Source organism: Indicator indicator, chromosome 1 (genome assembly GCF_027791375.1).
Source record: "Indicator indicator isolate 239-I01 chromosome 1, UM_Iind_1.1, whole genome shotgun sequence".
NCBI lineage: Eukaryota > Metazoa > Chordata > Aves > Piciformes > Indicatoridae > Indicator > Indicator indicator.
In genome coordinates, this window is record NC_072010.1 from 75,196,598 (window position 1) to 75,471,178 (window position 274,581).

At 40.4% G+C, this 274,581-nt stretch overlaps 2 protein-coding genes across 2 annotated transcripts; both read right to left on the minus strand.

The window, feature by feature from the left end:
* Nucleotides 1-2,257: 2,257 nt before the first annotated feature.
* On the minus strand, nt 2,258-176,409 carry DHRSX (dehydrogenase/reductase X-linked). The gene is made up of 8 exons (XM_054383057.1): nt 176,303-176,409; nt 175,615-175,673; nt 138,777-138,884; nt 124,129-124,197; nt 68,730-68,831; nt 52,175-52,382; nt 33,168-33,375; nt 2,258-2,654 (listed from the first exon to the last, which is right to left on the minus strand). Exons 1-8 carry the CDS (start codon nt 176,407-176,409, stop codon nt 2,457-2,459), a joined length of 1,059 nt encoding a protein of 352 aa, XP_054239032.1. The 3' UTR covers nt 2,258-2,456.
* On the minus strand, nt 166,875-168,969 carry ZBED1 (zinc finger BED-type containing 1). Its single transcript, XM_054383044.1, has one exon. It carries the CDS (start codon nt 168,967-168,969, stop codon nt 166,882-166,884), a length of 2,088 nt encoding a protein of 695 aa, XP_054239019.1. The 3' UTR covers nt 166,875-166,881.
* Nucleotides 176,410-274,581: the final 98,172 nt, after the last annotated feature.

Consider the following 274,581-nt stretch of genomic DNA (forward strand, 5'->3'; position numbering starts at 1 on the left):
AAAGTCAGCCAGTCATACAGAGAAAGTGCTATAGTGACTGAGTGATAAATTTCCTGCTGCTAACCCTTGTATATATTAACTCTAGGAAACCAGGAATAAATCATGCATGGCTTAATTCAGAGGGTAAATCTGCTCTCCTTCAGATATTTTTTATAATTTTTGTTCTCATCTGTATTTTTTTTCATCCTGTTTTTTCTGTCTTTGCATCTCCTTGCTAGTCTCCGGACATATTATCATGCTTTCTTTCAGTTAAATGTGATCTCTCTCTGAACCAAGGGCTTGATGTATGGTCAGTGAAGTACTTGGTCTGAGCTAAAAATCTCAAAAGCAGTATTAGTCCAGGGTTCAGTGCACAGGAACATGTTCATGTTTTTATAATCTGCTGCAAATAAGAGAACGACTCTGTGTTTGTACTTAGTTCTGTCACATAGTGATTTCCAATGCCCCAAAGTGAATATAAGCTTTATATCGCCCTATTGCTGTGGTTATCTTAAAAAAAGATTTATAGCATTATGCTGCTTTTTCAGATATGTCTAAATGACTGAGACGAGAGTAGGGTAGAAATTACTCCATTAACAGCAGGAGTTCAGGCTGCCTAGTTACAGAGTTCTTGCTTGGAAAGCTTCTCTCACTGAAGGGAGATCATAGAATCACAGAACGGTTTGGGTTGGAAAGGAACTTAAAGACCATCTGATTCCAACCTCCTTGCCATGGGCAGGGACACCTTCCAGCAGACAAGGCTGCACAAAGCTTGTCTAACCTGGCCTTGAACATTTCCAGCGATGGGGTATCCACTTCTTTGGACAGTCTGTGCCAATGTGTCACCATCCTCACAGGAAAGAACTTCTTCCTGGTGTTTAATCTAAATCTATGCTCTTTCAGTTTAAAACCTCTACCCTTCTTCCTGTCACGACGCTTCTTGAGGAAAAGACCCTCCCCATCTTTCCTGTAGTCCTGTTTTATGTACTAGAATGCCACTATGAGATCTCCCCAGAGTCTTTCAGACATTCTGGGGAGACTTCTAATACTGACTGAAGTTTCCAGAGGAAATTTCTCTGTAAATTATTCTCATGGTTTATCATCTTCCTCATTAAAATGTCATGTGTATCTTCAATTAATTTTTTTCTTTTAGTTAATTTGAGTTCTTGGAAGCTTAGGCTATCTTTATGTAGCCACATGTCTGTTTTGTTCTTTGCTCAATGGATGGGAAAATCATTCCTGAAGTTTCACTTTGGTAGCTGCAAGTAAACTTACTGAACACACTGAAGTGTGTTCAAAACTGATGGTGTCTGAGCTGGCCACTACTCAACTCAGAAGAGAAAACTTAGGATTTACAAGAAGTAATTTCATGAAAAAATAGCTTGACATTTGGTGACAGTCAAACAAAATTAAACATAAAATGTCTGCTACGATTTTTTTAGGAAAGAAATGCAGAAGAAAAGGGGAAATATCCTGTTGCTGCTCTGTAAGTCAGATGAGTAGGCAGGAGCTACTCTTCAACATGACAAAGAGATAGTTTAAGGGAGACACCTTTGAATTCTCCAAACTCTTTAGCAATGTGGAAGAAGTAGAGTGGCATGGTTTGTTGTCTCCCCTAAAGCACAAACTCCAGTTTTGAAATTCGTATCAGCTAGGCTCAAAACCAATGAAAGGAGATGATTCTTTGTGCAACAGGAAGTAGCTAAGTGAATCTTGTTGCCAAAGAAGTTGTGCACGTAAGTTTACACGAATTCAGGAGAAAAGGGGACAAGTACTCCTATCCCACTACCGAGACAACAGGCCAACTTCATCCTCTGCCAAAATCAGTGCCATCGTTATTTTGTTTGATCCCTTCCTCGTTCTTATGGCTCATCTTTAAAGGACAGCTGAACCCAAACCAAAACCAACTGAATTCAGCATCCTGTCTTCATATTTTTTTGACTCTGACCTTCAGTTAATACTTCTGGATAAAAGCTGACATACGAAACTAACGTTATGATAGAAACAACACAGTGATCATGAATGTCTGCATTAGAACAAGCTAACATTCATTATTAAGTGTTTTAAAGACTAAAGAACCTTAAGGAGAAAAATCTGCAACTAAAAAGTAAATTATACTTAAGTTCAACATGTCAAAAACACAACCAAATAAAGGGTTTTGTGGGGTTTTTCTTTCGTTGTTGCTGAACAAAAAATGAAAACTCAACTCTGCACAAGGTTAAAGATTGTATTTTAATCACAGACTGAAACATCATGATTTACAAAACTGATGGTTAGATTTAAAACCAACCACTACATCCTCCTGTGGGAACATAGCCCCCACACCCTAGCAGATTAGGGGTTCAAGTGAAGAACAGAGGGGTTCATGTTTGCCTTTGGGACTGAACAAAGATTTCCAAGATGATGACTGATGCTGCAAGAATTTACCTAAGATGTTTGTCAGTGTATTTCATTTACCCATCTGGAAGTGGCTTCTTCTAGGGAACTCTGATAGATTTATCAGTGATCCCAACCATCTTGCAGCTTTCTGTCCAGAGCCTTCTCTGCAGCTCTTCATCATATGCTATGTCAGCTGATTTTGTCCTTTCCTCATTGTAAAGGTAGCAGCCACCAGCTCCTTCCATCTCAGGCGATACTGCTGCATAGATGGTTGTAGAGGCTCCTTCCTCTGGAGTCTGCAGAAACAACAACAATAAAAATTCAGGCGTGGCAGGTACCATAAATTTGCATCACACTTTTGGTCCTTATGCAAACCTCAGGCTGGTAACATTAAAAATGCCACCAATTATATTGTCAGAGTGCAATCCACAACAGTGCTATTTTGAGATAGTTTCAAGCCACAGAATAAATATATGGAAAATTCTCGTCCATTTTTTCATCCAGTTAGATGAAACATCCAAAATAACTGATTTAGTTTTCATAGTTAGAGAGAATAAAATCAAAATGGAACACTAATATTAAAATTCCAGTTTAATTATTCAGGAAAGGGTCTGTACTCTGCCTTAAGAAGGTGAAGACCATGATGTGTGTGCAATGTGTTCACTCTAATAAAAATATGACACAAGCAAAGGATCAAAGAAACCAAAAGAGCAGTTCAGTCCAAGCAGGCAGGTAAACCAGGGTATTACATTTTACACAGTGCATAGTCATAAAGATCTATAATGTCTGACATACCATTAGTATTAAATGAAAATTAATAAGTTAATAGCTTAGAGTGATAACTCCATCTCAAGGATAAGCAAAATATTTCCATTTTGCACTTAGAAGAGTAACACAGCTATCCCTGAAGTACTTCCATATTTAGAACACAGCACTTGATATGTTTTATCAGCCCATCCGAAGAAGGGTTCAACTAAGTTCATGAATGGTCTGGAGCACAAATCACGTGAGGAGCAGCTGAGGGAAGACCTTACCGCTCTCTACAGCTACCTGAAAGGAAGGTGTGGTGAGGTGGGGGTTACTCTCTTCTCCCAGGTAACAAGCAACATGATCAGAGGAAACAGCCTCAAGTTGTGCCAGGGGAGGTTTAGATTGGACGTTAGGAAAAATTTCTTCACTGAAAGAGTGGTTAAACATTGGAACAGGCTTCCCAGGGAAGTGGTGGAATCACTGTCTGTGGAAGTGATCAATAAATGTGTAGCTGTGGCACTTAGGGACACAGTTTAGTAGTGGACTTGGCAGTGTTAGGCTAATTGAGGTCTTTTCCAAACTTTATGATTCTATAATTACAACCAAGGCCTGCCAGAGACTAATGTATCATTTTACAATCCTTGCAGTCATTCTCCGAGTCATTAACAGCACCAATGCTACTCATAGCTTTGTGGCATCTGATAGGACATCTTTTCCTGAAGAATTCACTTGACAAATGAGACAGTACTGAAAAGGTTATTCAGTGCCTTATTAAAAAAATAAAAATCAAAATAATTCTGAGCTTTTTGTGGCAGGGTTCTTATATTTTAAAAAGAAACAACTATGTTTTCTCACTGCGGAATAAATGCAATATAACTTATTAGAAATAATTAATTAATCTGATGCATCTGGCATTTGGTCTTACTAACAGAGTTAGAGCCAAGTCACACAATTACCACAAGACAAGCTTACCCAAACCATGACCTCTCCAGTTGCCACCCAGGCCAAGTACCCTCAGTATCTGTGAGGGAAGCACATTCCCTGCCAGGTCACAGACACATTTCCCAAAACATGAAGTGCTGAAGAAGAAATGTGCCCTGTCAAGGTACTTTCATCCACAGAGCTCCAATGGTTCAAATGTAAATGCTTCACATCAAGCCCTTGGTCAAAACTGTTTAAGCTGAAGGAAGAACTACTGCTGCCAACAGGATGCACAGAGCCTGAATATCACCATACTTTCCTTCAATGGGCATCAATAGCCAGCTTTCACTGTCAGTTACTACACAATGACAGCATATCTTGCTCCAAACACCACTGAACAAAAGAAGATGATAGCTCAGCCATCTACTGGGCTGTTCCATCAGCACATTATCAGTCACTGCATCAAAAAAAAAGTCAGATCCAAGAAATTGCTGGAATATTTTTTATTTTTTAAGAAGATGACTGCATTGTAAGATATGATCTAGAAACTCTTACAAAATGCTTGTTTACCTTAGTTTAGTACTCTACTCCTTTATCCTTCTTTATCTTATGGAAAATGGTGCTATTCACATCCAGTAGATTTTGTAAACAATATAAAGCTATGTGCATACATAACTCTTTGCAGGATCAGCATGACATTAAAAAGGTGAAGTCCACATGCTCACATATTGGCTGCTCTCTGTATTGGTTTATGCTGACTGGCCCCACTAGGAGGGGTGAGGGATGGGGGATGAGGGAACAGGGTGACATACCACTGCACCCACCACCCCCCCAATTAGCACAGAGCAAGCTGGATTGTCTATTCTACGCTATGTTGACTCCACGCTTACTGTAGGACAGGAAAGGGATTGGCCAGGGTTTATGGGACTTCTAACATATTCTACAGTTTGTAAACATTCCTGTTCTGGGGGATTTTAAGTGCGTTTCTTGCCCAGTTTCTGGGCTGGGTTTCAGCCCTTTTGTTCCAGTTTTGGATTCTCAGGGTTCGCAGACAGGGGATTCTGTTAGTTGGTATTTTTTTCTTTCCTATTTTCTTTTGTGTAATCTGATATCCCTGAAATAAAGTAGCAAATTGTCATCATCTCAACTAAAAACTCTGCCTCCCAGGCCCTTTTTCCCCTGTCAGTGAGGCAGGGGAGGAGAGAGTGGGCTGTGTTACCCCAGGAGAGTCCATATTTGGCACCCAACGTGGGGCACGAATCCATGACCCTGAGATTAAGAGTCTCATGCTCTAACAACAGCTTTGATCCAATATAAATACCTTAACAATGTAAAGTGGCAGAACAATGATGAATACAAGCATTCGTATTTCATACAACTTATTTGGAATTACAGAAAGAAACCAAAGTGCTATTTAATGTACTGTTGTGCTTTGCACTAAAGAATGAAGTGACCCAGACAAACCATTACTTCATGTGATGGTTTACTGCACATTATGTTCCAGAGTTCAATGGCTATCCAGTACAAATGCCAGTGTTGGTAATTCCCAAATCCTAACGACAACAGCTCAAAAATAAAATGCTTTAAAAAATTGTCTGTTGTCAGAATTTGTGTGATTATGTTCTTATGTGCAGCACTCTCTACAGGCTCAGAGACTGGTCTGTATGGATCTTCTTACAGCATCAGACATACCATGGGCTTTTGCTGATTCAATGGGAAGGATGTCCCAGGATATGCAGAACTTATCAAGATTTTTCATTTTTGATGATATGTCAGGTAAGTACCCAAGCAGAGAGGTTCTATATCAATATGGTTGTCAAACACTGGAATAGGCTTCCTACAGAGGTGGTCGATGCCCCAAGTCTGTCCGTGTTTAAGAGGCATTTGGATAATGCCCTTAACAGCATACTTTAACTTTTAGTCAGACCTGAACTGATCACACAGCTGGACTAGATGAGCATTGGCATTGTAGGTCCCTTCCAACTGAAATTATTCTGCTCTATTCAAAACAATATGTTAAATAAAGGCTATGTACAAGTTGAAAGTCAGTTGGTGGTTTCATTCATGAAGACCTAGCAGACCTTTACCAAACCATTTTATACAGCAAATTGTTTCCTATTCTTTAATACAAAGAAAATACTGAGCAGGCTCAGACAATAATAAATGTGCTTACATGGCCACACCGTGACCAGTCTATAAGCACAGTGACATTGTCACCACTCATTAAGATCAGCTCATGTAATTTTTCACCAGATTTAATTAGTTTTTCATCTAGTCCACCGTGTCTAATATGCTGAGTAGAAGGCTCTGTGCAAAATCCCTATTTAGTTTCTATCACCTGTTGCTAAAAGTTATTATCTAAACACATAAGAGAAAAAAATGCTATAATATACTAAGCAATTAGTGTATAATAATTTAAGTTAAAGGAAAACAATTTTTCCAGTTCAATGGGGAGCAGAGTCGTATGTGTAGGATTAATTAATTGTCTTATTCCATCTTCTGAGTGCTTACTTAATGCTGAAAGCTTTAATGTTCCCTTACTTGAGGATCTCCTCATTGTTTTGGCAGGCTTTCTGTTTTAATGAAAGTAAAACCAGAACCTTACACTAGGAGTACTCCGACCTTCCAGCTGACAGAATAATGTACTTGCTTTGAGATGCTGGAAAAAAAGGACATACTGCAACTCTAGCTCCAGAACATGCTGATACCTAATGAGAAAACACTGTACATCCACCCCCACACACACCCATTAAGGCTCTTTCCAAAAGTGCTGGGTCTGTTGGATCTCCGGTAACCCAATTTGCTTCTTTTAGTGAGCGGCCCAAAACTGAACACAGTATTAGAGGTGTGGCCTCACCAGTGCTGAGTACAGGGACACAACCACTTCCGAATTCCTGCTGGCCACACTGTTCCTGATACAGACCAGAATGCTCTTCAGCTTCTTGGCCACCTGAGAACACTGATGGCTCATGTTCAGCGAACTGTCAAACAGGACACCCAGGTCCTTTTCTGCTGCTTTCCAGCTACTCAGCCCCAAGTCTGTAGTGTTCCATGGGGTTGTTGTTACCCCATGGGGTTGCTGTACAGTACCCAGCACTTGGCCTTGTTAAATCTCATACAATTGACCTCAGCCCACCAATCCAGCCTGTCCAGATCCCTTTGCAGAGGCTTTCTACTTTCAAGCAGATCAACACTCCCAAACCAATTTGCTGTCATCTGGTAACTTACTGAGGGGTCATTGAATCCCACATTGAATCCAGATCAATGATAATGATATTAAAGAGAACTGCTCCAGCACTGAACCTTGGGGGACACCACCAGTGACTGGCCACCAAATGGATTTAGCTCCATTCACCACCAATCTTTTGGCCTGGACATCCAAGCTATGAGCAGCCAGTTTCTCTAAGAGAATGCTGGGAGAGACAGTGTCAAAGGCTTTACTAACGTCCAGGTAAACATGATGCTTTTCTCTCATCCATTTCATGAACCCATGCTGACTGGGTCAAATCACCTGGTTGCCCTGCACATGATGCATAATGGCACTCAAGATTATCTGCTCCATGACCTTCCCTGGCACCAAGGTCAGACTCACAGGTCTGTAGTCCTCCTTACTGCTCTTCTTGGAGATGAGCATCACATCTGCCAAACTCCAGTCAGTTGCGACCTCCCCAGTTAGCCAGGACTGCATGGAAAGTGGCTTGGTGAGCACTTCCTCCAGCTCCCTCAGTAGCCTTGGGTGCAAGCCATCTGGCCCCACAGACGTATGTCTAAGTGATGCAGCAGGTCACTAACCATCGCCTCTTGAACTGCAGGGGCTTCATTCTGCTCTCCATCCCTATCTTCCAGCTCAGGGGACTGAGTATCCAGTGAACACCTGGTCTTCTTACTGAAGACTGAGGCAAAGAAGGTATTGAGTGCCTCAGTCTCTTCCTCATCCTTCATCACTATGTTCTCCCCTGCATCCAGCAAAGGACGAGGATTGGCCTTAGTCCTCCTTTTGTTTCTAATATATTTGTAGAAGCATTTCCTGTTCTCTTTAACATCTGAAGCCAGATTAATTTCCAGTTGGGCTTTGGCCCTTCTAATCTTCTCCATGCATAGCTTCACAACAACTTTGTAGTCTTTCTGAGCTGGCTGGACTTGTCCTAAGAGGAATTCTTATAAACTGCACAATGCTGCTTCTTTCTTCAGTTACCAACTTATTTGTACTGGATGTTTTTAAATTGGATTTTTGTTTACAAATTATTGCATTATTAGTATCCAGGCAACTGTAATTAATACCTTTGCCATACCCATGTAACTGATTTCTGCTTAACTTTTTCCTAATGAAATCCTGCATCTACAATTCCTTTTGCTTGTTACAGTATTGATCATGTCTTTTGCTTTTACTTTGTTTTGCCATTACCTATTTTTCTGCAGTATCCCTTCTACAGTAAATAAAGACCTGATTTAAATGACATATCTTTATATTATTCATTACAGAGGTAGGCTGTGGAAGAAGGAAAGGAAAGATAGCAAGTAACCAGTTTATGTAAGCAAAATGAAGTCTGTATATACAGAATTACGTTACCTGGGCACTACCTGATCCCAAAGAAATATATTGAGTTTTACAGAAGCTCTGATATTTCCTTTTTTAAATATTCATCAATAATAAGTCATCGACATAGCATAATTTTCCCTAAGTATGAAATGGTATATTCTGCTCTGTGAAAACTGGGACATATACTGAAATGATTTGTATTTTAATATTGTTTTTTTAAGGCTTGTGTCAGGGGTTAACCCCACTGCTTTCCCTCACCACCCCCCCCACCCCTCCACCCCCCTTTTTTCCCCCACTGGCAAGAGAGTGAAAAAAGGCAAGCGGAGAGCTTTAGTTGAGTTACACAAAATGATTTACAACTGTACTGCAGAGATATCAGATTACACCAAAAGAGAGAGAGGAAAGGAAAAACAAAAAGGAAAATACCCAGCTGAGATTCATACAGCACAACCATACCGCACAAAAACGAAACCGGAAAAGGAGCGAGCTCAGCCCCCACCCCCACTGACTACAACAGCATCTCACAAGTGTTACAAATTTCAGCCAGCATTGCTGAGAATAGTGTAGGGATATGTATGATGAGGCTCAAACCACTACAGCCTGTCAGTTGACTCATTTTGATTAACGCATTTTTAGGTGCCACATAATCTTGTCAATACTAGGCACTAATGCTCACAAAATGTGTTAGATGACAACAGTCAGTCCCTACAGCCGTATCACCATAGGACATCAGATCCATTTCATTTGCCTACAACAGGAGCAACAGCTTAACTGGAAATTGTGTCTGCATCAGTTACACATGATGGCTTCATGGTGATTTACTTGTTCATCGACGTACTCATCCAGTTCCACCTTCACCTGAATTCATAGCCCAGAGTTGTGGGAAAACAGCTTGGTACTTCCATTGGAAATAATAGAAAATTGAACAAAACCCCCCAAACTAATAAGCTCATGTAATTCCTCCTCAGCAACTCATTTATTTTCCCTGTATTGTTTTCAGTAACTATCAGCAAATTGTCAGGACCCTGATATGTGTCTTAAACAGTGTGATGAACAGTTTGAATGGAAGGCATTCATTATACTGCAAATTGTATTAGATGGCAGTGTTGACCATAAGATTGAAAAAGCACTAATGATACAAGACATCATATCAGAGTAGTGCTTACTCTGGAATAGCTTCTCCTTACTTTTGTTAATCAGCTGATTGTATTGGGTTTGTATTTTATGACTTCAGGATGCTGCCATCGTGAGAGATGGTAGGAGAGAAGGTTGGGCAAAGAAGACATACACCAGGAAGCAGCTGGCAAACTCATTATGAGGGACACCAATGAGGGGTGACAAACAAGCAGATGTGTGCACAGGACTTCCTGGCAAGCTGGTAAATGGATTAATGCCAATGAAGAATATGTTAATAGTCTTTTATCTATACCATTTGTGATGCAGAATACATTAAGTATAGGTGGAATGGCAGTATTAAGTAGATTGCTGTAGGAACACTCAACACTGGTTTTATAGTGGTGATCCTACCTCAGGAGCTCACATGCACGTTTTAGTTCATATTGGAAATTTGCTTATGGGCTGATGAGGTAAAGGACCTTTCAGGGTTTTTTTTTTATTTTGGCAGAGGGATTCAGAGTGTTTTCTCTGTGCTTTTTTAATGGTTGAGTTTTCATCAGGCTGTTCCTGGCTCAGGTAACAAGAATTCATGTCTCCAGGCTCCTGCCAGGAAGACACAGCAAGCACTGGCTATCTTCTAGGCCTAGGTACTTAGACGCTTTTGCTAGCATTCCTTTACTTTTCTCAATGTTAGTTATTCTAGTAATGTTTTCCAATTATTGGTATATTACTGACTTATTTCTGGACTGAAAAACTCTGTATATACACAGTTTCCTGCCTTTTCTGTCTTCAGGAAAGACAGCAGTCATCTGGGATCTTTGAACAGCACCATGCATATGCATAGTGGGACTTAGCAACAAGAATGAGAACATTAAATTACTTTTATTTGGTAGAGCAAAGTCTTTCACCTTGTTGCTGGCAGTTAATGCAGGGGTGACACCCATGACACCCTTAATTGACTGCTTGACTCTCAAGAACAAAGGCAAACATCAAGCCACCTCAACACAGAAATGTTAGATAACTGTCAGAAATGGAGTAGGCTGGAATTTCATTCCCCATTAATATTAAAGCAAACAAACTTGTGAGAAACAAATTACATATGTTTCCGAGAGCACCATTTTAAAAACCAGGTTACTTATGAGAGCAAGACTCCAACCTGAAATAACAGCAGCTGCTCTAGCATCACAGCCTCCTGGTGAAGAGAAGGGCTATGTGCTTGCAGTGCTTGTTGTGTAACTTCTGTCTAGACCTCCTAACATGATCGTTGCTTTAACAATTTCAGTCAAAGAGTGATCTGTTGAGACACTGAGTATGAAAAGAAAGGTTAGAAAAGAAACCATGATGCAAGCATAAGGACATGTTCATCAACTTTTGATCAATAAGCTGTAACAGCTGACTGTAAGTCCTGATGAGATCATTGAGCAGGACCAACAGTCAGATCTCTAGGAAGCCAAAGATGCAAGAAAGGTCTGTCAGTACAGCTTTTCAGACATATCTCCATTCACTCAGAAGCCCTGGTTTCCATCTGTGTTCTCTCTCCTCCTATTCTTTCCTATGTCGCTCACTATTATTCTCTTTCTACCCAGTTTCTGCCTTGATTATAACCAGAGAGAGATAGAGATGTTTTATTGAATATACAGTTCTCCCTAGAGACCCAGTCAGCACCATCAAATTAATTTCTCTTCAATCCTCAACTCACAGCAAAGAGAATTATTTAATAAATTCACTCCATAATAAAATTCTTTCAAATTTCATCTTCAAAAGAGACAGCAGCTACAAACGGAAATGGCTGAGTTAAAATGTAAAGACTTTCTCTTGACAATCTTGTGGCTACAGAGAAATGATTTCTGAATCAAAGATATGAATATATAATAAAAGATGAAAATTAATCAATTAAGCTCACAAGGCAATTTTCAAACTGAAAAAAACCAACAACCAACAAAATGTTGAAGGAAAGGAACTTTTAGAATATGAATAATTCATGCCTATTTTGGGAAAAGGAGAGGCTTTTCCCTAAGGACTCTAGCATAAGATGCTGTGAAGAACAGAAACAGAGACAGCTAGAAAAAAGACATAGAGGATATCAAATCCTGAATCTCTCCTTCCCTTTCTACTGAACCCAAATTTTATTTCAAAACAATTCAGGTACATAGAGAGCCTAGGAACCCATACCTCATCTTCACATCATCCCCTTTATAGGTGGCTGTGAAGCCTGAAGACAAAGTAGACCATGGAAGAAAGGAACTATCCTCAAAAGATTGCCAGGGTCAGCCTGTTGCTCAGGGAGTCCAAGGAGCAGGCAGGCACCCAGGCCTGAATTTTCTATTAATCTTTTGAGGATGTCAATGGTGAATGGTTTCACTTTGTTTTGTGCCAGAGCAATGCCTTCTGACAAGTATGTTTTTGCTGGAAAATCAGCAAGCAGCTCTAATCTCAAGCCTTGGGAAGGTTCTTCTGTCACACTCAGAACATGAGGAAAGGTTTACTGAGGACAATGGCCATGGCTCTGAACTCTCCTCTCCCAAAGCAGTTGCTTCAGACTAAGCAGGCTGTCATGGGTCATCTCAAATAGCACCAGATGTCTACATTGTCAGGCAGCTGAACAAAGCCCCTGTTGGCTGGCCAGCTTTCGGGGCCACACTGAAGAGGTATCTATTGACCTCAAATAACAGCTTCAGCGGTGAACTCACTTGCTGATATCATGAAAATAATTATTTCAAACTGAATTTCTTTCATTTGAAATGCAATATAACCTCAGTGATTTGGGCAGCAGTATTTGTGGATCCATGCTGGATTTTCTAAGACGTTGAAATGAAGGACTAGAAAAGTGGTGTTTAAGCAATTTTCAAAATGGAAACAAGTACAGAATCACAGAATCACTAAGGTTGGAAAAGACCTTAAGGATCATCAAGTCTAACCTGTCACCCTTGACCTCACGACCACCAAACCATGTCACCAAGTGCCACGTCCAATCCCCTCTTGAACACCTCCAGGTGGTGACTCCACCACCTCCCCGGACAGCACATTTCAACGTCTAACAATTCTCTCTGTGAAGAACTTTCTCCTCACCTTGAGCCTAAACCTCCCCTGGCGCAGCTTGAGACTGTGTCCTCTAGTTCTGGTGCTGGTTGCCTGGGAGAAGAGACCAACCCCCTCCTGGCTACAACCTCCCTTACCCAACTTTTCATAACCAAATTTGAGCACAGACTTGAAACTTTGGGTCAAAGTCATTAATCACAGAATCACAGAATCAATAAGGCTGGAGAAGACCTCAAGGATCATCAAAGTCCAACCTGTCACCCAAGACCTCATGACCACTAATCATAACCAAGTCCTTTGTTCATTTTGTCAGGTGGAAGATTACTTTGCCTGAAGGTTGATCCCCACGCTCACTTTTGCAGCACACAGTGATGTCTTCAAAGCCAGAACCGAGATATCATTGCAGCCACTCAAATTACATTACACTTGTTACCTCACTCAGCTCAGTAACAGTATGCAAAATTTGACAGATAGAAGCCTGATGCCCCAGACATTGCATAAACATCCAGTCAGAGACAGTCACATGCTGGAAGAACATCCAGTCTCTAGGAAATGAGGCAGGCAATAACAGGACAGAGCTGAGAGAGCACATGTACTTCACAAAATGCCAGAGCCTCTACTGGGTGTGTGGGACTCTGGATACCAGGTGGTGTCCTGCAGCTACCTATTGCTGAGGATGGCTGGCTTAAATCACTCAGAATTGTCCAAGATATTTTCACACAATCTGGGATTTTCTGTGACACGTCTATTCACAGACAGGCAAAGTAATTTACTGAAGCAAATGTGCACATTCTCTTGAGAGAATGAAAGAATGAAAGAATGAACCTCCTAAATTTTAATCCTTATGCCTTGCACATGAGGCTGTTACTCCTTTTCTCTGTTTGCAAAGGAAAATACATGTTATCTGTTTACTAATAGCTCTATGGGCATAACTATAGTATCATGTGAGCAATCCAATATAGTCTTCTTCATTCTGGGATGCAGACTGCTCTATCATTAAGTAAGAATACTTAATCATGACTTAATATTCACGGTTATTATTTTTCTTAACTATACATGCCTTAATTCTACTAAGTTTTGAACTATGGCTATCTGAGAAATATGAGTAAGATCATAACACTACTCATTCCTCCAACAAAGCTCTTAGAGAAGCAACATCTTTGATAGGTAGTGGCTGGAACATTTGCATTATTTAATAATATATGCCAATTTTTTCAGATGAAAATAAAATTTTAATATGATTCAAGATGTGAATGGATCAAAATTAAAGAGGACTTAAAACCACAGGCAACTATGAAACCTTTAGAAGTTATATTCTCTAATGCATTAGCTTATACCGGTTTGTGGGCAATCTTTAGTTTGCTGAATTCTTTCAAATGATGCCAGATTTTAGCAATCAAATGAAACAACACAGAAAAACACATGGAAGAGTTTACATTCAAAATGGTAGCTGCATTTTCACCAGCCCCACAGAGTATGAGAAATGGGAAGTGATGAACAGGACATTCCTGAGTACCTATACTGCTGAACAACAAATTTTATTACCTTCATGCTCACATAAAGTAAAACGTCTTTGCCAGCTTGTGCTAAAAACACAAGACTTCAGGCATAAGACATATGCCCACTTCTGACTTGAAGCATCCTGCCATCATCTTGACTCTTTTAACTGTTTAACACTTGACAAGTCACAGGATCACAGGATGTTAGGGGTTGGAAAGGGACATTTGGAGGTCTTCGAGTCCAACCCCCTGCCAGAGCAGGACCATAGAATCTAGTACAGGTCGCACAGGAATGCATCCAGATGGGTCTTGAAAGTCTCCAGGGAAGGAGACTCCACAACTTCTCTGGGGAGCCTGTTCCAGTGCTCTGTGACCCTCACAGTAAAGTTCTTCCTCATGCTGAGGTGAAACCTCCTGTACTGTAGTTCACATCCATTTCCCCTTGTCCTATCACAGGGTGCAACAGAGAAGAGGCTGTCCCTTCCTTCCTGACACGCAGCCTTCATCTATTTATATACACTTATTAGATCCCCTCTCAGTCTTCTCCTCTCTAGATTCATGTCTCTTGCCTCTCAGCCTCTCCTCATAGGGCACGTGCTTCAGTCCCTTAATCACCCTTGTAGCCCTCTGTTGGACTCTCTCAAGTAGATCCCTTTCCCTCTTGAACTGGGGAGCCATATTCCAGGTGGGGCCTCACCAGGGCAGAGTAGAGGGGAAGGAGACCTCCCTCAATCTTCTGGACACACTCCTCTTAATGCACCCCAGGGTCCCATTGGCCTTCTTGGTCACAAGGGCACATTGCTGTCAATGGATAACTTCTTGGATAACCAGGACCCCCAGGTCCTCCTCCACAGGGCTGCTCTCTAGCAGATCACCTCCTAACCTGTACTGGTGCACTTTATTATTCCTTTCAAGATGCAGGACTCTGCACTTATCCTTGCTGAACCTCATTTGGTTCTTCTGTGCCCAGCTCTCCAGTCTGTTCAAGTCTTGCTGAATGGCCACACAGCCTTCAGGTGTATCAGCCAAGCCTCCCAGTTTGGTATCATCAGCAAACTTGCTGAGCAGACACTTTGTCTGTCTATCCCCTCATCAATGTCATTGATGAAGATGTTGAACAGGACCAGACCCAGCACTGATCCCTGGGGCCTCTATTAGTTGCAACTCTTCAGACGGATTTGGCACCATTGATCACTACTCTTTGCACTCTATTGTGCAACCAGTGCCTAATCCACCTCAATGTCTGTTCTTCCATTCCACACTTCCTGAGCTGGCTCACAAGGATGTTATGGGAGACAGTGTCAAAAGCCTTACTAAGGTCAAGGAAGCCTACATCCACTGGTTTCCCTGCATCTACCCATTCAGTTGCAACATCATAAAAAGCTATCAGGTTAGTCAAGCATGATTTCTTCTTGGTAAATCCATGATGACTACTCCTGATCATCTTCTTCTCTTCCATGTGCCTAGAGATGACCTCCAGAACGAGCCACTCCATCATTTTTCCAGGGATGGAGGTGAGGCTCACAGGTCTGTAGTTTCCTGGAACCTCTTTCTTGCCTTTTTTGAAGTCACTTTGCTCACATAACTTGTTTTCCCTTCTCAGAAAATGAGAACTAACACATATCTTCAACTTTACAACTTTCTTATGAGGATCGTTATTTTATTTTTATTTCTTTTAATGCTTATAAGCACTTGGAATAGCTATGAAACTGCTAAATATTTAAAAGATAACCACAAAATAAAATTTTTAAATGAACCATAGTTTGTAAAAACATAAAGACCGTGCAGAACACAGACAATGAAATAACCCAAATTTACATAGACAAGCGGCTATTTCACAGCTTCTTCTATTTTAAATTGCTACTACCCCCATTTTGTTCCCCAGACAGCAGTGGGGATATTTCCACCTGTGGGCTCAGCTGGATGGTGGGGCTGGGAGAGGCTGGCTACCAGCCCAAGTTTCTCATCTGCCTGCTGGAGACACTTTGCTAAAACCAGACAGTTCTAGTGAGAAGGTGTAAATTTTTCCTCATGGATCACCAGGTAAGGTCAGCAGAGGAAACTTCTCCAGGACTCAGACAGGCTGTGTGCCTATGCTAGTAAAGATAGGTACCAGAATTAGTAAAGTGCACAAAAAAACCAAAATTACTACAGGGTGCTATATCTGTGCATTAATAGCATGGAAGATGAAAATGCATCTGGGAATACTTTCCCCCAGATTTCTCACATCTACATTGGAGCAGCATGCTAGCTGGGCTGCAACACAACCTGCTGATGGGTCTGCTGCTCACAAAGCTTCTGCATGGAAAACAAGAAATCACCTTGCAGTGCTTATCCTCACCTTGGGTCTCAAGCCTTGGTCTCGTTTTCCCTTTTGCTGACTCCAAGCCCTTCTGCAGGACTGAAAACTGATAGTCCTGCAGAGGTTGTGCTGGCTGGAGGGAAGAAGTTTCAAGTAGATTGTCAAATAGCACTGTTCATGTCCCGACTGGTCTAGGTTTCTGTTCTCTGTATTGTGATTGTGTTTAAATTACAGTTTTGCAATATTCTCCAAGAAGAGAGGACATGTGCTGAGGTTGTTAACATCCAGATTTATTTCTAAGGCATTCTGTAAACTTTCATTAAGGTAGCAGATGGAGCCACAAATTTGTGAAAAATGCCACTCCTGCAAAGGCCAGGACTGGATTTGGTGGCAGATGTGGTCCTTCCTGTATTCCTGTTTTCTTTGCTGGATGACAGAAGTCACAGCATAAGTGTCATGCACAAGTGACACAATATATCCCTAGTCCTGTGCAAGTGATTAAACACAGTGGTGAAAGGATTAACCTTTTCTATTTGCTACGTGCCCCAGGGGAGTTTTTGTTGCATTGTATTCATAGGGCTTTTTGACTAAAAGGATACAAAAGTTATTTAGAACGGGAACCAAATACTGTGAGGTTTTGTGGCTTGATAAATACCTGTTATGGACTCATCTAGTGCTGAAATAATTTGCTTTGTTTAGGAGCTCATATTGAACTGTGCTTTCTGGTAATGCCGTTTTGCTACACAAGTCTGTTTGCCTTGAGAAACCAATCAATGAGCTTTCCCTGCTCCCTCGCTCGCTCACGCACTCACAGTGATACACTGCGAACAGCGATGCTACAGATGATTAAACTTCGGCTTCCCAGGACAAGTTGCAGTTGAATTAATGCAGAATCGTGCTGTGGTTTAGTAACTGCTTTTAACTCATAAAAATACAGGCTGAGGTCTGAACAGGGGCTGGAACACCAGTCCAGAATGCCTGTTTCAGCCTTCTCTGCTGCCTCTCCCACCCACCCAGCAGTTTGCTTAGAAATCTCCTCTTCACCTGCAAGTCTGCACAGCTCTGCAGCTGCCTGTTGCTATTTAATATGTACTTCACCACGAAACTGAATTGTTTCAGCCAAAATAAGGACTCTGTTTTTCTAGGTGGTATGCAAAGTACATCTGCAGTCTAAACTTTTACCCATTTCTCTACTTGCTCTTTCATCGTGCCCCTTGAAAATCTCATAGACAGTTCCAGCCCTCCTTCATCCCCTTTTCTTCCTAAATTTCTAAACATCTCTTGCTAGGCCCTCGTTGTAACCTCACTGACTGTGGCTCCTACATCAACAAGCTGGGTACTTGCCCTATTAGGTCAGATCCCTTCTTGCAGCCCTGTGGAGGGTATCCTCTGGGGCTCAGGGTAGGAGGGCTCCCAATGTAGCACCAACACTTGCCCTCCTCAGATGACCCATCCGTGTCACTGGCCCGCTTCAGAAATCAGAAAGGGGCATAAAGCAGCCTTCAAAGCATGAGCTTTTGGGGCAGATGGCTCTTAGCATCTATGCAGCAAACAAGGGAGCAAACACAAGACTTTAGACAACAGAGAAAGAGGGAAATACTAGGTAAAACCTTGTTAATATATTGACCGGGCCAAATCTGAGAAGCTAAGAGAAATGCAGTACCAAGCCCTTAGAGGAGTGCAGAAAACAAAGCTCCTCTTGCAGTAAAACTGCAAGTGGCATCGAAACCAGTGTGACAATGTGTTGCATCGTAGATGCATGGCTCTACAGGGAAGAAGTATGAGTCTTGGAACATGGAGGCCACTAACATCAGCCACAATCCCTCCTGTTTCTTGTCCCTTCCTGTGGCTGGACAGACTAAGTTGTAAAGCCCCTTTTGCTCTGCAAATGTCTGCTGAGTTGATGTGGCTACTTTTTAGTCCCTGAATTCTCTAGGGCAGCCACAACTGAGAAGCAAGAGCTTCCCAAGCAGCACACTTTTTATATAAAAATAATCTAAATGTTTAAGGTTTGCCAATTATATAAACCCCTTAGTGGCCACAAGATAACTGACCTTTACTTGTAAATCTGTGTTCAGCAAAAGAGGATTACAGTTTGTGAGCTTTGCAAAGACTGTAACATGGCTCAAGGCAAAAAAAAAAACCAACTTAATTTATATTTGTCTAATCCCTAATAGCTGCTGACAGTCTGTGAAACAAATAGTTTTAATTATTTTCTCCTTGCTGAATATCAGGTCCCATCATTTAATCAAAAAATAGCACATTACTGACAATTGAGATTAAAAGGAAAGTCATACAGTAGGAAAACCAGGAAATTACATTAGCATCACACTGTGGCAAATACGTCCTTCTTATTGCAGCCCTGTAGAACATTTACAATTACTTCATCAGAAAAAACAACAAAACCCAACAAAAACCCCTAAAAAACTCCTGTTTTTCCTATTTATCCTAAGACTCATGGCTATTAAAACCATCAATGTAGTCTCTACAATTAAAACAATATGTTAAAGATTAATTTCAGTTATTAATACAGAATGTACAGATCTTACACATTGATCTAAAATAAGTGCCACTTAGTTTTTTTAATCAGAACCACTGATGCATGAAAATTACTGTAGAGCTAATCAATAGGTAATGACTACAGCCTAGGAACAGTGCTCTATTCAGAGGGGAAAGAAATGGCTGCAATTCACAAACAATTATTGACATCACGAAGCACATGAATCAATACCCATAAGAGATTTGCACATGATTTAAACTTTCTTCAGCAATATTTGTCTTTGTTCCTTCATCCAATTATATTTTTTCCTGCTTGTAATACTGTGAATATATTAAAGCTTCATGTGAATATATCAAAGACAGTAGAATAAAATGCAAAAGCTAAGACTTCTGATGGGTAAGTATAATAGCCATCAGCACTGTTATACAGGCTGGAGCATTGTAGCCATGGTATTCTGTGCAAAACTCCTTTTTTTGATACAACACTGTCAGTCACAAAATGATCAAGACATCACCCCTGACAGGCCCAATATAGCCCTGCAGGACTTCAAATTTTTTAAGTCTTCCCAGTTTGGGGTTTTTTATGGCATGCCATAGTCTTACTGCTCAGAATACATGAGGTGATGGGAGCTGGAGGTGGTGTGCCCCAACACTCACTGAAGTTTCCCAGGAGGACAGATTAATCACTGGCTCCTAAAGTGTACAGATGAATTCCTATTGGCCTAATTCTCTAAATATAGCTCTTTGCCTTGTTTTCATTGCCATCTCTATGTAAAGCAAGGGACAAATGTAGTCCAAGGTACAAATCCGAATTCTCTGTTAACATCAGGGAGAGATTAATTCATCTGTTCTTCAATTGCATAAGCAAATATCCCAAATGTACAAGACAGTGAAGAAGTTGATTTCCTCTGGCTCTCGCATATTTCTTTTTGCGTCACCTGCAGCTTGAGATGTGGCTATAAAGCCTGAAATTGTGTGTCTTTACTTTATATTTTAACTGCAAATCAGTCTGCTTACCCCAGAACAGACATCCAGTATTTGCTTGTAAAATAAATAGGCAACTTCACGCTTGCCATCAGAGCACAGCTATTCAAACACAGTTACCAGCAGCGTCTGATGGAAGGGATTTTCAGAAGAATGAATACCTAGCTGCAACAAAATAATCAGGTTTAGGTGTCCTACTACAGTTCTGCAGAAGAAAACAGCAGTATATTTTAATCACTGTTATACTAAAACTGAGAAAAGGGGTTGGTTCTTGAAAAACCAAGTAGATTCCTTTTCTAGTCTATACTAATATTATGAAGAAGTTACACATAGGTGTAGATGACCACAGCAGGAAAAAACCTCACAAGACCACGAAAAGAAATTTGAAGAGAAAATAGCATTGAGGTACACATTCTTTCCCTAAACAAAACAGATACCCATGCCAAGTAAGCTCTTTAATGCCTTCTCTGAAAATGTAAACTCATTTCAAAAAAGCTCAGGTTTTTTTTTCCTTCTATTTAATCAAATATGAGAAATGATGAAATGAGACCAAAAGTTTTCTCAGCATACACCTCATTTGCAAGTAGTAGGGAGTAGCTCATACTCAGAGTTTTCTTTTGCGTAGAAAAGCAAATAAAATCTAGACAGTCCTGTATGCTAAATACTGCTACATGAAACAAGTACAAATGTATTTCAAAACTATCATAGCATCATTAAGGTTGGAAAAGACCTCTAAGATCACCAACTCCAAACATCAACCCAACACCACCATGCCCAGTTCTAAAGTGCGAAGGAGGCTCAGCAAAATGGACATGAGAATGTAGCCAAAATATATTGACATAATTTAAAATTAAATATAAACCCAGTTATTTATGGGGTGAGGAGCAGGAAGGAAGCTATCTCAAAGCTCATGCACCTGAGTGCACTGCCCGGCTGGCTCCCAATTTTCCAGTTTAATTTAGAGAAAAGGTTACGAACATCTATCACGTTCCACGGGTTGTCACAAAAACCAGCCCTATGTATTTTATCATTAAGAAGCCCCACTGAGAGGTGCTTTAAACGTCTGCAATGGAGGTTAGCTGATTACTTGCTAGTTGCACTGTAGCTCTGCCCTTTCTTCTGCCTCAAAAGTACATTAAAGAGAGGATAATTACAGGTGTTCTCATCCATAATCCACAATGACAATAACAAACAGCAGACCAAATGAGAACGACTTTGCAGTAATCCAAAATATTCAGTGCTTTGCATTTTGTTAGAGCTATTCATTTGTATTTTCCAATAATTCTTAGGTATTGCAGGTGACTGACGAGTGAAACATTATTGAAAACTACTTAATCATATATGTTTAACTTGAAAAGCTAGAATAGGCTACACTGTTGTTTAGTATAGGATAAAAAGGAAATTATGGGGAGGTTATTAATATAATTTTGTATATGGGAAAAGTTATACACTTGAAGTTAAGTGATACTTTAACATGGAAATTATCTGATCTCCACAGATTTTAGCAAAGGGACTCCACAATATGAAAGGTACATGAGGCTCCTACATTTTAGGGACATCTATTTTTCTATAATAAAAGTACTTTGTAGCTGTAATTAGAAAATACTTACAAAAGCTCGTTAATAAATACCTACTTTCAACAAAATTTTTCCAGAAACACATGTTGATAGTGAAAATATGGAAAAAGCAAGAAATTAAGTTATAACCTCTTACTTAATAAAAATACTTTCCATCTACCATATATGAAAATAAGGATTTTTTTTTTTTACAATGCAAGAAAGCTGTTTACATGAATAAACACCTATTGGTACAAACAATTCAGCATTGCAGTGTTCTTTGCCAGAGAAGCTATGCTGTTTGCTAACTTCTTGAAGTGGTAAAGTCACCTGCATCTCAGTGACATGATGCATAGACAGATATTTCCATCATAAGTATAAAAGAAACCCTACAGACTGCTGACAGCAATGAAAGAGAAATGAGAGGTTACTGAAATACAGCTTGAGGGCAGTTTAAAAGACCTGTGTTTCAGTTCATCACACCATTTATTTCTTGATAGTTCAAAGGTTTGGTATAATAAGGAAGATGTGATTTTAAATCTAGGCATCTATTCATGTCAGAGGGCAAAACTGTAACTCAGGAATCTGGACCATTGACACATCTTAGCTATCAAAATGGATCTATGATTAGTAGTTTGCAGTAGGTCTATTGCTCTGCTTTGAGAGATCCACCTAAGAAATACCAAGAACACAGCTTTGCACCCTCTAAAATACCACATCATGTTTTAAATAAAAACGCTCATCAAAACTGAAAAAAACCAGACCAAAACAACACCCCCCCATCCCTCATCCCTCCCCTTCTGCCCCTCCCCCCACACTGTGCAATATAATTTCTCCACAACAAAAAAACAAACCAAATCAAACCAGAAAAGGCAAGTACCTGGCAAAAACACCAATTCAGGTGAGGCAGACCTGCCATCACAAAACAGGAATGTAAGAATACGTTTACTTCCCCTTAGGCAAAATCCTGAACCAAGCTCTCTGGATGGCTTAGGAATGGAAATCTTCACTCTGCAAACCCTCACTGGCTTACTCTGGACATAGTTGTAGTTTACTTCCAGCAGGGCTACATGCCTCCCCAAATGCACTCATCTTGAATGTACTTTAGATGCAAGTCGGTCAGGACGGCCGAAGACAATGGCCTTGAGCTACTTCTGGAAACACAAAGGAAGCCAGGGTCTCTTGAACAAACATCATGTGCCCACTGCTGCTGCCACTGGCTGCCTGGTCTCTCTGCTGGAAGAGGTCTCCTGAGCACTGACCAACCTCTAGAAGAACGCTGTGGTAACCCAGGTTAGAGAGTAACAGGGTAGCTATGCCAACAATCCCTACAGTCCCATTTTCAACTGACCTTGGCTAATTTAGTTTTTAAAAGCACACACAGATTTCTCAACCAGGACAACAGAAGATCTCATTTTCATTGAAGGTTCTTCAGTCTGATGCACAGAATCATCTTTACTTTCCTCCTGTAAAGAAGGGCCAGCAGTGTTGGAAGCAACACAGATCATGAGTCAGCAACTGGAAGATTTATTGTCTAGAAAGACAAGGATGGAGGTGAGTACAAGTGCCACATCTTCACCAAAGGTTTCCCTAAAGAAGGATTTACTGAGTACTCAAAGCATTCAAAATAAAAAAGAAAGTTTGTTGGGAAATCTTCCACTTTTTGACCCTAGTTCTGTACTTTTTTGGGTTTTTTTCTTCTTCCCCCCCAGCATGGGTGTAAAACAGATACATCTGAGGAAGAAAAATCCTATTCTAAATAGAAAAGGAATTCAGAAGGAACAGGGGACTGAAGAGACCTCTTTGGATACCTCTGATCTCTTCATATTGCAGATATCTTGTTGGCTCATCTTGATGAACCTATTCAAACTCCATCTTAAAGACAACAGTTTTCTTACAGCTACTATTCTGCCAAATCTTTTCCAGAGTCTGATTCTAATTACTAGAAACAAGATTCTTACTTCTTTTTTTTCTTTCTCATTTCTCAAAGTAAACACATTTACAGTCTGTCTTCTTCGATTTGTTCTTGTTGTGACACAGCTGTTTCTTTAAAAGTAGCACCACTCCTGTTTATTATGATTAAAGGCTATGACTCGATATCATGAGAACTGACAATAAAGAGGAAAAAATTATTGTTGCTGAGAGCTTCTACAGAGTCAAACTGAAATCAACACAAAAAAGATGTGTTGTCTTTATGGTAACAGTGACAGCACTGGTGCCAACCATCAGTGAGCAGGATAGTACCTGCTCTCATCTATAAAGCCTAATGATGCTAATGCTGCAAATGCTTTCTTTCCAACCAGGAGACTGTGGGCCAGATTGTGCATCACATGTACAAGTGCTGCTTCTGTGCACCGGAGGTGCTTTATAATCCCCTTGGCTCCTCTGAGTAAACTGCTGTGTAGTGACCTGGAGATGACAAAGCCAGGTACCTCAGCACAAACAGATTTCATATTTTATCACTTTTTCAAAAGGCTGGAAATATATGACTCACCACCAATCTGCCTTTGGCCCAGTGCTGTACAGAGTGGGTTGAGTCTCTCAAAGAAAAAATTATGCAGCCAAGATACTGGGTGATGGATATATTTTGCAGTAAAAACAGTGTTTCTTACGAAACAGACTTGCCTCATTGTGAGGGGCACACTACCAAAACCAAAAGTGAGCACTTAGTATGTGTTAGCAGAACAATTATAAAATACAAACCAGTATTAACAGAACAATTATATTTAAGGAAAAAAAAATGGTTATGCATAACTCTCTGTTTCCAGCCTTCCAGATATGCTGGTTGAATGGATTTCAAGCAACATCAGCTGAATCTAGTACTATAAACATTTAGAAACCTGCAGGCCTTCTAAAGAGATGGGTTCAGTGTACCTTAGCCAGCCTTAATCCACTTCCCCAGATAATAAGCATATAAAACAGGACATATGTGCCACAAACCTAAACCAGGCAAGAAATATAAAATACCAGTCGCAGATCAAGGAGGACCTCTAAGGAGAAGGATCAGACATGTAAAATGCTTTACATAAGAGCATTACTCCACATAGAGGATGCAAAGACCAGTCAGATAATCCTTGCTACAAGAATATACAATAAGATTTGGATCTGGATGGTTTTAGGCTTAGGCACCATTTTCTTGTTTAGCAGATTCTGACCAGCTACACTTCTGCAAAGCCACTGATGAATATCAAAGCCTTGTGATGATGGAAGTCATCATTTTATATGCAAAGAAAAACGGAGACTGAAGATTACTGACCATGATGTATGCAAGTGCTGAGAACAGAACTTCTCTCTGAGAAATCACCAAGCTTCATTCACAGCTTGTATAGTAATAAAAATAACCTTCCTACCTGGAAAATGAAAAACTTTAGCAGAGAAAGCAAGCACGCTGCCCCAGAGAACCTTTTCTACATTCATTTTTAGAAGAGAGCCATCTGCCAAAATATACTCAGTGTGTAGTTTTATTTTCAGTACTCTGAGCTCCAAAAACAATGGCACAGCTTTTCTCTCACTACATTTTTAAACATCTTAGGATAGTATGTGACAAGTGGCAGACGCTGTGGAAGACAGCATTTTGCATCTCAAGAGCTTGGCAGGCAAAAATATTGACTAAGTCAATCGATACCGCTCTTTCTGAGACACATTCAGACACAGCATACTGTTGCCTGCTGCAGGGATGCAAGGCAGCTGGAGCGTCATTGCACAGCACCACTTGCCTCAAAGCTGTGGGAATACAGGGCTGACAGGCACAAGGCAACTCTGTCCCCTGCCATTCACTCAAAAAGTAACATATACACTAGCTGGGGTAAACTATTAATAAGATGGTAAGTTAAGCTTTTAAGTTGATGGTGGCTAGTTCCAAGACATTTCTGAGCAATGACAAGACTTTGGGAGCAACTCACTTCTTCAGACTGCACCTGAGCCAAGACCAGCAGCAGCACTTCCTTCCCATTCCAGTGACAGAAAAGTAGGTCAGCATGACAAGGCCAAATAAATATCACTATAAATCCCATCCCTGATAAGCTGTCCAAGTTTATTCTTGTTTTATTTCATGTTGCTCAAGTTTCATTCAAATCCTCTTCTGCATACATTCTGTATTCCCTGCAGAGAGCCTGATCCGTGGCAATATAATTCCTGTGCTTATTTCCCCTTTCCAAATTTGAGATGGCACCAACTAAATGTAGTCATTTGCCCTGAAGAGACTCACAGAGAATGTTTAAATGTGCAATAACATATAGAAACTACTGGATCTGGACAGATTGTACTAATGCCTGGTGTTTGTGCCACATTATGGTCATGTTCCTTCTAGGAAAATGAAAGCTAGAGACACTGCATCAAATTCCCTTTCCATGTTCACCTACTAAAATCCACTGAATCCCAGGTATTTACCTGAGAACATAATGACAATGGAACAAACCATGTTAACTATGTCTTGCAGTATCCGAGTACCCTTTCTAAAATATAAACATGAATGTTTGGGGATGGTAAACCTGACTGTTGTAGACATTACTAAATCTGGAGTTACTCTAGTGATTCCTGAACTGAAACTTTTCAAAGCTCACAAATTGGGTGCTGGATGATCCTGTTGCTTTAAAGAATGTATTTGTTGTTTTGAGTTCTCCCTCAAGTAGTGGGTGGTGCTTGCTTTCTGCAGCTCTCTCTTGTTACATACATTACACTATTATAAATAATACAGGGAGTACACCTGTAAATGCATGGCAATATTGATGTGATACATAGTGGAGACGCACGATGCATTGCAAACATCGATGAGAAATACATTTCATAAGTAACTGGGATTTCCTCACCTGTGACTGCCCACAAACATATTTTCCACTTACGTGGGAAATAGTCTGATACTCCGAATACCTTAGAGTTCTTTACTAGCATCACTGCTTTTTTTAAATTACGCTGATTTAATGTCCTGTACCTTGCCATGGGATTCCTCTTAACTAACTTTACACCTTTATACAGTAAAGATATCTACAGCTGAGATAGTCACCAGAGGAATTCACCATTCACAGGGATAAACTGGCACTTGAAGGGCTTGATTCATCTCATCAACTGTTGATATTTATCTTAGGATAAAACGGATCCAGTGCCAACAGTAACCATAAAGATATCACTGGATAAGAAGGTCTGATGTGGGCATTCACACTGCAGACATTTATGAACTAGGAGATCTGTCAGAGGTGGCTTCCTTGCATAGATACTTTAGATCACAGTTGGAAAAGGGGATGTTTTTAGCTCCTTGGCAGCACTTGGCATTTTCTTTTAATCACTGAAAGCTCAGGAGAACCATTAAAAATTGTGTTTATGTTGTTCATGGAAAAGTTGCCTTACTCCAGATTGACAGGTTTTTCAGTTTCCTTGGATTACTGGAAAATTAAGGACTTTCAGAGAGGGGGAAAGGAGTGCCTGTAAATGTCCAAAATATCCTAAAATTATTTTTTCTGTACTGAGCGATGGGGCTCTGCAATAAAAATTCCAATAGCATTGTTTTGTTACAGAAAGCATTACTCATTTAAGTAGGTCATCCCCAGAGAAATATGAATTGATCTATAACACACACACCCCACACCTGGTGGGAAAACTGTCTATGTAGACATATATTAGATATATTCATTTCAACTGACAAGAATCAGTACCAAGTCCCTGGCATGTGTTCGGTCCACAGCAAATCGTCTTCCTCTTCTGCGTTTCCATCGTTTTCAACAAGCCTGACTGGGAGCAGGTGACCATACGATGTATTAACCAACGAACTAGGAAAGGATTGCCGAGAAACGTTAGGAAGGACTAAGATGATTGATGGGAAATAATCTTTCCTAACTCTGTGGTTTCTGAATACGAAAGTAGTTCCAGATTACAGGATGATAGGTGGTGATTTGCTAACACTGATTAGGCTCATACGTTTTCACAATTTCTTAACTGTTTACATGTCTCTCCACATTACAGAAGCACAAAGACTATTACACCCCCACCCCCTCCACACTCTTTTGTATACAAATTTAATTCTTTTCAGATAGGATGAATCTGCCTGAGATGTCAAGTTAAATCAACAATCTACCAGACAGGAGTTAGGGATAAATCCTTTATTACACTGTACAAATACCTGTTTTTATTAAGCTTTTGACCTGCCAGCAATATATCACATTTCAATTACTTGCCAGTCAAAAAGTTTTGCTCCAAAATAAGTCCATATAGGGCAAGCATAGGCTTTTGCATAGTGCACAGTGCAGGTTTAGCTTACTTCCAGGCTAAAAAGGGTCAATCTTACCAGCAGTATTAGACATGATGACAGTTTTCATGTCCTGCAAACTCTTATGAAAGATAGAAGATAGCCTTCTCATTTCACACAGTCAGGAAAAAAAGAAAAGGAAAAAAAAAAGAAATGTGCTTTTCTTTTTAATCAATCAGCTAAAACTGTGGAACAGGGCACAAGATGGATTGCTGACTGTACATACTGCTTGATTTTTTGCTCCCTCCATGGTGGTGTTTTGCCCTGTTCCAACTAGCATCTTCCATGAAGGAGCCTGGGTGTGGTTTGGGAATAGATCATGCCAGAAGCTACTCCAAATAAGAGTTACAAACAAAAATTTCAACAGGCTTCCTCTGGTGTACTACAACACAATCCCACCCATTCTGTGCTGTCCCACGCAGGATCCTTACCCCTTTGCGTGCCATTTATCAAGGCACGCGGCACAAATCCTTCACTTTCCTACTATCAAAACATTCCCCAGCAACTCTCAATGTGACTCTTAAAATAAGCATTTCAACTACATAGACCTGAGAAAACATGCATAAAAATAACAATATTTTAGAGGACACAGAGAAACAACAGGTTCAGTGGAGACTAAGGTCCAATGCTATTTGGATGTGCATGGAAAATCAACATACTTTAGAGGCATTTGATCCTAATTAGGGCAAACATAAAAGACTCTGTGCTCCAAAGTCTTTTTAATCAGTACTCAGAATAAATAAAACAGCCAAGATGCATCCACGCACCCTGTAACAGGTAGGACCTGGACACCTATCCAAGGCCAGGGATTCACATACAAGAAAAATACTTAGATCTCCAGAATTTGGAAGCTCAAATGTGGATTGCTCATAAGCCTTCTCAGGCAGGTCCCTACATCTTTCCTCCTAGAATCATTCTATGGTTGTACAAATAATCAAATATTTATTAGATGGGAAAAAAAGCCCTATGGCTCTGAAGCTTAAATCTTTGTACCAATGTGTACAGAAATATGACATTTTACAAGACCAGAGTTACTGAAATAAATCACATCATTTTCTTTTCTCTGATTTTGATTGGAATTTTGCTTTTCATCTGAAAAGCCTTTTGCAAAAATTAACTGCTAATGAAATGTTTCTGCAAGGAGTGTTCATTTTGTGAGAAAATTCCAGACTAGCTTTATGTGAGGACCACACACTCCCATGGACAAAAGATGTTCATGCTGATGAATTGCTGCTTTCAGCTGTAGAATTCAATTATCTCGTTCTCTACAGCTGGTGCTATTGTGTGGTGATGTGTTTGTCTTCTGACACCTTGCACGGGGGGGGGGAGGGGGGAGGATGAAATGAATTTTCTACATTCACAGTGCCAAAGGGACAGTTTGAATAAGAAATGCTGCAATAAGACCTACATGACTATGTCCTCTGGCATAAAGGATGAATCCAGGTTACTTAGATTCTGCTTCCCAGCAGCACTTTCAGACTGAAAGCGTATCTTTAAAAATGTTTTAGGAAAATTACACTCAAGTTAAGCCTATTTTGACAGATGAGAGAAGTAAACTAGTTTATATTGGCTGTCTTCTAGACTGTATTCCTGAAGCCTTTCCTTTTACTTTTACAGGCTGACGGGGTCACTAATCCTACTCATTTTCAGTTTGCCAGTCAATAATCACTTAGGCACTATGTCCTTGGAAATGACAGCTGAGACAAGATCTCATGCACAGTCTTCCTGGCACGATGCCTCCCTAAATACCAGTCTGAGGTGGCTGAAAGGAGCAAATACTCTATATCTGATAATGACATGTTCACCAAGCTTACCATAAAGAAGGTTTTGTGGAAGTTCACAACACTGCTATGCAATGTCTCTACTTCAGTGGCATAATGAAGTCTTATGACATAGCAGAACAGTTCCTGCCATTAGATATTAATCAGAGTCAACACATTTGTTTTTTTGTTCTAAGACATTTTAATTGTATCACAGGCAGAGGCCATATGGCTTAAGAATGAATATTCAGTATCAGAAATATTTGAGAGGAAAATGGTATGTTCCTGGCTTCCAGATTGGATGGTACCCATTGCTACAACTATTACCCAGCTGGCTAAGTTGCAATTTGACACCCATCTAATGTCTATTTAGTCTACTATCATCTTATTAATTAGTTATTGTTTACTAGTTTGGGCTTTATCTCTTCAAAGAAAAGATCATTTTATGTCAAAAATTCCTAAGGGATAACATATTTCACTGCATTTCTGCATTGGAGCGAGACAGCTCATCAGCTTTTATTTACTGAGAAGTCATAGGGGTAGAAATCAATTTAATTTTTGAGGAATAAACATTATTTCTCTCTTGTGTGTGGCAGGTGCATTCTTTCTTTGTTAAAAATGTAGAGAAAACATTGGCAAAAGGGAAATTTAAAGAACAAATACCCCAGCACACAATAACTTTCCAGAGAAAGAATTGCCCTTAAAAAGAATGAAACCATAACTTCTAAAGGGCAGGCATTCCTTTCACAAATTTTATCACTGTCACTGGATCCTTTAGCTTGGCCTGTCTTATTCCTACAGGGGTGCCTCTCACTGCAGCTTGTTGCAGGGAGGAACACAGATGGATTTGGCAGAGAGTTTTCTGAGCAATATATGAAGACCAGAGGACAATGTTTCACATAGATGAGAAACTCAAGCTGTTAATACTTCGAGTAAACTAGATGTACATATCATGGTCTGTTTACAAGGCCATAGGTTTATTTAAAGTATCTAAATATCCTTAAGCATCTCTGTGGTGGATGCTGAGCTGACAGCCTTGTCTACCACACTGAGCTGCCTCAAATACAAGCAGCCCAGCAAGACTGGGGGCCAGGCTGCAATCCCTAGGAGGTGTTTGACTTGAATGCAACCCAGACCAGTGCTTGCAGAAGTACATTTAAAGACAGTGGAGGCTCTGCCACAATATTTATGAATTAAATCAAACAACATGTTGAATCTCTCCTGAGGGAATGTGATGTGATAAATCCATGACGCATTTCCCCACTGAAGCTATCTGAGTTGTGTTGGCTTTCATGAGTATCAGGCTGCAGTGGGTGAAGCAATTTCCTGTATGCATTTAGAAATCACTCTGGAATACTTAAGGGTGCTAAAAGTTCGTTGAGCCAATATGATTAGAGAGCTATCACCTCATTTTCACTGCATTACTGCCATAACTCAGGAAGGAAAATTCATATATGTGCACTCAGGCATGAAATTCCAGGGGAAAATAATTCCATAATATCAACTGTAAGTTAACATTATCAGACAACCTAATTTTCTTGTACATACTTTCTTACTATTCTCAGGGGAAATCTGCCCTAGAGCATGAGACAAACACAAGATCCACCCAGGCTTCAACACTGCATACTACGACACTATAGTGCTACTGAAATCACCAGGCAGGCTTTCAACATGACCTTGCTGTAGGGCTAAACAGCTCCTTGTGATGCAGATCTGCCAGAGCTGAACAGGACATATCTATGTGATTAAGTGCTCTTCAATGTGAGAAAAGAAGACAAAGTCAATCCCGAATACAGACACATATCTTAAGCAACAAGCAATAAGCAAAGAGAAGACAGAACTGTAACTCAGAAGTTTAAGGAAGGGTGGGAAGAGTGATAGTAAAAGTTTCCCTCCCCTTTGGCTTTTAGGAAAAACATATAAAGTGTTATAAAAAATGAGAAATCTCAACCTTGATAACTGAAGCATTCAGTTATTCAAACCTAAAGTTATTCTGATTCAAAAAACAATTGATGTGTTTGTTTTTTCAGGCAGTACACTCATCACACTTACATGCAAGTCAGTATGCATGTCTGTCACCTGTCCTTCTTTAGAGGAGTATCTCACCCAAAGAACAGCAGGGAGCAGGAACTATTGGCCTCATTACTATTGGAGCTGTAAGTATGTGGCTCCCTCTCATGACAAATCTAAACTCGGTTAATGTATGTTTAGTGACATCCCATTCAGTCCAAACACAGTTGGTATAATACAAAAAAGTTTCATTTGGTGTGCCAGTAAAACTGGGTGGGACTGAGTGTCATAAACAACACCAGACTTAACTCTCACTCTCAGACATGGACATTTTGTCAGAATTTTGTGATTCTAGAGGAAATGCTAAACAGAAGCTAAACATCTTCATGAAACTGTTACGCTAGCAAGGTGAAGTAAATCCAATGAAAAAAATGCTACCACCTGAGACTGATATTTAAAATGATAGTCACAAGAGGCAAAACAAGTTTTATATATATATATATGGATTGGTAAAGCTGCATTCTGCTTCTTTAGGAAAATATCACATATTATAAGCATTCCTATTACAATTTTATTGAAATATTCAAGGTGTATTCAGAAGATACTATTAATTTTTTTTAAAATATGGGTTTATTGTTTGCATCTTATTTCACACTCTTCCAGACTCCACTTTCATTTTTAAAATTAAAGCTAGTGATATTTCCATATCAAAGTTTAAAATTAATTTGCTTTGTAGGACATGCCTCTTGATCTAAAATACTTCATTTTAATTAGGACATTTAATTTACTCTAATGGAATCAGGTTCCATTCACTTAGTGCAAAACTACTTTCTGAAAGAGTTACAAGCAGTACATTTTCTCAGCAGAAGTCCTCCTAAAGCTTGTCTGCATGAGGAGGTTGCACCTACACAACTAAACTGATTTCAGACTGATCTACTCACATGACTACAAAATGTTGCTGAAATTAACCATAACTGGGTCTGCCCCACTTCTGGATCACTTTTGTCAAACAGCTTTAAGCTTCCTAATGCAGACCAGGAATTGATGATAGAAAATCATGTACCATCACAGCTATGTGTTAACATGAAAAAGTGAAATGACCACTGTCCCACCTTGCAGAGCATGAGTGTCTGGACCCACACATCCACTTCCAGCCACCATTTTGGTACAGCTTCCTTGTTCTTTTTTCCCTCTTCTCTATAACATGTTGTGTACAGGTAGAACATGCCAGATCATGTCTGCTTCTCATTAAGAGGACATACAAGACATTTCTAAGGAACACTTTATATATTCTGGTTCCCTGTTAGGATGGTGCTCTGTCCCTATGCACAAAGGCACACAAGATAGATCAGGGTAGAGATAATCAGTTCACAGGCAATGAAAGGCATTCCCTTCCCTTACTGTGAGAGCAGTCCCTCCATTTAAAATAAATACTTAATCTGGGGAAGGCCTGTCTTTATCAACTCTGTACATCTCAACGGGACTGAGAAATGCCCTATATTATGATAAATTTGAAAATACTTTAAGCTCTGTACTGACTACACCTCTCACAATGAAGGGGCACAGCAACAAAATGATTTAGAAATACTGCATACCTTGAAAAGTAGCCAGGCTGTCATCCATTTGATCACTTTTACCACCCAAAAGACATGTTTGTAGAGATCAGTATTCACTACTCCAGGGTCTACTACATTAGCAGTCACATGGCTTCCATCTGCAGTCAGAAGATGCTGTAACTGATAGGTAAATAACACAAGGGCAAGTTTGCTTTGGGCATAGGCTCCATGGGGTGAATACGAACATCTGTATATGAGAGAGAAAGAGAAAAGGGGATGCACTTAAAAATAATCAGAAGTAAACCAGTATTGCACAAACATCAAATATACTTTGCAATATCCAGCAAACAAACAGCTATACACTGACTTGCCAGAAGAAACAGCTTATCACTGGCAGGTGTGTCACTTGCTGGAATTCTGGCGATTATTACACCTGACACCAAGTCTGATTTATGGCAGGAGAATTAAAAAACAAACTAACAAACTAACTAACATTACACAATGCCTGCCAGAACCTCTATGTCAAACTATTTAAAACAGAAATGATGAGGCACTTATCTCCAGATAGATCGTCGGGCCCTTAACAGCTAGAGGCCCTCAAACTACTCTCCCCTTCCTCATTGCCTTCTTCCCACACACACATACCCTGTCCCCACCCAGTAAATTCATGCCTGATCATATTACTCCTGGTTATTATTATTTGTTCTGCAGCAGGACCTGCTAGTTTCTGATGAAAGCCCAGATGAGTAAGGCAGTCATTGCACCTGCACCAGTGACACACCAGATTATGCACAGCTAAAGAGATGAATAAAAAGACAGGACAAGAAGATGGCGGCAAGCGTAACCACAGTTATGCCATATACAGCCGTTAGAGCTAAGACAGATTGCTGAGCCTGTGCCAAACAGAGGGTGTGACAAAGTCACAGAAATACTTGGACTTAACAGCAAAATACTACCTGTTGAGACTCTTGTGCACATTCCTCATCTGGATGCTGAATTTGCCTTTCTTTCAAGTCAAACTTTCTAGGAACTGCTGCTTAGCTCGGTTTCATGGCAGGCAGGCAGCAATATTTTTTTCCATAAGCAGATTAGTTCCAGGCAAATTAGCAGGTATGTCACTTAAAATGCTCCTCCCAACTGGGGCCTCAGCATTACTTCCACAAATTCCTATTCCATGACACTCTTGTAATTGTTTCAGCCTCTCATCTAACCTTTTTTTGTGCTTAGTAGAACCAAAGGTAATTCCTGGCATTACAGGCAGCTCACAGGCAAAGCAGGTGGCAGCCTAAAGCAATGGGATCCTGAGGGCTGCAAAACAGTTGTGGTCCCCATTTCCATTGCCTCTGCCAGAGCCTGGGGATGTGGCACAGCTTGCAGCTGCTGCAGATGTGGAGCCAAGGGCTAGGGCACCCACTCAGAAACATATCTCTTTCCCAGCTCTCTCCTTCCCCCTAGTTGTTGTCCTGCCTTTGTGACAAATGCAGCTATAGCTTCATTTTCTACACCTTCACCCTTTGTGCAGTAAATGCCCAGGCTGGGGATGTTCCTGCTCTGCTATCTTTGGCTTTTTTTTTTTTTTTTTTTTTTTTGTGGTGGCTAATATATGAAAGGTTTTTGTTTTGAATGAATAGCAAGTATGTGTCAGAGTTCTTTTTGTTATCTCATTCTTATTGAATATCTTATTTATAATATCCTGTAAACTTCACCACAGAAAGCTCCAAATGCTAACAATCAAGCTGACAGTCTGCAGAGGTATAAAGCTACTGAAGCAATTGAACTGCTCATGTTATCTGAATGGACTTAATAACCTGGAGACTCAATGGCAAATAGTACAGTTCAGGTACAGGAAGTAAAAGACAAGATCACTGAATCTCCATTGCACCTCTTTATTTTTGATTTCTTGTTCATTTTTTCCCCCTGCTCTATCCTTGTTCAAGCAAGTAACAAACACACACACTACAGAAGCATTATATAAATTGACAGAGAATAAAAAGGGACACTGATAATAAACAGCCCTCACACCAAGGAATGACCTGAACTGTAACGTGCTGGATAAAGTGGCTCCATTATCATAAAGCTATCACCTGCACCTCAGGGCAAAATGGGCTATTTTAAGAATAAAGAACAATCACTGCATGAATATAAAAGTGACTTGGCATTAGTCAGGAAATTGCAGTTACATTTTAAATTCAGTAACATCCGTGATCTGATCTGAGACACTCAAAATGTCACCTTATGCTTCATGCATATTTCACCCCTTTTAACTTGAAGGACCAGATCCCCAGCTGCTACAAGCTTTCCCTGTGCAGCCATGCAAGGTAGAGCTCAAGCCACCCATGGGAAGAAGCACTCATACGAAGATGCCTCCAGCAGTCAGCTGGCAGCCAACCCTGGCACATTGCCATCGGTGCCAGCATTCCCCCACTGGTGCAGAATGCAAGCTGGGGCATGGGACAAGCTCCCTGAGTTCAATTAGAGTGATCTTGTCTGGCTTGCAGGGAAGCAGGGCTGGGGACTACTCTGACTTGTTCATCCTGGATCTAGTCTGGCCTTCAGTAACCTTCACATGCCAGGCAGGGGGACAGCAAAAGCTCCCCATGACTTCCCATTCCCACATTTTGTGTGAGTGATTCAATTTACCTTGTGGCAATGAAGCATGAACTACAAGGGCCAGATCCCCAAAAGCCTGGTACTTTGCATAGATACCTATGTCAGAGAAACATGAGTGCTGAAAAGATATAAAAAGATATCCAACCAGTGAGGAAGCCTTTTATATCACAGTGTAGAGATGCAAATGATTTGCAAGGCAGTGAGGAATCAGACTTCAATAGCATACTATAGGTACAAAGGATATAAAATTGGATACACAGAGCAGACACTTTTGGCAGAACCCTTGCATGATTACCTGCCCTCTTTCCATGTTTTCTGTGTGTGCTTTTTGCTTTCCAGGGATCTTACATCAATGGACTGTACAAGACAGAGGAATAACCTGTGACATAGAACTGACAATGATTTTTGAACAACTGTTTTGTTTGTGAGATCCCATTTTATTAGAATCATGTTGTTTAAATACCACATTAGGAAAAACAAAACAAACCAAAACAAACCAAAACAAGCCAAACAAAACAAAACAAAATAAAAACCCCACAATACTGGTTACTTGATTTCATTATAACCAGTCTTGACTTGATGCATCAGAAAAAATAGGAGAACATGGGGCTCCTGTACCTGTATCATATTCGCATCTCCAATGCAACATACATGTAGAATTAGAGAATGATTTGGACTGGAAGAGACTTTTAAAGACCATGCAGTCCCCCTCCCTGCTATGAGCAGGGACACCTTTCAGCAGATCAGGTTGTTTGAACATCCATCCAACCTGGCCTTGAACACCTTCAGTGATTGAGCATCCATTACTTCTTCAGACACCTTGTTCAGTGCCTCATCACCCTCACTGTAAAATCTCAGTCTACCCTCTTTAAAGTTTAAAACCATAAAATGTGTTCTTCTTGCACATGGAATTCTCTGACTTTAAAACCTATGCCTCTGAATTTAGCCTCCCTATGTACAATTTCTACACTGAAAGAAAGTATAGTTGTGTGACATATATGCATTTCTACATTGCTTTCGTTTTCTGAAGGCTCTAAAACTTTCTGAAATGAAGTGCATACAAGAGACCAACCAGCCCAAAGCAGAACACAGCTAACCAGGAAACTGTGCTGGCACACCAGCCTGTGACACTTGGACATCCGAGGACACAGATTATTGATCAATGCTTCACAGCACAGCAGGCAGACTCGAGTAGAAGGAACTGTACCTCCTAACTGCCAGCTGGGCAAAACACTGGTAGCTCCCAGCTTGCTGTGGTAGCTGGCTAGAGAGTTAGGTCACACTGGTCAGCTAGCTAGAGAGCTAGGCGATACTGGTGATCAATTGCCCAGTCAGCAGCTAGGAAAAGAAGAGCACAGACTTGGTGGAGAGAAGTCCAGTGAAGAGTGGCGTGCCTGGCATTGGTAGCTTGGAGAAGTTCATGCTCATCCAGTCATTTGGGTGGAGCTCTCTGTGAACTACTCTTCCTACAGCCTCTTCCAGGGAATGCTGCTCCACAGCATTTTGCCAAGTCACTGCTGTTAAAACAGGGCAATGTGCAACTAACTAAATGGAAACTACAGGAGGAGTTAAGGCAGAGAAAATTTAATTAGCTTATTTGAAATCTGGCCAATGGAACAGCTTTTAAATTAATATTTTATTGATTCTACACTGATGAATACAGGATCAAGATAAGATAGACTATGTATTTTATGTTCATTTATTTTTTAGCAGAAATTCTTATTTTTTGTTTAAGAATTTCTCCAACATAGACTGACAAGTTTGAATTGTCAGTTGTCAAAAATTAGTGAGACGAGAAAGGAACTGTTTTGTATTTTTGCCAAAGCAAAATAAGTACGTGTTCAGTGCTGGGGTGCATGAAGCCTTGTGGCTGCTGATTTTTTTTTTCTTTTTCTTTTCCACCAGAAGCTGATTTTATCACTCATCTCCATGGTGCTGTCTCCAGCAGCACTCTTCTAAGCATGATGAGGAAATGTATTTGTAAAAAGTAATGGGAAGTCAAATTTCAAACAAGAGCCTGCAATGGCTAATGAGATGTTTAAATATGGTCCCAGCTTCTATTCACGTTTGAAAACTGGATCCATGTTTAGCACTTCCCTCGGCACTTGGTCTTACTCTGGTTTCTTATCTAGCCGCCTTTAGCTGGTCTGGGTTGTCCAGTGATACCATATCTAGTGAAGAGCGTTAAGTCAGCTCAGGTACCCAGAGAGCAACAGGGGAAACAAAATTGCTGCTCAGCACAGACCATTTCCTCCATATCTTCAGTGAATAGGCTCTCATGCTACTCTCAGCTTTTCCTCTTTCATTAATGGTTGCTTTTGCATTACGTACATAAGTGGAGGAAGCAGATACAGACTGACTAAGAGAAGGGTGCAGCGACGACACGCTTTCCCTTCCCCATCACATCTTGCATCAGCGAAAGACTCAGAGGACCTATGACTATGCTGACACAGAGCCACATTTAACATGGCTGGTTCCAGCAGCGAACTGATGTGGACCTCTTTCACACTGCGTTTATCTTGTGGATGTCATCCTCCCCTCACCCATCGTCACGATCCCAAATTTCCAGTGTGTTAATTTGCCCAGAGGGCAGAGTGCACCAGGATCAAACTGCAGAACAACCCAATCGCTATGTTCTCCAAGAAAAGACAAGTGATGCAAAACATGGGTGACATGCTGGGGCTTTTAATGAAAAGCCATGCAAAATTTCAAAATATGCCTTAGGATGAAACAGTGGATTAAACAAAACACAGACTTGATGCATTAAAATGACTAAAGTTTCCTAATGATTTATGTATTAATCTCGCAATGCATCATCACCATTGCTTAGTCAAGAACATAAAACACTATTATTAAACACAGAGCTTTTGCAGTCTCAAATTTTTCTCACAGGAACGTAGCACAAGATTTTTCAATACTGTTGATTGATTTAGCAGTTTATTTTGAAGTAGCTATAGAAATATACTGCAGAATATAGGTGTGCTTTTTCTGGTTATCATAAGCAGTTCTTTCTTTTTCCTGTGTTAAAGCAAAACCTGACTATTAAATATTGTTTATTAGATTTAAATGGACTTCCTGACAGTACTACATATATTTATCCCATGAATGTATTTGGCTGAGTCTTGTCAATTGTGGTTTTCCTTCAATATATATTAAAAGAAAATGAAGAAAAGGCAGAATTGGAGAAATCAGAACATATCTATTACCACTGAAAATTAGTAAGTTGCCAGTTGAAATAAAAAAGCATATGCATTGGTAAAAACAAAACTTAAATCTGAAGTGTTAACTTACCTGCCTACTCAGATGTTGTCACAGTTATGCTTTGTATAGTAGCTGTCCTCTTACTAACTAGTACTGTAAACTACTATATAGTCACCCATTAGATATACATGCCTGGGTATTTTGGGTGTTTCTTTCATGTACATTTATTCCGTATACTTGATACGTAGCCTTTAAAAATAAATGTGTACATATAACAGTCACGTACACCCCCACGTATTTCAAATGGAATACACTGGCAGCTGCAATTAAAGTGAATAACGTCTCAAGAAGTAAGGATTCCTAAAGTCCCCTCATGACCCTGTGCTGGATATGTTAGAAAGCAAGGCTACAAGACCAATAAATTAAATTAATGATTCTACACCAGCTGAAAGGCAAATCCTTTATGTCTTAATTGGTTACACAGTCACACTACTTAAGTAGCCAGAGGGAGGTGGCACTTTCAGAGCAGCCCAGCTTGCCCTTTTGCTCTGACCCACAGAAAAAGGCTGGTCATGGTCTCAGAGCTTCCCCCTCTCCCTGCAGTGAGCCACTCATTGCCATGAACTGCTCACATACAGGATGCCTCTGACATCGTTCAACAGTGGTAAAAAGAGCATTTTTCTCTTAAAAATAGGAAGCACAAGGGTAGAAGCTCAGAACTGGGAGTTGCTTTCTCTAAGAGGTGGTGATGATCTCAGTAGCTGAATTCTCTGCATATCACCAACTCGTGCCTTGTGATTAATCCACAATTCAGTAGGAGCCACAAGCTGGAAGGTAGGGTTAGGTTGTGTTTTGGGTTTTTTAAAGCCATGCTTTCCAACTTTCACTGTATAAATACAAAGCATTCAGTGACTAGCCCCTTGTTATAGCTGGGAGGAAATGCATAGAGAACAAACCTTAACTGCCTTTGGAGGGTTACATTTAGGGAAGAAACTTGGAATGTCTTTATAATAAAAATATTTTGGAAAGGCAAAATAAACAAGGGCTTGCCATCCTGGGCATTAGTATCATCCAGATGGAATCAGTGCATCATTTTTGACTTGGCTGGTCCCTCCTTCTAATGGCAGGAGGTGAGACATTAAGAGCCTCCCACTATATGTACTGCCTCAATGTGTGCAGTTCCATTGCTATGTGCTCAGCACAGTTCTCAAATGTATGAAACAAGGATACAAAGCTGGGCTCATCAGAATCAGTATCTTTGAAAAAAGAAGTCTGCTTTTTATGTTTGTGTACAATTGGTGTTGATTTCAAATGTTTTTGATGGTTTTAAATATTGATGGCAAGTTCAAGTTGTAATTACTGCAATTCCATTTTCTCAGGAAATAAATCTCTATATAAAGAATTATATAAATTGCCTCTTCTGAAGCATCATTTTTCTCGAGTTAGTTCATATGATGTCATTTTAAGTACTTGCTAATATCTGAAGTGGTATTTGAGCACAATGGTATCTAGTTCTTCAATTAAAAATCTCCATCAAACAAATGAATGAGTAAATAAATAGAAGCAAGCAAGATTTTTTTTGCATTGCCACAGCCAAGAAACAGATGAAGGCTCCATAAATTGCATTCTGTGTCCTCACGACCCTTTTGATTGATGGGCAAACAGCATCGCCACAGAGCTTTTCATATTATCTCGTGAATAATCTGGATCTCAGATTATTGTCACACATCTTCTAAGATTATCACTTGGGTTATAACAAGAAGAGAACTCAGGCACTCGTGCCCTGTGCCTAACTGTCCTTTAACAGAGCTTTTAAGTTTAAGGGGTCTTCCTATGGTTCTTCCCTTCCATCAGAATGTCCACAGGACCATGAAATGGCCCAGTAATGACTTGGATAATCCCTATTTTTATTTTTCCTTTGATAAAGCAACATCTTAAGACCACTGTGGACTTTTGCAAATCAGCTGCATATTTTGGCTTTTCATTCTGGGGCTGAGAGGGAAATGTGGAGTCTGGCTATGCATAATAAAGTGCTGCCACTTCAAATCCAGCACAGTGCACCAAATGCGATTAGCAGATTTCCAGAAGACTACAGAAAATGTGCTGTTATATATGTGAGGATAATGTAAGATTTCATTTTATGGTGGGCTGAATCCACTGCACTGCCTTGGAGTTGAGTAGGCTCCAAATGTTCTGCAAGTGAGAATGTTCACCGCACTGAAGGACTCACCTGTCTTACCAGGGGAAACATGGCTTGAATGGGCATGCAAGACTGAAAACTCTTTTTTCCTTCAAGATGTCTCTGAATACTGTGCAGAAAATGCTGTGTCAGCACTCTCTGTCCATGTAAGGCATACAGTAGATTATGAAGTCTGGCACAGCAAAATAATTTTGAATATCAGTTGTTTGTTGAAACAATCTAACAACTTCTGAGAACATGAATATCACAGCTTCAAACTGAGAGGTAAAAGGGACTAACTCCCAGTACATGAATTAAGGAACAAGCTCATAAAAAAAGACAACTATTTGTTAAAAACAGTCATGAAAAGTCTTCCTGTGGGCTAAAAGACCTTTCTAGGTTAAAGAATAAATACAACTGAAATGCCAGCAGGTACAGGAGAGATTAAAATGTGACAGTCTTCTGCACCCCTGCAATTACTTATATTCCAGACCTGGCAGGAAAAGCTTTTGTTTGTGTGTGACAGTACATCAACAGCAGCCCTCAGCTGGTGTCACAGAAGACGAGAGATTTAAATAAGTGTGTGAAAGCAGCCTTACGTAGAGGGGAGGAACGTAAACAAGCCACCCTGAGCCATAAAAAAACCCTGCAAGAATCAAATAACAAACAGTGGCTCAAAGTGGAACAGGCTGCCCAGAGAGGTTGTGGAGTCCCCTTCTCTGAAGACTCAAAACCTATCTGGATGCATTCCTGTACAGACTACCCTAAGTGATGCTGCTTTAGCAGGGGGATTGGACCTGATGATCTCTTGAGGTCCCTTCCAACTTCTAATATACTGTGATATTGTGACAGCCAGCACTGGAAATGGTTATTTCAACATACCATAAGAGACAGTGGCAGCAATCACTTTCTCTGTGGTTTAGCCATAGAGTTGGTTTTTGGGTTTACTCTACAAATTTCCCAATACTGTGTCACTCTCGAACACTGACAACAGAGATCTGTAACGGAAAACCAAGCATGTCCTAAGAAGGGGTATGGCACGACTTGGGGCCAGAATGCATGAGATCTCTTCCATTTGCAAACACACCAGAAGCAAGTGAAGTCAGGCAGGTTTGACTTTCCAGGAAACAATGAGAAGCTTCATGTCCAAACCCTGAAAAATCAACAGTCACAAAGCTATCCTGTCAAAGCCCTCACAAAAAAAAAAAAAAAAAAAAAAAAAAATTAAAAGATACTCCTGCTTTGACAAATTGATTGATTTCTGTTAGTACTTCATATACTGAATATCTCATCCCTTTGAACTGGGAACCAAACTATTTCATGTGAAACTTGCAATATTTTAAATTGGACATTTCTGCAGTGCCATATGATAACTACCATCACTGTTAAAAGCTCTTGAGCTGCTCTGAGATAATCCTGTGAGCCACAGTATTCCTTGCCCGCTGTCATTCTTGGGAGGCTGAGATAGTGCTGTGTACAGCCACTCTACAGCTCCCATGACAAGAGCTGTAGGGTAACCACAGCACTTGACACATAACAAGAACACAACAAATGATGCAACAAATATACAACAATATAAGACATTTTAGAGGCATTAGAAGTTGTGGGGCTAAAATATTTTCCTTTTACAGTGATTTATTTTATTTAAATATATATTTTTAGAGAGCTTGACTGAGCTGCATCAAAAGAGGAGGGACCAGCAGGATAAGGGAGGTGATTCTCCCCCTCTACTCTGCTCTTGTGAGACCCTGCCTCGAGTACTGCATCCAGTTCTGGTGCCACCAGCACGAGAAGGACATCAAACTGCTGGAGCAGGTCCAGAGGAAGGCCACAAAGATGATCAGAGGGCTAGAGCACCTCCCCTATGGGGACAGGCTGTGAGAGCTGGGATTGTTCAGCCTAGAGAAAAGAAGGCTCCAGGGAGAACTCACAGCAGTGTTCCAGTACCTGAAAGGGGCCTACAAAAAGCCAGGAAGGGACTTTTTACAAGGGCTTGTTGTGATAAGACGAGAGCGAATGGATTGAAGCTTGAAGGGGATAGATTTAGACTAGATATTAAAAAGTTCTTTACAGTAATGGTGGTGAGACACTTGAACAGGGAGGTTGTGGATACCCCCACCCCGGAGGTGTTCAATGCCAGGTTGGATAAGGCCTTGAGCAGCCTGGCCTAGTGGAAGGCCTCCCCTCCAAACCATTCTATGAATCTATGAATCTATGAATCTATGAATCTATGAATCTATGAATCTGTGAATCTATGAATCTATGAATCTATGATGGTGGTAGGTAAATCAATGGAGAGGAATGCTAAACCATTTGAATAATCAGCCAAGACCTGAAATCCAAAGCTTTTAAGGCTGACTCAGCCTTAACGAGTTCTTTTGCTCACAGTGAGATGTTAAACTAACCTTGCCCTCTCAAGAGCGACAAGCTCTCTTCACATTCTTCCCAAATCTGTTTTGCCTTCTCTGTCAGAGGAGTGCAGAATGTTAACTTTCAAACCACCACAGAACCAACTTGCTGTTTTGGAAAATGGCATGCCTGCACAACCCATTGTCCTGTGTGCCACAGAGACCTGACATCTCCCACTCAATTCACTGTGCAGGGAGGGGTTGGGAAGCAGAAGCACCCATGTATCACCTGACTCCCCACCTGCTGCAATTTTGAACTAGTTGAGAAACAATGTGTCCTACTAAATCATTAACCATGATTAATATCCTTCGTTAAGACCATTAGTCCCTTTCAGAAATGAAGGAATTGTGACACACAGAGTAGCTACTTTTAGTTTCCAGGAACAGAATAAAATCTGGCATTACCTTTGTGATAGCAGTGTTACAGTATTACTGTTCTTCAGAAGTCAATGACCCTAGAAGCATTTTGATCAAATAGAGTGAAAATGCACCACTAAGTGTAAAATTTAAAACTTTCCCAATTTGGCATCCTGTCTTTAATATTTTCCTGTTACCATTTGCAGGAATGGATAGGGATCACCTGAGACCTGCAAGACAGTTAAAACGCTCGATGCATAGGACTAAAACTCTGTCTTTGGATTGATTGAATTAATGTGCTTATGGAATTGTTATTGAAACAAAACAAACACCAGAATTTATAGAATTTGAGATCTGTGCCTTTACTGGTACAATCGGTTTCCAGGCCAGCACATGAATTTTTGCAATTAATACTCGTTGTTGCAAACACAAGAGATCATTTTGCAAAGCAGCACATTCTTTGTCATTCTGCAAAGAAGGACTGAAATACCCTTATATGTCTACATTAATTTGAATACTTATTTTATAGACAGGAAAATTTGGTAACTTACAACAGGAAGGACATGTTTAATCAAATACAGAAGTGTGTTGCAATTGGTATTTGGTCCTGTCAAGGGAACATGATTTATCTTGCAAATTGAATGAGAATACGTAATAAATTGCAGGGAAGCTGCTTAAACAATATAACTCAAACAAAACTATGTATTCCTCAAGTAAAATAAAACCTATAATAACACATAGGTATCTTATGGTCTAGAAGAATATTTTTTAATTAAAATTTCTGTAGTTTTCACAGCATTTGCATAAGCAAGAGTGCAGTGACATCTTTTGGTATGGAACTTCTGTACTGACTAAAATGAATTAACAAATAAAAAGGTAATACACAAATCTCTCCTGCTTCTTTGTAGAAATCCTCCTTTATTATTTATGGAAATAAATTATGGAAATAAAACAACATTACTGTGCTATTGCTATGCTACATCAGCTTCATGTTCATTTTTGTTTGAATCAGAGATATTACACATGCCATAAGTTCTTCCAGTCAGAGAAAATTAGGAAACTGTAAATGACAGATCATTCATGATAAGGCACTGGAGGAACCAACTGGATTTCATTAAAAAAAAATTTTTCTTTGAAAAAAATGTTACCAAGTCATCATGATAACCAACCTTAGTGAAAAAAATCTGTTTTAAACAAATGTAATTTGAAACCGATGGAGATACCTTACTTTAACAAGATGACTTAGAAATTAAATATTTGGAGGTTCAGTATGATCAAAATTTACTTGAAAGTATGAACGAATAATGTACTCATAAGGATAATTACAAATAAATTAGAAATAACATTCTGAAATCACTGAAATCAAAGGTTTTGGTCTGAAAAATGCATTCATATTTAAAAAATAATTTGACATTTGACAACTTTTTCAAAATCTCATCAATGTTGATGGGACAGAATCCTCAAATTTCTGTCCTAACTTAAAACAATTTCATTTACTAACAAACAACATACAAATGCAAGAAGGGAAGTTGAAGGATACAATCCATCCAACACAGGAGGTCTCCAGACACTTTGCCAGACATGTTTTCCTATCAGTGTATGATGCCTTCTGTTACAGCCCTTATAAAAACTGCCTAACAGAGATTAACTGGAGCTGCCTGGTTTCCCCAGCATCCTCCCAGGTTCTGGGAAGGGCTCTTTCCCGTATTTTACACCAGCTAGGATGCACATATAGCCGCTGGGATTTTTGCAAGTCCTTTCGTTCAAGCTCTATTGTCTCTGACATGATTCATGAACTAGGGTTACAATGGAAAAATACAGAAATTATCTGGGGACTGTACCAGCTTGGATAGTTACAAAAAACAATAGCTCTTTCTGTAGTTGGAGAGCAGAGCAAAGAGAACAGAAAAAGTGTGACTAACTGTTCCTGAATATACAGGAGACACGAACGAGAAAAGGAGCTGTCCTATTGTGGCTGGGGAGTTCATAGATCTGTGATTCACAGCATTACAGGGCCCATTTGGCATGCAAAAAGAGATGATGATGAAAGGAATAGTTAGTCATGGAGAAAAAGCAAGACAAAACACACAGAGATTGTAACCCCTGGGAAAAGAAGCACATTCAGGTGTGACACACAGCCTGGGAAAAGGAATAAGGCATTTTATTTTTCAGTTTTCCAAAACTCCTTCTTACTTAAGTAGAGTACTTGAAGGAGTGTCCTTCATTCCAGCCTTGTAAGCATGCCATGAACTCCAGTGTACTGTTCAGCCTTTTTCAACCCAAGAGGATGGTACAATGTTCTTCGAGATTTTGCTAAAAGCAGATAGCCATATTCTCTCACAATCATATTTTTTTCTCCTCTCACTTTAGAAATTATTTAAGGCAAGCAAAAGAGGAAAAAGGGACATCCCAGCTATGTCATTAAGAGTACAGTAGGTACTACCCTCATCATGTAATTGCTGAAATCACCACTGCTGAAACTCTTGCAGATAGATAACGTTTCTGTTAAACTTTCACCTCCTTGAAAACAGTCGTATTCAAAGCAGGGATGAAGGAGAATGATTTGCCTTAGGGATCCCCTTGTCGACTCATGTGTTTGCTGTTGAAAACGGTCTGGATCTAAAAGACCACAAAGGTGTTTGATGTCTTATATCCTTCAGCAAAAAAAACCTGGAGAACAGTCATTGCTTTGGTGCGTTTGCATTTTCAATAACACACATGAAACAAGCTATGCCCTGTAAGTTTGGAACAAGCTCTGTCCTGTCTTACATACCCATGGTGTGTCTCTTCTGGTGTGTGTGAAAAGGATGCACAGGAAGGGGAAGAAATGACAGTTGTAGGGGAAAAATAGGACCAGGGCTAGGGGCAGAAGAAGATGATAAATGGAGGGGAGAAAATGAACTAGTGAGCAGAAATAAAAAACTTTCCCTCTCAAAAAAAGAGGGAAAAGTTATGAGAGAGAGGGGGAAAAGACAATAACGACAAAAACCGTCAAAAGACACAGGTAAGGATGAAACTATTAACATAGAAATTAAGTAGGCAGATATGAAAAGAGAAATAGCAAAGGGAGAAAAATAACATAAAATTCAAAGAAAACCAAGAATCAAATAAATTAACCTGATCAACAAAAAGGAGATGAAAAGAGAAACATGGGATGAATCAGACTGGTAAAATGACAGAAAACAAATCAAAGAGGAAACGTGGAAGACAATAACACAAGCTGCATTTCATTGTTCAGGAGACAGACCTTCCAACAATTATTTGTTATGCTGCAGCCCTGCATACCATGATATGGATGATGTCTGGCTTCTGAGCAGATCTCTGAGCAGCAGGTACAAACAATGGAAGCAATGACCACAACTGTGACTGCCAACCCAGAATCTCCCGAGTGGTAAAATGATCCCACAGAAAGATCTGTGGTAAAGCAGAGAACTCAATCTCCATTTACTATCTTCTTCATGTCAAGACAGTCTTCTGCCTTTCATTTTCTACCATGTTTGATGGACGCATTCCTCCTCCACCACTATCACCTCAAATTTGGACACTAGCCTGAAAAAAACCTAGGAATAATTTAATCAGATCATGGTAAACAATTCCATGGCAATTCCTCCAGCACAGAGTAAGGCCTCTTTTCTCCACCAGGAATAAATTACTTCAGATTGTTTTGCTGCCTTCCTGACAGGTTAGGACTACCAGCCAAACTGGGAATATATATACCTAGGACATGAAATTAATTATGGCCAACTAGTGCAACACAAAATAAGGAAAAAGCTAGTATAGCATCACAGAATCATAGAATCGTTTCACTTGGAAGAGACCTTTAAGATCCTTGAGTCCAACCATCAACTTAACACCATCATGCCTATTAAACCATGTCCCAAAGTGACATGTCTACACAGTTTTTGAACACCTTTAGGAACAGTGGCTCCATCACCTCCCTGAGAAGATTATTCAACCTAAATCTGTCCTGGTGCAATTTCAGGCCACATCCCCTCATTCTATCACCAGATACTAGAGAGAAGAGACCAATAGCTACCTCACTACAAACTCCTTTCAAGTAGTTGTAGAGAGCAATGAGGTCTACCCCAGCCTCCTGCAAACAAAACAATCCCAGTTCCCTCAGCTGCTCCTCATAAGCCTCTCCTCCAGGCCCTTCATCAGCTTCATTTGTCCTTCTCTGGACACACTCCAGCAAAACAATGTCTTTCTTGTTATAAGTGGCCCAGAACTGAACATAGTATTCAAGATGCAGCCTCACCAGTGCTAAGTACAGAGGCACAATCATTTCCATATTCCTAATGGCCACACTATTCCTGATACAGGTCAGGATGCTCTTTGGCTTCTTGGTCACCTGAGCACACTGCTGGCTCATGTCCAGTCAGCTGTAAACCAGCACCCCCAGGTCCTTCTCTGCTGTGAAGCTTTCCAGCCACTCAGCCTCAAATCTGTAGTGTTGTATGGGGTTGTTGAGACCCACTGCAGGACCTGCATTGACCTTGTTGAACCTCACACAACTGATCTCAGCCCATCAATCCATTCTGTCCTGATGTCTTTGCAGAGCCTTTCTACCCTCAATCCCACCCAGTTTGGTATCATCTGCAAACTTACTGAGGGTGCACTCAGTCCTCTAATTCAGATCATTGATAAAGGTATTAAACAAGATTGGCCCAAAACTAGCCCACGTTATTGTCCAGCCACCAACTGGATTTAAGTCTTTTCATCACAATTATTTGGGCTCAGCCATCCAGATATTTTTTTGCCCAGTGAAGTGTCTACCCATCCAAACCCTGAGCAACCAGTTTCTCCGAAAGGATGCTGTGGGAGACAGTGTCAAAGGCTTTACTAAAGTCCAGGTAAACAACATGAACAGCCTTTCCCTCATCAGCTAAGTGGATCTTTGTTGTAGAAGGAGATCAGGTTTGTCAAGCAGGACCTGCACTTTGTGAACCCGTGCTGAGTGGGCCTGATCACCTGGTTGTCCTGCACATGATGCATAATGGCACTTAAGATTATCTGCTTCATGACCTTCCTCAGCACCAAGGTCAGACTGACAGGTCTGTAGTTCCCCAGGTCCTCCTTATGGCCCTTCTTTAGACGAGCATCATATTTACCAATCTCCAGTCAGCTGGGACCTCCCTGGATAACTAGGACTGCTGGTAAATGATGGAAAGTGGATTGCTGAGCACTTCTGACAGGTCCCGCAATACCTTTGGATGTATGCCATCTGGCCCCACATGCTTGTGTATATTTAAGTGGTACAGCTGGTCACTAAACATTTCCTCTTGGATTATGGGGGCTTAATTTTGTTCCACATGCCTATCTTCCAGTTCAGGGGGCTGGGTATCCAGTGAAAAACTGGTCTTACTACTAAAGATTGAGGCAAAGAAGGTATTGAGTACCTCATCCTTTACCAACACATTCCCCTTGTATCAAAAAAAGAACAGAGATTCTTCTTCGTCCTCTTTTCTTTACCAGTATATGTGTGAGAGCATTTCCTGCTCTCTTTAACAGCTGAGGACAAATGCATTTCCACCTGGGCTTTGTTGGCCCTTTAAATTTTCTCTCTGCATAGCCGCACAACAACTTTGTAGCCCTCCTAAGTGGCCTGCCCCTTCTTCCAACAACCACAGACTCTCCTTTTCTCCCTAAGCAGCAACCAAACCTTTCTATTCAGCCAGGCCAGCCTTATTCCCCACTGACTTGTCTTTCAGCACCTGGAGATGGCCTGTTCCTGCTACTTTAAGACTTCCCTCTTTAACAGTGTCCAGCCTTCCTGGACTCCTTGGCCCTTCAAGACAGCCTCCCAAGGGACTCTGTTGACCAGCCCCAAAAGAGGCCAAAGTCTGCCTGCCAAAAGACTTAAGTGTCAGTTCTGCAGACCCTCCTCTTTATTTCTCCAACAACTGAGAACTCCTCCAGTCCATGACCACTGTACTCCAAATTGTTACATCACACACAATTCCTTCTCTGTTCTTGAACAGGACCCACAGCCAGCCACCTTCCCTAGCTGGCTCTGTCACCAGCTATGTCAGTAGAAAAAGTTTAGAAATATTTCCCATTCACATAAGCATGAAAAATGAGGGATGGCAATACTGGGAAATTGTGGCATTTCATGGTATGCTATCAGATCACAGTATTTTCCATGGGTGTCCTTACTACATCCATTAAAGCTCTTAAATACTGTTTGGAATCTGAAGGCATCTCTGAAGCCCAGTGGTGTGGGCAATGCCTATGTATACTACCCAGCTATTTGCCCAAGTCAGGGCTTATCAGCAGTTAGGCTCAAAACAAAACCAAAAGCTAGGAGTATCTTTTTCTGCCTGAACCAAGAAAAGGTTTGGAGTTGAATCCACAGCCTCCTCTGGGTGCCACCAGTGTGCCTGTGTGCCCAGAAAGCAGATACCACTGCTGCTCCAAAAGCGATTCAGAGCACCCATGTGGGAAAGAGCAGACAGAATCAGTCAGTCATCCTTTGTGGCTCCTCTTACACCAATAAAGCTGAAATGCAAAGGGCAGGGTTGGTGCAAAAGCTGCAGGTAAATCTCACACTGGTATATTTTTTTTTTTTTTACATCCAATTGGTCACGTTGATGCTCAACAGGAACATTGCTGGTTCCTTTAAAATATGAATTTATAATGATGAACCATTGGTAAGGATGACCCTAAATTAAAGAGGCACAGTACAAGGCTTTTCTATAATCGAAGAAATTACTGTTATCTAGAGACACAGAACAGCCACACATAATTTTGCATTCTGCATTTTAGCCCCAAAAAATACTAATTGCATTACACTCTCTCCTTAGCCCCCTCGCATGGTGCCACCCAGCACATGCCCATCATAAACAATGAATACATACATCAAGTGAAGAGTAAGGGTAATTTCCTGTGGCTGTTTTACAAGCAAGAGATTAAAATGTGACTACCCTGCAGAGTTTAAACAATGTGCTTGTAATAAAATTGATGCCTTAGTATGTAATCAGAAGTCAAACAGAAAGTTTGACAGGTTTAATGCAGCATTCATATGTAAAATGCCTGCAGTGGAAACAGCTCAGCCCTCCAATTTCAGTCTTTGTTCCAAAATGAAACCTCAGGCCAGGTGCTTCTGAGCATGTGCTGAAGACTCCATCAAAGGACTGAGACAGAATTTCTTCATGGAAATGATGTGAAACCCAGACTGGCTCTGTGCAGGCAGAAATGCTCTAGGAGTCCATTAGAAGACAGACTCTATTTGAGCATGCATGGGGAAATTTTGAAATGCATCTCAGTTATCCTGCCCGTTCCTCAATTAACTGAACAACTCTACATAGTTCCTATATGGTGCTAGAGACATTTACCACACCATTTGACGTTTTCCTAACATTAGAAATATCCCATAGACATTACCCACAATTTTCCTAAATCAAAGCAGTCTGACAGAATACAGACATGCATTTTTACCCATCTTACTGGGTGGTCATGCCCTTGGATCTTCGTAAGCACTCAAGGAAGCACAGAGGATGACAAAAGTCAGGGCTCCAGCATTTGCACTGAATCACCAGACTAATGTGTGAGAGGGCAAGCACCACAGGGATGGGAGGGATAACACATCCCAGGATGGAGAGGCAGGTGGGGGAAATTTGGAGAAGGGCTGTGAGGCAGGCCAAGGTGAGGGACAGGTGTAGAGCAGGACAAAACAGAGGCCACAGGGAGAGGAAAGGGAGGATGGTGTGCCAACAGCTACAGGCCAGCAGTCAGAACTGCCTGGGAGGAAAGGGCAGCAGATAGCATGTGAGCCAGGAAAAAGTTTCAAGCCAGCCAGGCAGGTGGGGTTAGCTGTGCCCCCAAAGGCAAGTCAGAATCACCAGCTCAACAGGCAGGGAGCTAGCAGCTATGGGCATCTGTCTGCACCCATCTGAGTGCAGAGTCAGGATCTCTATGTATGCATTCACTTGAGGGCAAAGTCTATGAGCATTCACCTGAGCCATTTTAAAACATCCCAGTTATTGAGAGTTCTTCCTGATTAAGCACTAAGGATTCCAGGCTCTGCACCACAATCATCACCTCAGTATAAGTGAGGCTTTCAAGGTTCAGAATGAATGAAACTTAAAAATTATTTGTGTCTTTGACCAAAGGGCTGCAAACTTTGTTCAAGCCCGAAAGATATTAAGCAACTGCTTGAGAATAACCATTAATTAAAATAAAAGCACACACACCACATTTTCCCTGATATTCAGTATTCACTAACAATTCTTTTGGAGTTTAATCTGCACACCCTTATTGCAGATCAGTGAATATTAAAAATAGATTGGTACCTGCTTTGTAAGTCGTTCAGGTGCAATTTGCCTACATAATGGGTGGCTGATGAGACAGTGATGATCCTAGCGTTGTCACTGTGCGTTCCTGATTGCTTCAGTATATCCAAGAGAAGGTTAGTCAACAAGAAGTGTCCCAAGTAGTTCAAGCCAAAGTGCTCCTCAAACCCATCCTCCGTCTTCCTCTCAGGGACCAGCATCACCCCAGCTGGAGGAGAAAGTAGAGGTAATAGCTGTTGATTAATTTCAGAGAGGCAACAAGCTAGAAGGAGCATGGGGCTCCTGCTGCTGAGTGTAAATATGGCATTTAGAACAATGAGTGAAGTGTAAAGCCAACACTGACTGATTCCTGATGAGAAAAACATCAAAACCTACAGTTCAGTATTTTTTATCCAGAAAACAGGTAGACTTACTCTCTCCCTCCCTCTCTCCCTGCAGGATTGTGAGGATGAGTTTGTGAAGAGTGCTGGAATGCAATGTTGCAGATCCATAACAATAATTAATCTGTCTAGAATAGGTGGTAGCTGGGTGATTCCAACAAGATTCCCACCATCAAAGAGCTCAGAGCAGTGGAGGCAAGATCAGGCTAAGCAGCAGATCTGCTCTCGCAGACAGATATCTGCTGAGTCCTGGCTAGAGTTTAAAGATGTTGAGTCTTCGTCTGAAATCTGCAACTTCTATTTCACTGCTGTGAGAAGAGATGTAGCAAATTTACTCAATATATCTTAATTGCTGTGCTTACAAGCAGCTGCATACTGAAATGAGGTTTTGAATGCTTATGTTGGCAATACTTTTGCATGTATATCTACAAACCACAATTTTCAAACTCAGTATTCTCATCCCTAACATGCAATGTTGATTTCAGCATCTTGCAGAGCATCCTGAGCTCATGCATAAATTATACTGTATACTGAGTCTGTGTGGGGGATAGCTATCCAGCTCAATCATCATGTGGAACTCAATGTTATAAATTATTCCTATTTTATTAAAATTTAATTATTGTACAAGTGGTCCTGACCTTTGTAATCTAAATGTAGATGGACAAGGTTCATGGAGAATAATGTTATATGTCATTTGTCTTATCTCTAAAACACATGAATATGATACAGCAGAAAGGCCACCTTTGCTCACAGACATTAGAGTCAGCTTAATCTTTGTGCTACTTCATATGTCCATTAAAAAGCCTCTAACATTTCATTTCTTGACGTCAGACTGATGATGGCATATTAAATTATCATTTTAAATTGCACATGCTGTGCACCTCTTTGGTGGAAGTCCCATTACCCACCAGTCCTGCTTTGTTACTGCCACTTGGACTGAGGAGAAGGCATTTTCAGGATGTTTTCAGCACAGCAACACCCATAGCAAATGCATGATGCACCTATGGGCTGGCTACAGTTTAATAGGTCTGCATGACAAAGAAATAGCTGTCCCTGTATGAGTGCACAGCCCAGAGTAAAACATACAAAGCATTTTGTAGAAACGGACACTAGCCATTTCAGTGCTAGTCACTACTGGTTGTAGAGACTATGGTTTTATATAGGTAGTGGAGAAAAAAGATGAGAAAGGTGGTAAAGAAAAGTGGTGAAAGAATGTAAAACACTGCAGATGACAAAAGAAAGTGAACGTGAGGGGATGCAGCATAAAAGGAAGGAATGAGAGAAGACAACAGTAAACAAAAGGATTGGGTGTAACACAGTGTATCCACATACAAAGAACCTAAGACTGAACATGAGTGATGCTGATGGCACAATGAAAGAAACAGCAAAAATTACATGACAGAGCTCTACAGAAGCTCTGATTCGCATCCTCTCTGTCACTTCAGCCACTTTCCCAGATCTCACAAAATGACAGGAAAATTCAGCTTCCAGATGTGGTTTCTCTGCAAGTCAAATCTCAACTTTAACAACGGAAAGGCACAAATTAGAGGGCTTCTGTTCAGGTGTGCCATTGTATTCTCCTTCTTCTGCAGCACTTACTCTGATGCATAGTGCAACCACTCATGGAGTTGGAAACAGTTTTTCATTCCCTTCATAATCTGCATATGTAACATATGACATCCAGAACAGTGGCTGGAACTGAGCAATGGCATGAAGGTTATGAATAGACATAAATGTAAGACAAGCTCTGTTGTGACTTTTTCTTGTTTTCTGTGAAGAAAGAGCAAGAAGGTCAACAACCCCCAACCTCTCAGATCAAGTTTCAGCCTACTACACTGTAAGTTTTAGTCAAGACAGAGCTGTTGTAGGGCAGATGGGAACATTGCTGCATCTCCAAGGACTGGGACTGGTACAACAGTTTGCATCTCTGTGAGGCTCATTCTACCCTTCAAAGCTCTGACACTTGGAAAAAGCCAGAGAAAGCAGTTCACCAGAGGTCTGTTTGCAGCAACACTGGTAAAATGCAAGTCCAAGAGAAGGCAGCCAACATCAAACAGCCCTGGCACAGCAAAGATGATGTGAACCCCAAACACTGATTCTGAATCTGTCTGGGCTGCTGCAGGGCTTGCTATAGGACTCCTTCACATACACAGACACATAAGCTGCCTGAGTCAGATAGAGGGATGGAGGAATTTATTCAGAGAGAAGTGGCTGCTACAGCTATCCAGCTTCGCATAACAAGCAGAAGCCAAACCTGGGGAGGCTGCCACCACTTACATCAGCCCAAAGGAGTCTGTGCTAAGGCAACTGCTCTCTCAACCTCCGGAGAGTTGTGGGAATTTAAGGGAACATAGAGGTTTTGCCCTCCACCCCAATTAGTCTCCGCCATCTGTGCAGCACATCCTGGAAGCAAAAAGCAGATCTGGGTTTTTGTTTATTTTGGTTTGGGTTTTTATTTTTATTTTTTTTTTTCATTAGAAGTTGAAAGAGCCCTCCAGAGATCATCAGGTCCAATGCCCCTGCCAAAGCAGGATCAGTTAGGGTAGTCTGCACAGGAACACATCCAGGCGGGTTTTCAATGTGTCCAGAGAAGCAGACTCCACAACCTTTCTGGGCAGCCTGTTCCTGTGCTCCACCTTCAACTCACAGGTTGAGAGACGGAAAAAAAATTCACTCATGCAGTGCACAACTGTTAAAAAACACACTGCCAAAAATTATTCTGCTCATTCTCGAGGAGCTTCCTTTAAGAAAAATTGTGGTTAAGTCCTTAAGCAGGCACAATCACCTCGCTTTCATTTATTGCTACTACAATTCCCTTTTTGTCTTCAAGAACTGGTCAGGTCATATTAATCCAAAACATCCTAAAAGGCCTTTTTTTTTAAATTTTATTTTCTTAAGACTCTCATCTTTGAGGTGGTTCATATCAAGGCTATGAAAAAATCTTGCCCTGCAACTGAGGGCAGTTTCTCGTATTTGAGCAGAAGCCATTTTAATTCACTGAGAATGAGCATACAAAGGAATACCCAGCAGGCAACTGAATCTGGCTGTTTCTCTGACAAAAACAAAAACCTTGTAAGTGTAGCATGAAGCTCTCTTTTTTAAATTATTAACTACCTAACATTCAGTGGATACTAGAAGTGGCATGCTATTGATTTTCTTCTGTCATAGGATCATAGGATCATAGGATGCTAGGGGTTGGAGGGGACTTTTGAAGATCATCGAGTCCACCCCCCTTGCCAGAGCAGGACCATAGAATCTAGCACAGGTCACACAGGAATGCATCCAGATGGGTCTCAAAAGTCTCCAGAGGAGAGGACTCCACAACCTCTCTGTGACCCTCACAGTGAAGAAGTTCCTCCTCATGTTGAGGTGGAACCTCCTGTGCTGTAGTTTATATCCATTATGCCTTGTTCTATCACAGGGTGCAATTGAGAAGAGATTGTCCCCCCCGTCTTGACACCCAGCCCTCAGATATTTATAGACACTTATTAAATCCCCTCTCAGTCTTCTCTTCTCCAGACTAAAAAGCCCCAGGGCACATGCTCCAGGCCCTTAATCATCCTGGTAGCTCTCCATCAGATTCTCTCCAGCAGATCCCTGTCCCTCTTGAACTGGGGAGCCCAAAACTGGATGCAATATTCCAGGTGAGGTCTCACCAGGGCAGAGTAGAAGGGGAGGAGAACTTCCTTCAATCTGCTGGACACACTCCTCTTAATGCACTCCAGGAGCCCATTGGCCTTCTTGTCCACAAGGGCACATTGCTGACCCATGGATAACTTCTTGTCCACCAGGACTCTCAGGTCCTTCACCACGGTGAGGCGCTTCATCAGATCACCTCCTAAACTGTACTGGTGCAGTTTATTATTCCTTTCCTGGTGCAGGACTCTGTACTTTATCCTTGTTGAACCTCATTAGGTTCCTCTCTGCCCACCTCTTCAGTCTGTCCAGATCTTGCTGAAACATCATCATCATCTTTACTCAAGAACTTTAAATGGTAACTGAAAGAATGAAAGCTGCTTTTGGTTTTAATTCTTTCAATTAATCCAATATTATTTGAAACATTAAAAAAAGTTTGTTTCATTTACCTTACCTCTTCACTATAAACTAAGACTGATTTTTCTTATCCTTGTTTTGGAATCCATACAAGCCAGCATCCTTCTGATTTAAATTATCAGTAGTGAGTGTCATCAGGGGTTTTTTTGAGTGTATGTAAGATTTGAAGTGGCACCACATGGACCATTAATGTCAAACACCTCAGTTCTGATTCAACTTTCTTACACATTTTCCCCTTTTATTTAGCTGAATTGTTTCCAGAATTTTTTTTATTATATTTTTTTAATGCCACTGATATCAATATGGCATTAGAAAATGAATTAATAAGTAAGCTAAACATGAGCTTTTACTTTGTTATTGATTAGCTGTTATTGAAATATTCAGGCAAAACGCTGACCACATGAATGAAGAAAATTGCTGAAAGGATACACTGAAGTGTGATTAGCAAGAGTAGAAACATAAATAATGAAAATGCTTTGTTTCATATCTATGCTGAACAACTGTTCTTCAAGACAACTCTCTTTGTAAACAGCCATTTATCATGACTTTCTAGAAAAGTTTCTAAAAAAAATCTTGGGGTCCATCAGTGACTTAGTCTTGCTTGATTTCCAGCACCTAATAGAACTGAAACTGCACACAACATAAACAAAGTGTTTACGACTTGTGCAAATATTACAAACCTGGTATATCATATTTTTGTTGACTTATATAGGAGATATTGTACTGCAGATGATGGTACACATCTCTGTAACTCCTGTACCTCCCACTGCAAAGACATCCTTCAGCTCAAATATAAAATATGTTTTAAGACCCTTAAAAATAAAGTATTTCACTCATCCAGATGTATTTACAGTGAGCTACTTGGAGGTTTTTCAAGATAGTTCTCTCAAACACACTACAAAAGGAAGACTTAAAATCTCTTTTTCACATGCAGAACAAAATGTCTTCTTTTCTAGACAGGCTCCCAGAAGAGGGTTTGGAGGCAATGCCTCAGATGCAAGTCCTTTTATCCCCAGCAACCGAAAGGCTGGGCAGACAATGCAAGAGGTCAGCCACATACACTTACATGTAGCACCTCCACAGCAGGAGGTGAACCTATTATAATTACATTCACCCTATTCTTGTTTAGAAGGAAAGGATACATGCTGTACCGAGGGGAAAAATTAACAGAAATAGTAACTCCAATAAAACGTGCAAAGCCTTTTCTTCATACAGGTTTTGTACTGGTGCAGCTTTTTAGCAGCCTTTTCTGCCCCATAAGTGCAGCCACATGGGGTGACCCACCCCACTTAACAGAGTGTCAGAACTGGTCTTCTCTGCACACCCATACACCAAAATATCTATGGGTGGGTTCACCTGCATATAAAATAGTATAGCCTACCTTCCTCCTGACTGGGAACAGCTACAGTTGAGTGCACATCTCAGTATCCTTATAGCAGTATCCTGTGTCTAGGCTGCCTATACTTGATTGCTTGTTACACCTCCTTCAGTTAGACTGTGGTATCTCAGAATATGCCTGTCCTGTGGATCTGTCCTGACAAGTAAGCAATGAGAAGATGCAACACATTATTAGAAGAACTGCCCCTAGAAGTGCCTGCTGGATGCACAACTGTACCCACATAACTGTTTTGTTATACATGTACCTTGTCTGGGTTGCAGAGAGGTGAATTTACAGCACTGTGGCAACACACTGCTTGCTAAAATGTATTCATGACCCCAGAGCCCAGTGCTTCTGGTATGCTGCACACCTACTAGTATCTCAGAAAAGTTTTGAGTCTAGACAGGACCACACACAAAAAACAGATGAACAAGATATGAAAGCTGAAAAGGCAAAAATACAAACAGTTAAGAAGAAAAACACAAGAATACAAATGAAACTTGGCAAAGCTTTCCAATGCTACCACCCTGTTTCCCATCTCCCCATAGTGAGATCAGACTCTTGTGCTTCCTCGTATCTTCTGGAGCTCTATATGTGTGTATATGCAGTTCTCTAAAGCAAACTGGGAGGAAACTGAAGCAAGGCAAGGAATTTTACCCCATGGCACCTAGAGTCCATATCAATGCATTTGATCCGTGGGAAGATGCAAAGACATCTGCTGTTAGCTTGTCTGGCATCAGCAGTAGGACAATGTCCTGTGCATGGACGTTCCCTGGTGGGGACCAGCCATTATGAAAACAGGTTTGATTGAAAACAGGCAGCACCAGGACCCAGCCTTCAGCTGCAAAAAGTCTTCTCCAGAGGGTTCAGTGTCTCTTGCATGTTTCCAGAATAGCATCCCCACAGGAGTCTGCCTGAGCCTCTGCTCCAGCACTGAGCAAGCTCTCACTAGCTCCTGCCTCCTGCTCCTTTGAGCAGGGCTCTGCATCCCCTATTGCCATTCTGCATGCTGGCTTCCTGAAAACTTCCCCAACTCCCCGTGCTAGGCAAAGTGCATAGCCCTGCCAAAGCCAAGAACATTGTGCAGCTTCCTAGACAAAGTTCTGGGCCACACTCCCCTCCTTCTCTTAGTCCCAGAATTCAGTGACCCTATCCTGATCTTATCAAGGTGGGAAGGAGGGGAGAAGTTCAGCCTCAGATGTTCATATCAGCTCCATCTGCTTCTCTGCTTCCCTACAAACAGAGAGTTCATTCTCCCTAATGCTCTTCCATAGCCACTCCAACTCCTTTCTGTCTGAATCTCATAGATCTCACTCTATATCCTGCAGGCACCCTCCAGTCTTGTGCTGGCTTACCCTTTTCTCACTCCTGGAGGCTGCTTTCCTTACAGGGCCACAATCTGTGGCTCTGAGACTTGCATCAGCTTCCTCATCTTCTTTTCAGTGTCAACAATACAGAGCTATATGACAATTAAATCCTATGTTACACCAACATCAGAGACCAAATGGAAGAGAGATTCCAATCACGTCCCCACCAGGGGGTGATAATTCTCATCTTTGTTACACTTCAGTAAACTCACAGAAAAGACATCAGTCAAGAATTCCCTCATGGCACAAAAAAGTCCAATCAGTCTGTACATAACTTTAGTCCTGGAGGTAGGAACTCAATCTTCATGAATCATGTGGTGTCTAAGCACTTGCAAACTCTGAGACCTCTCCTGCAGTCCAGACTAATGCCTCTTTTCATCCTCACTACTCACCCCAGCTCTCTCCCCCTATTCTTGCACTCTTATTAATTTCCTCATGTCGAACAAGAGTATATGCTACAGTCATACTTTAATTCTGTTTATAAGTTTTCCAATCAGCAAACTCAAATCTATTATCATCAGTCTTCCCCCATCCCGATGGCTCCCACTTGACAGTTCTGTTCCCCCCAATCAGTTCTTCACTACATCTTTTGCTGTCTGTCCCTTATAACCTCCCAGTCTTTAATGTCTTTTCAATTTCAGTTCTCCAAAGTCAGGCTTGTCATATAGATCTGCCTTTCTTGGAAGGTACAGTCTTGTCCCATCTGCATTCAAATGAGAGTTGTTCCTCTTCCATGCTACAGATTTTGTCAGCACTTACAGAGAGATGTGGTCACCAGCCACATCAGCTCACCAGACACTTCTGGAGAGACACTTACGTCCTGATAGTGCTGAAATCATGTCTCAGCTCCACAGTCATGTTCCAACTCTATATCAAGGTAAAATCCAGACACCCATCATCTCCTACCCACCTATCCCCACTCTGTAGTCTGCTTTTCATAGGATAGCAACTTGTTCTGGAGATCATGGAAGATTCAGGCTCCCAGTACGGACATTGAAGTGTTCAGGAAGAGTCTGAAATGAACCACAGTGCCTATCTCCACCCCAGCTCAGAGGCAGCTGTAGGGAGCAGACCTGATACTGGTGCTCAGTCTTGGTGCCAATGCTTTTGACTGCATGCAGTACTTTTCACCATGGCTCATTCCAGCAGAAATACCTGCTTAATCTCGACTCAGGATGTGCTTGGTACAGGCAAAATTTTTAGCAATTAAAAAAAAAAGTTTTCAAACTGCAGTCCCCCATCATGGGACTATTCCATGGGTAGCAAAAGGTGCATGTTGCTCTTATCACTGTTGGAAACAGATAAACTCTTTTATATGATATTAAAAAAACCCAACCAAACAAACAAACAAAAAAACAAACCCAAAACCAACAACAAAACCTGAAGGGAAATATTTGCCATGGAAATTCCTAGCCCAAATATTAAAAGTTTGGCTAACTACTAAGGAACTGAAACCTGAGTAATGTCTACTGCTAGTGCTCCCAGACCCACCTATTATGTCCACCGCAGAGAGGTGGACTTTATTAGCTGTGCCAAAGAAGATAAAACTATGCATCCTTCCAGCAAAGACAAGCTCTTCCTTTATCAGCATTTTAATGAAAACAAATTAGAAAGTGCAGAAAATCCACATTGGAGGACTCTGAGAACAACCAAATCTCAGTATCTTCACTGAACTGAGCTGGCTGCAATACCTCCTTAAGAACATATTCACTTTCTGATTCAATGTCATGTTGCTAGAGAGAGAACACAGAAAGGACAGGCTAGTTCCTTGGAAAATGCATCAGTCAAAAAAAAAAAAAAAAAGTAAATATGCTCCATAACTGAGGTTTTGTTTTTACACTAAAATAAATCAGAGCATTCATAATTGGGTCTGTCTGGAAAACAAAACAAAAGCCCCACAACTTTGTTTTCTAAAAATATGCTCAGTAACTGTTTAGTTATTTGAGTTGGCACAATGGTGAGTTATGCCATTCACAATCAGCAAATAAGAAAAGTCAATCTCAGCTTTCTAATTCAATAGGAAGTTCTCTTAGAAGAAAAATGCCTTGGCTTTCAATGTACATAAAAAATATTTTTTTATAAAAGCTATGAAAGGATTAGGCAAGAATAAACCACATCTGACTCCTGACTCTCAGAAAAAACAGTGGCAAATGTTCCACACACTTAAGCAGAACCAGTTGGATTTTCTAATCCATCAATAGATGAATTTTATATCTGTCTTTCACTGATAAAACATTCACATTCAGGGTATGAAAGAAAATGGGTCAAGAACCTGCAGCATGTGGAGTCTGAGATATTTCCTTTTTCACAAAGTGTTTGGTATCACAGACAGAAAAAGGTTTGGAAATAATTAGAAAGACAAAGATAGTATCAAATAAAAGTCAAGATTTTCATGAATGAAAATCTTTACAGCTTGAAAGTCAGAAGTAGCCTAAAATTACTCTTCTAAGTTACTCGTTCTAATTAAAAAAAAAAAAAACAACAACCTTTTATTAAAAAAACTTATATAGGATACATATTCTGACAGACAAGAATCCTATTCAAGTATAATAAAAGCTCTAGCTGGTGACTGCTGCTAAAAATCTGGGTGCTAAGTAAACGTTAATATTGCACAACCCGCTGTTGCTCTGATCAGGGTTGGATACTGCCAGCAGTATCATGGTGCCCTAACACACAGGCCCAGACAAGTTATTTCCAAATAACCAAGAGCAGTGTGTGATCAGTATTTTTATGAATCACCTAGTTTTGCCCAAATAGCCATTTTAAGGCAATCCCACCACCACCTCAAATTACCTTTCACAGCTCTAAATACCTCCTAAAGGCTCTCCCATGATGTCTAGTATCTGTCATCCATTACATAGAAGGGTCACTTACCCTTCTTCTTGTTCTCCTTTCTCTTTATCCCTGTCCCTCTGCACCTTTTCTGTCTCAGTTTTGCTTGCATATTGCTCTAATTTGTCTTTGATGAAGGATAAAAATGAAACATGATGTGGTAAGCAAGACATTGGAACAAGATTCATGAGATAACAGATCCTGAGTTCATCACAGCCTTGCTGTGTGGCTGCAGGAGAAGCATTATTTTTTATGAAATTTGAGGTCAGCTAGGATCAACAGCAACCCTCCTCACTAACTTTTGCTCAAGGCCTTCTTCAGTGAATTTCCATTTCTCTGGGGCTTCTCTCCTTTTCGTCTTATAGTCTGTGTAGCCTGCAACTGCTACAGAGAGGAAAGATGATTCTTACCCAATGAAATGGGACAGGATCTTTTTGTAGATCCCACTGTGATAATGTAACTAACTACTGTTAAGCCTAAATAATAATAACACCTATGAATAAGAATGTTTGGTTTTGATATATCCACCTGTTACTATCCCTCAAATCTCAGCACCTCTTCCAAAGGATCTGATCCTGCAAATACACAAACACGAGAATCATTTAATACCTGATCAACCATGACAACATCCATGGGATTATGCAGAGAGCTCCCTGCAAAGGATTGTGGCTGGACCCTGTGTAAGTAACACAAAGAAGTACATGTATTTCAGATACTTACCCACTGATACAGCTTTTATTGTCACCTAGGAACTAAAGGGAAGTTTACAGAGACTTACTCATTCTATCAAGAGACTAAAATTTCTCAGATTATTCCTGCAGTATGAAATATGGACATTTGAGTTAGTCAGCAGTTCAAAAATATTGATTTTAAATTGGTTTCAACATGGAATATATTAACGGTACTCTGTCTACAAGAGGCTAATAATATCCTGAAATCTCTATATTCTTCTTTTTGCATTTGTTTGCATGCCAAGGAATATACTAAATGCCCTTGTCATTGTCTCCCTCTCCTTTCTTAACCTGTAGCCAAAATCACAAACTATTCAGTGAATTGCAACAGAGAAGGTAGTTGGTGTTTCATGGCTGATTAAGAGTGTATGAGTTTGGCATCCATAGGTATTCTTCTGTCACTAAAAATGTTGTGATGTTGGTGTTAGCTCTCATGTTTTTCAGATGTGTAAGTGCTGCAAACAATGTACAAATAAAAAATAAATTACAAGGTGCTGAGAAAACTTTCTAGCACACAGAGAAAGTTGATGACTTCAAGTTAGAAAAATCCTATCTGGCATGAAACAGTGACTACTGCTCCTGGAATTTTATAAAGTGTTTTGCTACCTGTCCCTTTTGTAACAACAGAAAGATAGTAGACTTTCTAACAGCAATACAATTTTAATGAACATTTTTAGCACTCATTTGCTAATTAGCATACTAGAAGACATATTTTTCTGACCTTCTGCCAGATTAAGTTTTCTGAACTGCTTGTACTGCATCCATCTTTCTGTGGCTCATAGTTCAGCTGTTTAGCTTACTTTTATTTTTTTTTTTGCTCAGAAAATGAATTTGTTTTCTGTGTCATAGCGTTTTTTTCTCCTTTTAGCATTAGTCCATTAAATAAAAAAAAAAAAAAGAAAAAAGTTTATGTAATGCTCTATTTGCATCTTTAATATGTTTTGTTTATTTTAAAACCCAAGCGCTGAGCATGCACATTACTGATGCAGAAAGCATAGTAATGAACAACAGGCCTTTATTTTTCAGCTGAAATAATGAGTGCATTCAACCAAATTTTTCCTTTTACAGTAGAAAGTAGAAAGTTGAATGTGTATGTTAATATCAGCTATAACAAAAAGAGAGAAGGTGACTTCGGTGCACTAATCTCCATTTTGAACACTCTCAATGTTCACATAAAATTTCCTAAAGTGCCTAAATTAGTTGGAGACCTAAAATACATTGCATTTTTTTTTTTTTTGTGACTTGGGTGTCTATCTCTAGGAGAATACTTTGAAACTTAGGATTTTAGTATTAATTTTATTTTCACCTAGACCCTTGAGATAACCAGGTCATGGAGAACAAGTGATAGAGACATATTTTTATTTAAAAATCACCAGTGTTCTGGGAAACTGCTGAATTTCATAATGATCTTAGGTCATACATAGTATTGATTATTTAGATTATTTACCCAGCATAGCAATTCCTGTGAAATCACCTGTCTTTATTAATATTTCAAAGTTAATTTCATAGTTTGTATTACTGTAACATACTAGAACTTTCCTCAATTCATCTTGAAATGTTTGGCTTTTTGATAGGTTCCCACAAGCCCACAGCAAATATCATACACCTTCACATATATACAGAATACATATCCAAGGAGATAAGATGTGAAAAGGTCAATAACATACAGACATGATTAAATCAATCAATTTATAATATTTTGTTTTAAAGCAATTAAATAATACTAATATATTCTGCAAAAAATCAGTGTGACCATACTTGGCATTTTTACATTAAATGTAATAAAAGGGAACAGTCTTTGATAATAAAATGCTTGGTCCTATGAAGAGAGAGAGGAAATTTTTTACTAGGTTGCCAGTGGTCTGATTCTGAAGTCATGAGGTCCACACAAAGTGTGATTTTCAAAGCTAAGAGAGACTTTCCATTAACCCAAACAGACTTTGGGACAGATTCTCAAAAATATACAACTCCCTCTAAATGCATTATGCAGATGCCTGGCCCTCAAGCTCTTCCTCATATGCTAAGAAGTAAAAACACCTCTTCATATCAAGAACACTAAAGCCTCAAGACCTGTAAGAAATAAAAAAGTACTAGGTGATACTAAGAAACCTACTATTCTAGACACACTGAGACATAAGAAAACCATGTTGTTATGAGATGTCCTGCAAAACATCTAATTGTCATGCATAATGCCATCCTGTTGACAACACCATTTTCTCACAACAAGCGTACACACTCACTGACAACATGCCCAAAAACTCATTCCCATCAGACATTAAACATTGTAAACATTGTCCTCTTCCAGACACTCAAGGTCATGCCTAGGGGATCATGCAGTGAAGGCAGCGGAGCTGGCAACTGTGATGAGGCTTTTGAGTGAGTAGTGTGTGGTAGCTTTAGACTATGCCTTTAAAATTTTTCACAGATCTTGAGCAGAAAATAATAAAAATGTAAATAAATCACTCTTGGGTGTAAAAAGGAAAATAACGATTATTCTAAACAATTCCATTAGAAGGATATCTCCCATAAGATTTGGTTCCCAAAACAATTTCTCTCTCTTCTCGCTTCTTCGCTGGGGAGATACTAGCAGGCTTTGCTGACCTTGGCTGCATTGCTTTTATTTTGGTTAAGTCTAACATATCTCTGCTTCTCTCTCTTTTCCCTTGTGTACAGAGGCTAAGAGGGAGGCAGAGTCTGAGCAGAAATAAATCATACAAGTAATTGCCTTGCGTTGGGGCGCCAAAATATGAATTGTTACTGTGAGAGCTGAAATCCCCCTCCCACACCAACAATAACCAAGCTAGCTCAGTCTGGAAGCAAACAAAGCTGTATTTTACAGGCAAAACTACAAGCTAGGATGAAATGCAGTGAATATGTACAAATATACACTATTCACAACATTTACAAATATGTACAATCAACCAAAAAACACAACAAAGCCCCCTGGCCTCCCCCTAAGGGGCTGTGCTTCTTCCCCAAAGGGCCTTCCCCCCAGCCAGAAGGACTCCCCCCAGAACCTCCTGGCAGAAGGCAGAGAGTCAAGAAGCAGAGAAGCTGTTAGACTTAGCTCGTCAAGGTCAGTATGCGGGGATGAGTGTTATGTTCCGAAGGCAGAAGGAAAAGAAGAGAGAAGCCAAGCAAACTGAGACTGAGACTTTGTTTTGAGTAGTGATTCTTAAACATTTCTATCTCTCCAATGGAAGTGTTTAGAACAATCATTATTTTGCTTTCTTACACCCATTAGTGATTTATTTACATTCTTTCACTTTCTCTGCTCAAATTTTGTGAGAAGAAAAGTTAACGACAGTCTTAAAACCATCACACAGGGAGAGAGAAGCTGCTACAGCTTTCCTGTTTTTTTGGCCAGGGGGGTTCTAGTGATGCTTGTTAATTGTAAATACTGTATATTTGTACATATTCATTGCATTTCACTGTAGATTGTAGTTTTGCTTGTAAATACAGCTTTCATTTGCTTCCAAACTTAGCTAGTCCGGCAAAGTTAATGTTGGGGGGGGGAAATTTTCAACCCACCACAGTAGTGCCTCCAGCCCTGCAGTCCACAGTAGACTGAATCTTAGTGCATTGCAATTACAGTTTAAAAAAATGACCAAAAAAAAAGGGAAAGAGGAAGGGAACAAAAAAGAAAAACCCTATCAGTTAGCCCAAAGATCAGCATTCTTCTTGGGAGGTACTCGATACTGATGGAAAACCAAGAGAACCTGTTTTTTGCCTCAGGCCGTTTCTCCTCCATTAGACATGTCTGTTCTCTTCTTGTGTACCAAGAAATCACTTGGACTTTCAATACAAATCTAGTAACAAAACTAAAGTTTGTTGCTACAGATTACTTACAGGAGCAAATAGAAAAGACTGAATAAACTCAAACTTGTGGAAAAGAGCTTTCAGAAGTGGTCTAGTGACTTGCCTGGTAATGGTCAGAGACTAACTTAATTATACCAAAAGTCTTTATAGCAGCTTTGGACATGATTGCTTCTGCAATTCTATTAAGATTTAAAAAAAAAAGAAAAAGCAGAGTTGAGCCACTCATTTCCATTTCATTGTATATTCTAACAGGATTTTCTCAAACAACAGATTTATCTTGCATGCTGCATTTTGTAGTCCAGTGTAAGTGAAATCAAACGCCCTTCTTGCAGGCCATGAAAATACAGACTGATTTAGGCAGATAGAAGAATCCAGGTTCTTTCTTAAAAGAAGCTTTTGCTTAAAGGATCTTTGAGCCGAGTCTTTAGTCTCATCATATAAAGCATACTGGGACATCTACTTTCATATAACTTTTTTTCTTGACTAAGAAGACATTCAACTGCAATTTTCATCCATCCTGCTTCAGCAGCAGCTAGGGCAGAGCAAACCCCTTCATTCAAGAGGGCTTCCCAGCTATGCTGTTGCTTCAGCCCCATCAGTTCTCCCACAGGCTGTTCCCAAGCCAGCACAGTCCTGGCTTTCCTTGTGCAGACAGCTACTGACAAGGGCAGGGGATGCCTGGGGGTGCATAGATCTCAAAACTCTCTTTTTCTACAAAATGCTGTTTTTTCAAATAGTGTTTTTCCTATCTGTGTTTGTACTCTGCATCTCTAAAAGCAGGCATGCAAAACCAGAAAATTTTGTAACCAAGATTAAATATCCACTATCTTTAATTATATGACAATTAAAATAATAATGGTACTCTTTTTTGACTAATCAAATAAATATGAACATTTAATTGAACATTTCATGAATGTTTCATATCAGTCAGAAAATAAGGTACTCTTGAATTTTTATTGCAATATTTGCTTGTGTGACTGGGAGTTCTTTAAGGCATCAACGAATGAAAAAAACTCATTTATTTACAGGAGGTTTGCCCTCACCGTGTCTGAAGGATGCATAGGAAAACAGAAAATGTTATTTGGCATGCCTTAATAAAAATTCATGCAAATAACTGGGAAAACAAGAACATCACATAGCAGCAAAAAACTTCTAAAAGAAGCCTAAATTGTTACTGGTGGGTTTTTCCCCTAGTTAAACAGACAGGTGAAAATTCCACTTTAAGGAAAATGCATGTAAAGCACACAGGATTTTTAGAGGAAAATTACTGTAAGGGCTGGCTTCCAAAAATACTGTGGCTAAGAAACATAATTACATGCCACATATGGGAATAAAAAAAAATATTGAAATCCCTAAGAGTAATGAGATTCATTTGATAATTGTATGAATGCAAGATAGATATTGCCCTTTTAATTTGTTCTTTGACCGGTGCAGACGTAACTTTACGGACAATTTTCCAGTTGTACCTTGGTCTAAGCAGTGACTGCTTTGAGGTCACTAGATAATTTGCTAGGTTATATTCCAGATGGATTAACCCTCTAGATGACCAGGCAGCCATGGTCAATGCAGGCTCTTACAGGGAAAACATAAGGGGAGAGAAAGTAAATAAAGGTGAAAAGATCGGTCTTCTACAGACAAAAAGCACTGCTTTCCTTACATTTTGCTTTTCTTTTTTAAATTATTTCTAATTTTTTTTTATCATAAATTCTCTTTATGATATGCCGTCTTTTAATACTGGACAGGTAAAAAACACAGAAAACAAACAAGACTTGCAATAACACCATGAGCAGGGTTGACACCAAAGTGTTCAATCTGCTCAGCTGACAATCTCCCAAAAAACTGCAATTTAACCTAGAAAGACATTCTTGTTAATGCAGCCATATTGCAACCTGCTGTATGGTTGAGATAATCGATTTGAAATGCGAAATGATAGATGAGAGCCCCATTTGTCACATCTTCCCTCACAGATATTTGCTGAAAAAACCCAATACTCACCATTATTCACCAGGACATGGAGTGGACAATTCTTTGCTCTAAACCGCTGCACAAATTGCCGTATAGACTTCATGGAAGTCAAATCACAGTATGAAAACTCCACTGGGAGAGAAGAAGAGATGAACAAAACCAGTATTAAGTCAGTTACAATCATATAAAAAAACAAACAAAGTCATCAACAAGGACTCCTGTGATAATGTCATCAGGAAAGTAAAGATTTTAAAAATAAACTAGGTTTTTCAAAATTATGGGTGAAGCTAGTCTCAGAAGGTTCCTTCTTTTCCCTTCTTTCCTTCCTTCCTTTCTATTTTTAAAATATTGATTCTTCACTGAGTAAACCTGAGGAATGCTGCTGCCAGGAGGTGAAGTGTATTAAACAGAGCAAATATGTCCCAGTCCCACTGTGTTTTAAACTGCTACCATTTAAGAAGAGGGGCTACAGTTCCTCAGCACTGGCTGATCAAAGCACTGCAGCTGGAAATCAAAGGGTGAAGAAGCAGCCACATCAGGCTCAACAACGTTCCCCTGTGTTTCTGATACATTGCCCTATGTTATTTGCATCCAAACAGAGCTAGTCTGGTGGTGTTCATGTGGGAGGGAAATTTCAATCCATCACACTACAACATTCTGAGTTATCTGCTGAGTGTCTGTGATTCAAACAGTGATGGAATCTAACGACATGTCATGAAATAAAGCATTATTGAGGTAGTAGAAAAGATTTGAAACAATCTGCCTATACAGCAAGTCAACCAAGTTACCTCCAGTTATCTATAGCAAGCATGATATCACAAATGATGCTGTGGCTCCAGTGGACTTCCAGAGACACTTGGTGTCCAGGTCACCCAGCAGCAACAGTTACAAAAATGCCTTCTGAATGTTGGTAAGAGTCACACCACTCCTTGGCTCCAGCAATGGCACTGTGATTTGGGAGGATCATACTTCACACAGACACTGAGCATCCCACCTATGTTTCTGACCTCAGGCAAGGGGCAGAATGGTGGGGGGCAATGGTTCAGCATTCTGCCTATGCCAGTGATACTGGTCAATGAGCAAGGTGTCAGTGTCTCAAACCATATTTAACACCGATATGTTTTAATTTCCAAGAAAACATGTCTCTAACAGAAGCATCCTTTGTCCAAACTATTAGTCATCCATTGACCTTCACTAGAACATTAAAAGATTAATTATTTTTTTCAAAGGACACTTAAATCCCCAAATAACATTAAACTCATCAGATCTGAAAATTCTCTTCCTCTTGCATTTGGTCAGCTTTCACCCCCTGACTTTCACAGCACTGTTTCATTGGTTGTCTTGCCTTGCATGACAACCACAACAAGGGTTATGAAGTGAAAACAAGTGGTGCACCCTCACAACAACAGCAGCTAGCCCCACACAAACAATCCAAGTTCTTTAGAACTTCTGTGAAGGGGAAGAAGAAAGGTAACTGTGACCTCATCCACATGGTTTAGGCTTTTAAAAAGTATACGTATTGCATGCCAGGCTTTTGGGCTGGTTCAGCACTAGGTATGTTTCAAGCAGGATAAGATGAGTCTCTGGTACAGATGCTATTATCTCCTCCAGTTTGCTATATGCCATGGTGGGAGTCCAAGTCAGCTAGATGTTGTCAGCTGTGGTTCTATGTAACTCCACTCCAGCCAGACCCAGTACACAAGGGCTCTGGGGTGGACGTGCCTGAATGTCTTCCATAAAGTGCATTTTCCAAGAAAGACAAAAAGGTGTTTCAAGTTAAGAAAGCCAGACAGAACTGAGCAGCCTCCAGTCACTAAGTCCAGCAGAAAGAAATGTGAAGGCTGTACAAAGAGTGTTCCCCTTGCTCACTCTGTTCTTGCAGGGAGAGTCCTTACTGTCCCGTTTGGTTTCAACAAAGTCCCACATTTCCCAGGATGTAACAATCTCTGCACAGGTATGTGGTCTTAAGAATGGATTTGGCTACCACAGCTGAGAACTGGGACTTCTCTCTTGAGTTTTTCTTGCTCCACTCCATCCTTTCACCTTGTAGCCCAACAACTGCTCCCCAGTGCCCCAGAAGCAGGAACAGCTACCTCCTTCCTTGCACATGGCTTCCCCCATCTACCTTTATGAAAGAAACAGCCTGTAAAAGAAGGGAAAACTAAAGCTAAACAATTCTTCACACACACTATAGAAAGCCTTTCTGACAGAAATATTAAACTATTTTGTAAACAGTCTCCAACACAGGCTGCAATAAGAGGCCTTTCTTCTTACTCTTTTCCCCAGTCCATCAGTGATGTTCACCAAACTGTCATCCTGTCACAACCAAGGCTGCGAGCTATAATGCCTCTTTATAGTATGTCTGTACAATAAAAAGAAGGCCTGCAGGCACAACAGCAAGATAAATAACAAAAGACGATCACAGCTGTTATTAAAATAATTTACAGGAGAACAGTTCTTTCAGTTCCCTGCAGTTTTGCAATTTGAGGATTTAATAATCCTTATATATTTTGAACCTAGACACCATGAGTCCTCTGAAATTGTCTTAGTGAATTTATATAAATTACTCAGTGGCCTTTTCCACTTTTTTTAAAATTTTTTTTAATTATTTTTAAGAATGCTTAGAGTTCAGTTTGGGTATAGTATAAACAATGTTTTTCAAAATTTCTCTAAAGTCACACCATTTTGACAACACTGACCCATGAATAACCCTGGACAATTTCTTGAGCTCCACATAGACCTTTAGAAGGTTTGCAGTTTTGTTTAATTTCACTGATGAACTGCATCGGTGGGAAGAAAATGCAAAAGTTATTAATTCCTGTGAAAGAAGAGAGTTGTTCAGGCCATTCCTCTTGTGTGAAGCTGTATAAACCCAAATGAACAGCACTATAATCTCTCACATACACAAAGCCTGGTTGTACCAACTTACTAGTAACTAGTGCAGCAACAAATGGAGTAAAGACCTGGGCAAAGCTTTATGCTGACTCTGTTGTTGCACTACTTCTGCAGGCAGCCAATCAAGGAACGAGATTAGGAAAAGCATGATCAGCTTCTTAGGAGGCAGTCAGTCAGTCACACTGCCAATGGAGAAATCCCTTCTATTACAATATATCTTGTTACAGAAGATATTGGACTTTTCATTAGCTGCAGTATTTTATGGCATAGTGCAGGGTCCAACCACTTCTTCATGACCCATACGGACTATGGCAACATTGTTGATGCTCCTGAATTCTACTAATGCCGCTATATGTGCAGAAAAAACAAGCCCCTGAGAACATTCACTAATCTCTCCTCTGATCTGCCCATGAAATTGTCATTTTCTGCATTGACAGTAACAATAATGGTTAGATAACCGGTGTGCCAAGGTGAGCACTTTTCAGCCCAACCAGTGCGATCTCATCTTTCCTGGGAATTAACTTTTATCTACATCTTTCAACCTCCCCTGCCTTAATTTTGTAGTTTTGCAGAGCAAATGCTGTCCTACATTATGATTCCATAGTGCCCAGACTAATGGCATACTAGGCCAAGGCTATCATTACTTGCTTACTTGGGAAGCAAATCATCATAATCAGTATTTGTAAAGGACTTGCCAGAGTTCTTGTTTGTGCTTATTTGTGCATGACAGCTCCTTGCCACAGAGGAGTTTTCCCTGGCACAAGTCCTGTAACAACCAAGATGCCATTCCACTCAAGAAAGAATGCCAAAACATGGCAATCCAGGAATTGTCCTGACTTGGTGGCAGGACCCTGAACAGATGCTGAGTTTCTTCATTGTGCCATGGTCTGAGTATTCATTTTTTTTATCAATGTACTGAAGAATTGCACAGTTAGAACCTAAGGACACAGTTTCATTTCTAGAATATTTTGAAGCATGCACAAATATATTAAGCATGCCAAATTAAAAAATGTCTCAATTAATGAAGACTAGTGTTCAATAATGTGAGCAAATGACCAACCTTGAAGTGACTTGAACCACTTTTTAGAAAAAACAAGGACAAAAGTTTTTCTGGATAGGGTGGGTATGAGCAAAAAGAAGATCTGAAATACCAGCAAGCAAATTGAAACATGCCAAAATTAATACTTAGATGCGTTACTTCTTATATTTTTTGTTTGTCTGCCACAAGACTTCAAATTATTCAAGTACCTGATAACTGACAATAGTGGTCATTTTGCTTTTGGAGAGGGAGAGTAGAATCTACATACAGAATATCTGTACTTGCTGCTACTGAAATATTTTCATTTCTAATTCTGCCACATTTTACATCTCCTTCCATACTACTTGCTTTTAGGTACTTCTACAATAACAGATATAACAGCTTTACTTTATTCTACTGGATGTGTCCTTTGTTCTTATCTAAATATTTTTTCTAAGGAAAGCAAGTGAATACATCAGACATTGACTGAAATATTCCCTGTTTAAAATATTTTATTATTATTGTACTTTGACAACTCAGTCATCAGCAAATTATTAGCTAATAAAATATAAAAGGAGCATTATTTCTCCAAAGACAGCTAGAGTTACTTATGTCAATCCACATATGAATAGCTATGTAAATGATCATGCTACAATTGCTTCTTTGCCTGATTGCTTTCTTTCAAACATGTATCTGCCTGGTGCAGCATTTTTTCAGCTGCAGAAGAGTCAGTACGATGTGTTTCTGGATGCTCCTCAAATGTGGTAGAGAAATAAAAGGAAATTTGCTCTCAAAAACTGAGGAGCCTGGCTTAGTTACCTGCAACTTCCACAAAAGAAGTGTCTGGCCTAGTCCAGTGATCCTATAACTTGTTAAATTCAACAAATACCCAAGCAGCTCTTGTGTAACCAAAACAAGCAAAATTACAGGGTAAGAACAGTGTATTCGTTCTATCAGCACCAGCAGCTCCCAAATCTGCCAAAATATCAGCTCGTCATGGGAGAGCTCCCTGAACAGCTTCACAGATCGTGTTGCTTGAGCACCTGGATGCAACAGCAGCATAAAAAGGAGGTAGTCCATGTAAAGCAAGAGAAATGCCCATGTGTGATGGCTAATTGCACCACCAGATAGGATGTTACCATTTTAGCACAATTCCTACAGACACAGCATGCTCTGGGTTTTCCAAACCTGCAGATAGTGCTTTGCTGTATAACATCTGACATTTTTCTGTTCAGCAGGGATGGGGCTTGAAAAGAAATAAGCTGCCATCCCCTTGTCAGAAGAGTAACCTTAGGAGATGGTGGCAGCAGAACAAGAGCAGTGGGATACATAGCCAGCTCTCAAGATGAGAAAGGTATCTCATCTTCCTGTGAGAAGATTACTGACTCCAGATTATTAACAGGGGGGGAGCTTTGTTTTGGTTAGAATAGTGAATAAAATAATAAACACATACAAAATTTCCTCATATGCTTGATGGAAATTAGATGCCATCTCCCTTTTCCTCCTCATGAGTTCAGTTGCTCATCACCCAGGTTTCTGACTGCAGAGAAACAAAGTCCACTGACATTCTCCCTTGTTGTTATTGTAATGCTTTGGCTTTTACCCCACTGAACAACTGTTTATGAGCATCTGTCTACGGGTGTACCCTCACACAAGTTGAAAGGAGACATGGTTTGGGCTCTTCAAAGGACCATTTAGAGACCCATAGAGAAATTGTAGGACAATTACGCGGCCTCATCAGTTTTACTCTGTGCCTGATATATGCGGGGGGGGGGGGGGGGGGGGAAATTAAAAATAAGAAATTTTTTGCACTAGAAATGCTTCTTATATCTGTTTTTGAGACAGCCTTCACCCCGTTCACAGCTAAGTATTTTTCCTTCCCTCTACAGGGACAAGAAACAAGAGCAGAGGGTCAGGTAAAATAACTCTGCCTTATGGTCACAGAAGAGCTCACAGTGAGAATCTGAAGATTCATGATTTATGGATAGAAGAGAAGATGGTTTAGAATACTTTCATTCCTATTATTACCCTCACTGCAGGAGGGGTTAGCCTAGATGACCTTTAAAGATTCTTCCAATCCAAACTATTCTATGATTCTATATACTTTTAAATGTACTTTCCTCTTGCTCTCTGGTGAACAGATTTCTATATCAAATTTCATTGCTACATTTTGTGAATTGTAGATATGTTTCTTTTACTTCTTGGGTGACATTTACTCTTTACAGTGCCTTAGCACTACACTGGGAATTATATTTCATTTAAAGCCTCAAAATATATGGTGCATATGTGACACACATTAAAGTGTCCTCATATTGACACTTTCCATTGAGAATGAAACTCAAAGAGCATTTTGGAAGTAATATAGAGTCAAGCTACTAAAGAAGATAAAAGTCAGGAAGGCTTTTACAAGATAGCAAAATGAAAATGTACTTCAGAGAAAGCCAGGAGCATGAGTCTTACCAGAAATAATGCTGAGTCCTCCACTGATTTAAACTGGTATTGTTCTGCAAAGTATGTGGAGCTATAATTTGTTTCCAGTTATTCAACTCTGAACTTGTACATTCTCAACACATCTTAGCTTGCATGGCTTAAAAGTTAAGGTATCAAATAATTTGTATAATTTGATAATCAAGGAGACATACACGAATACGAAAGTGTACCAGAGAGGACACAAAAGAAGCCCGGCGATGTTTTGCTGGCAGCCTTCTCCTTTGGACTGTTTTATACATCTACCCTGACTAAAACGTGACTCAGCACTCTTGGGCTGTTCCTCTCTTGACTTGCAGAATTTCTTTTCTATATGAACAGCTCACTGTTCACAAGCAAATGTAATTTATCTATTCAAAACATCTTCTTCAACCTATCCAAACCCTACCTAATTCAGTTTCTCTTGTTTCCCTCAGAACCCTATTTTTTAATTTTATAATGTGAAAGTCTTCACCTTATAAAATAAAATACCAAAAGAAGCCCTCACATTCCAAATGTATTCATTTTGGAGAGAAAATCAACATGAGCTTCAGTGAAGAGGCAGCTGTTCAGAAAATCTGGGGGTTGCTAAAACAGGACTACCTTAATTGCAGACACTCACGGAGCCATAATATCTGTAGAACAGACGTTTTTAGTTGCTACAGTAATGAACCTCCAAAACCAATTAGCCTGCTTTTGGACCGAAATAGATTAGTGCTGATGGCACACCAGTTCCCACAGTGTCCAAGAACTGAGCTGCAACATTCAGATGTCTTTGGTGCAGGCCTGTCTTCTCATGGATGTACTTGTCAAGAGATCTCAACTGGCTTGTAACCCTCAGTCTGCTAAATTTTACCTTCTATTACTGATTCTTAAAAATAGGTCAAGACCTGTGCTAATTTATGACAAGTATCACAGGTTTCAGTCAAAACTCAAATGCAAACAGCATGTTCTAGTCAGCTGTGAGGGAGTTTCTTTCCATAAGCCAGTATCAGACATATTTGGAGATCTGAAAAAAAAATCCCTTCTAATAGGATTGTTTGTCAGTGCACTGTCTAGATATTTCATACACGAAAACAACTTTCAATACACAGCCAGAGTTTTAATACCATGGAATCATTACATAATAGGAAAACAACTCTCTCATTGGCTACATTTCCTGAAAAGAACGTGCATTTTCTGAGTATAGCTGCTTACCATTTCAAAAACACAAAAATAAAAACCTTCAGTGTGAAGAAGTATGTTTTTAATAAGCTTTGGTACTACCATGAAAACACCTCAGCAAATGCTCTGCTCCACGCCCTCTGAGGTAACACAGAGAGACTGCTAGTGTCTGCTTTGTGTTACTTCAAGGACAAAACCCTTCTATAGTCAAAGGAAACAAACTAAAGAAGGGAATTATATTTCCAAACTCCAGGCAAGAATAACTTTCAGTTGACCAAAATACAGCACTTTTTGCTCTAGACATGAGAACTATCCATAACACATACTTCTGCAAAAACTACCTTCCTTTTCCCCAGAATTTTCCTTCATTTCCCCCCATGTCAGTCTTAGCACCTGTGAAGCAAGCTCAAGCAGCTCTCAGATTTAGCTTTCATCAATTGGTTTTTTCTCTTTTTCATTTTTTTTTTTTTTTTGGAGATGGTCTTCACATGGATCAGTGAGTCAGTCCTCCCTTGTGGCAGCAGAGGCAGCAGAACTGGCAGAGGTGAAGCAGCAGAAGAAGGCGGCTGGGGTGAAGGAGATGCAAAAGGCAAGGGCTGCCCCTTCCTCCAGTGGTACAGCTCTAGCCCCGCTTCTGATCACCTGTTGCAGTTGCTGCTCCTCTCTCACATTTCTGCTCCTCTTCACTCACAACGATCTGACGGTGCAACTACTTCTCCTGTCTCATGGCAGTCAATACCTGGGATGTTAGCTGAGGTTATAGTAAAGGAACATAAATAACCTCAGGCACTAGTGCTGCCATTCTTTTCCACTCCTCCAATAATCAGGATGCATAGGTTGACTTTTTACTTTTCTCCAGATCTGACATTAAGCTGCTTCTCTCATGCTTAAGCAAGCTTAGGTCTGTAGAGGGCTTCTAAGATATGATTCATCTGACCCATTCCACAGAACTAGTTTAGGATGAGATGAATCATGTGCTACAACTGTTTTCTCCACAGACTGCAAAAAGAGCTTGGGGACACTGACTCAGATCTAAATCTCTGCATTGTGAACCTCAAAAATTAGATTATTTGAATCCCAGTGTTCAGTTTCAATTAATAATAAACAGAACAAGAGAAAAATTGGAGAACTAAGCATGCATGCAGATGACTCAGTGTTATTCACCACACTCAGGATTAGGCAAAAAAAAGCCAAGAGTGAGAACTTCCAGGAGAATCTTGCCAAAGGCTTGCAGCTAACTGGGTAACACAAAGAAAATTCATGCTGGAAAAAGATAAGGAGTCTTGCAGGGAGTGTTTAAATTCCGTTCATGTTGTGAATGCCTCTGAAATAACTATGACTTCTCAACAGAAAAACTGAGTTATTGTTCGCACACTCTAAATGTGACATCCTGAGAGCCAAAGAAGGTAAAGATAATTGTAGTGGTTGGGTTTGGTGTTGCTACGTACATACATGCACATAACTGAGACTAAGCTTAAGCAAACTGCAAGACATTATAATTTCTAAAATAACAACAGTGTAGCTATGCATCCCATGTGAGAACTGGCAGTTTTGCTGCTGCTCTATAAATCACACAGCTCTCACAGATACTAATCTGCTGCAGAGATCTTACTAGCTAGCAAAGTGATAGGATAAAGATGTGCAGAAGAATAAAATACTAAGAATAGAATCAGTCTCCTGATTGCTGATTTGCAGACTGCCCTGTACATTGTATTTCACCTCCTTTCTCTTTTTACTTCTATACAAATAAGTATTTCTGATTATTTTTAGGGATGTATTCATATAAGAAAGGCTTTTTTTTCTTTTCCTTTGAGATGGATTCGTCTTTAGGAAACTTTAGATCTATGCTCCCCACCCCAGGTCCTGTTTTGTTTCTTTGCTATTCTTCTCATCTCACCTGTCTTGCTGGTCCTCTAGAGCTTTCAACATCATCAGTCTAATGCAGTGTCCCTATTCAGTGATGAGGCATTAAAGTAATTATATTTCATAGCAGTTCTCTGCTAATGCTGATCTGGAATTTCAGGCAACATAAGCCAGAGATGCTAAGCAAGGAGCTACAGGGCTCTGCCATTTCAATATTAAGTGATACTGATATTTTCATTCTTCTGGAATGAAAACTGGTTTTGGACATCCAGGTAATTCTTACTCTTAGGAATGTGCATCGTGGGTATTGTCCAGTGTCAGCTCATGGTAACAAGCATTTCCATTAGACGTTTCTTCCTTTCATTAGAAAAAATATCTCTGAGAAGGTTATGTCTGGCTGGAAAGGGTATATTCTCATTTGGGGATTACTTAGGGGGGGGAAAAAAAAAGAAAGGATACTTTTAACTGGATAATCCCCCTTTATTGAAAAAAAAAAAAAAGAAAAAAGAGAGAGAGAAAATAAAATAAAACCACCAAAACGATTTTTTTTTTTTTCTAAAGATATAACTTATGGAAGATATCAGGTGAACAAAAAATGGATATTTAAGCCTTTCTCCTGTTCAAAATTTTGGCTTTTGCATGACAATCTTTGCCCTGCCCTTTAAACCAGCTCTAGAGAAAGGACTACCTGCACAGATAGACACAGACTTTGCATTTCCATTCAGTTTTTGAACTTCCTTGAGATACTTTCATCAGCTAAACTTATTTTTAAAAAGTGTTGCTGAGAAACTATTTCAGATCTGAATTTTGCGCCTGCAGAAGGGGTGTAAGGCACAGAGCAATGTGTCAGCTGTGCTACAGTGATGGCAGCCAAGCTTGCTGGATTGGCAAAAAGAGATGTATAACATTGTTAAGCGCGTAAGAATCGTATGAGTCTGTGCACATCTGCTCTCTGGTTAGCAGGCAGAAACACAGGTAGGAAGGTCTGCCTTTTCTAGGCAATGTAATGTATCAAATTATTCTTGTTACATTTTCTGATGTATTATTGGTGTTTGGTTTATCACAAAGCCAGGAATTCTCTTCATCATGGAGTACTACTTCTAATATGATGATAGCTGTGATCCTGAGATTATGAAGAAGGGGAGTAAGACTGCAATCATCAGGATACTGGATCTGAGGGCTTATGAAGGTTTTTGATTTCTGCTTAATGCCAAACTAGCCTTTCTGGGGGAGGATAACCCCTCCACATACTGGGAAAAAATCAGATAATAACTTTTATGCAGTGAAGCATACTCTAGCAGATTACTTTTAACAGCATGTCTGGATCTGAATGCTACCTTTTGAATACATTTGAATTGATGCAGAGCCCCAGATTAGCAGCACTGCAAAATCAAAAAGCAGTGATGCAAAATTTTGATGCAGCACACTGCATCATATAAACCCCACACTGCCTCTTTTTAGGAGATTTTCACCCACCATAGTACCTCCTTGAGTCTATGTTTAGGGCTCAGCTCAACTTGCACATATAGAAAGCTGAATCTGGCCTCCAACACCATGGCATGCATTGTACAACCTACCCCTGTGCTGGGTAGGGAGGTGGGTCCCCGTCCTGCCTCCCCTCCTTCATTTGAGCAAAGGCAATGCAGACAAGCTGGCACCTGCCTGGGGAAATGTGTCATCTCTGCCAAGGGGAAAGTGAGGAGCAGCGCTGCAGCACAGCTCAGACCGAGCACCCAGACCCTGTGTGCTGCACTGGCACAGGCACTATGTGCTGCTCCCTGTTATTTGACAGAAGTGACACAGATTTCCTCAACCACTGTTTTTGGGGCCAAACTAAATTTGATTAACTGTATACACAGCTCTGGAACAACATATTTTTAATGGGCAGGTAGAGCACTAACTTAAGGGTAAATTATGTATTTTGGTTAACAGCTTGGCTGCTTTGTTGTTTAGTTCTTTCAGACTACTTGGATAGCAGCCATCAGTCCTCCGTGATTTAGCTCTGTTTAATTTTTCTACTTCTTCAGACCTTTGGCTGTTGGTAATTCAATTTCTGGCACTGCAGACCTTCACTCCCTATTATAACTTACACCCCAAGGCAGACACACTGTCATCTGCACTGCAATGGTGGTGGTAGCTAGTGGATGAGAAGAGGCAAATGTCCAGATGCCTCTTGGGCTCTGAAACAGCTTTAATATACAAATTATGTTTGGATCAGAAATACCTTCTGAATCCAAATACAAGCCTCTCAGAAACATGGTATTCTTACACTCTGTACTTGACTTCTGCACACTTCTTGTCCCAACAGCTTTAACGGATGTAGAAAACTACGTATTTTCCTTTGCCCAGCCTCCAAAATCATCAAAGGAAGAACTAATCCCATTCAGTCATCCTTTATACACACAAGCTTCACTTCCTTCATCTTCCCTTATCCTCTCCTTCCAATTGCCCTGCTCTCCAGAAGAAATCTTCTTTCACAAAGAAAGAAAGTAAACCATCACCACCTTCTGCTGTCCTGAGAAAAATATATCCTGTTCCCAGCTGCTGGCAGAAGCTCCCTGCAAGCTGAAGGCATAACAGAGGCACAAGGCCCTGCTGCATGTAAGAGCTGGCAATCAACATCCTCTCTCCAGTGAGCCGGGAAATGATACAAGCTGACCCACATTAGAGAAGGATGATAATATTTTAGGCAAAAATTACTCCAAACTCTTTCTGAAAAGCTCAGCAAGGATGTAGCCTACAGACGGGAGGGTGGAAAGAATACACGGGATGGCTGAGGTACAGCTACATTTGTAGCACAGAGGTCCTCAAGAAGAGGGAGCCTCACCCCACACTGGGTGTTGCATAGATCAGCACCACTATAATTCATCTTTCTGGCCTTCTGTATGACACAGGGCCCAACTCTTCAGTTACTCATTCCTAAGGCAAACCTGTAGTTTCTCAGTAATCTATGGCACAGCTTGATGAGCTACTAGCTGAGGAAAGTTAGCAAGAAACAAGGATGCTACTTGTTCTCCATAGAGCTAACTATCCTGAGACTGGAAAACCTCTGTGGGTACAATTGTGTCTTCCTGTCAATAGCAATTTTCTTAACTGATAACCAAGGGGATGGAGAGTCACTCATGATACAACTGGAGAATTTCTTTGTTCTTTTCTCTGTCTCCTTAGGTGAATATTTAGATTTACAAACTGCAAGTTTATTGGTATTTCCTTAGCAGAGTCTCACATGATATTACCCACTCAGAGTTTCATCTGTCTCTACTCAAAGAGTCCAGTAATCTATCTAGATTATCAGTCTAACATATCTTCAAAGTTTCTGGACTTCACAGTGATAGAGTGGCATTTGCTCCTTTTTGATAGGCACAGCTATCTATAATAAACATCCAAACAGTCTACATGGATGACTTCCCACAACATTCAGACTCCATGATTCTGTTTTAAGTTACCTTCCTAAGGAGAATAGAATAGAATAGAATAGAATAGAATAGAATAGAATAGAATAGAATAGAATAGAATAGAATAGAATAGAATAGAATAGAATAGAATAGAATAGAATAGAATAGAATAGAATAGAATAGAATAGAATAGAATAGAATAGAATCAAGAAGGTTGGAAGAGACCTCAAGGATCATCGAGTCCAACCTGTCACCCTACACCTCATGCCTATCTAAACCATGGCACCAAGTGCCACGTCCAATCCCCTCTTGAACACCTCCAGGGATGGCGACTCCACCACCTCCCTGGGCAGCACATTCCAATGGCCAACCACTCTCTCTGTGAAGAACTTTCTCCTCACCTCCAGCCTAAACCTCCCCTGGCGCAGCTTGAGACTCTGTCCTCTTGTTCTGGTGCTGGTTGCCTGGGAGAAGAGACCAAACCCCTCCTGGCTACAACCTCCCTTCATGTAGTTGTAGACAGCAATGAGGTCACCCCTGAGCCTCCTCTTCTCCAGGCTAAAGACTCCCAGCTCCCTCAGCCTCTCCTCATAGGGCTTGTGCTCAAGGCCTCTCACCAGCCTCGTTCCCTTCTCTGGACATGCTCCAGCAATTCAACATCTTTCCTAAACTGAGGGGCCCAGAACTGGACACAGTACTCAAGGTGTGGTCTAACCAGTGCCTTGTACAGGGGCACAATGACCTCCCTGCTCCTGCTGGCCAAACTATGCCTGATGCAGGCCAGGATGCCATTGGCTCTCTTGGCTACCTGGGCACACTGCTGGCTCATGTTCAGGCGCCTGTCAACCAGTACCCCCAGGTCCCTTTCTGCCTGGCTGCTCTCCAGCCACTCTGACCCCAGCCTGTAGCTCTGCATGGGGTTGTTGTGGCCAAAGTGCAGCACCCAACACTTGGACTTGTTGAATGCCATCATGTTGGACTCTGCCCATCTGTCCAGCCTGTCAAGGTCCCTCTGCAGAGCCCTTCTACCTTCTAACAGATCAACACCTGCTCCCAGCTTGGTGTCATCTGCAAATTTACTGATGATGGACTCAATCCCCTCATCCAGATCATCAATAAAGATATTGAACAGGATGGGGCCCAGCACTGATCCCTGGGGGACACCACTAGTGACAGGCTGCCAGCTGGATGTGGCACCATTCACCACCACTCTCTGGGCTCGGCCCTCCAGCCAGTTCCTAAGCCAGCACAGAGTGCTGCTGTCCAAGCCACAGGCTGCCAGTTTGGCCAAGAGTTTGCTGTGGGGGACAGTGTCAAAGGCCTTGCTGAAGTCCAGGTAGACTACATCCACAGCCTTTCCCACGTCCACCAGGCGGGTCACCTGATCATAGAAGGAGATCAGGTTGGTGAGGCAGGACCTGCCCTTCCTAAATCCATGTTGGCTGGGCCTGATTCCTTGGCTATCCTTCAGGTATGCAGTGATTGCCCCCAAGACAATCTGCTCCATGATTTTCCCTGGCACTGAGGTCAGGCTGACAGGCCTGTAGTTCCCAGGTTCTTCTGTGCGTCCCTTCTTGTGGATGGGTGTCACATTGGCCAGTTTCCAGTCTTCTGGGACCTCTCCAGTGAGCCAGGACTGGTGGAAAATGATGGACAGAGGCTTGGCCAGCTCATCTGCCAGCTCTTTCAGCACCCTAGGATGAATGCCATCAGGTCCCATGGACTTGTGAATATCCAAGTGACTCAACAAGTCTCGAACTAATTCCACATGGATTTCAGGAGTACAACACTGCTCCTTGACCCCATCAACCAGCTCAGGAGGCCAGTTATCCTGAAGTCCTCCTGCCTTACTGTTGAAAATGGAGGCAAAGAAGGTATTTAGAATCTCAGCTTTCTCCTCATCCTTAGTTACAATGTTACCCTCCACGTCCAATAAAGAGTGGAGGCTCCTCTTGCCCCTCTTTTTAGCATTAATATATTTATAAAAATGCTTTTTGTTGTCTTTCACAGAAGCGGCCAGTTTAATTTCTAACTGTGCTTTTGCCTCTCTAATTTTTCTTCTACATGATCTAACAACATCCTTAAACATATCACTAGTTGCCTCCCCCCCTTTCCAAAGGCGATAAACCCTCTTTTTTTCCCTTAAATCCTTCAGGAGCTCCTTGCTCATCCAGGCCGGTCGTCTTCCCCGCCGGCACGTCTTACGGCATGTGGGAACTGCCAGTTCCTGTGCCTTTAAGAGCTCCTGTTTGAAGTAGGTCCAACCATCCTGGACCCCTTTTGAGAATGACGTAAAGCAGAAAGACTTTGGGCTCACTGACACTCATTCTCTGTTAAACCGTTCTGAAAGTGATGAAGAAAAAGGTAAATCGATCACAAGTACTTCTTGTCCCTATTTTGGAAATGACTGCATTCTTGTTCTCTGAAGACATCTCTTTAATGTTGCCTCAGCTAAGTCAATGAGAAAGAAAGGGATGCTTGAGCCAGACTGAACAGAGAACAATTTAAGGCATCTTGGAATGTAATTTTCCTGGAGGGCAATACACACTTTCCACACCATTTTGTTTTTGCAGAATAAAGGACTTGTTACAGCTTGGCAATGCTTTTTAGGAGATTTAAATTTCTGACACAAATCAAAGTCTTTAAGATGCCTGAATTTAATTATTATAAATTCTTACATTCCTTTTAGTTCTAATGAACCAATTTTTGATCACTGCTCTTTTAAGATGTATTTTCTTAATATGAGCAGAAGTTACAGTGTTATACAACTTTAACACAGGACTGTTTTCAAAATTCCCTCAAATACCCTCTGTATGAAACTAATACATTGGCAAACATTTTCAAAAAATATTTCCCCCCTGCCCCCAGAATTATCAATGCTGACACCTATTTTATCACTGGCAACTGTGGCTTACAATATCCAGCCAATATTTTTTTCGCCTTAGTTGAAGTGAGCAACAACCACTAAAAGGCAAAGAGTGTACAATCAAGATTTGCAAGTGACCACTGATTACGTTTCAAAAATTACATGTTATGTCTCATCAATAAACTTTGAGTAAAATACATGCTCACAGCAGGAAGTCCTTACACACTCCTCTGACAAGGTGACAAGGTTAGTTTGTCCATAGTGAAAGCAGTTTTTACTTCCCTTTGCCCCTGGTTTCCTGACTACTATGCTTGGTGAATCCACTCTTAGGTGTGCTGCTTATTTTTTTTCCTGGGAATAGGGTCATGGTGCATTTTGTGTAATACCTGGAAGGACAGCTTAGCCTGAAGCAGAAATCTAGGACAACATCTTTCCTGCTCTGTGTCATTTCTCTACTTCCCTCTACTGCAGTTGCATTTTTATATTCTTTCAGCCCCTCTTTAAAATCTGATTTTGCTTATAATAAGGGAAGGCAGAAAGTATACATCCCACCTCCCAACTGAATTCTGCCTTCTGGAGCTTTTCAACAAAAGGAGGAGAAACAGAATGTTCCTAATACTTGAAAAACAGTGGGAGCAATCTTTCTAGTAGCTGGAAATACACATCTCAAAAAGAATGTGTGTCTGGCAAAAACATTTCATTTATCACTTTAAATTATAAGATTCTGTCTTAATTACAAGTGGGGAAATAAGACCAAGGTATTAGTGTGGAAGTGAAAAAAAATGATGACTGACATAACAAAGAAACTTGCAGCTGCTATATATACAATTTAAAAAACATATCTGTGGCTTCTCTGAATTTATCTGAATACTCCTTCTGTTATACTGTGGTCAGCTTGTGATAAAGCCACTTATTAACAACAGTCACACTTGAGATTCAAGAATGTTCAAGATACTCTTTGAAAAATAAATAAACAAATGAGTGAGATAGATGCAAGTGGTCTTAATTCTGTAAGGCACCATGGGTAAAAAATCTTGAAAGCTAAAGTGCTCTGCAAAAGCATAAGCAAGATGGAAGAAGAAACTTTCATTTGTAATGAAAATCCAGTGTTTTAATACAAAGTTCTACCAATGTAACTCAAAAATCAAATGCAAGTCCAACGCCATGCATCGCGTAGTGGAACCTTAGAATTACATTGGATCATGCATAGGCTTTCAAAAATTAATTTCATTAGGATACAAATCAATAAGAGAAATATTTTTCAGGTGTACTTTTCTGAATATCACTTTTTCTAGAAACAGTAGGAAAAGCTCTAATTTTGTTCAGTTGACCAAAACATACCACTGTCACATTTTGAGCAGACCTTGCTCCTTCCAAAGGAGCAACACAGGCTGCTGAGCCTTATAAGAAACTATTCTGTAGAAGCCACTAGTCATGAAAAACTCTGAGCTAAGCCTGCAGGTGAGTAGGACAGACTGTCATGCAACATTGCTTACATATCTACAACATCACAGGATTAGAAGACCCATAGAAAGAGGTGTTATTTTTTTTTTTTCTACAGATGGGGAGATCTTGAAGGCCCTTACTGTAACTAGAGTTTGGTGAGTAAAAGGATGAGCTATCATGTGCGAGAACATCAAAGTAGGCAAATGATACATTTGGTGTGATAAATGCTATGATTTTCAGTTACTCTGTTCATGGTTTTGCACTTCTGCAAGGCACTGTGGGTAGCACATCAATATATTCAGGAATGGCCTGAGAGACACGAATACTTGGTCTGTGGTGATAACAAAACGTAAGACTAACAGATTCACAACCAAGTGGGGAACGGAAATACTTGTAACTCAAAGTTCATACCACATTACCTAATCTACTTGAAAAGGATGCAGCAGGAAAAAACATTATGAATTTTAGAAAAAGCATTAAAAAGTCATCAGAGCATGCAAAAGACACCTCTGTAATCTATAAACTGTTTCCTGGCCGCTTGTAATGTTTATTCCAGCAGTCTTTGTCCTCAATCCATTAAAATGTAGCATTAGCTGGGGAAAGTATTCAAGGCTATTTGAGTGTTTGAGAGCTGCTTGAACCCAAGGTTCCAAAAAATTTGTAAGCAAAATTGCCTGAGTTTATCAAGAAGGGTAAAATACAGCAAAATAATTATATGCATTTGTAATTATTCTTTATCTACTGAAATGCAAAAATTGATCTGTGACAAATAATTATTAAGAACTCTTAAGAGAGAAAATACAATGACAATTTTCTAAATTTATTTAATGGTTGACTTACTTTAATTAGTGGTAAATTATTTTTTTCAAGTTCTGTAATTATTTTCTATTAACACAAGAGAGCTTCAGGCTTCATTGAGCTATAGAAATCACTACAATAATAAGCAATAAAATCTGTTATCTAATCGATACGGTTTTGTCTGGCTTTGTGGAAGAGAAAGCAAAAGAGCTGTAAGACTGTCTTTTTTATTTTACTGTGTAAAGTTACATACAAGCAATCATTCAGAAGTTAGGAAGCATGGAGTGAGCAGACTGTCACAAATCATGGGTACATCTGCATGCAGCATGTCACATCCCTTCATAAATCTATCAGTTTCTATTTTAGAAATAGTTTTTTTCTCCTATGGGAAGCATGATCCATAATCTCACTTTTCCAGCTGGTGGGAATTTTTTTCTAGTTTCTTGCTAAACTTATTGAAGGCTACTTTATATCTATTATTATTATTATTGCCTTTTACTATAAATATACTGGCTTTATTATTTGCCCCATTGACATATAAACAGCAAAGATATCCTCTCTCACATTCAATTATTTTTGGACAAAACCAGCCAAGTTCATTTGGCCTTTTTTGGTTAAAGTACACTCTCTGTTTACCTCAGAAAGCCTTATCTGTTTCAGCTTGGATTCACCTTTGTTGAACATGGAGAGTAGGACAGTTTCCTATATTTTATATGGAATTCAACATAAGCTGATACTGATATTTCCTAATTTCTTTTGGGCTTAGAACACCAAATAAATCTTAGGACCATTTATCTTTTTCACAAATATATGAAAGTCTAAGTCGCTACAGCAGTGACTTATCTTTGTCACCTTTAGTCATCCTAATAACACTGAATCCCCTGATGTCCTCCTTTTCCTTAGTTTTTTCTTAAGAGATGAGCTTTTTGTTTGTAGCTGAAAACTTATTTTATGTTGTGGATAAGGAAAGCCTTTTGATACCAGACAGACAAAAAGCACCTTAATATTGACAGTTTGCAGCTTATTAGCACAGCATACTTCTACTGAATTTCATTGCACCACACAGAGCTTCATATGAGATGATTAAAATTTAATATTGAGACATTCTACCAAGCCACGATGGAAAATCTGCCCTTAAAATTCTTTTATGTCTCATCATACCAATCCAGGGAAAAATCAAGTATGACAGGACTGGAAAAGTTCACATTTAAATAATGCTCTTTGTCTTCCATACAGGGCATATAGAAAAAGTCACATCAAATACCACAGCAACTCTTTAGCATACTACCCCTTCTTCCTTGCTACAACTTTGGGGGAATATAGGAAGCAAAAGGAGAGAGCAGAAGGGCATTGTTTGGAGGCAAAGGTTACTGATATCACAACATCAAACCAAAACATATCTAGAAAAAAAAACAGAGAATACATGGCAAGTTATAGCCATGCAAGGGGTGCAACAGCAACAACTAATTGGAATTTAATTAATTGGACATAAATTAGACAGGAAAATCTTGAACTTTGTCTCAGAAATTGTTCAGTGGCCAGGAGAAATTATGAGAACAGATAAATACAAAGAGGGTTGGGGGTTGGGGCAGGTGTTTTGTCTGGATTTCTGTGCAACATAGATTTCTTTCTTTGGGTTTTATCTATGTTCCAGTACTTCCTGCACAGATCCTCTGCAAGCTTGCTTGACTTTACCCACAGTGGGCAACTGAAATCCATCTGCCCATGACTGATGGCTACATCTGCACCAACCATTTGCCAGCTTGTATCCTTCAATTACCCAAGGAGTCAGACTGATAATCTATGATCCTTACCTCTGTCCTACATACATAGAATCATGGAATCATAGAATCAGTCAGGGCTGGAAGGGACCACAAGGATCATCTAGTTCCAACCCCCCTGCCATGGGCAGGGACACCTCACACTAGATCAGGCCTGCCAGAGCCTCATCCAGCCTAGCCTTAAACACCTCTAGGGATGGGGCCTCAACCACCTCCCTGGACAACCCATTCCAGGCTCTCACCACTCTCATGGGGAAGAACTTCCTCACTTCCAGTCTGTATCTCCCCACTTCCAGCTTTGTTCCATTCCCCCTAGTCCTATCACTACCTGATATCCTAAAAAGTCCCTCCCCAGCTTTCTTGTAGGCCCCCTTCAGATACTGGAAGGCCACAATAAGGTCTCCTTGGAGCCTTCTCCTCTCCAGACTGAACAGCCCCAACTCTTTCAGTCTGTCCTCATAGGAGAGGTGCTCCAGCCCTCTGATCATCCTGGTGGCCCTTCTCTGGACACATTTCAGCATGTCCCTATCCCTCTTGTAATAGAGGCTCCAGAACTGGATGCAGTACTCCAGGTGGGGTCTCACCAGAGCTGAGTAGAGGTAGGGGAGGAGAATCACCTCCCTCGACCTGCTGGCCACACTTCTCCAGATGCAGCCCAGGATCTGGTTGGCTTTCTGGGCTGCAAGTGCACATTGACAGCTCATGTTGAGCTTCTTGTCCACCAGCACCCCCAAGTCCCTCTCCTCAGGGCTGCTTTCCAGACAGTCACTGCCCAGCCTGTAGTTGTGCTTGGGATTGCCTCGACCCAGATGCAGGACCCTGCACTTGGTCTTGTTGAACCTCATGAGGTTGGCTTGTGCCCACCTCTCCAGCCTGTCCAGGTCCCTCTGGATGCCATCCCTTCCCTCCAGCGTGTCTGCTGCACCACACAGCTTGGTGTCATCAGCAAACTTGCTGAGGGTGCGCTCAATGCCTCTGTCCACGTCCCCGACAAAGATGTTGAACAAGACTGGTCCCAGGACTGATCCCTGAGGGACTCCACTTGTCACTGGCCTCCACTGGGACATGGAGCCATTGACAGCCATTCTTTGGGTGCGGCCATCAACCCAGTTCTTTATCCATCTAGTGTCCACCCACACATCTTGCTACACATTCCTTCTCTCCAGGTTCTGCCAAAGAGGGGTGGATCTCACAGTAGCCAGTGCAGCACTAAAGAGGCAACTTCTAACCCACTACATCTGGCTTGCTTTGCCTCTCACCACTCACACCTTCATGAGTCCAATTATGATGTCTTAGCAGGATTTGTTAGACACCAGTGATGTCACTTGTGAATATATTCTCACTCTGGTATATTGCTTTGATTTGAAAATGCAGGACATGTTTAAATAAATGAACAGCAAGTAGGTTCTGTGTGATTTTGGTTTTCTGCTTTTCCATTAGCAACATTCTGCTGTGTTAGAAAGCATTTTAATGAAATGCATGCAGAAAACAAGCAGAAGTTGCTTTAAAATTAGAGTTAATTATGCATTAACTGCAAGTCTTGTATGCAATGGTCTGAATACAGTTCTTAACATATTCATCACTGGAAATTTTATGATGAAAAGGAAACAATGTTTTTACTCCTTCTTATGGTGTCATTAAAGCACAAACTAATTGGCTTATTAATAGTTAGAAACTCAGTGGGGTATTAGCATTTGGGTATTCTTTCTGTCTTCCACTTTGATTCATCTGGAGCACTTTTCTAACACACACAAGGCTGACACAGATCTATTCCTACTGAAATGAACAAATATTTCACCTGGGATGTGGGCAGGATAAGAAGAATAACAATGAAATCTGAAAAAAAAAAAGGTCCCACTTGGTTGCCTAAAGAGAAGCTTGTAGCACAAACCCTACGGCATTCAAGTGCAGCGCTTTGGCTAGTTACCCAGTTCTACATTTCTCAGATGTATCTTGAAGAGTAGTAGGTAGTGATGTTACTGTTTCCAGTGAAAGTGGATATACAGATATAATGAAAATTATCTATGACAGACTGCATTCTTTGCACCTGTCCTACTTCTACTAAGATGCTGAAAAAATAAATGGATTTACCTGCTCATCTACCCCAGCTTTTGTTCTTTTCTAAGGTCCCATTGACCCATCTAGCTATCCTGTTCTACCTATTTTCTTATTCACATCTTAACAGTTTTGTCCATGACTCAATGACCTCATTAATTTGTATTTCAGAAGCAAATCTTTCAGAAAGGTAGGCTTACTTTGATCTAAACCTAGACAAGATGAAAAATCAATCTCTTCTGAAAATTTTAATTCTATATATTTTTATTTTGTGCTTTATCACCCTTGTTATTAAAGCTGATTTCTCATTTGACCTTGTTTGCCTTCAACCGAGGGCCAGAAAGTAAGCTCCTCACCCTGAATTTTCAAATCTAGTTCCAGTCTTCAGAAGACCACACACGATACGATCATCTTTATAACAATTAGAAATGTTGTATTAAGGATAGTTAGTTTTCAGTTCTCTCTAAGATGTTTCATTGGTTCTTTTATACCTTATCACTCCTCTCCACCCCCCACACCCCTGCTCTTAACAGCCCTTTAGTTTTAGTAAATTTGGCGGTTTTTCTCTTAAAATTTCTGAGAAAAGGCTGTGCTAGTCCAGGAAAAATCTACACGGTCCGACAGAAACTGAACACAGATTTTTTGCCTTGGGCATAAACTAGCAGGATACAAGCTGGCTCTGGTCTGGAATTTGATGTAGAGCTGTGCATAAGCAAATACACTTGGCAAATACTTGGGTAACACCTAAGTTTCCCTCTAAGGCACTTTCTCCAGTTGTTCAGTCATTTCCTTGATCCACCTTTACACTTTCCCCAGTTTTTCCAATACCTTCTGTGTGTGTACATATGTTTTGTTATACAGAGTCTGATTTTCAGAGTGTCGTTAAAGAGGTATGTATATTTACAGATATGTTTTAATGTGCTGCTCATTCCTTGGTTTTTGCACAGCCCTGCACTGCACTCTAAATTTCCTTTACCTTAGGATCACATTTTCTTTTATTCTGTTTCAGTTTAGGGTTGGGATGGGATTTTTTAGGAAAAAAAGGAATTGATGCATACTATACTGACATCATTTACCTGGATCACTGACATCATTTACCTGAACTTGAGCAAAGCCTTCAACACTGTCCCGCATGACATCCTGGTCTCCAAGCTGGTAAAGTCTGGGTTTGATGGATGGACCATACAGTTGATAAAGAACTGGGTTGATGGCCGCACCCAAAGAATGGCTGTCAATGGCTCCATGTCCCAGTGGAGGCCAGTGACAAGTGGAGTCCCTCAGGGATCAGTCCTGGGACCAGTCTTGTTCAACATCTTTGTTGGTGACATGGACAGTGGCACTGAGTGCACCCTCAGCAAGTTTGCTGATGACACCAAGCTGTGTGGTGCAGCAGACACGCTGGAGGGAAGGGATGGCATCCAGAGGGACCTTGACAGGCTGGAGAGGTGGGCACAAGCCAACCTCATGAGGTTCCACAAGACCAAGTGCAAGGTCCTGCATCTGGGTCGAGGCAATCCCAAGCACAAATACAGGCTGGGCAGTGACTGTCTGGAAAGCAGCCCTGAGGAGAGGGACTTGGGGGTGCTGGTGGACAAGAAGCTCAACATGAGCTGTCAATGTGCACTTGCAGCCCAGAAAGCCAACCAGATCCTGGGCTGCATCTGGAGAAGTGTGGCCAGCAGGTCGAGGGAGGTGATTCTCCTCCCCTACCTCTACTCAGCTCTGGTGAGACCCTACCTGGAGTACTGCATCCAGTCCTGGAGCCCCTATTACAAGAGGGATATGGCCAGGCTGGATGTGGCTATGAGCAACCTGATCTAGTTTGAGGTGTCCTTGCCCATGTCAGGGGGGGTTGAAACTAGATGATCCCTGAGGTCCCTTCCAACCCTAACAATTCTATAATTCTATGATTAATGGGAGTACACAGAGTTACAGCAAGTCCTTGACTTGCCTACTTACTTTTGTGGGGCCTATGGGCTATCCCTATGTATTAACAGTGAAATTGTAATGCAGAGCAAGCAATTTAACAGGTATGTAATTTAGAGGGTGAGATTTTTTTCCTTTGTTTTCCAGCCCAAACTATAGCTCTGCCAACTAGAGTCACCTCCTTCTCCCACCAGAAGACAACCTCTTCCAACGAAAAAATCAGGAGAGATCATTTTCTAGCCAGCACTTTGTATCAACACCAATCATGCATCTCAGAAGCAGCTGACCGTATTTTTATTAAGCTTTTCTGAGTAACAAACATTGGCATGGGATCAAGGACAAAGAAGATGTGAAGTAACTGAAAAAGAGAGAAGGCTACAGTGATTTCTATCATACTAGGACAGGGATTCAAATATCAAAAAAATCAGCATTAGCTGCTGTGGGGTGGTGTCTTACAGAGCTGCAGTAAATTTCAGTTTGGAGTGCCTGGATGATACCTCCTTCCACACACCTTGCCTAGTGAGTTTACAGATACTATTTATTGAAAGCTTTCTCCTTAGGGTGGTTTCTGTGCCCATACTGAAAATGCCTGCTGACTGTTTGGGCACCTGTGCTCACTGTGCCACCCTGCATCATTGTATCCCATGCTGCCCACTGGCTTGTTAGGTGCTGCGTGAGCCAAGCTTACCAAGGGTCTTTGTTTCTGCTGCGAATGGCCCTTTGCTCCTTACGTCAGATGGCATCAAAGAGGTTGACAACCTCCTTTGCCCTGAAGACACTAAAGGCATGGATGATAATGGAGGCTGTACTGCAACAGGTTTTGGAAACACCATGCTGTTACAAAACAGAGTGAGAAACTTGGTTTCTAGGAAGATGAATCTTCATTAGATGATAACTACAAGGAAATGGCTATGAAAAGTATCAGAGCTGTGCTGCAGAGTTTTGGTGGCATTTTCCTCATACTCATTACTGAAATTAATTCACAAGACTTGCCACAATATGCTCATAGCATATAACTCATAGGATATAGCTGTAATACTTCAAGCTGTTGTTAAGAATTCAAAACATGGCAACCAAAATAGTTCTCTTTATATATGATTAGAACATTTATTTGCCTCTTTGATGCAAAATTAAGTAGCAAATGCAACCAGGAGCTGGGAAGGCAGCCATGAAATAAAATGGATTGATTTCACAAACACATAAAAATCATATCCACAGCTTTCACACATTCTCTCAAAGGCAGAAAATCATCTCTTCAAGGTTACCAAACAACCTGGTTAGACAGGATGGTGAACCTGCTGTTAAATAGAAGACACAGTTGATCTGTGAGGTGTAGCTAATGCAATTACTGATTGCTCAAAATAGCATGCACCTCCATGAATCTGTTTCTCTTTGAGGTAATTACCAGAAATTACTCAGCAAAGCCACTTTTCTTGATTCTTCGATTACACTGGATATAGAGTTCTGTGTTCTAGAAAATCATACCTGTCACACAACTCATGCCTTTTATTTTAGAAAAGATGCATTCTCAGACTTTGTTTTGCCTTTCAAATGCTTGTTTCATAAAATTACAGCTCATGGCAGCATGACAGTTATTTTGTTCATACATTAGAATTGATCACAAAAGGATTCAGCTTTCAAATTATGTCTATTTCTCCTGAACTGTCATCGTTCTCTCGAAGTCAACATTGTTCAAACCAAGTATTAAACAAGTACTTCTAGTAAGAGTATAAATTGCAGAAATGACATCAAGCGTGGTATATTCACAGGCAGACTTTCCAATGAAAGGCTGGTATTTCTAGTACCTAGTGGTCTCCAGATGAATAACAACTATTTCAAAAGTGGGAAAATAACATATTACAAATAAAATCCTTTAATTAAGCAAAGGAACTGCTTTTCCATTGTAAGAAATCCCAACTAAGAAATCTAAATTCAGCCTCAGAAAGGGACACTGTGTTCCAGCCAGATGTGGGTCAAAAACTATTTCTTATCCCCATTGACTGAGTCAAGGCCACAGCTTGCATGCAAAATTCACATTGTTCCTCATCATTACTATGTGCAATAGCTTTAATCAATATGAAGAATCAGAATTCACAGCACATGGAGATCAGGGGGACCCAGTGACTTGTTCTGGCAGGAGCCATTAAAAATTAAACTAATAAATCTGCCTTTGTAGGATCTAATCAAGAAAGAAACTACTGCTGACAGGTCAAAAAAGTTGTTGAAGTATTTTTCATAAGAGAAGGTGCTTGTGAGACAAAAGGATGTTGCTCTTCAACCTGTATGAATAAAATCTAACAACTATATGGCAATAAATATCTTCAAAGGCTTTTGTAACTATTAACTAGCCAAATTAATTTAACTAAAACTTCTACTTGACTCTTAAGTGGTTGGTTAAACAAAACAGCCAAATAGCCTTCTACTTACATGCTTAAACTAGAGAACAGCTTCTGAAATAGATTTGGTCCACATTTATTACTTAATAAAGCATCATGAATTTTACCTACATATATCGAATGGACATTACTCAGCAATCTCTGAACTGTAAGAGCTGCAGCAGTCCTTTGGTTTTCAAATTGTGGTTCAGTTTTCCATATCATTGTAATTACTGCAGCTGCACTGCTGCCAACAAAATCCTAGACTCAAAGCTCTTGGCTATGACAGTACATCTAAGTAATCACCATGGGATACTGGGCTAAACTCAAACAGGTTTCTTTTTTATGAGCTATATACATGAACAAAAGCTAGAGCATGTTTAAACAAAGCAAATCAATTCAAGTCAAGCCTTCCTACTTAATAGATTCACACAGCTTATTATGATGAGCAAACATGCCTTAATGAAGAACACCCATCTTCTAAATGAGAGAAATAAAGCCTTGGTTGTGCTATTTAGGCAGGGTAGGGCATAGTCCCAGTTTCTGTTTGTCTCAGTGCTCAAAGCATACCCACTACAAAAATGAGTTCACTGTGGACTTTAACTTCTCTGCCCATTACTTTTACTCCCATTTTGCTACCTAGTAGAGTTTTCATGGTTATTTGATGACTACCAAGTAGCACATCACCCATTTCAGGACAGCAGGAGTCATGGCTATAGTGATTTCATGTTCAGCTGAGTTTTTCAAACAACAGGATGGCTTCTTTCACTTCCCCTTCTAGAAAATCACCAAGTACTTCAGAAGCTCCTAAGCTGTAAACAAATACTAGCTATAAAGGAAAATTTAGAGTACTATCATTAGTCAGTGGAAACTACCACGATCGTTTCCTATGATGAAAACTCTTCCCTTCATGTGTTTTCTTCCCAATGCAGTACAACTTGAATAAGTTGTCAACGTAAGTTGTTCGACAATTGCGTCATTCTCAGGCTGTGACATCTCAGACACTACAGGATTTTTCCACTGACTTGTCAGTTGCAGGAAATTACAACTGTAATGGCTCAGATTTTTCTGTGAGGCAAACTCTGCCACAATATAGCCTGTGAGTAGTCAATAATGCTTACTACTATAAAAGATTTTTTTAAAATTAACTCAAAAGAACAGATTTGGAGCTAAGAGCTTCAAATTCAGACACTAATTACTCTCCTTAGATTATAACATACTTTGGTATGAATGTAGTCAGGGTACTCCCATTACATCTTTGATGAGGCATGGACAGTTTTATTTACCTTCTATTTTTGTCACAGTAGTTGTGAGTATGGAAAGCACATGCAACAGAAGTTTAAAAATGCTATCGTTTTAATTTGAGCACTTAGCAACCTCTTAACCATAGTAAATTTGTCCAAATGATTGACTAGAAGTAATTGAAAGACTCAAAGGCTCCAGAACAGGAACTGATTAGCTGAGAGCTTCTTACCATGGGCACTGGGTATTGGTCCATGGTTCATATACACAGACACACATCATATTCATAAATTAACTACTTAATTCATTATGTAAATTTTTACAGTTAATTATAAAATACATGCCAAGGAGTGCTACACTAAGGAATGCTTCATGTTCCAAGGGATGTTGATCTCTATGAAAATGATTAAAGATGGAATTAGTAACTAGATTCACTGTTTACTGAAAAATTATAAAGTAAAATAGAGGAAAACGATCGCAATATAACACTGTGGCTTCATGCAGAATAGCCTCAGAATTTCAAATGGAAAATCCAGCTTACCCAGAGGTTTTCCTTCTTATTGTCTTGTTAAAAATTACTATCTGACATCATCATTTATTGTGCACACTGCACCTTTTGTTCATATTCCCTCTTTGTGTCACTTCTCTGACCAAACAACCTGAAAATATATAATTATGTACAAAGAGAATTCAAATGGATGTATGCAAATATAAAGTGATATTGAATGGCATTAGAAAGCTCACCAACATTACTGAACAGATTAAATTATCATTTTTCCACAACATTAAGACTCTGCCACAGAATACAGCTCACAGTACATGCATTTCTCTATCTTTTGTTCAAATTAACTCCAGGATTTCTTTTGCATTCTGACTTTATCCTAATGGAGAACTATGATGGAGCAGTCAGTTGCTGCCCAGGTAATATCACTCACAGGAGTCCTGAAACACACCAGGCAATCAAAATATACATTAAATAAATAATGTAGAATCTGCCATATGAATGACTGTTTCTGTCATGCACAGAAATATTTTAGTACCTTCTTTATTTTTTTCCCCTTCATCAGTCCAGAGACACTCTCCTGAGCTGCAGATACTTGTGGGTTTGTGGTTAAAGCAGTATTTCATCATTATCTACTACATATAATACATCCATAGGCCATGAAAAGTGAACTTTGCAAGCACACACGGGTTGAATTCTGCAACAAGCTGCAGATGTGCTATCATCCTAGGCACAAATCCTAGATAAATCTATTTTATTGAAACAGAGACATGTCAAAACATGGCACTGCAGTATCCTCCAATTCAAGCATTTTAATGTAGTGTTTAAACACTATATTGAATGGAAGTACCATGATTTTACTTGATACGTGTTTTCCTTTAGGCCTCCACCTTCAAGAAGATTTGAAGGATACAAGTGGCTTTCTCCTCACTGAGAGAAATATACATCTGCAAGCTTGATGCCGTCTCTTACTAACATGATTCTTCTTGTCTGGCTTTTTTTCCATATGGTGACTTATATTTCCCCTTTAGAGGGGAAATTTTATGCCATTTCATTTATGATTTTGTGCAATATTAGCATCATTAAATAAATACAGATTCACAGGCAGAAGAACTCACTTATTTCCTGACATTTCATGCATGATACTGTCTTTCCTTCCATGAAAACAGTTTGTCTTACATGCTGCCCAAGTTGGTTCTTCACCACATTTCTATCTGTATTGGTAGGGGGTTCTCACGGGAGAATTATTTCAATACAGTACAGCTTATGTCTCCTATCCAAAGCACAAATCCCTCCACCTCTGGCATACTGGAATTTCTTCCATAACAAATTCAAACTCTCACTAACATTTCATGTTTTCACCATGATGTTTTATGGTGGAAAAAAAGCCATAAATTAAAAGTTCTGCATCATACATTTTCATTCTTTTATAAATTTTCACTGAAATCAGGTGAACTACCGACTGAGTCTTGACAAGTGAACTCAGGAGAGAAGCATGATCAGAAGTATTTACAATGCAAGGCACAAACTAGTTTGGTATCATGTATGTAACAGTCCTGCAGTGAGACATGTGGAGTTTGATATTCTTTGTACTGAAGTCAATAGTTAAAAGCCTATTTACTTCAGTGGGAGATTTTGGAGAAATGAAATTTTAAAAGGATAGTGATCAAGATCACTGAAATCACAGGGGAAGTTGTAAATGTTGACCTAAACTAGGGCTAAGTAATATTACATGATGTAATAAACCAGGGCTTAAGAAGAGAGTTGGATAGGAGGAGATCAAGCAGGCAGATGTAAGAAGAGGTCGTTGAAAGGAATTATCAGAAGAATTTATATTGCAAAAGCTTAAAGTAGAGGCAAATATGATTGGAAACTTGGGGAAAAAAGATGACAGTGATTGTCACTGAAGGTGACAATTTAGACAAGCTGAAAGCAACATAAAGCATAAGACCTGGAGACGAAATAATTGATATGTGAAGCAGGTGAAAAAAAATAGGAAAAAAAAAACACAAGAGAAGTTTCCTGTATCACCAAATTTCTAAGCAGAGTACTTCTGAATCTCCTAGGTACCACAAAGTGTTGAATATCTGTACATACCTAAGGAATCTCTGTACATTTTTAAGATATAATTATACCTCCTGAAAATAGTCAAAGCAGAAATAATTTGTTTTTAAGTAAAAAATAAAATAGAAAAAAAAAAGATAATTCAGAAGAGCTTGGAACAAAGCCTTCTGCTGAATGAATGGAACAGAATGAAGAAACATTTAGCAGATAAAGTTTCTGCAGGCTTCCAATAGTCTGTTTCAGAGCAGTCAAGATGTTTTGCTTCTATTTTGTCAGTCAGTCATGTGAGACTGAGAATGAGGAATTCGACCAACTGGAAGCACAACAAAGGACCAGCAGAAACTTTACTGACAACAACAAAAAATTAGATTAAAGGAGCTTAACAATTGCAATAAGTGCCTCCTTCAGAACTGCAACAGGGGAATAAAAGCTGCTGGAGAAACAAGAGAAAAACAGAAGCTTTCTGTTCTAGACTAGCAATGATAGAGAAATTAGGAATGCACTCAGACCAGTCTCCTCTTATGAAGTTTACTGCATATGGTTTTATCTAAAGGAAGCATAAGCATTGATCAGCATTTCCTTTAGGAAAGGAAAATAAAAGTATCTCCTTTGTGCTAAGGAGAGAAGCACTAGCAATTTCAGTGAGAATGGTATATATTTATATTTACTTTGCAATGTCTTTTGGCAAGCTGAAAAGATTAAGCATTATAAGGAATCTGTTAGCTGGAAGTAGCAAGATGAACTAAGAGTTACACAGAAGCAGCGAGAAGAAGGCATACAAGTAATGTCTATAGGACTGCCCCACTCGTAGGTAACGCACAAGACATAATTCAGTGGCTATAAAGCAGAAGCATGTACACTGCTTTAGATTTAAAACAGAGTTGCCTTTAGGGATTCTGAAAATTCTGTGGGGTTATAGTTACTTTTGCATGTCATTTCTGCATTTTCCTGCAGCTCTCAGCTGGATTCTGCACTCTGTCAGCAAGCACAATCGATAATTCTTGATAGGTGCAAGAGGAATGGGTCCCAAATATCTGTAACAATCGTCTCCATTTTAGCTGCATGTATTTGCCTCACTTGGTAAAACCTATTTTGATCATTTACAGAAAGTGTATTTGCCTCACTTGGTGAAACCTATTTTCTTGATGTTGCCCAAAAGGGAAAGAAGGCGGCTGAGTCAATGAGCAATTCTGTTTCTAGAACAAACTGTTTCAAGCTAGTTAATGTCCTTGGCACTACTAAATTACATTTACTAAATTATTAGTAGATGATATTTTGAAATATTACTTTGAAGCTTTAAGCATATGCCCCAATAATCTGAGCTGAAATCATTCAGCTATGAAGGCATTACTGATCCTGAGAAAGGAGACTGAAATTTATCCAGAATACCTAAATTATACTTTACTTTCAAATTACACTGCTTTCACAAAACATGTTGTATTTCAAAGCAAACCCATTTGTTATTTCATTAATGTCAGTGGTGATTTTGGCAGTGCTATAAAATTGCCAGAAGTATTTTAAATGTAATGTACAGCACAACCAGTAAAAAAAAAAAAAAAAAGGCTCCTGAGTAGATAATACAGTATATTGTGCATACACTCATCCATTGAAAATTTACTCTGGTTGTCTCTTTTGTTGAAATCTGAAGCTCTATTCTGTTGTTTTCACTGAGTTAGTCTACTTACATTGACTTTATGAAAAGTACCATTCAAGCAATCTGGACTCTGAATACATAATTTTAAAGAGAGAGATCAGAATAACTGAATTAACATTTATTCCTTCATCTTCATACAAGAAAGCTATTGTCATAGATAGAGGGTATTAAAGAACAGAATTATCCCTAATCTAATACCATATCAGGAATGTTTGGTATTATTTATTAATTGAATAATTCAGTTACATAATAGGAATAAGGCACACACATGCCACCATTTGATCTACAAATCTGTACACAATACATGAGAGACTTCTCCAAGGGTGATTTTGCAGGAGCCATGTATTAAGAGAAGAGAAAGAAGTTAGAAGCATTTGAAGAGCATGACAGCTCAGAGAAATAATCTGCAGACAATCTATATGACACAGCTAGAATAAGTCCAGGAGTGCTCACCCAGCTGCAGCCTAAGGGATCGGCCATGCAGCCAGCTGCTGCTGCTATTTGACATCTGGGATCTGTAGCTGTGTAACTGGCATTGAAAAGTATTGAAGAGCTATGTGAGGTTAACCAACAACAACAACAAAATCACATCTCTTCCCCAACACCAGAAATATTTCTAAAGAAAGAAATTTTGTTGCAAATGAAAACTAAGACAGAGGCACCATGTGTAACTGAAAGGTGAAATAAGACCTGGCAAATGAGTGTAACACAATTAATCTATTAGAGAAAGACATGAATATTGCTAAAAGCAGCACCATATGCCCACATCTGACCAGCAGTTTTTGTACTTGCTGTTCCACTTGCAAAGATTACCATGGTTAATTCATGCTGTGGGGATGAGCACACATGGTTTTAAAGGCTGAGTCAGCAGTCTCAAGCAGTGTGCCAAGGGAATCCCATTCTCCACTTGCAGAAAACATCTGCCTGATTTTCTGTGCCCACTCACTAACGTTTACTGGGCTTAGAGAGAAATGCAAGCAGGGAAGTGACTGAGAACAAGCAGTGTGCTGTCAGCAGAGCTAGGGAAGATGAAACCATCCTGCCAAGGAAATGCTTCTTGCACAAAAACCTGGATTCTCCTACCACACCACAGACCATGTGTTGGGCATCTATGTAGTAAAGCAAACTCTTATTTTCTGGGTTTTGGTGTTTTGCAAATCCCTATGAAATACAATAAAACCAGCAGTCAGTACTTCCAGGTTACTGCACAGAGCTGCAGTTCTCTTTCTATGGCTTGTACACTTCAATGGTTAGTCAATATGTCTACATAGTGTTTCATCCTCACATGACACCCTCTGCCTCCCATGACTGAGATACAAATGATTCAGATATGCCTGACACAAACTCCAAAAGCTTTACTAAGTGTAATTTTACAGAATCACAGAATGTTAGGTGTTGGGAGGGACCTCTAGAGATCATTGAGTCCAACCCCTCTGCCAGAGCAGGATCACCCAGGGCAGGCCACATGGGAACACATCCAGGCAGGTTTTGAAAGTCTCCAGAGGAGACTCCATGACCATACAGGGCATCCTGTTCCAGTGCTCTGTCAACTTCACCTCCCGTGCTCTAGCTTGTACCCATTGTTTCTTGTCCTATCACTGGGCACCAAAGCAAAGCATGTCCTTCTCTGAGCTGAAGCAGCAACATATCCCCTCATCAACTGGCGATGCTAGTGAGGCTTTGAACTCCTGCAGTCTCTTTCTGAGAGAGGGACCTCTCTGGAAAAGATCATGGATAGAAAAAAAGACTTCTGTGCCCCTGCACATGTTTCTGTGGCAGTTTCTATATTTACATTTTTGGGGAACTAACTCTGGGCCAGATTTTGTCATTTCTATTCACAGTAAAGGGTATCTCACTGCATGAATAGTCCCAAGGGGCTACACTGAGGCAATTTGGATCATGCTGAAGAGCTCTTTCCACTGTGAGCGATTTATTTTTCTGTCTGGCTTAAAGATAGCTTCAGCTGAACTATTCATAGATGAAGGCAGTGTTCATGGTGGTGGCAGACTGTGACCTTTACATAAGAAAGAACATTTCTGCAAAGGGTTCTCTGCTTGTAGAAGGGGCAGACGGCACTGCTGTGAGCTTGGGGCATTGAGAAAGGGGAGAAATGTCTGCATTACACTGATGTCGCTCATAGGCACCCCACCAGTAAGTACAGACAAGCACAGCACTGTGCAAATCTCTGTAGAACAGATAACATTTACATTTTGGGCAATGAAGACACAACCACAAAACATAAAATTTTGGAGCTGCAATGTGGTTCTTAATTCTCAGACAACACATCCGAGCACATTTATGCCAACCAAGACCACAGAGAAAAGAAAAGGTCCTTCACTAGCTCATTTAAGAAGCTACATAGGGAGCTAAAACTCACCAGAAACACAGAGAAGTATAAACCATGCTGCACAATTACAACACATCCAGGGAAAAACATTCTAGAACTCACTAGTGTGTTTCTGTTACACAGACATAAAACTGGCAAAGCTATAGAAAAACTCTGATAGGCTCCTATCTAAACCACTTACTCCCCAAATAGCACAACTGGTTTCATGCCCTTTTACTGATTCTTTCAACGATTCAAGTTCCCTTCACTCCTGTAGTAAAACAGAAGTGAAAAAAAAAAAGAGGAAAAAATCTTAATATTACAAACATTAAGGATGCTCCTCTGTGCCTGTGATGAGTAATGCTCACATTCTGGGGGATCCAACAGCGTTGCCACCAGAAAAACCTACCATCTCCCTTGTGAATAATGGCTCAAATCCTGGCTGGCATTTCTGAGTCCCTACAAACTTCATCCAATCCCGGAGGACAAAGGACTGGATGAGGGCTAGCATCTAACACACAGAAACTGTAGAATAGGAAAATTCTTTTGATTTGGGAAGGGAAAAAAGTTTGTCTGGCTGTTTCTGGGTTGGCACAAAGAGGCTGTTAAACATAACCTTGAATGACATTGTGGCCTTTCCCTTGTGGGTCCTCAAATATTCCAAACCAATGAGCTAAATGTATCAACACACAGGATCAATGCCTTAAAAAGCATAAGGAGGGGGAGCTAAGAGGATTTCTTTTTGTTAGGTTACCCATGACTAATGGCTTTGCTGGACTGATGCCAGATACAATAACATACATATCTCCTGAGTTTGTCTTGAAGTGGTAGTTGTATTATTTGTTAAATTACTCTGTCCCTTATATAAAAAAAAAGAAAGAAAGAAAGAAAAATAATGAATATAAATGTTCTTTTCTTACAAACATAAACAAATATCTTTTCAGCAGGTTGAAATGCTTCATTATTTATCTTCCTGGGAGCCTTTCAACTGGTGTTTCATTAATTTCAACAAACACTACTCTCTCAGGTAAGGAAAGCAGTAAAGGAACAGATAGAAGGGAGACAATCTCAGTTAACTATGGCTGTCTAGATGTCAGCTGCCTGGCTCCAGCTCTCCTTAAACAGGTGTCTGGGTGGACAAAATTGCCTTTTAAATGTGCCAGTCTCTCTCCTGTCACTAGTGAAAGTGTTCAGTAGAAGAGCTGGATGAATCCAACTGTGGAGGTACAGCCTCCCTGTCAGTCGAGGCCTGGCATAATTTCCACACCTTCTTGGGCCACATGCCAGCCTAGGACAAATCAGGCAGAAATTGCAAAAGATGGCAAACCAGAACTCTAATGCTTCTCTTTGGTCTGCTGGGGCTCCTGCTTTCCCAAACTTTGCACCACTGCCCATATCACATGGGAGTTAACAACCTCCTGATAGCCTGGTACGTCTGTATCTGGGTCGTGACAACCTAGCACATTTTTATCTGGGTCACAGCCAACAGGGGGTGGGAGATTGAAACTTCAAAAGTCAGCAAGTTCTGGGTTTGTGCAAACGGCAGAAAATACCAGAAAGTTTCAACATCCAAGTTGAGCCAGAGTGGAAAAAATACCTGATGAAAATTAATTATCTTGGACCCTATAAACAGTCATCCTAAAGCAAGACCCTCTGAGCTATCATGTATGGCAGGCAGTTGTGTTAAGCACCTCCCCTGAGTGAGATGTCTCCTAGGCACAAATCAGGGGAAGGGCCCTCAAGATTCAGTTATTAACTGTTGACAATGCTGAAGCATTGTATTTGCTCCAAACACAAGATGGGGGAAATCTGAACTATAGGCAGGGTCTCTTTCACCCACCTCTCTACCTATGTGTTTGAACATATACATTTGCTTTCATCAGTGTGGACATCTATATATTCCACTGGATCCAAATAACTCTGCCTGTGTGTTTGTATGTTTTGTGGTTATATCTGTGCATACACAAACATTTTTTTTACTTAGGATACCTTGTAGCAAGTTGGTGTGAATATTGTTATCAAATCTGTAGTTAAATCACTGTTTTGGCTATGAACGTACACTATTTAATCATTTGTCTATTTTGAACTGGTTACCGATTACAGGCTGCTAAAATTCAACTTTTTTATCTACCTCTTACCATCAATACATTTTGAATTTCTGATAAATTATAATCCTGCCAAATATTTCTCCTGCAGCACCAATTCTCAAATGGCTAAGATTGTCCAGGTGAGTCATGCAGTGCCAGGGAGCACTGGACAAGAGCAGAAGAGCCCAAGTTCAAGCCCCTAACCTCGTCCTTGCCAGCAGCACCAATGTAGGTGGCCTGAGAAAGGGCATTTCAATTCTCTGGGACCAGGTCTGGTGAGTCTCATCTGACAGTCAGCTTCAGCAAATGTGTGGGAGTCCCAGCAACACAGGAGCTGCTTTCAGCATAGTGGGTTGCTGCCCAAACCAAGAACGAGGAGGGCTCATCTGGCCCAGCAGTTGCTGCTGCTTGCCACAGCCATTCCCATCAGCTCCCTAATGCTAGCAGTTTAGAGATGCTAGCTGTCCAAACTATGCCTCAGAGAGATTTCAGCAAGTGAGAAGACCACAAGTTACTCAACAGAGTTCACAAAGGCTTTCTCAGTCACTGAGTTTAAGCAATAGCGTAGATGAGCTTAGATGGACTGAATCACAGTGTGCTCAACACTATCTACTCCAAAGAGATACCACAGCAGATAATGAAAGGCCCTACTTCTTTCAAGGAATAAAAATTGCATGAAGTGTGTTTGAGTATTTTACTCACTAAAGGATCTGTTGCTAAGTGAATGGGGTAGAGTCTGGGAGGAGACCCATGCTGTCTCCTGCTGTCTTGGGAGCAAACATAGCTAAAAGCTCTACCTTGAAGATACTGTTTATAGTCTTTACATCAGATGAGACTGTGGTTTTGATGCAGAAGGGTGGATGAGAGGCCTTGTACAAACCTCTAGTATACATATCCCTCTCGAAGAATCTTGATAACTCTAGAAATCTCCAGCTTTCATAACACTAAAGTATTTTTATTACCCCTTGAGCACCAACTTAAAATTTCAGAAAGGCAAGGATCTCAGTAATGTTTCATACAACATATATTAATGATATTTTATTCTACCCTGTTTCCTGTGGAATAATTACAGAAAGCACCCACATTCTTAATGGGTTGGATTTGATGGATCCTTCAAGAAATTTGGTGGTAAAACACTGTAGATTACCCTAACTGACCAGAACTTAGTAGAATTTAGCCTTCCAGAGTATCCAGATTTCTGCACTGTAAAAACAAAAGTGATAGTCAGCATTGATGTGTGCTTCTGTCTCACTTCAGTACAGAGTGAAGATGCCACCAGTCAGAAGCACCTCTTTTGCCAATTAATTTACACATAGCTCTCCAAAAACAATTGGGACAGATTATATTTCTCAGCCTCAAAAAGACCATGTGGATATATCATCCAAAGTAATGACAGGGGCAAGTACTCTGTAACAGGCACCCTAACTGAGTCTAATACAGTCTAAATACTTCTAAATAGATCCAAGGCTCTTTGATCTGGGAGATAAGAAAATAACATGAATCAAAAATGTAAGTTAGATACTTCAAAAAGCTCAAGTTAGACCTGGCCAATTTTTAATAGTAGTTACACAAAATGACTTAATAATAGATGTGATAGATTCTTCCTGAGTTGCATCAGACATAGTTCTAGTGCTTCTTCTTCTCTTCTCATAAAAGTCTGTTGAAAATTCTGCTGACCACCTTATCTTACATCTCACCAGGTTCAGCTTTTCAAGTATATTGAATTTTTTTTTCTTAAATACACTTAAAATTTATTAGTTTGTTTATAGTGTACATGAAAGCTGAACAAAAAAAACTCGAATCATGCACGTACTATGAAACTGTTTCACTAACACAACTGCATTTTTTCCCACTCTTTTCTAGGTCCTATTTTTTTCCCTCCTACACAGCTGTACCTGTTGGTCTTTTATACCACTTGTTTCTGTATTGCTCAGTATCGTGTCATGACTTATCCCTACTTATCCCTACTCATTAGGTACTGATGAGTGCAAAAGTAGCAAAACTGTAGATAAATCTCCACTTCTGCCCTTACATATTTTAGCATCTGTCTGATCTATTACTACTGCACCATTTGAAAGTCTCCACTTAGAAATTACCTTTGAGTTAAAAAATCAAGCCATTACTTAGGTAAGTATCTGGACTTTTCCCTCTGAGCATGACATTGGAAGGTGCATACATAAGGACACAGAAGCTCTAAAACATGTTAAAGACTCTCACATTTCCCTCAGACCAAGTCCCTTCAAAGTCTGTCTGCAAAACTGAAGGAAATAGGGCAAGAAAAAATACTTTTTCGGGGCACAGGGTCTGCCCAGAAAGATAGTGCCTTTGTTCCGAAACTACACCATGCAGAAGCTGGTATTGTTGAAGAATGGCAAAGATGATTAATATGCTGCAACATTTAGGCACCAGAGCTTATCCTACCGGTGGATCAAGAAGTCCAGGTGTTTGGAAAGCTGTCCCCTGGCTCCTCCAAACATTTCAAAACCACATACTATTTTTGGAGCTTTTTCAAACCACTGTGTTAAAACACCTGGGCTCTCTCAGCTCCTTCTGCTAGATATTGCCACAAGGGAGGATTACATATTCCTTATGTGTGCCTTGGTATAATTCACAAAAATAAGTGATCAATGACAACATGAGAGTGAGGCATTCTCAATTAAGATCATATCAACTCAGAAACAAGTAATATATTTTTTTTTAATTCCTGCCAATTCTTAATTAAAACAGGTAAGTAAATACAAAATACTGATGAAATAGAATTTGGAAAGGCTGAAATTCCCAAAGACAAGCTGTTATTGACATGTTACTGAAGAAACAAAATATTATTCACTTTATGAATCTTTACTTTTGTCTTGCACAAGAGATTAATTTCTAGCCAAAATAAATTTTGATATATAGTTCTCCCTGAGTTACTTAGTCAAAGGTTTCTTCAGATTTTCACTGCAACTATAAATATTATATTTAAAAACAAGCAAACAAAGGAAACAAACACCACATCCAAAGCACAAAGCATACTCATGAGTTCAGAGGCTGAACTGACTGTACTTCAGAAGTCCAACTTTTGTTCATCTTTAGAAACTCTTCCTGTATCTTATCCATACTTCTCTTCTCCTTCCTAAGATTTGCACAAAATGCACTAGGACACTGACATGACCTTGTAGTCAACAATTTAAATTACTCTTGAAACTGATTATGAAGATTTAATACAAACTACTGCTTATTTATCCTACTAAAAACCATGAAGGATCAGTGTTTATACAGGCAATGTGTCCAATACAGCCAGCAGCACTCCAGCTGCAGTTGGCATCCACAGTCATCCTTCAGTTACTGCTAGCTCTTCCACCATTACTGCTTCTCAAGGCTCAGATTTCTTTTTGAAACTCTTCCTTATGAGATAAAAATCAAAAATTCAAAAATCATGCATTTATTAGCATTCTACGACCATGCTAGTATCTGCATCCCTTTCAGTTCACTATATCTGGCTAAAGACACATATAACAGTATTCACAAACGCCTTTCAGATATTCTTGCTGGCAACTAATGTTTCCCTGATCTCTTCCCTCTTCCAACAAAAACAACAACAAAAACAAAAATCCTAATTTATTCATCCTTTTTTGTTCCTATGTATTTCCTTATTACATTCACTTTCCAGACAAGGTTTCTGATCAGTCAACACAGCATTCCTATTGCTCTCTGTCTAATCACTTGCTCTTCCATCTTCTCTTAGGACTTAATAGTCACACAGAGAGATAGGTAATACACAAGAGGACTCATGAATAAAATACCCTATGTCCAAAGCTGATACACAGCAGTAGCACCCATCCTTGTGTGCTGCCTTCTTGTTGCCTTCAGCACCTTGCTTGTGCAACGTGCAAGCTTCATTCTTCAGTCATGAAGTTCAGTGCAACTGTTATAAGACAAGGTTGATCTGAGGCATTTCCAGATCATACCAGCTTGTTTTATTTAAGCATTTGTTGTTCTGCACCCCAATGTAAAAGAAAACAAATACAACAGCCGAGGTTTTCAGTGTCAGGTTTGTCTGGACCCCAATGAGAACTCTTCCTTATATACTTCAGTCTAAGGACTGACAAATGTCCCTGTTCTCAGAAGCAGAGTTGTTGCCTCTGCCTGCTGACAGTTCTGAGCATTCTCCAGAGAAACATAGTGGTTCATTTGCTTCATACCCAAACAAGTGGTAGGTGCCAGGTGTTACAATTTTTTTTCTACAAAACAGGCTGAATAGACAGGTGGTGAAATCTGCTGACAATACAGAAACATTTCGCTTACCCAGGGCTTAGGAGGATTGTTAGGAATTTCCCGAAAGACCAGGCAAAAGTACACAATTAGGCAACACTTAACAGAGGAATGATTGCAGATAAGTGCAAGGTGTTGCACGACTGAGGAGAAAAATAAACAATGTTTTGGATGAGTGTGACCTCTTCAAAATAAGAATCTCATTAAAGGATTGTTGTGGTTTATGCCCAGCTGGCAATTAAGCACCTCGCAGCTGCTCAGACACTCCTTGCCTCCCACAGTGGGATGAGGAGGACAGTTGGTGGGGGGGAATTGTGGATCGAGAAAAGGACAGTTTAATAGGATAGAAAAGGAAGAAAATAATAATAATAGTGGTGGTAAATATAATAATAATAACAACAACAATCATAATAAAATAATTAGAATATAGAAAATAAGTGGTGCACAATGCAATTGCTCACCCCTTGCTGACTGATGACCAGTCAGTTCCTGAGCAGTGGCTTCCAGCCAGCTTTCTCCCCAGCTTATATACTGGGTATTATGTCCTGTGATACAGAATATTCTTTTGCCACTTTGGGCCACATATCCTGGCTGTGCCTCCTCCCAGCTTCCTGTGCTCCTTCAGTCTTCTTGCTGGCAGGGCATGAGAAGCTGAAAAGTCTCTGACTTGGTATAAACACTACTTAGCGATAACTGAAAACATTGGTGGGTTATCAACATTATACTCACACTGAATTCAAAACACAGCATTGTACCAGCTACTAGGACAAAGCCTAAATCAATCTCAGTTGAAACCAAAGACTGCAAAATGCTTGCAACTGAGTGAGTGGTACAGTATAAAGCAACTAAGATTCTTTGACTTATTGTCTTCAAATACCATGCTTAAAAGACAACAGCAGTTATAGAGACTGGTTTTGGCTTAAACTCATCCTTAATAGAGAAAAGGCTGGTTCAGACTCATTGTACTGGGAATGCAAGATACAGGGATTCCAGCTCTTTGTCAGGCAACGTATAGACAAAAGGCAACCAGATTCAACTAGAGGCCAACCTTTACAGCAATTGCACCCCACTGCTAGGCAGCATTTTCTAAGCAGTCTACCTAGCATATATAAACTCTAGTATATACAGAAATCACACCCCTATTCAGGGCTATTCAGGCTTTAAAAAAGAGTTTAGAAGACTTCAAAACAATTTCCTTGCAATTAACTGTAAATGCAGTGAAAACAAAAATATTACAAGGTACACATTTTAAAACATGCAGCTGAATTACAGTGATTATGGACTGGAGAAATAGAGAAATGGAGTTTGTGGGAAGTTTGGTAGGTGCATAGATGGATGGGAAGAGCACCTGCATGCACAGCTATTTTTATTCAGACTTGAAGGGCCGTGAGACTCGATGCCTCCCAGAATAAACTGATAGCCAACTGGGATCAAAACTCTGACCTTCCTGGGCCACCCCTGAGTAACTGTCCAGGTGAATTGTTGAAACTGTCACTTTACTGATAAATTTAGGGCAAGCCTCTATTTAAGGTAGAACACTGAAAACAAAATAATAAATACATTGTACTGTTCAAATTATGAGGTAAAATGACTGCACTCAAGTCAATGAAAAGTTTACCACCGATTTCAGAAGAACATGGAATTACAGCCCCAAACCCATTCTTTGGAAGGCTACAGTACTCCCCCACAAAAAGGTTGGAAATATTTAGATGCAATAATCAAGTAGCTTTGCGATTCGTGTTAACTGAATTTAATCACACGAAGTGTTAGGTGCAGAATCGTTGACATTTCTTCTCACTCCTGTATAAACACCAAGTTCTGCTCTGGATGTTATTATATATAACTTTCTTTAATCCTCACTTTTTAAGGAGGTGTTTTTGATTAGTTTGGCCTCTAACAGGGTGGGATACAGGTTAATTAGAGAAAAAAAAAAGAGGAACTAAAGAAAAAGAAAAGTCAAGAAAGGTATTGTACTATTTCTTACTCTGCCTTTCTAAAGCTTCCGTGTGGTTTCACAGGTTTCTACCTGCTTGCTCTTCACGTTCAGCATGAACGTAAAACCACCAAAAGCACTTTCCAAATTTTAATAATGCTTGAGAACTTGGTCAATATATGCTGATAAAAGCACTTCACATGTTTACACCAGCACCAGCCACAAAAGAGGAGGGAAAGAATGAACAGTGCTTCAAAACTTCAGTAGTGGTGATCTGTAATGCCCTTTCAACTTCTGATTTTACAAAACACATTGAGTGTGGTGAGCCTCCAGTTCCTAGGTAGCATGGGGGAGCATCTGTGTCTCCATGCTGGGGCATGGAGCCATGACATTCTTCAGAGGTCTTTCTCTCTTGAGAAAGGCTTGTATGTCCTCTTCTACCACTTCTTTGCTCTTTTAAAATGCTATATATCCTTTCTGAAAGCTGGAAGACTCTCTATCTAAACAGACAGCCTTCATAATTAGCTGTTAAGGCAGCCACCTGTCTGCACTTGGGAGTAGGCACTGCTGCCTGTCAGCATTTCTTCCGCAGCTGGTAGAGTGCAGATGCACACTCTCACAGAGCAATTCCTGCAAAGTGCTGCACCTCTGAACACAGCCAACACATGTAGGACTTGGGGGCTTCAAAACACAAGACCCTCCAACCCAGCCAGCCTTTCTGCCACTGCTTTCTTGCAGTGTAACTCAAGGGCTCTCCCTGCTAATCTAGAGAAGGAGACAATGCCTCAATCACTGACTGTATCAGTGCTGGTCTGGGTGGGTTGTAAGGAATGAGCAAAGAGCTCTCATACCAAAGGCAAGAGAACCACATTGCCAAGAACCTGGTTGGAGGCAGTGATGAAAAGGTTTTGTTTATACTTTCAAATTGCCCAGTCCACATACTGACACTTACTTCTGCCTTGAAAATTCAGAATTTGCAGTTCTAAGATATAAAAAAGAGGAAGTCAGAGGCAGTTGGAAACACATACAATTAGGACTTGAGAAGAATGGTTTGGGGAAAGGGCAAAGTGACTGTTCAGTGGGAATGGAGAAGCCAGGGAGCCACTAGGACAAAAAAGGGCAGGAAGAGGAGCAAAGAAACAGAGAAACAAAAACATCAGGAGTTATTTCATCACATTCAGAGAACATCAGCTTAATGATTCAGTCAGTCTTTTCCTGCTTTTCAGATGAACAATAATGGAAGCTATCTTTCAGGCTTTTCCTAAGGCTAGCATGATACCTCTTCCTAGGACACAAACACCCACTGGACATAATATGTCACTCTTACTTTGTGTTTTTTAATTTGACAGCTTTGAAACTAACTTAACAGAATAGTTGCCAGAGAAAAGATATGCAATCCAGATCATCCATGTCTGCTTTTCCACTCCAACATAAAAATCAGTGAAGGACCTTGTTTTTCCTGGTTTGGCAGTAGTTGGGCAGACTCCATCTGAGAAGCCAGCTACTAAACAAAACTTAGCAACTTCATGGAATGTTCAGAATAGCAAATCACACTGTTCTTTTAAAAAATGTCCAGTTTTTCTGACTATGCAAGCACCATTACCATGGGATAAGTTGTCAAATTTAAAATGAAAAGGCAATCCCTTTGAGAACACAAATGCCATCTTAAACAGAATATGAAACAGGAAGATGTGTGTTACAAAGCTGTAGTTCCCATTCCTTAAAAAAATGAGATGGACAGAGGTAGAGAAGGAGAGAATAAAGGGTTGGAAAGCGGGAGAGGACAAAAAGGAGGAGAGAGAAAGAGATAGAAATCAAATGATGCCAGGAATGCTGAACATTTTGAAAAACCCTTCAGAGAAGATGAAGTACCCACAACAGAAAGAAAAATTAAGAGTTTTCCTTGATGAAAAGGTAAGGGGAAATATATAAGCTGAGGGCTAGAACAAAGCCAATACCTTCTTGCACAGTGTCCAGGGGATATGAAGGAGACTGAAAGCAAAGCATCAGCCTCATCCAAACTGCAGTCAGCCAAGCTTGTGCCTTGTAAGCAGGCATGGCTGTGAAAGCTATGTCACTGTTAACTGTCTCTGACAGTTTTTCTGCTGTGCTAGTCAATGAATGCAACCATCAAAAATGAAACCCTGAAATACGGACTTAATCCAGGTCTTTCCTCAGGGACTCATCTACTCAGAGTCTGCTTAGCATATATGGCAAACAACCAGCCAGCCCCCGTGCATCATATTATCTGGGTATGATCTTAAACTCCTTCAAACTTGTGTGGCTGTAACATCTTTCCAGGCTCTTCTTTCAATTTATCTTCATATGCTTATTAAACTTTTTAAAAATAAAAAGGAGCAATAAAAAATTCTCTGGTTCAAGTCAAAGAATAATTTACTGCTGGTAGTGTAAATTTATACAATCTCTCTGAGACTGAAATCTCTGTATACTATCAGCTACAAATAATCTCACTTGGTGATAAAAAAAAATTGATGGAAAAACAGCACTAATTTTTATCCTCTGTGACTACCAGGAGGTGGTGTGTTTTAAAAAGTCTCTAGGATGTTGTGATGGTATCCTGTGGAGTGGCTTTATGAAGCCAGGCAGCAGGGTGAGTGCTGCTCAGGTCCCTTCCCTGCCAAGTTGCACAGCACAGATAGAAGGCAGAGGCAGACCCATGACTGCTCTCTTTCAGCTCCAACCCACTCCTTACAGAACTGTCCCTCATGCACCACCATGTTACACTGAATCCAAACTCCCTATGGCACGTGTCTCTTACTGTGAGCTGAAGCAAATTAATTTCTTCATCCTGGCCTCATTATGCTGCCTTGGATATACCTAAACTTGGGGCTGGTAAGTAGTGCTCTTCTAGCTGAAGGGAGCGATTAGCCCTTTTGCATCCAGCTTATGAAAATAACGCTCATGCAAAAACTTTGGAAGTACAAAAATTATTTCAAAATATTATCTTCAAAGAAGAGACATTTAAGAGACTAAGGATATAAGTACCAGATTTTCACACAGCCTAAGAACAGTATTTCTGGGCTACCCTTGAGAGGTAAACTTTGGCGCCAGCAATTTACAACACTCAATGAGTTCTTCTTTATTGAAACTGAAAAATTACTAGGTAAGATCTGTACAACAAAGGCTGTGTATTTACAGCACAAGGATGAGACCTCAGGCTCTGCCCCAGGCTGCTGCCTGGACAACTCATCCTCAAGAAGGCAGGAAGCAGACCTGAGAGCTCAGAGACAATGAATGGTCTCTCAACTCAGCTCCAGTCAGCTCCCCATAACTGCTGTCTCTACATTGTCCTGCCCATAGATGCTGGCAGAATAGCCACTGGGAGTCAGAAGAGTTACCAGGTCCCTAATGCTACTTAGGACCCAAATTCCCACCCATAAATGCAAACAAGGGCCTAAATTCTGTATTTTTCACTGCACTGAGATGAAGGAAAGGTCAACGCAGCTCTCTTCTGCCCCACAGAGCAAAAGCCAGTTGCTGTTTTCTGATACTTTCACTCTGGCACCACACTGTCTGCTCATTCATGACACTTAAGGAGGGAACAGGCAGAATTATACTCTCAGTGACATAATTTTTGTTACTTGAAACTCAAGATCTGTTCAGACTTAATCTCTATATACACCCAGGTTGGTTAACACAAATGTACCAATCTGAATTTCAGATTTATACAAAAGGTCAGTTTGGCAATTAATTGGTTAATATGTGAACAGTGATGCAATTTGTTCTCTTTTGCAAGCAAAGTCAAATATACTATTTTGTCCTGCTGAAGGGACACGCAGAAAGGGATGCTTCTTTCTGAATAGCGTATTTCCAGAGATATGATTCAAGCAAATGAAAAAAAAATAAAAAAAAAAATCCATATTCTCTCTGTAGGATCAGTTGAAAGGGCATCTCTAGAGGGAACTACAATGTAGTTACATATCACCAGTAGTTGTCAAGGTAACTACAAGATTATGATTCCAGGCTAAAAAATCATATCTTTCAAGGCAGTTGTCTTCATCCAGCCATTTGAGATCTTAACTGGAGGAAAAGCCTGAATAAGATTCTCAGAGAACTGCTCACTACATCAGCCCTATAAGACATGCACTGGTAAGCACACATTTTTTGATATCTCTTTTTTCTATGGCCTACGGTTTCAAACCATAAGGGTTTCATGGCTCTGGAGATGTGCTTTTCCCTCTGTATTCACAAACAAAATCTTGAAAGAATCTCATTTGAAGACTTCACTTAGCCTAGGACTGAACAATTAGTTTCGTATCACCTCAAGGCAAAACAAAACTAGATTGATGGAAAGTAGGCTCAAAGTCCCATGAAAGTAGTGTTTTCCAACATTTCCATTCTATGGCAATTTTTAAACAGTATCTTGATTTAAACAAAATTTGCTTATAAAAAGCAAACATTCCTTCATAGCATATTTGCAAATTAACACAAAGTGCTGATGAGCAACAACTTATTAATTCAAGAAGATTTTAAGGTCTAGAATCTAAAACAATTATTGTCTTTTATAGTACAATAGTTTGGGACATAATAAACCCAGAATGAGTTGGGATAAAAAGCCTGTGATCTGGATTAACCTGAACACAAACTACAACATTTCAAGTTAATCCCTTCTACAGCCAGGGGCACTCTTCCTGATTTATCTCGCAGATATAAGTGTAAAAAATGTTTCCCTCTCTTTTACCAATAAACATGTTCATCAAAGACATCTCTAGGAAATATTCTGTCTTCATGAAAAATAGTTGCAACTACAGCCATGGGATTTTTGTATGGACTGACTTCTAAGTGTAAAGTATAAGAAAGGAGAAAGTCTGCAAGATTTATGTTGGAAAATGAAGTTTTCACAAACCTCCACTTCAGAAGCCCCTAACTGCCATGACAAAGTTGTGAAGAGGAGAAATTGCTTTTTTGCTTATATTATTATACTGGTTTTATTTTTCTTCCTCTCCAATACATACATTTCTTATTTTCCACCAATATACCAAATTCCTAAAGAAAAATAATTCCAGAGTATTTAAATGAGATCCAAGTTCCAAAAAGTGTAGTAGCTGTAAATTACTCAAAAAAAGCACAAATGTGTAAGCCTGAGTGAGGCTGGAGTAGAATGAGTGGAAGCAGACCAAATCTTGCCCAGAGCCATGGGACCTCTCTTCCACCACAGGCCCACACATTTTTTTCCATGCTTGGAGGTGAAACACTGCCAAAGATTGTTTTTCAACTAGGTCAAACAAAATGTTGGAAAGATGATTTGATTTATTTTGTCTCCTCAAGTCACATCAGTTGTGAAGAGTTACTCCTTCCAAGCAGCCTGAAGTCAACAGTAATCTTGTTAAGAGAAGACAGTGACAGATATAATGCTAAGACTAAATAAGGAATAAAACACAGTTGACCATTACCTTGGGGAAATTAATCAGGTACTGGTACCAGTTCACATCATCCTGTCCGGGAGCACTGTCTCAATATAAGAGGAAGAATCCAAATCCAGTTATGACTATAAGACATCTAATAATTCTCATGTTAGATGTTTTGCTTAATTGAAGAGTTCATCCATCTACTTAGGAATACTTCTTTTTCTTCTTACAAGCAAGATTTTCTAGCACCAAGTACCAGAAAGGACTATAAAAAGTACTCTGGCATTACACAGTTCCTGCAATCCTTTAAATCAGCTGAGAACGGTTCTGAAGCACACATGAGGACGTTAATTTACATTCAGATTGTGAAAGTGTGGCAGAGATGTCATGTATCACATAATCCTGAGCACATTTTATTTGAAACTTAGATTTTAAATTTTAAATCTTAAATTAAAATATATTAATCTATGCTTTGCATAGAAAGAACTACCAAGGTGGGCAAGGCACTCCAGATTCCCGAGAGACACTTCTTGGGCTTTTCCCTAACGCTCTCAGCATCAGTGTTTCTGCATTCCTTTGCTCTGCTTCTGTAGAACAGGCTTCTCACCTGCACAGATCAGACTTTTTTAACACTGCTCTGAAGTTCTTCCCAAATATCCATTTCCTAAGACCACACTATGGTCCAGTTATTGCTGTTTTTACCAAGAGAGTGTCTGAGAGTTATTATGGGCACTTTATAAACACTGATGCAATTTCTTGAAGACCCTGCAGTCTGTATATATAAATCTGTATATGTTACAGTATTTTTAGTCAGGGCTGGATGAAAAAAGAGGATAGGGTTTCATATGGTTTTGACTACTAAAATTTCACTCACAGTTACACGGTGGCTGAGGCAGGAAGGCAGCTCTGGAGATTGGCCAGTCCCAGCCCCTCTGCTCAAACAGGGCCACCTGAAGCCAGTTGCCTGGGACTGTATCCAGATGGCTTTTGAATATCTCCCAGGATGGAGACTACAAACTCTCTGGGCAACCTGTGCCAGTATCCAATAGTCCTTATGTTAAAAAAGACAAAGTTTTCCTGTTTATATGGAATTTCTTGCATTTGAATTTATGCCCATTGCCCCTAGTCCTGTAACTGGACACGCACCACTGGAAAGTCTGGCTCATAACTCATCTAAGAATTGGGACATCTATTCAGCACTTTGATTCTTTGGCTTTGAAAAATGGTCCTTGAAACACAAGTTAAGCATGGGCACACCAATGTTGGCCCTCCAGGGGTGCAGAGGCTCCTCTTTGACTGTGCTGTGTCTGGAGTCTCGCCACACTGCTGCAGGGATGTAGCTGACAAAGAAAGACCAGCACTGCCCACACGCTCTGGTAGACCACAGTCTGTTGGTTCACGTGTAGTTCACACCTGGAAAGTTACATACACAACCTCTAAGTGCTTCATATATAAGTTCTGCTTTGTCTCGTGTTTAATTCAGGCCACAAGTTCTCCATGTCCTGGCAGCTGGATCCCTAGCACAGAAGCCAATATCATTTGCACAGAAAATACTCTACTCGCTACAAGAAAATTAACTTCTGAAACCCTACACTTAACCCACAGAAGCTAGGACTATATAAAGATCTTGGAAGACAGATATGAAAGCATTCCAGAGAGAAAACATATTGCCTTTTTTTTTTTTCGCTTTGTCTTTCAGTATTTGCCAGCAATTTTCTTGAGAACAGACGTCTAGAAATAGCTCAACCTGCCTGCAACTACTACTTGAGTCCGAAAAAAATAATGACATACTATGGGAGGTGTTAAACCCAGGAGTACCTCTATCCAGCCACTGCTTGACATCATGGCTCTACAGTACATAAGAGGATAAAAATTTTGCAAAAGGGTGAAATGGGAGCTTTTTAAGTTCTCGCAGAGGCAATTTCCTTTTGAAATTCCCTTTCTCTGGATTGCCTTCAGAAGGGCAGTGCAATCAGCAAAATCCTAACCTCAGAGCTCTGGTCCCATTAGTCACACAAAGCTTCGGTGATTTCCAGTCAGAAAATTATTTCAAGACATCTGAGAGGACTTTGTTATTCTGCCTACAGCTACACCTGTGCTCTTCTTTGTCTCAGAGTTTCCATTAGAAACAATTTATATAACAGAAAATCATGTTTTCTAGTGGCAGAGCCTGTTAATGAAATATGCTTCACATTTCCAATGGAAATGGGAATTTAAGAAAATAACAGGCAGAGCTTGTGCTTGCATCATGAATACATTTTCTATTTGAAAGACTTTATCTCCATTTCACTATCCAGATCTGCAGCTTATCTTTAGCTCTGTGAACCATATTCATATTGCTCTTAATGCCTAAATTGCCACCAGGCTAACAGGACAACTCAATTTCTAATAAGTCTTAAAAAACAGGGTATTCTCTATAGTTTTAAATGTTGGTAAGCACTGAGGGAGAAAAATCCTGTAACGTGTTACAGTGGAAGTCAAAAGCAGAACAAAAAAATATATGAGCAAGCCGGCTTAATTAATTAACAGGTTTTGCATCAAGGTCTTATGTAAGACCAACAGAAAATCAGGACAATTGATTTGCAAACTAGTCACCTAAATGATTTTATCAAAGGGGTCTGGAGATACCTATCTGTGGATTAAAGTCTTCCCTGCTTAACAATGAGCAAAAAGTCACCAACTTTACTGGGTAAGGGAGACAAGTACTACGAGCACACAGAAACTATATTAGCTCCTGCATTACTTTCTTGAACTCTAGAAAAGGGTCTTCTTTCCCTTGATGATGTGGAAGACCCAGTGCTTATAGACTTAGTTTAACACATCCAATCTTTTCCAAGATTCAAATATTTTCACATGGCTTGAATATATGTGATATAAACTTAGATGAGGATACAGAAAGAAAAGAAACCTTAATATTAACGTTTTGTCAAGGTTCTTATACACATCACCAAGTGACAAAGAAGAGCTCTGCAGTTCCATGAAAGGTCTTGCAAAGTGGAATACTGTCAGATGAAGACTTCTTTACTCCTGACTCATATTAGCTGTCTTTCAAAATGTCTTCCTGAGCCTGGAGTTCAGTTGTACAACTCAAACTGGGACCTGGCAAAACTAAATACTGGGGATAAGCTACCAGCATGATACAAACTGCACTGCTATTGCTAGGAAACTCTTTAAACCAATCCTACAGGTCTTTCAGTAGCAGTGGTAGACAAAGGATATGCCAATGGCAGGACATAGTAGTAGAAGGGACAAGGTAGCCAAAGTAGCTCCTGTCACAGGTTCAGGATGTTACACTTTTACACCTCAAAACTAGACCATGAAATGCAAATCTGATACAAACAGGCATAAACTCACACATGCTTATGCACAATTCCAGAAAATATGCCTCAACCACAAACATTTTCTTCTATTTTTGACCAGCTGGATGATCACTTCCATAAAGACAACTTTGTCATACCATGTTAAAGTCCTGGGTGGTATTTTTGCACATTTTAATGAGGCATCAGTCTTTGCTGAATTGGCTTACACAACTCTGGTGCACCTGCTGTGAATACTACCACTGACTCTTGGGCAAAAAAAAAAAAAATCTAAAATGCTTGGGAATGCTCAGCAGCTGATTTCCTCTAGCCTGCAGGGGAAACCAAGAACCAATAATCTGGTAGAGAGCAGAAAAACATGGACTGCTTTGTTAAAATGGGTGCTTGACAAACAGTATCCATGGAATAACCACCTATGAATTATTCTGCAATTATGCTTGGTACCTATCACTTATATTACCCCTTCTTCTTTTGGGTAAAATCTTCAATCTCATACCAATAATAACAAGAAAAAAACTCCTTGCTTGTTAGCAGATTACACTGCAACAGGAAGCAAGTGACTTCATCATCTCCTTACCCCCTGGCTCAGCCATATGGAGCACAAACATCCCAAGAGAAAGCTCTGGGAAAAAGCCAGGCTTGTTGAATGCACGTGAACTGCAGCACTTGTAAAGTGATACCATTCCTCCTACTGCTTGGCCCATGCTGTCTTGATGTGGATCAGACTGTAAATGACATGATTTGGTTGCCAGTGTGCTAACCTCTGCATTCCTCTGACTCCAAGGGAGAAAGTCACTTCTTCCTTTCTCACCTGTCTTCAAATGGAGGCCTCATGAATGCTGTGGATTTAATGCCTAGTTCTATAATTGTGGCTTTATTTAAATTGCCGCAAAAACATCGGGTGAGATTAAACACGGGCTTCTCCTTTTGAAGAGGTCTGTGCTTAATATGACTTTTACACCCTGTTTTCTCACTAACTTTTAATAATTTTTTTTGCTCCTTTGACTCTAGTTGCAACTCCAGCTCCTACACTGCAGTTATGAGAGCCTTTCCTTCGTACTATGCTAAGTGACATTTATGCATAAACTTTTGCTAATTGCTGATTCCACTGGCATTCATGAACCTATGCTGGAATGAATGAAGCTTTCATTCATGTTTATATATTAGTTTCCAACATTTGTATGTCTGTAATCATCACACTAAAACCTGCTCTCATTTGCAGAGATGTAAGCTGAGGGCAACTGAATCAGGAGATACACCCTTTTATGTACATGGAAAGACTTTTTCTAGTATCACTGAGATTTGAGTTTATCACAGAAATTTCCTAATTCCAAAACTCAATGTAGTTTGCTTAGGACTGGTAACTATGATTATGACTACATTAGCAAGTGGTTTGGATAAATAGAAGTCAATGTCTAGAGCTCATTTTATGTTGTGGACCTGACATAGGCACTTCTACAGGTCGCTGGGACTCCCATACACTAATGCTCTGTTACTGCTGCAGCAGTACCCAGCTCCTAGGCTAGCTCTGTCCAAAGGAAATCCAGGTCAGGACCTGCAGTGCCCTTCCTGATGCAAACCTATGCTCAGCAAACGGGCAACAGTTGAGGGTTGCCTGAGGAGCACTCTCCTGATCTAACGAACACGCTGTAACACAGACACACCCTATGTGTAACTACAGAGCCTTACATATTTAGAATATCTCTCTGGTAATCCCTAGTCATCAACAATTTTCCCAGCCATATAATTGCTACTATTACCAACACAAGTTCCCAATTTAACAAATGGAAACAACATAAATGCCCACATCACTCTGGCTTCTCCCAGCTTTATGAATCAGAGTGTAGCAATCTGTTGCCCTTGGTCTTTTGGAAGTAGTGCCCATAAGATAATTTTAATGACAATGCAGCACTTCTGGTCTGTTCGGAATATCTGAGGGCTTTGATTGCTTTATTATGGAGGAGATGCTGAAGGTGAAGTGAATTGGGTCTATCATCCTCCACAGACCTGTGCATTATTCTCTTCCACTCAGCTGCTTATGTCCTTCCTCGTTCTTTTCACTTAGAAATAGACAACTCAGCACGAAGACCCAAAACTGAGCAGGATACCCAAATAGTCTGGAATAGGTAGGGAGAGGAACCAAAGGGGGTCTGGTGTGGCACAATGGGAGAGGATGGCTGATAGGAAGAGGTGATGTGATACATTGCTTAGATTTTCTGTGTCCTTTAGCATTTCTGCCTTGTAAGGGCATGGATGCAACTGCTTTCCTCTCCAATGTTCTACCATCCTTTGGCATTGGCTCTGGTTTGAATGCCTCCAGAATGGGCAACCAGGCTTCCTGACTCCTTGTATTCAGAAATTTTCGCATCCCTTTCTTCATGACTTACCTTGCTGAAAAAAAATAAAAAACACCTTTGTGCACAGCCTTTTTATTATTATCGGTTATCCTCCTCTGAAATTGCTAATATGTTTTTGTTCATCAGCTGCTTCATAAGAATCACTTATGTACATGCTTTGAATCTCACTTGTCCCTGAAGTGTAGATTATGGCTAATATAACTGCTTATGCTTAGAAAGCAGACAGAGCTCCAGACAATCAGTGGGCCAAGATGTAAGAAGGATGATAGAGTTTTAAAAACACTGTAATTACATGTATTCCACAAGCCTGGCCTTTTCCCAGAGCTATCTCCAGAGATGTCTGTGCTATGTATGGATCACCCAGGCAAGAAGGAGAGGACAGGGTCTTTCGGTTTCTTTTACTCTCTAACCTGCTAACAAACAAGGAGATTTTCCTTGCTGTTACTGTTCTAAGATCTGGATAGCAAATTGATGGTACCCACTCCTATAGTTAGTCTATAGTAAAAGAAAGACAGCTATATTTTCTCAATCCTTGATCATGCTGGCTGCCCATTTTGACTAGTTTTCCTTCAAGAGTTCAATATTCCAGGTGGGAAGTTTCTGTAAGTATTTTCATATGGGCCATAAAAAATGCTCAAATGATAAAGGAAAAAAGGTCAAGATAAATGATAAGGGGTTTATGCAGTGACTAAACAAATACTGAACTGCAGCTTTTGAAAAGATGATGTGTTTGCACAGCCTAGTCTTGATCACAGTATCTGCTCACATACATCCCATTACAAAGCAAAGTGCAAATTCACTGATAAGCAGTAAAACAGGACTTCTGCTCAAACACAGAAGTCCTTTGCACAGGGTAACACACTTGTAAATGCAATTATTCCTCAACTAGTGAGAAATTCAGAAAGGTAATACTCTTCCAGATTGTTTTTAGGCCAACTCTACCAGCATCTGAAATTACTAAAGCTTCAGTAATTGTAATTACAAAGGGGAACAACTTCAGTCATCTCATTTTTAGCTTCCTCAAACTGCCAGCAGTTTCTTGACAAAGTTTATAATGTAAGGTTAGAACTTACTTCAGTCGTAAAACCCAAGAAAGACAAAGGTGACAGAAAAGCCTGTGATCACACAGATGTGAGAAAAGAGAAATCCCAATTTATTCTGCTTCACGTAGATCACGTGACATAATTCCAAACGTTTTTGGTCTCTGTACAGGAACTTCCAGCTAAAGATTTAAACAATGTAATAATTATCTTTTTCCTTTCTGACTATGCTTTAATTTATGATGCTTTTAACTAGCATACATGTATCCTGAGGCTATTATAGGTGCACATTTATTTAAGTCAAAAGATAAATCTTAATGAAAGGCTGTTTTAACACAATAATTAATGTATTTTGATCATCATAACAGTAATTATTAGAGGCATAAAAACAGAATCAGATCCCAGAAGCAGCCATGAAGATCCTAAATAGGGTGGAGTAGCATCACTGCCCTATTATTTTGCCAAGAAATGATACATCAAAGTGGCAGCAGTGAATCATCACTACTAGGAACTACACCCAGTGGATCCAAGAGATGGAAACATTAGATGCACTAACCTCTATCATCACAATTTGCAAACTATATTCGCACAGTAGATAGTGCACAATATGCCTTTCTCATAGTCATCAAGCTATACTCTCCTTATGCCTCCCCCAAGATGATTGCTCATCAGATTAAAAGAAAAATAGAAACATTGCAAGAACACAGGAATTTTGGCTTGATATGAAAGGTCCATCTATTTTTAAGAAAACAGATTTATTTTGTGAAGGAGTATAGGATATCAACTTAATAACAGCAGCCTTGTTCTTTTAGAAACCTGTTACCCTCAAGAAAAACCCCAACACTTTTCTAATGGGATTATATACATGATGGGAGGTAAGACCAGCAATGGAAAAGGGAACCCCCACTCTTACCTGCTGTCATCCTCCTCTTGGCAGAAATCACAAGTATTCTGATTTTTTGCCCAGCCATTAAATCATTATGCCCTACACATGTGCAGGCAGACTGTAACTTGCAGGCAGCCATTTTGCAATGACACAGTAAAGAAGCCAAATAAAACTCAAAACATTTGAATAAAAATCCTACCCATTTTAGCTGTGTCAAATTTACTTTAAGAATTAGTTTCCTCAAACTAAAAAAAAAATTAACAATACTTAAGGGGACATCATCTAAAAGAATATACCAGTAAAAAGAGAGGAATAAAGAGTTCCTTAAAGAGAAGTATATAGTATGTTACCTTTTCGAGTCAAAGTTTCTTCTTGTATTTTCTTCACTGCTTTTTGGCCCTCACTCTCACTGTTTCCAGCTGTTATAATACAGAAAATGGAAAATTAGCAATGCAGTCAACTTAAGAACAACGAATACAGGCATGCCAATATGAAGTACTAGCCACAGTGTAAAACCATTAAGAAGTTTTAGATGAAAAGGGGTTGTTACAAACAGGTTGCATGGGTTTGCAAAGATGGCTGTACAAATGCAGTGCTGTTCATGTGAGTTCTGCCTGTGTATCTCATTTATTCATACATGATAGGACTATCTGCTGGCTGGACCAGTAGAAGTGAGATGCAAATGTGTGAGCCAAGTGAATTATATCATGTCCAGATTCAACGAAAGATTCACTATAGATTAGAGCAGGCCTCTCCTTGCTCTTTTTCCCAAATGAAGGGTTGCACAGTTGGAGGAAATGCTGCAATACCCTGGCCCAAATGCTCAGAAAAAGCTTTACTAGTGCTAACATAAAATGTGATTAAGCATGAAATAAATATCTTCTGTGCCATTCAAATTAGTCAATAACCTGCTAACATTTTTCTGGCTTTTTTTAATGATAATTTGCATCAAAGGAAAAACAAAACACAAGCACAAACCAAATATTGTGCTTGGTAGTACAAGTTATTTTTTTTAATTCTATTTTCTATGTCCACAAGAATTCTCCATAGCATAACACATCAAAATGCCTATTGTTTATTACCTAAATTTGATATAAATACTGATATCTCCTACGAACTTTGTGAAATTGCTGCCTTCTTTTCCTAATTATGTCAACCTCTTTGGTTTCTATATGAACTTTATCTTGCATCACTCTATGAGCATCCTCTCCTCCCATTCACTTGTGAGCTACGCAGCAGAAATTTCAGGGCTTTTGTTTGGTTGGGTTTTTACTCCCTTTTTAGTAACAGTGAATCAGCTCTATCAAAGACAAGGAGAGAATCACAGTGTCACAAAACAAAATGAAGTTGGAAGGGACCTCAGGTCATCTGGCTCAACCTCTTGTTCACATTAGTTGATACATATTCATATTTAAGATGTTATAACATCCTTACAGTGCTAATAAACTGGTTTCATTTGGTCTCACAGAGAATGTGGAGACAAATCATGTGTCATCCACTGGCTGCACTAGCTGAAGACTCAAAGCACTGAATGGAAATTTTTGGGACAACCTGACCACTTAGAAAAGGTAGGTTAACGCAGTATTCCGAGAATGGATTTTTGCTGTGCTTCTGCAGCAAAGCACAATGACTTGCAATACATCTTTATCTCCATATTATGCTGAAAGATTCAATGTTGACATAAATGTAACCAAAATAAAGACATCTAGCATTCCAGATAGCAGAGATAAAATAATTCTTATATAAAACCGAGAGTCATATTGGTCTATATAAATTCCACCAACTATGAAATTGCTCAGACTAACCAAGAAAGAAAAAAAAAAATAGACAGTAGAAAAGGGGGAAAAAAACCACACCAAAGCAGACATTTGCAATAATTTCATTTTACTGTTGTGGGGTTTTTTTCCCCCTTTAAAACCACCCAGCCTTGTACAGAGAAGATACATTCAGCTTGATGCTAATTTCCAGACATAGATGCAGCATCAACAAGCAAACCCTCCACTGAAACTGCCATTTCTATAGAATCTGCACACAGGGTTTATGGGCAATAGACTTTCCTCACTGTTTCACCTCAAGTGATGTACTAGAGTAAAATTTCAAATTCAGTGTTTTATTACAACAGATAGAGTTAGGCTAAAAACAAAAAATCTCTGGTGTCAATTCTGTGAATAAGACCTTCTGTGAAAGTTGTATTTGATTCTGCTTTCGTTCAGCACTCCTCATGCAACGAACAGGCTTATTAAAGCCTCCAGTGTCATGAATTTATTCTCAGTATGTTCACTTAATTTACTTTTTTAAAAGAGCTTGTGTTCACAACAAATTTTAATTTGCTTTATTTTGCTATTATATAAATGGTTATTCATTAGTTCATTTGGAAGCTTTGATTTTATTTGTGTTTGCATATTTTCACTGTAGACCACTGGGAAAAAATAATTATTTTGCTAATCAGACACTTCAGATGCCTGTCTCCAGCCTGATTCAACAGAGAGTTTGAAAACCAGATTCTGGAGTCTGGAGTATCACAAAAACTGAAATAGCCTCAGTTAAAGCTGCTACTGTAATAGAGGCTTTTGAAATACTTCTTTGAAAGGAAATCCTGTAAGAAACAATAAAGACACTGAACAAATGACAAAATCCTTGCAAAACGTTCAAAAGTACATACCAGAAAGATACCACAGGACAGGGAGAGCAATATGTGCTTCTGAGTTAGCTTAAGGGACAGCAGCGTCCCCTTGCTGGGGATGTGTGGGAGAGGAAAGGGACATCGTACTGTTACGCTGCTTCTCTTCTAGTGCATCCTTCAAGGGTCCTCTAAGCAAAGTGAGTGGTAGGCATGAACAACCTCCTTTTAAATGCTACATTAAGTACTGAAAACTTGCCCATTCAAAGCACTGTAGCATCCACAGTGTAAGATCTACCTACTCTAGATTCAAGTGTTTTGGAGCAAATGATAAGAAAGGGAAGACAGATCGTGGGGTTTTTGCACTGAGAGAATACGAACAGAAGCTTTGAGAAAGAGGGATTCAATACCTTGAGAGCTTAGATCATCAAAGTACCCAAAATCATAATAATCTTGCTTTTTATGCTATTTAAAGTGTCTATTGGGAACTCAAGATAGATACAGTTATCTCAGAAAAACTGTTTATGCAATCCATTCAGTATCCTGTCTGATTTTTTTCTTCTGTTCATCCCTGATAGAATACTGAAAAAATTCAGACGAGATTGATTCAATAACAATAATGACTAAAATCAATTCTGAAAATAAAACTAATAACAGAAAAATAAATTCAAGTTTGAAAGGCACAAAAAATTCACCCAGAGGAAGGCCATGAAGGTGCTCAGAGGGCTGGAAAACCTCCGCTATGGGGACATACTGTGAGAGTTGGGACTTTTCAAACTGGAGAAAAGAAGGCTCTGGGGAGACTTTATAGCAGCCTTCCAGTATATGAAGGGGGCCTACAAGAAAGCTGGGAAGGGCCTTTTTACAAGGGCTTGCAGTGATAAGACAAGAGGGGCTGGACTGAGCTTGTGGAGGGTAGATTTAGACTGCATATTATGAAGAAGTTCTTTATGGTGAGGGTGATGAGACACTGGAACAGGTTGCCCAGGGAGGATGTGGATGCCCCCTCCCTAGAGGTGTTCAATGCCAGGTTGGATGAGGCCTTGAGCAACCTGTTCTAGTGGAAGGCCTCCCTCCCAATGCCAGGGGAGTTGGAATTTGATGATCTTTAAGGTCCCTTCCAACCCAAACCATTCTATTAATCTAGGAATCTAGGAATCCTAACTAAGAGAGTTATTTCAGGAAGTTCAGTAGAATTATCACAGAGGATTGCTCAGCCTGAAGAAGGATGGCAGCAAAAACACTGCCCATAGAAAGCCAGCATGGCAGGGAAACATCTATACTATCAGTAGTCAGGGGGTCCCAATACATCGCCATTCCATTTCTTTGAACTTGAAACTCTCTCCAAAAGATTAAACATTATTCACACTTGTAATCTATGTACAAAATTGACCCGGATAAAAGGCAAGATCTCCCCCAGTTGGTATTTTGCAACAATGGGAATTTGTGATTTTGACATTTCAAGGGAATGTACTGCAGGGCATCATAAAGAAATTTAAAATAGTCTATGAGCAATGACACATCCTGTAAAGCTAAATGTTGCCTGGAGAGAGTAGATCCACAAATCCCAAAGTCCCTAGTTTATGAAAGTGCACTGGGGGAGAATTTCCCAACTTTATGCAAGACAACACAAAAACTAAATACAAATAAAAACGTTTTGCAACAAAGAGTAAGATGCAAACCACCCAGGATGTGGTGGTCCAGAGGAAGATCTGACCCCTGGTAGGGGAGGCAGGGGTAAGCCAGCACATCATGTCCAAGCCCTCCCCACAGACCTCAGCCTCTGACAAGTGTGACCGCCTCATTCACCACCGCCTGGGGAACTTGTCTACCCGAGATAAATGGCTTGTTTAGCCACAGTTATGTATCAGTTAATCCCTGAAATGATGAACATCTTTCCAGGAATTGCAGCCTGCCCCATAGCCATCCCTGCTCCCATCTGATCACTTCAGTTAACCCAGGCTTAGAAGTGGTGCCCATAAACTCTAATACACATCTGCAGTAACAGGAGGAGCTTGGTGGTATGGTAATAAAGTCTGTATAATGTACACCATCTGATCAAGGAGTCACAGAGGGTGATGGTTACGTGTCTTTGTGCAACAGAATATAAAAAGGATTCCAACTGAAATTTGAATTAAGATGCCTCTTCAGAGTAACATAATCCTCATTATGATTGAAGGGGAACTGATTTTATTGGAGTACCAGCCTGAAGACAGGGCTTGAAAGGACACTCAAAGCCTCAAGAGAAAAACAAAGTCCTATCAGCTGGTGTTATGCGGATTATGATTTTGAGTGTGCACAGCACTGCACAACAAATAGCAAGTGCCTAAGAGAGAGGAATGACTGACACCACAAACCTCTGTGGATGATAAATCTGAACTCTGTAGAATATGGGTGTTTTTAGAAGAATCTATAACATCTTCAATTAAAAAAAAAAAAAGGCAACAAAAATCTTGATTAGGAAAAAGGAATATAGATCTTGGGTCTCACTCATAAATCTTAAAAGACATGAATGTTATTCAATAAAGCTAGAAATAAGATGTGACCTGATATTAAAAAAAAAAAAAAAAAAAAAAAAAACCAAGCCAAACATTGAGAAAATTATAAAAACCTTTTCTATATCCAGGGGTAACACATATCTTTTGTCATCCAGTTCATCATATAGCAGTCACAATTAAATGCATGTCTTTTTGATGTGAAAGGCAAAAAAATCATGGTAAGTGTTCCTTTGGGAAAAGAACCAAAACTCAATGAGGAGTATGTTTGTTTGCAGAGAGAAAAAAAAAAAATAAATCATCATCCTTGCCCTAGAATGGAACAGCAACCCAGCTGTTCCACTGAGAAGTTAAGAATGACCCTGTTTAGCAAACCAAAGATACACCCAGACAAGTGCCCTGTTTCCAACAATAACCTGTAGCAGGTGCATAAGCAAAAAGCATAACAAACAACATTGTCTAGAAATAGCATTTTCCAATACATCCTCCCTGAAGTAAGAAGTTTCAGAGATTTCCTGAATCAAAGGTCACACCTAGGCTCTCAATGAGCATATCCTCTTCTACTACATCTAATTGCACTATCAATTCATTCAAGCACTTGGCCACTAAAGGTTTCTGGGACAACAGGCTCTGTGACTTAATGACACAGTTACATTATAAAGGTTGTACTCCAGTAGTTTGGGGTTTTATTATAATTATTATTTTGTTGGATGTTCTCTACTTTGTGTACAATGAAGGAAATAACCACATCTCATTGACTTTCTTTATAACATTCCTAATTGTGTTATATAATACCTCACTCGTCTGTTTGCAAGCAAAAAAACTTTTATTAGCCTCACCTTGCACTGACCCATCCCATCCTCCTTAAGATCCCTCTCTTTTTCATCTTTATCAGGCTCTTTTCAAGTATTCACAACAGTGAATGATTTCTACAAAGGGAATATTTCCTGTCCTGTTTTCATCTTATTTCCTGTTAAGTAATAGAAATTTATCAGTCTTTATAACTGCCACTAAATACCAAATATGTTGTGCAGAGAGCTTTCAACAGTAAATTACAGTATTTGTTTGTATTTTCTTGAGTGGTAGTAGTAAATTATAGATCCTATTCTTGTAAACACATAGAACTGGTTGGGTTTTGTCATAGACAATATTTGCATTTACTGTATTTATCCATCCCTTCTTAATCCAGTCATTTAATACTGTGAGATTATTTCTCATTCTTCACAGTGGTTTTCACAAGGTACCTTTGGAGACCACCCACCCCACCCAGGACCCTGTTCGGTCAGATTTTGAGTACCAACAAAGACGGATTCTCCACAAACACTCTGGGTAGCCCATACCTGTGTCTAAGATCCTTTAATGTTAAAAAAGTGTTTTCTTATGCTTAAATGAATTTTTCTGTGTTTCAATTTGCATCCATTGACTCCTGTCCAGTCGTGGGCACCCTGACTACATCTTCTGTCCCCATGACGCATTTATACACATGGAAAAGATCCCCCTGAGCCTTCTCCTCTCCAAGCTGTACAGTCCTGTATCTCTCAGCCTCCCCTTCTATGTCAAAAGCTCAAATCCCTTAATTATAAAGACAAAGTAGTGTACTACCCTAAATACATTTACACAAAATGCATCATCTCACTGCTCATGGCTTTTTCTGTATCTATAAGTATATTGAACATATCCCTATAAGATCAGGAGTCCCTTTGCTCTGTCCCAAAGCTGACAAATAATTCCTAAATGATGTTTTCTGTCTCCTAATCATCTACTAATTTACAGGAGACCTTTTTCTTCAGACAAGCTAGCCATTTAAAAATCTTTTGGCATAAAACATGCCAAAAATTTTTGAGAAACAAGAATAGATTAATCCACACAGTTCTGGAATTCTTCAAAGCATTTAATAAATCCTTAATGAATAAATTGTCTAGGAAAAACCTCATTAACTCTTCCAAAATTTATCATCTCATATTTAACTCTATATTTTTTATAATGGCTGACTTTTTTTTTCCCAATATAAAAATTTACTGGATTACACATAGCCTCCTTCCTAAAACTCATACTTGGTCACCTTACAACTTCTCCTATACCAAGGATGATTTAAGATCCTATGTAGAAGATACTAAGTCCACTTTTATGCTATTGAAGGATTCTGTTTTAATTCACAGCAGCTTGTTCTAGATTGTTTTATTCTCTTTAATGACGGGTGGTGCTGTATTTCACATCTTCTTTTGGAAGAGAGCAGTTGCCTGTTGTCTACACTTAGCCCATATCTGGGTGACAGTTACTCTGTCACCAGATGACCCCTCCCCAGCAGAGGAGGAGAACCAAAAAAAAAAGGAGAAAAGACCCACAAGCTAAAGTAAAACCAGATTTAGTGGAATAGCCAAATTGGCACCAATTTCAATACAACACATTTATACTCAGCCCAGCAAAAGCACAACAGTCACAATATCCAAGAAGGCAGGCCTCTAGAACAAAGGGTGAGGAGACACCAAAGACAAGGGCAAACAATCAAACTTTTTCATTTATACTGTGTGATGCTCATGGTATGGCATACACCTGTAGCAAACTCAAGTCAGCTGTCCTGGCTGACTCAGAACTGCTAATGGCTGGCAGCCCATGGCTGGCCTGGGATTTGGTCCCATGTGCAAAACAAGGACACCTGGACACCTATACAGAACATATTTTCATATTGAAGTCTTCAAGCTCAAAGATACTTCTCCATACCTTTGATAAGCTTGTTTTCCTCTAAACATTTTACATTTTATTCTCTCCATTTTGAAATAGGAAGACCAGAACTCAACACAGCATTTAAAACGCTGGCACATGAAGGATTTATACAGGTGAATCAACTTATGCTGTCTGTTTCATATGTTCCTTTTCTAACAATCTCTAATATTTGTGTGGGTTTTTTCAAGCTACTGAGCACTGAGTATTCACAGAACAATCTATTCTGACCCCAAGATCTTCCTCTAACATGCTGATGATCAACGAAGAACCCATCATTTCTTTTTCTGGAGTTAAGATTATTTTCCCCATGTCTATCACTCCATATTGATATACAGTGAATTGCACATGTCTTTTAACACCCAGGGGTTTATGGTCTTCCTGAAATTCTTCACACACATCCATGAATAATCAAATTTTAAAGACTTGTCACTTCACTGTTTGTTCTTCCCATAAATTTCTATGTTGAAAGCATGGTTTCTAATGCATATCCCTGTTGAACTCTACAACAAAAAAAACCCAAATATTTATACCTACGCAATGTTATTGTATGAATACAATGGCATTTGTACTTGTTGTTTGGGCTGTGTAGTGTCCTTAACACCCTTAAGAATTTTTCTGTAAGATTTCTCGAAACCCAAACCATGTCAGTCAAAATCTCTCCCTTTAACATGATGGTTGAGCAAAGTTAATGGAAGTATTTTACTATGTAATAAACCTACATAGTTGATTGAGCTACATTTCTGCTTGAGATTACTGCTCTAATGAGATTTCTTTTGCTGCGTGCCTTTTCAGATCTTTGTCACTATTTTAAAAACAGTTTTGAAATGTTCCAAGGTATGCTGTAATGAGTTCATTCATAAAAAGTAGTCTTAAGTTACTGGCATTTATAAAAGAAACCTATAAACTTCACAGGTAGAATGTTCAAAATTAATAAATATAAACCAATGTATTTTTAAAAAGGAAAACAAATCTTTTTAAAGCAAGGATCATCTTCAAACAGAAATTAGGGATTGAAATATTTGACAAAGTTCTTACCGCATGTGGCTGTGTGCAGCTGTGTGCACATGAACAGTGCACAAATAACAGACAGAACTGTAAAGAGAGTTTTACATAACCCTGACTACAGTGCACTCATATGTTAAAAATTGAACTGAATGCCAATTATAAGGCAATCTGCATGCATTTTTCTAATGTTCATACCAGAAAAAGGAAACCACCACACACTTTTGAAAGGCTGGTAATATTTTGGCACTTCCTGACTAAATCTGTAACTCATTGTTACAGTGTGAGAGCTGAAATACCCCTCCCACACCAACAACGACCAGGCTAGCTCAGTCTGGAAGCAAATGAAGCTGTATTTTACAGGCAAAACTACAAGCTAGGATGAAATGCTGTGACTATGTACAAATATACACTATACACAATATTTACAAATACGTACAATCAACACAAAAACACAGCAAAGCCCCTTGGGCCCCCTCAAGGGGCTGTGCTTCTTCCCCAAGGGGTCTTCCCCAAGGGGCCTCCTCCCCCAAAGTCAGAATGACTTCCCCCAGATCCCCCTGGCAGAAGGCAGAGAGTCAAGAAGCAGAGAGGCTGTTAGACTTTGCTTGTCAAGGTCAGGATGTGGAGGTGTTATCTTCCGAAGGCAGAAGGAGAAGCAGAAAGAAGCCGAGCAAGATGAGACTGAGACTTTGTTTTGAGTAATGATTCTTAAACATTTCTATCTCTCCAATGGAAGTGTTTAGAATAATCATTATTTTGCTTTCTTACACCCAATAGTGATTTATTTACATTCTTTCTCTGCTTGAACTTTGTGAGACGAAAAATTAAGGACAATCTTAAAACCATCACACTCATTCAAGCATAACAAACCCTGGCTAAAATTTAGAAGATAAATACTGCTCCAGACAAAATTACAGCTCAAGCACCTCATACATCTATGCATACTGAGAAAATACTATGAAAGTAGCCCATATAAATTCTCAGTAATTGAAATTAAGTCAAACTATCTCCGAAAATGAATGATTGCACCATCTTGATAGGGTTTAATTATCTTTCTAAAGTCAATTTTTAATATTATACAGTATAAGAATTGTCTGACTTAGTGCAGAGTCCAGCCTAAAATCTGGAATCTAATGTGAATGAAAGAGGTGACAGAACTATCTCTTGCTTAGTCTCTTGCAGGGCTTACAGAGATCACTGAGTCTGGTGATGGAACTACAATTATTTATGCTAAAATTGCATGGCTCAGATAAGACACTTGAATATAGAAACATATATATATAAATATAATGAGACCGTTTCCTTCAGAATGTAAGCCTGTCTTAGAAAATTGTGACACTGATAGAATCAGATGCTAAATGTTTATAATGTCCTGAAGTTGGCATTTTATACCAAGTAGCATATATAGAACATTGTCAAACTGGACATCTTCTGATTTTCATTCACCATTATTGGATAGGATTATCAAAACTTCTATATTAGATACTATCACACGTTTGGGTTTTTTCCAGCCCTCAGGAAGGAATATGAAGAGTTTACACTTCTAATCAGTCTGAATTCACTAAGGAGAAATCTTGCTTGACTTCTATGAAGGCATAATCGAATGGATAGATGAAGGGAGAGCAGTGGATACCATCTACCTTGACTTGAGGAGGGCTTTTGTTACTATCTCCCATAACATCCTTGTAGGTAAAACTCAAGAAAAGTGGGTTAGATGATTGGACCATGAGGTGGATTGCTAACTGGCTCAACAGAGTTCAGAGAGTTGTGATCAGTGGTGCAGAGTCCAGTTGGAAGCCTGTGGCCAGTGGTGTTCCCCAGGGATCAGTACTGGGTGCAGTTTTGTCCAATATCTTCATCAATGACCTGGATGGGGATTGAGCCTACCCTCAGCAAGTTCACTGATGATACGAAACTGCGGGGGGATGCTGACACCCTGTTAGGGCTGTGCTGCTATCCAATGAGATCTGGACAGGCTGGAGAGCTGGGCCAAGGCGAATCTCGAAGTTCAATAAGGACAAGTGCAGAACCTTGCATCTGGGGAGGAATAACAGCAGGCACCAGTACGGGGTTGTATTGCTGGAAAGTGGCTCCATGGAGAAAAACCTCGGAGTCCTAGTGGACAGCATGTTATCCATGGGACAACAATGTGCTTTGTGGCCAAAGAAGGGCAATGGCATCCTGGGGTGCATTAAGAAAAGTGTGTCCAGCAAGTCTAGGGAGGTTCTCCTTGCCCTCTACTCTGCCCTGGTTAGACCACACCTGGAATACTGTCTCCAGTTTTGGGCTCCCCAATTCAAGAGACAGGGATCTGCTGGAGAGAGTCCAATGAAGAGCTACGAGAATGATTGCAGCACTTGAACATCTCTCCTAAGAAAAAAGACTGAGAGAACTGGGGCTGCTTAGTCTTGAGAGGAAAAGGCTAAGAGAGGATCTTATCAATGTCTATAAATATCTGAGGGGTGGGTGTCAAGATGAAGGTGCCAGTCTCTTTTCAGTGGTGCCCAGTGATAGGACAAGGAATAACAGGTACAAGCTAGAATACAGGAGGTTCCACCTCAACACAAAGAGACACTTCTTTATAGTGAGGGTGACAGAGCACTGGAACAGACTTCCCAGAGAGACTGTGGAAGCTCCTATGGAGACTTTTAAAACCCACCTGTATGCATTCCTGCGTGGCCTGCCCTAGGTGCTCCTGCTTTGGCAGGGGGGTTGGACTCAATGACCTCTAGAGATCCCTTCTAATCCCTAATATTCTGTGATTCTGTGAATTTAAACTCACAAAACTGAACCAGAGCTGCACCTACTGGGTTTTTACAATTGTGAGGTCATAAAAATTACTGGAAAGGCTTGATTTTAAATATCCTTATTGTTAAGGGCATAGTTATTTGTAAGTGCACACAAAATACTAACTGCAATATCAATCATTTATCACTACACATCAAAAATGATGTGTCATTTACCTTCTCTTTTTGAAAATGGAGTTGCAAGCTTATTTATCAAGTAGTAAACTGCATAGGAGGGAACATGAGTTCCTGGTGTGGCTTGACTGAAAACTCACCATGAGCAGTAGCTTTCCCTACCATTGCCTGTCATGAGACATTCTTGAAGTAAAAACCCTGCTGGCTGTGAGTAATACTATTGCAGCCTGGCAAAAAGCCTCAATGAAATCTAGCAAACAAACCTATAGTAAATGACTTCCATCATTTCGGCATTCAGGTCAAACATTTTTCCAGTGAGAGGCTTAGGGTAGGGGGAGAAGCATCTGCAGAGGGAGATCATTGGTGGAAGGAAGTATTTCTCTTCACCTGTGCTGGGTGGGGCTGGAAGAGAAGCTGTAAAAGCACTGTGCAGCTGCTTGCTGAAAATGCTTAGGGTGAGCACACTGCCTTTTCATACAGTACCAGTTCACGTTCCACAAAGTAATAGGCTGTCTGCTTATTTGTTTTCCTCATTCCATTGGTAGACTGGATTTAAAAGTTATTTCAAACATTTGCTCTTCTAAAATGTCAATTGGAGTCATGATCACATTCAGCACAAATAGTGAATCATCTTCACAATAGACACTGAGGTTTGACTCATTTGCCTGCTGCAGAGCTTTCATTCTCTATTGCTAAAGTCCCTGTAATAGGAAATAAGCATTCGGTGAATGGGCAAGACTGACTGTGAGCTACACACAGCTCTGCCTTGCAAGCTCAAATTCACTTAATATCCACAATTCTTTCATGTAAGTTTACACCTATACACAAACATAGAGTGAAAACATTTATAGAGTAGAAAGCTTGAGCACACTTGCTGTTGTATTTGAGGCTTAAATCTTTGCTTGTTTGGCCTGACGCTCAATGTGGTAACGCATGCCAATATGCCAGCAGGTATTTTAAGCATACTCTAGACACTTGTGGCCAACAGTTAGCAACAAGGATGGAAAGTCATTGCATTTAATGTGCTTTTGAGACCGTTTTAATCTTGCAGCTGGAACAAAGCCTGAGACTATCTATTCTCCTGGCAGGGCTTCTTGGCTCTAAAGAATTTCACAGGCAAAGAAGATCACTGTGATTCACTGAGCTCAGTGTTTAGGTCAGAGTTTGCCTGAAAGAATTGAATCAGGTGAAAAACTCACTCATCAAATGTGTGCTATAATTAATCTCATTAATGTACATTTGTAGAGATTCATAATGCAAATATTAAGGTTGGTACAATTGCAGAGTGAATGGAAGTGTGTGTAAGCACCAGAAGAAAGAGCAGAATACCCCTTGCTGAAAATAAAGGACATGTTTCCAGGACACTGTTCCTGTGTTGTTTATGTTAAGGCCACAACACAAAAGACTTCCCAGTGGATAACCATGCACTCTGCCACCAGGAGAGTAACAGCCAGATTGCATTGTATCATCCATACTTTCACTTTTCTAGTTAGCCCACACAGTAAAACCATTATAGACATAGATTATACACACTCCAGAGAAGAAAAAATGTACTAAAAGCTGATGAATCCTGAAAGGTACGAAAGATCTGTTCATAAACTAGCCTGTCATTCCTATTAAGAACAGCAGAGACAGGATAAGGACTCAGTAGCTAGTGTACATTTCCCCTTGCTGCACAAAAGTGATGCTCACCGGATCATATGTGCACACTTGGTGCTTGTGAGAGTATGGCTGGGGGTGTGATTGAATGAGATCTATGAAGGCGCGATCATCAGCTGAAAAAAATCAGCCTATTGAGAGATTTTATAAGTCAATAACCTTTCCCAAAGGTTGCACATTGAATTTCCTTATACAAAATACCTACAAAACACAGGGCATGAAATACGTCTTCAAAAAAAATAGCAATGTCAATGCTTCCATAACCCTATGCAAAGGGAAGAAAATTGGCTATTTTTTCCCTCTCTGAGTAGATTTTTGCAGTCCACCTTAATGTAAAAAGCAAATTATTGAGTGAAATATTAATGCTGACGTCATTTGTTATGGCTAGCTACGTTAACTACATCTAGCATCTAGATACATAGAGCAGCATCTGCTTGCATTTTGCAGATTCTTGGGTTTGGCATATCTACTAAAACATGTATGACTAAGTGGTATTCCACATTACACCTGTACAATCCCAGACCAAGTCCATTAGTGATTGCACCAGACTAAAAATGCATGGCTACTATGCACTTGTTTATCATTTAGTGTGTGTGAGGTTATTTTTAAAGATGTATATACAAAACCTTAGAGCACATTGTGAATAAAAGCTAAATAAAATGGCATCACCAGCTTGCTACTGTGTTATGAAATACCAACCTTCAGTGAACTTATGTAACTTAAAAGTTACAGCGTTTTCTGTAAAAATCAAGTTAAAGAAAGAAAAAGGGAGCAAAACGTAGCATTTTAAACATGAGTATTCATGACGTTGCAGACACACTTAGCAGAGAGAGACAGACAGACAGATAGATAGAACAGGAAACTTCAAGAACCAGAAAAAAAGTCTCACTCATGTTGTCTGTAATAGAGACAAGGAAATGTGCAACAGGACATTTTTGGAGTTCCTACAGATATTCACCTATCCTTTGGATGTCTCAGTCTGACACAGTCACCTTAGAAACTCCTTATCAAGAGAAAGACACCTCCAGAAGGTCACAGGTGGTCCAGCCCATCTCAGACTTACATGAATGACCTTCTCAGGGTATGCATTCTCTCGCCTTGCCTACAAAGGCCACCTACAGTGAAAAACTGAGAAGTAAACATGCAATTTTTGGATGAAGTTATAAGGGCTTCCTTTGCCCTTATAACATAGATCATCTACTACACACTGGAATATTCCTTCAAAGTTTTCTTTAGTTCTCATCTTGATGATCGTGTGCACCTTAATGTCCACCCTTAGTAACAAGGTAAAATATTTTTGTAATAAGCATCTTTTAAGTTTATTTCATTACCTTACTATTTATTTCTTATGTAAGGTAGTCCAACTCTTCTAATTATAGAAAAAAATCCCATCCACTTTTTTTTAAAGATCTTGCAAACAAAAACATAAATCAAATCTTTATTTGTGCTAAAGGTTGGTAAAACCCTCTCCTATCTTTCCTGCCATGTATTTACTTACATTGGAAAGAAAATACTCCTCAAAAGAAAAAAGACTTTCTGACACAAAAAATATACTAAGAAAATAAAGGCTTTACCTATTATAACATGCATGCCAAGTCTTGCCAAATGCTTCACAGTTTGGTAACCAATTCCTTTAGCACCTCCAGTCACTATAGCAACCTTTCCATCATGTGTAGGGAAAACTAGAGGAAGAAAAAGAAGTAAAGAAAGGTTAGTTCACAACAGTAACACAATTAACAAATTAAGATGTATTTCAAAGTGGTGTATGCTTAACAAAGCATTCAAGCAAGGCCAGTAAACTTTGTATGGCATCTGCCGTTTAAACAGCTACAATTTTCCAGTATAAACAATTCATGAAAGAGTGAGGCTGATGACATGGAAGACAAACACTCAGTTCAGAATATTTCTCATTTCTGTTTGTCTGAATTTTGTCATCCTACAGTAATCTGCCCTTTAAACCTTCCCTTTAACTTTGTTACAGAGCAAGGTGACAGCTGTTACAAGTCAGCTCAGGGACTACAGGAAAAAAAAAATGGCAGCTTGATATCCTGAAAGCTCCTTGAATAATGAAGGACTGGGCTTCTATGAGTAACATGGGGGAAACATCAAACTGCTCAAAGACAACACGTGTAAAGGCCAGGAGATGGCTGACCTAATTTACCTGAATAACTGAGCATTCTCCCTGTTGAAAATCACAGGGTCCTGGCCTCCCGAGGAAGGAAGGGAAATTTTTTGGCATGAAAACTCCTGCCTGTTTTTACCACCCACACATCCCCAATGTCTGCAGCCACTCTCACACTGCTTCCACCCCAACAAGCACTCCTTAAACCCAGGACAACACACAACTGAACCCCCTCTGCTAGTGGTAGCTTAGACCTAAGGCACATATCTCCTGCATACTCAGGAAGCCCTTCAATCACTGAGTGAGCCAAAAATTGGTTGGGATGGCCCACGCAGAGTGTCCTCCATCAGGACTGTGAGCTTTCCTGATGGCCAGGAGTTGCCCAACGCATCCCTCCAAGATGGAGGGAGCCATCCTGCCAAAACTGCTTGGGGGACATATGAATTAGGTGAAATATTGAATAGGATTTTTTGATGCATCGAAGAATCTTTCATGTGAAGCACTATGTGGTCTTCAGGTGACCAAGATAAATTTGTGTTTGCTTTCTAGCAGAAGCTGCTGGGTATTTGTACACGGAAAACAGCCGTGAATATTTCATTTTGTTGTGGTGAAGTGTCCATACACATCTATCAAAGGATTTTCTATTTCATCTACCAAAGGATTTTCTATTTTGATTTCTAGGCTTTTAGGGGATTGCTTTGCTGTACAACACAAGTTCATATTTCACATGGTTATGAAACACAGACCTAGTGTTGATACAAGCTGCTTTCTTTACAGCAACTTCAAAAACGACACAGACTTTGCCTTTTCTGAAAAATATATACACAGTTCAACACGAATTTCCATTCTCATCAGGTAATGATGTGATTCTTTCCAACCATGCAGAGGGAGGATTGTTTGAATATATTTGAAAGTTAATTCCTATTACAGTGATATCTATGCTTGTAAGTGTCCTAATATATATTACACTCACAAAATAAAATTTCAACAAGAGCTTTCCTAAAGAGCTTTGTTTAGTTATAAACAGTCTTGCAATTTCCACCAAAACAGATCATAACAAATTCCAATTAAACTGACCACATTTCCCCCTATAGTTACACCTAGAAATTAAGGCTAGACCTGACACTAAACACTCGAGTAAATTGTCCACTCAGGGCAGTACCTTTTAATTGCTTATTACTTTCCAAATTTGGCCTTTTCAGTTTGTGTTTTCCTCTGTTGGTGAGGCAGAAAAGAAAAAAAAGAGGAGGGGAGGGGAGGGGAGGGGAGGGAGGGGAGGGGAGGGAGGGGAGGGGAGGGGAGGGGAGGGGAGGGGAGGGGAGGAGAGGAGAGGAGAGGAGAGGAGAGGAGAGGAGAGGAGAGGAGAGGAGAGGAGAGGAGAGGAGAGGAGAGGAGAGGAGAGGAGAGGAGAGGAGAGGAGAGGAGAGGAGAGGAGAGGAGGGGGGAGGAGAGGAGAGGAGAGGGAAGGGGAGGAGAGGAGAGGAGAGGGGAGGAGAGGGGAGGAGAGGGAGGGAGGGAGGGAGGGAGGGGAGGAGAGGGAGGGGAGGGAGGGAGGGGAGGGGAGGGAGGGGAGGGGAGGGAGGGGAGGGAGGGAGGGGAGAGGAGAGGAGAGGAGAGGAGAGGAGAGGAGAGGAGAGGAGAGGAGAGGAGAGGAGAGGAGAGGAGGAGAGGAGAGGAGAGGAGAGGAGAGGAGAGGAGAGGAGAGGAGAGGAGAGGAGAGGAGAGGAGAGGAGAGGAGAGGAGAGGAGAGGAGAGAGAGGAGAGGAGAGGAGAGGAGAGGAGAGGAGAGGAGAGGAGAGGAGAGGAGAGGAGAGGAGAGGAGAGGAGAGGAGAGGAGAGGAGAGGAGAGGAGAGGAGAGGAGAGGAGAGGAGAGGTAAAAAAAAGTAAAAAAAAAATAAAAATAATTTTGCAATTTTTTAAATGGTAGGCAGGAAATGAAGATTTTAAAGAGAAAAAAATAAACATACTTAGTATGAAATGAGATGTTGTCACCTTTATGTGAACAGCCCTTGTGCCTCAACATGATTAGACATACTTGAAATTTGGCAAGGATATACAATATTAAGAAATTTCAGCCACAGAGTGAAAAATCACTGCCTGAATGATTTGTGTCCAAAAAACAGGGGACCAGTATGTGCCCACTGTTCAACATTTTGACCACACGAAAACAAGAAGACGTTGCTCTATACCAAAGATGTGCTGAGGGGAGACAGGTCTCGTAACCAGGAACAGGACAATACTCTTTTCAAGATGACAGACAAATCTGAAATAAACAGCTTTTTGAGCTTTTCTTAGCTCAAAAAGATCAAGATTCTGAAAAAATGAACTCTCACAAAGAAAATACCTCTTCATACAGGTACATTTGCACTGCAAGAGCCATTCTGAGGCCTCTCCTGAGGCACTGAACAGCTTTAAATCCATACAGAGAACACTTAACATTGCCTTGATGTTAAAGCAGGAAAGGCCATTTCTGGCCACAATAGATCCTTGTGTGAATTTTGCATGTGGCAACTGCATATATACTTGTAAAGAAAATGCCATCTAGAATGCAGAAGCATGAGCTGAAGCCCATTAAGTATTTTTCTTTTAAAGTTTACTTAACCCAATCACAAAACACATCAAAAGTTCTGCTGACATGATAGAGTGAGTTGCACAAATGTGAGGTTGTTTCATCCCCAGAGCTCTCTCTCTTTTATTCCATTTCACCTGTGCATTTGGGTATAGAATCCAGAGAAAAAAGGAAAGTTAAGTAATTCCCATTTTTATTTATTTCTCTGTAGCTAAAAAAAACCCTACTCCAACACCAGCAAAAGGAAATTCCTCAAGAGAAATAGCTTTTATTTAGGCCTGAGCACCTTATTCTCTTCTACCTCCTCATGACTTCCCTTGCTTCCTCTTACCACATTGTCAACATGATACCTGAATTTCACATGTGGCACATAGGTGCTGTCACTCATTTCCATGACTGCACCACTATATCTACCTATTAAACAAGATATTTTAGTGCAAAATTAATTTGCTTGGAAGATAACGAATGAAGGAATAGGAGAAAAAGAAGTCAGGACTGGGAAAAGGGGAAATAACACAAAGGAAAAATGGGAAGTCAGAAGAGCAAAGTGATAACTGGTATCATTGTGATTAAATGGTGGTTAGCAAAGGACAACGAAAGAAAATGTCCATTCCTATCCTCTCCATGAGGGCTGCAAAGAAAAGGACAATTTTTGGTCCTAATGGCCACTCAGATCAGGTACATTACCAACCTGCAATCAAGAGCATGACAGATGGACAGACTCAACTGCACAGACACTTTCAGTGAGAGTTTTAAAACAGGCCTGCTGGTAACAACTAGCTTCAAGGACATAAGAAAGCACCCAAGGAGGGCAAAATGAGGGCTGCAGACACATGGACAAAGGGCCAGCATGTTTTGTTTGCAGCAGATACAGGATACAACTTCCATACAGCATGGTTTTTAACAGACACAACACAGCTCAGCTACAACTCAGTATATCAGCTCACTTTAGCCAAACTGAGAAAGACAAACACATCGGGGTGGGGAGTGGGGTGGGGGGAAGGAAAAGAACAAAATCCAAACAAAACTAACAAAATAATCCCCTCAATTCTTAATTTTGATTTGATTAATCTTTAATTAGCTTTAATCTGCAGAAAAGGTGTACTGTTTCCCTCAAGACAGATACTTTAACATAAAATAAATATCCATGACAATGAGGCACTGATAGTTCTTATCTCAATAAAAGCAGTCAAGATTAATTCCAGGGTGCATATGGAAACTGGTGGCAGCTACAGCAAAAGCAGTCCTGTTTCCTTTGGAACTGCACTGCCAGGTAGACTTTGAAAATCATTCACCTTTTCTGTGCAAAAACACCTCTTTCATGATGAAAACTAACATCAAACTTTCAAAGCAGACTTGGCCTCAGCCTGGTTTTCCAGCAGATACTGGTTTATTTTGTATGAGAAGTTGCACTGAGCATGGCCAGAGGCTGGCAATCCCCAGGGCAGGAGGCAGGAGACCCACTGGCTTTGCCACCCCAGGGAGGTTCCCTCTGGCTCCTTGCACCTCATTTAAAACACCTCAGCTCTCTTAGCCTCTGCTCCTGGTAAATAGGTAGATACTGATCTCTATCACAGAGGCCTAATGTCTATGATCTCACCGTGGGACATAAGAACTGTACAGCTCTGGTGCTAATGAAATCCCCTGACCAAGCACTAGATGTTAATTTCCCTTTGTGTTGGAAGAAACCAGCCTGCAGTCCTTAAGTGCTGCTTTAACGTACCAAAGTCTGAGAGAGGCTCCTTCCAGGCTGCAGGTCCTGCTTGTACCCCAACATACTTGGAAGAAATAAGCCTGTCTACTTTGCAAGTGGATTAAGCTAAAGCAGAAAAATGTGGCAGATTTACTCTGTAATAAATATGTCCAAATATGAAGCTATTTTTAAATAATTCTTGGCCTTTAAATATATTTCTCCTTAACTCCACGTACAGAGACACCCTCACACAAAGCCAATACTACAAAGAATTTAAGGTAATTCTGTAATTTTAAAAAATACTAATTTTCAAGGTCCTCTTTAAGAGGGCTGCCAAGATGTCTCTGTAACTGCCAAGACCACAGACCAGTATCAATGACCACTTCCACATCAGTGACTGGTTCCTGTCCATAAAATCTCAGCTCTGGGGTAGAGGTAGGGCTAATTGAAATATTCAGCTCAAAACAGAGGCATTAAACTTTCCTCCTTGCAAAAATGTACTATGTGACCACAAACAATGCAAACCTCAGAAGAGCTCCATGTAAGAGTTGCTGTGTAATCATTACAACACAGTCTGTATGAGGCAAAAAAAAAAAAAGGAACAAAAAAGTATTAAAAATTAAAAGCAAAGTGCATCAAATTTTTACAAAGTTCCACCTCCTACCATATTAACCCAGCATCTGCATTGTTGAACATTATGAGTCATGTGGACATTAAAATATAATATCTTTATATTAATACTCTTCATTAAATACTCTTTTTAAGACATTGAAGGCCAAAGGCAGAATTTAGATTGCCTAAACCAGCCTGCATTCCATATCAGGCCAGAAAGATGATCACCACTGAAGGCATCCTAAGAACTCATCGGAGGGGCCAGCCAAGAGGTCCCACACTGCAACATGTCTGCACCTCCTGAACCAGGCACTCAGCACAGGGGCTTCAGTGGCATTTGTGCTGAAGAGGCCCCCACAGACAAATTGTAATAGTTATTTGTTTTCTTTCTCCTACAACTGAGTAATTTACATGTAAATATTTTGCCTGAAGATAATTGGCAGAAACACAGACAGGAGGGAGAAAAAGGGGGGGGGAAGAAGTCAAAATTAATATTTAATTTGATGATAGAACAACAAGAGCCAAGTTGAAGCTCTTCTTGTATCGCATCACCAAGTGAGATAAAGAAGGAAAACTGTAATTGTCAGTCATGTAATGACACAGAACAAGGCATAGTTGAGTTTTTCTAGTGAGCTAAAGAATTTCTATAGCTGAATTTACCATTGAATTGTCGAATAGCTTTTCCTACCCTGAAACTCTCCAGATATTCTTCACTGATTTACACTGTGGAAGTACTGAGATTATAGACATTAAGATCCCTTTTAAAGCAGACATAGAAAAATAACACATTTGCTGCTCCAAGAGACACTCAGTAGACCACTGAAGAACCCACATAGCTTTCAGCAATAGCTTTCTGTGTGAACCTTAAAGTAACATCGCCATAAACGTCTGCTTTGACAGAAACCAAGTAAGTGGATTACAGATTCAGAAAGTCATTCCCAGTCTGTCCTAACAGAAGACAATTTCAGGTACTCATGACCTGAGGAATAAGCCAGACAATCTTTTGGTTTTCTATAGTATGACACCAGCTTTCACCAGCAGAAACATTGTGAGTCCTAAGCCTCTCCTAAACCTGTGTAGATGATCTTTCAAATGCAAATGGTATTCCCAAATTTGCACACTAAAATCTTTTCTGCCTCTGATGCTTCCTATCACTTTCCTAAGGAACATCAATATGCAATCAAGATTGAAGACTTTTAAGGCTGGAAATCAGGTAGGTAGCAACCAGCCTGACTAGTCCTGTGAGCAGGTATCCTGCTGGTTTCAGCATTTGAGGCCCTCAGACCTTCTGTTGATCAACAACTGTCATGCACACATGCAGATCCACTGGCACATAACCAACAGGTTTGATGCACTTCAAATCAATGGATGCATTGTGGAAGGGTGATTTGTTTGCTCATGGAGAGTACCTGTTTCCAAACACAACTAAAATTTTGAACCAGCTAGGTGGCAAGCCTTCCAGTTTTTGCCTTACTTTACTTCTACAGAAGAAAGTCAGTAATCACAAAGAAGTGGAGATACTGGAGACAGGCTGGCCCTGGAGTTACTCATGGGAATGGAAAGCTGTTGAAGAACCAGAATAGCAGGAGAAACCGAATCATGGAAATGGGTCCCTTACCTTACAAGTGCATAGTATCTCAAGGTACTATTAATGGAACAGCAGCATACAGATGGCTGTAAGAATTTCAGCAGCCAGAGGAAGACCTAATACAGAAGCCTCCCATACAACCACTGAGAGGGAAGAAGAATTGTTAACACCTGCTCACAAAACCACAGCAAAACCCCTGGCATTCGTAAGACCAAGTTTCTTGATTAACCACTCCACAGGGTGCACAGGGGTCCTAAAATGCTGCATGACAACAAACCAACAAACAAAATCTCACAATCCCCAATGCTTGGAATTAGAAGCACCATTCCCTGTATTTGAAGCTAAGCTATCTGAGACAGGAACACATGTGCAACCTGTGCCCTGTGGGCATTTCCACAATACAGCAGAGCTCCTGCACACATACAGCATGGGCAGTCATGGGACCAGTGGTGGAAGTTTGTCTGGGCTTCCTGGACACGTGGGAATCCAAACAGTGCTGCAGCTCAAGCCAAAAAACCACTTGTCTAGCAAGCCTGGACAAATGGCTGGAACACAGCAAGGCAGTAAATGACACAAAAGCAGGGGAGTCAGCAGCTAGACCAATCATAAAAGCAGTGTACTCACCAAGTTAAGGAGCTAATCTCTTCCTAATCTCGTCAACATGAGAACAAATGACATCTCTTCAGAGAGTGCAGCAAACATCTGCTGAGCCATACTAATTAATTTCTTTTAATTGCTACTGAAAGTAACCAACAAAACCCACCTCAAATTTAATGCTGTTATAAGTTTATAGCACTTGTTCAGCTTTTCAACAAGTATGCCAGCTTTCATATGGGGACAAAGTGATAAGATTTGCAGACAAGATGACAAGCCCTTCAGAGAATTCTGAGTTACAAGTTACCAAATCAGCTCCAGGCCTCATTGCCAAGTATGTCTTTTAACACATGGGAAAGTTGTACTACAAAGAATTAAAAAATAGAAGAGCTCCTCCTTCTCTTATTTTTCATATCATGAACACACTGGGGAGCCATTGGATATATTAGACAGCAACAAATATCACTAGCCTTCAATATCACAACATTGGAGCATTGGTATCCACAGCAAGACCTAGCAGTCGTAAGAGAAATCCACATATCAGAAAAGATGGAAGAGAAACTGTCTCAGTAGTAAGAAGAAAGTTATGATGCCAGCATTACAGTACTGAAAGAAATATGGTTTTGCTAAAGAAAAATAATGATACCCTAAATAAAGCACTTTTCAGAGCCACAGGTTTTGGCACTCAAAAATACAAATCGTGGTAAGAGAGCTCCCTGTCAACAATATGAAGGGGAGCGGAAAGTGCACCAAAAAAATTTAATTTGCATGACACACCTACCTGCATTTCTTCTAGTGATTCTTGGAAAGACAGGATAAATGCAGATACAAGGAGAAGCACATGTGGAAGGCAGGGTGTGGAAAGGGAAGCAGAAGGGAGTGTTAGACTCTCAAAGACACAGGAAAAAGGGTTTTTTTTGGTGAAGGAGAGGTGATTTTCCAAGCATCTCCTTTCCTCTCTCTTCACCTTTCCCCCTTCTTCAAGTATTTAGCTGACAGAGACACATCTCTAAGCAAATTAATACACCTGAATTATAATGCATGTGGTATTGACCTTAAGGCAAAAAAGGTCCAGCAAGCAGACCTTGCATAGAGAGCTTAGCCCCCTACTACTTATGTATGCAAATCAATCATGGTTTAATGGGGGTAAGACAGTCTAAGTCAAGGCACTGTAACCACATACTGTTAGAAAAGTAAGCTACAGCTATCACCAAAGTAATCAAAAAATATTTCCTCTGCACTTTTACATGTATTTTCAGTGCCCTGTTTTATAGAGTGTATAACCAGAGTGTTAGCAAGTGAGGAAATCCTGCCTGGTTACAAGCCAAGAGAAGTTGCATTTTCACATATCCTTCAACTGAAGCCTGAGCGCTTTCAGTTTATTCGTCAAACAGGATCCTCACTAATATTGATCCTGGACTTGGTGTTGCTGCTAGACTTGGTAGAAGGGTTGCACAAAGGAAAAACAATAATTATCATTTTCAAAAAACATATAGATGGTAATTTTCTGAACTGATTTTTGCTGTCTTCACTCTGACTGTGAAGAACCTCATCCTCCAATAAAGCCTATGCAGCCATTCTGCATCAAGCAGAAAAAAGATGAATATTGATCTCTCAAGAAGGAAGGGGCTGAGAGAGGAGAAAACTAAACAGGATGGTTAATATGGGAAGGTTTTTTGCCATTTCTGAATTGGTTTACTCTAACATAATGGGAAACAAGGCTGCACTGAAAAACAGTTTGATGAAATACATAACTGGGGTTTTTACGATACAGGTTCAGGCTGATTTTGACAAAGAGATACTAGGAAATTTGATCCCAACAAATATGGAGCTGCCCTAAGGGAAAGGAAAACAAAGCAGAAGGGAGGGTGCAGTTCCTGAGCCCTAACTCACTTCTGGCCATGTTTGCCATTCTCAGGGACTTTGTTCTCTTAGCCAAAACTCATCTAAAGATAAGAAATTTTAATCTAATTTTTATGAGTCCCAAACAGATTGACTGAACACACCATTATACAAATCAGACAGTTGGGAAATACCACAATGCACTATTAAAATCTGCTAAAAATTCATCAGGAATCCAGGTTTGCCCACAATCTGCTCTAGGAGTAAAGTTCCCAATTGAATGTGTAGGGATAGGACTTTACCCCTGGAAGTGGATGGAGGGTAGGGGCAGAGAGAGAGAGAGAACTAAAGAGGAGATTTTCAAGTTGCCTTAGATATACAAGTACAAACTATATATAAAAATCTATATAAAAATATATATATTTTTATATATATATATAAAATATATAGATATAGATATAGATATAGATATATAAAAAATATATACTTAAAAATCTAAAAGTTCCAAAAAGGCATCGAGGAACTTCTGCTATCATACACTAGTCCTTATCTTAAAACATCCTTGCTATTCCTGGCTTGAGACTTTTTTTCTTTTTTCTTTTTTTTTTTTTCCAGAGAAACACTAGTCTCAAGGAACAAGGATATTTCAGATAAAGGTTGACACTACATATTGACAAACTTGTGCAAGAATATTTGGCACCAGACTACCCACTGGTGTTACACCACATATGACATATTTTGCTCCACTATGCAATCATTTTGTCTTGGGGACAGGTGCCAACTAGGGACATGGCCATGAAACGCAACCTTCACTTGGAAGAGAAGAGAGAGCTTTGATGCCATACAGCCCAAAAGGAGAGGCATGTGGGGTACCAATGCATGCTGACAAAAGCAGCAGCTGAAGAGCACTGCACTAATTTGGCTCAGCCAAAGCAAATTATAGGTGAGCAGACCCAGCTTTGCCTATAAAAGGCACTTGACAAAAATCTATTACAGGGTTTTGTGAAATAAGGGCAAGATGGTTTTGGTAATAATATGAAGAAATCCTGATAGGTCCTTACAGTATAGTGGATAGCCACGGCCTACATGTGAAAGATTAATGCGTTTGTTAAAATACCAGAAGAAACTCAACAGCACACCCAAGAAGAAAGGAACCATTCTCTACATATGCATATATTTAAAGGATCCATTTACCCATATTATTTCTTATATGGGAAAATACTATCACAAGAATAGAGAAGGACATATTTCCATCTGCCACATATTCTCTGCCTTGTTTATCTTTCATTCCCTTTATATATTTACCTATTAAATATTACTTTTGGCTTTCTTCTCCTTTACTCCAGTCACACTAAAGATAGGGAAGTTATATACAGGTGTATCTTTAAATCAAGAAGAGCATCTGGTTATCTTTTGAACAGATTTACTGATGCTTATTCTCATACTCCCTCCCTCTGGGCAAATGTAACTGTGCAATACCTTGGGCAATTGTCATTTTATGTAAAACTTCCCAATGCTCTTCAAGTCATGTCATCTTGTAATTATACTTTTTTCCTGTTGTGAAATAAGAGATGAAAAAGAGGAGCTCATCCCAAGAGATTTAAATAGGGGTAATGGAAATAGCTCTGCATAGTCTAGTACCTGCAGAATGAATTTTCCCATCCTGCAAAAGTTAGAGACATTAGAATTGGTTTTGTTTCATTCTGTATAAGGTGCTGAAGATTGTCCAGGCTCCAAGCTTTTACAAACAGCTAAGAAGTAGTTGCAGCTTCATCTTAGAATGGTTTAGATCCCTCAGGAGGTGGGAAACCATTTCAAGTCCTTGCGCTCAGTCACATCCTGAGCATACAAAAGCCTTCACAGCGTAACTCCCAGTATAACAGTGGAGGTTTCAGTTTCACCAAACATTTGTGATTTAAAGACATTTTTGCCTCCTGCAAAAATCCCCAATAAATGTAGCATTTCTTCACATCATGCTTTGAAAGAAGCTCTGTAAGAATCCATAAATAGAAGATAAAGTGAAATGTCAGAAACATCAGAAAACATCTTCTTAGAAAAATCACATCCCAACTATCTCAAAAAAAATTGACAAAAGTTATCTACATAACATGTGGCACAGTATTCCTAAGGTTGAAAATTTTCATGCCTAACTGCAAAAACTTAGCATTTAGATCATAATTTTGACCTTAAAGCCAAGTTGCTGACAAGAAGTTTGAAATGCTAAAGAAAAGCGAATCGTCAGAGTGAGGTGCCTGTCACTCGGTCACGAACCAAGTAAGTGACACAACTGGCTGCGATGCAGAAATCTCCTATCAGAAGGTTATACATGCTGGGGTGGTTGTTTCACAACAAAGAAACCAGCTGCTACTCATGATTTAATCCTAAATAATGTAGAAATCAACCTGTGCAGGCAAGCCCCCACAATCTGCATGGAAGAAAGGTTCTGCCATAAACCTTCAGATCTGGAGAGCATTTATAGGAACCGAAGCTCAGAGAACTATGAAACTCAGATATATATAGAAATTTCACATGCAGAAATCGAAGCAAACAGTGATCTCCTTACTCAGGGTCAAACTGGAAAGACTGATCTACTACCTTACGATCAATCTGGAAATCCAAGCCAAAAATGAAACCTGCTTTTCAGCATGACACCACAAGAATTAAAAAGCCAACAGAACCCAATTTATATTTTGCACTATGAAGCATACTTTCAACAAAACAAATAATTAATTTTTAGTTTTCAAGACAGTATTGACAGCATTATCATACCCTAGACAGGAAAGGGTAATGTATTACAATTCTTAGTTGTAATACAGCTTCTTTACAGCTTCTACTTTTACTGCTTGTGAATTCCACCACCTGTAACTTTGACCACATGCTATTAAAAGATTGAATTAATCATTCCATTACTTCTTGCTCAGAGAGCAGATGGAGGAATACAGCTGGGCAACCAGTATGTCAGAAAAGTTGATTCTTTAAATATTTCCTTACTATATTAGCTTCAGGGGAGGTGGGAGGAGGAAAAGAAAAAAAAAAAAAGTTAGCAAGATCATTAAGAGTAGTTTATACTGCATTTCCTCTCTTCCCAGACACAGAGAATGTCATTTCCATATCCTAATCAAGCTTAAGAGCATCCAGCTGAAGGTCACATTGAGATCTGCCTCTTCCAGCTGACGATATACTCTGCTGCCACTTAAACAGTCCCCTTTGCTTCCCCTGGCTTCAGCATGACCGTATTTCCATCAAACATAAATAAGTAAGCAGAAGTCAAGAGTTGGTACACAGTTCTTCAAAGGTAATTGAAAGTTTCTGAAGTACTTCACTTTGGAAAAGTGTGCAATCACTTGTAAACTGAAGTGCTTGTTATCATATACAAAGCCCAGAAATTGGAATCAGGAAGAGAGGTACAAGGTGATTAGATATTATTGGGAAGCACAGTGCATAGCGCAATCCATACTTAAAGCTACCCTAAGATACCTGCAATTAAAATACAAAATGTTAAAAAGCACATTCCATATTATTAAAATCCTCAGAAGTGACTAATGATCAGAAGCCATTACAGCATCAATATTAACGTGGTGCTACTGGCTTAACAAAATGATGGAAAATAGCCTCAACATTCTTTCTTTCTTTGCCCTATTTCCACATCCTTCAATCCAGTCCCTGGCTATTATGCTTATTTTTTTGCCTAGCCAGTGCTTGGTGAAGAGCCCAGAGAGTGTCAAACACTGTTCAGACCATCATGCATATGGGTGCCCATTTGCCCCTCAATGTATGCACCCAAAGCAGTGGCTCCAAGGAAAGCAAGGCTCACCTTGCTTGTGTGGGGCAGGAGCACAAGAGGAAAGAAGAGGATGCTCATGGGGCTGCATAGCCTCAGAGAGAGCTGTCATGCATGGGGCTACATGTGATCTTGATGCCCCACCTGCTCAGGGCACTGAATTGTTCAATTGTCTGCTGCCACATGCCACCTTCCACCCTCCAAAAGGCGGAAATGATGGAAAATGGCTTTGTGGGGTTTTTTAGATTATTTTAGAGATAGGAGCCCTATGAGACTCTAGTCAGAGCTGTTTTCTCTACACAAATCTGCACTACTCAGAGCTGTTTTCTCTACGCAAATCTGCTTTAAAATCCACTCTACCTTGTAATGAGAAAGTACAAAGGGCATGCACACGTTTTGTCTTCAAGACAGCTACAACATTTGTTTCCCAAAGATGGGATTTTATTAATTTTTCTCCTCTTTGATAACAAGAGCAGGTCAAGGGCTTAAAATGGAGTGTGAAAGTGCAAGTATAAAAAGATCTTGGCTGTACTGTACATAATTCCTAATTCACTTACAATAGTCCTTTTCTGGAAAAGATTGATTTCTTTTCAGACTCCTCTTTCTTAACACGTGCTAAAGTGATCTCATACTCACTATGGGCCCCTCAATACAAGACATTGAGTTGCTAGATTGTGTTCAGAAAAGGGCAACAAAGCTGCTGAAGGGTTAGAGAACAAATTTTATGAGGAGCGTCTGAGGGAACTGGGATTGTTTAGTCTGGAGAAGGGGAGGCTGAGGGGAGACTTCATTGCTCTCTACAGCTCCCTGAAAGGAGGTTGGAGTGAGGTGGGGGGGCGTTCTCTTTTCCCTAATATCAGGTGACAGAATGAGAGGAAATGACCTGAATTTGTGCTAGAGGAGATTTGGACTGGATATTAGGAAAAATAGGCTGCTCAGGGAGGTGGTGTAGTCACCACCCCTGGAGGCATTCAAGAAATATGTGGACATGGTATTTCAGGACATGGTTAAATGGGCGTGGTGGTGTTAGGTCGACAGTTGGACTCAGTGATCTTAGAGGCCTTTTCCAAGAGAAACAATTCTATGATTCACATATTTTCTTTCAATTTTCACATTTCTTGTTCCTCATAAAATATGTACCAAAGTTTTCACAAAGAAGGTAGCTGCTTTGCAATAGAGACAGCTAATTGTTTGAAAGATTTCTTTTTAAAAATTACATTTTATTCCCCTGTGAAAAATGTATTTTTCAATGGAATTTTATGGCTCATTCATTTAATGCAGATTCATGGGAGTCAGGGAATCAGTTAACTTAAAAGAGCAGCTACTGTGAACGCTCTGAAATTGCTCTTCACCAAAATAGTCAAAGATTTTTAATACGCAGAGTTACCACACAGATTAAAAGCTCTTGAAGTATGTCTCCATATAAGAGACCATCATTCCACAGGGTCATTATCTGCTATTAATCATTCAATTAGAGAGCAGCACATGCTCCTAGAAAGAAACGCAACTGCTCACAAAACGAGTCCTATTATCAATAACACTCCAGCAATATGACACAAATGTCCCATTTTTGTTCCTATATTTAATTACCTCCTATAAATAGCTTTCCAACTTTTTGAGGGGAAAGCTTATTTCATACAGAAATACATGTCTTCGTTGCCTGACACCTCCCAACCATCCTGCCTCTAAGAAGGGAGGTGAAGGCTGCAGGAACTACACTGGTCCCTCTGCAAGGCCAGGCTATGATCTCACTCACCAGCTATATGATCTCACCACAGTTCAAAAGGGTTGATAAACCACAGTGTACATGACACCCTCTCAGTCCTTCTAAGGATATCAGACAGAAACAACAGCACTTCTCAGGCTTCATGCCTGCTTTCGTGCCAACCAGCAGATCGAGCTCAAATCGCATGGCACTGCAATAGCCCATTTGGTGTGAAATATTCTTTCAAGGAACAAGTCCTTTTCTCTTTTTGAGAAAAAAGACACGTGCATATTATGACAGGTCTTATAGTCCCATTTTCATCAAGCCAAGCTGACAATCAACTTCCAGTGCAGCTGATGTATCTGGAGCTACCTCTCAAAAGGACAGACCTTGCCAAGCTGATGGGCAGCAGTTACCCATGTACAGCCTTCATACTACAACAACACATTTTTCTGTTTGATGCTAAATAATTAAAATCATTTGAGTGAATCTTTTTGTTTGTGTTTCTTTTGTTTTATTTGAGAGGGATAAAGGAATTTAGCAATTTAAATGTATAAAGGGGAGCAAAAACAGAGCCTGAAGAATAAAAGCCTAAAAGCTTGCACTGGCTTGCTCAGCAGCTCTCTTCTGTTTCTAATATTTCTTTCCCTAGGGCTTTTTCCATGAATTTGCCAGGCCTGTGTTGCAAACACACACCTTACACTGCACACTGACCTCTTGGTCATTTGGAAGATGTGCCCGTAAGATACAGTCACTATTCCAGACTCCAGACCTACATCTCTGTTAGCCTTCCACAGTACAGTCTTACAAGTCATTCCATTCACACTGCTCTCCAGTGGGGCTTTGCCACTGGTTAAACTTCTCTCAGTTGTGGTGATACAGAAGGTGAAAATTTCACAGCTACTTGCAAAGAGAGCAAAGCAAGCCTCTCCCATCTATGCAAGCAGCACCAGCAGCTACGAGAGTCCTTACATCAGCATTTATTTTATTGCATTTAAAGCTTTGCAACTTTCCATACAGAAAATCCAGCAGCAGTGAGGGTTACAACATGTTCATTTTGGCTACAGTATTATCTCCCTCCCAAAGTACATTAGAACATCTGGCTAACGTATCTGTGTGCTGGTGCAGTCTGTGACCAGCACTGGCTGTACCAGCAAAAGCCCACGCTCTAATCCAGACAAAGGTACTGTCTTTCCTGTTTCACCTGGAGAAACACACTGTTTTACTGAGTCACTTCAAAAATGGAGGTAGAAGATACGCTACACTTCATAGCAAAAATCCTAATAAAGTTCATTAAATTAGTGCATAAACAAGTAAGACCATATACCTACCAACCATGCTCAAGCTGAAATCCAGGCCACAACATTGCCCATCTATTTAATTGTTTTACACTCTCCCCTGTGTCTTCAAATACCCCTTCCCTCCCTGCAGAGCTGAATGATTACACATAATGACTTTAAAAGATCAACTGCAAAAATGAACCCATGAGAAAATATAGGAAGAATATAGTTACATGCCTACAGCCAAGTGCAAAGAACTCTGCTAGTGCCTACCCGGGCACTACTGATGGCACTGTGACTGCTGCTCTTGAAACCTGGTTCTGACTCAAGTTAGCTGCTCTTTAAATACCTGTACCATATAATTAGGAAGTACAGCATCACTGAGAGAACATGGATTTTGCATTTCTTGACCTTTTTCCTCCTAATTTTCACCAGACTATCTAATGTTAAAATGCAGAAACTCCAGTTATGAATGTACAAGTAAGACTGGCATAGAGGTGGTAGCGTTAATTAGCATGAAATCAGTCCAACAGGAAGGTTAGATGATATCTGTATTCACGCTGGATGGCTTTGTGCTTTGTTCAGTAACAAGATGTTGTTTTGGAAAAATATGTCCAGGAAGTCCTTGTATATCTGCTGTAAGAAGCATTTCATAGCACAAATGTTTCATTTCCAGTTATCCAAGTTATATCTAATTGCCAAAAAAGCTACCACTTACTGTTCTTTTGGTGCTCACTTCACTGGTTTACATTCAGCAAAAAAATTACAAGCTGATGTCTTCACCGTGTCAGTCCTGGTTTGCAGAAAGTGTACTGCCAATAATGTTTTAATTATTTATTTATGTGTAATACATAGATTTGTTGCATCAATTATAAGACATTTGCAATGGTACCACTGAACATTTTTTTAAGAACTAGGTCTGATGCCAAGTTATCTGTAGTTTCCTTAGCCAGGACAGGTTATTATGTTTGTTAAAATACTGTTATGCAAAACTATCTCTTTTCAAAATAACCAGCTAGGGCAGAGAGTATCTTCTGAGTTGACTTTGTAAAGTACTTGGCATATAGGACCTGATTATCAGTTGTTTTGGTACAAAAAACTAATAAGGAGCACCACCTGTCCGCTGCTGCAGCACACCATGCCGGGGCAGCCAGAGGTGGCAATCTATGCCTGCAGCATTGCAGATTAAAAACTTAATCCCAACTTCATTGAACAATCATAAAGCTCATTAACTTCAATCCCTAGTTTGTGTGTGTGAGAAACACCAGTGTTAGATGTGAGGTCAGGAGGTGACGGAACTTTGCTCTGACCTGGCATGACTGTTTTCTCAGGCTGGTGAAGCTAATGTCACAGAGGATAACTCAGCACACAGTTTATGGGAGATAAGTATTTCCTTATCAAGTGAAAGGGTGTTTGGTTTGTATCACCATGTTACCAATGTGCTAACATGACAAAAGAAAACAGAAGTTTTTAACTCAAGGTCCTCCTTCAGAAACAAGTTCAGTACGGTTTTTCAGGTCAAACTTTCCTCATTTTTCTCTCTGGGCTTTTTTTGGGGGGTTGTTTTTCTCGTGTATGGTAGGGTTTTTTTGTGTTTTTTGTTTGTTTTGGCTTGGTTTGTTTTTGTTTGGGTTTTGTTTGGTTTTGTTTTTGTTTTTTATTATTATTTTTATTGTTGCAGAGCGCATCGTATTTTGGCTGCTGCTTGATTGAGACAAAACGGTCAAGAGTTTTATTAGTCTCTCGCACTACAAAAAACAGAAGCATACCACAGCCAAGCACTCCTATTCAGTGCTACACAACTCAGAGGATGTTTTGGGGTATGATAGGTGATGTAATTCTTTTGTCCAATGAATTTTCTGTGAAGCATCAGACTTCTCCTAGCAGAGCACAAGTATGGTGAAAGTGTCATAATTTTAGTAAAAGACTATAGCACTTTCTTTTTTTCTTAAAAGCACTCTGACGTGAAGCAAAATATTACTGCTTTTTTGTTTATTTGCTTTAGTAATAGTAGCTGTCAAATACTTTCTTTTCTTGCTGGTGACAGCCCCATTTTAACCTTGCTATATGTCACCATGTATGCAGTTTTAATGCAGTAATTCATATGCTATGATAAAGCTATGAACCCAAAATCACTGTGTCTGTAATGACATCTATAATTTAGAAACTGGAAGGATGGAAAGCTTGAAACTGGAAGGCATCACTTTCTGAAAACACCAATAGGGGGTTGTGTGACTGTATATGTAATTATGATACTTCCACTCCTTAATTGCACAGATCTTGAATCTTGTCCTGTCTGCAAGACAAGACAAAACTACATAATCTTAGTGACAGATATAAAAATATTTCATAAGACTCTACTTGTTCAGTGCACTAAAAGCTGAGTTGAACCAAGAATTACACGCCAGTGCCCATGTAACTTTGACACTACTCCAACACTAAGCAAGGAAGCCCCAGGTAAAGCACTTTTGGTGGGACAGTATCTGCATGGTGTAAGCGAACTGACACATTATGACTCTAGTACACAAATATCTCTAAAAATAACATCATAGGATGCACAGCTACTTCCTTCTGCCTTCAAACCTTGTGTAACTTTACAAAGCTACTCCAGGACTCGCATCTAAACCAAGTAAGATCTCTGATTGCGCAACTTGTCCCACGCAGGCAGCTTCATGGTGGAGTCCACATGAGGTCCTGTGTGACTAAAGACCTCCACCCACCCAACTGTCCCCACAGTAAAGCTCTATGCTCCTCAGCTGCATTTCTACAACCTCTAGTGCCCTCAACTGAATGGAATTTGATTAAATAATTCATTTGATGATGCAAAGGAACAACTATATTATGTAGCTAGTTTTCCTGAATTTCAACATCTCTAATGCAAACAGAATTTGCTCAACTGCCAAAACAACCAGACCCTACTCCAAACAGCCCCTAAAAAGCCCCCAGCTGTAGAACCAGCTAACGCTAGGGATGAAGCACCAAATTTATTGGCAGAATGGTGACCTGAAAGGTTACAAATCCTTTGCAAGATACCATCTGTCCACCCTCATACCCAAAAGTCCAAATGCACAATCACAATCCATTGCCCAACTCTGAAATCCATCAGTGCCTCAGATGCATGAGGACTAAGTGAACACCCAGCCTTCTGCTTATAATTTTGGACACCCATTTGCCTTCTTTCCTTTGTTCTACATTAACAAAGGACAAAAGTTGATGTTTAGCAAGGATGGAAGGATCAAGCAATAAAAATGTACATTCACATCTGCTGACACTGTTATTTTATGCTTGTTTAGACTAGATAATATAAATTGAAATATTCTTGCAAGGAAAATATTGACTAAATAATAGAAGGTTGTACACTCGCTGAAATGCCATGGGTCGAGTTCCATGTTGCTACAATGCATGTAACAGGGCAGAAAATTCGGTGCTTACACTTAAGCTTTTTACTCTCAAAATTTTACCTTAGAAAAAAAGCGATTATTTATATTACACATCCTCCCATATTTTGGCAAAACACAGTTGCAATTACCCCCTTCATCAAAATGATAATTAAGACTCCCATCTTTCGAGGAAGTCTTTGGGGGGAAATATTTCTCCTTCTTCTGAAGCCCACCTACATTTGGAAGCTAAAGTGTTTGACCAGCTCACTTTAGACAGAATGATCCTACAGATACTAAACTCTGAAGCATAATAGAAGACAAAACAGATACACAGAAAAAGTTCTGCTTTGCTTTCGAAATAATCACACAAAATACCTCCATTTAAACCAGATACATCTGTGATGCTTGCATTTCTAGTGGTTCTGAAGGTAGTACATGCAAAATGGACCTTTAGAGAGAAAATTCTTCAATCTATATTTGGACACAACTCAAGGAGTCAGTGCAGAGGGTCTGAAGGCTCCTATTCAGGCCACGTTTTGTATCATTTTAATCTTAGCCTAAAAATAAATATAAAATAATTAATCATTTTGTAGTCTTGGTGTCTACAAACTTCTCACCATCTGCACAATTCTCTTCCCAGGGTGGTCAACCAGCCCAGGGAAGAAGCAAAATCAGGCGAAAAGCCCTGGCCCATTCCTTTCCTTCAAGCATGTGCAGACCAGAAAGCAGCCCCAGCAACATAAAAACACCAGAAAAACAACCCAGAGGAATCTGTTTTCTGTCTGCAGAGCACAGCAACCTTCTTAAACAGCCTAGAGAAAGGGAAGAAATGCAGCCAACAGACCAGTGCTGCAGACCAACCTGAACTCCTCACTGCAGGAAGTTTACCAGTCTCGGTGCACAACGACCTACTTCATACGTGCATGGATCCTGTCTCTGGGTAAAAGAATTTTATCTTCCATCAGCTCTAACATGCACTGCCAAAAAAGGCACAAAAAGCATATGCAATGCTCTTAAACAGCAAATAGTTTCTTGTATTATCTGTGAATTTATCTCTCCAAAAAGAACTGTGAAATCTTGGCAAACATCAGCTGAAGTAACGAAGGGGAGGTGGGGGGTGGAGCACGCAGGGCATGAACAGGGTGGTTAGCCTGTTTGCAAAGCTACAAAAGAACTAGTTCCTGTGAGCACTTTAAGATCACCTGGGGACTGCATCATACCTTCAGATACAACATGCACAAGGTCGCTCTTTTCTCACCTCTTTTCTCTGACCAGGCATGCAGAAATCTACTTTCGCTGTGCCAGTCTCACATTTGCAACACTTTGGGGTAAACTAAGTATCATCTTTGACCTACTGCACATGCAAACCACATACAGAGCAAGTGAACTTCTGCCTCCTTTCACCACATCTTTAAATCATGCAAGTAACATTCTCCTATTCTTACATGTTGAATACAAGAGACACACTGCAAATAACACAGCAAAGACCAGCACTAACATACCTGCACAGGAAATGAGACTTAAAATTAGGGACAAGAATATATACATAACATGCACAGAAGACTACACTTATCCACAAGACTGGCTTTTTCTCACCACAGCACTTGGCCCCTTGGGACCTGCTAGGTTTATGATAAGTGGCAAAGTCTTGGATTGCATGTGAATATGCATCTATGGTAGATCAGAGAGGCTGTGTCAAAAGACTATTCAGGAACACCCATTTCAGCCCAGGTTCCATTATGCTAGAGGACAGGTTACACTTAGAGCTTATTTATGTTTTCTTCTCAGTTATTTTATTACTGAAAACTCCTCTTTGGCCATTTAGGAGCTCACCACTGGCAGCATTGAAACACCAAGAAGCATGGAAAACATTTGTTTTACACAGTTCTGAAATCTCAGATTAGAAGGTTAGTCATTTAGTATTTTTAAATGCTGCCAGGATTTCAGACAGGAATTGCAGACCCCTGCTAAAATGTCTGTATTTTTCCTGGATGGACCCACTTCTAATTTGTTCTCATCAATGAAGCAAACAGACTAACTGCCTTCTTTATGCCCTGTCTGCTCCATCTTACCACTCCTTCATTAGTTCAGCTGATATCTGTGGATTTATTAAGTTGCTTCTATTTATTTAAGTTCTGCTCCGTATACAAGAAACAAATTCGGTGACAAAGCCACTGAGTGCATCCCAGAACACCAATTCACAGCAAACTGGACTACCATCCACGACACAGAGCTGTGCATTGTTGCAAAAGCACTTTCTTTTTCTCACACACACACATGCATCAATAAAACGTGTCAGAAGGCAAAGATTTTCTTCAGAGCATGCTGGATGGGATTTTTCTGGTATGAGCTTTTCTGACGCTTACTTGCCATATTCCTTGTTATGACTGTAAATTCCTATCACTGTAAACCTCACTGATGACTCATTGGCGGAAAACAATCACATGCAATGAAAGAGAGAAGGAAACCCTTTCAACTGCTGTGTTTATAAAAACAGTAATAAACAGAGACACAGAGTGTCTCAAATTTAAAAGCAAAGTAACATCCAATGGAGAAACAAAAGGTCCTCATTCTTGACTGGCAGTATTTGGAGATGACAACACATTCAGAAAATTGAAACTTCCATTTCAAAAATAACCTTATTCTGCATTTTCTGGAGAATCACTGTTGAACATGACATCATGAACATGTAGTAACGGGCAATTACAGACATACTTTTACTGTGCTAAGTAAACCAAAGAGATTTTCTCTGCAGGTAGATCTAGGTAAATGTATGATATGCAAATGTTTACAGGTGCATTTTAATCAGTCTTTTGCCTAACAGCATTAAAATAAAGACAACATTTCTCAGTTGATTTATTTCAGATGAAAGCATCCCATCCTGTCTCTGCTATACATAAAAACAGGACTACCCTACCACTTCTGACAGCTGAACATGTGTACACCACTGGTCATGGTATTTATACCAATAAAACCACTGTAAATGTTATCCCGAAAATATCTATCAAATAGAAACTATAGCTTCATCCACTATAGAGATTTTTTATTTGAATGCTACAGAACAGTTTTCATGTCAACATTAAATACATAACTATTTGAATAATCACATTTCCCAACTTCAGCCTAGAGCACATGTTAAGACATTTAGTTAAAAAACTCAAATAACCAGAGCAGCACAGATTCTGTTTCTACCCTGATATGCAATAAGGACTACTATTCCTCATTATGCCTTTGAGTGCATTTTCCTAGCTGTGTCAAGACTGATTCTCCAGCATTTTCTCCTTTATATAGGCAATTTCAGTCCAACTGAGCAACATGTTCAAATGTACGTTGCTCCAAGGGGAGGAATTGCTAACTCTGCCTTTTCACAGCATGGCAGCACTGTAACGCCAGTGGAGCGGAATAAGGACCTAGCTTCAACTCATTTTAAAATGAGTTTACCTACTCTTGAAGAAAAACCTCTGTAAGAAAAACATGCCAGGGAGCAGAGCTTCTCCTCCCTGCTGCTTTCACCCAGCACTCTTCTCAGACAGCACCAGGGAGGGGAGACCAGATAGAGGAGCTGCAAGTTCAAGTCACTCAAAACAGGTACGAAATGTAACACACAGAAACCAGCACACATATGCAAGCAGTCTTTTCAACAGCTGATACGTCTGATCATTGCTTCAAAGCACTGCAGATGCCAGCATCACTTTTGTGAACGCTAACCTTTTCTTCTTGCAGCAAGGGAAAATCGATACAACCCTGCACGTAAAGGTCAGTAGGAATGCTCAAAAAACGTAATACTAACATTTAGGAGTCTGAGGAACTCACATTTGAAAACAGCTTTTACAATAGCCTTTGCATTTTTAAAAAGACATAAATCGAGTTTTATCACTAAAAAAGATTTTCAAATACAAGGTAAGCTGAAAGTCAGTGTTTTGTTGATTTGTAGTTTGTTTTTGTTTTGGGGTTTTGTATTAAACTCAATTCCCCTGTGCCATTTTAAGCCAACTGCAGGGGCACTGAAAACGACGGTAGAAGCAGCAAAAATCTGTTTATTTTTGATTGTTCCATCTAAAGGAAATGCTTTTGTATGTAAAAAAAATCCAGCATTACACAGCAACTGCAGGGATGTCTCAAGAGTCCAGTTTAAATATCAAGTTATTAGACATGCTACTGATAGCGTAGCAGTAGCAGGCAAATGTAAAACCACGCTGTATCTTTAAAGTTCTTTCTACAGCACCAAATAATCATTATTAAAAGTAATTTCTTCAATTTCCCTACTTCCTTTAAAAATAAAATGTCTGAAATTTAGCAGACTAGCAATTTGCAGGAAATATGGCGAGACAGACCATAGTCTTGTCTGGAAAAACAACAGAAAACAAAAAAACACCACAAAATGTAACAGACCAGTAGCCAAAGCAAGAGAGTCTTCTCTGCACAGTCAAAAGCTAGACTACATAGCACTGCACCACCAGAACTGGGATCATATCATCCTCTGAGGACACTCAGAAATGGAGACCATTGAAAGGAGTACGGTGTGCAGGTACTAAAATGCAATTATTCCAGCATGAAGTTTCCTTTACACAGTTGTCATAGAATATACAAAAAACATTACTACTGTGTTCAAGTCCACATGCTTCCCCTCCTTTAAAAACTACACCCTCAGGCAGCCCTTTCAATCTATCACAATAAAAGGACAAACTCATGAATTATGTGTGACTTTGAAGTTTTAGAAGTCCTATAAAATGTTACAAAAAAACAATTAGTGAGTTTTTTCTTTTAATATTTCCTATCTGCATACAAATGTGCCTGCAAAGCTAACTGGACCACCACGACATTAAAGAAAACCCTCTAAATGCATTGCTGCAACATAAAATTAAAAAAAATACACCCTTCCCATAAATAATCCAGAACTTCAGTCCCTTCATTTACATCAAGCAATTTCAGACACAGCTTGCTGGGAAAATTCACCTTTTCAATTTCAGTTTGGTTCAGGATTTTCCTTTTGTCTTCACAGTAATTCCCAGTGGCAGAGAGAGATGACATGTGTGCAAGGGTTGGTCAGTCACACAAAACTCCCTTTTTGTCACGTTAATCTTAAGAAAACTGTCCTAGCCCACTCAATTTTAATGCTGAGTTGGAAATACTTTGCTGGTAGCAAAAGGTAATTATTCTTCTTTTGACATAAAGTACATACTTTGGGAGCCTGTTTAAAAATTCACTTTTCCAGTATGAAAGCACTCAAAAGCTGAAGTTCCTCTCTTGCCCCTCCAAAAGATGTCTCAGCTGTACCGAAGAGAAAAGGAAAGATTAGGTTGTGGATTCAAATTAGCTGTCAAGAAACACAAACATAAATCTGACTTAATAGCTTAATTTGGAAATGTGTTTTGGGCCCACCCTTGGCAACACCACAGGGTTTAACTCATGTTGTAGCAATATTTAAAACAGCTCTGCAACTTTGTTTCTCCACCCAACTAAACAAGAGAAAATTATGTTGTTGAAGGAAAAACACGACACTTATTTAAGTAAGAGAAACCATCTGAACTGACATTTTTCTTTTTGTTTTTTAATCCAAAAGATTTGTACAGCCTTTTCTTTTTAAGTTACAGGATCAAAAGGAAAATAAATGCATAGCTTCAAAACCTTAGAATATAACCTCCCCTTGTTGCAGAAGAGTTCAAAGTCATAAAGTGCTGCAGATATGAACACACATCAGACAAATAATCTAGCAACTAACTTATTTTTCTGATTTATTTAACAATATTCCAGGCTTAGAATGTTAAATAAAAATCTCACAGACAACAGGTAGGACAAACAATGGCTTTGTTCTTTTTTTTTTTGTTCTTTTTTTTCCCTTCTTTTTTTAAGAAGAATGCTAAGATACATCAATAGAACAAACTACAGTTTTATTTTGGATACCAAAAAATAAAAATAAGCTGGAAGGAAGAGATTAGTGCATTGCACTGATTTCAGAAAAACTGCTTGTAAGCATCACTGCATACATTTAGCCCTAGAAAGATGACGATGGAAACAGGAGAGGGATGCTATCAAGAGGGGTAGGCTGAATGCAGACCAGGAGATTGGTGCTCAGGCCTCTGCCTTGGTTGTGAGGTTGAATTCTGCTTGTGTAAGAGAGGACCCACATGCCTCGTGCTAGCATTTGTGCAGCTCCTCGAGGGCTAGCAGCGGTGGTAGCAGGTGGAGGTGGTGAAAGCAAACGCAGTCAGCTCAGCACCAGCTGGTATTCAATGGGCGAAAGAGCCAAGAGGTCTTCCTGGCAGACTGCCAGAATGTCACAGGAGCTCAGGTAACATCAGAAGGAGCCATGCCACATTTAGCTCCTTTCCATAATTTGATTTTAATACCTTCAAATCCACCTGTGGGAGTTTAGGCCAAGCCTATGTTTTGCACCTTGGACAATCACATACACCTCTTCAGTGGACAAGGAGAGTAGTAATATTTAATGAGTTTCACTCTATTTGTACTTTCTACAAGCACAAATTAATCTTCAGGGGACCAGAGAGTGCAAACCCCATCTTACTGAGAGCCACACTACCTGGCTTTTTTCCTGGGCTTAAATATGCCAGGTAGCTCACTACTATTTACTTCATTGATCCTTTACTTTAACCTCTGTCCTTTCTCCTTGTCCACTCACCCATTCCCAGTACTCGCAAAGAACACAGAGGCCTCAAACTTCCAAAACCTCTTAAACCAAAACAAACAAGAGGTTGGACAACAGATTGAATTCCATCGAATTCTCATTTTGCTATATTCCTCCTGGCTGGGTCCGTGCTAAAACCAAAGGTCCATGGGTACCACTGTGATGAAAAATAACAACTTTCTTCCTCCAGCACAGTAACAGCCTCTCTCCTAAAAGACTGTGCTCAACGTAAATTGTAGACTAAAGCTGAGATGAGAGACAAGACACCAGTTAAAAAAATAAAATCCTAAGCAAACCTTGATTGTAACCAGAAAATGCCAAGAGTTGTCCTCTGCAACTCAGGGCAAAATGCTGGCTGCCATGTCACTCTGTGCCATGCACAAGCTCTAATCTTCTTTATGACCTGCAGTGTTTCATAGGTGATGGAGGGTATGGGGTTGGTTTTCTTTCATTTTTTGTTTGTCAAGTTCTCAAAAGGACTTAAAATACAGGTGTAGAAACACAAAGGGAGCATTTACAATACACAACTAATCTGAAACAGTACTAAAACAGTAGACTGGATGGGACTAAGCCCACTCTAAAAATTGCATCAAGAGACAATAAAATAAAGTTTTTTAAGCATTAACATAATACGAAGCAATCTTAAAGACTCACTGAATACATGTGGGGAACTGGGCGGGGAGGGATCCCCCTTCTCTTAAATACATTTATATAATATTAAAGCTCTTTATTTTGCTGTTCTTGCCAACAAAATTTTCTAGCTACCCTGGGCAAAGTCCCCATTTAAATTACAAGGTTAAGGATTTTATAGCATTAGACAGACTATTATTCCTGCAGCTCATGCAGATCTCCCCACTCTCTCCTTTCCTTCCACCCTGTGTGGAGGGGCCTGTTGCCTTGCCTGCTTTACACCCAATGGCATCATCCATAACATCAACACAAAGCCAAGGTAATGCACTGCTGCCAGACCCCACACACTTCCTTGACACTTTTTAAAAGCACAAGAGACTACAATCAGGGCTTGCCTAGACACACACACACAAACAAACAAACAAACAAACAAAAAAACAATCCAAAAGCAAACAAAAAAAGTTTTGCCATTTGGCTGCCGCAATTAAATGGTAAAACTGGACTACTGTGGACACAGCAATACCATTTTAGATGTGTTTATACCATTTATACCACACTGGAAAGGAAAGTAACTTATCCCAGTAGAAGTGCATCCACAGTACAGCCTATGCCCGCACAGTATCAGTTAAAATAATAATACATTAGTCCTCTAATTGACAGAATTATACCAGCTGACCTTTTCTAGCACAGACCAGTCCTAAGACATGAGGTAGTGAAAAAGAAAATCAGGCTCAAGATCTTTTTTCATTCCATACCATTCATATACTCTAAAAATATTCACTGCTCAGATTTACGGATTTTAAAAATGTTTTAAAATCCAAAATTTAAAGCTAACATCCTGAGTCACACAGGATTGTGGAGGCATAATGTTAAAAACTCCTCTGTTCAAGTTCCTAATTCAGGAAAATATTTTTAGGATAGAAAACACGTAAGCACGTGTTTGTCTCCCACAGAAGCAAGTGGGAAGGATGCACATGGATAAGTGCTTTCTGAAATCTGGGCCACAGTCAGAAGTCACGGTCTGTAGAATTTATTTCCTCATTCATTTCAGTGCCGTTTAATCACAACTCATTCACGTTTTAAGACAGTGGGAAAAACACAGACAATGGAAGTCGAATCACGTTTCTTACAACTGTTGAATATTTACACCATTCATAGCATAAAACAGAAGTATTTTTGGTAACTTAAGACAAATACCTTTTTTTCTTTGTTATTAAAAGTACCACAGCAGTCCTGTTAAACAAACCCACTGTCTCGGATATTAAAGAAATTGTTGTTTACGTTTACTGAGTCGTTTAAATTAAAAATCTGTTCCTGCTCCAAACCCCACTCTCCTTCATCTTCATCCTCCGGTTCTGCCTCAGACCCATTCCGACTGTTTTCATACAAAAAGACCTGTTCATCCACATGAGCTGGGGCTAATCGGTTTCTCTTTGAGCTTACAACGTTAGCAGAAGAACCAAAAAGGCGTTCAGGGAAGACCCGTGTGGCCATAATACACCAGTATTTTTGAAGAACCTTTGGTAAAACTGGAAACAGTGCTAGTCTGTCAGACCACCATTTCAGAGGATCTTCATTCAAACCAAGGACCTTTTGAGACTTGAAGTTGCTCAACTCCTCAACAATTTGAGCATGCCATTCCTCCTGGTCCTCCACACCTCCTGTCTGGCAAAAGATCTCTGCAAGCATGTTGTTGATGACACTGGTAGGAGGAGGAGTAGAGGAGATGATGATTTTTTTCACAGGCGGCTCTTCTGAAACAGTGAAGAATTTATCTTCAGTCCTAAAAGTATTTTCTTTTACTTTCTCCAGCAGGCTTTTTGCTTCTTCCACCACTCTGTTTTCGACCTGTTGCCGCTCAAAGGCTGAAAGAAAAGGCAGTTTTTTGTAGCGGGGATCCAAGAAAGTTGCAACATTGAGAAACATGTCTATCTCAGGCGCGTGCTGGTACGTGGTTGACAACTCTTTAGCAATCACCTCCTTTGCCATGCTGATTTCTTTCAAATCATTCTCTTTGATGTTCAGGGTGGTATTCAGAAGCATGTGGAGAAGTGGCTTCACCATACTTATCGTCGGGTACTTTGAAGCAGACATCATCTCTGCAACCTGCTTGAAAGGCTGCAGCAGCTCCACCAGCCCCTCAATTGTATTCCACTCACTAGCTTCCAGCATGAGGTGGTGGTTGTTGCTGTCCTCCACAAGAACAGCTGCAATGACAAACTGTTGCTCCTTGAGACGCTGCAACATAGCGAGTGTACTTCCCCACCAGGAAACACGGTCACTTATCAGCATGCAGTGGAGAATGTTCTGCTGCTTCTGCTTCTCACTCAGCATGTACATTGCAACAGTAGATTGCTGAAAATACTCCACCAGTTTTCGGCACCTGGCAAGAAGGCTGCAGAGTTTGGGGAGCTGAAAAGCTTGTTGTATTCCTGCATTAAAAGTGTGCCCCAAACAAGGCATCTGTACGGGAATATCTAGGAGAGAGCAAGCTTTCACAATGTCTTTACTGTAATCTGTTGTAGCACCAAAGACTTTGGTATTGATCCCCCACTCAATGAAAGTTTCATAAAGGACTCGTGTAATAGTCTCTGCAGTATTATCCTCCGGTACTTCAAATGTTTTTAAACACCGTGAGTTCACAGTCAGACAGTTGGCAGGAACACTGCTGAGAAAGTGAACTGCGATGGTTACGTATGACCTGTTCTGGTTTTCACTCCTCCACAAGTCTGTGGATACGCCGCACCATAGTACCTCAGTGAGCTCTTTCAGCACAATTTCTCTAATGGCATTGTACTTTTCAGGAATAGCTTTTGTACAGAAGTACTTCCGGCTTGGAAGTTCATACCTGGGGTCTGCTGTTCTCAAGAGGGCCTTGAATGTGGGTTCATCAACAATAGAGGCTGGATACATGCCCTCGCAAATTAAGCTGATGACGGCAGATGTCAGCTCCTGATGCTTTTTGTTTTCATAGTTCTGGTATGTCTTCATGATGAGGCTATCCTGAACAACCTGCTGCGAGGACTCTGGCTTGATTTTTGAAAACGCAGTGGCAAAGGCTTCCCTCATTTGCTCAGTGTTACTTTTCACAAATTCACAGAATTCGTCAGGGTGATTTTTCTCAAGGTGGTAGGAGAGGTTGGACGTGTTTCCTGAATAGGCAATCTGTGCCATGCAAATACGGCAGTAGATCTTCTTCCATTGTAATATGCATCCTTCTGCATTGGTATCAAACCCAAAGTACTTCCATACTTTACTCTTTGCTCTTGGGTGAGCCACTAACTTTAGGTCTGATGGGGAACCTTCTAAACTTTTATTCTCCATTGCTTCTTGGCCACCGTCCCACCTTTTGATCCTTCACTCATTAATGAGTACCTGATAAAGGCAGTAAGATAAAGATACAATGAGAAAGCACAAGTTTGACCACACTTAACTATGTGAAATCAGCGTTTTTGCGAATATATCAAGAAACCTACCTTACTAATTACATTTGCAAATTTAAAGATGAGATTTGCCGGAAGTATGACCTATAGGAAGCCCATTGGAATGTCAAAAAATAATAAGGATTTTAATATACCACATTCTGCCATGAAACTGAGCTAGAAGACTTGAATACATCTTATTTTCAGAAGTATGTAATTCTGGGTAGAGAACATGTAACCACCACCACAGAGTTGATACATTACTATCACACAAACTGGTCATCTGCTATAGCGTTCTCCTGTCTCTTAAGTTACAGTTAGGGCTAGACCAGCATCCTCTTGCCTAAGAGTTACTGAATTTCAATGTTAACATTTATTTCAATTGAAATCGGATACTGAGGGAGCAAAGGTTTTAGTGTTTGTTTATTTTGAGAGAAGTTTTGTTAGCTAAATCTAACTCTTTAAGCATTTTCTTTAAAAACAAACAAACAACCCACCCAAACCCCTGTGATGCAAGTTAGGGTACTAATCTGCTCCTCTGAAATGCTACTATATTTTCTGACTGAAATAAAAGGAAAAGGAGTTTGAACCTAGGTGATCAACAATACACATCTGACACCTTTCCCGTCCTTTACTTTCTGAAATCAAAGCCATCCCTTGAACCACCACTTCACAATCATGAAATTACAGTGGAATAACAGTGCACAATAATTACAGGAAAAGCAGACAGGGAAGTACTAATATATGTTGTTATCTACAATAATAATTTGGAAATGGAAAATAATTTTGATAATTGATAATGGAAAATAATTTTGCTGTGTTTTCTTCAAGGGCCTACAGAAGTCATGAGGGGGTAGCACTCTAGACATAAGCATGGCGATAAAGTAAGACTTGGCAATCTGTACCTCTGTCTACACAGGAAAACACTTTCTGAGGAAGCCGCATGTAAGAACTACTTCAGGCCTGCAGCCAGCACTCACTGGAGCTGATTTTGCTACACCAAAAACCCAAGCCACAGCATAGCATGACTGGTCACTGACATTTCTCCATTTATTCCACACCACCAGCCAAGACACTACGACAGCAACAGGGCCTTTACAGCAGACCTGGCCAGGACTGGGAAGGGGAAGGAAGCCCACAAATGAAATGTAGATGCAACCTCATCAACAAAAATCCATAAGAGAGCTGAAGATCATCAGGAACATCCCTGCAGCCAGCCTGAAAGCAATGTCATTGCTCCTCTGCTCCTAAGGAGCAGCCCCTGCATCCAAGCCCAAAAAACCCTGGAATCGTAAGACTGGCTTGCTAGGGGAAGAAGAAACAATCTTTGTCAAACTGCTCCAAGGGAACGTCCCCCCCAAAACGTATGCATGCTTTCTGCTGTTAAAGAATATTTCCAATAAAAGATGTTTTCACTCTGAACTACTGCTGGTATTTTGCAGTACTTTCTGAATGTCTTGAATAAAAACCCAAAGACATATTTACCATGACTAAACATACTTATTTCAACACAGCTGTTGGTTTAGAGGCTGAATGAGAGATGAAAAGCAAGCGTTTCATTGGATTTGTTCTGAACTTTGCTGGGTGTAGATGGGTTTTTTAAATTTTTTTTCCCCAAGAAGAGCAATGTTTTGACTACTAGCATGCCTCCTACTACGATTCATGCAGTGCCTTTTAAGTTGCCAGGATAAACTATTGATTCAACATGGTAATGCTGCCTAATTCCAAATACGTACACATTGGTGCACAAAAGCAGTAAGTATGCAACCCCACAAAAACTAATGATTTTGAAAGACACAGTGGTGTAATGTTTAATTATGTAACCCTGTCATGGCATCAGACTGCACTGACAAGATACATCACATCAGCATGTATTATTACTGCTTTTAGATCCCTTCATTTTAATCTGTGCCATGGTGTCTCAAGGAAGTATAAAGGCTCCTGGTATTTCATTACATTTTTGTTTCCTTTGCAATTCTGTGGCAATTCCTGAAAGCACTGTAATTAAAGAGTTGATGCATCTTTAATACTTAGTTAATATGACACACTTTTTTTTTATACTTTTTATTATAAAACCTTTTCATTATACTTGTTATTATAAAAAGTTCATCACTGACTGATAAAATATGAGTTATTTTAGAGCCAGAGAGTGTTACAGATTCACTCCATCCTTCATTCTTACATGTGTTACAGCTTTGCCACCATTTTTAATTGGATCTGGTATGTGGTGACCATGGCAGAATAGCACTGCCACAGTTAAGGATATGCCAGCATAACGCAGCCTTTATTACAATGCTGTAAACCACACCTCAGCTGTCATAATAGCTCAAATACAAACTGTTGAACATCCCTGCCTTTCCTCAGCTGTTATACAGCATAACTGGCACTGTGCAAAAAGACCAAAAACCCACCTCTTGTTTTAGTACAAGAGGTAAATAAATTCTTCCTCTTTCAGTGAAAATGTGTTCATAGCCTGGTCTTGGCAAAAACTAGAGTAGCTTCAACTCTGAGCCAAAGTGAGGACAACAGCACCTTACAGAATTAAATCCATTGGGAATTAAGCACTTAATTGTCTTTGCTAAGTGCTGTAGCTTGTTACAAGGGCAGATGATGGAAATGCTCTCTTTTAACTTGCCGAACTTTGCACGATAAAAAAGACTAGTGCTACTTTGGTTTGCTGAAAACCCTTCCCCACACAGAAGCCTTGAGGCTACAAACGTGCCTTTCCCTTTCTCCCTTGAATTCCCACACACGTTGAAATAGAACACACATTTGAAGAAGCGGCTGTTTTCCTCACTCCCTCCATGCAGCTGGCCAATGCCAACAGCTTTTTTAAGGCTTTTAAAGGCCTGGAGGCAGAATCCTCTGCTTGTCTCCCAGCAAACTCAAATGCCACAGGAAGAGAAAGAGAAATGGCTTAGGTTTCCTTTCCCTTAGCACCTCATCCCTGTTCTCCCTGGAGTGAGCTGTGCTGCCTCCTCATACTGCTCGGATCTATAACTTCCCTCTCCAGGGCAGAGCTTGGGTCAAAATATTAAAACACCAGCAATGACACACATCGCAGAGGGCAGCAGGGCTATCCTTGCACCAGGCAGGCCTCTGTTTCCCCAAAGACAAAGAAAATGGTTCAAAAACTGTATGACACTCAAGATTGTGAAACCAAGCACAGGGACATAAAGAAATGTGGGGTGTGCAGACACCCTGCAACTTTAGCTCTGCCCCCTTATGCACAGGCAGCGATGGTACCCTCTCTAATTACGTGGTAGGTAATGCTGTCGCACAACCCTTGCCTCATTCAGCACAGGGGCAACCATAAAATTAGTTTCCTCACTTCTGAAACTACCTAAATAACTCTCTCAGGTTCATGCATGGGGAAGAAGGATTAGTTGCTAGATGCAACTTTTATTTTTGCGTCTCATCAATCCTTCCTACCTGCTTACTCCTCTACCCACCTCTGGATGTTTTACAACCTACAGCTCATACAGCTTTGAGCAGGAAGTGCTCAGTCTATCATTATCCTTTATTCATATAAAGTAAAAGCCCTCGATACATGAATCAAAATTAAAAGATGCATGTTCCCAAATTAATATTTCATGATTAATTATAAAGAAATTTGGTACAAATGAGGACACTGAATAGCTAAAAATTGGGGCAAATGAAAAATATTTATGAAATTTAAATCACTTTTAAGAATAGGAGCAATCATGAAGGTCTTCTGAACTTCAGCCCCTTACCACCTTCTTCAGCTCCAGTTTTCTACACATCACAGGTACCAAATTAAACTACAATTACTTCAAAACTATAAAATGTTCATCATTTAGTATTCCCCTACCAAATTAAAATATGTAGAGTAGGAAATGCAGAAGGAAAATGCAAATAAATTCCTTGAAATGCTTTGTAAATACCAAAAGAGATGATGATGACATGAACCTTTTTTGTTGTCAATAGGATGACTTTCAGTGGCCACATTGCCAATATTAACATCCTGGTGTCACGATTAATATTAGTTTGTTTTTAAAGAATCTATTGATCAGATTTTTGTTTCAAGAAAGTTTTTATATCAAGATCTTTAGTCACAAAGGGCTTCTTTTTTCCCTTTCTCTCCCATTAATTAAGCATTGTTACAAAAAAAAAAAAATTCCAAGCAGTAATTTCTAACATAACTACTCACTGTTTAGAACACCGAACACTAATACAGTTTATGCTACATACAGGCAGTCATACTATTCATGCAATTAGTAGTTGGAAAGATGTTTTCACGTAAGTTAAACGTAAGTTCCCCTTTACTTCTGAACACTGATTTTAGCTAGTGAGGCTATCACTGACTGCATTCCGTTTACCCTCCCAGCTCTATATTTTTTTTCAGGATCAGAATTTCAGAACAACTTCCCTACTCTCTAGTAGGGGAAGTATTCACTTCAACAGTGAATATAACTTTATCTTTTCAGTTTGCAACTCAAAACAATTACCAAGTTTTTACACTGAATCTCTATTTCAGAGCTCAAACTGCCTTCTTCCCCCCAAAAAAGTCTTGAATCCAACCTATAAAAGTTATACAAATCCCAGTAGGATGTGACAAAACAGACCAGCCACTTCTAAAAGCCATGTGAAAGCACATGTGCGAAGACCATGCAACTCTGACTTAATCAGTGAAAAGAAAGAGAAAAGAAAAACTAAATTAATTCAGTTTATTTGGATTTAAATTCTGAACACTTCCTGCAAGCTTTTCTTGGAAAATTCACAAGGAAAGGGTGCACTAACACCAGATCCCCTTGCTTGCCCAGAGGTCAAGGACAAGCCATTGGGCACCCCTCTGTTTGAAACCTTCCACAGCAGAGCTGCACCACTGCCACGTGAAAAGTAGCAATTGTGATGGTGGAACTGGGGCTGTGATCAGAGGCATGGCTGACTTTGCTGCCCTGCTCTGTCCAGCCTCACTTTCCCTCTCCAACTTCTCCCTGGGAAGGCACCTTGACAATAAAACACCTGTATTTGTGAGTTACAGATACCCCCTCAAAAAGAAATAGGGAATTTTAAACATACGCACCTTTCTAGGTTACTGTCAGAAAAGCTACTCAGCGATTTCTGACACCACATGGAGTTCACCGATCCAAGTTTTAATTAAGCATGTTCTAACCAACACTGTCGATTTTTGTGGCACTGACGTCACTCTTTAGAAGTTATTATAGAAACAAGGTTAATCTGAATAAAAAAATGTTCCCACTGACAGGCTGATTCAATTTTTAAGCAATGGCTGGACAGAGCAAATCAAAGCAAGGCAGCAGGTAACTGCCAAGAGGCAACTGTGCGCAAACAACTATCTGAGGAGGAAACTACTTGTCCTTGGAAGAAAGCACCTCGAGTTAGGGCTGAAAAAAAAAAATAAACTTCCACATCTGTCAAATCTGCCCTGGTCCTACTCAGGCAGCTGACATTTCCCTGGTTGCATCTCCATTGCCTTCCTCTGGCATTTCCAAATTCAACAGTTTGCTTACTTTTTTTTTAATAGCAGCAGCTACGAACAGACAGCAACAGAACACTCGGGTCACATTTTCATCATGCTGTTTCTCTTTGGTTCAAAAAAATGATTTGGAAAGTGTTACGCACCCTAGGCACAATACCCAGCTTTACTCTGCCAAGAAAAACTAATGCTAGAAAAATGCTCAGATTACTTCAAACTGCACACACATCTACCCTTCTTTGTCACCAAGATTCTCTCATTTGTTCAGGGCCTTTACCTCTGTCTTTTGAGAACCTAGAAAGATGAATCCCAGCCTATTGCAGAAATATTTGGAATGAATAAAAAGTAGACAGAACACTACTCAAAGAAGCACAAATGTTCTCTATGTGGTGGTGTACTTGTCACATCTCTTCCCCAGTGTTTTACATATACTCTAAAACAATTTTCTCATCTGCCTCATCTCCTTACTGAAAAACTATGCCCTCTCAAAACTCTTTTTCTTCCCCTGATTTTTCTGGTTAAGACTATCAACAGAGCCACAAAGCCTGACTTTAAGCAGCCAAAGTTAAAAGGCACTGACTTGCATGAAGTTGTATACTCTGCTCTGATGACACCCTATGCATCCATCTGGACTCATAGTTCACTGTAAGTTTATAAACTATGAAGCACTTCAAAGGCTTCAAGAGAAAGAGGAAACTGAGTTCTTTGTTTTCTGGCAAAGTCATAGTTTCCTCTAGTTAGTATTAAACATGATGTTGACCCAAATCGGAAAAGTGCAAAAACGCAACTTCTCCAACAAATGACTAATCTGAAGCCCCTTGTAGAAAACTTCAAGTGTCACTCACTGTCAACTTAAGGGCGAGCGACTGCCTGTATCAAAGACTAAGCTTTTAGAGCGCGGGAATTTTCCCATCCCGGAGCGGCCACGGGTCAGGGTGGCTGTGGCCCGCCGTCCCAGCTGCCCCGGCGGGCGGAGGCCGAGGCCGGCAGGTCCGGTGCCGGGGCGGGGGCACTGAGGGAGGCGTCGGCAGAAGCTCCTGGGCAAGCGGGAGGCTACTCGCCGCTACCCGCCTTCTAAGCACCTACCTGGACAGAGGGAGACTGCGCCCACGCGGCTTTGAGCCGAAGTCTGAGGCGAAATCGCCAGAAAGGAGAGAAAAAAAAAAGAGAGAGAGAAGCGGGAACCCCCAGCCCGCTGAGCCCCCACGCCGCCTCCCGACCGAGGCCCCAGTCAGACCAGCGCGCAGCTAGGCGCCCGTCCCGGGCCCTACTCCCCTCCCCGCCCCGCCCCACCCCACCCCACCCCATGTCCAGGGGCCGAACAGGGCGGTTGGGGCTGGGACCTGGTGCTCACCGACAGCAATTGGGCGGGGCCCGGTGCGGCGATAAGGGCACTCTGCCAGCCACAACAATCCCTCGGACGCTGCCTTCAGGCAGCGCTGAGGGCCCCGACCATGGAACGGAGGAGGATAGGAGCCCAGCCGCGGAGGCCGGAACCAGAGCGCAGCCTCAGCCCCAGCCCCGGCCCCGCTGCGGGGAAACGGCGTGGCCCAGACGACCCGCCGCTGCAGCCAAGGTCGCGGCTTTCCTGCCCGGGTTTTCCGGCCACCCAACGGCCGGGCCGCGAGGTCTCGGCCCCGCGTTCCCTGGAGCACCGGCGCTGCCACTCTCCCCGGGGTGGGCGAGAGAAGGCGCGACAAACTTTCCCCTTCTCTGCCGCCCCCCGCCCTGCAGCCAACCTGCCCCGCAGCGCCGGCTGCGGTGCTCACCTGGGGCCGGGGGGCAGCGCGGGTGGAGGCGGCGGCGCAGCTGGTGCAGGATGACGCGAAGGCCGATGTAGTACACCCGGAGCAAGGGCACCAGTGCAGACAATAGCGACATGGCCGCCTCTCGCCCCGCGGCAGCTGGCTCGGGACAAGGAGGGGAAGGAGCTCGGCGAGCGGCTGGCCTACGCGCGGCACGGTGGCTCTCCGCCGCCGGGCCAGGCCGGGAGGGATCGAGGTACGAGGGGCGGCCCCCACAGAGCGGAAGGGAAAGCGCCGCCGCTGTCACAGCAGCGCCCAGGCGCGCCGCGCCTCCCGCCCTTCTGGGCATGTGCGGCGGGGGAAGGGCCGCGCCGCAGCCGGCGCGGAGAGGAAAGGGGTGGCGGCGACAGCGGGCGGGCCAGCCGCCGGCAGCGACGGGGTGGCGGCTCGGCCGTCCGCCGAAACGCCTCGGGAACTGGGAAAGAGGCGCTCCATGGCGGCGTGATTCAGCGGCGGGAGAGGGGGACGGTGTGACAGGCCGCCCGAGGAGGCTGCCGGCTTTTGGATGCAGCGACTCTTGAGGCAAAGTCTGTCTTGGCGGTCTGTCAGCAGTGCCTCGGCAGGGATGAGGTGCACTGCCCTTGGCTCCAAATCCTGCGGCGGAGCGCTAGGTGAGGTAGCTCACGATTTCCCTTCTTTCTGGCTCAGATGTGGGGATACAGCTGCCGAATCCCAGGAACGTTGCTTTTGCAGGTGAAAACACTGACATGGTTATGATTTAGCAGCAATTGAAGATTTATTGATTTTGAGAGGTAGATCAGAAGATTGACTTACAGCAGCACTTAATTATTAACCAATGTAAAGTGATTCAGTAGAATATGTTAAAATAGCAAACTACAGATTCAATGATGACAAGAGTCACACTAACTACAAGGTATCCTCAGTCGAGATACATATATATATACGTGTGTGTGTAATATGCATAAATATAGCCACACAGCATATAAACGCACACTTATTTGGATCCAGTGGAATATATAGATATCCACGCTGATGAAAGCAAATGTGTATATTCAAACACATGGGTAGAGAGGTGGATGAAAGAGAGGCTGCCTAAAGTTAAAATTTCCCTCGAGTTTAAATACAGTGCTTCAGCATTCTTAACAGATGATAATTGAGTCTTGAAGTCTGATTTTGTTCTGGCCCTTCCCCCAATTTGTGCCTGAAAGACATCTCGCTCAGGAGATATTGGACACAGCTCCCTGTCATACATGAGAGCTCAAAGAGTCTCACTTTAGGATCACTGTTCATAGGGTCCAAGATAACAGATTCTCATCAGGTATTTTTCCACTCTGTCAAAACATTCTGGTATTCTGACAGTTGCTGACTTCTGAAGTTTGATATCATCCTCCTGTTGGCTAAGACTCAGATACAAATGTACTAGGTTATCACAACCCAGATACAGATGTACCAGGCTATCAGGAGGTGGTTAACTCCCGAGTGATATGAAGACCAGTACAAGATTCAGGAAAGTAGGTGCCCAGCACACCAGGGAGATGCCCTAGTGTTCTGGTTCACTGTCTTTTGCAGTCCATGCCTGATTTACCCTAGGTTGGTTCATGGCCTAGGAAAAAAGCGGCAGAGGTTCAAACTACATCAGGTCTCAAGTGAGTTTTGAGTGACAGGCAACTCTGCCACCCTACTCACTCAGTCTGGGCCTGGCCCCAGTTGCCTTGGGCATCTGTCAAGCTTACTTTTCATGGTCATAGCTCTGGCAGTTACAGATGCCCATTTTTCCAAATGCAGTATTATGTACACCTTCGTACATGAAGGGCTTAAATTTTTTATCAGCTTGATAAATACATTCTTTACCTAGTGTATCACAATTTATTTCTAAAGTTTTATGTTACCAGTTTTAAATCCTTAGCCTTATTTTTAAGATGGCAAGTACTCTGTCTGCAGAAAAGCACATTCTGTCTACCAGTTCTGGTAGATGGTTGGTTTTAGCTACAACAAATGCAACGTCTGGTCCTGATGGATGTGGTTTTCATTCACAGAACTGGAAGTGTTTCATAATTGCAGATGAGTCTCGATACAAAACAACAGTAACAGTTATAATCAATTTCAAATCCTTAGGTATCATTTTGCCTTTGAATATGACAGAGAACCAACCATACAAAGTTCTGGAAGTGAATTTGAACTGCAATCTCCTCCTCTTAAAAAAGAAAAAAAACAGCAACCATACTTTCTAGAAAAAAACACAATTGACAATATGCTTTGTCAATGTTCAAATTGCTCAGCAAACTAATTTTCTGTCTCCTGGAAGAAATACACATAAAGTAAAACGCATAGTGAAGCTGCACCAGGACAAAACCAACCATGTAATTTTGTATATCTCTAGTCATTTTGGTTTGCTTTGTTTTTTTCATTTACACATGGAATTAAGGAAACATAAATAATAAACAGAACACCATGAAAGTCACACCAATGAAGGATTCGTTCTTAATGTATACTGTTTTCAACCATGCCTGTCATGGTAGACATAGCATCACAGACATGACAGAAGAAACATGTTTAGTAAAGGTGAATTCTTTCAACTTATCTCAGTAAAAATCAAAACTCTTTTATGTTGCTTTGTATCCTTTTCTCAGAACCACAGCATTAATGAAAGCCTTCTGCAATGTTAAACTGAAACTTGCTACAGTATTTACATGATCAGTATGTAAATATATGATGCTTTTTCAGGTTTCCTAGTACAGTAAAATAAATTGATGCACATTCACACTACAAAAATAAATACTCTGTCTTTTTTTCAGACAATGCTATCCAAAGAATTCAGCTAAGGGGGAACAACCGATGGGTTAACATCATGGTCTTGCTGGTCTCCCTACTTTTTCTTAAAGTGTTAAAATTATTTTCAGCCCTCCATGGTTCATGAATGCAGCTTCAGAGAAAGGAGGAGGAAAATTTATTTCAGCACTGCATTATATTATTTTTTCTAAAGGCTCATGGGGCATGGATAAGAAATTAAAATATTAACTGAAGGCTGTAGATATTTGATTCTCTTAAATTACTGTCTTATAATACATCCTACTTTTAAGTGATACTTCCATTTCCTGGGTTTTCAATAGTTACCATCTTCTTATTGATACTTTGGTTTTTTTCTTGCAGTCATTAACTGCAAAGCCTCAAGTATTTGGGATGGAATCTCATCCATCTACTTTAGACACTGAGACATTATTACCTCAATGAAATTTTAGGTGTCTGATCCCTGGAAGGGACAAAAGGAGCAATCTAATTGCCTCAGCTTTGCTCTAGACAGTGGGCAGAGAGAGGCACTTCTGAAGACCTGCAGAAGATGACTGTTTCCTTTGAGGTGCTTGCAGTGCTTCCTTCTTTCCATTGACTGTAAGTGAACTCATAATGCCAGTGGGCAAAGTCAGCCTGTGGTTACAGCACACGTATCTTCTTGGAAAGCTGTCGGAAACCCTAGTCATGCTCCATCCACATGTGCTCCAGCCTATCTGGCCCTCCTGCAGGACTGGCACTAGTGAAGCAGTATGGGATCACAGTGCTCCCACCCACATTTTGCATAAAGATGCATAAAGCTAGAAGAAAGGAAATGTTTCTAGACTCTAATTAAGTTCCCAGCAGAATGGCATAATCAGCAACCATCAGGTAGCACGGACAGCAGGTGTTGAAGCTGAGAGCATGGAACACATGAAACATGGGACCACATCAGAGCTGGTAAAAGCAAACCCAAGGTTAGCCTAGTAGTTCAGACACACTGGCACAGGTTGGAGGGTTATAAAGTTATGGCCTACTTTTCTTGTTTGTTCCATGACAATCTCCTGTGGGACACATCTTTCCCAGGTATGTGAGTGTGCTCCCCTTGAGAACTGGAGCCAAAAACTCCTCATATCCATCACATGGTAGTTCAAATTCAGTAGGAGAGATCAACATTTTTTGCCCAAGCATGGCACAATAGTTGAGGTAGCCTCATAAGGTGTTGACGGTGTCACATCAATCCCTCTCAAACTGTAAAACATACACTTCCATATTTAGCTCAAGATGTGCTGAGTTTTGTGCATTTGACAAAGCTGATAGCCCACACCAGCACAAGCCATGCATAATACTGACTACTGCTAATTTCTAGGCTTCTAAAAGGGATTTACATGCCTCTCTTCCTACAATGGATTGCAGTGGGACTTGAGGCAAGAGATAAGTGCCTATCTTCCCAAAACAGGATCTCCTTAACATGTGTGGGTGAATGGTTAAATGCCTCAGGAACTTTGAGGCTCAATAGGGAGGTGCTCACAAGATTAGGCAGTGCTGGGAAACAGGACTGCATCTGGAATTCATGTGGGGCTTTGAACACCTGCTCAAATTCTGACAATTCTGACAGATTGCATGTGCTTTCCCCCCACCTCCCCTCACCCCTCCTGCAAAAAATGTGTAATTTTAGGTACTCCAAACTAGGTATCATCTTGCAAAATATTGGGCACTTGAATGTAGCAGGACTGTATGGAGCAGTAAGCTCTTAGGCACCCTCTGTAGCATCTTGGAGAGGACTGGTTATGTGGAAGGGGAAATAAACTTTGCCAAGGAACAAGGTGTCTCCAAGCTATGCAGTAGGAAGTCTCAGACACTAAGATTAGGCTCCTCTACTGTGAGTAATCATCTAATGGAATGCTTCTTTCTTCAGTAATGCTAGGGGAGATAAATAGTAGATGGGTGTAAGACTGACCTCCTGCATAACAGAACAGATGCTACAGCATTTGCCTATGAATGGGGATGTCTAATTCCTTCAGAGCCTTTTTCAGACATTTCACTTTTCAAGAAAATAGTCTTATTGGGAAAAAATTACTCTTGCCATAGTTATAGTCATAAGGATGTGAAGCCTGGGAACACAATAAAGAAAAGCAGTCAGGGGCAGGGGAGGTAGCCTGTTTTTACCCTAGCATTTCAGTTCATGGCAACAAGGGATCAAAGTTAACAGTCCATATTCCCTGAAAAGCCTATGCTTTTTAGACTAGAGAAGAACAGGAGAAAATATGGACTAGTAACTGCAAATAGAGTTATGGAATAGGAAGAACTTCCCCTCTTCAGTCAAATGCTCAAACTACTCAGCTACTATGCAAGAAGCACAGTGTGCTTCTTGCTGCCATTGAGTTTTTCAAAGTGACCATCACTACAGCAATTTTGTATTTGTGCATCTGAGATTCAGCACATGTTGCACTTTCAGTATGCATCTGGTCTGGAAAGCCTGTAGCATGAGTAATGGTGTCTGGGCTTACATCCTCACTCCCAGTATACCCCTATTCCGTATCATGTAAGATCTGAGCATCTCCCTTGAAGAATAGACAAGACCCAGACACCAGAGTCAGAAGAAAGCATGCAGAAGAAAAGCCATTAAAAAACCAAACAGCAACAACAACAAAAAAAATCAAAACAAAAAATAAATTTCCAAACATGTGGCTTTGCATATAAAACTTCTGCAGGAATCTTTTGTGTAGAACAGGTGAGCTGGTAATGAAAATATACGAGCTTTTGTTAAAGATAGCTTCTGTCATAAAACATCTGAAAATAGTACATCTATTTAGAAATTAGTAGGGGTGTGAGCAGCCTATAATCTGTACTTGACAATTGTAGAGAGCCTACAAGGAAATATGGGGAGGTACTCTACCAGGGAGTGTAATGACAGGACAAGGAGTAACAGTTTTACACTTAGATATTGGGAAGAAATTCTTTACTGTGAGGGTAGTAAGATACCGTAACAGGCTGCCCAGAGAGATGGTAGATACCCCCTCCTTGGAAGTGCTCAAGGCCTATAGTTGGATGGGACATTGGGCAACCTGACCTTGTGGAAGGTGTCCCTACCTGTGGCAGAGGGATTGGAACTAGATGATCTTTAAGGTTCTTTCCAACCCAAACCACTCTAAAAAAAATATCCAAACCTTGACTTGGTGATCTGGCTGTAAGAATAACACAACGTCTGGAACTCCTAGGTGTAGCAAGGACAAACCAGCATTCTTTTAGTGCTGGTCAATCAGTTCTCACATAGTTTCAGAACTTTATTTGAAAATGTCTGTAAGTAGATAAATTGATTAACACATGCATTTTCAAAAGCCCAGCATCTGAGGATAAGACCTAGACTGTTTACAAAACAGAAAAAACAAAACCCCACACTAAAATAAGAGCAAAGTGAAGTGATTGACTTCCATTGGGAAATCAGAACAAAGTAAGAGTAGGGTGTCAAGCTTCCATACCACATCCAGCCCTGGCTGGGTCATTCCTTAATGTCTTGGATGGAGGAAGAGAAAAGGTGCTGGTGGAAATAAAAAAGCAGCATCACCCCTCACAAACTGGATTATCACAAGTTGATCTGAACCTGCTGGGTTTTTTATTATTTGCTTGCACGAATACTTAAATGCCATACAAAACAATACTATGTAAGGCAAGGTTTGTGGGGACAACCATAGCAGGCAAGCTTTCAGGCACATGTAACCCTGCCTGGGTCCTCAGCCAAACAGTGCTGTTAACACTGGTACTATCAAGATTCATAGTTCAGTAGCAGAGTTCATTGGACTCATCCGTGCTGTCTGTTGGCATTTCCCTGAAGATTGCTCTTGCTGCTGCCACAGCCAGCCTTGAAAAGTGGTGGCATGAAATCACACAAAGATGTGAGATCCTTTGGTTTGGACATGTCAGCTGCAATAGGTCCCACACATCACAGTTAAACAGGCAATGCCACACCACAAGCGGGGCATTCTTACACTGATGACAGATGGGTGGCCAGGTCAAAGAATCTAGGAGATGGAATTTGGAGGTCAAGATCTTCACAGGAGTGCAGAAAAAGTGGCATAGTGGATAAAGTGGCAAAGAGTGTGCCACAGAGAAACACGTGTGGTCAGGGATGTAGATGATGATCCAGTTAGGGGAGGCATCTTCTGCCAAGAGAGCAATTCTTACCTGTTGTGAAGTCTTCATACAGGTTGAAATGACCTGGCTTTGTGCCCTGGTCTGTGTGTGCCTTACGCTGTGAAGATACTTTTCCTCATGTATTCCCATTTCACCAATTGACTTCTTATACTGGAGCAAATATGTGTCTTTAGGACCCACACTGCTTTTGTACTTAACTGCACAGATTTCCTGGGCTCCTTTGGGACAGGTCCTGCCTGCAGTGCTCTGTGTCCTCAGCATGGGTAAGAGCATCTTTTAATTTTGTTGCTGTTGTTGTTCTTAAAGACTGGCTGGGGTGTTTCTGACTGCCTGTCTCTAGGCTGCAGCATATGAGACAGCAAACGCGGTGATGGGTAAAGAGATGCACAGAACAAGCTAGAGGGAAGAAGATCAGGCCAAAACATGATGCAAATTCTAAGCAGAGGAAGAAATGCAAATGACAGAAAATAGGAGTTGGGAGACGGTTAGAGGTGGGTTGGCTTTGATTTAGCTTTGCTGAAACATGGCCCAGCTCACTGCTAACCCAGATCTTGGCATGCAGTGGGAAGGATGAAGATGGACAATTTTCTGATCTGTAGGGTCAAGATGTCTGAAAGCAAGTGGAGCTGAAAAGCCAGATGCAGTAAACCCATCCATCTGGTGACAGGGCTGAGACTGGGGCTAGCTGACCCACCCTGACCCTAGAGAGAGGTGTGCTTGTGGGGTGAGGGATGCCTACAACAACCTGAGCTGGGTAAACCCAGCATAATGTTTCTCCATTCCATACAAAATATTCTGGGGGATTATTGAGAATCAGAGAGGGTCTGGCAGCTTCTTAAGCTCACTCTGAACTTCTTTTTATTACTTTTCTGGCTTAGCTGCTTTGTACTCCTCCTTGTCAATAAGCCCTGGCTCCTGAATCTCCCTAGACAGTTATTAGTGGTTCCTCTAAATGCCACAGAGGTCTCTACCCTATTATTTCTCCTTGTCCTGGGACAGCCAACATTCCCCTTTATTTTTCCCAAACCCATCTCACTTTACTTTCCAATCACCTGGACAAACCTGTCTCTCTATCTGCCTACAATCACTGGATTCTCCATTCTCTTGATCACACCTGCCTGTCAGTTGTCCAAAAAGATTACGTACACCTTGAATTTTCCACTTACTTTAATAAATGAATGATTGCAGTGTTATATAACTTGTTTATGTTTGGCTTGTGCAGTAATGGTTTGGATTTTGGCTGTTCTATAGCATTACATTAACTTACTAAGCACACAGCAACTGTGTAAAAAGATAGCAAGGACAAGAAGCTAACAGATGCAACATTTTTAATTTAAAAGGAAAGTTAAAATAAAAAATCTACAAGGTCCTGCTATTCTTAAGAGCCAATTCACGTGACATAAATGAGGTAAGAGGAGACATGTGAAAAAACGTTTCTCGTTCCGTGTCCTTCAGGTAATCCAAGTCTCTGTGAACACTGAGCTTTATTTTTCATTCTTCACCTCATTTTTGTCAGTATAAAAGCAAATCAGTGTGATCAGTGCTGAACTGCCATAAGAACAACTGCAGAGAAGATTCAGCCAAGCTCTGATCTTACACTTTCTCCTTTAACACTTGTCTGTGAAGAAGCAAAAAAATGTTCCAGAATTGTAGTTTCAGTCCCTAGAATATATGTGCTAGAAATTATCAAAGACAATTCATTCTGCTGATAAAAATAATTCAAACAGTGGAGAAATCCAAGGGCTCATCCTGACAGTTGTTAAGAATACACTTTCATAATTATCTCAAGATGTCTGATTCTGATTATACATATGATATTAGCCTTCGTATTTGCAGAGGTAATAAACTACTTCAATTTTACATGTTACTTATGATAGTTTAATTTCCAAGTCTATTAAAACAGCAGTTTAATTCATGATAACATCCCAGTCTGCTGAGACAGTGCAGAATCAAAGACCAGCCATTTTTAAAAATATTTCACTAAAGACTCTCAAGCACATAATAAACTGGGTATTTCTCAGTCCTTCATCTGCCCTGAGAGCTGAGGTTACTTGAGCCTAATAGATACCATTCAGATTTCCACGGGGTGCAGTGGTTAGAAACTGTGCATTTCATATTCCAGATTAGCCCCGTTTTTTTATTTTTTCTAAGCTGCTGCTGCTGTTTCAGTAACATTAGCCATTTACATTTATGACGGTGAGCCTAACATAAAGGACTCTTTATAAATACACACATAATATATATTTTAAATACAATTAAAACATACATAAAGGAATGTGATTCTGTGACTCAGCTATTGCTGCGTGTATGTATGTTATACATATTTTTAGTTTCTGGGTTTGGATTGTTTGGCTTTTTTTTTTTTTTGCATAAGAGTATGCTTTTCAGTACCAGCATGATGTTATAAAAATGACATAGGTAGTTCATATGCATAAGAAGCTTTTAAAATTAAGATTTAAAAGTGTTTTATAACAAGTATTTTTCATCTAGGGAAAAAAAAAAAGCCTTAATCCAAACCAACCAATAATTTAAATGAGAATTTGCAATCTTTAAAGCTACTTTTTAAAACTAGGCTGGCTTTTTTCTCTATGAACTTGCAGAAGACCATCACACTGTCATTCACTACTCTGACTGTTAACTGATAAGTTTAGGATAAGCTGCTTCAGTATTGAAGAACATTTTATTCCACAATCCTAGCTAGATGTTTTCCTACTCCCTGAGTTCGCTTCAAAGCACATTTATCTAAGGTCTAGTTTACTGAAGTGGGTTTAGAAAACATCTGATGATAGAGAACAGAACATACATAGATACTGTAAATTTATATACACATTTATGTGTATAGGGAGATAAAATAACATTTTGTAATTTCAATAGGCATGGAGAAGGGTAATGGCATTTCCTACACCCAAGACTTAATAGGAAAGTATTTAAAGGGGTTTGTTTAACCTGTAACTTCTTTCCTCAACAGAGTAGGGATCTTTTTCTATATAAAACACATTACAACACTGTTACTACTTTGAATAAAATAATCATATTGGCTGTAACATGCACTTGTTACACAGAAATTATAGGTGGAAAACAAATTTTCCTGATAACTTCATGTTCAAATTGCAAGCCTTAGCAAACAGATTTTTATCTGTCAGAAGTTTAAACCCACAAGCCTTGCCTACTGTTCTATATTAAAGCAAGCAATCAAAACCATATATTGCATACAGGATGAGTGGCTTTATGCTTATGGTTTCACTGGCTGGGTTTCTAATTGCAAAACACGGGGGTTTCCTGCAACTTGCATGTTGGGTCTTGCATCTATCTCGCTCATGGACAGCCTCTTTTGTTGGGGTTTTGCTTCCTAACAGTGAGATTATTAACAGCAAATTTACTGTATTTAAGTAATCTTTTTCCAGGAGGTATCAAGGTAAAAACTGTATTTTGGATTGGGCTTTTCTGGTTTTTTGTTTGTCACAATATCAATCGTGCCCTTGTTTTGCATTGTCTTGCAACTAACTGTTTACAATAAGCCATCAATATCAATCAGGAATCTGATTTTATCTCTTTGGATGTTGTTTATTAAATAGGAGTACAAAGTGATAGAGAACTTGACTGCTTAATAAAAGTACAGTATATTTACAGAAAAGGGCATAAATTTGTTCATAGTGAGGCCCAATGAAATGACTTTTTTTTTTACCTCCAGATTTAGTTTTCTATTTCACTATTAACTGTTCCTGCTCAAATCAAAATGTTCATTTAAATCAGTGCTACAAAAGAAAATTTTAGTTAGCTTCAGAAATGCATATGGATGCACTTTTGATCTGTAGTTCAGGGAAGGTTATCAAGCACTGAATAGCCACATTGGTCGCAGCAGAAGATCAGCACAGATTTGTATATTATCTGGTTAAAATGACCAGGACCAGAAACCTCAGAGGGAAATTTAAAATATTCTCAGCAGACAACCTCCTACATTGTAATCTCCGCTTTCCTTCTCATCTCTGCCTATATATTAATGTATAGTAATTGTTGTTAGATTACAGTTCTGAAGATTTGATATCCATTTTTTCTCTTGCTGCCATTGTCTTTTTTAATATATTTGATATGTAGATGGCTTTCCAAATTATTTTTTCATTTTATAGAGTCTTTTCTAGTTGTGCTGTGTTCTATGTATATGATTATATACATTTTGTCACAAATTATTGTAACATTTTATAATTTACCATCTTTTGATTTCATTGTATAGCCCTTGAGTATGAGGCAGGCAAGCAAAATTCCCAGTCTATCTTTAAATAGCTTATTATTTTATATACTCCTTTTTTGTTTTACTCATTTCCTGTTTACTGTAAAAGATATTTTATGTCTCTTCTGTGAAAGTTCATGATATAACACAATCTGTTAACTTTTATTTAGACACTTCCTGTTCAAAGTGTACTAAGGAGTGTTTATTAATGTAACTGAGACTGATACATGGAAAGAGGTGTCAGTATAAAGAGTATTTCTTATATTCACAGTGAAACTGCAAGTGTAAACCAGGCAGAGATTAAAGTATGAGTATTAAGTCAGCCACAGACAAGAGATGTTCTTGTTAAGGCCTGCAGAGAACTGGCTAGTCATACCGTGCTGCTCTCTTTTCTATTTTTAATTGGAAGATCCTATGAAAATACAGATGACAACTGCACTAGACCTTTCCGTAAAATTCTGCTTCCTTGGCTGACTCCAGCACTGGTTCACCTCATTACAACCATCCAGCCCTGGTTTTAGAGGGTGAAATCTCTTCCCATGCTGAGAGTAACAAGATCAGTTATTGCCAATGGAAATGAGCCAGAACCTTATCTAATAGTACAAAATGCTTTTGACAGCGTCTGACCTCTCCTCGTCACACAGCATTTCTCTGTTTGTGCCTTCTCCAGCCATTCTCTGGAAGGCACATCGCCTTCACCAATTTGGACACAATGCTGCTGAGGACAATTAGTAAGTAATTTTTCTTCACTTTCTTTTTCTGATTACTGTTGTTTGCCATTTGAGACAAGCAGTTAGAGAGGCGGAAAAAAAAAAGAAAAAGAAAGGCACTTGCAATGAGTTAGTGAAACATGTTAAATATAAGGCTTGGTCCCAACTTTCCCTCTTTCATTACCTGCTGCTACTGGAAATTGTCAGGGTCATTTGAGTTCTGTAATAACTTGATTTATAGTTATGATTTATTCCTGCTGGGGAGGAAACCATTCTGATTAATTCTCTCTTGGTTTTGCTGTGTCATTCTCTATGCTCATAGTATGTGTTGCAGTGGTTTTTCTAAAAGGATTAAAAAATCAATGTTATTTTCTAGAAACAAACACCTGATGCACACATTCACACACGAGCTGCAAACTGTATCATACGTGAAAACAAAGACACCTGTTGAATGTACAGATGCTTCAGGGTCTTTTCCTAGAAAAATACATTTTCTCATATACCAAGAACTTAATGTGCTGTTATTTCCTTGCTTACATAGAGCAATCTATTGCAATCTGTTATCTCATTTGCTTCTTTTTACTGTGCTCTAGTTTGATAGTTTCAGTGATTTCCCCTTAATAACCTCAAGCCATTTTTTTTCTTACTGAAAATATTCTATCTAAGAATGCATACATCTAGTATGCATCTAGAAATAAATATATCTAATAAGACCAGTTAACAATTATGTGACAAAATCCCTGTGGACTAATCAATAAAGTCAGCAAACAAACACTGTTTTCCTAACAGAGATATTTTTTCCTGATTTTTTTCCCCTCTGATAATCTTCCAGTTCCTCAAGCACTATTTCTTCATCTCCTAATATTTGAGATAGGCACTGTTACTGTCTCCTGCATCTTTAGCACTCACCAATTTAAATCAAAACAGCAGTCCTGAAGATGGACATCCCCTGTCAGGCATTGCTTTGTCTCCCAGCAGAGCAAGGAAGCAAAGCCAGTATCATAAGTCACTTGCCTTAGACAGTATAGTCCAGTAACATGAGAAATTAAAGGCTCAACATTAAGTTTCAACTTCACCTGTCATTGACTGGCAAAACCCCTGCAGTGGATACAGTCCAGCTCAAGGAAGGAGAGAGGAACTGCGCAATCTCATGGGCCATACTGGCAGCTATTTCCATGCAGCTGTGCTATGGCCCAGCTGCAAACCTTCTGTCAAAAGATAATTTGCAGCTGTTAATATCTTTACAAGACACACATAAATTGCTCAAGCTGAGAATTTTCTCTGGTAATGCACAAAGGGCAAGACTTGAAGCCCAGCAGGTCTGTGAAACACATCTTTGTAGGCTTTGGTTCTCTTCAGACACAACACCCCACCACAAAATGAGAAGAAAGGGCAGAGCTAGGCAGAATATTCAAGAATACTGAAGAATGGAGGCTGAGGAGGGAGAGCTGTCTGGAAATACCCAGCAACCTTTCAAGTCTGTAATAGATGACAAAAAAAACCCAAAACAGCAGCTGAAGTAACCTTCCAAAACAAAAACACTTCTTTCCATTGATCATAATGAAAAGGTCTTGTTTCTCTCCAACAGTCTTTGATCCTCCATCTTCTAAATCCTTGGTGGCCTTTTCAGCCCTCAAAGTGGCCAGCCTGCTATTATGGCAGGCTTGCCAAGAACAAAGAAAAAGCAGTAGTAACCAAAATGTAAATGCTGCAAAGGATCTCTCCTCCAAACTGGGAGTATTCTACTTTATCACTGTCTCTAATTTGAGTCTCAGATTTATTTATTGACCACAGTGCAATTAAGCAATTAAGTAACCTCAGGAAAAAAAATGGAATAAAAGCAGCATGTGGTTCTACATAACTGTAGGTCAAGTGATATTGTTAATTGCCCTCATACAATGTTGTTAACTGTTGGTGGGTTGCAGAGGTGTAACTGGAAGGCTTGTAGAACCATAAATTCCATGGGAAGGTGGTTAGAAAAACACCAGGTCATTTGTGTAGCTGGAGCCAAGCTGCATAGCTGGCAGGTATGGCTAAATCATGTTGTAAATGCATAAACTGAAAAAAAAAAAATACTCCAGATGGGATGTTCTTCCCCTTCAATCCTCCCGGTTTTCACCTGGAAATGTGAATCCCTCTAGGCATAGTCACACAAAGAAGAGTAATACTGAAGGGAAAAAAAGTATACAAAAAATATTTGGCCTCATACTCAAACAGTTTACTGGAAAAATCTAAAACTTGCTATATGTTTTTGTCCTTGAATACCAAAAGTCTATTTTTATCTACTTTCGTAGTTTAACCAAGAAATAGGTCAAATAAGTGCAAGATTATAAAATTAGAGACATTTTATGCTTTCTTAAGATTCCAATGCTGAGATGTCTGATGTTAGAAACAATGGAGCAAGAGATTTAAATGACTGAAAGCTATTTTAGAATAAATGTGTCTCACATAAGTTGCATACACAAGAAAATAAAAATTAAGGAAAATTGCTCAAATGAAAAGCATAAGCTATGAATATCAATAGGTTACAGTACATAAGCCTGCATACTCTAGCTGCCATTGCTCTATTTAGCTGCAGAAACAAAATTATTTATGATAATTACAGCTGTTAAGAATTTTCACACTCAGGGAAATGCTAACATTTCAACATTTGTTTTCATACTAAATTCAAATTCCTCTTAAGAGAAAAATTCATTAAAAATATGAATCTTAGGTATTAAATACAGATACTGTCAAAATATTCTCCTACATGTATCAATATCCACAGCATCTATTAGGAACATATTGTAATTTTAATTTGGTATTCCAGTAAGATTACAAAGTCAAGATGAAAGGAATAGGAAAATTAAACACTTCCAATTGACAAAGCCGATTATTTTGATGTTGAACAAGGATGCTGGGGTGAGATTTCATCCGCTATGTGTTTGGTTACTAACTTCTGACACCTTTCAGCACTTCTCTTCGACAATATCCTGATCATGCCATTTCTTTTCCTTCTTTCTTTCCTTCCTTCCTTCCTGATCACACACAAAGCAGCTTTATTACTGTATTTGGATGTATTTTTACAGTGCCTACTTATACGGAAACCTTCACATCTGTGCACTAATTTGCAAAACTGAATCCTCATAAAATCTAGGTGAGGCAAGTAAGCAGATAAAACAATTGACAAAGACAGGTGTGCATTTAAGGGGAGAGCTAGGATTAGGAGTAGCATAGCCCTGGGTTTTACACTATGCTTCAGACTGTCATGCCTCTTGAAAAATAGCCACAGAAGAGATCAGCCAGCTGAAGCATGACACATAAACCCAGATATTACAGTGTATTTCTGACAACACAATCCATGCACATGGTACTGCATGTAGCAGATGGTGCACCTTCACAAGTCTTTTAATTTTGATCAAGTATCCTCTTCTTGAGGCAAAGTTCCTGCCCATCCCAGAAGCTTGCCTGGCTTGCACGATCGGAGCTATGGCAGAAGAGGCCCTAGACAGAAAACCTTACTCCTAGGGTGTGCAGGCAGGGTTGCAGGCCATGCCATCAAACTGGACCTGGTACACAGTAAAAACCCCTGGAGTACCAGCTCCTTTTTGCCTCCAGTCTGCTTCTGCTAAACTAGTGCAGATGTAACCATAACAATCCACATGCCATCCACCATAGCTGGAACACTCCCGCAAATATTAGTTAAGATTGAACCTTTTTGAAAGTATTTGTGAAGCCTAATCTTTAAGAACTATGGTTAAAACGCTGTGGAAACATCCAAGCCCGACAGCACAGCACAGTATATTGTAACATAGCTGCGCCCATGTTATCTACCCATAAAGACAATGCTTACACTGGGAGGCAGAGAAGTGCTCCTATACTCCCTGACCCATCTCTATAACCCCTTCATCTGTTTCTCCATGGAAGGAAGCCTGCTACTCAGGCAGAATGTCTCCTGTGATGCCCTCATGGGAATTGCCTCAACCGAATGGGGAGGTGACCAGCTCTCCTGAACACACTCACAAACACCTAGTTATGAAAACTCAACCTGCAGCACAGAATATCCTCCTGTTCTTTTGACAGGGAAAGAATCAAAAGCTTTGCTGGAAGGAGGGAGACGTAACATTTAGCAACGATGTGTTTCTTTGCCAAACAGTGAGAGCTGCAGTTCCACAGCCCAGGGCTCACCCTGTCCCTCACATGAGGGATCTGGGCTCCTTGGCATCCACCTACATGGAAAGCTGCAGTCTCTCCTTGTGCAGCACTTGGGCACCTCTCTGCCACTGCCTTGAGTAGCCTGCCTGCATGCTGTCCAAGCAGAGGATTTCATCAGAGCAACATCCACATCCAGGCACCTGTGCTTGGTACTTAATGACAGGCACTGCAGGAATTTGCTCTTCGCTTTTCAATAAACTGTCTCAAATAATTGCCTTGGCTTCAGACTCAAACGCCTCTAGAGTAATAAACAAATGTTATTTCTGGTACAAGGGGATCATTGTCTATAATGGTATCCCTTAATTGCTACTGCAGTGCAAATTATGAAAAGCAGGAATATCCAAATATAGACACACTTAGCCCTTTTGACAGCAAATTAAGGTCTGTTCTCTAACTGCTGCACACCCTGAACTCCAGCTCAAGTCAAACTGAATTACATACATTCTATGCTTCAAAACACAAGCTCTTAACCTCGACAAACAAGAGCTTATAGAGCTCCTACCATGTGTGTTCTGACCATCCCTACACATTTCCAGTGCTTTTTCAGATCCTACTAATCTCCTGGGCATCCTGGTCCCATTAGAGTTAATGGCAAAACATGACTAAAAAAGTCAAAAGTACTTTTTTTTTTAATGAATACACATGTGGGTGTATTATCTTTTCAAGTTTTAGTAGGTTTGATTTCGTAATGAGTTATTTTTTACTGTAAGCAAGTGAATGTTGCTGTATCATCCACAATATAAAATCTTACATCTTCCTTCCTATTTTTCATGCCTTGAGAGTCTACCATTTTCAGTCTCTTTGATAACATCTTTTTCATAGCTGTCCATGCCTTGCTTTGGTGGTGTACTACTTGGAAGCAACAATGACAAGCACAGGTTTCTGAGAAAGAGTGTGTTATCTCTGCAGTGCTAGTTTAATATTCCAAGAATTAAGAGTCTAAATATTTAATCTCCACTGCGAACTGTCTGAAAAGTGAGATACTGTCAAACAGTAGTGGTAAACTGCTGAAGGAAAGTCCAATCCTTCTCTTACCGATGTCAGTGGGAATTTTGCCAGGAAGCTCAGCATGAGCAGGGTATAGCCCAAAGTAATCAGTTCTACAGATGATTACACGAAAAGCCCTTAATTATAGCATGATGATTGAGTGTGATTGCAGTCATAAGACAGAGGCATCTTCTGGAACCAAAACCAAGAAAAGGAACACACTGAGGCTATTCCTCCTCAGAGTTGCACCTCTTTGGCAGCAACCTTTCATCAGATGACTTTTCACATGTTAGCGCAGCTACTCTGGTTTTGGCCACAGCCTGACGAGCACAGTGAAACAAGCCCAGATTTCCTGTTCCATGGTTCCTCTCTGCTAGAGGTCTCTCAACCCTCCAAGGCTGTGCCGTTCGGTAAGTACAACATTTTCAGCACACCCAGGAACACTCTGCACTTTGTTGTCCACCTTCTCACTTCACTTCAAAGGCACATCTTGCTCCATTGGTGTCTCTTCCAGGCTGGGGAGGGAAAGTAGCTAATGACTGTGCTTGATGGCTGCTGTCTTGACGAAGGAAGACTGTAGTGCAGACCTCCAGAGCCAGATGCCTGCTTCTGTAGCCTCAACCAATCTGCTCATTGTTCAAGCCAAGAGCGAGAGGAAGCAGATTATGGCCATGAATTGTGCACTGAGAGCACAGACGATGCATGCAAGCTAACAGGATACCCATGCAAACACAGTCAGGATCTTCATGGTTCTTCAGGGAGTGTTCATTGGCAGATACACTGTTGTGGTTTTGCACACTTCATCTGAGAAAGTGAAGCTTGCACAGTACCCTGTAAAAGCAAAGTCTGTATGAAGATGGGAATACAATTAGACTTTGTATGATATTTGGATTAAAATGTTTTCTTATTACTTATATTTAAGGAAGTTCATTTTTTCCCTGTTACCTTGGGGGTAAAATAGAAGCCCACCCTTCCTACTGGAAGCAGTAATTTGGCAGCTTAGTAAAAAATCGATCTTAAAGACAAAAATCAAATATTTACAAAACATGCATAGTCACTTCATTCAGTGTTAATAAATCATTAATATTGTTTAGTTCTGGTTTTATTGCCAAAGTCACAGGAAGCTGCAGTAGTGACGGTGGGGAAACACACATCCACAAGTTTTAGGTACATTTCGTGGGGGATTTTCTTCACTGCCTTACTTAGAGAAGTCTTTATGTGGCATTTTAATTTATTTTTCCACAGTTGCATGTTGCTTATGTTCCTGATCTGAAAGAAACTGTGAAATTCTCCCACTGCTTCCTGCCTGAAATTGCTGTCTCTGGATGCAGCTCTGATTTCCCTGTCATGATATGTGTTGTCAGGCTTTCTCTCCTCTTAAATTACCATTAAAATGATACACTGGCAAGAGTTCCCATTTGTAACGGTCAGGGATTCTGAAGTATTTTCAGTTATTTTCATAATGGCAGTTGGTAATTTCCTGAAGCTATGCATTCTGATTAAATATCTTTTCTTTCTGCAGTCCTCTGAAGCACTAGCAAAAAATCACTATGAAATGCTAATTCATTTTAACCTCTCAGTGGATAAACAAAAATCAGTTGCAAAGCAAGCAGTAGTACTCTTGCCTGTGCGAAAAGGTCAAGACAAATCACGCTGAAAACTTTTTGGAAAGAGATAATTTTTAACTAGGGAGTTGTTTATTGCACAAAGGGGTCTGTATTTGACCCTACTCTCACATATTTAATACTACTTAAAGGAGAGATGTATTTGTATTCCTCAGACAAACATTCTGACATTTCAGAAAGATAACAGCTACCTCTCAGTTAAATAAACTCAGAAATTCACCTGGAAAGCTATTTGTCATCAGCTATAGAAATGTCAGAGTTCCACACTAAGCAATAGAGGTATTAAGTTCTTTTCACTCTTTGACCAAGTGCTAAAATAACCAGCAAACGAAAAGCTACTGTGTTTATTTTCTAAGGGCAGCTGCTACATGTGGTAATACTTTCCATGGAAATCCATCACAATATATATTCCACCCACTCTAACCTACACTACACTTCAGTTCTCAGTATCTTTGTATAGAGTAATTCATGACAAATGTGCTGCACCTCTCAGCTGGGTGGACGTATTTCCAGGGTGCTGGAAGCTCAACTTATCAGAGTGCAATACTAATTCCATACAGAAACCTTTGGAAGTGAGAGCTCAGTCTGGGTTTAGGCTTTGTGCAGACCTAAGAGGGAGGGAGAGCAGGGAATTTATGTCTTACACAGAGGCTTGGCACACCTACAGCATCTACACTCCAGAAGCACAATAACTGCTACCAGTGGTTTTAAAGGATGGGGAGGAGATCGAACCACAGCTACTCTTCTTATGAAGAGACAGAAGAAATCTCTAGGAAAAGCAGGAGAAAACACCTATATCACACAGCCACGCAGTGTCCTGTCAGCCACACAGTACAGCAGAAGAGAACACTGCCTGCCATGCCTTCTACAGTATAACCAGTATGCCTGGTAGACAAAGCTTTCACTTTACTGCTCATATCCAGTAAAAGATCTATGCAAACAAGCACAGTGAAGCAAAATTCCTCACTCTTCCTTGTCTGCTGCATGGAGCCTCAAAAGTGGATTGTACATCACAGTGGGAGTAGGGAGAAAGAAGCTTCTTATCTTCATCAAACTCTCAGCATCTGCCATCAAGTTTCCAAGTTTGAAATACTCCTTCTTCACCACAATGTGTTGGTACAAGAGCTCCCCAGTGACCTGAAGTACCAGAGAGCATATGATCTTTTTCTTCCTCGTCCACCTCAACCCAGACTGCTAGTTAATTCAGGCCTGGGTCCTGCAGTGCACTCAGGTGGGCTGGCACAACCTCTGACATCATCTGGACTCCAGGCAGGGTCAATATCCCACCTGCAGGGACCCTGTGGCACGGTCAGGACTCTGGCAACTTATTCAGAAATCAAAGTAGCTACAAAAGCTTTCAGTGAAGTGTTAAAATAGCACTCCCTTTGTGTTATCTTACTTACCCTCCAAACTTGCTGTTTTTATCAGCTATATGTTAAAGTAGTGTTCTAGAAACAAATGAACTTGCATTCTCACAGACTTTGAACCAATGGTGTTTCAAAATGCTTTTCAACTTGTTAAAAAAGGAAAAAAAAGAAAGAAAGAAAGAGGAGGGGTTATCAGCTAATATCCTCCCTAATAAACACAGAAAACAGAATATTCTGGAGGAAATTAGCATTTATCTTTTCCATGGTATAAATCACTCTAGCCCACTTTCCCAGTTTGCCTAATGGTGAGGGATTGCTAGGCAACATCACACCTGCAGGTCAGCTGCCGCTTCATAACTACACTGATGTCAACTTTCTTGAGGCCCACACTGATTTTTATTTTCAAAGATTATGTTGCCATTTAAGATTAAGAGCATTTAAAAATACTTGGCTAATCTTCCTACTGTAATAGGACTCTTGCTTAGTCTAAAGCTGTGTTGCTACAGCTGAATATTCCTTGCAGTGTCTAAATATTTGGAAGTAAAGCCTCCCATTTTTTCAGTAGTATAAGTAAGGTATAAGCTCAAGCCTGATTTTAATTATAAGGTGTCCTTTCTCTTCCTCTGCTTCCCTTTCATGTTTTTCATGCCAACAGCAACTGTCTGATTTGACTTGAAGGAAAACTGAACTGATTGCCTGAAGTATCAGATTAATCATTCTAATATCTGATAACTTTCCCAAATAAAGGCAGCTCTCTCAAAGAGCTAAGGTCAGCCTCCATCACTTAACAAGCTTATCTCAGCCAGTGTAATTAACAGGGCCACGCTCACACTGAAAAGCCAATTGCTAATGGTGGGATTTTCAGCATGTTGCAAACTGCTGAGCATGATAGTGTTATTTACAATTTCCGGCCAAACTTCGGCCACAGCCCGTCTGCGAACACGACCTGAAGAATACAGATGTATGACTTGCTACAAACATTCCAAACTACACAATTTCAAAAGGTGTAAGATGTTCCTCACCACTAATGCTGGGATTATCTTCTGCTCTTGCTCTGCTCACGTGCTGTCCTCTTCCTATGGTCAGGCCAGGCATTACCCTTAAGAGTCTTATCCACTCAGCTATTTAAAATATGTGCCAGCTAAAGATGAGCTTTCATAAGAGTAAGAATTTATCTCTTCAGTACCAAGTACTTCATTAAACTGTCCACCTCCTTGCAAACATTGCTTGAAGGAGCGGCAATGCAAGCACGGGAGATAAAAATTCACCAGAGATGTATGCCAGTAAACCAGGACTGCAAGAGCCAAGTGCTCAGGCTTGTGAGTTCAAGTGGCCTTTGGCTTGCACCTAAACCCCAGGAGCCTGGTGATGCCATTTTCCTGAAGCTAACAATGAGTGCTTAGAGTGGAGACCAGGGCTGAGTGGCCTCTACAGAGCCACCAGGGCTGTCCTCCCACCAAAGCAGGAAGCTCACTGAGCAGCATCTCTTTCCAGAGACTTCCCAGATCCTCCCTCTCACCACCAGCCCTGTCTGGCCAAGAGAATCCAAATGATCACCTGAATGTCAGGCTTGGACATGCCCAACTTCTTTTAATGCATTTTAACAAGCACCTGGCTCAAAAATAGCATTCTAAAAAATCAGTGTCTTGGAATTTTTTTTCTTTAAATTTTACTTAGTCTGTGAACTTTTCAGTACAGTAAGATGGCTTTTTTTCTTGATATTGTCCTGATCATTAAGACACACACTTTTCCTAAAAGCATGCATGGTGGGTTGAAATTACCTTCCAACTACTTTGGAGAAAACTACCCCCAAAATAAACTGCCAGACCAGCTCAGTTTGGGATGGAAGCAAATGAAGCTATATTTACAAGCAAACAAAAATTAGAAATATGAAATGCAATAAATATGTACAAAATACACAATATATGTGCAATGTACATATATTTACAATTTATAAACAACACAAACCCCTCAGACCCCCCTGGACAAATCCAGGGCACCCATTTACCTCCCCCCCTCCTCCCTCCCTCCTTCCTGTTACCTCACATAGTAGTCAAGACAGCGATACCCCAGCAAGGCCACGGAAAAGAGAGAGAGAGAAGCTGCAAGCCGAAGCAACAGAAGAAGAAAAGGGATAGCAAGAACTGTTTATGCCTCTACTCTATATCCCATTAGCAATCCAATGAATTATATAGACCTTATCATTATTTTCCTTTTGCATCTAATGGAAATTTATTTTACTTTCAGTCTTGCAGTCAGGATCTAAGCTAAAGTTCCCCCTTCAAACTGTAACAGCACGAGAGGCTAATGTAATCGACATAATTTGAAAGTCAAGACTGAGAATTCTTAAAACAACAGAATCTAATCAAACACAATCATGACAGTTGTCACCACTGTGAGGATCCAAGTGGCTCAGCAGGTCCCTTACTGCTTCCTGCTGGATTACAGGGGGACTATACTGGTCCCCGACTCCATCTGCCATTTCAGGAGGCCAGCTGTCCTGAAGAGAGCCTGTCCCACTATTGAAGACTGAGGCAATGAAGGTGTTAAGTGCCTTTGCATTTTCCTCATCTTTTGTTACTATATTCCCCTCCGCATCCAATAAGGAGTGGAGGTTGTCCTTGCCTCTTCTTTTGCCATTAATATATTTGTAGAAATATTTTTTATTCTCTACAGCAGCAGCCAGTCAAAGTTCTAAATGGGCTTTTGCCTCTCAATTTTTTTCCTACAAGATCTAGCAACGTCCTTAAACTCTTCCTGGGATACCCTCCCTTTTTTCCAGAGGTGATACACCCTCTTTTTTTCCCTTAATTCCTTTAGAAGCTCCTTGCCCATCCAGTCCGGTTGTCTCCCTCGTCGGCTCCTCTTCCAGCACATGGGCACAGCCTGTTCCTGTGCCTTCAAGAGTTCTTTCTTGAAGTAGTCCCAGCCTTCCTGGACCCCTTTGTTTTTAAGGGCTGTTTCCCAAGGAACTTTCTGAGTTAGTTCCTATTTCAATAGAAAAAAAAAAAAATAAAGGTAGGTACCCTGTATGTTCAAGAACTACATGAAGAGCAGAAACAACTCAGCTGTTGACTTGCTTAGTCTATTCCATGTTAAAGTGTAAGTATTTTTCCTCTGTATATTTATTTCAGAAAAACAGGAACGAAGGAAAAATCTGTCACGGACTCATAGTCAGCTCCCAACAGCCTTCCACTTGCTTTGTCCAGAATACGTACTATGCAACGAAACTCTTGTTACACTGCCCCTCACAGACATTCACCACGGTTTGTCAGTTGCTAAATTCAATCCTTTGAAGAGGCAAAAGTCTGAAAAACCTCATCTCCCACACTGTTCTTTGTCCCGTTTGAGGCAGATGAAATGTTCAGTGTATTTTTACTTTCTTGCCAACTAGCTTAACTATGCATTTAATGTTTGTGTTGTTGAGTCTCCTATTTTTTTTTTATTATTCCACATACAAACTTCACATATACTTGGCCTACAAACCCCAGTGGCATCTGGATTCTGAGGTGTAAAGACATCATCACAGTACTATCAGTATCTTCAAGAAGCAGATTTTTGCTGACACTGGACACCAAGGTAGGATGACTAGGCAATGGAGGCATTGGTCTTTGGTTTTTGTTTTTGTTGTTTTTTTTCTGTGCCAGATGATTAACTTGCCAGATGATTAACTGAATCACTTATCACCTAGTAGTGTTTACAGCTGTGACTTTTGTGGGATTAATATTAAAGCCTTTTGAACTCAGGACCTCTCTGGGAATCTTTTTATTTTGTCAAGTCACACAGTGATGTTAGGTCATTACAATTTTCTGCCCCAAGTCAGTTTCATGCACATAAGATCCATAGGGAGATGATGCTGTTGACACATCCCAAGAGGTAGGTACCAGCCACTAGGTTCAACTGGCCTTTGGGGTTCATTTAGTAACCAGGAAGTTGTTGGCAATGCACCACTGCTGTGTAATAGTCACAGCCATCTTTCTCTCTTTGATTTTCCCTTAGTGCCGAAGGATGGAAACTGAACTAAGCAGTGGGAACAGTCAGGCTTTCTGACTGCTCTACAGAGTGCTCTCAGAGGAGACTTTCCACTTCTGCCAGAGTACAGAGTACCAGCTTGAGATATCAAGAAATGTGGAAACATTTCTGCCTGGAAACATTTATTTCCACTCTTCCTGAATTTCCAGAGTTGATAAACCTTACATTTAAAAGTAGCTTAAATCTTCCTATCAGTATGGAGGTAGGTTGTGCACAGATTTCTCCAAATAAAATAGCAAACTCCTTCCTCTGATGTTAAATTCAGACTATTTCTTACAGCTCAGCCCCTTGTTAGTTAAATGTTAGCTAAATTAAACCTCGTGCAGCAAAATTTGTCTTGCAAATGGGAAATGTTAAATTTGCAAAATACAAGCCTGATTTTTATATCAATTATAAATACCATCCTGTACCCAAGGGAAGCCTATTACAGACCAGGGAAACACAAGACCAAAGATGTTCCTGACCAAAGTAATCTGTAGTCAAAGCAGACCATTCATGAGATATTACAAAAAAAAACAAAACAAAAAAAAAACCCTGCAATTTCTTTTCAAACATCTCACTGAAAATGTTCCTAATTCCTAACACCTAGCATTTTTCATACAGTCCTCCAGTCAGATGTTTGCCAATGTTGGTACAAGTGTTCAGTGTACTGAAACCAATCTTTTCTTTTTTAACAAAATGCTTCATGAGACACAATACTGAATGTCTTATTATATTCTAGGCATACTGCAATCTGTAGTACTCAATTCTTATTTTTTCTTATTTCCTCAGAAAAATACGACATTATTTGATATGATTTTACCTTTGGAAATTCATATATGTGCTGGTCATCATTCTCTCATATTTCAGGTAATCAAAGATATCCTTCTCTACCTATATCACTAATTAAGCACAGGTAAACACGCAGCTTAATGAAAGGCAGTGGCGGGATTCCTTGCTTCAATTTTTTTAAGAACTGTATCCTTTCTCCTCTACACCTCTCATCTATTTACAGATTGATCATCTTTTTAGCTAGATAAAAGAGATACTTGTCTTCAGCTATTTCCTAACTGTTTATAACTTCTGGAAACAAATTGTGGAGGATTAGACCATTATTCCAACATGTAGACTGCTTGGCCCTAAAGATCATGAGTAGATCTTTCTCACTTTATTATAAGTAGATAAACTGATACAATTGTTATGACAAGATTACTCCACTTTTTTGTTCTTTTTGGTAGACCTTATAAACATCTCATTTGAATTCTCAATAATTTGGTGTTTATTGCTGTCTTTTCTTGTCCAATCTATTGGAACTCCTCAAGTACCACAAAATGTTTTGGCATCAGTTTCCTCTGAAATTCAATGGGACATGCACAACTACCATTCTCTGCCTTTTTCCACAGCTGTGACTACAAAATATTGTGCATTTCTAATATCAAAATAATAATTTTGTGGAGCAAGAGCAATTCAGAGAACACTTCTTTCTAATACCTGGCTACACTGGGTGAAAATTTTGATCACTGAATTTTTTTTTGACCACTGAAACAAGAAAAATATTGTATAATATGATGTAAAAATTCAAAATGAAATCTCAGAGTAATTTGAGTTGGTGCCAGTATTCACCCGCTTCATAAATTAGAGCTATAGCATCATAAAGAACTGCAGAATTATCTATATCTATAACGAAACAAATTCACAAATTACAAAACAAAATATGAACATTTTATTATTTTTCTGATATTAGCCTTATTTAAATTATACTTTTACAGCTCCTGCTACACACATTTAGAGCTAAAAATATCAAGTACAGGATGTTGCTAGATAAAGAACAGTCATCAGATATCCGACGATGGGGAGCTTGAGTTGCTGGTACACAAGATGTCCGAATGTCACAATAAGAGAGAGTTTACAGGTGAAGTTTCAGGACACCAATGGTTGCTTCGCACAGCTGAAAATCCTACAAAACATGGGAAAAATCACTTCTGTGATTTTTCTATTATTCAGTCACAAGCAGTATTTTGTAGTCAGTTCAGAGCTAGATAGAGCTTAAAGCACTTATAGCTGAGGCTTCTGGAAAATTCTGGAACTTGAAAAAGATAGCCATATTTTTCTAGTAGGTGTGTGTGACCAGGATCACTTGTACCTGATAGCTGGAGCTCATGGAAAGGCTTTTGGACTGCATCCTGGGCTGCCCAAATCAAAGCCCTCTCATAGGAGGGCTCTGCGATACAAACCAAAGTCTGGAAAGTGGGAACAACCAGCAGTACCATTTCAGACACATAAAAATGCTAATGTAGATGCTTTCCACTAATCCCATGGGGGCTGGTAGTTAAGTCCTACTATTACAGGTTTTCAAGACTGGTGCTGTGTCATGGTAATCCAGTTCTTTGTGCATTTCATCTTCAGGAAATAAAATTAAGACTTTAAAAAAACACATATTGCTTGGAAGTTGGAAATAGATTTTTCAGTACTTCAAAAGCATTATTTAGCTTTCTGGGCTTTTGGCTTAAAAGGTTTTTTCCTAAAATAAACAAGAAAAAGAAAAAAGGAACACCTGCAACTGAACTTAAGCATTTCACTGATCTTTGGAAGAACTGTGCCAATTGTGATTTGCTGTCTGCAGATAAATAGAGAAGGGAAAGCAGGTAAAGAGAAAGGGGAAGAGGAAGGGGAAGAAGGGGAAGGGGAAAAGGGGAAGGGGAAAGGGAAAGGGAAAATGGGAAAGGGAAAAGGGAAGGGGTATGATAGATTATTGGCTGAGCAGCTTCTCAATCGCTGCTAGTAGCCAATTTGCGGCAATATCCGTTGAAAATATTTCACTGGATATTTTTAATAGCAACAAGAGAGTTCACAGAATCACAGAATTATTGAGGCTGGAATAGACCTCTGAGATCATGAAGTCCAGCCTATGACTATCACATCAACTAGACCATGTCACTAAGCAAGCCAGACAGACAATACACAATTAGGGTGATTTTCTCCTTTGCAAATCACCTTACAGAGGCACTATTAATCAGGCTGAAGTGGTTCCCAGCAGAATGTATGTGGAGGGCAAGCCCTGATGTAGTTTTTAATCACATTTCTTCAGTATCCCTATTAGATGTTTTGTATAGCAACACCTTCTGAACTCTTGGGATCACATTCTAATTATCACTTAAGAATTCAGCAAAAAAAACCCACAGGAGTGAAAGTTGAATATTCAGTCCACAGGCATGTAAAAGAGGTCATATCTGCAGTATTTTTCCCTTTCTAGAAACAAAGAGAAGATATGCAAGGTACCATTTGTGTGCCATCACTGGACTGGAAGCCACTTCAAAAGGCACCTGCCTTGGAAGAGAAAGGCGCTCATTGCTATGATGGCAACCGTTACTATGACTGTTGCTCTTCCATGTATATGGCAAAAGAGGGCAGTGGAGCACTGTACATTTCAGTAGATTAAAATTATAGTCCCTGCAGATCTGTTATCTGCATTTCTTTGGTGCAGAAATTATTACAATACCTAGAAAAAGCAGTCATATTGTATCAATAATATCCAGGCAATTTAAACAGAACATCTGAGCTTTCACTGAACGTGGCACTTCTCTCCTAGCAAGCCTTGCAATCTATTGAAAGCTCCTTAAATTTCACGTTACCTTCACATCTCCTGTCACAGGAAGGACTGCATTTTCACTAACAGGATTGTCCATGTTAGTTTCATTTGCATCACCTTGTTCATGTGCTCTCAGAGGAAGGTGACATTACTGTCTATAACACAACTCTCCCAAGTTTAAAAGGCCAACAGCAGTTTAGGTATCCTCACACAGAAAGTTTTGCTTCCTGTCCTGTGTCTGTGTTTGGTTTTGTCAATGATGTGCTACAGCCAGTCATTGCTGACATTGGACACTTTCTTCTTTATTGGGCTGTTTTACTTTCCAAATCTTTCCCAAGTGTTTCTAGACTTTGTCTGCACCACATCCAACACTAAATGTGCTCATTCATGCAACTTTAAACATTCAGCAATGCCATCTGTTCTTCACATATTTAAGAAAGGAGCTTGAAGGTCAAAGATACCTTTAAACTCTCTAGTTTTACATAAAAAAAAAAAAAATCTTAAGTTTGGGGTTGCTTTGGTTTGGAGTTGCTTTGGTTTTCATTTGGAGTCTGGAATGCTGTCTCCTTTTCCTGAATGCAATGGTTCCCACTTCTGTATATGCTGACATAGACAATAGGTCACTAAAAATAATTATATGTTATTTAAGAGGAACGGTCACAGTGGAGAATTCTGTCCTCTCTACCCAACAACCTTCTTTCATATTGTCAGCAACAGCCTTTAGTCCTTTTTTAAAATGGCAAAGGTTTCCTGTGTCAATATACTCATTTTGACTGTCCTTGGGATGGCAGAATTCTAATCAGACTTATTAGAAAAGCTCTTACTTTCCCATTATAAGCCAAAATCTGGCACTCAAACATCATTCAAAAATTCTGCATTTTCTTCAACGCCTACGACATGCTAGCACTGTCTCCATTGCTCCTTTGATGTAAAAAGACAAGGGGATGTGACAAGATACCTTTGATGTGTCACATCCAACCTGAAGTTTGAATTATTTATAAATGTTTGGAAAATTACACAAAATGATAGTGTAGTGATACGTATCCTGTTACCACTGCAGTTTCAGATCAAAACACAGTAATCACCAACATCATTATCTTACTCCAGAGAAGTTTCAAGTGTAGCTCACTGGACAGGGATGAAAATAATTGGTTTAGAAGCCTGGTTCTTCCACAGTCTTGGTGGCAAATTCAGTCAGGGAAGGCCCCCCAGCCTCCTCAATTTAGGTTTCCTCTCCTTTAAAGCAGGCATGCAAATACCCATCTTTTCTGCAAGGCGTTTGGACATCACAGTGCTATCTAGTTTCTATATTTACAGCACAGAAGCTAGATATTATTCCCATTATTACAGGGGGTTTTCTGTTTTTACAATGATATTATTCCTGCTACTACAGTATTCTGCCTCCAGAGTACTGGGTCCTGAGGAAACACAAACGTGGGCTGGTCAGATCCCACCATTGTTTACACTTGAAAAATGTTTTCGAAGCGTGAGGCCATCCTTTCCACATCAGTGCACTTAAACCTATGGGAAAAATCAATATTTTTCTCTACAGATCAACCAGGCCTTTTCCAGTAGGTTTTGCTCTGTGTAAAAAAGCACAAGCCATCCTTGAATATAAACAGAAAAACTTTGCAATAGTGCTAAACCCACAGATGTTGTTATTTTTCATTATATGTTTACAGAAATACTTCTGTATTTTGGTAAACTCTCTGAGACAGAGAACAGCAACTTTCTTAATAGAATAAATATTATTTACTCTTTTTTTTCATTAATAAAGCAATGTACGGTTGCCATGGTGCACCTATTAAGCAATCTAAACTTAACTCTTCTTTTCCCCTTTCCTTAATGAGTTCCTCATTTCCTGATTTATGTTTCCATATAAATACACAGTTACAACTGATTATTTTATATAAAACTACATAAACTGATTTTATCATTTACATTTTATACTAAATTATAAAAATTTTATCACAAGATATATTCGTATCACTATCCCAAAAAAGTAAAAGCTGAGCATGTCCAGGTCAGGTAAAAATAAAGAGACTTTCTGCATCTCAGTTTTGTTAGTTACAAGACCAGATCACCCCAATGGCACTTCAGCACCACAGGAAGACATTCCACTGCTATGCAACCAAAGCTGAGGATGCTCTTGAAATAGAGAATGATCTACCCAAGAAAAAAAGAAAGAAGACAGGCATAGAGTGGCCAGAGATAAGGCACACGAAGTTAATTCAGAAGCAGCTTTAATTGTTGATGGAGTCTATATCCATTCTTACACCTTTCTTTGTTAAAAGTTGCCATAAGTGTAAAACAAAAGAACAGAAACTTCAGATTATCAGGAATTTGAGGAGCTGCTTTTGCAAACCAAGCAGTCTCGCTCTTCATTCCTGGAACACTGACCCAGTCCACACAATAAACTGTGACCCAAATCTAAGCAAAACCAGGAAATCAAGGTCTGTTTGATGCAAATAGATGGATGAGACGTGGCTGCTTTTATTTCAAGCATCACTGGCATTGAGGGTGAGTACATACGTGCACAAGCATAGCATCTCTTTATAAACTCACAACAATAAACCCTTGTGGTGCAAGTGTTTATGTAACAGACACCACAGAAAAGGCTTTCAAACCACAGAGACAATTTCTTCTGTAAAAACCGAAAAAACGGCAAAATGTGGGTGAAAAACAAGATTTGCTTGTGCTTTTAAATTAAAAAAAAAATCAACTCACATGTGGAAAAAACAAAATCAAGCTTTCTTCAGCAAGGACCATTACTCAAAGGACAGAGTATTCTGGGCCACAAATGCCATCTGCTATATTGCAACGAGAGACAGAAAAATGTACTCTCTGCAGTGCTTATTCTCCTATCTCGTGATGTTCAAAGGTGAGGATAATTTTTCATTTTCCAGCCTGTTCCCTATCAGGGCACAAAACCCACTGCCTACGTGCTGAAATGGAAATCCAGCACAGATTTCCAGCAGAATAGATCTGGTGGGAGGAGGATGAGGCTGATACATGGCTGTAGGGCTGTATGTTAGGATAAAGAAGCGTGAAGAATCTGTGTTAGAACTGAAATCAAGCAGTAGAAACCATCCAGCTGATTACAAAAAGCAACATCTACACTCTTGTAACACTTATCTAACTGAAATATTAAGAGAAAAATAAATTAATTTCACAGTTCAAGCATCTCTTCTACTCATAAAACTGTAGCTGAAATAGAAATGAAGTTACAGTACCAGTGTAAGCATCATGGGAACACAAAAGAAAGGTCATTCACAGGATGAATTCACAACAGATATCTTAAAAATGGCAAATTAAGAAATGCATCCTACTACATAGACTAAAATGTTATTTATTAAAATATGCATCAGACACATCAATAGATGCTCACACTGGGTCACAACACAAGGTTATTGAGGCACATCACCATACATTTTAGTATTGTGCATTTAAGCTTGTTTTCAAGCCTGCACCAAAAGGTGACTGCCACAATACAGAACATCCTGAAGCCTACGCTTCCTCTCCTTGACAGACACTGGATAGCCCCTGCCAGGCTAGACTCTTCTTGTCATTTTAAAAGCATCTCCATGTAAGAAATCCATTTAAAGGCCTCGCATTCCCAGATATGCCTGGGGTTTGCCTGTCACCCATCCATCCATGCATGCTAATCTTTCATTTCAACTATTAGTGAGATGGTCCTGCAAAATTTTCTCACCCACTAAGTGCAGCTCCCTTCAATACACCCCATCCAGGATGCTTTTAGTTAGGCCTCTCCTTGCTGACTCTCAAGAGGCTTCTAAGTTTTCTTACACTTATCACAAGATCCATTTGATCTCTAATCATCTAGTGAACCAAACTGTGTGTAAGAAGTTTAGTTTACCCAGGTGTAATTCATAAAATAGCAGCAGCATACCCACAAGCTTACCCAGGAATGAACATGTTCTTTGGAGTGTCAATTCTTTCTTCCATAAAATATGCTGAAACAAGGGCACACTGTATTTTTCAGCCATATACCATGAACATTTTTATCTCATGAGGTAAAAATTTGCCTTTTAATTTAGCAATATTTTATGCAGAAAACACATTGCATGTTATTAATAAACATTATTTGTTTTAAGGTCTGTGTCTCACGTCAACCATTGCCAAATCAGTTTAAACAAGGGTACTTGGCTGAAGAGTGACAGAAGAGGCTGGATGTCATCCTAGCTACACCACTTACTTGTCTGCTGCTGTCTGTTGCCTGAAGAACAAACTTCAACCATTTATTAATGCATATATGTACCCTCAAAACAAAAGCCTTTGCTAACAGAAGTTGGCACCACTCCACTGAAGTCAGCTGAATGTTAGTAACAAATGAACAGCTCCTCCACAGCAAGCAAAGTCTTGCCTTCCTTTATGTATCATCCCACATGCCCATAGGATTTTGCCTACGTGATTAAAAGGGAATGACTCACAACAGCGTCTGCAGTGTCTTCCGAGCCTGTCCCAGCCTCCTCTGTTGTGCTCTACCTTCCAGCTGACTTAATTAGTAAAGCTAGAAGTAAAAGAAGAAACCCTTGGCTGGTAATAAAGGCAATGCTATTTCATAATAATGTCAATTGTTTATTCTTGGAATCCACAGCACCTCTAGCACGAGGACTCAAAATTAAGCAAATTTGGTGTCAATGTCTTGTTCCTGGGACAGGAACAGTCAAACATTTAATTCCTAAAGGCAGTAGGTTCAGAGGACTTCTGAAATACATTAGATATACTGCCTATATCTGATTAATTCGCCTGAATACCCTGTAAAAATTTTTAAAGGGAATCATAATGTGAATTTAATACACAATACAGAATCTTGATGCTTCACATATAATTTAGTTTTAGAACTGAGAGATTTCATAAACTCATCTGAAAAGCAAGTTTTCCTCTCTTCCACCATTAATTTGAAATCTCTCCAGGCTTGTAAGCCCGCACAAGAAAAATACTGAAGTCACTTCAAAAGTCTCCAAAATAGCATTCAAACATCTAACAGTCTGGAGCTTTTCATATGCTCAAAATGTTTTTCTTCATGATATGACACATCTTTAAGTTAAAAAATCAACTGAAGAATACCAATGTGGCTTTCCATGAGTTCAATAAGGGGGGAGAATCAAATTCTGAGCCCCTGAAAACAGATGCATTGTAGCTCTCATTTATTTTGGATTTGCATTGAAAAGGATTACTTTTGATAGCTGTACTGGTTTAACACAGTCTGCTCTCACAATCCAGCCCCTCACACACAGATCAGGAGGGAAATTAACACAAGAAGTCCTGGGTTGAGAAATGGAGTTTAATGGAAATTATACAATCTACAATTACCTTAGTTACTTTGGACAAAAGTGGAAGCAGCAACAGAAGCCAGCGATAAAATGACCCCTCCCATCCCCTAAGCCTGCAGCCAACCCAGCAGAAAAGGTAACACCCTAAAACCAGAAACCAGATGCAGCAACTGGAACGGGAAGCCTCTCATGTTACACACTCTGAACTTCAAGGCCCGCAATACTTTGCCCCAAACAGCACTTTTGTTTTAAAGCTGGCATGATGTTGGCATGGTATTGAATACTCACCAGCAGATTTAATTGGCTAAACCCACTACAATAGCTTAGCCTTGTTAATTTGGAATGGGTGTACACCGAAATGTCAGAATAAACTGGGTTCACTACCTTCTTGTGAAGCTTCCCTGCTCTCACCAGCACCTATGCACCATCCAGTACAGCAGGCAGATGTCGCAGCATAGCTCCAGGTTCTGAGGACAAGGCTTTTTCTACCTAGGGAAAAAAGTACAATGGCCTTTTGTATTAAGAGCCTTTTTCTCCAGTTGATATTCTGTTCTCCACCTAAATATAAACTGTGAGTAGCCTAAGCATGAGAACGCAGGTTTGATACTGACATGTGCAGTCCCCATAGATAGGTTTTCTCTTCAAAGCAGTTCATATTCAAGCTGAGAAGTACCTGGAAATCCTACTGTACCAACTACCCATATGGACATTATATTTAACAGAATAGGCTTTGTACAGCTGAAGACAAACACAAAGTAAGATAAAAATTGAACAAGATTATAGAAAATATTCCACTGCACAGGAGTATGCCCAGCATGATTGTATTATCATCAGAGCTATGTAACTGAATTCATTTCCAGTTCCTAGAAATGTACTAGAGTCCCCACAGAGGTGTAAGAATTAAACAGGCTGTAAGTACATTGTGATTTTTGTTTTCAAGCTTCAGGCTACTATTATCTGTGGTGGCTTCATTCTCCATGAAGATATCAGCACAGTGGTCATGCACACACTGCCATGTGCTACTTCAGCTCCAGACCACATCATACCCAGACCATGTCATACCCCGCAGTGCTGTATAGATGTAGGTGTAAAATGTAAGGATGGTTTAGGGCCATTCCAATTCTGTGCTTCCATGTTTTGGTTTACCCAGCTAGTACGCATTAAGAGTTAAGGAACATTGTGCGTTGCAACAAGCAAGCCAGTGCTCATTAGAGTAGAAGACTCTCAAAAGTACACGGTTCATAGGACCATACAGTTCTAGAGTAACTCAAGTTGGAAGGAACCTCCGCAGATGTGTAGTTCGCTTTGCTGCTCAACACAGGGCTTTGAGGTTAGACCACATTGTCCAATAGGTCTTGAAAACACCCACGGATGGAAACTACACAGCTTCTCTGGGCAACCTGCCTGAATGTACTCATAGAGAAAAAGGTTTTCCTTACATCTAGTTCGAAACTCCTTTGTTTCAATTTATGACCATTGTATCCTATCCTCTCCCACTGCACCTCTGTTAAGAGTCCTGCTGCATCTCTTTGGTAACCTCTTCTAGGCACTGCAGGCAGCGCTACTATTGGGTGCCCCCAAAGCCATCCCTTCTCCAGGTTGACCTAGCTCAGCTTCCCCAGCCACTCTTCACAGGGAAATGCTTCAATCCCCCTTGCACCCTCTGCTGACCCCCCTCCAATTAGTACACGTCTGCCTTGTGCTAGGAGAACCAAAGTTGAACACTGTATCTAGAGGCAGTCTAACAAGTGCTATACAGACAGGGATAATCCCTCCTGTCGGTCTATGGGCTGTTTCTGTTCTTACAGCCCTGGAGGCTGTCGGTCACCTTTACCTCATAGGCACACACTTCTCAAGACTGGATGACATCTCTTCCCTCCAGCATCTCAACTACATCACACATCTTGGTGTTGTCACCAAATGTGCTGAGGGGGGACTCAATCCCACTGTCCATGTTACCAACAAAGCTGTTAAAACAGCACCACCAACCTCGGAGGAATGATACTCATCAATGGTTTCCACTTGAACACGAAATCTGTGGACCGCAACTCTTTGAGTGTGACCATCCAGCCAGTTCCTTATTCAATGAGTGGTTCTTCTGTCAAATCCATGTCTCTCCAATTTAGAGACTAGGATGTCATGTAGAACAGTGACAAATGCTTGGCAAGAGTCCAGGTAGGTGGTATCAGCTGCACTACCCTTACCCACTAACACTGTAATCCTGTCACAGAAGAACACCAAATGTGTCAGACACAATTTGCTCTTAGCGAAGCCATGTTGGCTGTCACCAACCAACTCCTTATTTTCCCTGTGCCTTAGCATAGTTTCCAGGAGGATGTGATCCATAACCTTGACAGGCACAGAGGTGAGGCTGACTGGCCTGTAGTTCCCTGGGACTTCCTTTCTTGCTTTTATAAATATGAGAGTTAACTCTTTTCCAGTCAACTGGAACTTCACCGAACTACCATAATTTCCCGAATATGGAGAGTGGCTTCGCCACTTCATCCATCAATTGCCTCGAACTCAGGGATGCATCTCATCAGGTCAAATGGACTTCTGCACCTTCAGATTCCTTAGATAGTCTTGAACTCGATCTTCCCCTACACTGGGCAGTTCTCCATTCTCCTGTCCCTACCTTTGCTGCTCAACACAGACTTGGGCATTGTAGCAGGAGCAATACCTGGTGACATTTGAGGCAAAGAAGTTGTTGAATACCTCAGCCTCCTCCACATCCCTCTCCTGTGGAGAGGGTCCACATTTTCTCTAGTTTTCCTTTTATCATCAAAACAGCTATATAAGCTTTTATTTTATCTCTTGACCAGAAATTTAATCCCAGATTTAATTCTATCAAAGCTTTGGCTTTCCTAACCTCATCCCTGACTGCTTGAACAAATAATTTCTCTGTGTTCCTTCCATACCACCTGTCCTTGCTTCCACCCTCAGTAGGCATCCTTCCAGGTTTGTCCAGTAGCTATTTGTTCATCCATGGCGTTTTTGCCTGACTTCCTCTTTGTTGGGATGCATCTCCCCTGAGCTTGGAGTGATCTCTGAATATTAACCAGATCTCTTGGCCCCTCTTCCCTCCAGGGCCTTATCCCATGACACTCTACCAAGCAGATCCCTGAAGAGGCCAAAGTCTTCTCTCCTGAAGTCCCAGGTAGCAAGTTTGCTGTGTGCCCTTCTCACTGCCCTGGGGATCTTGTATTCCACATTCTCATGGTCACTGTAGCCAAGTTCAATTATGTTATGTTAGTTTCTAGAAATATATATGATGAGTGTTTTTCCATGTGCTCAGTCTTGTTTTTATCTGCACCAAGACTTGATTAAATGCCCACTTGTTTAAATGCTCTATTACACGTCAGAATGGTATTACAGTATAAAATAAAATCAAGACATTAGAATGGAGATTGATTGCAAATTTGATTTTAAGTCCATATACATCTCACAAGGGTGAGGATTGTTTGTTCATAAGTACATTAATTGGCAGAGCTACATAAGAAACATGCCCTGTAAGTTAGCTAAGTATGTCATATATATTTTGCATTAAGATCACAACTTAATGAAGGCCTTGTTTAACTTTTGCTGTAGGTATGATCCGTTTGAAGAGCGTTGCACAGAAAATGCAGCCCACCATTGAAATGGCTTCTGAATGGCAAATAAAATTTTATTCATGTGTCCAGGTTTACTCTAATATGTAACACATGTGGAAGGAAGTAGTCATGCAAAAGGCGCTTTGTTTTTTCCCCAGCCCTTGGTACATACATTCCCCTGTTCCACGCAAACCCAAACATTCTCTCAGGCAGGCTTTGTATAAAACATCATAATAGCCAAAATGCATCATAATCACGTAGCAGGTTTCACTGTACAGAAGTTTCAGTATTCCTAATTTCAGGGGGTTTCCTTCCCACTTTGCATGTAAAGACGTAAGTACAAAAGATGAATTACATGAAAGATTTGTACTTTTGCAAGGTGTTGGCTGTCACTGAGTTTAGCCAAAATATCACAATTCTCCTATCTTCTTTCTGACATACTCTTTTCTTAAATATATTTCTTGGTTATAAGAGGTTTATTACCTAATAGGCTTTCTCCACAGGACATGAGGGTTTTGTCTCTTTGAGGTCAGTGGAAAGAAAAAAACGAGATATAAAAACTATTTGTTATTAATGTATTTCTCTTAGTCCATAAAGCTTGAACTCTATTCCCCACCCCCTTTTTTTTTCCAACGTGAATAGTGTTATCATTTTCTTTTTAAGAAAGACTCGTTTACAATATCACACATGTCTGATCACAAAGTCCTCAAGAAAGCATGGGCAACACTATCTGGATTTAAAGTAAATGTGTATTGGGCAACAATAAAGCCAAGTTTCATCAATAAAGGAATAAAATAACCCATCTAAAGATTCTCAGCTTATTCTAGAGATGCAGATTTCTAATTCAAACACACAGCCTGTACATATGTATGTGCACACAGATGCACACATATACATGCGTGTATATGTACGTATATACATTTCCTGTAAAGCAAAGTGGCAATTTTTGTCCTGTAAGTTTAGTATTTTACTCCACATTAGATGAACTTTAAAAATTTTGAATTCTCTGGAGTCTCTCTTCTTCCATCTTGATGTAGCATTCTTCCTTCTTTCTTTTCCCATTCCTTTCTCTTTTGTAATCAGTCACAACAAATTTTTTTTCCACATCTTTTTCTCAGTCATAATCCACATTCAAAATATGTTCTATAAAGAAACTCTGAATGTCACCTTATTGGTATCCCTTACATTTAATTTAACGGTGACTTGTGAAAATACCAGTAAGGATCTTTAATATTCTAAAGCAGTACATCAAAACATTTAAAATAAGGATGTAATTCTCAACAGCAGGCACTGTTATGAGCCTCTACAAGCTGAAGCTGAAATTTTCTCATCTGGGTAAAATCCTGAAAGCTATCAGAGTGCCTCTAACATGAACAGACATTGCTTGTGTATCTACATGAACCATATTAGTGATGCATATTAAAAGCAGCATGCTAAAATCTAAACAAACAAAAAAATATTTTAAAGGATATTTACTTGAAAAATCTAGTTGTAATGTAGAACAATAAATATAAGCAAGCATGTGCTGCTTTCCAATACAGTCATCGTTTTGTTAGTCTACTTTAGGAAAATCAGTTTACGCAGGTTGTCTACAAACCATGTATTGCACTAAATAGCCACAGTTCAGAAAATTACTGCTTAGGAGGAAAAGGAGAAAACACTCATGCATTCAAGGAAAACTAGGTGAAAAGTCACATGCTGAAAAACAGCAGTGAAACTTTTGCTTGTGTTTTTATGTCTGATTCCAGCCCTGCTGCAGTGCCATAAAGGGTGCACACCAGGCAAGTGTCTCATGGTACGTATGTACCCACCGCATGCATAGAGCCTGCTCTTTGGGTGAAGGGCAAACACTCCTGTTCTTTATAACTCCATTGCAGCACTGCCAGAGCCTCTGTTAGCATTACCGATGTGAGATCACTCTTCTAGCAAAGAAGAATAAAAGGTACGGCCTGCTCTTGCTGCAGGTTTAATACACTTGTTACAGTGACGCTGTATCCCCTGACACTGCCCCAAAATTTGTCATTTAAAGGGCCCTGGCAGCTTCAAGTGTTATAATCATGGAAAAAAATCATACAATGAAGCCCCACAATCCCACCTCCAAGCTGTTTATAAACATACAAATCATACCGAGTGCTTGTCACATTAGCAATAATCGCAGGGTTACAGTTCTTCAGGCCACGAAGAATGACTATGAAATCATGTCTGACCCCCTGCATAAAACAGCAGAGAACTGCGCCTACATCGAGCTCTCCAGTAAATGCGGCTGGAGCTGTGCTGGGTAGAACTACATGTCCTGCCTGACAGCAACCTGGAGTTTACACTCATCAGGAGGGTAAAAAGTATGGCTGACCGCTCATACGACTCAAGGACATCTTGAGGACACAACACTGGCCATCTTTGAACCTTGGCTAACTTTTCATCTCTGTGGAGACCCTCCCACACCGGAATGATCTTCAACGCTCATTTTAAACCTGTTTTAGGGAAATGGCGTAAAATGCACAGAGGGCATACAATGAAAGCACAGACTTTGATTAATACATTTTATGAGGAAGGAACAAGAAAATATGCAAACCTGTGATGTTCATTGTCCGGTTACACTTCTGTGCCACTTCCAGAAAATATTTAATAAACTTCTAGGGATTTTGCCTGAATAGGGATTGAGTAAAGCATGACTTATCCAGAAACATACTGCATGTTTAAGTCAGATGTGACAGGGTTCCTGGGACCATGCTATAGCATGCTGCCTTGCAGTAGGAATCAATCCATAAAATTCATTATGCTTCTGCTGATGAAGCAGTGGTAACTTCTTCACAGCCTTTTTCACACAAAAGGCAAAGCTTTGAAATACCTTTTACACAATGCTCGAACAGTCCATTAAATGGCTTTAGGGACTAATAACACTCTTTCAGCTGATGACTTTGCCAATTTTTGCAATATGGTAAAGATTTCTCTAGGCTCAAGCAGGAACACAGTAATAATTGTCTTTGCCTTGGAAAAAAGTACTACTCATGATATTACAACCCATCCTGCAGCAAAAAAACTACATACAGGTGATCTATATCTATCTACCCGAAGCTATTGTACTCTCAATCGCACAAGATATTTCAAATATCCCCTCTGAAATACTACCATACATTAAGAGTAAGCTTATGAAAATTGTTGAGATGGAGCAGCACCACCTAATAATGCAAATAGGAACAGTATTGTTAACAAACTTACGAGCAAGCAAGTAAATAAATATAAAAATAAGGTTTGCAGGCACTCCACTATAACCAATTTGCCCTCATTTGCTGTTTTAATAGTTATCTCTACTTCAGTAACATCCTGCTGTTTCAAATTCACATGCAAATCTGTCAACACTTTTCTGACTCCATTGAAACCAACTGGAAATTCCACACTGGCCTCAGCAAGGCCAGGACTTCATCCTCTTCTATCATGCAATGCAAGTGATAGGAAAGGTGGGTTTAATATCTTCAGGATTTTACATTTGTTAATGCACAGCAGTGAACACACATAGTATCAATTCAAAGCCAATCTGTGACTTTAACCATAGATCAAAAAGAATATTGCTAATCATTGCTCCTCTTACTTTACAGTTGTGCTAGTCTGGAAAATACCCACGAGTGTTTCCACAAAAGCATATATACATATTTATACCTACACATGCACGTTTACCTTATTTAGAATTAAAACTGTTAGGGGAAAAAAACTATTTTCTTTATCCTGTCTCCTAGAAACTATGTACTTGAAATAATAATGCACCAGATGGAAACACTAGTGGTCACACACTAACTGAATGGACTGTTTCACCGTTTCTGCAAATATTAACCTGATGATTACTATTAGTTAAGTGGGTACTATAAAACATGTTTTGTCGTATCAGCACTTCAGGCATTTAATCACACACACCCACATATCTGTCAATATTTAAAGTTTCATGAAAACCATTCTAATTTGCCAGCTTCTGTCCCACTCTATAACTAACAATTTAAAATACTGGTTTACCATGAAGCAATTAATGCTAAATGGCAAAGTCTCTCTAACCATATTGCTCAATAGCTTCTGCCAGCTGGGAGAGGGGCAGAAGGTGTGCACTGCTGTTAATTTGGAAGGGAGCATGTGACAAAACCTGACATGTCAAAGTGTGAAAAGGTTTTTGCCACTTAGCTAAAAAGTGTACTGACTGGTGAAACTGCAAAATAGAATTTAAAGACGAAGACTTGGAGGTTATTTTATTTCTATATAATAAAATGCTAAAGGAAAACAGTTATGGCCGATTTAAAATGCCTTTAAGAGCTTCCCCCGCCCCCCCCTCCTTCTTCCCTTGCTGCTCAGAGCTGTTGAGTAACAGACATTTCAGAATGTGCGCAGGGGAAGTAAACAAATGCATTGTTACTGTAGTTGCAGGGCAAGAAAACATTGATGTCACTGCTGCTATAATCACATTAGTAGGGTGTGTTAACAGTAATGTCATGTTTGATCAACTAGTAAGGTCAAAACCATTCAAAATACAATCTGAACAGAAGTACAAACCAAAGTGGCAGAAGAATTGACTTCCGAACAGTTTCCTTCCAAATAAAGGGCCCTGTTGCAAAGGTGAGTCTTCAGTCACCAACACTCAATGCCAAATCATCCTGAATCACACGATTACACTTTACACTTGGCTAGGTCCCCAATCCCTCTCTTTAAACATGAATTTGACTTTTCCCTTGCTCCCCACTGTGCACATGCAGCACAACCTGCAGCGTCCGAATGCATCCCCCACCAGGGACGACGCACGCAGCTGGAGTTTGCTCCTGTTTCTGACACCTTATCTGTCAAGGACGGAAAGATTTACAGCCCCAGTGCTTAGGTTGATTTTTCTTTCAGTAGGTCTTTTTCACTTAAAACACGATGCGTTGCTCTTTGCCTTCGCACACGGTATCAGTACTACCAAACACAATGAGTAGAAACAAGCCAACGACAAATTCTCTCAGGTGGGAAAACGGCTGGGCAGGATACATCCCCTGTAGTGTCCCAGTACTCTCGGCACACAGATGTTCATCAACTGCATTCTTTTTATCAACGTTTTGTGACGTTATCGTGCTTGGGCATATGTTTAACCCTGGAGCGTTAACCCTTTTGCAAAGAGTAGCGTATAGCAAGTGCAGTGTCAGTGAGAAGAGACAAGGTCTGCGGCCATCCACAACTTCCTATGCACATTTTTCTGTTATGTTACCCGCTTCCTGCCCCTGGGAAGAAGAAACTCATCCTGCTTTTCACCTCCTCCCCAAAGTCTGCCTGCTGGTGCCCGACGGATACCAGACATCATCTCCTCCATTTTCAATTACTTCTCCGATTTGCCCCCGGACCGATAAGGCGCGGGCTTTCCCCCATCCCCCGGGCTCACCTTTTCGGTCTGCCTCGCGGCGCAGCCACCGCCTGCATACCAATGTGGGGCCGCAAAGGCAGCGCAGCGGCCGTCCGCAACCCCTCTGCACCCGCGCTCGGACCCAGACCCCAGCCCCTGCCCCTGGCCCCGGTGGCTCCCGCAGGCGCACTGCCTTTTGTGCGTTGTCACCCCGATACACTGGACGCGGGGGTATGCGGGAAAGGAGACAGGCACCATTTATCCCAGGCAGCAGGACGGGTCCTGCTTGTCCCCTGGGGACACGCATACATGCGCGCAGCAGGCGCTAGTCTGCACGCACATCTGCCGGCACCGGTGTTTGTGTGCGCGGCGTGAGGCGCTTGTGCCACATCCGTGTGCGTGTGTCTAAGTGTGAGTGAGTGTGTATGCGTGTGAATGTGCAAGGGGAGCGGAGCGAGGCGGGAGAGCGAGGGAGCCCGCCGCACCCGCGCATCCCCCGCGCCGCGGAGAGCGGAGACTTACCGGGTCACCCTGGTCTCTGAAGGTCAAGCTCAGGTTGGTTTCTGGAATGGAGCTGTCTTCCGGGCTCTTTCGGCTCGGTGCTTTCGGCTCGGCTCTTTCCTCTCCTATTTTTTTTTTTTTTTTTTTCTCCTTCCCCTTCCCCTGCTCTGGCCGCGGTGGGGGCGGCTGCCGCCCGGCGGGGCTGCCGCTGCCGGCCCCGCGGAGTGAATCCCGGCTCCTAAGCCCTGGCCGCGCGGCGCCGCTCAGATCCCATGGTCGCAATCCACATCGCGGCAGATGTACCACAGAATCACGTAGAGGATGAGCAGGATGGCGAAGATGAACAAAGCCACCAGGATAGCCTTGGTCACCGGAGAGATGAGGGACTGCATGTCACCCGCGGGCCGCCGCCGAGGACAGACGACTCGGCAACTACACAGGGGCAGCGAGCGCGGACGGATCCCGCGACCCCACCGCCGCCGCCGCCGCCGCCGCCGCCGCCGCCGCCAGCGACCCGGCGGGCAACGGCGGCTGGCGCGGAGCCGTTGGCGGTGCGCCGCGGGTTACCTCCCTCAGAGCCCCTGCTGCGGCGCTTCGGCGGGCGCGGCAACTCCCCGGCGGGCGGGACGGGGCGGCGCGCACGGACACCTCGGCGCCGCGGGGCTCCCGGCCATGGGCACCGCGGCTCCCGCCGCGGCTTCAAGACCGCCCTGCGGCGGCGGCGGTGGAAAGGGGCCGGACGCCAGCAAACTTAGGGGCGGCCCATCGGGGACAGGTGTCAAGTGCCCGCCTGCCCTGCAGTTCTCCGACGAAAGCCATCTACAGGGGAGGGAATGTTGCGGGTGGGACGCGGCGGACGCCGCCGCCCCCGGCCCCGGGGGCAGCGTGCAGGGGCAGAGAGAGCCGCCGGCAGCGCGAACAGCCCGGGCCGCGGCAGACTGGAACCGCGCCGGCCAGTGCGTCCCGCCCAGCCGAGGTTTTCCCTCCCTTTGCCGAGGCTCGCCCCCACCTCCCTCCTCCTCCTCCTCCCCCTTCCTCCTCCTCTACCTCTTCCCACACTCCCGCCCGCCCCCCTCCTCCGCCGCGCCGCGGGGGAGCCCCGCCGCCCGGCTGCGTGCTGTGATTGTAAGTACAGGGTGGTGGGAAGGCCCGGGACGTATTGCCCCGTCCGCCCTCTCCCGCCGACTTGGCATCTCCGCCATCCTCAGGGCCCGCTGGAGACCGACCGGCGATGGGTAGGGCGGCTGAGGCTTGTCCCTGTATCCTAAGCGGAAAGGGCACTCCTCTCCACCTCTGATGAAGTTAAAAGGCTTTTTTTTTCTTCTGGCAGGTCATGAAGGGGCACAGCCTGACAAAAACCCACTCGTGGCTCTGTGGCTTTTGATATATGCACCTAAGGCACCGCAGAACAGATAGCACAAAAATAGGACAGGAAATTGTATGAAATACCGTCGCTTACATGCTAACAGCAGCTCCGGTACCGCCTTCAACTCATCCCAGAGTTCTGTAGCGCCAGAGGTGCCCGTACAGCAGCACATCATGCACACACCAGCCGTGGCATTCACCACCTGAAGTGGCACAGCAGGCCAGATATGGGCTCCCTGGCAAGTAACGAGATGCCTCGAGACGAACTCTGCATTGGAAACAGACAGAGACGTAGACACCCTTTCTGCAGGTCACCCACGCAGGTGGCCAGCAAGAGCACGTGTGGTGGGACGCAAGTTGCTTGTATGATGTTAGCCACTTCCGGTGCAATGCAAGGAGTTCTCACCTTGGATCTCTGGTCCGAGGTGGAGCCAGATGTGTCTTCACAGAAGCTGCTGGCTGGATTTCAGTTCTGGGTGCCACTGTATCAAAAATAAACACTGAAGAAAGTCATGGAAGCATGTAAGATAGGGCTGAAAGAAACCTTGAGACAGAACTTCCCTGAGAAGTACAAGAGCAACTCTTATCAAGAAGGGGAAGGAAAGATTAAAACTTCAGTACATATAAACTGGCTAAATGAAGAATAATCAGGTTTGAGAGGAAGAAGGTAAGATAATGCTATATAGGTATTCCAGGCATAAATACTCTAGAGGAAAAAATCTTATTAATGCTGAGCATGGGGATTTAAGAAAGGGCAATGGAAAGAAAATGTGAAAGAGGAATGCTGGGCTGTCAAATTAGGAGACTTCTGATGCAGTGAAATCTCTAAAGGGTATGAGATAATATCCCAACTGAATGTGTTACAGGACAAATTACTCAATTCTTTGAAAAAGATAATTTTTTTCATGCAGGAGGAATGGTCAGCTCTTTAGGGATGCTGCCTTTATCTCTGGTGCAATATGCAGATGACTATGTTTCCTTCCTTTTCCTTTTGATGTGATCACCTTACCCTGCAAGATTTTCTCTGAAAGTTTTTTCTCTTGAAACAATTACACCTTGGCTGGAGCTGTCACTGTGATGGGGTACAAGTTCATAAAACGCAGCTTGGACTCCAAGCAGCTTTGCTTAGTAATTTATCCTCTCCATTTGAAAGGAGGGCTTGATTCTGGAGGCAGGCTGCTAGGTGCTTCTGCCAAACTCTTTGAGACATAAAAATCATTGCATTTTTCCTAATCCTTTTGCTGGACATAAGTATTTTCATTTGTAAGAAGGTGTATTTCCACATAGGTTCAGCTGATTCTCACACTCGAGCATTCATGTGTTGCCACCCACCTTCTTGGCTTGTGAGCTCTCAAGAAAGTGGTACCAAACCTAGCAGTGTCAGACACAGCAGTAGCAATGGCATAGTGCTGCACCGAGTGATAACTGATACCTCCATACTTGTCAACATGAGAAGCAAAATAGTGCGCCATCATTTCTGAGCCCAAAATGTGACATTGTGTAGCATGTGCAATCTGTTCTCCACAGGTTTTGAATTCTGCTTGTTTAATTTGCATGTACTTATGCACAAGGGCATCCCTGAGTAATTAAAAATATATAGCCTGTTTGTTGTTCTGTCACTGGCAGAGTCTGAGCCAACAGAGAAATCACAAGTTATAAAGCAAATATATTGCCAAAGCTGTCCTTAGCTGAGAAAGCTGATTTAAACAAGGAAGTAAACATAAAAAACATCTTAGTTTTCAGATGTCTTATTAGTAAGCAGTGAAGAAGAAGGATATCGATCTTTGCCAAGTGAAGAGAGATAACAGTGACAGAAAAATCATTTTAATTTCCACCTCATAAGATGATATTAAATTAAACAGGAATACTAATACATGCAGCTTTTAGTGTTCTGTTTCGTGATTCCATTTGAAAAACGTGCTGCAGCAAATATGCATTTGCAAGGAAGAGCATGCACAAAAGATGGGTAAAAAGACCCACAGTCACAAGCTACTGCAGGCAGCTTTAAATGTCCAAATTAAATCCTGTGCTAATATACTGAATGCTGATACAACATAGATGGTACCAAGAGACCAGACTGTTTCTTGTTAAATCCACAGGCAACCTTGGTCAATATGAAGTTATCATCACTCCCCAATAGCTCTCCAGTCTTTCTGCCAGAATGTTTATTCAGACCAACTAGAACCTATTGGAAGTGCAAGGGCAGTTGTTTATGTTCCCAGGCTCAGCCAGTTTCTGTCAACACAGATTCCAATAATGGGGACAAATTCTGCCAACATACAGCACATCCCTGGTCTGGGAGGGGATCTGAAACCATTGAGTCCCCAGGAGTGGGCTGTGGTGTTTGAGAAGAGAACAGTCAGGGATCTCTGGTGGCGGATGAGGCTTGTGCTAACAAGAGTTGGCTGCTTGGAGGAGCATAATCTTACCATAATCCTGAGACCAGTAGCAGTGCAAACCCAACATATTTCTCTGTTGCAGTGAAGACAAGGGCAGATCAGGCAGAAGACCGATGAGTTCAGATTGAAGTAAACATTTTTTAATTCCTTGTACCAGTGAAAACATCTTATCCAGCCTAATCCCTTTCTTTCTTAGGGAAGTTGCTTTTGCTTATAATTCTAGGGGCATCTTGTGATTTACACTGGTGTTAGCTGGAGGTAGTTCTGGTCCAGAGAGTCAAACACAGACTGCTAATTTCTAAACCTGATCTTCCAGTGCATGCCTAGTTTTCAGTGGTTTCATAGGGATTTTAGATTCAAAAAAGTGCTACAGAGACATTTCTGTATTATTAGTAGTATTTTGAGACTTGCAGAACAATTCCTTGGAGAACGAATGACAGAAGTATGTGTAAGATGCCCAGCGAATGCACATAGCCAACTGTTCCTGGAATGTGTTTGCACTAAAGAAGGCCACACATGTTAGAAATTGTCAACAAGTGAGCCTGTGTTTGGCAGTTTGCTTGGAATTGCTGCACGGTGCTCAGTGCATATTAATTTAGCATGATTTTCATTTTATTGTCTTTAAAACAGTTATATTAAGTATTTTTTTCTGTAGAAGTTTTATCACTGACTTCAAAAAAACAGAACTGCACCTAATTACAAGAAAGTACAATGAAATTAGTGAAAATTAGACCAATCTAATAGAATAGTACTTGACTATGAACAGAAAGATAGGAAAATGCGTTAAGGGACCAATGTGGTGTTTCAGAGCCTTCCGCTTCTGCAGTATCTTTCAAATCATTTCCAGGCCATAAGTGACCACAAGTTGATGGAACAACTGCCTGGCAGCTGACTCTGTAGCTTTATGTTTTTCAGAATGAATGTTATGTCTATGTCAAAAAAACACTGATGGAAGCGGCGCTAATTAGATTGGACAAATCCATAGATTACATCTCAAACACTGTTTCCTAGGCCAAACTGTGCTGCTTCCAAGACAGTCTATGTTCTGTGAATTAGAAAAGAGTTGTCGGTTATCTCACATTTCACGATGATGGGCACAGCGTAAAAGCGTGGGCAGACATGAACATACAATGTGAGGACAGTCGAAGAAAGAAAATAATTATCCTTCTCAAACAAGGCAGACAGAAAACAAGCTCTGAGCGATCAGTGATGTTAATTAATGGACCTCTCTCAGATTAGCTATTTGGATAACCAAAGTCATGAGAAAACTTATAAGAGTTTTTAATCCATTCAGAAGATGCAGCATAATGTCAGGGGGTTTAAAACTGAATTTACAGTTTGGAAAGATTCACACACAGGAGAGGTGTGGAATACTGGTCATTTATCAGGAAAAATTAAAAGAAGTATATTTCTCACAATAAGGAATAGGTTAAATAAGTTCTCGGCACATGACAGGTTTGAAAAAAAAAGATGTTCATTATAGAATACCCAAGAGTAGAAATGCAGGAAAGAGACAGTAGTTATATTGTCATGCTGCATCACATCTGTAATACCCTCCTGGGGTACTGGAGTTCCACTTTCCATGCTAGACTATTTGGGAAAAGAAATGCAAGAAAAAGCAACTAAGATTACTCAAGGCTGTAAGAATGGATCTTTATCCAATCAAAGCTTCAAATTGGGACAGAAAATCAGGTAGTTCTACTTTTACAGACTCTCTTTAAAGTGCAGACACAAGCCCTCCTACATATGTATAGGAAATGACAAAAGAGGGTGCCCAATTCTGTTTGTCTTTGGATTTATTCAGAGTCCTCCTGGGCATCTGACTTATGACACAGGCAATTACATTCAGGGTTGTGTTTGTGCTATTCACTCACTTTACTGCCAAGGCTACCCTTGTGCTGCTCCCGATACCAAACTGACACCCTGTCCCAGAAAAAAAGGGAAGATGGTTCATGTGCTGGGCAGGAACTGGTGTGGCTTGACCAAAGGGATGGTGTTTATTGTTTTCCCCAGGCTGAATTTCATCCTGTACCAAGCTAAGACTGTGGTTGATGCCAGCTGGATTTATTCTTGATGTCATTGTCTGCCAGGGCAGCTCGTGGCATGAGTAACAGACCACAGGAGAAAGTTATGTGGCCCTGTGGTTACACTCTGGTGTTAAGATTCAGGAAAGTTCAGTCCCACTCCTTCCTGTAGCACTGATTCACTATCCAAATTGGGGTGATTTACTTATTTTTCTGTCCAGAAGGAGTGGAAAGCAGATATAATTGCATTGCTGTATTGTTGTGAATGTAACTTCGCTAAATACTACACGTTCTTAAATAGCAGCCCTTTTAAGATACCAGCCACCTGTTATTCAGTTCAGAGAGGAGGAATGTGTGGCTTGACCGGTATGCTTCCCTGATGAGAAAAGTCAAGCTGTTTGGAGAATGAAGGTACTCTTCAAATTGCCACTTGCACAAACCCCAGCTGCACTTTTGTTCTTCAATTTTATCTGCAGGAATTTGAAAACATGGAATAAACTCAGCAAGACAGTTAAAGAAGAGGAGAGGCATAGGAGCTATCACTGGCCTAATTGTCTATCAATGCTTTTAATACTTCTCTTTCAGACCAGAGGACAGAGAAGAGCTTATGTAAGGCACACGTCCATCCAAAGACGTAGTTAATATGGCTCAGCTGTGTTTCCACAAGATTTCAAAAGAGAATTATTTTCATGCCTTCTCCTTCCTACCTGGTACAATGGTGGAGAAGTCTGTAAATGAAATAGTTTTCAGTTTGAGCCATTTTAGATGTGCTAACTAGTCTTTCATTCTTTAGTTCGTGAAAACTAAATCAATTAGACTTCACCCTTCCCCTGCCAACTTAACTCGTCCTATATATGCTCTCACACGAGTCTTCTGCCTCTATTCGCACTGAAGTATAAATTGTCCTTTTATACCACATGTTTGGAATGAAAAATCTCTACTGGGAACCAAAATCAGAAGTGAGCTTTTTGCAAGACATCAAGGAATGACCCAACATATTACCAAGGAGTTCAGTGGAAGAGCTAGGGCAAAGCTTTCTGTTCTTGTGTCCATCTTTGGAGCGTGACTTTGGAGATATTGGACGTCAAACCAGACTCACTTCAACTTAAAAATTGTACCTAGGCAGTGGCTACACAATAGGACTTCAGAACTAATAGCTCCATTTACCCATACCACTAGGTGAACAGTTTTCCTGTGATGGAGATTGGCTCCAACAATCAAGCTGTCATTTAAAGAGCAGAAAGATGTCCTGAAAAGAAATGATAGCTCATGTGCTATGCGAAAGAGATCAATATGACCAACAGAAGGCTCTATTGTAGGTCTATTTAAAAGATGAATAGAGATATATTTGGCAAGGAGTGAACTAGTTCTGTCTCCCATCTATCTCACGCTAATGATAAAGACATGGTCACTATTAAATGCTGTAACCCTTTAACTGAATTCATATTTTCTTCTCTAGATTTCTTCATTTTGCAGGAGTTGCATATTTTTGTTTGACTTGCTCCTCTGTTTCTGTGCACTAGGAAGTCAAAGTGGCCAGCTAAGAGAAATTAATCCCAAGCTTGCTCCAGAAGCAGCTAAGTTTCTCTGGCTTTGCTGGATAGTGGTGGTACATCATACTTTCTGCTTCATGTGGCATTCCTTTATCAGGGTCCCTGTTGTTTTGACCGTTTTGCTAACAGGTAGCAAGAAGCAGTCTGTGTTTGAAGTCTGGTTAGAGGAAAGCTGAAACGTGTGCACAACAAATAAGGCATTGGGAAAAGTAGGTCAGGGCTGGTCATAACACAACCACTTTTTTAAACAAATGTGCAGGATTACCAGGTTTTGAACAAATAAGTCCCAAGTGAAGCATTCAACTCAGCTGGGAAGCTTTGTTTATCACTGCATCTCAGGGTTCCTGCAAAGCACCTATGCTTGATAGCAGATGCATGGTCATTGTCAGGATGAGGTCTTAATAAAGCTTAATAGGAGGAGACTATTACTGAATAAAAGACTGAATTTATTCAGAGCAAATAAAAATTTGGGTTTAAGAAATATAATGAATTCAGCTAATTTAACTGATTTGCACATAATTGGTAGCAGAAATTTCTAACAACTTATACCTATTGTGAGACAGAGAAAATAATTTTTGATGATCTAGAGAAGCCCTTCAGATTCAAGTTTGACCCAAGTATAGCACTCAGAATTCCTGATCTGTCTGTAAGGGATTTATTATTATTCCTCTTCATTGCTATAGGCTGCACTGTGCTGCAGTAGGGGTGTGTTTTCTGAAATAGATATTCATAAAGAAAACATAACAGGATACACAGTACAAGCACTAAGTACTTTTCCAAAAGGTTAGACAGAGGAGTCAATAGAAGGGTATTTATGTTTTCTTCAAAGCACCATGTCTGAATCAGGTGAATGAAAGGCAGTGGTGCCGCAGGATCAGTAACAGAGCAGGATTTTGGCTATGTGAATGCTATTATTCTCTTATCAAGATCACACTGTTTTCCTTCTGAGCCCTGAACACCTGCACTGTCTTCTCAGGCTCTCCCATTTCAAGAGGCAGCTCACCTCTGGGCACATGGGCCAGATGCAAGCTGAGGAGATTACAGCCAGAAGGTTCATGAGCCTGCAGCCTCCTGAGAAGAAGCATGCTGCCATTCCTCTCCAGCATTTTGTGAAACGAGCACGTTCTCCTGCACACCAGAGCTTGTCACCCACATTTTGACAAAGCTAGTCACAATAGCTTGACACTTTTAATTAAACTTTATGGAAATCTCAGCATTTAAGATTGATTTTCTGTCTTTTAACTCACTGTACTTCAGTGAAATACTGAAACATGGGTAAGAGAAGGTTCTTGCCTGTTCAAAGTCATGGACACTTGGAAGCTGAAAGGGAATTAGCAGGGCGTGTGGTGGATAGCTGAGAGTTTTCTGCTGGATAAATTTCCAATGAAAAATATCATCTCCCAAAAAAAAAGTTCTTAATGGAGAAATTTCAGATTTGGAGAGAGCTTTTTGGTTTATGCTGGGAAAATTAGCATGGTGGTTCTGTCACACCTAGCCAGATGAATCTCACCAGCTGTGTTCTCTACCTACAGGACTTTTATCAGAGGCTCACCATGTGGCGCCAAGCACTTCAGCTCTTCACCATCTTGACCCTTCTCCTGCTTACTTCTCTCTGGTATCTAGGCAAACAGGGTAAGAATGCCATAACCATAAAATCATAGAATTGTTTCAGTTGGAAAAGACCTTTAAGATCATCAAGTCCAACCGTTAATTAACTCTACCAAGTCTGTTGCTAAACCACGTTCCTTAGCACCACATCTATGTGTACTTTAAACACTTCCAGGGATGGTGATTCAACTGCCTCTCTGTGGAGCTTATTCTAGTTTTTGATAACCCTTTCAGTGAAGAAGTCTGTTCTAATATCCAATCTAAACCTCCCCTGGTGCAACTTAAGGCCATTTTCTCTCTTCCTATCACTTGTTACTAGGGAGAAGAGACCAACCCTCACCTCACTACAACCTCCTTTCAGGTAGTTGTGGAGAGTAATAAGGTCTCCCCTCAGCCTTCTTTTCTTGAGACTAAACAACCACTGTTCCTGTGGGAAAAATCAAAATCTTAAAACATCATCCTGCTCACAAAACATTCCTCTGAGGAAATGTGCAGAGCAGAAGAATATGGAAAGGAGAAAGAAACCTTCAGTGTGGGAGAGAAATATTTTTATTAAATTGCAGCAGTCTGTACTAATAGAATAAGTTTTCTTTTTACATTGGTGAAGCAAATCTAGAGTAGTGTATAAAGTAAAAGCCCCTCAAATAATGAGGGCAACTGATTTCAACACAGAAATGAAGTTCCTAGTTCTCATGTCTCAGGAACTGCATATTCTTTATTTAACACAAGGTGCTAAATGGTATTTACTTTGAGCACAAATGAGTATAGGTCTTAGGAATTCTGCAAAAAGGTTTTGTTGCAAAACCTGGAACTAGACAGATGACATTCCAACACAAAATGAAAACCACCTTTCAGCATTGTACCTCAATAATCAAGAAATTATTATATTTTTGTATAAATGATAAATCTAGGAAATAGGTTAAGCTTTACAGAATTGGTCAATTACAAAATTGACATGTTTCCATTCATAAATGATAAAACTCATAGGGTTTAATCACAGCTGAATTGCTTAAATTAAAGCAATATTTATTTCTTAAATAAAGTGTAGAGGCTAACAGAGGCAGTTTAGTTTCTTTCCTTCCATATATATCTGGCCAATCTCTGCTAATTTCTGTTAATTCTGAAAATTGTCTGCATAACATTGTTTTCCTCTTTCCTGTTTTGCCAACCACAGCCATTATTTGGCGAAAACATTGGCATTGCCGAGTTACTGCACATAATGAGCAAGAGCCTTGAAAATATATACCCATCATTCTGTCCTTTCCTTGCACAGTACTTGAGACGGTATTATCTTCTTCCTTCCCCTTGTAGGAATCAGGAAAGCTACCCCCAAACTCTGTAAGACTCTATACACTGAGTACAAAATCAAAACAAAAGTTGAAACTAGAACTGGAAACAAGCAAAAAATCAGATTACAAAAATTTTGCTATTTCCATTTGTATTATGCCTTTGTGTCTCCACATCCCATTTTTCAGCTGAATCCTCCATCATTTATGTCAGTGGACTTCTATCATTAATGGATGTGAAGTCAAGCACTTGCGGGAATTTTCTGTTTTCTATATATTGCTCTGAAATTCTTTATCTGCTCTGCTCTATTTCCATAACTCTTTAGCTGTCAGTCTGGTTATTTGTGTTGACTTCAGTGATGTAGCATTCAGATGCCTCTGAAGTTTGCAGCTTCATCTCAGAAATGTGTTAAGCTAATGAAAACCTAGTTGTACAGACAGGTTGCTGAGTAATAGTTTTGAAAGCATGTAATAAGCTTTCTGGCTGGATACAAATGAGTTCTAACAAGAGGAGAGAGCTCTCAGCAGGTAAAAATTTCTGCATAGTACATTACTAATAATTCCTAAGGGTGCCTGCTGAGTTGTTGGCTTTTTAATTCATTTCTTCTTGTCTGAGAGCTCCATCTAATGGGACTGAAAGGAAGCTATCAACCTTCCAGAATTTCCATTCAAATTCCCCTTTTTATTCCTATGCTGCTGTTTCTGTGTCTTCAGGAGGGAGGGTGTGCGATGAAGTGCATCCTTCAGCATCTGGAGTAAAGGACAATTAGTGAACAGGAATTCTGTATTACATTGTCTTCTATTTAAATAAGGCAGAGTTTGAACATACTGTGATTTCTATAAAGGTAAAATGAATACAGGTAAAATGAATGTCTCCCAGTTTTTGCACTCATTGCATTTAGCTGCAAGATCTATTATCTTGCACAGGTAGAGCTGCTTTTTGCCTGGACATACCACTACTGCATATCACTGCAGCACTTTTCATGTGTACAAAATACAGCTTGAAAGATCAGGGTCCAGATCTGCAGAGAGAATAAATCAGACTATAGGACTACTCTTATTCATACAAGCTAATGGGAGAATGGTATTATAACTGCATCAGTAACAAAGCATTTCCACAGATGAAATATCCACAGCCACCTGCAAATATTCAGGAATAAAGAATGAGTGTCCCTTCTCCCACCAAAGTGAAGTATAATCATAAAAATCATGACTCTTCCTTTTATATTAATTTGATACCAGACTTTTTTACTTTTCTTTTTGCCAAAACAATGTTTTCAAGCTTTTCTTTGCAAAAAGGAGGGTAGAAATTCCCCCTTTTTGCAATGAAATATGAGATCCTCACTGAAACCAAGATCCTCTAGTGTTCAAGATCTGAGGAGCATGATGTGGAATACCATTAGACTTAAAACCTATAAGGAACAAGGCAATTGTGTGTAATATTTTTAATATCATACTCATATTACTGATGAAGTATTCTATTTCCTCAGCACAGTGAGTTAAATCAAATGGAAGATGTTAACAGTGCCAACAAGGAAAACAATGCAACCTGAATCCCTGAAAATGGAATGAGTATGTTTGTTAGGGAATATACCCTTTCTGGTAGCTGGCAAACTGAGAACAGTTTACTCTTCAAAGTCCAAAGGAGGATGCTGGTCTAGAATGAGGGCTGTGGGCACTGTTAAGTATCTAAGGACACAGGGAAAAATGCTATCAGCAGGCAGGCAGTTTCTCCTAAAGCAGAGAGACAGCAGCTGAGTCAGATGCTCTGTATTCAAGGTTGGAATGAATGGATAGAGGTCAGGTAAAGGCAAATATATCTAAACCTTTCTGTTGTTTTAAATACCTTATAGCTACTCCAGGACTCATATAGTAGTAGTAGTAGCAGTATATTGTTACAAATTTTGTATTAGAAGCCCAGGTGAACTGCCTGCATTCAACAAGAAAACAAGCACTCGGGTAAAATCCCTGCACAGCTTGGCAGTAAAGGTAAAGACACTGCACTAGAGAAAATTCTGACTTCCAAACAAAATGACTTCTTTCTGGGGATGTATAAGAGAGAACAGACTATGAAAAATGGTAGGCTGACATACTTGCCCCAAATAATGTATCCTGCTGCCACTGCTGGAATCAGAGTACCAGCTGAAGGGACCACTGAGGTGATCCAGTAAGGTGTTTCTTACATCCCTGTTAAATCTTGTACCCATGAATAAGTGGATAAATAGGTGCCTTATGTGTCTCTGTAGACTTGTACTGTTCTATGAAACTAAAAAATTACCTTCCAGACGTGTTTGCACTTTTAATGTGGCAAAGAAAAAACATCTAAGAGTGAGAGTCTCTCCTTGCAATTTCTTCTTCCCTTGGACTGGGAGTGGCTGCTTGAGTCAGCCTTCTTGTACTGAAATGCTGTGAGAAAGAAAAAGGTTACAATAGACTGTGAGATTTCTGCTTGGCAAGGAGGCATAGCTGAACCCTAGAAATGATAATAGATAAATAGACAATAGACAAATATTGAACAGTTCTCCACCTTCTGTGTGGCAGAACCAAAAAAAACTAGAAGGTACTTTTGCCTTAATTTTATTTTGTAGGAGTCTTGGTGACTGATCCCACAAATATTGCCCTTGTTTCAAGTCTGTAACTTCCATCACTTAGGTATATGCAGCCCTTATTCAGCCCATCAGCATTACTGTGTAAGGTGGTAGCCAGAGTAATACGTATCACCAACATAAATATAGAGTTGATTGTAAATGTCAGTGTTTAAATCCATATTGTAAGTTTAAACAAGTAAACATTTTTGAATAATGCTAAATCTTTAATCCTGTAGCATATTGCACCTTAAAGGGATTGTCAGCAGATCAAGAGAGGTGATTCTGCCACTCTACTCTGCTGTACTGTAGTACAGTATCCAGCTGTAGTACTGCATCCAGCTCATGAGCCCTCAATACAGAAAGGACATGGACCTGATGGAGTGGGTCCAGAGGAGGGCCATGAAAATGATCAGGGAGATGGAGCACCTCTGCTATGAGGACAGGCTGGAGGAGCTGGGGTTGTTAAGCCTGGAGAAGAAGCGACTTCAGGGAGACCTAGTAGTGACCTTTCAGTACCTGAAGGAGGCTTGCAAGAAGGCTGGAGAGGGACTGTTTACAAAGGCCTACGGTAATAGGACAAGGGGCAGTAGCTTGAAATTAGAGAAAAGTTGATTTAGATTGACTATTAGTAAAAGGTTCTTTACAATGAGGGTGGTTGAGCACTGGTACAGGTTGCCCAGAGAGGTGGTTGAGGCTCAGTTCCTGAAGATATTCAAGATGAGACTTGACTGGGCTCTGGGCATCCTGATCTAGTTGAGGATGTCCCTGCTCACTGCAGGGGGGATTGGACTAGATGACCTTTAGAGGTCACTTCCAACCCGGACAATTCTATGAGTCTATGACAGTGTTTGCTGAGGAAACTGACAGTAAAAGTGCTAAGTCATTACATAAAGTCTGTGTAACATCTCGTATTCCAGTTGTGGTACATATTGATTTGTCAAATGACACTTAAGAGAGACACTACAAATGCTAGTATTTCATTCAACAGTATTTACTATATTAAGTCAAAATTGAAACATATTATGGGATTATTACCCTTTGTTTGTTATCCAGGTTGGTAATGATGAGGTTGCAAAGAGAAGTCCAAAGGCAATTAAGAAAGACTTCAAGGCAATGGGGCAACTAGTTGAAGGCTTGGATGTGCAAGTTGTGTTTTCATCAGTCCCTCAAGTGGTAGGGAGAAACACTGAAAGAGGATGGAAAACACACCTCAGAGACGGGTGCCACTGTTGGAATTTTGGGTTCTTTGACCATGGGTAAATTTATATGGCACCTGGGCTGCTGGCAGCAGATGGAGTACACCTTTGTCAAAGAGGGGAAAGGATCCTTGCACAGGAGTTGGCAGGGCTTTTTGAAAGGGCTTTAAACTAGGCTCAAAGCGGGAAGGTGATAAAACCAGGCTCACTAGAGAAGAGCCTAAGGACAGCCTTCAATCTGCCATCCCACTTGAGGTGGATAATGGTGGTATAAGCAACAATAAAAACACAGGGCTCACTAATGGGTTAGTAACCACAGAAATGCAGGGAATGGACAGATAGCAAGAGTGAAAACTAATGGCTTAAATCCCTCTCTGAAATGTTTATATACCAATGCATGGAGCATGGGGAATAAGCAGGAGGAGTTGGACATCTGCATTAGGCTGCATGACTATGATATAGTTGCAATCACTGAAACATGGTGGGACAGCTCCCATGACTGGCACATTGTCATAGATGGCTGTGTACTATTTAGAAAAGACAGACCAACAAGGCAAGGTGGTGGTGTTGCTCTCTATGTGCAAGAGCAACTGGAAAGTACTGAGTTCTATCCAGAGGGGTGGTAGAACAGGTTGAATGCTTGTGGGTAAGAATTAAGGGTCATGAAAAGGGGGATGACACTGTTGTGGGTGTCTGCTATAGACCACCAAACCAAGATGATGTTAATGAGGCCTTCTACAGTCAGCTGAAGGTAGCCTCTAGAACACACTCCTTGGTACTCATGGGTGACTTCAATCACCCTGATATTTGTTGGAAAGCCAACACAGTCAGGCATATTGAGTCCAAAAGACTCTTGCAGTGAAACTACAGACTGGTCAATGGGGCATCTCATTCTGGAGGTCATCTCTAGGCACTTGGAGGAGAAGAAGGTTATCAGGATTGGCCAGCATGGATTTACTAAGGGGGAAATCATGCTTGACTAATCTGATAGTAAAGCTTTCAACACTGTCTCCCATAACATCCTTGTGAGCAAGCTCAGGAAGTGTGGGATAGAAGAACAGAGAGTGAGATGAATTAGGAACTGGTTACATGATAGAGTGCAAAGAGTGGTGGTCAATGGTGCCAAGTCCAGATGGAGAGCTGTGACTAGTGGAGTCCCCCAGGGATAAGTGCTGGGTCCGGTCCTGTTCAACATCTTCATCAATGACATTGATGAGAGGACAGACAGACGGAGAGAGTGTCTGCTCAGCAAGTTTGCTGACAATACCAAACTGGGAGGCTTGGCTGAGACACCTGAAGGCTGTGTGGCCGTTCAGTGAGACTTGGACAGACTGGAGAGCTGGGCACAGAAAAAACAAATGAGGTTCAACAGAGTCCTGCATCTGGGAAGGAATAATAAACTGCACCAGTACAGATTAGAAGGTGATCTGCTAGGGAGCAGCCACATGGACAAGGACCTGGGAGTCCTGGTGGATAACAAGTTATCCATGGGACAGCAATGTGCCCTTGTGGCCAAGAGGACCAATGGGATCCTGGGGTGCATGAAGAAGAGTGTGTCCAGCAGATTGAGGGAGGTTTTCCTTCCCCTCTATTCTGCCCTGCCCCACCTTGAATGTTGCATCCAGTTCTGGGCTCCCCAGTTCAAGAGGGACAGGGATCTACTTGAGAGAGTCCAATAGAGGGCTACAAGGATGATTAAGGGACTGGACCACGAGCCCTGTGAGGAGAGGCTGAGAGACCTGGGGCTGTTTAGTCTGGAGAGAGAAAACTGAGAGGGGATCTAATAAATGTATATAAATATATGAGGCCTGGGTGTCAGGAAGGAAGGGACAGCCTCTTCTCATTTGCACCCTGTGATAGGACAAGGGGCAATGGATGTAAACTACAGTACAGGAGATTCCATTTCAACATGAGGAAGAACTTCTTTACTGTAAGGGTCCCAAAGCACTGGAACAGGCTCCCCAGAGAGGTTGTGGAGTCTCCTTCTCTGGAGACTTTCAAGACCCATCTGGATGCATTCCTGTGCAACCTACTATAGATCATATGGTACTGCTCTGGCTGTGGGGTTGGACTCGAAGATCTCCAGAGGTCCCTTCCAACCCCTAACACCTTGTGATCCTCTGAAATACAATGCTTTAAAAAAAAAAAGCTTGATTGTGTTAATTCAGATGCAAAACATCTAGAATTGTGATATTTTCATTTCTGGATTACTTTATTACTTATACAGAGCACCAGTGACTGGGCTTCACCTCATTAGCTTTAAGTTTATGTAGCACATCTGCATTCTCTTTACAATTAGTGGAGGGAAATAGACACTTTTCTGGTGTACCATTCATGTAAGATAGCAACTTTAGGATGAGATGAGTCACTTGGTGGAAGTGTCTGTTTCAGTAAATGATAAATGCAGTCTAGACAGCTAGTTCAGATGTATATGTCCACCCCTGGTCTGATGAATCACACTGCTTATGCCTACACTAAACTGCCATGGACAGTTAGGAGAACAGCATGACAGTTTTCAAGTGGCTGACTTCCAATTGGGTATAACTGAGAAGCCAAGGGATAAGGCAGTCTCTGCTTGGGAAGGAAAATGCCTAAAGGTTTACTTCTGGGATATACATCTCATTTGTTCTAGTTCCAACCTCATGAATCCTACTGTCAGAGTCATGGGGGACTATGGTGAGGCTGATCACTTTGCCATGGCCCACAAGCTTGCGAAGACCCAGTGCAGCTCTCATCCTGACTCCCCTGTGGGATTTCTCCTCAAGTGGAAGGTGGAGAGAAGTTTTGTGGAAAAGGCAGTGCAGTTGACTGCTGTAAGACTTCTGCTGCTCTAGCTAGAGTCCCATTGGGCCTACATTAGAAGCGTCAGATGATGCAGAACTCAGTTTGGATGATTCCTGTCAGAGCTCATGCTTCAACACAGCTGATTTATGCTGTGTTGTATGCCTTACTTTTCATGAATTTTCCTGCTACCCTCCTCTTCCCTGCCTCAACTCCTCCTTCCCTCAGTGTTTGTTTTTCTTCACTTTACTGTCTTGCTGTCTGGTCTATGCATCATTTATGTGGTAGCAGTCTTGGGGTTGTGTTGCAAGTGGCAGCAGGTGAAAAATGGGAATCAGCAGCAATTCCAAGGTACACTTTTTCATGGACCTCAACAAAAAGATTTTTTAAGGTGAATTGATCTTTATCCCTGCTTTTGTTTTACTGAGGATCTAAAATCAGTAAATGCTGTAATCATTACTTAAGAAAAAGGAAATTAATTACAAGTATGATGTCAACTGAGTTGTAAAGATTAGACATGCTCTTTCATCTTCTCATACATTTTTCATTCACTATTGATATGAAAGCTAGTTTAGCTGTACTGCTGCCCCTAAAGCTTCATCTGTGCTAGTGAGTTAAATATGCAGGGGATTATTCCCTTGGCAGAGGCCAGCTGGCACTCAGTGCCTGTACCCATTGAGTCTGCAGACACTGACAGCAGGGTGGTTACATGCACCTGGCATGTGGTGTGATTTGGACAGATCTGTGACTAATGTTGACCTCTGAATCATGCCTGCAAATTAGGGCTAAAACCATACCCTAAAACATTTTAAAATTTTAACAACTTAAGCAGTGCCTTGAAACATGCCTGTGGTCTGGTTTAATGTGAACAGCCTAGATGTGGCCTTGATGCCCAGCCCAGTGTGACTGTCACTTAAGTGCTGTACTGCAGGGGCAGGCAGTAAAGGGGTGCTTGGCAGTAAGTAATCATAGGGAAAATAAAAGTTTGTAGAAACTATGCTGAATCCTGAAAGCAATTATTATTGTTACATTCTTGATCTTGGTATTCAACTCATGAATTGCAACAAATTCAAAATGTATGAATGTTGAGCCTTTAGAAAAAAGTGACACTTTAAATTCAAGAATAAATTGTGAAGGGAACATTTCTTTTGTATTGATCAGTTTTATGAAATCACCCAATCTTACAATAAAATTTACAAGCATTTGGGAATGTCTTCAACAAAGTGCAAACAGCTGGTAGATTGTTGTGCCAATTATTTATGTAAAAAGATGTTTGGAATTGTGTGTCTGCTCAGGTGAACATTATATATGTTTTGCATAAACTTAGAATTGGTAGAATTTTGTGATTAAACTGATTAAAAATAAACACTACTAAAACACACTTCTGTTGATTAATTTCTTATTTCTTCTAAGCCAATATATTTGTAGACTGATCTTTTTAATTATTTGGGGACTATCAGCCATGCCAAAGACAAAAATTTTCTGCTCTGAGAAGCTGAATTATTTCCCTACCTGTCTTAAGTTTGACATAAGCAGAAGAGTTGTTGAGATCTATGCGCTGCCCTTCTTTAACTGCACGTCTCTAGGGAAGAGCTTCAGGGCTTTTGTCTGTGACAGCAGGGAGAAGATAGTCTTACACACTATCCTGTGAGGACTGAAGAGGATGTTTTGGAGCTATATGCTGTCTCTAACTGCTAAATTGGACTTGTATTTCAGAAGGTCACCTATGAGCTTTGCTTAGCATGTATGAAGGAGTTCAAACTAGGAAAATACAAAGAAATCACAGTCAAAAATGTAACTACTTTTGATAAAACTGAGGAACCTCCTGCTTCCTGCCAAATTAAAAGTTGAAAAGGTTATTGCTGCCTGAAAACATTTTTCATTTAGAACAAAAGATTTCATTTAGAACAAAAGGTTTCATTATTGCGTGGGACAAATCTGCAGAAGAGAAAGGGAGTTTTATTAAAAATATAAGTAACATTCAAATCAGCAATGCAAACTGTTATATTACATGCATATTGATATTAACTGGAACAGTGAAGCCATAGAATGTATCAAGTGATTTGTTCTTGTCAGGATTATTAAAATGCATCATGTTTAACATTCCTCCCATGCTGTAGTGAAGCTTACTTCAGAGTTTCTTAAATTTCAGGCCTACTCCCATGTATTTCTTCAGCAGAAGCAAATCTGTCCTCCATGATTCCTGAAATTGATGGTTCTTTTCTTGACTATCTAGCACATTATGAAACACCACCAAAGATCTCATTTTAGTACCATTACCTTCAGAAGCATGTGTCCACTGACTGCTAATGTTACTTTTATGATTATTAATAGATCATTAACAGATGCTGCATTGTGCAGTAGATAAGTGATGTTCTTAGAAGAGGCTTCTGAATAGAGACATGATGCAAATATTTCTTGCTCCTGCTTGAGCATTAAGGAGAACAGTAGAACAGGGAGGGGAAGACTGAGAATGAATAGACCCTGGATGGTATATGTTCCTCTATGACAGAAGCCTGCAAGGTGAGAATTTTTTAGAGAAACTAATAGGATTTCACTAGTGGCTTTAATAGATTTAGAGAAAGGCCAACAGCAAACACCGCTGGAAGACACAGATAGGGGAAGCCCAGGCAGGTTTGTCTAAGCCTGCCATGATGTCTCTCCCTCAGCAGAGCACTCACCTAGTTGAGTCCTGAGCAGCATTCCCCAAACCTATTAGATGCAGCTCTCAGCAATGGTTTCTTTCCCACTCCATGGCTTGATGCACGTGAGCTAGATCTTTTGACCTGCTGATCAGCTGTATGCAGTGACTCGAGTCACAGAGTGAAAGGAGCACTCCAGAGCCCAGTTCCCCAGTTTTGGCCCTGTACTGGGTGGCACATTCCCCAGTGGCAGCAGAGCTCTTTTCCCTCACAGACAAACACAATGCAGCAGGAGCAGCTCTTGCAGCAGTGCCTCCCTTCATGGAGAGTCCTCAGAATGCAGTGGCCTCACTGCTGCATATGTTGGTGATAATTCAGTTCTGCAGAAGACTTTGGTCTTAGCCAAACTATTTTGCAATTTAGGTACAAGGTCAAAATAGGAAATGGCTGTAGTAGATGGCAATTGTCAACATGGAGAAAGGCTCGTGTTTCTGGGACTCTGTTTCAGGGTCACAGCTTTTCAGCTTCAGCCCAGCTGGGCACTCTAGTTCTAATGCAAAAGCACTTAGATTCAATTAGGCCAAACTATAGGAAATCATTATGAGCTAAAAGATTTCTAAATTAGATCTAGCTGAAGGGTGTAATGTATATTTTCACATAGCAGGCACAGCAGCTGCCAGGGGAGGTCTGGCGGGGTTGTTCCAGTTCCCTGCTAGTAACTCCCTTCTGACAGGAGGAAAATAAGTTTAGCCAGCTTGAGGCATTATATAAGATCAAAAATAGGGTTAGAATGAAACTACAATTACAAAGTGCTAATTGAAGCACAGGCACAGTGACTGCTAGAGCTAATTAGAAAAGGATGACTATGTACCAGTCTCTCACTCAGGATGGGATTTGCCCCAATTCAGGTTCTTCACATCACTTTATTTTCACTCAAAGCAGCTGCTGGTAGGTAGAATGTGTTTGGCTAATACAATTTCCTGTCTTGGCATTTTAACTTAAAATGAAGAGGAGAGCTTACTAACATGCAGTATTCTTCCATAATAGATTATACAGATTAAAACAATGCCTTATTGCAATTTGGTGCCAGGTGAATGAGAAATGTCCTACAACTGTACACAGGCACATCAGAGCTTGAATGCTTCCAAGACAAAATAAATACAAAGCCAACAAAGGCTTTTGGCCAGGCAACAGTTAAAGAATATTAACAATAATATCAAATAATTATTTTAGCTATATCGAGTACAGAAACTTAAGCTTCCCTTCTTTTTTCACATACCTTTAGTAGATATTAATTCTGTTCTATAAAGTCTGTATATGGCTCAACCATTTCCTGGGACAACCTGTTCCAATACTTAACAACCCTTTTGGTGAATAAATTTTTCCTACTATCCAATCTAAAACTCTCTGGCATAACCTGAGGCTGTTTCCTCTTGTCCTATCACTTGCTATTTGGTAGAAGAGAAAATACCTACCTCAGTATAACCTCCCTTCAGACAGTTTTAGAGAGCAATAATCCTGATCCTCCCTGATCCTCCTTCTCCAGATAACCCCAGTTCCCTCAGCCACTCTACACAGGACTTGTGTTCTAGACCCTTCACTAACTTCATTGCCCTTTTTTTGGACATGCAAATCATCATTTATTCATATTTGTACAGCTCTTTAAAAATGTAGAAAATTACTTTGTTATTACTGCAGTTTTTGGCTATTCTTACGATTCTTGTACATTTGTGAGTTTAGCACGCAGCAGACAATGCTGCTTGCTAAATAACAGCATTCATCTACTAAAAGCAGGAAATGGGAAGGAAAGCTTGCATTAGAGGGTTAGACACTAAGATAATAATAAATCACAGCACTACTTTGCCCACTGTCATTTAGTTTAAAATAAAACTAAAATCTTATCCCATCTCTGGGGTTTAGTAATACTTACACTTAGTTGTTATGTATGAAGCATGCCACTCCCTGAGAATGAGACCTGTAAAAATCAATACATATTGAAACTGACTTGTTAGGAGTTAAAAGTAGGAGGAATTTCACCCACTGGCATCATTAACTCTTTGAGTTTTCCAGTTCAGCAATGTGAAAAGTGTTAGACTAAATGCTTGTTAGCTATTTACAGAATTTCTACCAACTCACTTTCTTCCAGGTATCACAGGTCTGTGTCATTCTTTAGCCTTGTACCTATAATTGACTTCCATCTCCCCTTTTATAAATCATGCTTACAAAAATGAGGAACTGACTGTTACCCTTTTGTTGAAATGTTATTTAGAGATCGAAGATTGTTTGTAAAAGGGATGCTAGGAATACATGAGAGGGATGACCAATTGCCAGAATGATGCTGATACATTGCCCAATGCAGTTTTTAATTCCATCAGTACCAGTAAATACCCAATATATATGATTTTTTCACATAAATATTGTAAAGGAAAAACAGCTGTGAAGCTTAAGGGAAAATGTGAACAGCTGCTTCTATCAGAGGTTGATACAACATAGCACTGGTCTGTTGCAGCTCTCCCCATTAATGATAGTATTAGGCACATGAGCAGAATGAAGTTCTCTAGAACTTCTAGTTGATTGGATAGGGTTGGGTGATAGGTTGGACTGGATGATCTTGGAGGTCTCTTCCAACCTGGTTGATTCTATGATTCTCTTTAATAGCATCTGGCAGCCCGAGCCATAGACCAAACTGTGACTAGATTAGAAACTGTATGGAAGACTGTTCCTTATCAAAAAACTTAGGAATTGTATATGCTAGAGGATACATAGTAAGGCTATTAAACTCAACCCAATGTTTCTGATGAAGTGTATTGTGAGAAAAGCATTTGTGAGATACAGATTTTCAACCATGTTAAACCAAAAAGAGATGACAAAGGAATGGGCAAGTATGGTGGAAGGAGCAAATGGTGTTTCTCACAGAACAAAAGGGATTTTGCCTGCCTGTGGCTCCTTGCCCGAAGACTGAGGAGAGCTGGCCCTAAGAACACAAGCCGTTCTGGGTGCTTCTTCAAATTTAAAAGAATTTTAGGAGTCTATCTAAAAGATTGAAATTAAAGGATTTTTTTTCTTCAGAAAATTTCTTTTAGGAAATCAAATAATAGTAGAAATTCAAGCAGCATCAGATTATCTCAGTATAATTATCTGTCTCAGGATCTGAAGAATTTATTTGGTTGCCTACCACAATTTCCAGAAAGAGAGGAAAAAAGCCAGACTTCCTTAAGCTAGCTCAAGCCAAGGTCAAGTAAAGGAAATGTTAGGCAGAAGTGTAATTATGAATTTGATCATATTATTCTAAATATACATTGATTAAAATATGTAAAGTTAGAACAGGGGAACAAAACAGGCCAACAAAATAAAACAAAAATACAAGTAATTATGGCTGTCTGTCCATACTGTCCTCACACGTTTGTAAGAATTCTGGAATACTTTTTTTGTCCTATGACAGAATTAACCAAGTTGGAAAAGACCTTTGAGATTATCAAGTCCAACCTATCACCCAACACCATCTAATCAACTAAACCATGGCACTGAGTGCCTCATCCAGTCTTATTTTAAACACTTCCAGGGATGGTGACTCCACCACTTCCCTGGGCAGCCCATTCCAATGGCCAATCACTCTTTCTGGGAAGAATTTCTTCCTCACATCCAGCCCAAACTTCCCCTGGTTGAGACTGTCCTCTCGTTCTGTCACTGGTTGCCTGGGAGAAGAGACCAACCCCCATCTGGCTACAACCTCCCTTCAGGTAGTTGTAGATGGCAACAAGGTCTCCCCTGAGCCTCCTCTTCTCCAGGCTAAACACCCCCAGCTCCCTCAGCCTCTCCTCATAGGGTTTGTGCTCCAGACCCCTCACCAGCTTTGTTGCCCTTCTCTGGACATGTCCAAGCAACTCAACATCTTTCTTACAGTGAGGGGCCCAGAACTGGACACAGTACTCAAGGTGTGGCCTAACCAGTGCTGAGTACAGGAGCACAATGACTTCCCTGCTCCTGCTGGCCACACTATGCCTGATGCAGGCCAGGATGCCATTGGCCTTCTTGGCCACCTGGGCACACTGCTGGCTCATGTTCAGCCTACTGTCAGCCAGTACCCCGAGGTCCCTTTACTGCCTGGCTGCTCTCCAGCCACTCTGTACCCAGCCTGTAGTGCTGCATGGGGTTGTTGTAGCCAATGTGTAGAACGTGGCACTTAGATGTGTTAAATTTCATGCTGTTGGACTCTGCCCATCTGACCAGCCTGGCAAGGTCCCTCTGCAGAGCCCTCCTACCCTCTAACAGATCGACACCTGCCCCCAGCTTGGTGGTGCTTCATGCTTTTTGCTAACCAATTACTCCAAACTTCTTGTAAAAATTAGGGTGAAATTAAAGTTTCTTTCTTTGGCAACAATAAGAGATAAAGATGGGGGGGGGGAATAATTTTCCAAGTGCTTTGCACACCAAATTGGGTTGGAAAGTTCTGCTTCCAAGGTCAGTCAGGAATAATCTTTGCTCATCATCACATCATCACTGATCTTGATGTTTTTTAATCTTTGTTTATTTACAGGTGCTGCTTTCTGAATAATATCCTGCTGTTGGCATAACTATAAGATATATTTCTGAGCTATGTTTTTTCTGCTGCAAACCCGCAAGCTGGAGGGAAAGCAACTGACTAACTAAAGTTTCCTGCAACTATTGCATGTCTTTTTTTATTTGGAAAGATAATATTAGTTGAGAGGGATGCTTGATTTCTTGTTTCTGACACTTCACCAGCCACAGGAGTTTTTTTCTCCCAGTGGCAAAGGTGTTACATTGCTGTGAATCCACTCTCATTTTTCTGTCATCTTCTGAATGTCTGCCTCTCCAGTAGCATGCCAACGTGCCTCCAGCCTAGAGGATTTAAAGAAGATGTGTGTTCTTCTGTTTATCCAGAACTTTGAGTATAACCTCAAGGCATATGGGACTGAAGTGCTTCTGCATGCACACTCAGCTGCACCTCCTGATCTCCAGAAGTACACTGGCTGTTGGGGGACAGACATTGTTGGTTCATGTCCAGCTTCTCATCCACCAGTACCACCAAGTCCTTTTCTGCAGGGCTGCTCTCAATGTTGTCATCGCCCAGCCTGTATTGATATTGAGGATTGCCCTGATCTAGGTGCAGAACATTCTACCTTGCACTTATTGAACCTCATGAGATTCTCCTGAGTGCACCTCTCCAGCCTGTCCAGGTCCCTTTGGATAGCATCCTGTCCATCAACTTATCAACTGCAATACTCGTCTTGGTATCATCTGCAAATTTGCTAAGGGTGCTGTGCTGGTTTGGGGCCAGACAGATCGTCTCTTGCCCCGAAAGGGACAAAAGAATGAGACTCACACAAACGGATTGGAGAGTGATGGAAAGTTTAAATGGAAAAGCGATTGGTGAAGCTACAGAGAACTACAAACCACAAAGCATAGTGACAAAGAGTATCCCAAAGCGTACAGAACCCCTCACAGAATTCCCAGAGGCTTCCCAATCCTTCCCTTCTTCCCACCTGAGGGTAAACCCAAACTCCCCAGGGCTCTTTCTTCCCCCTCCCGCTGCTAGGCAAGTCTCAGGCTGGCCAGGTCTGAGACTGCCTCCCCTCCATTCTCCTCCTGGCATTAGGCCTAGACAGGCCTAAGAGGCCTTGAGGATACTCCCCCGGCATTACCCGATAAGAGAGGACATCTCCCGTGGGAGCAGAGAGGGAAGAAAGAGGAAGAGAATGACTCTGCAGATGGCCTTATAGGGTGCAGGATTTATGGGTAGAAATACGTCGTTTCCTGTGTCCACCCCTGTGGGTGGGCACCCAGGACACCAGAGGTGTATCTCATGCAGCAGTGGCAGGGGGCACCCAGCCTAAACTGCCACAGGTGCACTCAGTCATGCTGTTTGTACCATTGATGAAGATATTGAACAGTACTGGTCCAAATACAGACCCTTGAGGGACATCACTTGTCACCTGTCTCCATCTGGGCATTGAGCTGTTGACCACTACCCTTTGTATGTGATCATCCAACCAATTCCTTATCCACCGAACAGTTCACCCATCAAATGCATATCTCTCCAACTTAGAAGAATGTTGTGGGGAACTGTGTCAAAGGCTTTACAAAACTCAAGACAGATGACATCTATTGGTCTTCCCTTGTCCACTGATGTAGTTACACCATCATAGAAACCCACTAGGTTGGTCAGGCAGGACTTGCCCTTGGTGAAGCCATGCTGGCTCTCTCGAATCACCTCCCTGTCCTCCATGTGCTTTAGTAAAGCTTCTAGGAGGATCTGTTTCATGATCTTCCCAGGCAGAGATGAGGCTGACAGGTCAGTAATTTCCAGGGTCCTCCTTTCTACCCTTTTTGAAAATGGGTGTAATGTTTCCTTTCTTCCCATCTCCAGGGATTTCACCTGACTGCCAGGACTTGTCAAATATTATGGAGAGTGGCTTTGCAACTACATCAGCTAGTTCCTTCAGAACTCTAGGATGCATCTCATCCGATCCCATAGATTTATATATGTTCAGGTTCCTCAGGTGGTACTGAACTTGATCTACCCTTGTTGGTCCACACCTCATCTTCCATTGACTCAGGACGGGGACAGAGCAAGATTGCCTCATCTGTTGACACCACATCTCCATTCTTACTCCTCAGAGTGGGTACTTTGATGTATCTGTAGAAGCTCTTTTTGTTGTTTTTTTGCATCTCTTGCCAGGTTCAACTCTAGCTGTGCCTTGGCCTTTCTGACCTCATCTCTATACAACTGGGCAGTGTTCCTATACTCCTCACATGTTTCCTGTCCCCGCTTCCATTGCCTGTGCAGTTCCCTCTTGCTCTTTGTTTTGTCCAACAGGTCTCCATTCAGCTATGCCAGTCTCTTCCCTTCCTTGCCTGATTTCTTACACCTGGGGATTGAGAGCTTTTGTGCTCTAAGAATAAGGTTCTTAAATATCAGCCAGCTCTGCTCTGCTCCCCTGTCCCTGAGTATCTTAGCCATGGGGTCCTACAGAACTAACTCCATACAGAGCTGGAAGTTTGCCTTGCTAAAGTTTAGAATCCTGACCATACTCCTAGACTGGATGATAGCAACAAGTTCTTTACCACAAGGGTAGTGGAACACTGGAACAGGTTGCCCAGGGAGGTGGTTGAGGCCCCATTCCTGGAGATACTCAAAGTGAGGTTCGACAGGGCTCTGGGCAACCTGATCTAATTGAGGATGCCCCTGTTTAGTGCAGAGGGGGTTGGACTAGATGACCTTTGGAGGTCCCTTCCAACCCAGACCATTCTATGATTCCTTGGCACTGCAGGAGTCTTCTTGATTGTCTACATCTTGCGATGCTGTTTTTCCAGCAGATGTTGGCGTAGCTGAAGTCCCCTGGCTGCATCAGTGGGCTTCCCTTGATCAGGTGGCCTGCAGTAGATGCCAACTATGAAGTTCCCTTTGTTGCCTTTGTCTCTAATTCTTATCCATAAGCTTTTTTCCTGTTCATGGCAATTCTTCAGGGACAGTTCTTCACACTCTATCCATTTCCTGACAGAGAGGGCAATGCCTCTACCCCTCCTTCCTCACCTGCCCCTTCTGAACAGCCTGTAACCATCAACAGCTGTACTGCAGACCTAGGATTCACCCTACCAAGTTTCAGTGATGGCTATCAGGTCACAGTTTTCTAGCCACACAGTAGCTTCCAATTCCTCCTGTTTGTTGCCCATGCTGTGTGCATTCATGTAGAAGCACTTCAGCTGGGCTTGTGGCTTCATCATTTTCTTGTCAGAGCTCCCCTTGATTCCCCTTGAGGTGTTTCATGGGAGTTTCCTTGCTGGCTTCTACTGCCTCAGAAGCCCCAAGTGGCTTGACCCTCTGTTTGTCACAGGCAAGCCTGAGTTTTTCCCCCTCCCCTTTCACATCTAATTTAAAGCCATAACAATTAGTCCTGCTAGTTTCTGGGCAGAGACCCTCCTTCCCCTTTGAGAAAGGTGGCTCCCATCTGGTGCCAGCATGCCTGGCGCTATGTAGGCTAACCCATGGTGAAAGAACACAAAAAATTTGATGCTGACACCAGCCACAGAGCCACAGAATGGATTTGCCTGTTCCTTGCAGCGTCTCTGCTCACCACTGGAATGAGAGAGATGAAAATAATTTGTGCTCCAAATTCCCTTACGTTAGTATAGCCCTTGGGCTACATACTACAGCTTTTTCACCACCAACATGGAAGAGTAATAGTGGGTAGTAGTCTGAGGGTCTCATCAGGCTTGGTGATGCACCATGCCCTGTTTGCCAGCACTCCGGGTCGCTGATGCTCCCTGGGACCATTTAGCCCATGCTGGGTCCTGGCAACACCCCTAGGTGCCACATCAGCCTTGCTTGTGAAAGCTGCTGTGTGCTGCTGGGGCTGTGTGGTCAAACCCACCTGCCCATTACCAAAGAAGTCCCCCATCTGCCTCAATCTAGCCTGACCTAGCCTGCAGCACTTACCATGGCTGCTTCTCAAATCCCACTGTGACCATGCCAAAATGGTGTCTCAAAGGTCTCTTCCAGCTCAACAACACAGTTGTTCTGTTTCTAGAAATCTAGAATTTCTAGGCTTATTTTCTCTAGCAGGGTGTGTAAAAAGAAAATTGAACGGTTATGTCCAATCACCTCTCTGTCTTTTATGCAATATATGACACAACAGTTGAGAAGAAATGAAAGAAAAAAAGCTTATAATTTCTAGGAAAAATCTAAACAAATCATTTTTTTGCAAATAACTTCACCCAATGTATTCTGTGGGCTACAAAGGAACACAACAGAACACAAAGCAACAACTGTGACAATTGTTTGCCATAATCTTGCAAGAAAAGGTGTTAGAAGGAGAATCCCATTATGAAACGGTGAAAGGTGGATGTAAGATTGTTCAGTTCACTGTCAACAAAGCACAAGAGTTTCACCTAAAACAGGAAAATATTGTTTCAAGGCTGGGGCAGGATGTCTAGGACTTCAGGGAGGTGACCCATGTGTCTGTGACCTGCTTCATAGTGGTGAGGTGCTTCATTCCTGGCCCTGTGACCAGAAGTCTGTATTGCCCAGAGAACTCTAGGCTATTGTGGGCAATTCTGGTATGGAGTTTTCATAGTTGTTTGCGTCCGGCAAGGACAAGTCTTTCTAATTTACCAAGGAATTGGTAAGTATCTTTTAAACACTTTCCCACTAGTATCTCTTGACATTGGGAACCACTAGGAAAAATCAAAGGCTTTTGTCAAAGTGGGGAAGAAAGAAGACAGGAAAAGACAATAGGGTTAAAGGAACGTACAGTCATACAAGAAAGGTGCTTGAAATCAAATAAATAGGAAAAAAAACCCTCCACAAACAATACTGTAATTCTATAATTCCTCCCAGGTGTAAAGGTTGGTCCTCAGCTATGCAAGTCAGTAAACAGACTCTTAAGATCAAGCTACTGGAAGCAAAGACTAGTGCAGTGTTATGTTTAAATAATGGATACTTCAGCTTTTGTATTGCACTTAATCAGCATTTTCCCCCTTTTTATCACTTGCAGAAAGTCTGACTGCTGTCTCTTGAGAGGCAAACTATTTAGACTGTGTCTAGGAGAGCTAAGATCTAGGATAAATAGCTATCATCAGTGTGATAGAGCCTGAGACAGCATGGCACATAAGTCAGGGAGCTTCATGATTGCTGTCAGATTATTAGTTTGGAGACATGTTCTATTTGTGCTAGCATAAGAACAATTTGCTATAAATACATGGTAGAAGGGGTGCAATTTGTTCCTCATATAATGCCTGTTTCATGCTCTAGCAGAGCCATCTGAGTCATTGAAGCATCAGTGCACTGTTACAGTGCTGTTTCTATAAAGTATTTCCACAGAATCTGAAATTTTGACTGTAACTGTTTTATTATCAAAATGTGTAAGTAAATATGAATACCCTGCATCTTGCAAGCTGCAGCTGAAAATCGAGAGCTATTCTTTGAATTGCTAAGTTAAGGTGTTCTCAAAAAATCAGGCTGTGGAGATTTCAGGCTGGACTTTCCAAAACAGTGGTAAGATTTTCCTGTTTCCACTGCATCTCAGTTGCTTCTTGTTCAAATGGGAAGGAAACCCTCTCCTTCTACATGAACAATGTGGCAATTAATTCATTAAGTCTCCTGAAGCACCTGTATCAGGGAACACAGAAGGAGCCATGGAGAACACATACATCATGCAAGCTGGGCTTGCGTAATGACTAGTAAACAAGGCAAGAGGCCTCCCGTAAAACAGCACAATGATGAAAAAGGAAATAGCTGCTCAGGAAGTAATTCCACTGCCAACCCTGGGCACAGATTAATATACCAGGACTAGTGGAGAAAGAAAGGGGAAAAACCAGTCTTTTAAAGACTTGCATTACACTGCAGATTCGCAAAAGGCATAAGCCAGTGTTCAACAGCTGCCAAAACATGTACCCCTAGAGTAGCTTTAGTTTGGAGAGAGGAATTTTTAACCTTACAGAAATGCCATTAACAATTTGGTTAACATCACTGAAAGCCTTTGTCTTATTTACACAGGTAGGACAAAACAAAAACTGCAGTCTTCTTCAACTACAAAGAAGATAATCCTGATTAAAACAAACTTTAACTTTTCAGTGGGCCTTATCCCAGAAGGCAAAAAATGAGCATTTTCCCCTGTTAGAAAGATGCTCACAGCTTTGCACTGAAAAATCCATGCACTGACTTCTGCTGCTCTGTCAGTATAAATGCATGAAAACTTCAGATACTTGGGAGAAGAATTTGAGATAAAGCACACTGAAAATTTATTTAGCTGGTTCCTAGCACTTACCTATATGCATCTGCGTGGTGAGTGACTAAGTTCCCTTTTCTGCCTTTCATTAAGGACCAATGGAGATTCTTACAAAGAGAACAGCAGCTGTGAGTGGCACTACAACAGGAGACCTCTATTATGTATAACTCTGTCCCATTATTTGTGATATTAGAGATCCTGAACCTGAGTACCTACATCTTGTTTTTCTTAATAAGGGACTCAGTACTAAAGGCACAGAAGACACACCATTTCTTTTATTGCTCTTGCTGGTGAGTAGCATGCAAAGGAGCACCTTATTAGATATTCTTACAGATGGCTGCACTGAACCGTAGGGAGGGAAATACTCATGCAGAGAACCTAACATAATGCTCAGTGCTGCCTGTGCTCTCCCGATGAGCTTCTGAGAGAATAAAGCACTTGGTGGTGCCACAGATGCTAGTGTTCAAAGTACAAACATAAAATAAGCTTTGTCTACAAGGAAATGTAGGCAAGTTCCTAACTCTACATGAGATGTGCAGATGCCTTTTTGAGTGAGTGCAAGGTAACATCCTTTCCTCGTTGAGTTACTTACTTGATCTACAGAGAGCTCAAGTTCAAATGTCTTTCTCACAACACTCATATCCCTGGACCGTATCCTGGCCAGTGAGATAGGCTCACGTGAGCTTCTTTCAAACTCTTCTGCTAAAGCTTATTTAAAATATCACTAGGTAAGAAGGAGAATCAGAGCTAGAGTGATTCAGAAGCCTGCACACTGTATCTGCAGGAGGCACATGGGCTCTCCTTTCTGAAGACAAGGAATTCTAATCATTCCATATGAATTAAAAAACCCACCAAACTTCAAAATGCAGCACTGAGAGTGTTACCATGAAAGAATAGCCTCCTGCATACTCATGAGGATTTGCAACTCTAACATTTCTAACACTTCTAACACTTCACTTAGAAATGTTGATTCAGCCTCCTTTGACTGGTCTTCATACTGCCTCAGAAAGAAATTCAGAGATGGGATTGATCACCAGTGCTTCCCCCTTCCAGGTCTTCAGCAGATTAAAAAGCCAATATGACACATGCTTCCTTTGTGGTAGCACCCTTTTCCTTTTATTGGCCCACACTTCCTTGGCTTTCCTAGCATATGCTTAAAGAACAGGACTGCCTCTCGGCTTTACGTCCTGGATCTGTCCATGATTTGATCTAACATCTGCAGCATTTTTATGCTTCAGTTTCTCCACATAAAACACTGTGTTGAGCTATCATCTGCAAATATGAAGGAAAGGATAAGGATACAGGAAGCTGGAAGAGTTGGCAGGGTTGTATTTCTGGAAATTTTATTTCAAAGCATTATTCAAAAATTTACTAGTCTATCCAACTCACTGGTGGTCCAAAGGAATGGTCTGAAAAACAGGGATATTTCACATTGGAATACAAACTGTGAGGCCAGTTGGGAGGAGGTTATCATTGTGTATTCTTAGATAAATAAAAAGAGGAGAGAAAAAAAAAAACACTGCTGATAAACTAAGCAAACGATAAGCTGTAACGGTGCTTAGAGTACTAAGTTACACTGTTTGCAGTTGCCTAGAGAAATTTTCTTCCACAGGAACTAGAACCAGTTTCTAAAATTTGCCATTACTCCATTTAGAAGCAGATGGCGTTTGTAAGGCTGGAAAGATCTGTGAGTCTTTGGCATGAAGCCAGTTACGGTTTGGAAAGCAGAGGTTGAGTTATGGAGGAAGTGGGTTTTCCTGCTGTTATTTTTTTCATTTACTCTCCAATACAGAGAGCTGGATCAGGGCAGATACCACTCAAAAATGTCCCTGAAAAGACAAACAGGCCTGTATGCACTCTTGCATGTTGACGTCAGCTTTCCCTGCTAAGTTTCTACTTTACAGCTTCATCATAAAATTTCACAGTGGGTTAAATTTTGGCATGATTCAGAAGAAGATGAGCCAGTAGGAGCTAAAGAAAAGGAAGACTCAGCAACACAATAACGCGAAGCTAATGCTGCTGCTGTTTCAAAAAGTGAGGGGGAAGGAAAAAGACAAAGGGAAACGCTATCAGCAAAAAACATTTGCTGCTCTTCGTTTCTTCATAGACCTGTTCCTTGGAACTTCAGTTCCCCAGAGAGATGTGTTGATCACTCCTTATCACTGTCAATAAGACAAATTGATTCAGTAATTTCCTTTCAGTTTAGATACCATAAAAACTTGTGAGGTTGCTGAAAACCAGCTGTTACCTGCAAAACAATTTTTGCTTATGAAGTGAATTAAATGATAATGCCACATTCAAAGGTTGAATACAAAAGAATTTGTATATCTCTTCCAATTTTCTGGGAGTTAGACTAGATGACCTTTAAACGTTCCTTCCAACCTAAACCATTCTATGATTCTGTGATCTCTAAGTTGGGCCCATCCGTAACAAATGTTAGTAGAGCAGAATTCTTGTTTCTCCAACCAGCAGAGCCATTTGCCTCTGTTAAGCTTAGTCTAGCTACATCTCTGCTATGCTGAATAGTATCTAAAAAAATAAAAAAGGAAAACCAAAAAAGAAAAAGGAAAACCAAAAATAACCCAATCCGAAACTAACCAACAATGCCTCCCTTGACAATATACAATTAGTACAGAGCTTGCACAGAACTCTGTGTGTCTTTTTTCTCGTTACTTGTTCTCCAAGGAGTTAGGATTAGTGTTAACATGACATCTCGGCTAGCTCAGCTGCTAGTCCCTTATTACAGCTTCTATGCTGCAGCTGAGACAACATTGCATGTCTTTTTAAGCACTGGCCTTGTGATGCAGGCTAGGAAACTCATAACTTTGGTATCTATGATGAAAAAAGAACAATATCATTATCTTGTCATGGAGTTCTCTCATAACAAGGCTTTGCTGTACAAAGTTCTAACTGCTATTTCCTCCCTCCATCACTTTTCTAAAGTCTTATCTAACAGGCCAATAAAATGATTTGTATCAAGACTTGCTAACAGCTGTGATTTTCCCTTCAGGGTTGTGGAGTGCAATAAATTTCTGTAAAAGAAAAGCAAATTAATCGTGATTATTTTTCAATGCATTCTAACTCCTCATCCAAGCCATCATTACTTATTTATCAGGTAAGCCCTACAATCACCAATGCTGACAAATGCAAAGACAATTAATTCTTCACCTGATACTGAGGCCTGTTTACCTCTTCAGCTCAAGGAAAAATTATCTGACTGTAAATAGAGTTGGTTTTTTTTTTCCCATTTTATCCATAAGACAGGCAGCTGAATTGCAGCAAAGCCTCAGGGAGGGCATTAGGTTGCACACAAGCATGAGTCATCTGTTCCCCCTAATGATATTATAACACTTATGTATATAGCAATACCAGATAACAAGTGAACATTTCTGCATGCTCAGTAGTGAAGCATGAGTGCATGCACAGGAAGTGATTTTCATCATAGTCTTAAATGCTCAGGCTCTGCCTCTTCAGGTTGTTACAAGCCATCATGTGCATGGTCAAGTTATGTGACCTCTGTACAATGGGTGGTTGCTTTTTTTCTTCCCAGCAGAATGTCTCTCTTATCTTCAACATTCTTAAGGGTATTTCCTGATTAGAAATCTAACATCACCAGCTGTGGCTTCTTGATAACCTCAGTATGCTCCAGAGCCACCAAACAGGTAACATACAAATTTTAGATAGTCACAGCTTACTAATAAAATGCACATCTGTAATTCTTTCTGCAGCATATTGTATTAATATCCATTTAATATCCACCACAGCAATGCTAATGATGATCTTTTCATGTTACATAGTCCAGAGGCAGCCATAAGTATGTGGTGTGACCAAACATGTAGGGGCTCCTTCCAGTTCAACTGTTCCTTCTGTCAGGTGGAAACAAGATAAAACTTTGGAAGACTTGGTGTGTCAAATAGCCTGGTGTTGAATAGAGAAGCAGGACAGGGGGCCTACAAGAAAGCTGGTGAGGGACTTTTTAGAATGTCAGGTAGTGACAGGACTAGGGGGAATGGAGCAAAAGTAGAAGTGGGTAGATTCAGATTGGGTGTTAGGAAAAAGTTTTTCACCCTGAGGGTGGTGAGAACAGGTTGCCCAGGGAGGTGGTGGAGGCCCCATCCCTGGAGGTGTTTAAGGCCAGGCTGGGTGTGGCTCTGAGCAACCTGATGTAGTGTGAGGTGTCCCTGCCCATGGCAGGGGGGTTGGAACTGGTTGATCCTTGAGGTCCCTTCCAACCCTGACAATTTAATGATTCTGTGAGAGGAGCACTGCCCAGAGGAAACAAGATGGGATGTGCCCTGGCACAGGGAGATGAAGAAAAGGAGCTTAGCTCAGCTTCTTTTCTTCTTTCTGTGAAGCTTCAAGAACCTTCCTGAAGATTTACCTCTATCAGAATAGTTAACAGGAAAAGTGAAGGACCCATTCCAAGAATAAGGTGATGCACTCCATCTTCGTGGCAATAAATAATGGAAAAGGATCTGAGTGAAAGTATCAGTCAACACGGGTGTATTTTCTTGCTTAAAGCCAGAATGCCCAAAATCTGATTTTTTCCTACCACTCTGCTCTTGTGGTTTAAACTGTCTCAGCACCTTCAGAAGTTATCTTGTAATTCCATCTGGAAGATTGCAAATTTTATTGTAAAATTCAGCTACTAAAATTGAAGGTTTCTTTTTTTGTTAGCTAGTGTTTATTGATTAAAATTTCAGATTTTCCCGAGTTCATTAATCTCTGACACAGCTGTGTCTTTTGGTCAATATCCACTTTCTAGTAGCTAATCGAATTTTACTGTTAAGTTCAGCATGATTGGTTCTAATATGGTTATTTTCAGGAAAAGAGAGGGTAAACATTTCAACAAATATAACACCAATACCAAACACTCCAAAATCAAATCCAAATTCATCTCAGCCATCCTGAGCAACATGAAATATTTATTGCTTGTTGGCCATTAGTTTCATTTTCATCTGGCCTATGCACCTATGTCCCTTGTTTCTGGGTCTTTTTACTCAGCCAAGAAGGCCTCTTGAGGTTATGTATCTCTACTGTACTGTCACAAATGGGAGAGCTGCAAGCACCTGGAAACAGAACGCTCAGTGGTGCACTAGTTCTGTACCAGAGCTACAGTGAAAACAATATTTGCAGATCTTTCATTTGTATTTTTCTCTTCTCAATATTGTGGAGTTATGGATTAGAGCAGCATGAATCTGGAGCGGTTCTGTTTGAAAAAAAGTCTTAACTTAAGACAGAATAAGACACAGGAATTCAGATTTTAAAAGATACTCCTCTAAATAAAGCCCAAGGTAAGATGTTCTGTATCTGTAAATAAATAGGAATAGGAAATAACCTGCCAGAAGTAACCCCATTTTTAGTGAAAAACCTCCTCTAGATAATCTTTTAAAGTCAAGGTTGTTCTTTAGGTTTACTTTAATAAAAAGCATTTTTCAAAGTCAATAGCATCTCATTGACTAGCTCCTACTAGGAGCCTTCAGTGACGTCTCCTGGCACTTGGCAGTATGATGTGAGATAAAGGAATTCATAGTAACTGTGGGAACTTCTAAAACAATTTCAACTTTCTCAGAAATGACAAGTATGCTTGTAGAAAAGTTACAGGGGTAAACCTCTAAAAGAATTATTCTGCTTGTCCCTTGAAGTCAAAACCAAGCCCATCAGAGAATTAAAAAAATAAAAAACAACAACAACAACAAAACCCCACACAGTCAATCTTAGGGTTTTACTTTTAAGTGTAAGAGATCAACCATTTTGGATCCTTTTGAAAATAAGATGCATCATGCCTGCAACAGTACTCACATGAGGAGGAAAAAGTGTCCTGTCTTAAGGATCTGTCTGGAGTACTCGAATGAGTAAGAACAGATTTAATTTTAAAACATCAGCAAGCAACTCCAGGGTGTGGTGCATGTAAGGAAGGGGGGGTGGGGGCGGGGGGCGGGAAATAACAGTTACCACAAACAAGAGTTGGGGAAAAAAAAGTTACAACAAACAAGAGTTGGGTATGAATCACTGAAAGTTATGTGATTGCAGTGCAGATGGCATAGCAAGCATTTGAAACTTCCAGAAGAGGGAAGCAAAGAATAATTATCAGCATTTTAGGATTTCAAATTAATTCATCAACATTTCTCTCTCCTGGACTGTTTTTGAAGCAACCAAACCACATCAAGAACAAGTGGAATGACCGTCTCTTTAAAGAGTCATGGTGATAGCTGAGATAGACTGTGGCTTCTTCCTAAAAGAGTTGCTAGTTTTCATCTCTGAGTTGAGCAAAGCCTGAGGAAATTCTCAGCTACAAGAATCATTATCTTTACAGTCTGAGTAGTTATAACCACTGCTTTGCTCAAGGGCAGGCTGTTAGTTCTACTCTGTGCACTTTTGTGTGGAGTCTAGAGTAGATGTGACACACTGTTTGCATAATTGAGAAATGTCTATATATATTTTTTGTCTTAAACTTCAGCTTTCGGAATCATGTGACTAAGGGTGAATCTCCAGATTTTGTTTTTCTTAATTACAATTCTTCATTGTCATGGTTTCAGAGAAACAGTTGAAAACAGGAACCATGACTGCTAAATAAAGAACCTGATAAACCAAAACACACATATAAAGATCTTATTCTGAGACACTACCATAGGGGTTTTTTAATCCAATGATCAGAATGAGGTTTATCCTGAGCAGCCTGCTCTTGCTGACCTTGCTTTAGCAGGGCAGTTGGACTAGATGGTTTCATGAGATGCCTTCTGGCCTCAGTGATTCTGCGATTCTGTGTTTGCAATACACTTGATTGTCATTTTAAATGCATTTGTCTTATAAACAGTAAAAGGAACTACTGTTTTCTGTTGCTGTGTACTGATCATTTCCCAAACACTTCCCCTTGTGCATGAGGGCATACACACACACTCTTCCTTATGTACTAACAGATACACAGATGGTCCTTGCTCTTATATAGTCTACATGAATAATGATGTGGAATTTTACTCAGAGTAAAGACTCAGAGTACTTTTTTTCAAGATAATCACATGAAGAAATGTTTTGAGTGCAAACACCTCTATGAAGCACACTCGAGATTGTAATGAGGTCATGGAGCACAATAGAAACAAATTCTTATTCATATATGATTTTTTTTAAATAATCATTAGAAGTTGTCACAATATGTTCAGTATACTGACTGCCCATCAAATAAATCCTGCAGGTGTGAGAACACTATGTCCAATTAAAAAAAAAAAAAGTGAGTCCAGAATCCATAGGTATCATACTAAATACCAAGTGCCAAGTCAGTATTTGGAGAGAACATAGATGTTTTCTCTTCACAAACCAACTGAGTGCAAAGATATGCTAATGAAGGATTGTTCTGCCAGAACCACAAGCCTCAGGAATGAGCAGCTTGCATAGGGTGAGCAGCATGCCAGAAGCTGTGATGAACTTTTTATACTTGCTCGTCATCTTTAATGAGTGTATTTTACCCATTTTGCCATTCAAAACCAAGAACACTATTTCAAATTCTCACGTTCCACTGAATAACACAGAGAAGGAAAGGTCACAATTTGAGACCAAATGTCAGCATCTTTCAGCATGTTCACTAGTAGTCACTCTTTATCTGAAAAGATACTCAAAAGCTACTCAAACTGTTTAACACAGCTGCTTGCATTAATATTACTTATTTTCTTGCTATGTAAGCTTAAAGGTTCATTGAAGTTGGCCATAAAGAAAATGTCTATGGCTAAAGGAAACATCCCTTAGTTTATGGACTGAGTATTTGCAAATGAGTATGTGCCTGAGACATCAAAGCTAACATTTCCCTGAGTTATTATGCTTGCAGAGCAGTGCTTCAATGTTGAATGCATACAAAAACCATTTAGGTGGTACCTCAGCAGCAAGTCTGGCTGCAAATTTGTTGAGCCTTCCAATAAACTTTTCATATTTAGCATCTGGAACTGTTATCAAGTTTATCTGTTTTTTCCAACAGCAATCCAGCAATGTGAACGCAGTAATGTTTTGAAAACCATTAAGTGGTAGTTTTTTTTCCTTGACACATCTGACATATGCTTATAGAGAGTGTTACAGAATGACATCTTCCTAATTTGCCACTCATCTAGTGAGAGTGTTCACATCTTACTATTTTAATGAATAAACAGAACAGCTCCTCTAACTGCAAGCATAGCCTCATTGCTGTAAACTGCTTAAACTCTCTTTGTGTGTCCTTTTGCTTGGGAAAACAAAGTAGCATAAATGAACAAGCACCACAGCATTAAACAGAGCAACTACCATTTGTCTCCTGTCCATTTGTATTAATCAAGTGTTAACAATGCATTTGTAGTAAATATTTATGGAATGCTTTCTCTTGCATCCTGGGAACACACTGTAATTCTGAACACATGGCTAAAAGCCAGATGTTTCTCTCAGACATAGCAACATACTATTAAATAGTTCTCCAATGTTTATGTCCATGTAGAAAGTGAAATTTTATTTCACTTAACCAAGAATAATAATAATTTATTATTAATAATCACTGCCAGTTCTTTTTTACAAATACGTCTTTTTCCGTGGAAATGCAACAGTAGAATCTCTGTAAGTTTGCTGTTCCTTTTACAACAGGTTTGTTTATATTTGTTCTATTTACCAGCTGAACACACAGATTTCTATTGCAGTATTCTCAAGAATCATTCTGCATTTTACCTAGTGACTGTTTCACACAAAACACAGAAACAGGCCAAAGAATGACACCTCTCCTGACATCCCTCCAGGCTAAAAGCTCCAAAGCTACTGACATATCCCTTCTCTATCCCTTCTACTTACTTCCATGGCTGTTTTGTGGAGACTTTCGTTATAAAGCCTTGGCATGTGCTTCTCAACCATCCTACATCTGGGTGACACAGGCTATGAGGAACTGCAGTCATGTCATGCTAGCTTAGTACTCCTGAATGATTTTGGAAACAGCACTGAAGCAACATGCAGAAAAAGATAAAAGAAAGTTAAGTACATTTTATCACTCTGCTTCATTACTTAGTTAGCAACTGGCATTCATGTTATTTTCTCTAGAATGAATTTCCTGCAGAGAAATTAAGCCTAAACCAAGGTGGATACATTCTAATTGTAAAAACCTCATTTTTTCAGGGCAGGAAGGAAATGGGATGATCTCCAGACATCTGTGTGAGTCATAGCACGCTAACAGAAGACAGATGGGCATGCTTATTTGGCAAGACTTTTTTAACTTCTCATTTGGTGTAACTATTCTTCCAGCTTTTGCCTTAATTACATTGTCATGAGGTGAAAAAAAGCAACAAGTATCAGGATGTTTGACTTGGATTTTCCCTGGTTTGTACAGATAAATATTTCAGGATTTCATGGGTTAAGATCAGATAAAGTCAGTGACTTACATATACCCTTGTTTAGGACTCTGTTTCCTTAAATCACATTTTAAGAACATTACCTTGAGGAGGGGACTAGAAAAGCTTGGAGTCAGTGCTGCTAGGACTGAAAATCTACTAAAAGCTTGTCTGTCATTGTAGCTTCAAAATATATTTTATTACTCTGTTTCACTAGCCTCAGCAGTATCAACCCACTAGAAAACCATGTATGTATGGTAGAAATGGAAGCACAGCAATAATTAGATGCTATGATTTTCCATGAACCAAAAGGAGATCAGAGCAATTCCACTGCACTGGAAATAAACTGCCATTGCTCAATCCTGCCTCAAGCACCACATTTTCAGCTGGCTAATGCTACCAAGAAGATAGGCTGTTACTTAATATTCTATTATCTAAGAGCAGCTTCTCCCAGAAACACAGAAGTGTCTCAGCTTCTGTTTTAGAGAGTATCACACAACCATGAGTCCATGGAGCAATAAATTATTTCAGGGAAGGGAAGGGAAGGGAAGGGAAGGGAAGGGAAGGGAAGGGAAGGGAAGGGAAGGGAAGGGAAGGGAAGGGAAGGGAAGGGAAGGGAAGGGAAGGGAAGGGAAGGGAAGGGCTAGGCTTATTTATCTGAACTTCACTGAGTGTACAGTCTTAAATGGAAGCCCCATGAATTCCAGTTATCTGGTCTTTTTTAGCCTGTATGAATAAATAAATCATAACCCAATAAAAGATTAGCAGCTGTTCTCACTGCTAGATCAGAATCTACTTAACCAGTGTAGTACACCAGGTTTTTGCTAGTTAAAAGCCTCTTGAAGACTTATACTGATACAAAATTAAAATCTCATAGTTGCATAAAGAAGAAAATCTCCTTCCAAGGGAATATAACATAAACTAGTGCTTGGCATTGTGCCATTCAAATAGACATGTAGTCTGTACCAGCTAGGACTTTGTGAATATTCACTCCTGACTGAGGTCTTCTTCCAAATCCAGAGCATGCAGAGATCCTGTGAGAAATTATGATCCTCCCTGACATCAGGAGAACGTGTACTCAGAAGTTGTTTTGTTGCCGAGTGAAGCTCTCTGGAGGAAGTGGGAAAGTTCAGTCTTTGTTCAGCCAGACAGTTCAGACCCCTCCCAGATGCAGCTGTGTGCTGCCCAGCGCCCTGCCCTGCACAGCTGCATCTGACCTAAACAGGCAGCCAGGGTCTGCCAGGGCATGGAGCAGGAGCACAGAAAATACTGATGACTAACTCACCACTCACACCCTTTCATTACTTCCAGTTTGGCTTAGATAAGACTGCACTTTTATGCTATTTTATGTTGCCATACACTCACTCACTTCAAGAGAGTAATTTTTCTGACATGTTGATTTTACTTATTTAGCTCTTTTGACAGAAGTCAGCATTTGGATACCAGCTGACTGTTTGTGGCAGTTTAGGCTGGGTGCCCCCTGCCACTGCCACATGAGATACACCTCTGGTGTCCTGGGTGCCCACCCACAGGGGTGGACACAGGAAACGACGTATTTCTACCCATAAATCCTGCACCCTATAAGGCCATCTGCAAAGTCATTCTCTTCCTCTTTCTTCCCTCTCTGCTCCCACGGGAGATGTCCTCTCTTATCGGGTAATGCCGGGGGAGTATCCTCAAGGCCTCTTAGGCCTGTCTAGGCCTAATGCCAGGAGGAGAATGGAGGAGGGGGGCAGTCTCAGACCTGGCCAGCCTGAGACTTGCCTAGCAGCGGGAGGGGGAAGAAAGAGCCCTGGGGGGTTTGGGTTTACCCTCAGGTGGGAAGAAGGGAAGGATTGGGAAGCTTTGGGAATTCTGTGAGGGGTTCTGTACGCTTTGGGATATTCTTTGTCACTATGCTTTGTGGTTTGTAGTTCTCTGTAGCTTCACCAATTGCTTTTCCATTTAAACTTTCCATCACTCTCCAATCCGTCTGTGTGAGTCTCATTCTTTTGTCCCTTTCGGGGCAAGAGAGGATCTGTCTGGCCCCAAACCAGCACAGATTTTTGGTAGCAGAGGATGGTTACGATCCATCGACCTCTGGGTTATACGTCGTTTCCTGTGTCCACCCCTGTGGGTGGGCACCCAGGACACCAGAGGTGTATCTCATGCGGCAGTGGCAGGGGGCACCCAGCCTAAACTGCCACACTGTTCTAGGCAGGTCTAGGATAGATGAGCTTGTTGTAGCCACAAAAGCCACTTTGTATCAGGACTAATATCATCTCTATTCCTTATGCAGAGTCCAGCCTTGTTCTCTTATACACAGAGAAATAAATTCTGTGCCTCTGTTTCCGTCTGTCTTTTCTGCCGGGACACAAGCTTATTCAGAACAAGCAGACAAGCTCAGGAGGCAACACAAAGACATCACCAATAGAACTTGATACCTACCCATGGGGCCGCTTTGCTTTTCACTGCATAACTCTCCCTGGCTCTGAAGGACCACAAAGGCCAATCTTCTTCCCACAATTGCACCTTCAGGCAAGGGCCTTCTATTTTTTTTCTCCTTTTCCCAAGGAACATTTCCTGCTAGGGCAAACTCTGGACTGCACTTTTCTAATGATACTGAATGTTTACCTTCTGTGGTCTTCTGCATGTTCAAGCTTTGTTAGAAGAAGCAGCATCTCTGTCAGGTGTGTGAATATCTCTACAAATCTGTGTTATCTACAGTGGTCCTGACTAACATCTGATGAAGGATATTCCTCTTCACAAGTGCAGCAGATGGTGTTACAGATTTTTATCTGTCCCTTCCACTGCTGTAGCCATGTACATGCAAATGCCTGGTAAAATTGTAAGCTGAATCTCAGAAGAGGTGAAATATGATTGTCTGCCCTATTTATAAGCTTTTTCTTCTCCAAGTGAAACTAATGTACATACAGGTGTTCTGTTCCCAGGAAGCCATACTTATTATGAGGCACAATTCAAATATGAATAATTAACCTATTTTACTGTATCCTAATTAGGGCAAAACAAGTACACAAAGAGGAAATAAACCCCAAGCAAATAGATAGATCCTACTGAAACAAAAACTTCTAGTTTCATTCTGATGGGACAGTTATCTTACAGCTTCTGCTGCTATGAGTAAGTTTGGCATCTCCCTTCACTGACAGAGTATTGCTTTCAGAAATAAAACTTCTTGCTTTGGCTACAGCTCACTCTTCATGTGCTTCTTTTAATATTTTATGAAAATTACATTTGGTGTGTCAAAATGCAGTCTTTTTGCCTGTCTCTGCAATTACAAAGCAAGTCTCCTGTATACTATTTTCTTCTTATTTGAGTAGATGCACTGATTACATAACAAGAGTGCATATTTCTCTATGTCTCTGCTTTCCCAAATACAGACAGCAAGACTAACAAGACGTCATTTGAACTTGCAAGATTAATACTGCTTCTTTCTAGGAACACTAGAAGAAAAGTCCTTGCACTCCATCTATTACATATTAAACATCAAGAGAGAAAAGTACTGAAGAACCTTAATGGTGGTTCCCTCTGCCAGTGCCTTCTCTCAACTGTTTTCAGTCCTGTTGCCATTGCCCTAAATTTCCTCAAATTGCAGCTCTGTAACACAGCTCCATGATTCTAAATAAAACAAAAACTTGCCTTGGCTTTGCAGGCAAGCTCTCAGGATACCATCTTACTCCAACATGAGGGCTGGCTTCCTTCCCTAGTTCCTCAAGGACCAAGTTCCATGCTCAGATATCTTTCAAAGTCTTCTTCCATCATGCTCCATAAATGCTGGCCTTGAATTTTTCTTCCTGATCTTCCTCATGACAACAGAGGCCACCTTTGCTCAGCCAACAGCAGGAACCCTCCTTCAGCCCTATCCTCCTCTGAGATGTACTGAAGCAACCAGTCAGCTGCTTTGAACAACTGCACAATGTTAAAAGCAAAGCAAATACTTTAAATACTATGGTAAACCTATGGGAGCAATTAAAGAATTATAATCAACATAAAAAGTCACATTTAGGATGACTGTTTTCATAAGTGCTAGGGAGAACAAAGCCAAAATTGTAAATATTCTAGCACAGAATTTATAAGAGATACAGAAACAAACCAATCAAGTTCTATGAGACTGGCCTTATAGCTAAAGTTCTAAACATTGTTTTGTCTTTAAACCAAACACCTTGTAACCAACAGTTATTTGGGACTAACTTTGTTAGTAAGATTCACAACAATTTAAGAGCAAAGGTGCAAAGGCCTGAGGCAGAAATTGACTTGGTTTTTTTTAGAATCCCTTTTTCATACTGCATTTCAAGTCTGGGGGGCAGAGGAGAGAGAAAGGGGGGGGGGGAATAAAAATTTTCAGCTTCAGTTGTTCACAGCACAAACTATGCTGACCTTTTCCAGACAATTACATAAACCAGCAATGATAAGCAGTAGGGATCCCTATTAAAATACAGCCCACGGCTTTTGTATGTGTCTATGCCTTCTTTTTGGCCCACAGTTACTAGCTACACTGAAAAAGATTTTATGAAGAAAAACAAGATATGATAAATTCCAAGAGAAATCATCTTCCAAATATGAACAACTAGCATAACCACAGCTGAATACAGCATTTTCTTAATTCACCAGAGATGGTCTGAGATGTCTTTTATCCTTATACTCAACTCAATCTAGGCATACTAGTAAAACCCCATTAATCTGTTTCATGAGTCATAGGCATCTTTGTTCTGTGCATTGTGCTGACAGTTTCCTTTATCTGAGGGTGGAAAATGTGCTCTATACAAAATTCCAACTTGTGTGTAATTTCTTTTTGGCACAGCACATTTGCCCTACCCAATAGATTGTGCTTTCCTTTACCACATACTGCTACAGCTGAAATAAAATGAAAATGTTGAGCAGGAAATCCCTTAATGTGAACCACAGAGTTGTACTTGAGTGGTCTCAAAAGACAGTCTAGGTTACAGCTTCCCAGAAATCTTGCTGCTCACATACTCTGTCCTCTGTAGATCCCTTTCTTCTTTCCTCAGTCTTTGCAAAGAAATGGAACTAAGTAGGCCTTTGGTTGCTTGTTTTTTTAACATACAGGCTAGACAGTTGTATTTTAAAAAAGGGAGTAGCAGTCTAACATCATCAAACAGTTTGTTTGTTGCATCACCCATACACTGATTGCATTTGGGAAATAAGTTATGCTGGGGAGTCGTTAGCAGAAAGCACTTGGAAAAGCAATGGCAATCTTTCCTGCACAATTTGGAGGAGATCAGATGTCAGTTAACTGCTACTCCTCTCAACTTCTCTAGCAGGCACTGACATTTCTGAGACATTCCCCAAATACTGTCTGAGGGTGGCAACACAAATGAATTAATTTTTTATTTTTTTACAAACAAACTGGAAGACACAATCAGTAATGCATGCATAGCCACACAAAAATACATATGCCTCTCCTTGCAATAATAGTCCTACTTCAGCTTCTGAAAAAACATACTTGTGAGGGTGTATAGTTACTGATTTTCTTCCTCTCTTCCATTCTCTACTAAGGAATGTTTCTGAGCTCTTAAATAGCTCTGCCCAAAATTAATGCTGCTGAGTTAATTAAGGGTCTGCAAGCCAGATTCCTGAGAATTTGACCAAGCAAACAAGAGTTGTTTTTTACCTTTCTATATGATAGAAGTTTTAACAAGAATGTAAACTTAAACTTTTAGTATTCTGATCTTAAATTGTATTAGCTGAAAAACAGATTTTCTATAGATATCAATTTGGTTGTGTGTATCATCTTCACATTATACTTGTAAAATCCTTTATATCGTTATCCAGATGCCTCACTGAAGAAATGCTGATAACAGGGCAGAAGACAATGTATGATATACCGTGAATTACACCAGCAATTAAACATACCTGGAAACTCACAGGAACTAGGATTATGCTAAATGAAAAGGCAAAAGATCACAATGCCATTAATTTTTTTAAACAAATGAATGCTGCAAGTCATGTGACTATCTGAAAGAGTTGTATAAAAAGTTAAAAGGAGTTATGTAAAAAGTTAAAAGAAGTTACATAAATTATTGTTTGTAAATAAAGATGAAGTGGCATGTGCAAGAACAGCACAAACATGACATTCAGCTGTTGCCAAGTGAGGACAATAAAACAGCAGAACTGGTGTGCTGAGCTGATGTTTTCTTTAAATCCCATGGTATCGAGTTTTAAAAGTTCACTGCAAAAGCACCAGGCCAGAACAGAACTTGTCAGGCCTGATGCATGTTTGCCCAGTGCTTCACCCTCCTCATGCATTCTCTCCTGCCCAGCATTACTTCTGAAGTAGAAAATTCATTACCATAACAGAAACAGATAAGCTAAACTCTATTTTCCTTCTCATTAGACACCTTTGGGATGTGAATACTAAGGCTGATGAGTAGAGTTAATGCAGCAGAGAAAAATACCATGAATCTGTGGATTTTCAGCTATGTTTAAGACAGTAAGGAAGAGTTTCTTCTGTGTGCTTCTTCTCAGTGTGATCATCAGCACAGAAAAGAAAAAGACAATGGGCAAGGAAGCTATTGTAGAGAGTGGCTGATAGAGGGTGGAGGAGACTTATCTTTTGTATAAATTTCTGGAATTCAGTGGGTTGTTGTTGCTGTGTCAGAGAAACAGTATGTCATTAAATATCTGCCTTTTTCTGGTGGTGTCAGTTTTGTGCTACCTAATCCCCCGAGCACCAGAAAGTAGCAAGACACAGCTGAGTCTGAGTGTGCTACATGCTGTGCTAAATGCACAACCTCTGTGAAGATGTTGAAATAACGTTTTGGTCAAGTTTTTCAGCTGTGTCAACTTCAGCTGCAAAGGCTGAAACATAGCCTTCTTGGTTCTGTACCCTAGAAGACAGAATTACTTTTACACCACTTGTGGTCTGCTCAAGTCACCTGTGGCACCTGCATTAGCTGCATCCAAGGATTACATCTGAAATATTCGAGCGTGTTAAAAAATTAAAGCTAAGTTTTGGACGTTTCAAAGGTGTCAGTTCACTTGTAGAGCTATGGAAAGGGACAAGAGGAAGAGAGTCTGATGTTCAAGATCACAAAACAGCAGCAGAAATAGAAACCTCAACTACTAAGCTCCCTCTTTGTACCACTAAAAAATTACTCCTTGCCCAAAAATGTGGGAAATCCTTCTTTTCGAACCTTTACACACACCAGAATCATTTTCTGCTTTCTGTACTCTAATATAAAGCAGTGGCATTCTGTGTGACTTGGCTAGTTTAATTATAAAAGAATAGCTTATTACCTGTAGCCACAATTCCTCATAGAATATTCACAGAGGGAGACTAAATGCACCTTTCTCTACCATTCTGCTGAAGTTCAGACAAACTATAGGCCACAGCTGCCCTTTGTGTCCTATTACATGGTAGTCTCCCATAGGAACTCATGTTAGCAGCATGAATCTGGAGGAAGGGGTTTGAGATGGCAAATGTATGTATAACTGTCACTAAAGCACAGAAACGTACACATAGTTCTTACTAGTGAGCAAGAAGAAAGACATTACAGACTTATGTAGTATTTTGTAAATTTAAAAAGGTGCCAAGTGGTAGAATGCCCTGGAGAAACCCATAAACTTTACCTCTCTTCCGTCATATTGTATGATCAATGTGATATGTTCTACTTTCTTAGCTGGTTTTAAAATGCTGAAGTCTGTCACTACACTCAACACAGTGCAGACAGAAGTGTAACAAACCGTCTTGAGGTTAGGGTTTGGCCTGGTTTTGCACAAAAATGAGGTACAATGTAGTCAGTAGCAATGCAAGACCTCATGGATACACGCATTCATGCTTTTCATCCCTCCTCATCTGATATCGCTGTGTAGTTTTAGCTTCTTTTAAATATTGGTAAGCTTCAGATTCTACATTGCAAGGGTGTTGTGGGGGAACTGTCTCCATGTCAGTCTTGGCTTGGCCTTTGTGACTCCACAGGTACTTAAAACTAAGGCCATGATGAATTCCTTTGCTGGATTCTCTCTGGAGCTCTCAGCAGACAGCAAGAGCAAGCTTAAATGACTTTTCCGATTACCCAGATGCAGAAGAAGGAGATAAGGTGTGGCAGTTCAGGCTGGGTGCCTCCTGTTACTGCCACATGAGCTACACCTCCGGCATCCCGAGTGTCCAACCCAATAGGGGTGGACACAAGAAACGGCGTATTTCTACCCATAAATCTTGAGCCCTATCAATCCATCTGCAAAGTCATTCTCTGCCTCTTTCTTCCCTCTCTGCTCCCGTGCGAGATGCTCTCTTATCGGGTAACGGTGGGGGAGTATCTCAAGGCGTCTTAGGCCTGTCTAGGCCTAATGTCAGGAGGAGAAAGGGGGGCGAGGGGGGGCCATTCTCAGACCTGGCCAGCCTGAGACTTGCCTAGCAGTGGGGGGGAAGAAAGAGCCCTGGGGGTTTTGGGTATACCCTCAGGTGGGAGGAGGGAAGAGTTGGGAAGCCTTTGGGTGTTATGTAAGGGACTCTGTACGCTTTGGGATGTTTTTGGCACTATGCTTTGTAGTTTTTTTGTAGTTTCACCAATTGCTTTTCCATTTAAATTTTTCATCACTCTTCAGTCTGTTTGTGTGAGTGTCATTCTTTTGTCACCCTCAGGGCAAGAGAGGATCTGTCTGGCCTCAAATCAGCACATAAGGCAACAAAATGGAGCCGTATACGGGGAAAAGAAAGTGAAGCAATGATAGGAAAGGCCAGCAGTATTGTTTTGAAATTTTGAACCAGGTAATAACTGGCCTCATATGTGAGTTTGGCCCTATCAGGACCAGTGAAACTTTATTCCAATTCCCCACTCCACCCCCACCAGAAAAAGGAAGAAGGATTTGCTCTCATTTGTTTAAGCTTTCTGATAGTACTCTGGGCATTAGGAAAAAGAGCAGTGTAAAAATAAATGAGTCAGAAAAACAAATGTGGAAATGACAAATGCATGAGCTATTTTTCTCAAGTGACACTTGCTTTCCGCATATCTTAAATTCTTTGGAGAAGTTATTCACAGCTAGTGTTCCCAAGGCAGGTACAGTTATCATAGCTTGTTTTATGAACACAAATCTTATGTGCTCAGATGGAAAATATTCTATTGTTTGACTTTTCTTAAACTACAGAGACAGGAAAAGAGGGTGTTCCAGCTGCACAGTTTGTATTTCACTTCCATACCATTTAAATTTTGTCTTGAATTTATTTTCTTTTTTTTTTTCTTAACTTGTGCAATGCAGTAAAAAAAATCAGACAATGAAGAACATTAGAAGCTTACGTTAGTCAGCTGCACTTCTCTATGTTGTGCACATTCTCAATGATGTTAATGTTCTTGCTCAAAATTACAGTGTAGATCTGCCCCTCCAGATCCCAGCATTTGCAACAAAATCACATATAAAGATGTAAATTTTTATTCATAAGATATCCTTTAAGGAGATTATAAAAGAGAACTTGAATTATTTAGGCTTACTAAGTGCCTTTCTGTTATATGTGCTTTTCTTCTGTGAAGGCAGGAAGACAGAAGCAAATAATTAATAGGGAATTGGAGGAAAAACTATTTCTGTCTCTTGGAAAACACTCAACCCTGTTCCTGCCCTTAAACTGACTTTAAATCATCAGTTTCAAAAAAACCCCAGAAAGTCCAAGTATAAATCAACTAATTTACTTATGAAATATATTATTGTTCACTGGAATAGTTTATAATAACAATGGAATAATTTTAACTGCTTTTGGCCCTTTTCTCTACCACTGCTGTACAGACAGCTGCAAGGCAAAGGATACAAACAGTTATCTTTTGGGACCCAAACTCAGAAAATCAACTTTGTTCACCAAAAATGTGTATGAGGACAGCCATGCATTTCTGTGACACAATCCAACAAACATTCTATGGACTGAGGAGGGAGCCTAGTGAGCTGGCTAATTGGCATTGAGCACAAAGACAAAGACTGCCATCTGCTTTAAAATGACAAGATAAACTGCAAGAAAGATCCTAAAGCAGGAAATCCACTCTAATGCTGGAAATTTTTCTTTAAAGAATAATTTTAAAGTTTTTAAAGGGAAACCAAAACAATGGTTTCTTACCCACCATTTTAAGCACCCACACGTTGAGGAGCATTTGCCTATTTCTCTTTGATTGCTCTGAAGACCATCCATGACTAGCAATGTGTTTAGTTCTTCTGTGTGCAAAAAGAGATTAGTTCAGGGTATTCCCATATTTAAAGCATTGAAAGGTTTTTGCTGCTATGATTTTGCATTCATTTATATAGCTCTGTCACTTCAAGAATGGATGGTATCTAATTGTCCTGGCACCAAATTAAGCATCTTTCCAACACACACACACAGGACTTAGAGACTTGAGCTTATTTGGGCCACTGAGTCCACAGCCAGGCTATGCAAAGATAGAAGCCACTGTATTTCAAACTACACCTGAGCCTGAAGCAAACATTTAAAACCTTTAATCATAGACTGCTTTGGGTTGGAAGGGGCTTTAAAGATCATCTTGTTCCAAGCTCCCTGCCATGGGCAGGGATACATTCCACTAGATCAGGTTCCACTAGGCTATCCCTTGTCCTATTACTACACTCCCTGATACAAGCGTCCCTCTACATCTTTCCTGTAGGCCCCCTTTAATTCCAAGTGCAACAGTACACTTCACAGCACACTGGAGCAGCTGCTTCTCTTATTCTGCAGCACACAACTAAAATAGCTTATGCCTATCTTAGACTGTAGATGACTGAAGCTGCCAACAGCATTTGCCTTAGCACCTTAATGAAGGATTCTTATATGGAAATCTAAGCATGAAATACAGAGAACTTTTTGTTTTATCAGTGCAGCTCAAAAGATTTTGCCCCAATGTGATGCATCTAGCATGCATACACAAAATCATTATGAACAAAATGCCTTCACAAGTGGTTGCAGAATTCTTGCCATGTTTGTCAGATCTGACAGCCTCTTTCAAGAATCCAGCTACACCCTCACTGTGTTTATGAAACTGAGCAGTCAGATACCGTGTGATAGAGATATAGAGGACAACAAACCATGGAAGAATGAGCTCTCATTAAACCTTATCTTTCTTCACTGCTCTAAATCAGTTGTTTCTAATTTGAGCCCTCAGCACAGCATATAACCTGGGGCTATCTCATTGAATAACCACTGAAATTTCTAAATCCTGGTCGTCTTGAAGTTCACATAGTTTGGTGTCAAACTGCCCCTCAAGCCAACCAGTCCAACTCACATCTCTGGTGCAGACGGCCTTGTGTCCTGTGCTGCAGGAGGCACTGGATGAAAGGATCAGAGGGCACACAAGAAAGCAAGCCCTAGTAAGCCCTAGTTACCCAGGGCTGCACTCTCTAGGCAAAGAAAGGACAGGGAACACGTGCAGTAGCATGTATGACAATGAGATATGCGGACTTGAGTTTGAAAGGAAGGTTTTCAAGAACAGAGGACCCTTCTGCTTTGTTTTACCCTCTAAACAATGTCAGTCCTGGGAGTATCACAAATATTAAGTATTAAGTAGTTTATGTTCAGGTAATATGATAGGTGGCAACAGTAGCTGAACAACTAAAACATACTCACATATTCCTGTTCCATAGAATGAAACACCTGTAATACAGGTCAGTGGTGCCGAAATCACTTTCATTTAGACTAGGAAGAATGTATTTCAATCAAACAGTACAAGTGTCAATATGGCACTTACCTATTTAAGAATTGCTTCAGTCAGTTTTCTCCTTTCTCTCTGAAGAGCAGAGACAAACACAATTTAACATCAGGGAAAATAACATACAAAATCAGCACTAAGCAATCATCTTAAAATTGAATTATTTTGTTATCAGAATTAAAAAAATAATAATAAAACATTGGACATCACAGGCTTTTCAAAAGGAACAAATATTTCATGACTGAAAATGCCACTTTGCCAGAAACAGAGGAAAGGTATTCCAGGTTTTCTTTTCAGTAAGTCAAATATTTACATTTAAATAAAGTGACTTAAAATATTCAAAACAAAGTTTCATGGTGAAATGCAGATATAGAAGAAACATATTTCAAAAGATATATAGTTAACCATGAAACCTGAATCTCAGCAGTTAAACTACAGAGACAGATTTATACAGTTAGCATAAAACTGAAATACCACTAGAGTAATCAAGAACTCCCATCAGCAGAAGACCTACTTTACTTTCATTGGATACATCTACACCATGGCATAATTTACAAGGCTTTGTCTTTAAAAAAAAAAACCTTTTCATTGAAATTGATAAGCCCATGTAGAGGTCTATATCCTATAGTGCTATAATAAGACTGCTCTCAGAATTTCAGCTAGTCTAGATATTTCCATCCCATACTGTTATGCAGCCCAAACTGTTATCAAGAGCTCTCTGGAAAGCAAAAAATACAACTTACTAGAATTCAGTGAAGATACTATTGTCTACTGAAAGCGAAATTAAAGAAATCTTTAACTGAAAAAAGTGAGTATAAATAATGATTAATAAATAATAGAATTTTTAACCCACTGCAGTAACTGTAAAAGGAAAAATTGGTTTCAACAGAAGAGGAATCCATAACATACAAAATAATAAAACCTCCACATTTGGTATGCTTAGCCTAAAAGTACCACAGAAAACTGTAGGAAACCTAGTTCCTCAAGATCTATGTATTGATTAAGATACTCCTAAAAGAATTAACAGTAATACTTTTATAGCTATTAACACACTTGAATAGCCTATGTATCACCACCACAAATCTGGTTAACAGCCTTCCTGTGTTCTACTGCTAGATACATAAAAGCATAGCTGACCCTCCATATAACCAAGGAAGAACATGTTATGGGTTGTTGCTGCAGGCTGTGCTTGCTTGAATGGTGTTATGCAGGAATTGAAATATTTCTCTGTTTCTGATAGAATGCAATAACACTAAAAATAATATAATCTTACAAGAGAAAAAAGTTATTTTATTCTCCAATAAGCAGCATGTTCTATTATGGAACTAAAAGTTGATTCCATATAATATAATACAACAGCTACTTTTTAAACAACTTTTCACCTAATGTCTCTTCAAATGTAGATTAATATGCAGAAGAGTGTTCTATAAAATCATATTTCTTTTTATGAAAAAATATAATAGACATAGAAAGGTCTTAGGATAGTCTACAGGAAGCGTAGTTGGAGTATGTACAGATGTTAGAAGAAGATAAAAAACAACAAAAGAAAGTATAATGTTATGTGGAAGGAATCTGAAAAGGAAACAATACCCAGATGATAGTTATCAAAGGAGAAGTCTCTACAGTAGTAGAAATGGGATGCGCTTTAAAAGAGATGGGCTCTTAGCTGCCATAGACCTAGAAGCGTTACTGTCCAGGATAGTGCTTTAAGTCACATAGGCATTCTGCAATAACTGCTGCTAATGGAAGGGAACAGGTGGTTCCAACAGAGAGAGGGCATTTACCACAGGAAAAGCAGAAGGTGACTTAGATCAGGCAACTGGCCTTTGCAGAGGTTGTTCATCATCTGCACATCTACTGCAGAAACTCCTTTCTGTAACAGTATCTGTATTGAACATGCTAGTTGCAGAGGATTCTAATTGCTTAGGAAGAAATCCTTAGGTCTTAATGTCTCTTCTATCCTGCAAAGCAGAGAGCGTCAGAAAATGAAGCACATCAAGGGAGCCAGGCAGAGGTTACATAGCAGATTATGGACCCACTTTGGACTCTGTTTTATTCTGAATATACTCTTAGAACTGGAAATAATATTGCTGCTGCTTCAAACAAACACAAACCCAAACAAACAAACAAAACCCCACAAGCAAACAAACAAAAAACCCAACACAGCAAGCCATGAACAAACCTTAACCAGTTTTTATAATCTTTACCCAAAGATAAAATGGGGGTTAGCTATGTAATCCATGCTTTATATTCCATTCTTGGAAAGCCATTTCACAATTGCATTGACTGACTATACCACATCAGTTTGTAGCCCTAAAACTTTAACTTGTTGCTAAAATATTATGTTTATTTACAGGAAACTTTATTGTTTGTTGTACTTTACTGGAAGTAACCCCTTCTCCCATCTTAAGTATGAGGAAAACATTGGGAGAAAATAAGGTTTCACATGTCTGACTTACCTTTTAAAATAAAGACAAATGTGAACCTTTACATCCTAACACCAAGAAGAAACATAAAGGTCAGAACCCACGCTTCAGAAGATACCATAACAGAAACCATCACTGAAGCCTTGACTGTCAGTTTCATTTCCAATTGATTAAAAAGAAAATGATGTTTCTGGCAAACAGTTTTCTGATACATGCCCTTAGATGGGGCCACAATCACAATGTCAGCTACAAAAATACTTCTTACACATGAGTGTTCTTGGCATCAGAAACATTGCACCTGAAATAAAAAGAGTCATTGCAGAGTATTGCCAAATTCTGGTGAACAGTAAAAACAAAAAGGGCAATGTAATTTCCAGGATTATTTTTTGTACCAACTTTGTAACAGTAACTGAATGTGTGTGTGCATCTAATAATCGTTTTTTACTACTGCCAGTACCACCCACCTCTTTTCTCTTTTTCCCTAGTGCTGTCTTAGTCCATGCACTTCACTGTCCACTAGCAGAGGCTGTGGCCCTCTTCTTCCAAAAGGCATCTTCAAGCGATAGTAAAGTTTTAACTGTTCCCTAAAGACTCTGCTTTTAGAAAATAAATGTCTATTTGTCTTTCCTTTCAACATCTGGAGAGCTATGCTGTTTCTGGCAAGGTTGAGAGCTCACAGGCAAAAGGGGCAAAAAGCTATGCTAAGGCAGAAAAAGACCTGCAATGATCTTGCTTCAGAAAAGGAATTGGAGGAAACTGCGAAGCAAGCACATTTATCTTTGTAGCTCACAGCTCATTAGCTGCTCACATCTCTGAGTTTGATCAAGTTTTAACAGTTTCATCAGGATTTACAACTTCCAGCCTTCATCATGTAAAAGTTATGATTTCTTTTGGGCCAAACCATAAACTGTGTATATCTTTTAAAGATCCTGTTCTTCAGAAAAAAAGCCTTGTGGTAACCTCCTCTCCTTCCAAGACACCTCAGATCAGGCAAATGCCCAAGCTGTTTGCAGAGGCTCCCTGGTAGAGACTATGAGCAGGACATAGAGGGAAAGACCTTCTAGGACAATCATTGCAGGTTGAGCAGGTTGAGCAGGTTGAGCAGGTTGATAGGTGCTATAGGAAGAAGTGATTCTCGGATTATGCATGTTATTCATACAATCAAATAACCTGCCCTAGTACTAAATTATTTTTATTCTTACAGACGAGTTAACTTTACTTGTGAAATTACAAAGCCTGTGGTTTTTTTTCCACAAAGAAAAGCTGGTAACTACAAATAATGAAACTCATTTTCACAAGATGTCAGTGACATGTTCAGATCAAAAGATTAGTAAAATTAAAAAAAAAAGCAAAACCAAAAACTTACCTGATATTCATAAACCTGGAAAATTAATTAGCCATAAAGTAGCTAGTGCTGGGAAACTATATCCCTGCCTCAAGGATCAAAGCAAGTGGAAAGCACTAGCCCTAGTATAAAAGCATAATTATCTCACATCTGTTCTAACAGGAGACTGCTTTTACCTCATCTGAAGAGGATAGCTTTGACAAACATTAAGTTTGGAAACAGGAAGCTGCAGGGCCATGATGTGATGTGGTAATTCCAATGAGATAATTAGGCTTTCTCTGTTAGTTTTGCAATCCCTGGGGAGGGGAGGAGGTGGGGGACCCAACCACGTCCAACAAAAGAACCCAAATGTGATTGGGTATGATGGGATTTAATAGAGAAGTGCACAATACCAATTCTTGTTCTTTTTGTCATGAGAGAGAATTCTTAAATGATGCTTAACAACAGCTATAAACAAACACTCTGTTAAAGGACATCCTTTGAGCAACAGTAGTAATTTCCTGTGTATGTGCACACAGCTAGATCCATACTGCTGGATTATACAATGCATGTGCATTTTACCTAATGGAACATGGAATAGATTTGATGGTACCAAACTGAGTGGAGAAGTGGATGTTTTGGAAGGGAGTGCCACCCTGCAGGAAAACATGGATAAGATGGAAGAATGGACTAACACGAAGTCAGCAAGGATAAGTGTAAGGTCTTGCACCTAAGAAAACAATCTGGGAGTGTAGCACATGTTAGGATCTTCCTGGATGAGGAGCAGCTCTGCAGAAAGGGACCTGGGAGTCCTGACAGACAGCAAACTCAGTGTGGGTGAAGAGTGTATTGCTGCAGCAATGAAAGCCCAACAGGATGCTGAGTTGCATCAACAAGGGCATCACCAGCACAGATAAAGAAGTCATCATCCCACTCTGCTCCGTGCTTATCATACCTGGAATACTGGCATTTCCCTCTCCCTTTCCCCACTGGCTGAGGTACTCAGAATTTACAGAAT

Coding starts and splice junctions, on each gene's coding strand:
- ZBED1 (XM_054383044.1), bottom strand. CDS start 168,969: ATGGAGAATAAAAGTTTAGAAGGTTCCCCATCAGACCTAAAGTTAGTG.
- DHRSX (XM_054383057.1), bottom strand. CDS start 176,409: ATGTCGCTATTGTCTGCACTGGTGCCCTTGCTCCGGGTGTACTACATC. Junction 52,383..68,729: donor CCATGTCCTGGTGAATAATG/GTGAGTATTGGG, acceptor TTTCTCCTCCAG/CTGGGGTGATGCTGGTCCCT. Junction 33,376..52,174: donor CTGAACGACTTACAAAGCAG/GTACCAATCTAT, acceptor TCTCATATACAG/ATGTTCGTATTCACCCCATG.